The 288,358-nt window shown below is 38.5% G+C and overlaps 1 long non-coding RNA gene and 8 other non-coding genes across 9 annotated transcripts; 3 read left to right on the forward strand and 6 right to left on the reverse strand.

Moving 5' to 3' along the window:
- Positions 1-26,951: 26,951 nt before the first annotated feature.
- LOC148577819 (small nucleolar RNA R71) lies at positions 26,952-27,059 on the reverse strand. Its single transcript, XR_015904507.1, has one exon. It is a non-coding gene; the product is annotated as a small nucleolar RNA R71 (small nucleolar RNA).
- Positions 27,060-57,382: 30,323 nt separating this feature from the next.
- On the forward strand, positions 57,383-57,486 carry LOC148577820 (small nucleolar RNA R71). The gene has a single exon (XR_015903131.1). It is a non-coding gene; the product is annotated as a small nucleolar RNA R71 (small nucleolar RNA).
- A 20,105-nt stretch (positions 57,487-77,591) lies between these two features.
- LOC148577821 (uncharacterized) lies at positions 77,592-212,434 on the reverse strand. The gene is made up of 3 exons (XR_015902751.1): positions 212,150-212,434; positions 211,271-212,025; positions 77,592-79,485 (listed from the first exon to the last, which is right to left on the reverse strand). It is a non-coding gene; the product is annotated as an uncharacterized LOC148577821 (long non-coding RNA).
- LOC148577822 (small nucleolar RNA R71) lies at positions 81,753-81,856 on the reverse strand. Its single transcript, XR_015903922.1, has one exon. It is a non-coding gene; the product is annotated as a small nucleolar RNA R71 (small nucleolar RNA).
- Positions 90,888-90,990, reverse strand: LOC148577823 (small nucleolar RNA R71). Its single transcript, XR_015903548.1, has one exon. It is a non-coding gene; the product is annotated as a small nucleolar RNA R71 (small nucleolar RNA).
- Positions 137,518-137,621, reverse strand: LOC148577824 (small nucleolar RNA R71). The gene has a single exon (XR_015902984.1). It is a non-coding gene; the product is annotated as a small nucleolar RNA R71 (small nucleolar RNA).
- LOC148577825 (small nucleolar RNA R71) lies at positions 201,619-201,722 on the reverse strand. Its single transcript, XR_015904580.1, has one exon. It is a non-coding gene; the product is annotated as a small nucleolar RNA R71 (small nucleolar RNA).
- A 7,373-nt stretch (positions 212,435-219,807) lies between the features above and the next one.
- LOC148577826 (small nucleolar RNA R71) lies at positions 219,808-219,915 on the forward strand. Its single transcript, XR_015903287.1, has one exon. It is a non-coding gene; the product is annotated as a small nucleolar RNA R71 (small nucleolar RNA).
- A 38,973-nt stretch (positions 219,916-258,888) lies between these two features.
- LOC148577827 (small nucleolar RNA R71) lies at positions 258,889-258,996 on the forward strand. Its single transcript, XR_015903716.1, has one exon. It is a non-coding gene; the product is annotated as a small nucleolar RNA R71 (small nucleolar RNA).
- The last annotated feature ends 29,362 nt before the right edge of the window (positions 258,997-288,358 follow it).

Raw genomic sequence — 288,358 nt, forward strand, 5'->3', positions numbered from 1 at the left:
CAAAACACTAGACATGGCCAATGGCCAGCCAAGCTTCAGCAAACATAGATACCTCTCATGTATACAACAGCTGATATTTCATCCAACTTCATATACTTATGAGTGAAAGCCTCAGTCCAAAAGAATTTAGACATGGCTTTACAGCCAGCCAGGCTTCACATGCTTCATGAAACACTAGAATTCATTCTTTAAAAATTTTGAATAAAATTTTTTTTTTTGAAAACAGGTGAGAAAATTTTGAAATATTTTTGAAAAATTTTTGAAAAGAAAACAAAAAGAAAATTACCTAATCTGAGCAACAAGATGAACCGTCAGTTGTCCAAACTCGAACAATCCCCGGCAACGGCGCCAAAAACTTGGTGCGCAGAAATTGTGACTACACTTTGATTATGTAAAATTCATCGCTCTTTCTTTCCCTGGTAATGGCGCCAAAAACATGATGCCAATACCATGGTTCACAACTTCGCACAACTAACCAGCAAGTGCACTGGGTCGTCCAAGTAATACCTTACGTGAGTAAGGGTCGAATCCCACGGAGATTGTTGGTATGAAGCAAGCTATGGTCACCTTGTAAATCTCAGTCAGGCGGATATAAAATAGTAATGGGGTTTTCGAAAACAATTAATAAAACAGGGATAGAAATACTTATGTAAATCACTGGTGAGAATTTCAGATAAGCGAATAGAGATGCTTTCGTTCCTCTGAACCTCTACTTTCCTGTTATCTTCATCCAATCAGTCTTACTCCTTTCCATGGCTGGCTTTATGTGATACATCACCACTGTCAATGGCTACTTTCGGTCTTCTCTCGGGAAAATGATCCAAATGCCCTGTCACGGCACGGCTAATCGTCTGGAGGCATCACCCTTGTCAATGGTTTCATCTTATCCTCTCAGTGAAAATGGTCAACGCACCCTGTCACGGCACGGCTATTCATCTGTCGGTTCTCGATCCTGCTGGAATAGGATTCCTTTTGCGTCTGTCACTACGCTCGGCAATCGCGAGTTTGAAGCTCGTCACAGTCATTCAATCATTGAATCCTACTCGGAATACCACAGACAAGGTTTAGACCTTCCGGATTCTCTCGAATGCCGCCATCATTCTAGCTTACACCACGAAGATTCCGATTAAGAAATCTAAGAGATACTCATTCAATTCTAATGTAGAACGGAAGTGGTTGTTAGGCACGCGTTCATAGGGAATGATGATGATTGTCACGTTCATCACATTTAGGTTGAAGTGCGAATGAATATCTTAGAAGCGAAATAAGATGAATTGAATAGAAAACAGTAGTACTTTGCATTAATCCTTGAGGAACAGCAGAGCTCCACACCTTAATCTATGGAGTGTAGAAACTCTACCTTTGAAAATACATAAGTGATAATGGAGTTCATTGGTCTCGGCCCCAGAGGTGGACCGGAGTAACCAAGACTGTGAATACAATGATATAAAGTTCTATTTATAATAAACTAGTCACTAGGGTTTACATAAGTAAGTAATTGATGCATAAATCCACTTCCGGGGCCCACTTGGTGTGTGCTTGGGCTGAGCTTTAACTTTTCACGTGCAGAGGCCATTTGTGGAGTTGAACACCAGGTTTTGATCCATTTCTGGCGTTCAACTCTGGTTTTTGATCCATTTCTGGCGCTGAACTCCAGAATTAGGCAGAGAGCTGGCGTTGAACGCCAGTTTGCGTCATATAAACTTGGGCAAAGTATGGACTATTATACATTGCTGGAAAGACCTGAATGTCTACTTTCCAACGCAATTAGAAGCGCGCCATTTTGAGTTTTGTAGTTTCAGAAAATCCACTTTGAGTGCAGGGAGGTCAGAATCCAACAGCATCAGCAGTCCTTCTTCAACCTCTGAATCTGATTTTTGCTCAAGTCCCTCAATTTCAGCCAGAAAATACCTGAAATCACAGAAAAACACACAAACTCATAGTAAAGTCCAGAAATGTAAATTTAACATAAAAACTAATGAAAATATCCCTAAAAGTAACTAGATCCTACTAAAAACATACTAAAAACAATGCCAAAAAGCGTATAAATTATCCGCTCATCAGCTTAGTACCGGAAGCCAGATTAACTTCAATCGCACCACAAGCAAAGACATTATTATAATCGGTAGAATTTAGGATTAAGTGGAAGGGAGTACTAGAAGAGGGAATCATCTAACCAACTATTTCTTTGTGGGAAGTGCCGGTTATGCCGGAGAAGAAGGAAGAGAATGGCATGAAGCCTTATGCAGAGAGAGTGTGCTAACGAACCTTCGCGATTCGATCTAATCCTTCTTTTGAAACCTACATTGACATTCTATTCAGAGCTCTTCCTAAATGGCTTGACTACCTTTCTAACTTTACTCCTTGTGCGCATGAATTTTGTTTCTTCCAGGATGAGTCTGAGCTTGTCCTGGTATAAACGCATAATCCTTGAATCTTGTATGCTCTCTATGACTAGATTTGCCCTTATTCACAAACCATATTCTTCAGAATCAGCTGAGACTTATTTGACTCTGTACATTATGCTCTTTCTACCAAAGGTCTTTAATTTGAACTCTTTTCTTGAGATGTACCTAGGTTCCTTTCCTTGTGCATTTCATCATTTCGGTATAATCCTGATTAACCGTGTACAAGATTTTATTTCTGACTTATTATGAACACCTTTTGTATTGCTCATTCATTTTTCGAGTTTAAAGTCCTTTTGAAATCTAACTCGAGCCTATATGAGTATCACGTATAAATCATAGTTGTAACTGTAGAGATCTGATTCCTTAAAAGCAAGACTTTCTTTTGAATTCTCGTGAACACCGTTCGTGTTACTCGTTTGTCCCTTGAACATAGCATTTCTTTGAAAAATCAATTCGTACTGGATTCTGCGTCGCGCATAACTCTTAGATTCAATTATTAGAGTGTCAATCCTTTGAAGATGGACTTTTGAACATGAAAATAAAACCAGCGACATTACCGGGGGACTTAGAGCCTTAATCCTCGCTGATCGTATCGCTCGTGATTGGATAGAGGAGATGAGGTGCACTGTATGGATGAAATACCCAGGATATGACGAAAGCCTTTGAGCCATAGAAAGAAGATTGATTTTTATGCCAATACTTGCATCACTTAAGCCTAATAAACCACTTCAGGAATGACTATGATGTATTATTGGAGGACTTAAGATGTGAGCTGATGCAACACCGTGAGATTGTCATAGACGCCTTAAGCAAGAAGTTTCTAAAGGATTCTTGGATGTTAGTTCCAAATGAGGAAATGTTAGATGAGTTAAAGTTCTGGGTTGGAGAATAAGAGTGTGGAGTGGGAATGCCGAACTAAATCCATTACCAATTTACAACGTGGTATCGATGAGATACGGGACGCATAACAAGACAATAAGAAGCTGCCAAAGATGTCAAAGTCTGATAAACAAAAGGGAATTAAGAAGAGATTTATATGCCCAATGCCAAAATAGAGATCATAGAGTCAAGGACTTAGGAAGTGCAATACTGGTAATAAGAAGCTACTAAGAGTACCGAAGTCGGTTGAATCATGAAGACACCAAGAGAAGGTTGTGTGTCAAAATCGGAAGTTGGAAAGAGAAACTGTTGTCCAAAGCTTACAAGAGAAGATTTTCGAAGTTACCTTGAGATTTCTAAAACGTATCGCGAATCCAAGAAGATAATTTGAGCCTCAAGAAGTGAAGAACAAAATGACAATCTATGTGATTATATGCTCGACGCGTGAGGAAGAAAAGAAAGACCACCAGGAGCCGTGCGAAATGCTACAACTGTCGAAAGTTCTACATTAAAGGTAAAAGAGAATAGCTATCGATTTTGTAATAGGTTGCCGAAGTCTAGGACAAAAGGCGATTCTGTTAGGAAATCGTAGATCAAGTGAGCAAGTCCATTTTGCCTATCGGAGCAAATTACTTATTGGAGATAGTAATAAGACTATACATAAGGGAGAAGGTGAAACTTCACAGTACGCTAAATACCTCTGTATTAATCAGAAACTGGAACATCAAACGTCTTAATTCCTGAATTTGATAGCCAAGACAACGGAGAAAAAGTTACGTAAATTTGATTTAGAATTCTAATGATGTAAGCCGACAAAAGAATTAGGCAGATCTATGAAGAAGACTTCTCAAGTCAGAAGGAAGAGGATACCTATCTCTGAAGATTACTTCAACGAGCTAGAGTCGGATGAGCAATCAAAAACAAGGAAGCTAAAACCCGCTAAGTTAGCCCATTTCAATTTTTGGAAAATATTAATGGTTAGAGTCGTGCCAAATAGTTTTCTGCCATACCCTTCGTAACTTTTGAAACACGCTTCTAAAACAAATTCATGTCTTACAACCTAAGTCAGTCTAAATGAAAGGAGATGGATGTTTCGAGTTACGAGGTCAGCTTCAAGAAACTCTGAATACGCCAAAAGACTACCCACACCTCTTTTCAGATAACTGAATCTGAATTTTGAGGGCAAAATTCCTAATTAGGTGGGTAGGATGTAAACCCCGTAAAAATTAGCAAATAATTAGTCAATAAATTAAATTTTAATAAGGGATGTTAAAAATGTGAATCTAATATTAAAATAAGATAGAGCTCGTTAAAACGAGAATTTTGACACAATTTCGAAGAATTTGGCCCTAGATTGGGCCACACGGGCCGAGCTAGTTAAACCGGGCCCAATTGAGCCCTATTTAAGGAGACAATCAGCATCTCCTTCTTCTCCAAAAGGAGATCCATGCAGCAACATTAAGAGAGGAAAGGGAGAGCTTTCCAAACCCTAGCCACTTTAATCAAACTACCGTAACTTTCAATCCGGAGCTCCGATTGATGAGCTGTTTGCGGCCACGCATTCGTCTCAGAGCCCTCTTAAATTCTATCCAAACAAAAAGGTATGTCTCTCTATAATTCGTGCCCATAATTCTGTTTCCCCTTTATGTGCGAAATTGGCTTGAGCTTTGAGTGATTTTGATGATTTTGGTGGTTTAGGTACAATCTAACATTGGATAATTATTGGATTATACTCCAATCATCAATGGGTAAGGTGAGGAAACCCTAGCTCTATCTAATTTCTGAATTTAAGTAAATGATATTGAGTTGGGTATACATATATGTGTATATTTGTATTAGGTGGTGTGTTTGTAAGTGGAATTTGATGTTGTGGACATTGGAGGCCTTGGATTGGTGTCAAGTCTTGGAGATCTTATGAATTAAGGAGCTGTGAGTATGGCTTAAGGGTTGCTTTGGATAATAAATAAATTGATCGGCCAAGGTATGGTTTAGGTTTCGCACGTTTAACATTTAAGATGTTGTGAAAACTTAGGCTAGAGAACCATAGGTTAAGTTGAAAAGGTTAAATGCGTTAAATGATTAGTTTTGTGATGATATTGGGTAAATTTATGATTAATGTTGATGTTGGTATATGATTTAATAGAATTTGGTTGATATATGTTAATGAGGGGTGATATATGTGTTGAAGGGTTAATATATGTGAAGGGTTGAATAAGTGTGTTTGTAATTATTAATGTTGGGTTGATGATGATGTTGATCTGAGTTAATTGAAATTGGTGGTATGGCTTATTTAATTAGTTGAAGATGGATTATGTTATGGTATTAATGAATGAAGGTAATGGATGAATGAATTTTAATATGAGTTATGGTTGGAATGGGTGAATTCCTGGATAATGCTTGGGTTTTATGAATTGGTATGAATATTAATGTGATAGTGGATAGGATTAATAAAATGGAACTTGATATATGATGAAAGTGCAGATTTTGATGGTAGGAAACATGAATTGGTGAAAATGGGGTATGGGGTATTTTTGGTAAAACGTGAATTTTAACGAACTTCGACAGTCCATATTTTGCTCTACAAATTTTGGATAAAGATGAAGTTTGTATTAAATTAAAGAGGGTTTAACAAGCTTGAGATCGGTATAAAATTTGCGAAAAACCAAATTTTGTAAAGGAAGTTATGGGCGTCGGAAAATTAGTGCGAAAAATTGAATTTTTGTAACTTGCAGCAGAACCATGTTTTCTGATGTGTGCCCATGCACAAAGCCATGTGCACGCACACCTGATATTTTTCACAAAAAGTGTGCACACGCACGCCCTTGTGCGCACGCACACGTCAAGATGGGCTTTCTGTTGGTGGCGCTAGCACAGGTGAGGCGCTTGCACACCAAGTGATGTGTACGCGTGCACGCACTCGTGCGCACGCACACATTCTGCTTTCTTGTTGAGCTGTGTGCACGCACAGGTGTGTGCATACACACACGCCCTGTTTTCCAGCACCTTTGTTTTTCAGTTTTAAACATGATTTTAAACTCTAAAACCCCTATTTTTGCCCTGTTAATTCTAGATCCCACTAGTAAGTTTAGTAGATAGCAGAAGATAGGAGTTTGAGGTAACTTGAGAGCGAAGAAAGAGGTAAATATGATGACAAATGTGAAAGGAAAGTTGTTAATGAAAGGAGTTAATATGCCATGGCTTTGATAAATGATTATATGATGGTTATAAATATGAAATGGCTTATGAATGATGATATCTGAGATACGAGTTTTCCTGGGTAAAAATCGTGGCTTGCCACCACATGTTCCAGGTTGAATCTCGATACTCTGTTGACCCTACATCGTAAGGATGACCGGGCAAGTATAAATTCCCAGGTATGGATTACCCCCATTGAGTGTTTATATGATGAATGAATGTGAACTCTATGCATAGACTATTGGGGATGCGCGACAGGGGACAATCTAAGGTTTTTGGACTTGTCGAGTTGGCTGGATAACCGACAGATGGGCCCCATCAGCCACAGGTCAGGCATGCATCATGTGCATTTGTTTGTTTTGATTGCTATGCATTATCTGAGATTGCCTAATTGAATATACATCCTGCTACCTGTTATTCTTGCTATTTGCACTATCTGCTTCTTACTTGTCAGTGAACTTGTTTGGTTATTTGTCTCTGCATGATTTATGGATGGCGGAGGAACGGAGGAAGGGTGAAAAGGGTTGGTGGTTATGTTAGGTTTGAATTTAGGTAAGTTTAGGAATAGTTCATATTACCTACCCCTAATTATGGCTTTTGCTTAGAAACTAAGTTTTGTAATTGTATGACGAAGTTCTAGGATTGCCTCTGGCATTCCTAGGACCTTATTTATTATACGCGTGGCACATTTACCATGCTGAGAACCTCCGGTTCTCATCCCATACTGTGTTGTTGTTTTCAGATGCAGGTCGAGAGGTTTTTCGCTAGGCGTCTAGATTTCCTTAAGCGGAGTAGTCTGGGATATTTTGGGCTTTATGTTTGTATATATATGACTCATGTACTTAGCTTGCTCTCCAAGAAACTTGTTTATTTTGTTCCTCTTAGAGGTTATAGGAGAGTTAGGATTTTATTTCTGTATTTTTGGGTATTTTGGGATACTTATATATATACATGTAAATATTCTCTGGCCAGCCTTGGCTTCGCAAGCTGAGTCAGGAGCTAGTTCTTTTGTATTATTGGCACTCTAGTGACTCTCTACTCATTCCTATCCTTAAGCTTTTAAGCTCATTAGCATGTAAGTAATTCATTTCCTCGGGTGACGCACTTTTATTTTGCAAAATTTGTTTACCCATTTTTCAAGATTCCTAATATATTTTATCCTTTGTTATATATATTATTATATGTTTTATTTTAGAGGTCGTAGCGCCTTGCCACCTCTGTTTTACATCCTAGGTGTAAGACTCTGTATAGTAGGGTGTTACATATCCTGCTTTGGTTTTAAGTTTTTGGAATACATTTATTGCTAAATCCTTAAAGCATATCATTATTATTTGTTTTACTTTTTCTGAAAATTTCTGAGCAAGAATACTGGCACTTGGCTTATTGTTGACTACACATGAGTAAGTTTTTTAAGTTATTATCATCTTCATATATATGAAAGGAAAATTAAATAAGAAAGAAGTCTCAAATATATGTTTATGATATATTCTGCTTATTAATAATATGTAAGATTCTAGTACCATTGCAATAGAATATAAGGTAAAAAATAGAAGAAGATAGAATAGAACATGAGGGTTGAATGATGTCTTAGAGATATCGTTCTTATTATATAGATATTGTAGATCATGGAATCCATTTTATATAGCTAGCAACAAATAAATTAGCCATAGCAATACAAGACAACAGTAAATCTAAAACAATATCAATTGATATAACATAATAGATACTCATATCATGCAATTCAAAACAACAAAAACAAATGCAGTTAAAAAACTATAGAACAACGAAAATATGGTCATACCATATCTATGTTCCGAACAAGAGTTGATCCATGAGTGCTATTAGAATCAACTAAAGAGTGTTGGGCATCTTGTAACAAAGCTTCGATTTCTTCTGGCCTCATTCCAGGTTCAGATAGCTGAAGTATTAACCTAACCATATTTCACAATCCATGAATTTCTTCCTCTTGGTGCTTCTGTTTGGCCTTCATGTCTCCAAGTTCATCCTTCAAAGATGTCACCTCCTCGATGTGCTGCTTTTTGATTTCAGAAATTTCAGCATGCTTTTTTAAGTTACTTTTTGTAACAGATCTTCCATAGCACCTAACACGGCCTGGTCGTTCTTTCCTAAATTAGGCTTCAAAAGCTTCCTAAATTTGAAATATAATTATTAATGGTTAAATGATAATAAAAGCTTCAAGTATGTGTTATATGCACTTTCGTAAATTAAAAAAAGTGACGTCAATAATAATAAAAGAGTCTTACATTAACGTAGTTCCACGTAAACTTCTTAGCTTTAGGAGTTATAGCATGCCAACTAGTATATAAAAGACTAACAAATATTTTATTTCTACGAATGATGCCTACAAAACTAGTTAAATTAGACACACTTTGGTCGGTGGGTCCTACTGGCTATCCAATATCAAAATTGACCTCTTCCCGCTGTTCCGTAGTTCTTGCATAAATCTCTTTGCAAGTTGTTTTTTCACGGGCTTTCTTCTTCTTTGGCTTTCCTAGTTTCATGCATTAGGGAAAACATTAAGGAGTAATTAGTGATGCTTATTGAAAAAATAAGCATTATAATTTACAAGAGAATATAAAAAAACATGCATCTTACCTTCTTCATCATCAATGTCTTCCATCACATGTTGATAATAATCTTCATTAAGTGCCAAGCTATCTCTCTTATCATCACTTAGTTTAGTGCTTGGTCCTTCAATTTTCACATCTATCCCATTTTCTTTTAAGAATTCATCAATAGCTGTAGACCTTACTCCTGGCTTGCTCTTTCCCTTTATTGATTTTCTTTGCTCCAACATTGCTTTTTCATCTTTTGGGGTAGTTTCAGAACTAGGCAAAGTAGTCTCATCTTTCCCTTTTTGAGTTCCTTCATGTGTGACTTGAATATTCTGCTACTGCCTTGGTTGATTGTTATCTGAGTAGAATGTGCACAACTCTGCTCTTGGCTTATACTTGTTGGCACGCTATTATTCCTTTTATGAAATCGAGCTTCCACTACAAGAAATTAAAACATTTGTAACAAAAAATTTGTTTCAAATTTAAAATTGTTACAAATTATGATTTTTTCATAACAATAATTAGTTATTATTACAAAATAAGAATATTTTGTAACAACAAAAAAATTTGTTACAAAATATTTTAATATTTTGTAACAACGTGATTTTTTTTGTTACAAATTATGTTGACTTTCGTATCGAATTGTTGTTTTGTTACAAAATGTTATAATGTTTGTAACAAAAAATTAATTTGTCACAAAATACAATATTTTGGTAATAAGTTATCTATTTGTCATAAAGTTGAAAGATTTTTTGTAACTAATAAAAAATTTTGTTTCAACATAACAAATTGTACGAGATGTCTCTGGTACGGGTTGAAGGGTGGATCGGGAACCTGCGGATCAAGGCTGAAGTCGGATCGCTTGACTGGAGCAATGGGGGGAGGTACCTGCAAAGACACTCCGATGCTCAAGTCAGAATGGATCTAGGAGGTGTAAGGTGTGTGGAATGGATGAATACCTGGAGGGACTTGGGTCCTCATTTTATAGGTGTTGGTGAGCATCTTATCTTATCTTATCTTATCTGGCTAAGATAAGGGAGATGTTTGAATTCGAAAATCGGTTAGAAGTTCCAGGGGGCCGGTTTTAGGCCTTCCAGGATAGAGAGGCGGGTCGGACCCGAGGTGCCGGGTTCGGGCCCAACCTTGGGTCCAGGATCCATGGGCTGGATCCGTAACAGTTGCCCCCGCAGCGGGAGAGCGAGCAAGGTCGGTCTGGCGCTGGGAGGTGTAGTGTTTGACCGCGGGCTAGGTCTTTTTCCTCGGGCGTTCGTTTGTTTCTTTGGAGGGAGATCGGTGTTTCGGCCTCGGCTTGCTTTTGAAGGGCTCGTCTAACCGTTTTGGTTTTGACGTGACTCTTTCGAGTCCACTGCGTCCGTTGCGTTCTTCGAGGCATGCTTTATTAGCTTCTTTTTTCGAGGGGGGCATTTAATGTGAGGGGGCGTTTTCCTCTTTTTCCCCTACGAGCCTAACCTTGCTTAGGGTTAATTTGTGTCTTTTCGCCCCCCTCCTTTTTGTAACCGTTTTGGCCTTTTACTTGAGTTCCCTTTTTCATTTTATTTTCTTTTTCGTTCTTTCTTCTGAAAAATCTCCTTTCTTCTCTGTGAAATTGTTCTCTTGGTGTTTGCTTGCTGCTCCTGCTTTTGAAGCTTTTTCCCGGATCATCTTCTGCATTACCAGGTTGGCATGCTTTGCTTTTTCTTCTTTTTGTTTTATGGTGTATTTATTTGTTCTGTTTCTGCCATGCATTGCTCTGTCTGTTTCCTTTGTTGCTTTCGTTTTTGGACCGTGTTTTGTGTTTTGAGAAAGTTGTCTCCGAGTCCCGTGACACCGTTGTGGTGTGTTTGGAGGTTGTCGTTGTGGAGCCCGAGTTTGTCGAAGGCTCCTCGGAAGAGGATGTTCGAGTCTTCCCCGGTGTCCACCAGTATCCTTCGTACTAGTCCTGTTCCGATTCTGGCCGAGATGACGAAAGGGGCATCTTCGGCCGAGGTGCCGTGTTGGCAATCCTCTGGTAAGAAGGTTATTGTGTTGTCGGCTGCAGTGGTTGGAGTTTTGTTTCTGACGGCCATTACTTTGAGATCTTTTTTCATTGTTAGCTTTGATTTGCTCGATACGTCCTTGCCTGTGATGACGTTTACTATGATGGTCGGGTCTTCCTCTGGGCTTTCCCTGGGGGGTTGCTTTTGAGTTCTCGGGTTGCGCCCTTCTCTTTCCGTACGTCTTGGTTCTCTGATGATTTTGGCGAATTCTGGGAGTTTGCCGTCTCGTATGGCTTGCTCGAGGGCGTCTTTAAGGTCGAAACAATCTTGTGTTTTGTGACCATATCCTCGGTGGTAGTCGCAATAGAGGGTTTTGCTGCCTCCCATCGTTTCTTTGAGTTGTCGGGCTTTCAGAATGATGCCTCGATCTGCTATTTGGTGGTATATCCCGGTAATTGGTGCTGTTAGGGGCGTGTAATTAGCGAATTTGCCTATTCTTGGTTGTCAGCTTGTATTTGTCAGTCTGGGGTGGTCCTTTTGATTTTCTCTGGGTGGTGGGTTATGGCGAGAAGCCGAGTTGCCGTGTTGGGTGTTGCCATGCTGCCGCTTGTTGGCGGCGACGACCTGGCTAACCTCTTCGTCATTGATGTAATCTTTGGCGACATTCTGGATCTCGTGCATGGTCCATACTGGTTTGGTGGTGAGGTGTTTGCAAAAATCTTTGTTCATGAGTCCGTTCGTTAAGCAAAGGCTTGCGACGGAATTCGTGAGTCCGTCGACCGTTAGGCATTCATCGTTGAAGCGGTCGAGGTATTTCCTTGTGGATTCTTCTTGTTTTTGCGTGACCCTAGCAAGCTGATGGGGTGTTTGGCTTTGGTGATTTTAGTTGTGAACTGGGCTATGAACTTTCGTGTTATGTCGTGGAAATTGGTTATGGATCCGTTTGGGAGGGCGTTGAACCATTTGATTGCTGGCCCTGCAAGGGTTACCGGGAAGGCTCTGCATCGGACCGCGTCGGCCGCTCCTTCTAGGTTCATCCTGGCCTCGAAGGCCGTTAGATGTTCTTGGGGGTCCTTCGTCCCATCGTACTTCATGTCGGTAGGTTTGTCGAAACCTTTGGGGAGCTTCGCTCTTAAGATTCTTTCTGTGAAGGGTGTAGCTCCCATTATTGTATGGTCGTTTCTTGTGCGCTTGGTATTTTGGTACCTCCGATCTTCGTCTGAGTCGTGTTGACGACTTAGATCTCGGGAAGCGCTGCGGTTGTGTTTCTTGTTGTACCGCCATTCCGGCAATTTCTCGTGACAGTGGTCGCGTGAGGCGCTGTGACCGTCTCTCCTATCGGGTTGTCGAGTTGGCGACCTGCCGCGGTGAGACCTTGATCTGGAAGTTGCCTGGCTTCCGTGTTTGTTGTTGTGTTTTTCTCTATTGGTCAGTTTGCCTTCGAGCTCCTGGACCCGGAGGCAGAGGTCCTAGATGATCTGTGCCGCTTTGTCCCTAGCTTTCTCAGGATGTTGTTGGTCCGTAACGACGTGGTCGTTCGTGTGGTGGACAGTACTTGCTATTCTTGCTTGGTTCGTGACCTCCCGGTGTTCTGGGGTTGGATGAAGCGGTCGGGAGTCATCCTGGCTTGAGGGGGTTTCCTCTAGGACGTCCCCCATCTGGCTCGACTGGCGCAGGTCCCCACAGACGGCGCCAATGTACGAGATGTCTCTGGTACGGGTTGAAGGGTGGATCGGGAACCTGCGGATCAAGGCTGAAGCCGGATCGCTTGACTGGAGCAATGGGGGGAGGTACCTGCAAAGACACTCCGACGCTCAAGTCAGAATGGATCTAGGAGGTGTAAGGTGTGTGGAATGGATGAATACCTGAAGGGACTTGGGTCCTCATTTTATAGGTGTTGGTGAGCATCTTATCTTATCTTATCTTATCTGGCTAAGATAAGGGAGATGTTTGAATTCGAAAATCGGTTAGAAGTTCCAGGGGGCCGGTTTTAGGCCTTCCAGGATAGAGAGGCGGGTCGGACCCGAGGTGCCGGGTTCGGGTCCAACCTTGGGTCCGGGATCCATGGGCTGGATCCATAACACAAATGTAAGTCTTCGAATTTTTAAAAATTAACATCATGAGTTATTTATGATTTATTATATCTATTTACGATTTTATATTCAAAAATTTATTTTACTAAAAATATTTAAGTCAAATTAATGATACTTTGTGTTTAAAATTATATTGAAAATTAAATGATAAGTCATTTATGATTTACTATATTTATTCAAAATAAAATTTTAGAGATTTTTATATTAAATGGGATATTTTCTTATTTATAATTTAAAGTTTTAAGAATTGAAAAAATATAAACATTTTATATGATTTGATTTAAATATTTTAAATTTTTATATTTAATACTTTAAGTTTTATGAATAAAAAAAATTAACTTGATTATCTCTAATTTTATATTAGTTAGTGTTTATTTAAAAATAATTTGTAAATTAATAATAAAATAGCATTTTAAAAATAATTAATTTAATTACCTCTAATTTTTAAAATTAGTGTATTTATTTAAAAATAATTTGAGAATTTATAATTAAATAATATCTTTATATAATTAGTGTTAGATTAAAATTAATTTTCAATTACTATACTACCTTTATTTTTATTAAAAATATCTAAATCATCCAAAACCTAACCCCAAATCAACTCACACTCATTACACCCCCTAAACTGAGTAGGCGCCAGTCCTCCCCCTTCCCAAAACACTTACCCAGCGGAAAAGAAAAGAAAGAAAGTATGAGAAAGTGGAAACAGAAATAGGAAAAGAGGAAGAAGAGAAGGAGAAAGGGCAAGGAGGGAAGGACGGTGCCGGCGGGCATCACTGGCGCGACGTCGTTGCGTCACACTGAGAGGAGAGAGGGAGCCGTTGAGCAAGGGCCAAGGAGAAAGAGAGAGCGTTGAGCCTCCCACGAGCCCACTGTCGGAGGAGTCGTCGTCACGCCCAGCCTCCATTGTTGCCGTTCAAGCCGCCGGACTGCCACATGCAACGAGCTTCCTATTTTGCTGCCGTCATGCCGCGCTAGGGGAGAGAGCGCCGTTGAGAAAGGAGACACTGTGATAGAGAAACCGCGGTGCGAAGGATGAGACCGTTGCTGTCGAGGCTCTGCCCAACCGCCGTCTCCGAAGTCGTGACGTCGTCTCTGATAGCTCCTTGGCGTCGCCGTCGCTGATAGCTCCTTGGCAGCACAACCATTTCTCTTTGTCTTCCCTATTTTCTGCACCAGCAGGGGTAACCTTTAAGTGTGTAAACTCTGATAACCCTTTCTCTCCCATTTTAATATCAAGTTTCTCATTATTTTCAATTTTTGGGACGAATTTTTTGTTGTAATTCAAAGACCTAACTTTAATTTCTACTGAATTTTTTTGCTGCAAGCTCTAATTCATGCCATTCTAAAGAATGAGTTTATTACTAATGATGAGTAGTGAACATTATTGAAGATTATTGAACTGTTAATTTTGTGAGTAATGATTTTCTAAGGTTTTACTGTTTTGAGTAATTTAGATTATTTTGTTTTACAGTAATTATGGAACTGTTCTTGTTGTTCAGATGTGGTATTTTTTTATTTAATTATTCAGTGTTGTGTTTATTATTGTTGCTATTTGTTCTTGATGGTACTGATTGCTGATGTTTGTTCACTATTGTTTTTGTTCTTGATTGTTGCAATTTTTTTATAGTGTTGTTTGTTTGCTATGCTGCTATTTTTGCATTGTTATCCTTTGTGCAGCTTAATTTTTTGCATTTTCTGTGTTGTGCTTTGATTATTTAATTAAAGAATTGCTCCTAACAAAGTTAAAAGAGATGTTTGAGAGTAATGAATGAATCACCATTTAGGAGTTTATGATTCAACAAAGTAGTTAAAGGTTCTTGAATACGGCTCTCCTCTTTTGATTTTGGTGATTAATAACAAATTTTAATATTTTCTTTGATATTTGGATATTTGATTTTGTGTTAGAAGTTGTGAAATTTTAACTTTAAACTGGTTGCTGCCTCTATATTGCATTCTGTTTTGTTTGTTAGAGCTATTACTGCTACTGTGAGTGGTGTTGTTGGTGCCGATTGGAGGAGCTACTGCTGGTACCATCTTCCTTGATTAGTTTGTTGTTTGTGACTGTGTTATGATGAATGGTTGAATAAATTGATTTTATTACTTTTGAATTATTAAAGAATAGTAGTTTGATTGTTAATCTGATTTCACATTCCCAAACCAAGCTTATTCAGTTTTTCATATTCCTTGATGTTTTCTTAGACATTTGTTTGCCCTTTTGCAAATCTAGCTTGTGCAGAAACTGCAATGAGTGCCTTGCAAGGTAGCATTTACTGTTTATCAAAGAATAATTATACAAAAGAAAGTTCTCTATTTGTTCATGTAAATCATCTAACTATATCATTTAAGTATGTGATAACTTAGACAAAGATCATCAAATTAAAGGATACATTAACTTAGACGAAGATCGTCAAATTAGGGGATATAATGAACTGAATTTATTTATTGAATTTTTTAGTTGAATTTTGCTTGTGTAAAAGATGTGCTCAAAGAAAAACTTAAAGAGCATGAAAGAAACTAGACAATCCTCCTAAAATTGCTTATAGTTTTAATACATATTCATAGATGATTCATATATTATTAGTATAGTTTAATTGTATATGGATCTATTTATCACATTTTACTTGTGTCATGGTTGATAAATGAAAAATGTCCTATTATTTGGTCTGATAAATTTGGTTATGTATTAGCTGAGAAATAAGTAATGAATTCGTTATTATTGATGGAACCGTAGACAGTGGAAATATCTAAGTTTTAAGGGAGGTTCTGCCAAAATTTTTCTAAAAATTTTGAATAAAAGTTAATGGAAAAAAATTATAATTGGTGTTATATGTTGTTTCTAATTTTTTGTTTCGATTTTTCTCATTTATAGGAGTGCTAAAATGGTGACAACATACTGCCTAAAGGACTCAAGAATATTTTGATTCATAAAGACACTCATCTATGTTAGACTTTTAACTTTTGGTTGAACTCATTATTGTCAAACTCGTGAGTTTACGAGTTTAGGTAGTGGAATCGAGTTAACTCGGACACAAACTCATTTCTGAGTAAAGTCGGGTAGACTCGGGTAGACTCGGGCAGCATTGGTTAAACTCACGAGTTTAAGGGTGAGTCATCGAGTTTGATTTGGGTGCCCATTTTCGCCAAATCGGCGTCGTTTTGGGCCAAAAAATAAAAAAATAAAAAAGAGGAAGGGCGTCGTGCACGTACGAAACCCTAATCCCAAACGGCCAAACAGCGCTAACACAGAAGACAGAACACTCTCTTCTCCAAGCCCTCACTCTCTTCTCCAAGCCCATCGTTCTTCCCCACCATTTTTTGTGCCGCCACGCTGGAGGTTGGACGGATCCCTCACCATCTTCTTCCTCGTGGTACAGCGCCACCACCATCGTTCATGTCCACTCCTCACTTCCTCGGTAAAGCTGAAGGCTGACGCTGAAGATTCCTCGACGCCTCATTCTTCACCACGTCGGAGAACTCGATGATTCACAGCACGCTGTCCTCGCCTTTGGCATGTGACTCTGGGTTCCTCATCTCTGTTCTGCACTTCTGGGGTTCTTTCTTCTGCACGACCGATCTACTTTTGCTTTACCTTGGCAAGGGGTTTTGATCGCCGTTCCGGTAGCCTGAGCTGCCTCTCTTCTTCTATGATTCTGCCTGAGCTTCCTTCTCCAAGGCGTAGTTATCAGAACCGGACTGGACCTGCCGGTTCGATTGGAAAATTGATAAACCGGTGATCTGGCCGGTTCGGTTAGTAAGTTGGACCAGATATACATTCGAACCGGTCAACGGTGCTCAAACCCATTGAAAACGGCCGATTCGCGCTAGACCTGCTACGGGTCCACGGTGCACCCGCGGGCCGCTGATGAGCGGATAATTTATACGCTTTTTGGCATTGTTTTTAGGAAGTTTTTAGTACAATTTAGCTGCTTTTTACTATGTTTTTATTAGTTTTTATGCAAAAATCACATTTTTGGACATTACTATGAGTTTGTGTATTTTTCTGTAATTTTAGGTATTTTCTGGCTGAAATTGAGGGACCTGAGCAAAAATCTGATTCAGAGGCTGAAAAAGGACTGCAGATACTGTTGGATTCTGACCCCCCTGCACTCGAAATGGATTTTCTGGAGCTACAGAAATCCAATTGGTGCGTTCTCAATTGCGTTGGAAAGTAGACATTCGGGGCTTTCCATAAAAATATAATAGTTCATACTTTGCTTGAGTTTTGACAACGCAAACTGGCGTTCAAACGCCAACTTTCTGCCATATTCTGAAGTTAAACGCCAGAAACAGGTTACAAACCAGAGTTAAACGCCACAAACAGGCTGCAACCTGGCGTTTAACTCCAAGAGAAGTCTCTACATGTGTAAAGCTCAATGCTCATCGCAAGCACACAGCAAGTAGGCCTGGAAGTGGATTTCTGCATCATTTACTTATTTTCTGTAACCCTAGCTACTAGTTTAGTATAAAAACTACTTTTAGTGATTTATTTCACATCTTTTGATCATTTTTGAGATTATCTTTGTATCACTTTTGATCTCTTGACCACGTTTAGGGGGCTAGCCATTCGGCCATGCCTGGACCTTCATCACTTATGTATTTTCTAAGGTGGAGTTTCTACACCCCATAGATTAAGGTGTGGAGCTCTGTTGTTCCTCATGAATTAATGCAAAGTACTATTGTTTTTCTATTCAATTCAAGCTTATTCTTATTCTAAGATATTCATTCGCACCTAAGAACATGATGAATGTGATGATTATGTGACACTCATCATCATTCTCATCTATGAACGCGTGCCTGACAACCACTTCCGTTCTACATGAAAAAGAGCTTGAATGCGTATCTCTTAGCCTCCTGGTTCACGATCAGAGTCTTCGTGGTATAGGGTAGAATTATTGGCAGCCATTCCTGAGATCCGGAAAGTCTAAACGTTGTATGTGGTATTCCAAGTAGGATCTGGAAAGGGATGACTGTGACGAGCTTCAAACTCGCGAGTGTTGGGCGTAGTGACAAACGCAAAAGGATCAATGGATCCTATTCCAACATGATCGAGAACCGACAGATGATTAGCCGTGCGGTGACAGCGCACTTGGACCATTTTCACTGAGATGACGGACGGTAGCCATTGACAACGGTGATCCCCTAACATACAGCTTGCCATGGAAAGGAGTATGAATGATTGAATGAAGACAGTAGAAAAACAGAGGCTCAGAAGCAACAAGCATCTCCATACGCTTATCTAAAATCCCACCAATGAATTACATAAGTATCTCTATCTTATTTTATTTATATTTTCATTATCAAAACCTCATAACCATTTGAATCTGCCTGACTGAGATTTACAAGATGACCATAGCTTACTTCAAGCCGACAATCTCTGTGGGATCGACCCTTACTCACTTAAGGTTTATTACTTGGACGACCCAGTGCACTTGCTGGTTAGTTGTGCAGAGTTGTGAAAAGGAGTTGAGATTACAATTGTGTGTACCAAGTTGTTGGCGCCATTGAGATCACAATTTCGTGCACCAAGTTTTTGGCGCCGTTGCCGGGGATTGTTCGAGTTTGGACAACTGACGGTTCATCTTGTTGCTCAGATTAGGTAATTTTATTTTAATTTTAAGCTTTTTGTTTTTATTATTTTTATTTTCGAAAAGTTTTCAAAAAAAAAATTCTTCTTCAGAATTTTTAAGAATGAATTCTAGAGTTTCAGATATGCTTTTATCATCACAGGAGCTAATTGATTCCCATCAATTTGGCTGTTGTATGTAATGTCCTACTGAAGCTTGGCTAGCCATGTCTAATCTTTTTAGACTAAAGCTTTAGACTAACATTGCATGATTTCTGGAATTCGCATTAAAAATTTTGAATTTCTTCTTTTTCTTTTTCCAAATAATTTTCGAAAAATATTAAAAAAAATTTCATAAAATCATAACCAAAAATTTTGTGTTTCTTGTTTGAGTTTAGTGTCAAATTTTGAAGTTTGGTGTCAATTGCATTTTTCTTATTTTCGAAAATTCATGCATGGTGTTCTTCATGATCTTCAAGTTGTTCTTGATGATTTTCCTTATTTGATCTTTGCATTTTCATGTTTTGTGTCTTTTCTTTTTTTTTCATATGCATTTTCAATTTGTTAGTGTCTAAAGTTTGAAAATTTCTAAGTTTGGTGTCTTGCATGTTTTTCTTTTCTTAAAAATTTTCAAAAATAAGTCTTGATATTCATCTTGATCTTCAAAGTGTTCTTGGTGTTCATCTTGACATTCAAAGTGTTCTTGCATGCATTAGTTGTTTTGATTCATAATTTCTATGTTTTATTTCAATTTGGTGTTTTTCTCTCTCTTTACTAAAAATCCAAAAATCAAAAATATATCTTTCCTTGTTTTACTCATAAATTTCAATTTTAAAATTCTATCTTTCAAATCTTTTTCAAAAATCAAATCTTTTTCATTTATTTTTTTTATATATTTTCGAATTTTTTTTAAAAAATTGATTGTCAAAATCTTTTTCTTATTCTTACTTCATATTTTCGAAAATATCACTAATATTTAATGTTTTAATTCTAAAAATTTTCAAGTTGTTACTTGCCTATTAAGAAAGGTTCAATCTTTGAATTTTAAAAGCATATCTTTTAGTTTCTTGTTAGTCAAGTAATCAACTTTAATTTTAAAATCAAATCTTTTTTAAATTTCTTTTTCAAATCTTTTTCAAAATGACTTTCAATCATATATTTTTCAAAATCAATTTCAAAATCCTTTCTAACCTCCTATCTTTTCAAAAATTGATTTTCACATCTTTTTCAATTAACTACTTGACTTTTTGTTTGATTTTAAAAGTTTTCTATTTCAATCATATCTTTTTCAAAACCACCTAACTAATTTTATCTCTCTAATTTTTGAAAACTCCTCCCTACTTTTTCAAAATTCCTTTTTAATTAACTAATTATTTTAAATTTTAATTTTAATTTTATTCCTTTTTATAATTTTCGAATTCTAACTAATAATTAAAATAAAAACAAAAATATTTTTCTTTTCTATTCTAATTTAAAATTCAAATTCTCTCTCTCTCTCTCTCTCTCTCTCTCTCTCTCTTATCTCTTTTTATTTATTTATTTATCTATTAACACTCCTCTTCCACTCAAAATTCGAACCCCCTCTTCTTCTCTGTGTTTGAATTTTTCTCTTCTCCTTCTTCTATTCTTCTCTTCTTCTACTCACATAAAGGAATCTCTATACTGTGACATAGAGGATTCCTCTTATTTTCTGTTCTCTTCTTTTTCATATGAGCAGGAACAGGGATAAAGAAATTCTTATTGAAGCTGATCCTAAACCTAAAAGGACTCTTAAGAGGAAACTAAGAGAAGCTAAAGCACAACCCTCTGGAGAGGACCTGACAGAAATTTTCGAAAAAGAAGGAGACATGGCCGAACCCAATAACAATGGTGGAGATGCAAGGAAGGTGCTTGGTGACTTTATTGCACCCTCTTCTAACTTCTATGGAAGAAGCATCTCAATTCCTGCCATTGGAGCAAACAACTTTGAGCTTAAGCCTCAATTAGTTTCTTTAATGCAACAGAATTGCAAGTTTCATGGACTTCTATTGGAAGATCCTCATCAGTTCTTAGCTAAATTCTTGCAAATCCGTGACACTGTCAAGACCAATGGAGTTGATCCCGAGGTCTATAGGCTTATTCTTTTCCCTTTTGCTGTAAGAGACAGAGCTAGAACATGGTTGGACTCACAACCTAAGGAAAGCATGAACTCTTGGGAAAAGCTAGTCAGTGCTTTCCTGGCCAAATTCTTTCCATTTCAAAAGATGAGAAAGCTTAGAGTAGAAATCCAAACCTTCAGACAGAAGGAAGGCGAGTCCCTTTTATGAAGCTTGGGAAAGATATAAGCAATTGATCAAAAGGTGTACTACTGACATGCTTCCAGAATGGAGCATCATATGTATATTCTATGATGATCTGTCTGAGTTGTCAAAAATGTCATTGGACCATTCTACAGGAGGATATCTTCATCTAAAAACCCCTGCAGAAGCTTAGAAACTCATTGAAATGGTTGCAAATAACTAGTTCATATACACCTCTGAGAGGAATCCTGTGAACAATGGGATGCCTCAGAAGAAGGGAGTTCTTGAAATTGATACTCTGAATACCATATTAGCTCAGAACAAAATATTGACTCAGCAAGTCAATATGATTTCTCAGAGTCTGAATGGATTGCAAGCTACATCCAACAGTACTAAAGAAGCATCTTCTGAAGAAGAAGCTTATGATCCTGAGAACCCTGCAATGGCAGAGGCAAATTACATGGGAGAACCCTATGGAAACACCTATAATTCTTCATGGAGAAATCATCCAAATCTCTCATGAAAGGATCAACAGAAGCCTCAACAAGGCTTCAATAATAATGGTGGAAGAAATAGGTTTAGCAATAGCAAGCCTTTTCCATCACCTTCTCAGCAACAGACAGAGAATTTTAAACAGAGCCATTCTGGCCTGGCAACCATAGTCTCTGATCTATCCAAGAGCACACTAAGTTTCATGAATTAAACAAGGTCCTCCATTAGAAATTTGGAGGCACAGGTGGGTCAGCTGAGTAAGAAGAATACTGAAACTCCTCCCAGTACTCTCCCAAGAAATACAGAAGAAAATCCCAAGAGAGAGTGCAAGGCCATAACCATGACCAACATGGCCGAACCTGGAGAGAGTGAGGAGGACGTGAGTCCTAGTGAGAAAAGCCTCATGGGACGTCCTCTGGACAGAAAGAAGTTTTCCTTTGAGGAACCAAAAGAATCTGAGGCTCATACAGAGACCATAGAGATTCCATTAAACTTCCTTCTGCCATTCATGAGCTCTGATGAATATTCTTCCTCTGAAGAGGATGAAGACATCATTGAAGAGCAAGTTGCTAAATATCTAGGAGCAATCATGAAGCTGAATGCCAAGTTATTTGGTAATGAGACTTGGGAGGATGAACCCCCCTTGTTCACCAATGAACTGAATGCATTAATGAGGTAGACATTACCTCAGAAGAAACCGGATCCCGAAAAATTCTTCATACCTTGTACCATAGGCACCATGACCTTTTGAAAGGCTCTGTGTGACCTGGGGTCAGAGATAAACCTCATGCCACTCTCTGTAATGGAGAAAATGAGAATATTTGAGGTACAAGCTGCAAGAATCTCACTAGAGATGGCAGACAAATCAATAAAACAGGCTTATGGACTAGTAGAGGGCGTGCTAGTGAAGGTTGAAGGCCTCTACATCGCTGCTGATTTTATAATCCTAGACACTGGGAAGGATGGAGATAAATCCATCATCCTTGGCAGACCCTTCCTAGCCACAGCAAAAGCTGTGATTGATGTTGACAGAGGAGAGTTGGTCCTTCAGTTGAATGAGGACTACCTTTTATTCAAGACTCAAGGTTCTCCTTCTGTAACCATGGTGAGGAAGCATGAAAAGCTTCTCTCAATACAGAGTCAAACAAAACCCCCACATTCAAACTCTAAGTTTGGTGTTAAGAGGCCCCAACCTTGCTCTGATCATCTGTGAGGCTCCATGAGAGCTCACTGTCAAGCTATTGACATTAAAGAAGCGTTTATTGGGAGGTAACCCAATATTATTTAATTATATCTATTTATTTTCCATTGTTATTCTATGTTTTCTATTGGTTGATGATCATGTGAAGTCACAAAAAGAACTGAAAAATCAAAAACAGAATGAAAAACAACATTAAAATAGCTCACCCTGGAGGAAGAGCTTACTAGCGTTTAAACGCCAATAAGAAGCATCAGACTGGTGTTTAACGCTAGAAAGAAGCATCAAGCTGGCGTTAAACACCAGAAACAGGCACCAGACTGGCGTTTAACGCTAGAACAGGGCACCAAGTTGGCGTTAAACGCCAAGAAAGGAAGAAAAGCTGGCATTAAACGCCAGAAACAAGCAGCAACCTGGCGTTTAACGCCAGAATTGCACTCTAAGGGCATTTACACGCATAAATGGAGCAGGGATGATAAGTCCTTGACCCCTCAGGATCTGTAGATCCCACAGGATCCCTGATGAGCGGATAATTTATACACTTTTTGGCATTCTTTTTAGTATATTTTTAGTATATTTTAGTTAGTTTTTATTATGTTTTTATTATTTTTTAAATAAAAATCACTCTTCTGGACTTTACTATGAGTTTGTGTGTTTTTCTGTGATTTCAGGTATTTTCTGGCTGAAATTGAGGGACCTGAGCAAAAATCTGATTCAGAGGCTGAAAAAGGACTGCAAATGCTGTTGGATTCTGACCTTCCTGCACTCAAAGTGAATTTTCTGGAGCTACAGAAGCCCAATTGGCGCGCTCTTAATTGTGTTGGAAAGTAGACATCCTGGGCTTTCCAGAAATATATAATAGTTCATACTTTGCTCAAGATTTGACGGCCCAAACAGGCGTTCCAAGTCAGCTCAAGAATTCTGGCGTTTAACTCCAAAACTGGCACAAAAGCTGGGGTTAAACGCCCAAACTGGCACAAAAGCTGGCGTTTAACTCCAGGAAAAATCTCTACACGAAAATGATTCAATGCTCAGCCCAAGCACACACTAAGTGGGCCCGGAAGAAGATTTCTACACTAATTACTGATTTTTGTAAACCCTAGGCTACTAGTTCTCTATAAATAGGACCTTTTGCTATTGTATTTTCATCTTTAAATTATCTTTTGATCATCTTTTGATCTCTTGATCACGTTTTGGGAGGCTGGCCATTCGGACATGCCTGGACCTTTTGTTCTTATGTATTTTCAATGGTGGAGTTTCTACACACCATAGATTAAGGTGTGGAGCTCTGCTGTTCTTCATGAATTAATACAAGTACTATTGTTTTTCTATTCAAATCAAGTCTATTTCTTCTCCAAGATATTCATTCGTTCTTCAACTTGATGAATGTGATGATCTGTGACACTCATCATCATTCTCACCTATGAACATGTGCCTGACAACCACCTCTGTTCTACTAGCAATGGCTTGAATGCGTATCTCTTGGGTTTCTAATCTAAGATTGGAACCTTCGTGGTATAGGCTAGAATTATTGGCGGCCATTCCTGAGATCCGGAAAGTCTAAACCTTGTCTGTGGTATTCTGAGTAGGATCTGGGAAGGGATAACTGTGACGAGCTTCAAACTTGCGATTGTGGGGCGTGTGACAGACGCAAAAGGATCAATGGATCCTATTCCGACATGAACGAGAACCGACAGATGATTAGCCGATGTTGTGACAGAGCATCAGGACCATTTTCACTGAGAGGACGGGATGTAGCCATTGACAACGGTGATGCCCAACATAAAGCTTGCCATGGAAAGGAGTATGAATGATTGGAAGAAGTTAATAGGAAAGCAGAGGTTCAAGGGGAACAAAGCATCTTCATACGCTTATCTGAAATCCACCAATGAATTACATAAGTATCTCTATCTTTATTTTATGTTTATTTTTATCACCTTAAACTCCATAACCATTTGAATCCGCCTGACTGAGATTTACAAGATGACCATAGCTTGCTTCAAGCCGACAATCTCCGTGGGATCGACCCTTACTCACGTAAGGTTTATTACTTGGACGACCCAGTGCACTTGCTGGTTAGTTGTGCAGAATTGTGACAAAGTGTGATTCACGTTTGAGAGCTCCAAGTCTTTGGCGCCATTGTTGATGATCACAATTTCGTGCACCAAGTTTTTGGCGCCGTTACCGGGGATTGTTCGAGTTTGGACAATTGACGGTTCATCTTGTTGATTAGATTAGGTATTTTTCAGAATTTTTAAGAATGAATTCTAGAGTTTCAAGGTGATGTTCTTATCATCACAAAAGCTGATTGATTCTCATCAATTTAGCTATTGAATGTAATGTCCTGCTGAAGCTTGGCCAAACATGTCTAATCTTTTTAGACTGAAGCTTTAGACTAACATTGCATGATTCCTGGAATTCTCATTAAAAGTTTTGATTCTCTTTATTTTCTTTTCTATATAATTTTCAAAAAAAAATACAAAAAAATTTTAAAATCATAAAACCAAAAATATTTTATGTTTCTTGTTTGAGTCTAGTATCAATTTTTAAGTTTGGTGTCAATTGCATTCTTCTTGTATTTTTTGAAAACATGCAATATGTTATTCGTTAATCTTCAAGTTGTTCTTGATGATTTCATTGCTCTGATCTTTAAATTCTCTTGTTTTGGGTGTTTTGTTGTTTCTCATATGCATTTTTACATTGTTATAGTCCTTAGTATACAAACTTTTAAGTTTGGTGTCTTGCATGCATTGTTTATTTGATCTTAGTTGCATTTTTATTATTTCTCATCATCAAAAATTCAAAAATATTTTTCAAAACTATGTCTTTTCAAGTCAATAATACAGAGAATTGAAGTTTCAGAACATTCAGTAGAGGAATCAAACAGAAAAAGCTGGGCATTCAAAACGCCCAGTAAAGAAGGAAAACTGGCGTTTAAACGCCAGCCAGGGTACCTGGCTGGGCGTTTAACACCCAAAAAGGTAGAGATTTGGGTGTTAAACGCCAGAATGGGAACCATTCTGGGCGGTTAACGCCAGGATAACACTAGAGGGAAGATTTTGTTTTTAATTCACATTTTTTTCAAGTTTTCATGTTTTTTTTCAAAATCAAATCTTTTTCAAATCATATCTTTTCAATCATATCTCTTTCAAAATCAATTTCTTTCCATTTTATATTTATTTTTACCATTTTCAAAAATCCTTGCTTCAATTAAAGATTCACTTCAAAATTTTCAAGTTGTTACTTGCCTATTAAGAAATGATCAAACTTCAAATTTTAAAATCATATCTTTTAATTTCTTGATAGTCAAATAATCAACTTTAATTTTAAAAAAAATTTTCTTTTTCTAAATTGATTTTCAATCTTATCTTTTCAAACATATCTTTTCAATCACATCTTTTTCAAAATTAATTTTTTCAATCATATATTTTTCTAATTTCAAAATCTTTTTCAAAAATCACTTTATTTCTTTCTCAATCTTAGTTTTTGAAAATCTCAATCAAATTTTCAAATTTCTTTTTAAAATCTTTTAATTAATTTTCGAAAATTCTTCCCCTCTTCTCACATCCTTCTATTTAAGGGACTAACACTCCTCCTCAAGGTACAATTCGTACTCCCTCCTTCTTTATATGTTCGAATTCTCTTCTATCTACCTCCCTCCTTCTATTCTTCTTTTCCTCTGACACCTCAAGGAATTTCTATACTGTGACATAGAGGATTCCCTACTTTCTTGTTCTCTTCTCTTTTATATGAGCAGGAACAAAGATAAAGGCATACTTGTTCAAGCTGATCCTGAACCTGAAAGGACCTTGAAGAGAAAGCTAAGAGAAGCTAAAGAACAATTCTCTTTAGAGGGCCTAACAGAGCTCTTCAAAGAAGAAGAAACCATGGCAGCCGAAAACAACAATGCCAACAATGCAAGGAAGGTGCTTGGTGACTTTACTGCACCTACTTCTGATTTCTATGGGAGAAGCATCTCTATTCCTGCCATTGGAGCAAACAACTTTGAGCTTAAGCCTAAATTAGTTTCTCTAATGCAACAGAATTGTAAGTTTCATGGACTTCCATTGGAAGATCCTCATCAGTTCTTAGCTGAGTTCTTGCAAAACTGTGACACTGTCAAGACCAATGGGGTTGACCCTGAAGTCTACAGACTTATGCTCTTTTCTTTTGCTGTAAGAGACAGAGCTAGGACATGGTTGGATTCACAACCTAAAGAAAGTCTGAACTCTTGGGAAAAGCTAGTCAATGCCTTCTTGGCAAAGTTCTTTCCACCTCAAAAATTGAGTAAGCTTAGAGTGGAAGTCCAAACCTTTAGACAGAAGGATGGTGAGTCCCTCTATGAAGCTTGGGAGAGATACAAGCAATTGATCAGAAGGTGCCCTTTTGACATGCTTTCAGAATGGAGCATCATAGGAATCTTCTATGATGGTCTGTCTGAACTATCCAAGATGTCATTGGATAGCTCTGCTGGAGGATCTCTTCATCTGAAGAAGACGCCTGCAGAAGCTCAGGAACTCATTGAAATGGTTGCAAATAACCAATTCATCTACACTTCTGAAAGGAATCCTGTGAATAATGGGATAGCTCAGAAGAAAGGAGTTCTTGAGATTGATACTCTGAATGCCATATTGGCTCAGAATAAAATATTAACCCAACAAGTTAATATGATTTCTCAGAGTCTGTCTGGAATGCAAGCAGCAACAGGCAGTACTAAGGAAGCTTCCTCTAAAGAAGAATCTTATGACCCTGAGAACCCAGCAATGGAAGAGGTGAATTACATGAGAGAACCCTATGGAAACACCTATAATCCTTCATGGAGAAATCATCCAAATCTCTCATAGAAGGATCAACAGAGACCTCAACAAGGTTTCAACAACAACAATGGTGGAAGAAACAGGTTTAGCAATAGTAAGCCTTTTCCATCACCTTCTCAGCAACAGACAGAGAATTCTAAGCAGAGCCCCTCTGACTTAACAACCATTGTCTCTGATTTAATCAAAACCACTCAAAGTTTCATGAATGAAACAAGGTCCTCCATTAGAAATTTGGAGGCACAATTGGGTCAGCTGAGTAAGAAAATTACTGAACTCCCTCCTAGCACTCTCCCTAACAATACAGAAGAGAATCCAAAAAGAGAGTGCAAAGCCATAACCACATCTCACATGGCCGAACATAGAGAGGAGGAAGAGGCAGTGATCTCCCCTGAGGAAGACCTCAATGGACGACCACTGACCTCCAAGGAGTTCCCTAATGAGGAACCATGGGAATCTGAGGCTCACACTGAGATCATAGAGATTCCATTGAATCTACTTCTGCCATTCATGAGCTCTGATGAGTATTCTTCCTCTGAAGAGGATGAAGATGTTACTGAAGAGCAAATTGCTAAGTACCTTGGAGCAATCATGAAGCTAAATGCCAGGTTGTTTGGTAATGAGACTTGGGAGGATGAACCTCCATTGCTCATCAAAGAACTGGATGACTTGACTAGGCAGAAATTACCTCTGAAGAGACAAGATCCTGGAAAGTTCTCAATACCTTGTACCATAGGCACCATGACCTTTGATAAAGCTCTGTGTGACCTGGGATCAAATATAAACCTTATGCCTCTCTCTGTAATGGAGAAGCTAAGGATCATTGAGGTACAAGCTGCAAGAATCTCATTAGAGATGGTGATGACAAGTCATCTTAGCCTAGTTTCACTAGTCTTTTTCTTTAGTTTTCAATTGAATTATGCACTTTCTTGAGCTACAAGCAAGCTAATTGGGTAGATTTTCATGTTTCCTTTGATTTAATCAACCATGTATGAATTCATGCTATTTCATGAGGTTTTATACTATAATTGTCACATATTATGAAAGAATGAATATCTCATGATTTTAAGCATAGCTTTGATGTGTTTGGTTGATTAATGATAGGTGAAGAAAGCTTGGAGAAAGGTTGAAGCAAGAAAGAATAGCTAGGAGTAAAGAGAGGACAATGGAATAAGTGAAATTGAACCAGGAAGCAAAAAGCTGGACCTAAAGTTAGCCTCAAACTTTTGCACAAACTTTTGGGTGAAAAGTTAGCCCCAACGTTAGCCCCTAACTTTTGGGCTAACGTTGGAACTTCAAAATCACTCCCTGGGCACCAAAAGTTTGCGCCAACGTTAGCCCCTAACTTGGTGGCTAACGTTGGCATAAGAAAAACCTCCCTGGCCACCAAAAGTTTGCGCCAACGTTAGCCCCTAACTTTTGGGCTAACGTTGGCACATGAAAAATACAAGGGGAGGAGCAAAAGTTTGCGCCAACGTTAGCCTCTAACTTTTGGGCTAACGTTGGCGCCATAAGTACACATTAGGAGGCCAATGTTGGAGCAAAAGTTAGACCCCTAACTTTTGTCCCAACGTGGATAGCAGCAAGTTATGGTGGCTGATATGAAAAGTTGGAGCAAAAGTTAGCCCCTAACTTTTGCTCAAACTTTTACTCCAACTTTTGCAAAACTCCAACCCGGTTCATTTGGTTCACTTTGGTTCTTCTCCAAACTCCAAGAGCAATCAACCAAGGCCTCTTTCAACCCAATTCCACCAAGAGCAAAGGCCCAACTCAAGGCTTGAAGATCATTTGAAGAAAGTGTATAAATAGGATAGAATTCAAGTTCTTCGGGGAGCTTTCCTTTTGAGTTTTCATAATAGTTTTCGAGGAGCTTTCCCTTTGAATTTTCATAATAGTTTTCGGAGAGCTTTGGATATTGAGTAATCTTTAATTTCTTAGTCTTGGGGAAGGAGAATTCACTTCTCTTCCTCTTAGTTTTATTGCTTTCAATTTCAATTACAATTGTCTTGGATCTTGGGTTGGAGAATTGAAGAAATTATGTTTCAATCTCATCCTTGGATCTCTCTGCTTTATTTACTGCTTGATTGAATTTAATTTCTGTTAATTGCTCTTCATCTACTTTCCTTGCAATTTACAATTCCCTTGCAATTGTTCTTGTTGGATCTAGGAAGGCATTGAGATCTAGACTCGGTTTTCTAGTCTCTGGGTCCTGAGATCTGAACTTTCAATTTCTAATTCTCTGTTTACTGTTTTCATGTTCATTTACTTTTCTGCTTCAAGATCCGATTTAACCCAAACCCTCTTCTACTTTTCTGCTTGATGCAAATTTACTTTTCCTTGTTTAATTTCTGCAAATCCAAGTCCCGATCCCCTTTATAATTCAAGTCATTTACATTTCTTGCACTTTAAGATTCCACAATTTACATTTCTTGCATTCTAAGTTTCTGCCATTTAATTTCTTTTTCTTTAAGATTCAGTAATTTATTTCCTGTTCTCTTTAATTCCATGCAATTTAATTTCTGCAAATCACAAAACACTCAACCAAATCTTGATTCGCTTGACTAAATTAATCACCCACTAAAATTGCTCAATCCTTCAATCCCTGTGGGATCGACCTCACTCCCGTGAGTTTTTATTACTTGATGCAACCCGGTACACTTGCCGGTTAGATTTGTGTGTTTTGGGAGAAATTCATTTTTCCACTAAAATACTCATCAAGTTTTTGGCGCCGTTGCCGGGGAATGATTAGATTGACAATGATTAAGTGAGGTGGTGATCTAGATCAAGCATTTTTTCTTAAATTTTCAATTAACTCACTAACTGTTTGAAATTTTGTCTGAGATAACTGAAACTTCGCTCTAGCAACAAAGTGAAGTTTTCCTGGAAATTTCTGGCTCTATGCAATGCTCTTGCTTACACAAGAGAAGCAATTTCTGCCACTAATCTCCCAAGTCCATCAACTGTTTGATACTTTGTTCCAGCTAACCTTCTGAATCATATTCTGAGCTTGAAAATATTCAATCATCACTTGAATTGTTTGTGACTGTGCAGATCATGGAGGGGAACTCAACAAATTCTAGCAATCATGAGAGTAATATCCCCACCTTGGATGATAATGTAACCCATAGTTCAAAGCAACTATCCATAGCCATAAATGATGTTGCCCAATGGTTTGAAACTTTTCCACAAGGAAGCATTATCGGATGGGAAGAACTGATGAATGGACTCCTAGTCAAATTGAACCCATCACAGAGAGTTGTTAAGCCAGAGGCAGAAGTGCATCCATTCACACAAGAGAAAGAAACTGAAGGTGCTCGTGCAGTAATAAGCCAAAACAAGCAGATGCATCAGCAGACTCTACAACAACTAGACATGATGGCTAGAAAAATCACTGAGTTGAGACATGCTGTAGTACATACATACAACCTGACTCAAAGCTCATATGGGTATAATCAAGCTGAACATAGTTTTGGGGCTATTAACCATGAGCAACAAAGTTATGAGCAACTACAATCTCCAAGCAATCACTCTAGCATGCTCCAACACAGGCCTCAGAATGATGTATACAATCCACCTTGGAGAACTCATTCTAATGGGAGGGGGGTTGAGAACCAAAACCAAAGACCAAGGGACTTCAACTGCAACAATCCCAGCTTCAAAAATCAACTTAAAACACACCCCCACAACAACAATCACACACACTTCCAACCCCGTCCTACCTCACCATTCGCTCAAAATGACCTTCATCAACCACCACAAGTGACACAGCCACAACCACTTCCAACCTTTCAAAGAATTTATATTCTAGAAATGCTGATGGAGAGGTCCATAAAAATTCAAGAAATGATGGCAATGGAGCGGGAAGAAATAAAGAAACATCAAGAGATGATAAGCAAGAACCAGGAGGCTTCACTCAGAAGACTTGAAAGGCAGATGGAACAACTGGTTCAAAACCTTGCTGAATTGGGTGAGAAGAAGGGGACTCTGAACCCAAAGAGCCATTAAAAGGATGCTGTGTTGAAAGAGAAGGAAGTCATAGAGGAAAGTAAGAAGGCTATGGAAAGAGAAACAGAGGGAAGGAGGCCCATCGCAAGAGGAGGAAACCTAAGGCAACAGAAGCCTCAACTTCCATGAGCACAGAGCGAAGGATGTCAAGCTAGTGACAATAAAAGAGCGCTTGTTGGGAGGCAACCCAACCTGAGGTAGTTTTCTGTTCATAACTATTTTTAATAAAAAGGTTAATTAGTTCTATCTATAATGCAAGAAGCTAAGTTTGGTGTTGCACACCAAAACAATCTAAAGGAGAATGCAGGATTCTAAGTTTGGTGTTTCACAAAAATCCCATTATAATACACATTCTCATTCTCTGCATAATGCTGGCTTCAAGCATGTTGGATGAACTAGTTAACTATTCTGCTGTTTCCTAGTTTTCAGTTTTATTGCTTTTGAAAAAGAAGAAGAAAAGAAAAAAGTTATTACACATGGTTAATTTGATGCATGAAACCCATTGGCAAGGTACTAAGTTTGGTGTTCTCACACCAAAGTAAGTTCAAAAGCCCATAAATAAATCAGCCAGACTAACCATTGTTTCAAGTGCTTGGGGAACAAGCAACTTTCAATATCATTGCAGAGGTCCATACAAGCTTTTGGAAGGATTAAGCATCATCAACCAAAGAAACAAAAGATGAACCTAAAGGCCAGCAATGATGATGATGAGAAGAAGGAAAGCAAGCGAACTCCAAAAGGTTGTATTGTTAAGTGACTATCTTACATCAAACACTGCTATGATTGAGAGTGGTTTAGTTTCCCTGATTATCTGTCTGCATAGCATAATTTTTCTGTAATTCAATAAGCAAGATGCTTGATTATTCACAACATTTTTCTCTTCAAAACTTGTTTGTACTCAATGATTCAAGAATTGCATCACATGAAAGTTCTTTGAAAAGAAGGATTGAGGAATTAAACAATTTTGAGGCAAGCAAAAGATTAGGAGAAGTGGTGGTTCTAGTTGTATGAATATGTATTGAGGTTGCATGCTTGTGAAAACTTGCATGGGAGCTCATAGGCAGGACATGAAGTTCAAAGAAGTATTATGGAGATTCTCAAAAATCTATTGATCCAAGAAGCAGCAAACAAAACAAAAGAAAATAAAGAAAATACAAAAGCAAAAAAAGAACATGGCCCAAGGCTCTGAGCATCAATTACTAGGCAGAAAAGAAAGAAGAAACAATGACTCAAAGAGTTGTTAGCCTAGTAAATGCTTGTGGTTGAGTTGTGTCAAAGAAAGAGGCTTGAGCAAGTAAATCCTTAGGGGTGCTTTAACACCTAATACCTTAAAACCAACTGGTTTAGGAGTATTGATTGAAAACTTATTTAAAGAGCCGCTTTGAGACATGACACTTAGAGTCAAGGCCAAAGCAAAGAAACTATAAGCTGCTTCAAGGTGACTACATATAAAAGAGATCTCCATGATACCATCTGGATGAAAATCCTAAGACCTAAGACTCCCAATATGTGAGGACTAGTAAGCACTGAAGCCCTTGCATGAGCATATGATTTAGAACTTACCCCACTGTTACTTGATCACTTCACTCACAGGACCTTTCAATTTATTCTTCAATCCGTCTTAAGTGAAAGAACAAATGAGCATAATTCATTTCTTGCTTGGGGACAAGCAAGCTTTAAGTTTGGTGTTGTGATGACAAGTCATCTTAGCCTAGTTTCACTAGTCTTTTTCTTTAGTTTTCAATTGAATTATGCACTTTCTTGAGCTACAAGCAAGCTAATTGGGTAGATTTTCATGTTTCTTTTGATTTAATCAACCATGTATGAATTCATGCTATTTCATGAGGTTTTATACTATAATTGTCACATATTATGAAAGAATGAATATCTCATGATTTTAAGCATAGCTTTGATGTGTTTGGTTGATTAATGATAGGTGAAGAAAGCTTGGAGAAAGGTTGAAGCAAGAAGGAATAGCTAGGAGTAAAGAGAGGACAATGGAATAAGTGAAATTGAACCAGGAAGCAAAAAGCTGGACCTAAAGTTAGCCTCAAACTTTTGCACAAACTTTTGGGTGAAAAGTTAGCCCCAACGTTAGCCCCTAACTTTTGGGCTAACGTTGGAACTTCAAAATCACTCCCTGGGCACCAAAAGTTTGCGCCAACGTTAGCCCCTAACTTTTGGGCTAACGTTGGCACATGAAAAATACAAGGGGAGGAGCAAAAGTTTGCGCCAACGTTAGCCTCTAACTTTTGGGCTAACGTTGGCGCCATAAGTACACATTAGGAGGCCAACGTTGGAGCAAAAGTTAGACCCCTAACTTTTGTCCCAACGTGGATAGCAGCAAGTTATGGTGGCTGATATGAAAAGTTGGAGCAAAAGTTAGCCCCTAACTTTTGCTCAAACTTTTACTCCAACTTTTGCAAAACTCCAACCCGGTTCATTTGGTTCACTTTGGTTCTTCTCCAAACTCCAAGAGCAATCAACCAAGGCCTCTTTCAACCCAATTCCACCAAGAGCAAAGGCCCAACTCAAGGCTTGAAGATCATTTGAAGAAAGTGTATAAATAGGATAGAATTCAAGTTCTTCGGGGAGCTTTCCTTTTGAGTTTTCATAATAGTTTTCGAGGAGCTTTCCCTTTGAATTTTCATAATAGTTTTCGGAGAGCTTTGGATATTGAGTGATCTTTAATTTCTTAGTCTTGGGGAAGGAGAATTCACTTCTCTTCCTCTTAGTTTTATTGCTTTCAATTTCAATTACAATTGTCTTGGATCTTGGGTTGGAGAATTGAAGAAATTCTGTTTCAATCTCATCCTTGGATCTCTCTGCTTTTTTTACTGCTTAATTGAATTTAATTTCTGTTAATTGCTCTTCATCTACTTTCCTTGCAATTTACAATTCCCTTGCAATTGTTCTTGTTGGATCTAGGAAGGCATTGAGATCTAGACTCGGTTTTCTAGTCTCTGGGTCCTGAGATCTGAACTTTCAATTTCTAATTCTCTGTTTACTGTTTTCATGTTCATTTACTTTTCTGCTTCAAGATCCGATTTAACCCAAACCCTCTTCTACTTTTCTGCTTGATGCAAATTTACTTTTCCTTGTTTAATTTCTGCAAATCCAAGTCCCAATCCCCTTTATAATTCAAGTCATTTACATTTCTTGCACTTTAAGATTCCGCAATTTACATTTCTTGCATTCTAAGTTTCTGCCATTTAATTTCTTGTTCTTTAAGATTCAGCAATTTATTTCCTGTTCTCTTTAATTCCATGCAATTTAATTTCTGCAAATCATAAAACACTCAACCAAATCTTGATTCGCTTGACTAAATTAATCACCCACTAAAATTGCTCAATCCTTCAATCCCTGTGGGATCGACCTCACTCCCGTGAGTTTTTATTACTTGATGCGACCCGGTACACTTGCCGGTTAGATTTGTGTGTTTTGGGAGAAATTTATTTTTCCACCAAAATACTCATCAGATGGCAGACAATTCAAAGAAACAGGCTTATGGACTTGTAGAGAATGTCTTGGTAAAGGTTGAAGACCATTACATCCCTGCTGATTTCATAATCCTAGAGACTGGGAAGTGTATGGATGAATCCATCATCCTTGGCAGACCCTTCCTAGCCACAGCAAAAGCTGTGATTGATGTTGACAGAGAAGAATTGATCATTCAAGTGAATGGAGACTCCCTTGTGTTTAAAGCTTAAGGATATCCCTCTGTAACCATGAAGAGGAAGCATGAAGAGCTTCTCTCAATACAGAGTCAAACAGAGCCCCCACAGTCAAACTCTAAGTTTGGTGTTGAACCCTCACATTCAAATTCTAAGTTTGGTGTTGGGAGGTTCCAACAATGCTATGAACATCTGTGAGGCTCCATGAGAGTCCATTGTCAAGCTATTGACGTTAAAGAAGTGCTTGTTGGGAGGCAACCCAATTTTTACTTATTAAATTTCTATTTTCTTTTGTTATTTTATGTTTTCTGTAGGTTGATGATCATGTGAAGTCACAAAAACAATTGAAAAAGCAAAAATAAAGTGATAAACAGAATGAAAAATAGAACACCCTGGATGAGACAGTTACTGGCGTTTAACGCCAAGAATGGGCAAGAAGCTGGCGTTAAACACCATAAATGGATAGCAGCCTGGCGTTTAACGCCAAGATTGGCAGAAAGGGGCGTTTTGCACGCCACTTAGTGCAGGGATGAGATATCCTTGACACCTCAAGATCTGTGGACCCCACAGGATCCCCACCTACCCCACCTCTCTCTCTCTTCTTCACCCATTCACCAATCACCTCAATACCTCTTCCCCAAAAACCCCTCACCTATCAAATCCCACCATTCTCTTCACCACTCACATTCATCCTTCATAAAACCCCACCTACCTCACCATTCAAATTCAAACCACTTTCCCTCCCAAACCTACCCTCTATAGCCGAACGATACACACCCCTCTCACCCCTATATAAACCCATCTTCACTCCTTCATTTTCACACAACCTAAACAACACTTCTCCCCCTTGGCCGAATCACAAAGCCCACTCCATCTCCTCTATTTCTTCTTCTTCTGCTCTCTTCTTTCTTCTTTTTCTCGAGAATGAGCAACCTTCTAAGTTTGGTGTGGTAAAAGCTAAAGCTTTTTGTTTTTCCATAACTATTTATGGCACCAAAGGCCTGAGAAACCTCTAGAAAGAGGAAAGGGAAGGCAAAAGCTTCCACCTCCGAGTCATGGGAGATGGAGAGATTCCTCTCAAGGGTGCATCAAGACCACTTCTATGAAGTTGTGGCCAAGAAGAAGGTGATCCCCGAGGTCCCTTTCAAACTCAAAAAGAATGAGTATCTGGAGATCCGACATGAGATCAAAAGAAGAGGTTGGGAAGTTCTCACCAACCCCATTCAACAAGTCGGAACCTTGATGGTTCAAGAGTTCTATGCCAATGCATGGATCACCGAGAACCATGATCAAAGTGTGAACCCGGACCCCAAGAATTGGCTTACAATGGTCCGAGGGAAATACTTGGATTTTAGTCCGGAAAATGTAAGGTTGGCATTCAACTTGCCCATGATGCAAGGAGATGCACACCCCTACACTAGAAGGGTCAACTTTGATCAAAGGTTGGACCAAGTCCTCATGGACATATGTGAAGAGGGCGCTCAATGGAAGAGAGATTCAAGAGGGAAGCCGGTTCAACTAAGTAGGCATGACCTCAAGCCCGTGGCTAGGGGATGGTTGGAGTTCATCCAACGCTAAATCATTCCCACTAGCAACCGGTCCGAAGCTACTATAGACCGGGCTATCATGGTACATAGCATCATGATTGGAGAGGAAGTGGAAGTTCATGAGGTTATATCCCAAGAACTCTACAAGGTGGCGGACAAGTCCTCTCCTTTGGCAAGGTTAGCCTTTCCTCATCTCATTTGTCACCTTTGCAATTCGGTTGGAATTAACATAGAGGGAGACATTCTCATTGATGAGGACAAACCCATCACTAAGAAAAGGATGGAGAAAACAAGAGAACCTCATCAAGAGCATGAGGAATTTCCTCATCATGAAATCCCTGAGATACCTCAAGGGATGCATCGTCCTCCACACAACTATTGGGAGCAAATCAACACCTCCCTAGGAGAATTGAGTTCCAACATGGGACAACTAAGGGTGGAGCACCAAGAGCATTCCATCCTCCTCCATGAAATTAGAGAAGATCAAAGAACCATGAGAGAGGAGCAACAAAGGCAAGGAAGAGACATTGAGGAGCTCAAGCACTCCATAAGATCTTTAAGAGGAAGAACAAGCCGCCATCACTAAGGTGGACCCGTTGTTTAATTTCCTTGTTCTTTATTTTCTGTTTTTTGAAAATTGTGCTTTATGTTTATTTATGTTTGTGTCTTTATTACATGATCATTAGTGTCTAAGTGTCTATGACTTAAAGCTATGAAAATGAATCCATCACCTTTCTTAAATGAAAAATGTTTTCAATTGAAAAAGAAAAAGAAGTGCATGAATTTTAAATTTTAAAACAGTTTAATTATCTTGATGTGGTGGCAAGACTATTGTTTTTCTGAATGAATGCTTGAACAGTGCATATTTTTGAATTTGATTGTTTATGAATGTTAAAATTGTTGGCTCTTGAAAGAATGAAAGGAAAAGGAGAAATGTTATCTGATGATCTGAAAAATCATAAAATTAATTCTTGAAGCAAGAAAAAGCAGTGAAAAGCTTGCAGAAAAAAAAAAGAGGAAAAGCAAGCAGAAAAAGCCAATACCCCATTAAACCAAATGGAAAGGGTGATAAAAAGGATCCAAGGCTTTGAGCATCAGTGGATAGGAGGGCCCACAGGAATAAAATCCTGGCCTAAGCGGCTAAACCAAGCTGTCCCTAACCATGTGCTTGTGGCGTGAAGGTGTCAAGTGAAAACTTGAGACTGAGCGGTTAAAGTCGAGGTCCAAAGCAAAAAGAAGAGTGTGCTTAAGAACCCTGGACACCTCTAATTGGGGACTCTAGCAAAGCTAAGTCACAATCTGAAAAGGTTCACCCAGTTATGTGACTGTGGCATTTATGTATCCGGTGGTAATACTGGAAAACAAAGTGCTTAGGGCCACGGCCAAGACTCATAAAGTAGCTGTGTTCAAGAATCAACATACTTAACTAGGAGAGTCAGTAACACTATCTGGATTCTGAGTTCCTATAGATGCCAATCATTCTGAACTTCAAAGGATAAAGTGAGATGCCAAAACTGTTCAGAAGCAAAAAGCTAAAAGCCCCACTCATCTAATTAATACTGATCTTCATAGATGTTTTTGGAATTCATTGTATATTCTCTTCTTTTTTATCCTATTTGATTTTCAGTTGCTTGGGGACAAGCAATAATTTAAGTTTGGTGTTGTGATGAGAGGATAATTTATACGCTTTTTGGCATTGTTTTTAGTATGTTTTTAGTATATTTTAGTTAGTTTTTATTATGTTTTTATTAGTTTTTAAATAAAAATCACTCTTCTGGACTTTATTATGAGTTTGTGTGTTTTTCTGTGATTTCGGGTATTTTCTGGCTGAAATTGAGGGATCTGAGCAAAAATCTGATTCAGAGGCTGAAAAAGGACTGTAGATGCTGTTGGATTCTGACCTCCCTGAAAAAGGACTGTGCTTAAGAACCCTGGACACCTCTAATTGGGGACTCTAGCAAAGCTGAGTCACAATCTGAAAAGGTTCACCCAGTTATGTGTCTGTGGCATTTATGTATCCGGTGGTAATACTGGAAAACAAAGTGCTTAGGGCCACGGCCAAGACTCATAAAGTAGCTGTGTTCAAGAATCAACATACTGAACTAGGAGAATCAATAACACTATCTAAATTCTGAGTTCCTATAGATGCCAATCATTCTGAACTTCAAAGGATAAAGTGAGATGCTAAAACTGTTCAGAGGCAAAAAGCTACTAGTCCCGCTCATCTAATTGGAGCTAAGTTTCATTGATATTTTGGAATTATATTCTCTTCTTTTTATCCTATTTGATTTTCAGTTGCTTGGGGACAAGCAACAATTTAAGTTTGGTGTTGTGATGAGCGGATAATTTATACGCTTTTTGGCATTGTTTTTAGGAAGTTTTTAGTACAATTTAGCTGCTTTTTACTATGTTTTTATTAGTTTTTATGCAAAAATAACATTTCTGGACTTTACTATGAGTTTGTGTATTTTTCTGTGATTTCAGGTATTTTCTGGCTGAAATTGAGGGACCTGAGCAAAAATCTGATTCAGAGGCTGAAAAAAGATTGCAGATGCTGTTGGATTCTGACCTCCCTGCACTCGAAATAGATTTTCTGGAGCTACAGAAACCCAATTGGCGTGCTCTCAATTGCGTTGGAAAGTAGACATTCAGAGCTTTCCAGCAATATATAATAGTCCATACTTTGCTTGAGTTTTGATGACGCAAACTGGCGTTCAAATGCCAACTTCCTGCCCTATTCTGAAGTTAAACGCCAGAAACAGGTTATAAACCAGAGTTAAACGCCACAAACAGGCTGTAACCTGGCGTTTAACTCCAAGAGAAGTCTCTACACGTGTAAAGCTCAATGCTCAGCCCAAGCACACACCAAGTGGGCCTGGAAGTGGATTTCTGCATTATTTACTTATTTTCTGTAACCCTAGCTACTAATTTAGTATAAAAACTACTTTTAGTGATTTATTTCACATCTTTTGATCATTTTTGAGACTATCTTTGTATCACTTTTGATCTCTTGATCACGTTTAGGGGGCTGGCCATTCGGCCATGCCTGGACCTTCATCACTTATGTATTTTCTACGGTGGAGTTTCTACACCCCATAGATTAAGGTGTGGAGCTCTGTTGTTCCTCATGAATTAATGCAAAGTACTATTGTTTTTCTATTCAATTTAAGCTTATTCTTATTCTAAGATATTCATTCGCACCCAAGAACATGATGAATGTGATGATTATGTGACACTCATCATCATTCTCACCTATGAACGCGTGCCTGACAACCACTTCCGTTCTACATGAAAAAGAGCTTGAATGCATATCTCTTAGCCTCCTGGTTCACGTTCAGAGTCTTCGTGGTATAGGCTAGAATTATTGAAGGCCATTCTTGAGATCCAGAAAGTCTAAACCTTGTCTGTGGTATTCTGAGTAGGATTTGGGAAGGGATGACTATGACGAGCTTCAAACTCGCGAGTATTGGGCGTAGTGACAGACGCAAAAGGATCAATGGATCCTATTCCAACATGATCGAGAACCGACAGAGAATTAGCCGTGCGGTGACAGCGCACTTGGACCATTTTCACTAAGAGGACGGACGGTAGCCATTGACAACGGTGATCCCCCAACATACAGCTTGCCATGGAAAGGAGTATGAATGATTGAATGAAGATAGTAGGAAAGCAGAGACTCAGAAGCAACAAGCATCTCCATACACTTATCTGAAATCCCACCAATGAATTACATAAGTATCTCTATCTTATTTTATTTATATTTTAATTATCAAAACCTCATAACCATTTGAATCTGCCTGACTGAGATTTACAAGATGACCATAGCTTGCTTCAAGCCGACAATCTCTGTGGGATCGACCCTTACTCACTTAAGGTTTATTACTTGGACGACCCAGTGCACTTGCTGGTTAGTTGTACGGAGTTGTGAAATGGAGTTGAGATTACAATTGTGCGTACCAAGTTGTTGGCGCCATTGAGATCACAATTTCGTGCACCAGCCGCCGAACCATCGGAGGATCTCCCTCCACTAGCCCTAAAAATGTTTAGCGTGGAGTTCAAACACGGGACTGCGTGAGTGCATTTCCTCCCCTTTGCCACTATGCCAAACGTGTTTCTTACTAAGATATATAACAAAATATATATATATATATATATACATATATATATATATATATATATATATCACAAAACCTGAATGATTTTTTATGTTTTTTTATACTTTCAAGTATGGATTCACATGAATACCAAACAAGTAACAACACATAGTATATAAATATAATGATATATTGATATTGATTGTATTATCTTTTTTTTTTGTTCATTTAAATTGAAAAAATATTTTGTATTAGTGACTAATTCATTATGTCTTTTTGCAGTATAAATTATATTTAAGAATTGATATTTAATTATTATTAATATATTTTTAAAAATATGCATTTAACTTTTAATTTTAATTTTATTTTTATTATTTTATATTTTTATTTAATTATGACCAGGTCAATCGGGTAAATCAATGACTTACCGGTTGAACCAGTGACTCAGTGACCTAGTCGTATGACAGGGTCAATTACCGGTTCAGTTCTGATAACTATGCTCTAAGGTAATTTTTTTAAATAAATTTAAATATCAATAATTTTTGTTCTGCCTGAGCTTCCTTCGATTCTGCCATTTTGGTTCTGATATTAACTTTATAAATTTTTAGTTTAAATTTTGGTGTAATGAATGATGAAATATGGATTAAAAAATCATACACAGAATTGGTTATTAACATTTGAAGGAAAAAAAATAAACTAATGCAGTGATGCTTTAATAAGTTAATAAAGTATCAAAAAAACTAAAATGTGTGGTTTAATTATTTTTTCTACACTACTGATAGTGATATCAATAGACAATAGGTTGATTGGTTTTGGACTTGTTAGTTGTTAGACGTTAGTGTTAGATAGTTAGACTGTTAGTTACTTTGTTAGTTGTTTTTTGTTAAAGAATCTGAATATCTGAAATACTGAAACTCTGAAATGTTAGTTGTTTTTAATAGCTGCTTCTTGTAATTTGTAGTTATTACTTGTAAGTGTTGGTTATGAATTTATCAACTTTGATAGTGGTCTAGTGGATAACTTGGCAATTGAAATCTGAAATCTGAATTTATTATTTATCAACATTGATAGCTTTGCAACTGAATCTGAAACTCTGTATTTTAGTGGATAACTCAAATAATTTCGAATTATTATTTAGAGATGGATAAAGATAAGTGGATAACTTCGGTAAATTAATTATTTGGTTTGTTGATTTGTTGATTTAGGAACAAAAATACAAAATGTTTGAGAATGTTGATGATTTTGTTGGCCGCGTGAAACCTGAACCGGATAGAAACAATGTTTCTGATGAAGATGGTGAAGATAACGATGTTGATGCCATGGAAGATGAAGATGGATTTCAGTTTTAGTCTTTTACTTTATTAGAACATTTGATTCTTACTTTGTTATTTTCTTTGTTTTTCGGTTGTGTTATATGAAGCTTTGATTGTGTGATTGTGTGTTTTATGTTGAACTAGATGCATACTTGTGAAGGATTTGAATGTGTGGTCTAGAGTTGTTATAATTGTAGTATTATGTTAATTTATTATGTGTTTTGATGTTAAAATTGTTATGTTTGAATGTCTATATTTGAGTAAATATATATATATATATATATATATATATATATATATATTTTTTTTTTTATAAAAAAATTTATAACAGGTAAACTCGTACGAGTCTACAAGTCGAGTCTAGGTTAGCCCTACGAGTTTACCTAGACTCGTGAGTTTGACAACCTTGGTTGAACTTATGTAAGAAATATAACTTGTATAACTAATCAACGTAGACGTTAATATTAATTTGTTTTAAAACAATTTTAGTTAAATGAAGCATGTTTGAATTATCTATATTTTTACATATTATATAAATATTTACTTGCTTAGTAAAGTAGTTAATATATTAATTAATTAAAAAATAATTTGATAAATTATGTATGTAATTTGTGTTAAAAAAATTGTTACAAAATAAATAGTGCTTTTGTAACTAAAGAAAACAAAATGTTACAAAATCAAGTTATATTTTGTAACAAAATTTTATGATAGGAAAAAATATATTGTCACAAAAAATATTTTGAAGATCAAAATTTGTTATCACTATTGTAACAAATTTTGCCTTTTGTATCAAAAAAATTATTACAAAATATTACTTTGAATTGTAACAGTTTTATTTTTTGTTACAAAAACTTTTTATAACGGGACATACTGCAACAACATTTTTTTGTTTCAAATTCCTTTTGTTTCAAAATTCAAGTTTTTTGTAATAATTTTTTTTGTTACAAATATTATTTTTTCTTGTAGTGTTCCTTGTAAGTTCATCTACATCCATCTTTGTAGGCTTAGAATTATTCAAGCCTTGTGTTGATTTTTTACTTTGCACCTTGCTTCTTTTTTTCAGCCATAGTCATAGTTAATGCATCCTTTCTGTTTTGATTTTCTGGCCATTGCGTAGGAATGCTCGACTATACTTCCAAGGTTGTAGGTATGGAATTTATCCTTTTGCTCATTGCATCGAGTGTGCTTTGTAAATGAGTAAAATCTAACTTCTTTGACATAGATTTCTTCATTCTTTTTTGGTTGCACTCAACTCTTTTTGACTTTCGAGTACATCCAACCTTGGCATAGATTTCTCCTTGTCATTAGGTGCTGCACCTTGCCTTTCACATTGCTTGCATTTATTTACAAGCTTTTGTCTCTTGGCTTCAAATTGTCGAAGTAAATTCTTACTTGATGTTGCTTTAAGATCAATAAGTTCTTTATTCCTACACAAATAAATTAGTTAACTAGAGTCAATATAAGCAATAAAGTGACATATCATATAAGAAAAAATTAAGGGAATGAGAAAATAAAAATAAATAAATATTACTTACAAATAAAAATGTGAAAAAGAAAATTTAGTTATACATATGTACATATTAAGCAATAAATTTCTCATCAAGACTCATTGGAATCAGAATCTTCAATGAAATCTACCTCATTCTTGGGCAGAAGCCATTTGGGAAACCGTTTCAATAACTATTGGTCCAAATCATTCCTCTCGAGAACAAGTTCACCATCATCATCTAGTATGGCAGGGCTCGTTAAATACTTGTGTTGTTCACTATAAAAGGTTTGACAGGCCTAAGACTCAGATTCGTCACTTGTGCTAAACAAGTCTCTTGGCATAGTTTCCATAACATAATGTTTGTTCCGTTCATATGGATCTTACACATAAAAATATTGATGTGCCTAAGATACTAGTATGAAAGGTTCATCTTGATAGCATTTCTTATTGAGGTGAACAAATGTAAGGCCATACTTTTCTCTCCCAACATCATACTACTCACACCTAAATAATACAACCTTAAAACGTCCAAAATAGTCTAACTCTACTATCTCAAATAACCTGTCATAATAAGCTACTATTGCATGACTTGGACTTTTATCTTTAGCACTTGCAAAGCTTGAAGTTAAAGTAGTTATGTGACACCACTATTTTGTGTTTTTCTCCTTGCCTCACGCTCCACAATGTGAAATCTATATCCATTAATTACATATCCAAAAAAATCTTCTTACAACAGAGCTTGGACCTCTAGATACTTCTTTTAGCCAAACAGGCACATCTGCATCCCTTGCACGAGTTTTAAATCGCTGCAAGAAAGTTTTACTGTGTAATTTTCTTTTTCTCCATTTCATTTCCTACTGATTGTTAACCTCATCCTCATGTTCTAGTTAACAATAGTGATGACTTGCATCATCTACCCCTTTTTCTTATCTAAAAAGACCATAAAAAGAGCATAATCTTATTAAATCAATACAATTCATAAACCAAATGATAAATATCATGGTACATTACTTTGAAATGGGTTTGTGTTGAATTTCAGGGAAAAAGAAGCAAAAAAAGCACAAAAGAAGCAAAGAAAGCTGGCGTGCCACTTGGAGCTCTGGGCGTGGCACGCCAGGCCAATGAAACAGAGAAGGTTTGCTTAACACAACACAATGGGCGTGCCACTTGAAGCTCTGGGCGTGGCACGCCATGCTTTTGAACCAACTCTCAATAATGGGGATGCCACTTGGAGCTCTGGGCGTGGGACGCCAGGCCAGCATTCCAGCAAGGGATATTGAAGAGTTCAACATGGGCGTGCCACGCCAAGCTTGAAAGAATGAAGTTCCAACATGGGTGTGCCACTTGGTGCTATGGGCGTGGCACGCCAGCCTTATGTTCCAGAGGAGTAATTTTGAGCCCCACTATGGGTGTGGCACGCCAAGAAGTGGGCGTGGCACGCCGGGGCATATGCCAGCCTGACCTCCTCTCATTCAAATGAAGATATCTTGAGCTACACAACTCCAAATGGGGTGATTCTAGTGCCATTAAAAAGTAGACATCCATGGATTTCCAACCATGTTTAACACTTTATAATGGACACCGGAATTGAGGGAGATATTGACCCCGAAAACACAAGGAGAAAATCACATCACTGCAAAGTTACCAGCCTGACCTCTTCATCTTCAAAGCAACATAACTTCGGTTGTAGAGATCCAAATGATCTGATTCTGGTGGCGTTAGAAGGCTGATATCAACAGCTTTCGAATGATATATAATACTCTAGGGTGGACGTTAAAACTGAAGGTGAAAAAGGCCATTTTTTCAGCATTGCAAAACCTAGGCGTGCCACTTGATATCGAATACGTGGCACGCCAGTTCTAATGGCCAAAGAGCAAGATTTTGTGCATCATTAAAGGCGTGGCACGCCAAAGAGTGGGCATGGCATGCCAGTTTCATAACATATGGGTGTGGCATGCCAAGAAGTGGGCGTGGCATGCCAAGAAGTGGGCATGGCACACCGGGCTACTTGATAGACTGACCTATCCACCTTCAAATGGGCATAACTTGAGCTACAGAAGTCTAAATGAGTTTATTTCAAAAGCGTTGGAAAGCTAACATCCAGGGCTTTCGAACAATATATAAAACTTCATAGTGGACATTCAATTTAAGGCCCAAACAACTCCATCCTTTTAGCGTGTCAAATGGGTCACAATCCAAAGAGCAAAATCAAGTGGGAGTGGCACTTGAAACCTCACGCCAACTTCTCCTTGCAGCCTCTAACCTTCAACCAGGCCCACTCCAACTCCCATTCAAGTCACACTTATCAATCAATCAAGGCCACAAGAAGCATCTAGAATAGTTTATTTTCATTTCATTGTAATTTGTTTTCAATTTCATTTAAGTTTGTAATTTAGGAAGAGCCTATATAAAGGCCTTAGTTTCATAGAAGAAGAGACTCTTGGCTGAACTCCACTGGGAGGGGTCTTCGGACTCCCTCTTCTCACACACACTTCTCTCCTCCATTTTCTTTCTTACTTGTAAATATTTTTTTTGTTATGAATTACTAACTCTTTCCATTGGGAAAGAGAGCTCTATCGCTATTTGATGGATTGATTGTTTTTATTCTTCTTCTTCTATTCATCTCTCTTTGATTTACTAGAAAGAATTTCGTTCTTCATTCTAACATTCAATTATCTTAGAAAAGATATTGAATGTAATTGGGTTTTATGGGAACCTTGGAAGAGGAAACATAAAACCATACTTGAAATTTTTTCTCACAGTTGAAAAGATTTGGATTTTGGTGATTGAATATGGTGACATATAATCCACCCACTATTTAGGTCTAGGAAAGTGTGTGGTATAATCAGGGACCATTCTTCATCTCTTCTCATGAGCAATTAGACTAAGGAATTGGCTATTGATCAAGATTTGAGAGATTGAGTCCCAAGGAATTGGGGCTCAATCAATCATGATTGCCAAGAGGTCAATGAGTTGCATGATTGAAGATGAGATAAAATCAATTAATCTGGAGAATGCAATATCTCTTGATTCCAATGCTTATTTTATCTTTCTTTCTTTTATTTACTTTATGGTTATTTACATTTTCTGCACTTTATATTTCCAGCAATTTACTTTCTTGTACTTTACTTTCCTTGCCATTTACTTTCTTGCACTTTATTGCTTTCCTTTACTTTCATGTCATTTACATTTCCTTGTTGATTATCTCTCCTTAATGTTAGTCTAACTAGGATAATTAATTAACTTTTATTTGCTTTAATCCGTTAATCTCTATGGGATTCGACCCCACTCCTAGTGGGTTATTACTTGACGATATTTGGTGCGCTTGCCAAAGAACGGATTCATTTTATATGGGGAGTGAATTTTGGTCCATCAAGTTTTATGGCGCCGTTGCCGGGGATTAATTGTGATTAACAAACTACCAGTTGGTTGATTACCTAGATTAGACATTTTTTCCTTTATTTTTTATTTTTTTCATTTAATTTCTTTTAATTTTCTCTTGCTAGTAAGGTGTTTCTGTTATTACCTCACTAAGAATCCCTCATCTGTGACAATGGGATTCCAATTTCTTTTGGTGATTATTGTTTGAGACAGAGTATTTTGCAAGTAAGAATGGAGTTTACCTCGCATTTTGATCAATCATGTCATATGGGATATTGTCCACCACCACAAAATAATTCTAGTCATTATCCTAATGGTGGCTGGGAATATCACCAAGGAATGATAGAGTATGAGTAATTAAATAAAATGGAATACCTCCCATAGCCACAAAATAATTCATATTGTTATGACACCTACAGAAATTTTGGCTTTGGAAGGGATTTTAATGCTACAAATCCCATTCTTCAAGGACTATCATCCCGTAATTGTCCAACCTATACACCTCCACAAAATCTTCTAGAATTTGCAATAGAAGAACTCTCTAAGAGATATCTCTTTATTGCCCAACTCAGTGAATTTTTAAGGCAAAATGTAAGAGAGGTGATTGAAGATATGGAAATCTCAAGGAGAAATCAAGAAGAGCAAATGAGACAATTGGCACAATATTTTATTGATGAACCAACCAATGTCTATCCTTGGCCAGGGGAAGAATATCATGCCATCAGTCTAAGGAGTAGAGAAGTGCTTAATGAGGGTGAAAATGAGGAATTGGTAGAGCAAGAAGAAGAGATCTTTGTACCAAGAGAGCCACCATTCCAAGAAGTTCTTGATAAAGAGGATACTCCAACCATCTCACAACACCCAAGTTTTGAAAACAAATAAGTGAAGACAATCAACAAAAGCACCAAAGAGAGGATGATGACCAAGAAAAGAAGGATAATATCCATGAAGAAGAGGTCAACCAAAAGCCATCCCACCCCTACCCCAACAAGTAAGTTCACTCAAGCTAACAACAAAAGAAAGCTTGCTGGGAAGCACTCAAAACAGGGGACATCAACTGGCTCATCTTTCCTCTTGAGGTCATTCCTCTTAACAAACTGGAAGAAGAGGAAGAAAGTTGAGAACAACATGTCAAGCTAATGACATTAAAAGAGCGCTTGTTGGGAGGCAACCCAACCGTATGTAACATTTTCTTTCCTTGCTTAGTTTACTTTCAATAATTTGACATATGATTGCATTCTAAGTTTAGTGTTGCCATGTAACAATTTGAATTTTAATCTTCACTAGGTACTTGAAACATTCTAAAATGAGAGTGTCACACTAAGTTTGGTGTTGCCACTTATTTTTCATGCAAAGCACCATGCACACACCACTTATTGATGCAATCATATTGTCTCTGTTTTACTTCTTGTGCCTTTATTGTATCCTTAATTTGGCTTGCTTAACCACATGCATTACTCACACTCCATTGTTTAAGACATTCATGACTCATCATAGACCCCATCACCACTGTTTTATTTGTTGCTTGAGGACAAGCAATCATTCTAAATTTGGTGTGGGAAGGGAAAGAATAGGAGGGAAGTGACAACAACAATGAAGATGAACTACAAGGTGGTAAAGTTCCTTTTCCTCTTATTTGTTTCCAGTACATTCAAATTTCATGATTGTCTCTTATTTCCTTTGTATGCATGTGTGTTGTGAATAAGCATAGTGATGCGCATAAACTTGTTATGCTACGATTTAGGAAATTGCACGATCGGCAAAATTCCTTCCGGCAAGTGCACCGGTTATCGTCAAGTAAAAACTCACAATAGAGTGAGGTCGAATCCCACAAGGATTGGTTGAGTGAGCAATTCGGATTAGAAGTATGTTCTAGTTGAGCGGAATCAAGATTTAGATGAGAATTGCGGAATGTAAAATTGGCGGGAAACGTAAATGACAAGAAATTGAAATGGCGGAATCTTAAATTGCATGAATTAAAGAGCAGAAGCTAAATTGCTGAAATTAAAAGGGAATGGGGGTGATTGCATGAATTGAGTTGCAGAATGTAAAGAGAAAGTGGAAATCAGAAATGGGGAATTCATTGGGTTATAGGAGATATTGAGATCTCCGAATCAAAACATGTTTATCTCTTCCTCAACCAATGCGTTCATTGAATTTTGCTTGGCAATCTTATGTGATTGGATCCCAATCCCTTGGCTCACCAATTCTCTCTAAAAACAAACAAATTCCCAATCCCTTGGTTTAAATGTTCATAAGAAGAGATGATGCTCGATCACTGATTATACCACACAGTTTCATGAACCACAATTTGGTAGGATTACATGTCACAATATCCATCCAAACCCCAATCCAATTCACTGTGAGAAAGCTTCTCTAGCATGAATCCTCCATTCCTTTCCCAAGGTTCCGAAGGATTCCAATTATGGGTAGTTTCTTTCCCAAGACAACTACCCAATGGAATTAGATCGAGAAGCTTTCTAACAAAATTCAAGAGAAAAGATTGAAGAAGAAGATAAAACTATTATTGATTCATTGAATTACAATAGAGCTCCCTAACCCAATGAAAGGGGTTTAGTGAGTCATAGCTCTGAATTCAATTACAAAGGTATGAAAACTAGCAAAATGAAAAGGTAAAAGTCCTCCCTAACTTAAATTCTATCCTATTTATACACTTTCTATATTGAGCTTCTGTTGTGTTTCTTGGGCTTTGAGGCCTCTCCCTGCTTTCCTTTTGCTTTAGGTTTATGATCCATAATCTTGATGAGGCTGCTGATCCAAATTCTGTAACATTCATTGAGCCAACTTAGTGATAATCAAGTAATGACACATGACTCAACAAATTGAAATTTCAGACTCATCACTCCTTCAGGCCCAATCCCATAAACCATGATATTCAATTGGGTTTCATACCAGAGTAAGTTTAAGTTAATGTTTGTGCTCAAATGCTAACTTAAACTGCAATATTTTTGGCCCAGAAACTTTTTCCAAGAGTGGCGTTTAAGTTGCAGTTTAAGCTTAAACTGCAGCTTAAACGCCAGACACTTCCAGTGATGCCTTTTGTGGAAGCACGTTTAAGCTTCAGTTTAAGGTTAAACTGAAGCTTAAACGTGGAAATGGAAGAAGGCAGCCCTGGAGAGTAACGTAGTCGAACACGTTTAAGCTTCAGTTTAAGGTTAAACTGAAGCTTAAACGTGGAGATAGGAAAGGCAGCCCTGGAGGTCGAACACGTTTAAGCTCCAGTTTAAGGTTAAACTGGAGCTTAAACGTGGAAATAGAGAAAGCCATCCTGGAGGTCGAACACGTTTAAGCTCCAGTTTAAGGTTAAACTGGAGCTTAAACGTGGAAATAGAGAAAGCCATCCTGGAGGTGTCGAACACGTTTAAGCTCCAGTTTAAGGTTAAACTGGAGCTTAAACGTGGAAGGGGAGAAAGGTAGCCCTGGAGGTGTCGAACACGTTTAAGCTCCAGTTTAAGGTTAAACTGGAGCTTAAACGTGGGAATGGAGAAAGCAACCCTGGAGGAGAAAACTTGGTCGAACACGTTTAAGCTCCAGTTTAAGGTTAAACTGGAGCTTAAACGTGGAAATGGCTCCCTGGTGCATTTCCCATTTCTGGCGTTTAACTTCCAGTTTAAGGTTAAACTGGAGGTTAAACGCCACTTTCACCCTTTTCTCAGCTTTCATGATTTTGGCCGTTTAAGTTCCAGTTTAAGCTTAAACTGGAACTTAAACTCCACATGTGATATTCAAGCTTCCTTTATTGATTTTTGTTGCTTCCTTGCCTAGCCTCTTCTTCCCTGAAATCATCCAAACAACTGCATCAAAGTCTTGCAAATTTTCATGAGAATCTTCCATTCATAGCATTCAAGTAATATAACTAAAAACTCATGAAATTTGCATAAAAATCATGCTGTTTGGATGGTTCATTGCTTTGTTATTCATTTAACCATTCTTGGTTACTTTAAGCTCAAGAAAATGCATAAAACAACTAAAACTAACAGAAAAATGCTAGTGAAACTAGCCTAAGATGCCTTGGCATCACAACACCAAACTTAATACTTGCTTGTCCCTAAGCAAGTCCTGAGTTATTTGAGAAGAAAGTATGAAACAGAAAGCAATTACATTGGCTATATTAGCAAGCATTTGAAGTTCATCAGAAGGGTTTTATGCAGAAAGTTGCAGCATCACTTTTTCATTCTTATCAGGTAAGATTATCACTTTTTCATTGCATTCATCAAACACTGCTATGGCCTCTTGTTATTCTTATGTCCTTGGCACTTTTCTCTTCTTTGTTTTTCTTTTCTTTTTCTTTGAGCTCCTTTGCTCCTTGTTTGCTTAGTGTCATGTGTTGCACACGCCTTTGGCATTTTCTTTTTCTTATCAGTGCACTACACATATCCACTGCAGGCATTTTAGTTCACATTTCTTCTTGAGACATTGGTGCCCAGCACCTCTTTGTGTGACTAAATGTTTTGTATTTAGGTTGCTCTTGATAATGGACTTTTGGTTGATAATCCCGGGTTAGTTAACCCAAGTTACCAAGTGTTGAAACACTCCTCAGAACCTATTCATCCAAGCATATCCTTAATACATAAACACCACAGGCATTTGTCTCAGAAGTTCAAACCATTGGTGCCTAGCTTATTTTCTCAATTTTTTTTGCTTTTTGGTTGCCCTTTTTCAGTGGCTTTTTCTTCTTCTTTTTCTTTCTTTTTCATGGCCAAAGACATTTATTCATCAAGATCCATAGACAGTTTTCAATTTCTACACAAAAAATGATAATTCTACACTCTATTTCCAGTGATCTGACTAAACAATCAAGCATGCATACCACCACTTAATTCTACTTGATTTGTCACTAATTGAGCCAAGTTACTTTTGTTCAAACTTTTCTTTTATTTTTGGAAACAGAACAAGCATGGCAAGCATTTGTTTAAGAAGGTGAAGTTATATCCAAACATCTAGGCATTCACTTTATTCAAAGCAATAAACAGACAAACATACTAGTAACTTCACATTCCAGAAAGATTCAACAATTACAGTTTAAACCAGAACAAGCATGCTTTTGTTTGCCCTTTTTAAAGAATTGTCAAGGAACAACACCACCTTGTGAAATTTCTTGTTTTCTCTTTATTGCCAGGAAACAATTTGATTTCTCCTTCTTCTCCTAGTTGTTGCTTCATGTTCTTTCTAAGATCCTTGTTTCCTTTCCTGCAAAGAGTGATGAAGTTGCTTGCTTCTCAAGCACTTGAGTGGTTAGCTCAACTATGTATGGGCAAGTGTCTGAGTCTTAAGTTGGTGTGTGAACACCAAACTTAGTCTCCTACTTACTTCTCTGTTCTTTGAATCCTTGAGTTCTCCTTGGAATGAAGTTGCTGCTAAGGATTTTAAGCATTTCTGCGATTGCTTAGAATGGTTGTTCCTTTCATATAATTCAAAGGTTGTTGTGTTCAGTTGATCTTTATGGTGGAACACCAAACTTAGATTCACACATTCCCCTTTGAATTATTGATCCACGAATTCATTGTTTGGTGTGAAACACCAAACTTAATTCTTTGCAATGCACAGAAACTGCTTCACCCTTTTTATTGAAACAAATAAAAGAAACAGCAAAGGGGTATTACCTCAGGTTGGGTTGCCTCCCAACAAGCGCTTCTTTAACGTCATTAGCTTGACGGTTGTCTTCCTCAGTTGAGGTGATATTTAACCTTGTCCTTCTCCTCCACATCTCCCAAGTAATGTTTGAGTCTTTGACCGTTCACAGTGAAGGTTCGTTGTGACTTTTCTTCCATGATTTCTACTTGTCCATATTGGGAGACCTTGGTGACAAGGAATGGTCTAGACCACCTTGATTTTAGCTTCCTTGGAAATAGCTTCAGCCTAGAATTGTAGAGCAATACTTTTTGTCCTTCTTCAAATTTCCTTGGGGCTATGTTGCTGTCATGCTTCTTCTTTGCTCTTTCTTTGTAAATTTTGGCATTCTCATAAGCTTCAGCTCTGAATTCTTCCAACTCTTGAATTTGCAACATCCTTCTTTCTCCAGCAGCTTTGCTGTCCAAGTTCAAGATTTTCAAGGCCCAGAATGCCTTGTGCTCCAACTCCAGTGGCAAATGGCAAGCTTTTCCATATACTAGTTGGTAAGGGGACATTCCAATTGGTGTTTTGAAAGCTGTCCTATATGCCCAAAGAGCATCATCTAGCTTAATTGACCAGTCCTTCCTTGAAATTCCCACAGTCTTTTCCAGGATTCTTTTGAGTTCTCTATTAGATATTTCGGCTTGCCCACTTGTCTGTGGATGGTATGGTGTGGCTACCTTGTGTTTGACTCCATATTTTAGAAGCAATGCCTCTAATGGTTTGTTGCAGAAGTGGCTTCCTCCATCACTGATGATTGCTCTTGGAACTCCAAAACGGCAAAAAATGTGTTTTCTGAGGAAGTTCATGACTACCTTATTATCATTGGTTGGAGTTGCTATTGCTTCAACCCATTTGGAGACATAGTCTACTGCTACAAGAATGTAATTATTTGAATATGAGGTGGGAAAGGGTCCCATGAAATCTATCCCCCATACATCAAACAATTCAAGTTCCAGAATGAATTGTTGTGGCATTTCATTTCTTCTTGGCAGGTTCCCCGCTTTCTGGCATTCATGGCAGTGCTTCACTAGTTCCTTTGCATCTTTGAAGATAGTGGGCCAATAAAAACCACACTGCAACACCTTAGCTGCTGTTCTTTCTCCTACAAAATGTCCTCCATAAGTGGAGCCATGGCAGTCCCATAAGACTTCCCTTCCTTCTTCTTCTGATATGCATCTTCTGAGTATGCCATCCGAACATTTTTTGAACAAGTATGGTCGTCCCAGATGAAGTATTTGGCATCATTTACCAATTTCTTCCTTTGATGCTTGTTAAATTCCAACGGCAAACTCCCAGTGGCCTTGAAGTTTGCTATGTCTGCAAACCAGGGTGCTTTGTGAATTACCATGAGTTGTTCATCAGGAAAGCACTCATTTATATGTGTGCTTTGTGCGCTTCCTTCTTCACATGGTATCCTTGATAAATGGTCTGCCACCTTGTTCTCTACACCCTTCTTGTCTTTGATTTCAATGTCAAATTCCTGCAACAAAAGAACCCATCTAATAAGTCTTGGTTTGGATTCTTGTTTAGCAAGTAAGTATTTTAAAGCTGAATGATCAGTGAAGACAATGACTTTAGATCCAATGAGATAGGATCTAAATTTGTCAAATGCAAAGACTATTGCCAAGAGTTCTTTTTCAGTGGTTGTGTAATTCCTTTGGTTATCATTCAAGACCTTACTGGCATAATAAATCACATGTACCAAATTGTCTTTCCTTTGTCCTAACACTGCCCCAATAGCAAGGTCTGATGCATCACACATCAGTTCAAAAGGTAAGTTCCAATCAGGTGGGGCAATGATAGGTGCAGAGGAAAGTTTTTGCTTCAAAAGTTCATAGGCTAGCATGCAATTTTTATCAAATACAAAGGGTGTATCAGAGACAAGCAAGTTACTCAAAGGTTTGGCTATTTTAGAAAAGTCTCTAATAAACCTTCTGTAAAAACCAGCGTGTCCCAAAAAACTCCTAACTGCCTTGACATTACTTGGTGGAGGTAATTTTTTGATGAGTTCCACCTTAGCTCTGTCCACCTCAATGCCTCTATTAGAGATTTTGTGGCCAAGGACTATTCCTTCTGTGACCATGAAATGACACTTTTCCCAGTTTAATACTAGGTTGGTCTCTTGGCACCTCTTAAGCACCAAGGTAAGGTGGTGTAGGCAGCTAGGAAAAGAATCTCCAAACACAGAAAAATCATCCATGAAGACCTCAATAAATTTTTCAATCATGTCCGAAAAGATGGACAGCATGCATCTTTGGAAAGTGGCAGGTGCATTGCACAATCCAAAGGGCATGCGTCTATAAGCAAAAACTCCATATGGACAAACAAATGATGTTTTCTCTTGATCTCTAGGATCAACTACTATCTGATTATAGCCTGAGTATCCATCCAGAAAGCAATAGTAAGCATGTCCTGCAAGCCTTTCGAGCATCTGATCCATGAATGGGAGTGGGAAATGATCTTTTCTGGTGGCTTCATTGAGTTTCCTGTAGTCTATGCACATCCTCCACCCAGTGACAGTTCTTGTGGGTATGAGTTCGTTCCTCTCATTTGGCACCACAGTTATGCCACCTTTCTTGGGAACTACATGGATGGGACTAACCCATGGGCTATCAGAAATGGGGTAGATTACCCCTGCCTGCCATAACTTCATGACCTCCTTTTGTACCACTTCTTTCATGACGGGATTCAATCTTCTCTGAGCTTAGATGGAGGGTCTAGCATCCTCTTCTAACAAGATTTTATGCATGCATATGGATGAACTTATCCCCTTCAAATCAGCTAGGGTCCATCCAATGGCATCTTGATGAGTTTGTAGCACCTTGATCAATTCTTCTTCCTGTTCTTGACTCAGGGCAGAGCTAATGATAACAGGATGACTCTCATCACTACCCAAGTATGCATACTTGAGATTAGGGGGCAATGCTTTGAGCTCAGGTTTTGGTGCTTCCTTCTCTTCTTTCACTCTCTCTGGCATGCTTGGCATGGTTGTTTCAGCAGCCTTGATGTCACTAACTTCTATGTCCTTGGTGAACTCCTCCTCTGCCACTTCCTTTGTTGTTTCCTCAAAGGTTTCTTGTACTGCAATGTCCACTACATCCACCCTCATGCATTACCTTAGTGATTCTGATGGATAGCTCATTGCCTTGAATACGTTAAACACCAATTTCTCATCATGTAGTCTAAGAGTGAGTTCACCCTTTTGTACATCTATGATGGCTCCAGCAGTAGCCAGGAAGGGTCTTCCCAGAATTATTGAAGCTTTGGCTTCTTCTTCCATATCTAACACCACAAAATCAGCAGGAAATATAAAATCTCCCACTTTCACCAACAAATCCTCAACTATCCCATGAGGGAATTTAAAAGTTCGATCTGCCAATTGGAGGGCCATTCTTGTTGGTTTGGCTTCCTCAATCTTCATTCTTCTCATCATTGTTAGAGACATCAAATTGATACTGGCCCCTAAGTCACACAAGGCCTTCTCCACCATGACTTCTCCTATGATGCAGGGGATTTGGAAACTGCCTGGATCCTTCAATTTCTGAGGCAATTTGTGCTGAATGATGGCACTGCATTCTTCAGTTAACAACACAGTTTCCTCATTTCTCCAGCTTCTCTTCTTGGTCATTAATTCCTTTAAGAATTTTGCATAGAGTGGCATTTGCTCTATTGCCTCAGCAAACGGAATGTTGATTTGAAGCTTCTTGAAAATCTCCAAGAACCTGGAGAATTGGCCATCCTTTTCACTTTTCATCAAACGTTGAGGATATGGTGCTTTAGGTGTATAAGGCTTCAGGACCTCTTTTTCTTTTTCTTTTTTTGCAGACGGTGTAAAAGATTGTCCTTGTTCCTTGTCCCTCACATTTTCCTTTGCTTCATCCTCTGTGGTTTCCCTTGAGATCTCCTTTAGATTCTTTCCACTTCTGAGGGTTATGGCCTTACATTCTTCCCTTGCAATAGCCTTGGCAGCATGAGAAACGCTTGGCCCAGGGGTTTGCTTAGACAAATACACAATTTGATTTTCTAGCTTCTGGATAGCAGCTCCTTGGTTTTGCAGGTTAGAAGTTACTTCTTCCTTAAAGGCTTTCAATTCGGTTATGTCTTGACTCATGGTTGCAAGCATTCCTTCTATCCTGTTTAATTGATCTTGAAATTGTTGGTTCGGATTAGGTTGGGTAGGTTGATTATTTTGGCCATGATATGATGGTTGGGAGTAAGTGTTTTGTGTGGCTTGGTATGTTCTTTGGTTGGAGTTTTGGTATGTAGAATTGTTATGTTGGTTGTGGTTGTAAGGTTTGTGGTTTTGTGGTTGGGTTTGTTGGTTCCCCCACCCAAAGTTTGGGTGGTTTTTCCATCCTGGATTGTAAGTGTTGGAATGTGGATCATATGATTGCCTTTGTTGGTTTCCCACATAGTTGGCCTCTTCCCAATCACCTTCTTCAGTGCTTACTTCCTCTTGATCTTGTGTGTGTATTGCAGCCACTTGTTTTATTTCTAATTTCCTGGTGAGCTCTGCTAGTTGCTTGGCAAACACCTTGTTTTGGGCTAGAATTGTATCAACATGGTTCAGCTCCATGACTCCCTTAGTGTTGTGTCTCTCTGATGCATAGTAGTACTCATTCTCAGCCACTGTCTCAATCACTTCAATGGCTTCTTCCACAGTCTTTTTCCTGTTCAATGAACCTCCTGATGAATGGTCTACAGCCTTCCTTGATTCATAAGAGAGTCCATCATAGAAAATATGCAATTGCACCCAGTCATGGAACATGTCTGGTGGGCATTTCCTTGTCAAATCCTTGAATCTCTCCCATGCCTCGTAGAGAGTTTCACCATCTTGTTGTCTAAAAGTCTGAACCTCAGATCGAAGCCTATTGACCTTTTGTGGGGGGTAGAAACGTGCCAGAAACTTGCTTTCCACCTCGTCCCATGTTGTTAGGCTCCCCCTTGGGAATGATTCCAGCCACTTAGCTGCCTTGTCCCTAAGTGAAAATGGGAACAAAAGCAGTTTATAGGCATCTTCCTAGACTCCATTGGACTTCACAGTGTCGCAAATTCTTAGGAATTTTGTGAGATGTTGGTTTGGGTCTTCATTAGCACTCCCACCAAATGAACAATGATTCTCCACAAGTGATATTAGCTGTGGTTTGAGCTCAAAATTGTTGGCCTGAATGGGTGGTTTCTGAATGCTGCTACCACAATTCCCAGAGGTTGGGTTTATGTATGAACTAAGAACCCTCCTCTCAGGAATGGCATTGTTTCCATCAGCTCTCTCATGGTTGTGAACTTCTCTATCCATGTTGAGATCTAAAGCTTCCTCAAAATTGTCCTCAGATTCTCCTTCAGATTCTTCTTCTCCCAGTACTCTCTTCCCTCTTGCTTCCCTTCTAAGTCTATGAAGGGTCCTCTCTGGTTCGGTATATGGAGGAGTTGATGTCTCTCCTCTCCTACCTGTCATACAAGAACACAGCACAGGCAACAAACAAGTGAAATACTCTTGGTTAATGGAAGAGTATGGTTAGAGCAGTTGAGGAATTAATTCAAACAGTTAGTGAGTCAGTGAGTTAGTTGCTTGAATTTAAAGGCATAAAGAAAGAAAGCATGTAACAGAGTGCAGAAATTAAAATTCAGCAAGTAACTTGTACTGAATTAATCAAAACAAAAAAAATGCTCAATCTAGTTAACTTCCAATTTGAGAATTGTCAATCGAAAACCAATCCCCAGCAACGGCGCCATAAACTTGATGCGCATAAACTTGTTATGCTACGATTTAGGAAATTACACGATCGGCAAAATTCCTTCCGGCAAGTGCACCGGTTATCGTCAAGTAAAAACTCACAATAGAGTGAGGTCGAATCCCACAAGGATTGGTTGAGTGAGCAATTCGGATTAGAAGTATGTTCTAGTTGAGCGGAATCAAGATTTAGATGAGAATTGCGGAATGTAAAATTGGCGGGAAACGTAAATGACAAGAAATTGAAATGGCAGAATCTTAAATTGCATGAATTAAAGAGCAGAAGCTAAATTGCTGAAATTAAAAGGGAATGGGGGTGATTGCATGAATTGAGTTGCAGAATGTAAAGAGAAAGTGGAAATCAGAAATGGGGAATTCATTGGGTTATAGGAGATATTGAGATCTCCGAATCAAAACATGTTTATCTCTTCCTCAACCAATGCGTTCATTGAATTTTTCTTGGCAATCTTATGTGATTGGATCCCAATCCCTTGGCTCACCAATTCTCTCTAAAAACAAACAAATTCCCAATCCCTTGGTTTAAATGTTCATAAGAAGAGATGATGCTCGATCACTGATTATACCACACAGTTTCATGAACCACAATTTGGTAGGATTACATGTCACAATATCCATCCAAACCCCAATCCAATTCACTGTGAGAAAGCTTCTCTAGCATGAATCCTCCATTCCTTTCCCAAGGTTCCGAAGGATTCCAATTATGGGTAGTTTCTTTCCCAAGACAACTACCCAATGGAATTAGATCGAGAAACTTTCTAACAAAATTCAAGAGAAAAGATTGAAGAAGAAGATAAAACTATTATTGATTCATTGAATTACAATAGAGCTCCCTAACCCAATGAAAGGGGTTTAGTGAGTCATAGCTCTGAATTCAATTACAAAGGTATGAAAACTAGCAAAATGAAAAGGTAAAAGTCCTCCCTAACTTAAATTCTATCCTATTTGTACACTTTCTATATTGAGCTTCTGTTGTGTTTCTTGGGCTTTGAGGCCTCTCCCTGCTTTCCTTTTGCTTTGGGTTTATGATCCATAATCTTGATGAGGCTGCTGATCCAAATTCTGTAACATTCATTGAGCCAACTTAGTGATAATCAAGTAATGACACATGACTCAACAAATTGAAATTTCAGACTCATCACTCCTTCAGGCCCAATCCCATAAACCATGATATTCAATTGGGTTTCATACCAGAGTAAGTTTAAGTTAATGTTTGTGCTCAAATGCTAACTTAAACTGCAATATTTTTGGCCCAGAAACCTTTTCCAAGAGTGGCGTTTAAGTTGCAGTTTAAGCTTAAACTGCAGCTTAAACGCCAGACACTTCCAGTGATGCCTTTTGTGGATGCACGTTTAAGCTTCAGTTTAAGGTTAAACTGAAGCTTAAACGTGGAAATGGAAGAAGGCAGCCCTGGAGAGTAACATAGTCGAACACGTTTAAGCTTCAGTTTAAGGTTAAACTGAAGCTTAAACGTGGAGATAGGAAAGGCAGCCCTGGAGGTCGAACACGTTTAAGCTCCAGTTTAAGGTTAAACTGGAGCTTAAACGTGGAAATAGAGAAAGCCATCCTGGAGGTCGAACACGTTTAAGCTCCAGTTTAAGGTTAAACTGGAGCTTAAACGTGGAAATAGAGAAAGCCATCCTGGAGGTGTCGAACACGTTTAAGCTCCAGTTTAAGGTTAAACTGGAGCTTAAACGTGGAAGGGGAGAAAGGTAGCCCTGGAGGTGTCGAACACGTTTAAGCTCCAGTTTAAGGTTAAACTGGAGCTTAAACGTGGGAATGGAGAAAGCAACCCTGGAGGAGAAAACTTGGTCGAACACGTTTAAGCTCCAGTTTAAGGTTAAACTGGAGCTTAAACGTGGAAATGGCTCCCTGGTGCATTTCCCATTTCTGGCGTTTAACTTCCAGTTTAAGGTTAAACTGGAGGTTAAACGCCACTTTCACCCTTTTCTCAGCTTTCATGATTTTGGCCGTTTAAGTTCCAGTTTAAGCTTAAACTGGAACTTAAACTCCACATGTGATATTCAAGCTTCCTTTATTGATTTTTGTTGCTTCCTTGCCTAGCCTCTTCTTCCCTGAAATCATCCAAACAACTGCATCAAAGTCTTGCAAATTTTCATGAGAATCTTCCATTCATAGCATTCAAGTAATATAACTAAAAACTCATGAAATTTGCATAAAAATCATGCTGTTTGGATGGTTCATTGCTTTGTTATTCATTTAACCATTCTTGGTTACTTTAAGCTCAAGAAAATGCATAAAACAACTAAAACTAACAGAAAAATGCTAGTGAAACTAGCCTAAGATGCCTTGGCATCACATAGCTTGATTGCTGAATCATAACATGTGCTATGATATCATAATTACCATCTTGAATTTTGTGAGTTCAAAGCAATTTAGTTTCATGATCATAAACAAATAAGGTAATTAAAGAAGTTAGCATGAGCTTATAAGTATTGGGAAGCTAGCATGACTATTGTTGCTCAATTGCATTTGAATTTATTTAATTGAAGTTTTCATCTAGGACATTTTATGGAATTTTTGAAGTCATGAAAACCTTGAAGAAGAAATTGCAAATAAGGCAAGAAAAAGAAAAAGGGAAAGAATGAGAAAGCTGAAGGCTCTGAGTACCAATGACAATTCAATTGTTAAGTACTTGTGGTCTTTATCTATCAAGCAAAAAGTTTAAGAATAAAACACTTAGAGTCAAGGCTAGGCTCAACTGCAAAAGCACTCCCTCAAAGTTCAAGGCTCTGAGCATCAATGATTAGAGAGTAAAGAAGAGAAACAAATGAGCTTAAATAGTCCTCTAATTAAATGCTTGTGGTGTTTATGTATCAAGTGGTAATACTTGAAAACAAAGCATTTAGAGTCGTAGCTTTCAACACATGGTGCAAAGCACCTAATAAGCTAAGCTAAGAAAAGAATGAAAACCTTGTTTCAAGGAAGGAACATAAAGAAAAAGATTTCATAAAATGAGCTAGATAGAAGCATCAATCATTTGAATCTCTTTTGTGATTGTGGCATGCATAAGAAACTAGCCAACCATGAACATAGAAATTGCTACTCTTCTCACCTAGGTTTGTCAAACTTTATTGCATGATTTTTTATTTGCTTGAGGACAAGCAAAGCTTAAGTTTGGTGTTGTGATAACTTGCATCATCTACCCATTTTTCTTATCTAAAAGGACCATAAAAAGAGCATAATCTCATTAAATCAATGCAATTCATGAACCAAATGATAAATATTATGGTACATTGCTTTGAAATGGGTTTGTGTTGAATTTCAGGGAAAAAGAAGCAAAAAAAGCACAAAAAAAGCAAAGAAAGCTAGCGTGCCACTTGGAGCTCTGGGCGTGGCACGCCAGGCCAATGAAACAGAGAAGGTTTGCTTAACACAACACAATGGGCGTGTCACTTGAAGCTCTTTTGAACCAAATATCAACAATGGGGGTGCCACTTGGAGCTCTGGGCGTGGCACACCAGGCCAGCATTCCAGCAAGGGAGATTGAAGAGTTCAACATGGGCGTGCCACTTGATGTCGAAGGCGTGGCACACCAACCTCAATTGTGACTTGGGCGTGCCACTTGGGTTCTGGCGTGGCACGCCAAGCTTGAAAGAATTAAGTTCCAACATGGGCGTGCCACTTGGTGTTATGAACATGGCTCGCCAGGCTTAAGTTCCAGAGGAGTAATTTTGAGCCCCACTATGGGCGTGGCATGCCAAGAAGTGGGCATGGCACGCCGGGGCATATGCCAGCCTGACCTCCTCTCATTCAAATGAAGATATCATGAGCTACACAACTCCAAATGGGGTGATTCCAGTGCCATTAGAAAGTAGACATCCAAGGTTTTCCAACCATGGATAACACATTATGATGGACACTGGAATTGAGGGAGATATTGACCCCAAAAACACAAAAAGAAAAACACGTCACTGTAGAGTTACCAGCTGGACCTCTTCATCTTCAAAGTAACATAACTTGAGTTGTAGATGTCCAAATGATCTAATTTTGGTGGCGTTGGAAAGCTGACATCAAGAGCTTTCCAAAAATATTTAACACTCTATGGTGGATGTTATAAATATAGGTGAAAAAGGCCATTATTTCAGCATTGCAAAACCTAGGCGTGCCACTTGATATCGAAGGCGTGGCACGCCAGTTCTAATGGCTAGAGATCAAGATTTTGTGTATCATTGAAGGCGTGACACGCCAAAGAGTGGACGTGGCACGTCAGTTTCAGAACATATGGGCGTGGCACGCCGGGCTACTTGACAAACTGACCTATCCATCTTCAAATGGGCATAACTTGAGCTACAGAGGTCCAAATGAGTTGATTTCAAAAGTGTTAAAAAGCTAACATTCAGGGCTTTCGAACAATATATAATACTTCATAGTGGACATTCAATTTGAGGCTCAAACAACTCCATCTTTTCAGCATGTCAAATGGGTCACAATCCAAAGAGCAAAATCAAGTGGGAGTGGCACATAAAACAACACGCTAACTTCTCCCTACAGCCTCCAACCTTCAACTAGGCCCACTCTAACTCCCATTCAAGCCACGCTTATCAATCAATCAAGGCCACAAGAAGCATCTAGAATAGTTTATTTTCATTTCATTGTAATTTGTTTTTAATTTAATTTAAGTTTGTAATTTAGGAAGAGCCTATATAAAGGCCTTAGTTTCATAGAAGAAGAGACTTTTGGCTGAACTCCACTGGGAGGGTTCTTCGGAATCCCTCTTCTCACACACACTTCTTTCCTCCATTTTCTTTCTTACTTGTAAATATTTTTTTTTGTTATGAATTACTAACTCTTTCCATTGGGAAAGAGACCTCTATCGCTATTTGATGGATTGATTATTTTTATTCTTCTTCTTCTATTCATCTCTCTTTGATTTACTAGAAAGAATTTCATTATTCATTCTAACATTCAATTATCTTGGAAAAGAGATTGAATGTAATTGGGTTTTATGGGAACCCTGGAAGAGGAAACATAAAACCATGCTTGAAATTCTTTCTCACACTTGAATAGATTTGGATTTTAGTGATTGGATATGGTGACATATAATCCACCCACTATTTGGGTCTAGGAAAGTATGTGGTATAATCAGGAACCATTCTTCATCTTTTCTCATGAGCAATTAGCCCAAGGAATTGGCTATTGATCAAGATTTGAGAGATTGAGTCACCAAGGAATTGGGGCTTAATCAATCATGATTGCCATGAGGTCAATGAGTTGCATGATTGAAGATGAGATGAAATCAATTAATCTGGAGAATGCAATATCTCTTGATTCTAATGCTTATTTTATCTTTCTTTCTTTTATTTACTTTATGGTTATTTACATTTTCTGCAGTTTACATTTCCAGCACTTTACTTTCTTGTACTTTACTTGCCTTGCCATTTACTTTCTTGTATTTTATCGCTTTCCTTTACTTTCATGTCATTTACATTTCCTTGTTGATTATCTCTCCTTAATGTTAGTCTAACTAGGATAATCAATTAACTATTGTTTGCTTTAATCCGTTAATCTCTGTGGGATTCGACCCCACTCCTAGTGGGTTATTACTTGACGATATTTGGTGCGTGATGAGCGGATAATTTATACACTTTTTGGCATTGTTTTTAGTATATTTTAGTTACTTTTTATTATGTTTTTATTAGTTTTTAAATAAAAATCACATTTCTGGACTTTGCTATGAGTTTGTGTATTTTTCTGTGATTTCAGGTATTTTCTAGCTGAAATTGTGGGACCTGAGCAAAAATCTGATTCGGAGGCTGAAAAAGGACTGTAGATGCTGTTGGATTCTGACCTTCCTGCACTCGAAGTGGATTTTCTGGAGCTACAAAGCCCAATTGGCGCGCTCTCAATTGCGTTGGAAAGTAGACATCCTGGGCTTTCCAGCAATATATAATAGTCTATACTTTGCCCGAGATTTGATGGCCCAAACAGGCGTTCGAAATCAGCTTAAGAATTCTTGCGTCAAAACGCCAAAACTGGCACAAAAGCTGGAGTTAAACGCCCAAACTGGCACAAAAGCTGGCGTTTAAGTCCAAGAAAAGTCTCTACACATGGAAGCTTCAATGCTCAGCCCAAGCACACACTAAGTGGGCCCAGAAGAAGATTTCTACATTAATTACCTATTTCTGTAACCCTAGGCTACTAGTTTTCTATAAATAGGACCTTTTGCTATTGCATTTTGGGGATCTTGGTTCTTGGGGTTCCCTCTCTGGGGCCGAAGCCAATGACCACCATTATCACTTTTGTATTTTCAACGGTGGAGTTTTTACACACCATAGATTAAGGTGTGGAGCTCTACTGTTCTTCATGAATTAATGCAAAGTACTACTATTTTTCTATTCAATTCACGCCTACTTCTTCTCTAAGATATTTATTCGCACACAAGAACATGATGAATGTGATGATTATATGACACTCATCACCATTCTCACCTATGAATGTGTGCCTGACAACCACTTCCATTCTACATGCAAACAAGCTTGAATGTGTATCTCTTGGGTTTCTAATCTAAGATTAGAACCTTCGTGGTATAGGCTAGAATTATTGGCGGCCATTCCTAAGATCCGGAACGTCTAAACCTTGTCTGTGGTATTCTGAGTAGGATCTGGGAAGGAATGACTGTGACGAGCTTCGAACTCACGAGTGTTGGGCGAGTGATAGACGCAAAAGGATCAATGGATCCTATTCCAACATGATCGAGAACCGACAGATGATTAGTCGTGCGGTGACAGCGTGCGTAGAACATTTTCACTGAGAGGACGGGAAGTAGCCATTGACAACGGTGATGCCCAACATAAAGCTTGCCATGGAAAGGAGTATGAATGATTGGATGAAGGCAATAGGAAAGCAGAAGTTTAGGGGGAACAAAGCATCTTCATACACGTATCTGAAATTCTCACCAATGAATTACATAAGTATCTCTATCTTTATTTTATGTTTTATTCATCTTTTAATTATCAATCCTCCAGGACCATTTGAATCCGCCTGACTGAGATTTACAAGATGACCATAGCTTGCTTCAAGCCGACAGTCTCCGTGGGATCGACCCTTACTCGCGTAAGGTTTATTACTTGGACGACCCAGTGAACTTGCTGGTTAGTTGTGCAGAGTTGTGATAAAGAGTTGAGATTACAATTGTGCGTACCAAGTTGTTGGCACCATTGATGATCACAATTTCGTGCACCAAGTTTTTGGCGCTGTTGCCAGGGATTGTTCGAGTTTGGACAACTGACGGTTCATCTTGTTGCTTAGATTAGGTAATTTTACTTTTCATTTTCGAAATTTTTTTTATACAAAATTTTTTTTTCTATTTTGTTCTTCAGAGTTTTTAAGAATAAATTCTAGAGTTTCATGATGATCTGTTGAAGTCTGGCTGGCTGTGAAGCCATGTCTAATCTTATTGGACCGAGGTTTCAACTTATCATCACAAGAGCTTGTTGATTTCTATCAATTTTGCTGTTGTTAGCAATGATCTGCTAAAGCTTGGCTGGCCATTGGCCATGTCTAGTGTTTTGGACCGGAGCTTTCATTGAAAGCTTGGCTGGCTAGTAAGCCATGTCTAATTCCTGGACCGGAGTCTTAGACTAGCATTGCAATGATTCCTGGAACTCTTATTAAAAATTTTGAACCCCTTTATTTTCTTTTCCACTCAATTTTCGAAAAATCACAAAAAATTTATAAAACCATAAAAATCAAAAATATTTTATGTTTCTTGTTTGAGTCTAATATCAATTTTTAAGTTTGGTGTCAATTGCATGTCTTTATTCTTCTTGCATTTTTTTGAATATATGCATTATGTTCTTCATTGATCTTCAAGTTGTTCTTGATGATTTTAGTGCTCTGATCTTTAATTTCTCTTATTCTGTGTCTTTTGTTGTTTCTTACATGCATTTTCAAATTGTTATAGTCCTTAGTATACAAACTTCTAAGTTTGGTGTCTTGCATGCATTGTTTATTTGATATTAGTTGCATTTCTATTGTTTCTCATCATTAAAAATTCAAAAAAAAAATTTTAAAATTGTGTCTTTTCAAGTCAATAACACAGAAAATTGAAGATTCAGAACATTCAGCAGAGGAATTACACAGAAAAAGCTAGGCATTCAAAACGCCCCGTGAAGAAGGAAAACTGGCGTTTAAACGCCAGCCAGGTACCCTGGCTGGGCGTTTAACGCCCAAAAAGGTAGCATTTTGGGCGTTAAACGCCAGAATGGATGCCATTTTGGGTGTTTAACGCTAGGATGACATAAGAGGGAAGATTTTGTTTTTAATTCAAATTTTTTTCAAGTTTTCATAATTCTTCAAAATCAAATCTTTTTCAAATCATATCTTTTCAATCATATCTTTTCAAAATCAATTTCTTTTCAATTTTTTTATTTATTACTATTTTCGAAAATCCTTGCTACAACTAATAATTTAATTCAAGATTTTCTAGTTGTTACTTGCCTATTAAGAAAGGATCAAAAGTTTTAACTCTAGAATCATATCTTCTAATTTCTTGTTAGTCAAGTAATCAACTTTAATTTTAAAACTTTCTCTTTTTAATTTGATTTTCAATCATATCTTTTCAATCATATCTTTTCAATCACATCTTTTTCAAGATTAAGTTTGAATCATATCTTTTTGATTTCTAATTTCAAAATATTTTTCAAAAATCACTTAATTTCTTTCCCAATCTTAATTTTCGAAAAACCTTTACCAAATTTTCAAAATTTCTTTTAATTATTTCAAAATCTTTTACTTCAATTTCGAAAATTCTTCCCCTCTTCTCACATCCTTCTATTTAAGGACTAACACTCCTCCACTATCAACAATTCGAACTCTATCCCTCTTGATAAGTTCGAATTCTTCTCTTTCTACCTCCTCCTTCTATTTTTCTTTTCCTCTAACACCTCAAGGAATCTCTATACTGTGACATAGAGGATTTCATACTTTCTTCTTCTCTCTTTCATATGAGCAAGAGTAAGGACAAAGACATTCTTGTTGAGGCTGATCCTGAACCTGAAAGGACCTTGAAGAGAAAGCTAAGAGAAGCTAAAGTACAACTCTCTGGAGAGGACCTAACAGAAATTTTCAAACAAGAAGAAGCCATGGCAGCCGAAAATAACAACAATGCCAACAATGCAAGGAAGGTGCTTGGTGACTTTACTGCACCTACTCCGGACTTCTATGGGAGAAGCATCTCTATCCCTGCCATTGGAGCAAACAATTTTGAGCTTAAGCCTCAATTAGTTTCTCTAATGCAATAGAATTGCAAGTTTCATGGACTTCCATTGGAAGATCCTCATCAGTTCTTAGCTGAATTCTTACAAATCTGTGACACTGTCAAGACTAATGGGGTTGATCCCGAGGTCTACAAGCTTATGCTTTTTCCCTTTGCTATAAGAGACAGAGCTAGAACATGGTTGGATTCACAACCTAAAGAAAGCCTGAACTCTTGGGAAAAGCTAGTTAATGCTTTCTTGGCAAAGTTCTTTCCACCTCAAAAATTGAGAAAGCTTAGAGTGGAAGTCCAAACCTTCAGACAGAAGGAAGGTGAATCCCTCTATAAAGCATGGGAAAGATACAAGCAATTGATCCGAAGGTGTCCTTCTGACATGCTTTTAGAATGAAGCATCATAGGTATCTTCTATGATGGTTTGTCTGAATTGTCCAAAATGTCATTGGACAGCTCTGCTGGAGGATCTCTTCATCTGAAGAAGACGCCTGCAAAAGCTCAGGAACTCATTGAAATGGTTGCAAATAACCAATTCATGTACACCTCTGAAAGGAATCCTGTGAATAATGGGACAAATCAGAAGAAAGGAGTTCTTGAGATTGATACTCTGAATGCCATACTGGCTCAGAACAAAATATTGACTCAACAAGTCAATATGATTTCTTAGATTCTGTCTGAAATGCAAGCAGCAACAGGCAGTACCAAAGAAGCTTCATTTAAAGAAGAAGCTTATGATCCTGAGAACCCAACAATGGAAGAGGTGAATTACATGGGAGATTCCTATGGAAACACTTACAATCCTTTATGGAGAAATCATCCAAATCTCTCATGGAAGGACCAACAGAGGCCTCAACAAGGCTCTAATTAACAATAATGGTGGAAGAAATAGGTTTAGCAATAGCAAGCCTTTTCCATCATCTTCTCAGCAACAGACAGAGAATTCTAAGCAGAGCTACTCTGAATTAGCAACTGTAGTCTCTGATCTAATTAAAACCACTCAAAGTTTCATGACTGAAACAATGTCCTCCATTAGAAATTTGGAGGCGCAAGTGGGTCAGCTGAGTAAGAAAATTACTGAACTCCCTCCTAGTACTCTCCCAAGCAATACAGAAGAGAATCCAAAAAGAGAGTGCAAGGCCATAACCACATCTCACATGGCCGAACTTGGAGAGGAGGAAGAGGCAGTGATCTCCACTGAGGAAGACCTCAATGGACGTCCACTGGCCTCCATGGAATTCCCTGATGAGGAACCATGGGAATCTGAGGCTCACACAGAGACCATAGAGATTCCATTGAATTTACTTCTGCCATTCATGAGCTTTGATGAGTATTCTTCCTCTAAAGAGGATGAAGATGTTACTGAAGAGCAAGTTTCTAAGTACCTTGGAGCAATCATGAAACTAAATGCCAAGTTATTTGGTAATGAGACTTGGGAGGATGGACCCCCATTGCTCATCAAAGAACTGGATGACTTGACTAGGCAGAGATTACCTCAAAAGAGACAAGATCCTGGAAAATTCTCAATACCTTGTACCATAGGCACATGACCTTTGAAAAAGCTCTGTGTGACCTAGGATCAAGCATAAACCTCATGCCTCTCTCTGTAATGGAGAAGCTGGGGATCATTGAGGTACAAGCTGCTAGAATCTCACTAGAGATGGCAGACAATTTAAAGAAACAGGCTTATGGACTTGTAGAGGATATCTTGGTAAAGGTTGAAGGCCACTACATCCCTGCGGATTTCATAATCCTAGAGACTGGGAAGTGTATGGATGAATCCATCATCCTTAGCAGACCCTTCCTAGCCACAGCAAAAGCTGTAATTGATGCTGACAGAGGAGAATTGATCATTCAAGTGAATGAAGACTCCCTTGTGTTTAAAGCTCAAGGATATCCCTCTGTAACCATGGAGAGAAAGCATGAAGAGCTTCTCTCAATACAGAGTCAGACAGAGCCCCCACAGTCAAACTCTAAGTTTGGTGTTGGGAGGCCACAACCAAACTTTAAGTTTGGTGTTGAACCCCCACATTCAAACTCTAAGTTTGGTGTTGGGAGGTTCCAACATTGCTCTGAACATCTGTGAGGCTCCATGAGAGCCCACTGTCAAGCTATAAGACATTAAAGAAGTGCTTGTTGGGAGGCAACCCAATCTTTAATTATCTATGTTAAATTTCTATTTTCTTTTGTTATTTTTATTTTCTGTAGGTTGATGATCATGTGAAGTCACAAAAATAATTGAAAAAGCAAAAACAGACTGAAAAACAGAATGAAAAATAGAACACCCTGGAGGAGAAACTTACTGCCGTTTAAACGCCAGTAAGGTAGCAGAATGGGCGTTAAACGCCCAATCTGGCACCATTCTGGGCGTTTAACGCCAGAAATGGGCACCAGACTGGCATTTAATGCCAGGAATGGGCAAGAAGCTAGCGTTAAACGCCAGAAATGGGCAGCAGCCTGGCGTTTAATGCCAGGATTGGCAGCAAGGGCCATTTTTGCACGCCACTTGGTGCAGGGATGAGATATCCTTGACACCTCAGGATCTGTGGACCCCACAGGTTCCCCACCTACCCCACATCTCTCTCTTTTCTTCACCTATTCACCAATAACCTCAATACCTCTTCCCCAAAAAACTTCTCACCATTCAAATTCAAACCACTTTCCCACCCAAACCCACCCATAATGGCCGAACCATACCCCCCTCTCCACTCCTATATAAACCCATCTTCACTCCTTCATTTTTACTCAACATACACACTACTTCTCCCCCTTAGCCGAAACACTAAGCCCCCTCCATCTCCTCTATTTCTTCTTCTTCTACTCTCTTCTTTCTTCTTTTGCTCGAGGATGAGCAAACTGGTGCACGAAATTGTGATCTCAGGCAACGGCGCCAAAAACTTTGTACGCACGTCTTAATAAATCGTTTTTCATTCACAACTTCGATACAACTAACCAGCAAGTGCACTGGGTCGTCCAAGTAATAAAACCTTACGTGAGTAAGGGTCGATCCCACGGAGATTGTTGGTATGAAGCAAGCAATGGTCATCTTGTAAATCTTAGTCAGGCGGATAATAATTAATTATGGAGTTTTTGAAAATTGAACAATAAATAGACAGAAAATAAAGATAGAAATACTTATGTATATCATTAGTGAGAATTTCAGATAAGTGTATGGAGATGCGTTCGTTCCTCTGAATCTCTGCTTTCCTGCTGTCTTCATCTAATCAGTCTTACTCCTTTCCATGGCTGGCTTTATGTAAGGACATCACCATTGTCAATGGCTACTTTTCATCCTCTCTGGAAAATGGTCCGATGCGCTGTCACTGCATGGCTAATCATCTGGAGGCATCATCGTGGTCAATGGCTGCATCCTGTCCTCTTGTGAAAATGGTCCAAATGCTCTGTCACAGCACGGCTAATCATTTGAGATTCTCGATCATACTGGAATAGGATTTCACCCTCCTTTTGCGTCTGTCACTACGCCCAGCACTCGCGAGTTTGAAATTCGTCACAGTCATTCAATCCCAGAGTCCTACTTGGAATACCACAGACAAGGTTTAGACTTTCCGGACTCTCATGAATGCCACCATCAATCTAGCTTATACCACGAAGATTCTGATTAAGAGATCCAAGAGATACTCATTCAATCTAAGGTAGAACGGAAGTGGTTGTCAGGCACGCGTTCATAGGGAATGATGATGATTGTCACGTTCATCACATTCATGTTGAAGTGCGAATGAATATCTTAGAAGCGGAATAAGTTGAATTGAATAGAAAAACAGTAGTACTTTGCATTAATTCTTGAGGAACAACAGAGCTCCACACCTTAATCTATGGAGTGTAGAAACTCTACCATTGAAAATACATAAGTGATGAAGGTTCAGGCATGGCCGAATGGCCAGCCCCCAAAACATGATCACAGGATCAAAATTACAATCCAGGATGTCTAATACAATAGTAAAAAGTTCTATTTATAATAAACTAGCTACTAGGGTTTACAGAAGTAAGTAATTGATGCATAAATCTACTTCCGGGGCCCACTTGGTGTGTGCTTGGGCTGAGCTTGAATGTTACACGTGCAGAGGCTTCTTCTGGAGTTGAACGCCAAGTTGTAACGTGTTTTTGGCATTCAACTCTGGGTTGTGACGTGTTTCTGGCGTTTAACTCCAGACAGCAGCATAGAACTGGCGTTCAATGCCCTTTTGCGTCGTCTAAACTCGGCCAAAGTATAAATTATTATATATTTCTGGAAAGCCCTGGATGTCTACTTTTTAACGCAATTGGAAGCGCGCCATTTTGAGTTCTGTAGCTCCAGAAAATCCACTTTGAGTGCAGGGAGGTCAGAATCCAACAGCATCAGCAGTCCTTCTTCTACCTTTGAATCTGATTTTTGCTCAAGTCCCTCAATTTCTGCCAGAAAATACCTGAAATCATAGAAAAACACACAAACTCATAGTAAAGTCCAGAAATGTGAATTTAACATAAAAACTAATAAAAACATCCCTAAAAGTAACTAGATTCTACTAAAAACATACTAAAAACAATGCAAAAAAGCGTATAAATTATCCGCTCATCACAAACCTTCTAAGTTTGTTGTGGTAAAAGCTAAAGATTTTTGTTTTTCCATAACCATTAATGGCACCAAAGGCTGGAGAAACCTCTAGAAAGAGGAAAGGGAAAGCAAAAGCTTCCACCTCCGAGTCATGGGAGATTGAGAGATTCCTCTCAAGGGTGCATCATATTAAGACCACTTCTATGAAGTTGTGGCCAAGAAGAAGGTGATCCTCGAGGTCCCTTTCAAGCTCAAAAAGAATGAGTATCCGGAGATCTGACATGAGATCCGAAGAAGAGGTTGGGAAGTTCTCATCAACCCTATTCAACAAGTCAGAATCCTAATGGTTCAAGAGTTCTATGCCAATGCATGGATCACCAAGAACCATGATCAAAGTATGAACCCAAACCCTAAGAATTGGCTTACAATGGTCTGAGGGAAATACTTAGATTTCAGTCCGGAAAATGTAAGGTTGGCATTCAACTTGCCCATGATGCAAGGAGATGCACACCCCTACACTAGAAGGGTCAACTTTGGTCAAAGGTTGGACCAAATCCTCATAGACATTTGTGAAGAGGGCGCTCAATGGAAGAGAGATTTAAGAGGAAAGTCGGTTCAACAAAGAAGGCATGACCTCAAGCCCGTGGCTAGGGGATAGTTGGAGTTCATCCAACGCTCAATCATTCCCACTAGCAACCGGTCTGAAGTTACTATAGACCGGGCGATCATGATCCATAGCATCATGATTGGAGAGGAAGTAGAAGTTCATGAGGTTATATCCCAAGAACTCTACAAGGTGGCGGACAAGTCCTCCACTTTGGCAAGGTTAGCCTTCCCTCATCTCATTGGTCACCTTTGCAATTCGGCTGGAATTGACATAGAGGAAGACATCCTCATTGATGAAGACAAGCCCATCACTAAGAAAAGGATAGAGCAAAGAAGAGATCCCACTCATGGACAAGAACATGAGGAAAATCCTCATCATGAAATCCCTGAGATGCCTCAAGGGATGCATTTTCCTCCATAAAACTATTGGGAGCAAATCAACACTTCCCTAGGAGAATTGAGTTCCAATATGGGACAACTAAGGGTGGAGTACCAAGAGCATTCTATCCTCCTCCATGAAATTAGAGAAGACCAAAGAGTTATGAGAGAGGAGCAACAAAGGCAAGGAAGAGACATTAAGGAGCTCAAGCACTCCATAAGATCTTCAAGAGGAAGAACAAGCCGCCATCACTAAGGTGGGCCCGTTCTTTAATTTCCTTGTTCTTTATTTTCTGTTTTTTCGAAAATTATGCCTTATGTCTATTTATGTTTGTGTCTTTATTACATGATCACTAGTGTCTAAGTGTCTATGCCTTAAAGCTATGAAAATGAATCCATCACCTTTCTTAAATAAAGAGTGTTTTAATTGAAAAGGAAAAGAAGTGCATGAATTTCGAATTTTAAAACAGTTTAATTATTTTGATGTGGTGGCAATACTTTGTGTTTTCTGAATGAATGCTTGAACAGTGCATATTTTTGATATTGTTGATTCATGAATGTTAAAATTGTTGGCTCTTGAAAGAATGATGGAAAAGGAGAAATGTTATTTGATAATCTGAAAAATCATAAAATTGATTCTAGAAGCAAGAAAAAGCAGTGAAAAGCTTGCAAAAAAAAAGAGAAAGAAAAAGAAAAAGCAAGCAGAAAAAGCCAATAGCCCTTTAAACCAAAAGGCAAGGGTGAAATAAAAAAGGGGATCCAAGGCTTTGAGTATCAGTGGATAGGAGGGCCCACAGGAATAAAATCCTGGCCTAAGCGGCTAAACCAAGCTGTCCCTAACCATGTGCTTGTGGCGTGAAAGTGTCAAGTAAAAACTTGAGACTGAGCGGTTAAAGTCGTGGTCCAAAAGCAAAAAGAGTGTGCTTAAGAGCTCTGGACACCTCTAACTGGGGACTCTAGCAAAGCTGAGTCACAATCTGAAAAGGTTCACCCAGTTATGTGTCTGTGGCATTTATGTATCCGGTGGTAATACTGAAAAACAAAATGCTTTGGGTCACGGCCAAGACTCATAAAGTAGATGTGTTCAAGAATCAACATACTTAACTAGGAGAATCAATAACACTATCTGAATTCTAGGTTCCTATAGATGCCAATCATTCTGAACATCAAAGGATAAAGTGAGATGCCAAAACTATTCAGAAGCAAAAAGCTAAAAGCCCCGCTCATCTAATTAATACTGATCTTCATAGATGTTTTTGGAATTCATTGTACATTCTATTCTTTTTATCCTATTTGAGTTTTAGTTGCTTGGGGACAAGCAACAATTTAAGTTTGGTGTTGTGATGAGCGGATAATTTATACGCTTTTTGGCATTGTTTTTAGTATATTTTTAGTATATTTTAGTTAGTTTTTATTATGTTTTTATTAGTTTTTAAATAAAAATCATATTTCTGGACTTTACTATGAGTTTGTGTGTTTTTCTGTGATTTCAGGTATTTTCTGGCTGAAATTAAGGGACCTGAGCAAAAATCTGATTCAGAGGCTGAAAAAGGACTGCAGATGCTGTTGGATTCTGACCTCCCTGCCCTCGAAGTAGATTTTCTAGAGCTACAAAAGCCCAATTGGTGCGCTCTCAATTGCGTTAGAAAGTAGACATTCTGGGCTTTCCAGCAATATATAATAGTTCATACTTTGCCTGAGATTTGATGGCTCAAATAGGCGTTCCAATTCAGCTTAAGAATTCTGGCGTCAAAACGCCAGAACTGGCACAAAAGCTGGAGTTAAGCGCCCAAACTGGCACAAAAGCTGGCGTTTAACTCCAAGAAAAGTCTCTACACATGGAAGCTTCAATGCTCAGCCTAGACACACACCAAGTGGGCCCGAAAGAAGATTTCTGCATTAATTACCTATTTCTGTAACCCTAGGCTACTAGTTTTCTATAAATAGGACCTTTTGCTATTGCATTTTGGGGATCTTGGTTCTTGGGGTTCCCTCTCTGGGGCCAAAGCCAATGACCACCATTATCACTTTTGTATTTTCAACACTGGAGTTTCTACACACCATAGATTAAGGTGTGGAGCTCTGCTGTTCTTCATGAATTAATGCAAAGTACTACTGTTTTTCTATTCAATTCACGCCTACTTGTTCTCTAAGATATTCATTCGCACACAAGAACATGATGAATGTGATGATTATGTGAAACTCATCACCATTATCACCTATGAACGTGTGCCTGACAACCACTTCCGTTCTACATGCAAACAAGCTTGAATGTGTATCTCTTGGGTTTCTAATCTAAGATTAGAACCTTCGTGGTATAGGCTAGAATTATTGGCGGCCATTCCTGAGATCTGGAACGTCTAAACCTTGTCTGTGGTATTCTGAGTAGGATCTGGGAAGGGATGACTGTGACGAGCTTTAAACTCGCGAGTGTTGGGCGTGTGACAGACGCAAAAGGATTAATGGATCCTATTCCAACATGATCGAGAACCGACAGATGATTAGCCGTGCGGTGACAGCGTGCGTAGAACATTATCACTGAGAGGACGGGAAGTAGCCATTGACAACGGTGATGCCCAACATAAAGCTTGCCATGGAAAGGAGTATGAATGATTGGATGAAGGCAATAGGAAAGCAGAAGTTTAGGGGGAACAAAGCATCTTCATACGCTTATCTGAAATTCTCACCAATGAATTACATAAGTATCTCTATCTTTATTTTATGTTTTATTCATCTTTTAATTATCAATCCTCCATGACCATTTGAATCCGCCTGACTAAGATTTACAAGATGACCATAGCTTGCTTCAAGCCGACAGTCTCCGTGGGATCGACCCTTACTTGCATAAGGTTTATTACTTGGACGACCCAGTGCACTTGCTGGTTAGTTGTGCGGAGTTGTGATAAAGAGTTGAGATTACAATTGTGCGTACCAAGTTGTTGGCGCCATTGATGATCACAATTTCGTACACCAGTACGCTTGCCAAAGAACGGATTCATTTTATATGGGGAGTGAATTGTAGTCCATCAAATAGTTATGTATTAGAAAAAAATATAACTGCAATTGATTTAGTGAATTAGAAATAACTTGTGTTAAAGTTACCTAACATAATCTGCGACTTCTTCACAATTATGTAATACATACACATGGCTTGGGCACTTGATATGTCATTGATGTTAATTGGTTCTCCATTTCCTACGCCTAATGAACGACCTTTGTTAGAAAAATGTTTTGATGGCACAACTTTGTCTTTGTTAGGATCATCGTCATTCCAAGGTTGCTTATTAAGTCTTGTTCACACACTTCTATGCAAGTATCTTGAGCAAAAATTTAAGCACTCCTCAGCCAGATATGCCTCTGCAATAGAACCTTTGAGGCGAATTTTGTTGCAAACATAGGACCTTAATGTACACATGTATCTTTCTGGAGGATACATCCAACAAAACTGCACCGGACCACCCAATCTCACCTCACTTGTTAAATGAATTGGAAGATGAACCATTACGTCACAAAAACAAGGAGAATATGTCCTCTCAAGGGTGCATAATGTTTTCATAATCTCTAATGCCAGTCAATCTATCTCTTCCAATGTGATGAAATTTTTGCATAAGCGACAAAAAAAACATAGTCTAATCAACGGAATGGCCACATGATCAGGAAGGATGCTTTTAATCGGTATTGGTAGTAAATAGTGTAGCATAAGGTGAGCATCGTAGGTCTTATAACCAGAAACTTTTATTTCTCCTAGATGGACACATCGTGATATATTTGAAGCACTACCATCTGGTAGCTTTGACGTCTTCAAAATACCACAGAAATTTGGCTTCTTTGCCGCAGTCATAAAAAAGCATGCCTTTGCCAACTTTGTTCTCTTGCCATGATTCACCTCCTTTGGTTGAAGATTTTTCCAGATCCCTGAATCTATTAAGTCATATCGAGCATTCAAATGGTCCTTTGTCTTGCCTGTAATATCTAAAAGAGTTCCAATTACATTGTCAATTATGTTCTTCTCTATGTGCATGACACCCAAGTTGTGACGCAATGGGTTCTTATGCCAGTAAGGCAAATAAAAGGAAATTGATCTTTTTTCCAATTCCATGGGAAACCATTTGATGTACTTTGCTTCTTCACAAAAATATTCTCAATATTTTGCAGTATCTCAAAAATTTCCGTTCCTTCTATAACAGGTGGAGGGGGCCTTAATTCCATCTTCCCATTAAAAGACCTTGTATTGGTTCTCTATGGATGATCCATGGGTAAAAAGACACAATGGTCCATATGAACCATCTTACGACTATGTTTTAGTTGTAGAGAAGAGGTATTTTTGTTGCAACAAGGGCAAGCCATTTTTTCTTTTGTACTCCACCCCAACAACATAGCATATGCAGGAAAATTATTGATTGTCCACAAAAGAGCTGCACATATTTGAAAGGTCTCATTCCACAATAACTTCAAGTCTTCTATCAATGGCTGTAGATAGATATAAATATCTTTACCAAGTGATTGTGGGCCAGGAATAAGCAAAGAAAGCATACAATATTCGATTTTCATGCACATCCATGGAGACAAGTTATATGCCATCAACATCACAGGTCACATGCTCCATGAAATGTTCATGCTATGAAATGGGTTGAACCCATCACTTGACATGCCTAGTCTAATATTGCCTAATTTTTTTTTTTTTGAAAAATCTTCATTAATTTCATTAAACTTTTTCTATGCAAGGCCATTAGCAAGATGCTTTAACGTCCCATCCTTAACGCGCTCCTCATCATGCCACCTCAAACTAGCTTCCGTCTTTGAGCACATAAATAATCTCTGAAGTTTTGGAATTATAGAAAAGTATCTCATAGTCTTTGGAAGAATAGGATGACCTTTCTTGGGAGGTTGGATCTCACTATTATCATTAAAGTTTTAGTATATCGAGAAGTTCTGTACACACAACATTGTTTTTCATCCTTTAGTTATTTCTTATACAGGAGGCAATCCTTAGGACAAGCATTGATTTTTTTATATTCGAGACCTAAATCTCTTATCATAGCCTTCATCTTATTGAAGATGAAGGTATGTTAATGTCTGGCATTGCCTCCTTCAATAGCTCAAGAAGGGAAGTGAATGAGGCATTGCTCCACCCGTGCAAACACTTTAACAAGTACAGACGGATGATAAATGATAATGTAAAAAAATTTTTGCAACCAAGATATAACTCTTGACTTGCCCCATCTATTAAATTATAAAAATTTTTAAACACATCTCCAAATGCATCATTAAGCAACCCTTCGATGTCATCATGTGCACCTTCTTCATCATTTATCTCATCATCAACCACCATTGGAATTTTCCATTCACCGTGATTAATCCATGATTTATATCCTTTAACAAATCATCAACTACTAAATGGTCAAAGACAATACCTCTTCTATACCAATTAATGTTGCAACACCTCTTACAAGGACATTGGATTTGTTGTCCTTCTGGTTCTCCCTTAGAGTACGCAAAGTCTAAGAAACGGTTAACACCATTGATATACTCTTTGCTATACCTTGATAGATCTATCCAATCCTTCGGCATATCACAAAACTTAATCGATAATTGTTACATTATTTTAGGAGGACAATCTATTAGCCAAGTGAAAACCATGAGAATAGAGGAGGAAGGGTGTTATGAAATAAAGGGGAATGAGTAATGAAAAGGACTTTCGTAGCCTCATAGTTAGGTTGAGAAATGGAGGAACTCTTAGAAGTAATTCTCTAAACACTTTTTTAGAATCTCATTCAAGTGAAACAAATAAAGAAAAGCAAAGAATTTATAGTACACATATAAAAGGTTAAATTGCAATTTCAAAAATAACAAAACAATCAAGGTAGAGCTACACAAAAATTAATAGCAGAATCATAAAGTGAAAAGAATGAAAAATGTGCATTGTAACTTGCCATGACACGATCAAATTATAGACAAAATTTGAGTTGCTTGGAAGTTTTAACCAAAAAATTGAATCTATTTGTTACTGGGCAAAATTTCAAGAGATCAGACCAAATGCACCAATATTCATATTTTCAAATTTTCAAAGCACAAACAGTTAAAATCAGAAATTTGAAGACATTCATAAACACATTAATAAACACCAAAAAGTATGCGAAAAAAAAATCAGAGAAATGTTGGCAAGTCAAGATCATTGATACAAAAGTCAAAAGATAAATACTAACAAGTTACAAATATACATAAAAAGCAAAGCAAAAAAAGAAAAAAGAAAAAAAAGGAAGTACCCCAAAGTTTTATTAATGTGATTGAGATTTTTTATTTTCTTTACCACCGTACAACTTTTTTTGTTTTATTCGAGGTTTCTAATTATCTATTGATAAACCACTATTTTATGGTTTATCTTGTGTTTAATTGAGTGGTTTCATCAAGTCTTCACCCACTTATTCATATGATTTGCATGGTTTTACATTTCCCTTCCTAGTTCTATTCTATGGTTGAAAACTTGCTTCCAGGAGATCTTTAATTTGTATATTTCAATTCTCCTTTATACCATTCGATGCCGTGATCCGTGTGTTAAGTGTTTCAGGCTTTATAGGACAGGAATGACTTAGAAAATGGAGAGGAAGCTTGCAAAAATGGAAGGAACACAAGAAACTAAGAAGATGACCAGCGAGCATCGACGCGCATGCATGGCTCACGCGTGCGCACGACATGGAGAAAATTGCAGCGATGTGTGCGCGTGCCTGACGCGTACACGTGGATTGGAGTCTGCACAAAAGATGCGCACGCGTGGACGACACGTACGTGTGAAAAAGAAATTTGCCAAATGACGCGTACGCGTGGTTGACGCGTACGCATGACATGCACGATCTGCAGAATTAACAGAAAATGCTGCGGGCGATTTCGGGCCGCGTTTTGACCCAGTTTTTGGCCCAGAAACACAGACTAAAGCTAGGGAACATGCAGAGACTCAACACACATTCACACATTCTCATTAGGATAGTTTTTTAGGTTTTAGATCTGAATCTAGAGAGAAATTACTCTTCCTCTAGGTTTTGTTTACATTCATAGTTTATTAGTTTTATTGCTTTTGCTTTTGGATATTGAAGAGTCATCACCTCTGTTGAAGATACTATTCTAGTTTGTTTCCTTACTTTTTTATTTATTTATTCCATATTCTTAATTCTTATTTAGAGTGGTAATTGGATTATTTTCATGGATTGTTAATGCAAAGGATTACTTTTACTTTTAATTAATTTTGAATCTCAATTTTATTTAAATTATTATGTCTCTTTTCTATTCTAAACTCCCAATAACGAAGATGGTATCCATATCAATAGAGTAGATTCCCTACTTGACATGGGGGTTGATTAAGAGGAGACACTTGAGTTGGAATGCTCAAGTGGTTAGTTAAATTGGAAGTTGTTGGCTAATTCTGTATTTACTAACGCTAGACCTTCCCAAGGGAGAGGACTAGGATTTACGAATACGAGTTAGCTCAATCACTTAACTTTTCTTTATTTAGTAAGGGTTAACTAAGTGAAAATAACAACCTCTTTATACTACACTTGAGAGAATTCCAACAAGGACAGAACTTCTAATTAATCATTCCCCCAGTCAAGGCTTTTTAATTTGAATAATATAAATTCCCTTTTAATTTTCATTGCACTAAATTACAATTGTTTATTTTCTGTTATTCAACTCTCAAAACTATCTGAAAACTCCTGATTAATAACTTAGCACCCTTTCTAGCAACTCGTTGGGAGACGACCTAGGACTCATACTCCCAGTATTTTTATTCTAATTTTTGTGACACCTTTCTAAATTGATGCGGCGAATTTCAGCTGGTTAAGAGCTATACTCGCAACGTTGTTCTTATATTACAATCTCTTAATTGGCCAAATTTCTGCCATGCACCAATTTTTGGCGCCATTGCCGGAGAGTTGTAATTGTGTGCTAAATTATTAATTAGTGTACATATTTTTATTTTTATTTTCATATTTTATTTTATTTTGTTACCATGAGCTATATCTTTCTCTCATTGAATGACGCGTTCATTTCTTGATCCGAGCTTAGTCGCATTTGACCCTAAAATTGAAAGAACTATTTCACGTATTAGGCGAGCTCGACGTCGGTTAGCCTCTGAGGGTGGTGAAGTGATTGTTATCGATTCACCAGTCTCATCTCAGGGTGAATCTGAACCACCATCTAAGAGCGAAACAAGCTCCTTTACTACTGATTCAGTTGATTCACGTGCAGATAGAATGGCAGCACCTAGGAGGATTACTCTCCAGGAAGTTGGAGCTGCAGAACTTTACACTGCAGCCGTATCAAGTGCATCATCCAACTCTGGCTGCAGATTTTAAACTGAAAACTGCACTAATCAACTTGATGTCCAAGTTTCATGGCTTACTTGCTCAGGAGCCTATCAAGTACCTAAGGGATTTTTAGACTGCCTGTTCCACTATTAGGAGTCATGGTGCAAATGAAACTTATATTTTGTTAATCGCCTTCCCGTTTTCTCTTGAGGGAAAGGCGAGGAAGTGGTACTACTCCCAACCTGAAGCAACTGTTACCAACTGGGATACGCTCAGGAGAGAATTTTTGGAAAAATACTTTCCAGCTGAAGTCACATATAGATTGAGGTAAGAGATCTCCTGCATTGTCCAAGGTGAATTAGAAACTCTCTATGAGTACTGGGAGCGCTTTAAGAACCTTCTAGACGCATGCCCTCATCACATGATTGACAGCCTAGTGTTAATCAGTTACTTCACTCAATGGATGAAGCCTAGGGATAAAACTACACTAGATGGTGCTAGTAATGGTTCTCTAAAAAAGTACAAGACCGTAGATGAAGCATGGCAATTGATCAGTGACTTAGCTGAGTCCACTCGAAATCACAAGCACAGGAGCAGCCACTCAAAAGCTGTTGCAGAGGTTTCCTCTAGTACTGAGACTTTTGCTCTTACACAGAGTATATGTGAAATGACCAACCTACTGAAGCAGATGCAGTTGAATCAACAACAAACTCAGCCTTCCCCACCACAACAAAGCCAACAGTTAGTCTCCCAAAGAGTATGCGAAATCTGTGCCGATAATAGTCATTATACTGATGAATGCCCGCAACTCCAACAAGAAAACAATACTGTGGCAGCTACTCATAACTTCTATGACCGCCCGAGTCAAGGATACAATCAACAAGGCGGCAACTACAACCAAGGTGGGAACTATAACCAAGGATGGCAGGACAACTCCAACCAAGGTTGGAGAGATAATTCCAACCATTGCTGGAGGGACAACTACAACAGAGGAGTGATGCCAGGGCATCTTGGCCAGTTTTACTGACCTTTTCTTTATTGTTTTTAGGGTAGTTTCATGCATTTCTTTAGGAAATAAGCTAGTTTTGGGTAGATATTCACCTACACCTTGATTCAAGCATACATTGTGCATTTTACATTATTTCATGAGGATTTTGCATGAATTTATTGACAAATTGTATGCTGCATTACCCATGACTTGGACTAGAACTTTGATGCACTCTGTTGCTTGATTTCAGGAGCAAAGGAAGCAAGGAAAGGGAGGTAACTTGCAAGGTTAAATGAGAAAAGTGATTGCCAATGACACTCTCAAAGCCATCATTGCCCACGTTAAGAGTCACGTTAACTAAGTTAACGTGAACTCTAACGTGGAAAAGGAAAGTTGAGCCAACGTTAGTGACACTTAACATTGTCACTAACGTTGGCAAACACTCATGAGTGGCCACGTTAGAGCCCACGTTAACCTAGTTAACGTAGCCTCTAACGTTAAAGGGGGAAGAGAAGCCAACGTTAGTGACATTCAACATTGTCACAAACGTTGGCCTAAGAATGCAACACACCACGTTAACTCCCACGTTAACTTGGTTAACGTGGGAGCTAACGTAAGAAGTGAGAGTTGTCGACAACGTTAGTGACACTCAACATTGTCACTAACGTTGGAAGCAACCACACAACCCCCCAAGGAGCCACGTTAACTTAGTTAACGTGGAAGCTAACGATGAGGAATGAATGATGAGCCAACGTTAGTGACACTCAACATTGTCACTAACGTTTGGATGGCTAAGAATGGCCACGTTAGAGGCCACGTTAATCTAGTTAACGTGTACTCTAACGTGAGATCTAGGGGCACATTGGAACGTTAGTGACAATGTTGAGTGTCACTAACGTTCTCGAAGGTTGGCAAGGCCACGTTAGAAGCCACGTTAACCTAGTTAACATGGGGTGTAACGTGAGGCAAAGGGGTACAATGGAACGTTAGTGAAAATGTTAAGTGTCACTAACATCCTCGAACTTATACTTTCACTAAATGTTAACACCCCTAACGCCCTGAGCTGAAGTCTCTGCCCACTTAGCACTTTCTCTCTACAAGTAAAGCCAAGCCCAAATGAAGAAAAGAACTGCTTCAAACTCAAGATCCAAAGGCCCAAGACTTGAAGAGCCAACTAGAAGCTGAGAGAAATAGTATATATAGGAGTAGCTTTGAATTGTTAAGGAGCTCTAGAAGCTGGAAAAAGGAGAACTACTCTCTATATTTTATCTTCTCTGCATTTTCTAGTTTTAGGATGTATTCTCCATCTTTGTTTTCATTCTCAAGAGCTATGAACAACTAAACCCATTTCATTGGGTTAGGGAGCTCTGTTGTAATTTGATGGATCAATACTAATTTTCATTATTCTTCTTCTATCTTTTCTCTTGATTTTACTTGAAAGCTTTCGATCTTCATCCAATTGAGTAGTTATCTTGGAAGAGAAGCTATTCAAACTTGGGTCTCTTTTGAACCTTGAAAGAGGAATGAAGAGATCAAGCTAGAAATGCTTTCTCATGCTGGACCAAATTGGGTTTGGATGGGTATGTGACTATAACCCTCTCAATACTTGATTTGGGAAATGCATGTGGTATAATCAGTGACCATACTTCATCTCTTCTCATGAGCAATTGACCAAGAAATTGCTATTGATCAAGATTTGAGAGATTGAATTTCAAGAAATTGTAATTCAATCACTTAAGATTGCCAAGGAGATCAATGAGTGCATTGATTGAGGAAGAGATGAAAATGAACTTGATCCGGAGAATTGCAACATCTCCTAAGCCCAATGAACTCCCCATCTCTGATCTTACCCATTCTCTTTAATTTCTGCCATTTACTTTTATGAGCAAATCCCCCATTCCCATTTACAATTCTGCAATTTATTTTCAGTCATTTACTTCCAATCCTTTAATTCTAGCATTTACTTTTCTGTTATTTACATTCCCACCATTTTATTTTCTGCAATTCTCAACCCAAATTCTGGATTGGCTCAACTAGAACATTCTTCTAATTAAAGTTGCTTGATCAATCAATCCCTGTGGGATTCGACCTCACTCTATTGTGAGTTTTTACTTGACGACAAATTCGGTACACTTGCCGAAGGGAGATTTGTTGTGAGACAAGTTTTCCACGCATCAAGGAGGCAGAGAGAACTAGAGAAACCAGAGGTGGAATAACAATAACAGACATCAGAATCCGAATCAGCCTTACAGAGCACCTCACCTAAGACAGTCACAAGGACCCCAGCATAACCAACAACAAGTCCCTTAGATCACTTATCCTACTTCCTCATCAAATGACGAGATGCTTCGTTCTCTTGCATAAGGACAACAAGACATGCAGACTACACTGAACTCTACTTTAACTGGTCTGAATGCCACTTTACAAGCTTTTGCCGCCCAGATAGATTCATTACCTGCTTCCACCAACTAACCTTCAAGCTCCATTGAAATTCCTTCTCAACCCTTACCAAATCCCAAGGGTGGCATCAATGCCATCACTTTGAGGTCCGGAATTACATTGCAAGAGAGGAACCAAGAGGAGCCAAGCGCACTAGAACACGCCCCAGCTGAGGATATGGTAGAAGTAGAAGATGCTGAAGAGGAAGAAGAAGTACAAGACAAGGTTGAAGAAGAAGTAGCTCAACAAGGGAATGGAGCACCAAAGGATGCAGAAGCTACAAGTGGCGCCATTCCTATCCCATTTCCACACCTTGCAAGGAAATCTAGAAAGCAGATGGAACTTAATCCCAAAATGGTAGAAATTTTCAAAAAGGTTGAGGTAATTGTTTCCCTTTTTGATGTTATTCAGCAAGTACCTAAATATGCAAAGTTTCTGAAGGATTTATGCATACATAAAGACAAAATTAATGAATTAGAAACTATTCCTTTTGGTAGTTCTATATCTGCTTTAATGGAAGGTATACCTAAAAAATGTAGTGACCCAGGTCCATGCATGGTTAACTGTACCATTGGAGGTGTAATATTTTCTGACTGCATGTGTGATTTAGGAGCGTGTGTTAGTATAATGCCATTGTCTATATATGATACCTTGAGGCTCCCTCCCTTAAAAAGGTCGGCAGCTCGTTTTGTGTTAGCAGATAAAAGCATTATTACAGTAGTTGGAATTGCTGAAGATATGTTAGTGAGCATTAAGGGGCTCACATTTCCCATTGACTTCTATATCCTGGAAATGCCCCCTAATAACTCAGGAAGACCATTCCTGAAGACTTCGATGTTCAAGCTAGATGCATTCTCAGGAACTTACTCCTTTGAGATAGATGGCAGAACAGTGAGTTTCAGTTTAAATGAAGCTATGAAGCACCCTCCGGAAGATCATTCTATCTTCCAGTGCGACATCATTGATGAAACTGTAGCTGAAGTTCACCAAGAAGAAGTAGAAGAAAAGCACATGGAGCAAGGTCCAAGTGTGGGGACACCCTCTGAACACAATGAGGACACTTTGCCATTATCACTAGCCCTGGATGATCCAGAGCCTAGCCATGAGCAGAAGTTGGAATTGAAGCCCCTTCCTCTATACCTCAAGTATGATTACCTTGAGGATAATCAGAAGTTCCCAGTTATCATTGCAAGGGAACTCATTTCCCAACAAGAGGAGCAACTACTTAGTGTGCTGAGAAAAACATAAGAAAGCAATTGGGTGGAGCTTGGCGGATATAGTAGGCATCAGCCCTCAAGTTTGTGAGCACAGAATATACTTAGAAGAGGAATCAAAACCCGTCCGTCAATCCCAAAGAAGATTGAATCCCACCATCTTAGAAGTTGTCAAGAAAGAAGTGACCAGGCTACTTGAAGCAGATATCATTTACCCCATCTCAAATAGCGAATGGGTCAGTCCAGTACAAATGGTGCCCAAGAAGTCTGGAGTCACAACAGTGAAGAATGAGCATGGAGAGCTCCTGACAACTAGAGTGCAGAATTCATGGAGTGTTTGCATTGACTATAGGCGTCTCAACTAAGCTACTCGCAAGGATCACTACTCCTTGCCATTTATTGATCAGATGCTTGATTGCCTGTCAGGTAAATCCCATTACTATTTTTTAGATGGTTATACAGGCTATTTTCAAATTCATATAGCTCCTGAAGATCAGGAGAAGACTACTTTTACATGCCCCTTTTGAACGTATGCATACAAAAGAATGCCTTTTGGCTTATGTAATACACCGGCTACTTTCCAAATATGCATGATGAGTATCTTTTCAGATCTTATTGAGAATTGTATGGAAGTATTCATGGATGATTTTAGCGTATATGGTGATTCCTTTAACCTTTGCTTGGATAGTTTAGCTAGAGTATTAGACAGGTGTGTTAGTTCAAACCTTGTATTGAATTTTGAAAAATGTCACTTTATGGTAAAACATGGTATTGTACTAGGACATATTGTGTCTAATACTGGTATTTCTGTAGATCTAGCAAAGGTAGATGTCATTTCTAGTTTACCTTACCCCTCCTCCGTGAGGGAAGTCCGTTCGTTCCTAGGCCATGCAAGTTTTTACAAGAGATTCATTAAGGACTTCAGTAAGGTAGCATTACCTTTATCCAGACTGCTGCAGAAAGATATTGAGTTCGAGTTTAGTGAGGATTGCATGCAAGCATTTGATAAGCTGAAGATCGCCCTGACTCAAGCTCTAATTGTGAGAGGACCAGACTGGTGCCAGCCATTTAAAATTATGTATGATGCCTCCAACCATGCAGTGGGAGCGGTGCTGGCTCAGTGCAAAGGTAAGGATCTTTTCGTAATTGCTTATGCATCTAAAACCTTAGATGCTGCTCAATCTAATTACACTACTACTGAAAAAGAGCTTCTTGCTATTGTTTTTGTTCTGTATAAATTCCGAGCCTATTTACTTGGAACTAAGGTAGTAGTGTACTCGGACCATGCAGCTCTAAAATATTTATTAGCTAAAAAAGAGTCCAAACCAAGGTTGATACGTTGGATACTGCTGCTGCAAAAATTTGACTTAGAAATTAAGGATAGGAGTGGTAACCAGAATTTAGTGGCAGACCACTTGAGTCGCTATGAGCACATTAAGGATGACTCCACTCCTATCAATGATACTTTCCCATTTGATAGTTTGCAAGCAGTATCTGAAGTAGTTCCTTGGTATGCACCTGTAGCTAATTATCTAGTTAGCCATACTTTCCTTCCCAATTTTACTAAGCATCAAATGGACAAGCTGAAAAGCGAGTCTAAATATTATATATGGGATGACCCATACTTATGAAGGTGTGGTGCTGACCAGGTAATTAGAAGGTGTGTGCCCCAATCAGAATTTCAGTCCATTTTAGAGGCCTGCCACTCTTCTGAGAGTGGAGGACATTTTGGCCCTCAAAGAACAGCTAGAAAAATTTTAGAGTGTGGATTCTGGTGGCCTACTCTTTTTAAAGATGCTGCTGCTTTTTGTAAATCTTGTTCCCCATGCCAAAGGTTTAGTAATATATCCAAGAAGGATGAGATGCCTCAACAGATTATGCTTTTCTGTGAAATTTTTGATGTTTAGGGCATTGGCTTCATGGGTCCATTTTCAAACTCTAATGGCTACCTTTATATACTGTTAGCTGTAGATTATGTTTCTAAATGGGTGGAAGAAATTTCTACCTATACTGATGATGCTAACACTGTTGTTTCCTTTATTAGAAACCATATTATTTGTCGCTTTGGATCACCACGAACAATCGTGAGTGATCAAGGCACTCACTTTTGTAACAGGAGACTAACAGGATTACTGAGGAAGCATGGGATAGTTCACAAAGTAGCAACAGCTTATCATCCCTAGACTAATGGACAAGCAGAAGTGTCTAACAGAGAGATTAAGCATATTCTGGAGAAGATAGTAAAGCCTCATAGGATAATTCACAAAGTAGCAACAGCTTATCATCCCCAGGCTACAAGATGCACTCTGGGCATATAGAACAACATACAGGACACCCATTTGGATAAGCCCCTTCCGCTTAGTATACGGAAAGGCTTGCCACCTTCCAGTAGAGGTAGAACACAAGGTTTTCTGGGCTGTGAGGGAGTGCAACATGAATTTTGAAGAAGCTGGTGCTGAAAGGAAGCTGCAACTAGCAGAATTGGAGAACCTTCACCTAGAAGCATATGACAACTCCAGGCGATACAAAGAGAAGATGAAGGTTGTCCATGACAAGCACATAAAAAGGAGAGAATTCAAACTAGGGGAGTTAGTTCTTCTTTATAACTCCAGACTGAGGCTCTGATAAACCACTATTTTATGGTTTATCTTGTGTTTAATTGAGTGGTTTCATCAAGTCATCACCCACTTATTCATACCAATTACATAATTTTATAATTCCTTCCTAGTTTTGTTCTTTGGTTGAAAACTTGCTTCCTATAGATCTTTAATTTGTGTATTTTAATTCTCCTTTATACCATTCGATGTCGTGATCCATATGTTAAGTGTTTCAGGCTTTATAGGGCAGGGATGGCTTAGAAAATGGAGAGTAAGCTTGCAAAAATGGAAGGAACACAAGAAACTAAGGAGATTACCAGCGAGCAATGACGCGCATGCATGGATCACGCGTGTGCGCAACATGGAGAAAATTGCAGCGACGCGTGCGCGTGCCTGACGCGTACGCGCGGATTGGAGTCTGCACGAATGACGTGCACGCGTGACAAGGAAAATTGCTGAATGACGCGAACGAGTGGACGACGCGTACGCGTGACCTGCGTGATCTGCAGAAATAACAGAAAATGTTGGGGGTGATTTTGGGCCGCATTTTGACCCAGTTTTTGGCCCAGAAACACAGAATAAAGCCAGGGAACATGGAGAGACTCAAGACATTCATTCACACATTGACACATTCTCATTAGGATAGTTTTTAGGTTTTCTTTACATTCATAGTTCATTAGTTTTATTGCTTTTGCTTTTGGATATTGAAGAGTCATTACCTCCGTTGAAGATACTATTTTACTTTGTTTCCTTACTTGCTCTTTTATTTATTCCATATTCTTAATTCTTGTTTAGAGTGGTAATTAGATTATTTTCATGGATTGTTAATGCAAAGGATTACTTTTACTTTTAATTAATTTAATTTAATTTATCATGTCTTCTTCTTATATTTTTATGAGCGTTATATATTTATGTCAATGGAGTAGATTCCCTACTTGACATGGGGGTTGATTAAAAGGAGATACTTGAGTTGGAAGGCTTAAGTGCTGATTAAACTGGAAGTTGTTGGCTAGTTCTGTATTTACTAATGCTAGACCTTCCCAAGGGAGAGGACTAGGATTTGCGAATAAGAGTTATCTCAATCACTTGACTTTCCTTTATTTAGTAAGGGTTAACTAAGTGAAAACAACAATCTTTTTGATAATACACTTAAGAGACCCCAACAAGGATAGAACTTCCAATTAATCATTCCCCCAGTCAAGGCTTTTTATCTAGAATATTAATAATCATTCTTAGTTTTTATTGCTTTAATTTACAATTATTTAATTGCTTATCACCCAAACTCAAACTCTCTTGGAAACTCCTAATTAATAAATTAGCATCCTTTCTTGCAACTTGTTGGGAGATGACCTGGGACTCATACTCCCAGTATTTTTATTCTAATTTTTGTGACACCTTTCTAAATTGGTGAGGTGGATTTTAGCTGGCTAAGAGCTATACTCGCAACGCTGTTCTTACATTACAATCTTTTAATTGGCCTAACTTCTGCCGCGCACCAGTTTTTGGTGCCCTTGCCGGGGAGTTGCAATTATGTGTTAAATTATTAATTAGTGTATATATTTTTATTTTTATTTGCATATTTTATTTTTATTTTATTACCATGACCTATATGTTTCTCTCGTTGAATGACGCGTTCACTGCCTGATCCGAGTTTAGCCGCATTTGATCCTGAAATTTAAAGAACTACTTCACGTATTAGGCGAGCTCGACGTCGGTTAGCCTCTGAGGGTGGTGAAGTGATTGTTATCGATTCACCAGTCTCATCTGAGGGCGAATCTGAACAGCCATCTAAGAGCGAGACAAGCTCCTTTACTACTGATTCAGTTGATTCACGTGCAGATAGAATGGCAGCACCTAGAAGGATTACTCTCCAAAAAGTTGGAGCCCCAGATTTTACAATGCAGCCGTATCAAGTGCATCATCCAACTCTGGTTGCAGATTTTGAACTGAAGACTGCACTAATCAACTTGATGCCCAAGTTTCATGGCTTACCTGCTCAGGAGCCCATCAAGCACCTCAGGGATTTTCAGACAGCCTGTTTTACTGTTAGGCGTCAGGGTGCAAATAAAACTTCTATTCTGTTAACTGCCTTACCATTTTCTCTTGAGGAAAAGGCGAGGGAGTGGTACTACTCCCAACATGAAGCAACTGTTACTAACTGGGATACGCTCATTAGAGAATTTTTGGAAAAATACTTTCCAGCTGAGGTTACAGATAGATTGAGAAAAGAGATCTCATGCATTGTTCAAGGTGAATCAGAAACTCCTATAAGTATTGGGAGCATTTTAAGAACCTTCTGGACGCATGCCCCCATCACATGATTGACAGGCTAGTGTTGATCAGCTATTTTACTCAAGGCATGAAGCCTCAGGATAAGACTACACCAGATGGTGCTAGTAATGGTTCTCTGAAAAAGTACAAGACCACAGATGAAGCATGGCAACTGATCAGCGACTTAGCTGAGTCCACCAGGAATCACAGGCATAGAAGCAACCACTCAAAAGCTGTTACGGAAATTTCCTCTAGCACTGAGACTTCTACTCTTACACAGAGCATATGTGAAATGACCAACATACTGAAACAGTTACAGTTGAATCAACAACAACAAACCTAGCCGTCCCCACCACAACAAAGCCAACAGTTAGTACCCAAAAGAGTATGCAGAATATGTGCTGATTATAGTCATTATACTGATGAATGCCTACAGCTCCAACAAGAAGACAATACTGTGGCAGCTACTCATAACTTCTATGACCGCCCGAATCAAGGATACAATCAACAAGGCGGTAACTACAACCAAGGTGGGAAGTATAACCAAGGATGGCAGGACAACTCCAACGAAGGTTGGAGAGATAATTCCAACCATGGTTGGAGGGACAACTATAACAGAGGAGGCAGAGACAACAATGGAAACCAGAGGTGGAATAACAACAACAGACAGCAAAATCAGAACCAACCTTACAGAACTCCTCACCTAAGGCAATCACAAGGACCCCAACACAACCAGCAACAAGTCCCTCAGATCACTTATCCCACTTCCTCTTAAAATGACGAGATGCTTCGTTCTCTTGCACAAGGAAAACAAGACATGCAGACTATACTGAACTCTACTTTAAATGGTCTGAATGCCACTTTACAAGCTCTCGCCGCCCGGATAGATTCACTACCCACTTCCACTAACCAACCTTTAAACTCCAGTGAAATTCCTTCTCAACCCTTACCTAACACCAAGGGTGGCATCAATGCCATTACTTTGAGGTCTGGAACCACACTGCAAGAGAGGAATGAAGAGGAGCCAAGCCGACAAGTACATGCCTCATCTGAGGATGTGATAGAAGTGGAAGATGCTGAAGAAGAAGAGGAAGTACAAGACAAGGTTGAGGAAGAAGTAGCTCAGCAAAGGAATGAAGCACCAAAAGATGCAGAAGCTGCAAGTGGCGCCATTCCTATCTCATTTCCACATCTAGCAAGGAAGTCCAGAAAGCAGATGGAACTTGATCCCAAAATGGTAGAAATTTTCAAAAAGGTTAAGGTAACTGTTCTCCTTTTTGATGTTATTCAGCAAGTACCTAAATATGCCAAATTTCTGAAAGATTTATGCATACATAAAGATAAAATTAATGAATTAGAAATTATTCCTTTAGGTAGTTCTATATCTGCCTTAATAGGAGGTATACCTGAAAACTGTAGTGATCCAAGTCCATGCATGGTTAACTGTACCATTGGAGGTGTAATATTTTCTGATTGCATGTGTGACTTAGGAGCATGTGTTAGTATAATACCATTGTCTATATATGATACTTTAAGGCTCCCTCCCTTAAAAAGGTTGGCAGCTTGTTTTGTGTTAGCAGATAAGAGCATTATTACAGTAGTTGGAATTGCTGAAGATGTATTAGTGAGCATTAAGGGGCTCACATTTCCCATTGACTTCTATATCCTGGAAATGCCCCCTAATAACTCAGGGAGAGCATCATCAATCCTGCTTGGAAGACCATTCCTAAAGACTTCGAAGTTCAAGCTGGATGCATTCTCAGGAACTTACTCCTTTGAGATAGATGGCAGAACAGTGAGTTTCAGTTTAAATGAAGCTATGAAGCACCCCCCGGAAGATCATTCTATCTTCCAGCGCGACATCATTGATGAAACTATAGCTGAAGTTCACCAAGAAAAAATAGAAGAGAAGCACATGGAGCAAGGTCCAAGTGTGGGGACACCCTCTGAACATAATGAAGACACCTTACCATTATCACTAACCCGGATGATCCAGAGCCTAGCCATGAGCAGAAATTGGAATTGAAGCCCCTTCCTCCAAACCTCAAGTATGCTTACCTTGAGGACAATCAGAAATTCCCAGTTATCATTGCAAGGGAACTCACTTCCCAACAGGAAGAGCAACTGCTCAATGTGCTGAGAAAGCACAAGAAAGCAATTGGGTGGAGCTTGGCGGGATGTAGTAGGCATCAGCCCTCAAGTATGTGAGCACAGAATATATTTAGAAGAGGACTCAAAGCCTGTCCGTCAACCCCAAAGAAGACTAAATCCTACCATCTTAGAAGTTGTCAAGAAAGAAGTGACCAGGCTACTTGAAGCGGATATCATTTACCCCATCTTAGATAATGAATGGGTCAGTCCAGTACAAGCGGTGCCCAAGAAGTCTGGAGTCACAACAATAAAGAATGAGCATGGAGAGCTCCTAACAACTAGAGTGAAGAATTCATGGAGGATTTGCATTGACTATAGGCGTCTCAACCAAGCTACTCGCAAGGATCACTACCCCCTTGCCATTTATTGACCAGATGCTCGATCGCCTGTCAGGTAAATCCCATTATTGCTTTTTAGATGGTTATACAGGCTACTTTCAAATTCATCTAGCTCCTGAAGATCAGGAAAAGACCACTTTTACATGTCCCTTTGGAACGTATGCATATAAACGGATGCCTTTTGGCTTATGTAATGCACCAGCTACTTTCTAAAGATGCATGATGAGTATCTTTTCAGATCTTATTGAGAACTGTATGGAAGGATTTATGGATGATTTTAGCGTATATGGTGATTCATTTGTCCTCTGCTTGGATAGTTTAGCTAGAGTATTAGACATGTATGTTAGTTCAAACCTTGTATTCAATTTTGAAAAGTGTCATTTTATGGTAAAACAAGGGATTGTTCTAGGGCATGTTGTCTCTAAAATTGGTATTTCAGTAGATCCAGCAAAGGTAGATGTCATTTCTAGTTTACCTTGCCCCTCTTCCGTGAGGGAAGTCCGTTCGTTCTTAGGCCATGCAGGTTTTTACAGGAGTTCATTAAGGACTTCAGTAAGGTAGCATTACCTTTATCTAGACTGCTACAGAAAGATATTGAGTTCGAGTTCAGTGAGGACTGCATGAAAGCGTTTGATAAATTGAAGATCGCCCTAACTCAAGCTCCGATTGTGAGAGAACCAGACTGGAGCCAGCAATTTGACATTATGTGTGATGCCTCCAACCATGCAGTAGGAGCGGCGCTGGTCCAGCACGAAGGTAAGGATCCCTTCGTAATTGCTTATGCGTCTAAGACCTTAGACGCTGCTCAGTCTAATTACACTACTATTAAAAAAGAGCTTCTTGCTATTGTTTTTGCTCTGGATAAATTCCAAGCCTATTTATTTGGTACTAAGGTAGTAATATACTCAGACCATGTAGCTCTAAAATATTTATTAGACAAAAAATAGTCCAAACCAAGGTTGATATGTTGGATACTGCTACTGCAAGAATTTGATTTAGAAATTAAGGATAGAAGTGGTAACAAGAATTTAGTGGCAGACCACTTGAGTCGCCTTGAGCACATTAAGGATGACTCCACTCCTATAAATGATGTTTTTCTATTTGATAGCTTGCATGCAGTATCAGAAGTAGTTCCTTGGTATGCACCTGTAGCTAATTATCTAGTTAGCCATACTTTCCCTCCCAATTTTACTAAACATCAAAAGGACAAGCTGAAAAGCGAATCTAAATATTATATATGGGATGACCCATATCTATAGAGGTGTGGTGCTGACCAGGTAATTAGGAGGTGTGTGCCTCAAATAGAATTCCGGTCCATTTTAGAGGCCTGCCACTCTTCTGAGAGTGGAGGACATTTTGGCCCTCAAAGAACAGCTAGAAAAATCTTAGACTGTGGATTCTGGTGGCCTACTCTTTTTAAAGATGCTACTGAATTTTGTAAATCTTGTTCCCCATGCCAAAGGTTTGGTAATATATCCAAGAGGGATGAGATGCCTCAACAGATTATGCTTTTCTTTGAAATTTTTGATGTTTGGACATTGACTTCATGGGTCCATTTCCAAACTCTAATGGTTACCTTTATATACTGTTAGCTGTAGATTATGTTTCTAAATGGGTGGAAGCAATTCCTACCCGCACTGATGATGCTAACACTGTTGTTTCCTTTGTTAGAAACCATATTATCTGTTGTTTTGGATCACCACAAGCAATCGTGAGCGATCAAGGCACTCACTTTTGTAACAGGAGACTAACAGGATTATTGAAGAAGCATGGGATAGTCCACAAAGTAGCAACCACTTATCGTCCCCAGACCAATGGACAAGCAGAAGTGTCTAACAGAGAGATTAAGCATATTCTGGAGAAGATTGTAAAGCCTCATAGGAAGGACTGGAGTGCCAGACTACAAGATGCACTCTGGGCATATAGAACAGCGTACAAGACACCCATTGGGATGAGCCCCTTCCGCTTAGTGTACAAAAAAGCTTGCCACCTTCCAGTAGAGGTGGAACACAAGGCTTTTTGGGCTGTAAGGGAATGCAATATGAATTTTGAAGAATCTGGTGCTGAAAGAAAACTGCAACTAGCAGAATTGGAGAATCTTCGCCTAGAAGCATATGACAACTCCAGGTGATACAAAGAGAAGATGAAGGTTGTCCATGACAAGCACATAAAAAGGAGAGAGTTCAGACCACGGGAGTTAGTTCTTCTTTATAACTCCAGACTGAGACTTATGCCAGGTAAATTGAGATCAAGATGGAAAGGTCCCTATAGAGTAGGGAGGGCGGATCCATACGGAGTTTTCACCTACGTCATCCCTCTAGCTCCAAATTTATTAAGGTCAATGGACATCGTCTAAAGCTTTATCATGGAGAAAAGATGAAGGATCACAAAGAACTAGAGATTTTCCTCTTGGAAGACCCACCAACAGAAGCAGAATGAGCCTGAAGACCGTCCAACTTAAGGACGTAAAAGCAAATTGCTAGGTGGGAGACAACCCACCATAGTATGATCGTTCCGTTTTCAGTCTTAGTTTTATTTTACTTTTTTTTTTATTTTGTTTTTGTTAATGAATCTTCTCATAATCTCTGCTTATAGCCTGCATTTGCATTTGCATACTACATACAAAAAAAAGGGGCACGCGATGCGCAAGCGTCGCTGACGCGTCCACGTCATAGGTGATTCCGAAACAAGAAGAAAAGAAGCAGAGAGTTACGCGGGACCGTGGCTGAAGGCATGCCTAAGGCACAAAACACGGACGCGTCCGCGTCAAATTGCAAAATAGCCTTCCACGCGAGCGCGTCACCTACACGCACGCGTGACCCTACGAACTCGACGTAAATGGGTATATGGCAGAGAGTTATGATGGAGTGGGGGCTGGAATGGTGCTGGAAGCACAAGCCCTACCACGCAAATGTGTGCCCCACGCGGCCGCGTCGTTTTTCAAAATATGGCCATTCACGCGTGTGCGTCACCCACGCGCATGCGTCACCCTAAAATTTGGCAATGAGCGTATAAAACAGAGAGTTGTTCGTACGCGAGGCTGCACTCGCGCCAATAGCACAAATCAGGTCACGCGTACGCGTGTACCACGCGTCCGCGTCACATACGATGCACAGCTTATCCAAATCAGCACCAGATATCTTATCTTTTCTTCCCCAAATCCTAATCTTTTCTTTTCCCTTCTTATTTCTTTCTTTTCCCTTCTTCTTTCTTTATTCGTTCTCACTTTTTACTTTCTCCTCCCTTATTTTTTTTTACATCCATTATCAAGGTTCTTTTCTTTCTTTCTTCCCTTTTTACTTTTCCGTTATTATTTTTATTAATGTTTTTGTTTGCTTTTTCTTTTTACTTTCATTATATATGTTTTTTTTCTTTTCCTTCTTATTCTTTTAATTGGTGTTAGAAATTTAACTGGGTGATTATTTTCTTTTACATTTTGCTTGTGGATTATTGTAGAATTGTTTGACAATTAATATTACTTCTTAAAGGGTTGCTTGCATGTTCAATTTAATACTTTCAATAACATATTTACCATGCATGCTATGTGTTTGTGAAAAAGCCCGTATGGCATTCCACATTACTTTAAATTATTCTATTCTACTACTCTAATGCCTGTTTTTCACAAACCCCCTCTTATATTTTATTGATTAAATATAATTGTCAATACAAATAGATTGTTAGTTTGAAAGAGTTGATAATCAAACTTGGACATTTAATGCTTGATCTATGCTACTCAAGCCTTTGCCGGCATGCCAATAAACATCTTGCATTTAATTGCCATCACATGCACTTGCTATATTTCCATTGATGAACTTTTCACATGTAGTCATGACCATGTGTTAACGACATCCTTCTTTACCATGCATTGATTATCACTCGTACTATCTTCTCCCTTGCTCGAACCCTTAGCTTTACATGTTACTTTCTTTTTCCTTTTTAGGATGGCCACCAAGAAGGAAAAAGAGAAAGCTACTCCAAAACCACCGGCAAGGAAAGGAACAAAAAGAGCACTAGTGGCAGAGCTATCTTCAACAGCAGTAAAGCCCTCAACAAAGCGAATCAAGAGGATCATCAAGGTCGATGAAAAAGAGAAAACTTTTCCAGCAAAGGACACTGCGCGGTTCACTAACTGCTACTATGAGCAGATGTTCCCCATCCTGGCTTAGAGAAACTATAGCAATGTGTACCTTCTCATTCTTCCGACCCACATGATTGAATTTGTTGAGCCCCGCATTGAGCGAAGACAATGGGGATTCCTACGTAGACAGCCACGACAGGTTAACCTTTCATGGGTAGTTGAATTCTACTCCAATTTTTACATACCAACCATGCAGTCTGTCTATGTCCGTCAGAACCAAGTTCCCATAACAGAAGAGGTCATTCAGCAAGCTTTAGATCCTCCCCCTACACCAGAAGGATTGGACGCATTCCAAAAAGCCTCATTCAAGCGCCAGACATATCAATTTGACTGGGATGCCATTCTCAGAGTTATAGCACAACTTGGTAGCAGATGGATCTACGGATACCATCGATCTCGACCTAAGAGCATATTGGCTTCAGCACTCACCTTGGAGGCTTGAGTATGGGCACAGATTATGTCCCATTATATCTTTCCGAGCACTCACGAGTCCTGCTTCACCGCAGACATGGCTGTTCTACTCTGGTGTATCCTTACAGACCAGCACCTCAATTTACCAAGACACATTCGACATGCTATGAGACACGTACAGATTGCAGGCAACCTACCTTTTCCCGCCTTGGTTTCAGATCTAGTCTCAGTAGCCGGAGTCTCCTACAGAGCTGGGGACACCAAGGCCATGATTCCACGGGATGATCAGTATGTCCCTAACGGGAAATATATCAGACCTCCAGCAGGCCCTACTAGCCGGCCTGCAGAACCGGCCGAAGATACTCCTTCTCCTTCCACATCAAAAGCACCTTTAACAAACCAACTGCTCCATCAGATACTTGAGAAACTAGACCAGCTTGACCGGAAAGGAAAACAAAGGGAGCACCGTAACAAGCGCCGATTTACATACCTCAAGGAGCTACTTGTTGGTAACCACCCACCTGAAGAAAAACTAGACACCCCGGACTCCACTTCATTTACAAGCACAAGGAGCCATGACGGTCCCGATTGTGGAAATGCTGCTACCAGCCCCCCTTTGTTCCTAACTGATGGCATCGAGGACAGTGCCAAGCTTTAAATGTGGGGAGGTCGGTCAGTACCTGACTTTCGGAGGTAATTTCTCTTTCTTAGCACCAATAGAATAGGATATTTATTTAATTTTTCTTTTGTTTAGGATAGGATAAATTGTATAGTAATAGGTTATTTGCATGCATGTTCTAATTGGTTGAAAATCAATAAGTTTCTTTTTAAGATCCTATTTTTGAATAATTTCACTGATTTAAATCAAAACTTTTGTGTTAAACCTGTTTGGAAGTTGTATTTGGAACATAGTTAAAAGCTAGAACACACAACCTGTGAGATTTGAGCTTAATTACATGGTTACATTATTTAACCATAAAATTTTATTCTTGTGTGTTTGCTTCTCTATGATTGTAATCTATATTTTTTTCCATCCTATATGTCCGATATTTAATGTGTTATATGCACGCATATGATTGAGGCCATTATTCTATTAACTCACTTATCCCAAATAGCCTACCCTTTCAATCACCCTTGTTAGCCAATTTGAGCCTCTTAATCCTATTTGTTCTATATTTTACCACATCACTAGCCTTAAGCGGAAAAACAAGTAATACCCCAAATTGAATCTTTGGTTAGCTTAAGATAGAATTGTGTGTCAATAAAATGTGGGAAAATTGTGGGAACATGGGTTAATAAGGGAATGTGTTATATTTTTAATTTGATAAAATAATGGAAATTTGGGTACCTACTCATGTGAAACTAGAAAAATTATAAATCCATGAGCATTGATAAGCTATGTTTATTTTTCTTTTTATAAAAAAAAATAAAAAATATTCAAATAATTAAGTAATTAAATAAATGAATAAGGGGACAAAATTACCCCAATGCTAAGTTAAGTTCGATAAAAATCAATGCATATGTGATACAAGTTAAGAGAAAAGTTGATGCATGAGTATGTAATACAAAAGTGGAAAAATTTTGGGTAGCTAGGCATGATTTAAGAAGAATACAGAGTATGTATAGGTAAGAGCTTAGCTTAATCAAGGATTCAATTTATAGCTCACTTAGCCATATATATATCCTCACCTTTACCTTGGCCCCATTACAACCTTGAAAAGACCTCATGATGTTTGCATTGGTGCATTAAATACTTGTTGATTGGTTAGGTGAAGAACAAGGTTTAAAAAGCATGATTAGAGAGGAGTAGAGTGATTACCCTATACACTAGAGTGACTAGAGTGCATATACACCATCAGTAAGGGTTTAATGCTTAATTCTATGTTCCCTACTTTCATGAGCTATCTTCCTACAAGTTTACTTGTTTTTACTGTATAATTTGAATTAGTGAAATATGATTTATTTTTGTCTTGAAGAACTTATTTATTTTTAACTAAGTAGGAAAAATCATTTTATCATATAGTTGCATTCATATGCATAAGTTGCATTGTATTGCATGAGTCTTACTTTTTCCTACTCATTTATTTTATCTCCTTAAGCTAAGCATGAGGACATGTTAATGTTTAAGTGTGGGGAGGTTGATAAACCACTATTTTATGGTTTATCTTGTGTTTAATTGAGTGGTTTCATCAAGTCTTCACCCACTTATTCATACTAATTGTATGATTTTATAATTCCTTCCTTGTTTTGTTCTATGGTTGAAAACTTACTTCCTAGAGATCTTTAATTTGTGTATTTTAATTCTCCTTTATACCATTCGATGCCGTGATCCGTTTTTTAAGTGTTTCAGGCTTTATAGGGCAGGGATGGCTTAGAAAATGGAGAGGAAGCTTGCAAAAATGGAAGGAATACAAGAAACTAAGGAGATGATCAGCGAGCAATGACGCGCACGCATGGCTCACGCGTGCGCGCGACATGGAGAAAATTGCAGCGACGCGTGCGCATGCCTGACGCATACGCGCGGATTAGAGTCTGCACGAATGATGCGCACGCATGGACGACGCATACGCGTGACAAAAAAAATCACTGAATGACACGAACGCATGGATGACGCGTACACGTGACCTGCGCGATCTGCAGAAATAACAGAAAATGCTGGAGGCTATTTCAGGCCGCGTTTTGACCCAGTTTTCAGCCCAGAAACACAGAATAAAGCCAGGGAACACGTAGAGACTCAAGACATTCATTCACACATTGACACATTCTCATTAGGATAGTTTTTAGGTTTGCTTTACATTCATAGTTCATTAGTTTTATTGCTTTTGCTTTTGGATATTGAAGAGTCATTACCTCCGTTGAAGATACTATTCTAGTTTGTTTCCTTACTTGCTCTTTTATTTATTCCATATTCTTAATTCTTGTTTAGATTGGTAATTGGATTATTTTCATGGATTGTTAATGCAAAGGATTGCTTTTACTTTCAATTAATTTAATTTAATTTATCATGTCTTCTTCTTATATTTTTATGAGCGTTATATTTATATCGATAGAGTAGATTTCCTACTTGACATGGGGGTTGATTAAAAGGAGACACTTGAGTTGGAAGGCTTAAGTGCTGATTAAACTGGAAGTTGTTGGCTAGTTCTGTATTTACTAACGCTAGACCTTCCCAAGGGAGAGGACTAGGATTTGCGAATAAGAGTTATCTCAATCACTTGACTTTCCTTTATTTAGTAAGGGTTAACTAAGTGAAAACAACAACCTTTTTGATACTACACTTAAGAGACCCCAACAAGGATAGAACTTCCAATTAATCATTCCCCCAGTCAAGGATTTTTATCTAGAATATTAATAATCATTCTTAGTTTTTATTGATTTAATTTACAATTATTTAATTGCTTATCACCCAAACTCAAACTCTCTTGGAAACTCCTAATTAATAAATTAGCATCCTTTCTTGCAACTCATTGGGAGACGACCTGAGACTCATACTCCCAGTATTTTTATTCTATTTTTTGTGACACTTTTCTAAATTGGTGAGGCAGATTTTAGCAGGCTAAGAGCTATACTCACAATGCTGTTCTTACATTACAATATTTTAATTGGCCTAACTTCTGCCGCGCACCAGGCTCATGCCAGGTAAACTGAGATCAAGATAGGAAGGTCCCTACAGAGTTGAGAAGGCAGAGCCATACAAAGTTATTCACCTGCGTCATCCTTCTAGCTCCAAATTCATAAAGATCAACGGACATCGCCTAAAGCTTTATCATGGAGAAATGATAAAGGATCACAAAGAGCTAGAGGTTTTCCTCTTGAAAGACCCACTAATAAAAGCAGAATAAGCTTGAAGACCGTCCAACTTAAGGACGCAAAAGCAAAGTGCTAGGTGGGATAGAACCCACCATGGTATGATCGTTCCGTTTCAGTCTTAGTTTTGTTTTATTTTATTTTACTTTATTTTCTTAAGTGACTCTTCTCATAATCTCTGCATATAGTCTGCATTTGCATTTGCATTCTACATATAAAAAAATGCACGCGACGCGCAAGCGTCGCTAACTCGTCCGCGTCATATGTGCATTCGACACAAAGAAGAAAAGAAGCAGAGAGTCACGCGGGAGCGTGGCTAGAGGCGTGCCTTAGGCACAAACGTGCCCACGCGAACGCGTCCCTGACGCGTCCGCGTCATTTGAAAAATTAACCTCCCACGCATACGCGTCACCCACGCGCACCCGTCACCCTACAAAATCGACGTAAAGCGGTGTATGGCATAGAGTTATGATGGAGTGGGGCTGGAATGATGCTAGAAGCACAAACCCCATCACGCGTACGTGTCACCCACGCTTACGCGTCATTTTTTGACGTTAGACCATTCACGCGTATGTGTCCCCCACGCGCACGCGTCACCCAAAATTTTGGCAATGTGCGTAAATACAGAGAGTTGTGCGTACGCGAGGCTGCACTCGCTCCAATAGCATAAATCAGGTCACGCATGCGCGTCACCCACGCGTACGCGTCACCTGAAATTATCACAAATCACGCGAAGGCGTGCTCCACGCGTCCGCGTCACATGCGACGTGCAGTTTTACTAGGTCAGTGCCAGATATCTTATCTTTTCTTCCCAATCCTAATTTTTTCCTCTCCCTTCTTATTTCTTTCTTCTTCCTTCTTTCTTCTTTATTCCTTCTTACTTCTTACTTTCTCCCTCCTTCTTCTTTCACTCTTAATCTTCATCATCAAGGTTCTTTTCATTTATCTTCCCTTTTTTACTTTTCCATTATTATTTTTATTTATGTTTTCTTCTTCTTTTTCTTTTTCTTTTTACTTTTATTATCTATGTTTTCTTTCTCTTTCTTTTTCTTTTTCTTTTTACATTCTTTTGATTGATGTTAGAAATTTAATTGGGTGATTATTTTCTTCTATAATTGCTTGTGGATTATTTAGAAGTTGTTTGACAATTAATATTACTTCTTAAAGGGTTGCTTACATGTACAATTTAATACTTTCAATAACATATTTACCATGCATGCTAAGTGTTTGTGAAAAAGTCCGTATGGCATTACGCATTTTTAAATTATTCTATTCTTCTACTCTAATGCCTGCTTTTCACAAAACCCCTTTTATATATAATTCATTAAATATAATTGTCAACACAAATAGGTTGTTAGTTTGAAAGAGTTGATATTCAAATTGGGCAATTAATGCTTGATCTATGCTACTCATGCCTTTGCCGGCATGCCAATAAAAATCTCGCATCTTGCCTGAATATGCCCTTGCTATATTTCCATTGATGAACTGATCACATAGAGTCGCGACCATGTGATAAGAGTCATCCTTCTTTACCTTGGCATTGATTATCACTTGTGCTATTCTCTTCCTTGCTATAACCCTTAGCTTTACATATTACTTTCTTCTTCCCTTTTCAGGATGGCCACCAAGAAGGGTAAACAGAAAGCTACTCCCAAACCACCAGCAAGGAAAGGAACAAAAAGAGCACTAGCTGCAGAGCCATCTTCAACAGCAATAAAGCCCTCAACAAAGCGAGTCAAGAGGATCATCAAGGTTGATGAAAAAGAAACAGCCTTTCCAGTAAAGGACAATGCGCGGTTCACTAACCGCTACTGTGAGCAGATGTTCCCCATCTTGGCTGAGCAAAACTATAACAATGAGTACCTTCTCATCCTCCCAACCCACATTATTGAATTTGTTGAGCCCCGTATTGAGCAAAGACAATGAGGATTCCTACGGAGATAGCCACGGCAGGTTAACCTTTCATGGGTAGTTGAATTTTACTCCAATTTTCACATGCCAACCATGTAGTCTGTCTATGTCCGTCAGAAGCAAGTCCCCATAACTGAAAAGGCCATTCAACGAGCTTTAGATCTTCCCCCTGCTCCAGAAGGATTGGACGCATTCCAAGAAGCGTCATTTCAAACGCCAGACATACCAATTTGACTGGGATGCCATTCTCAGAGTTATAGCACAACCTGGCAGCAGATGGATCAATGGATACCATCGATCTCGACCTAAGAGCATATTGGCTTCAGCACTCACCTTGGAGGCTCGATTATGGGCACAGATTATGTTCCATTATGTCTTTCCAAGCATTCACGAGTCCTCCTTCACTGCAGACATGGCTGTTCTACTTTGGTGTATCCTTACAGACCAGCACCTCAATTTACCAAGACACATTCGGCATGCTATGGGACACGTACAGATTGCGGGCAACCTACCTTTTCCCGCCTTGGTTTCAGATCTAGTCTCAGCAGCCGGAGTCTCCTACAGAGCTGGGGACACCAAGACTATGATCCCACAGGATGATCAGATCATCCCTAACGGGAAGTATATCAGACCTCCAGTAGCCACTACTAGCCGGACTGCAGATTCAGCCGAAGATATTCCATCTCCTTCTATAGCACAAGCACCTTCAACAAACCAACTGCTCCATCAGATACTTGAGAGGTTGGACCGGCTTGACAGGCAACGAAAGCGAAGAGAGCACTGTAAGAAGCGCCGATTTACATACCTCAAGGAGCTGCTTGTTCGTAACCACCCACCTGAAGAAAACCCAGACACCTTGGACCCCACTTTATTGACCAACACAGGGAGCCATGACGGTCCCGATTGTGGAGATGCTGCTACCAGCCCCCCTTTGTTCCTGACTGATGGCACCGAGGACGTGCCAAGCTTTAAGTATGGGGAGGTCGGTCAGTACCTGACTTCCGGAGGTAATTTCTCTTTCTTAGCACCAATAAATTAGTTATTTTTCTTTTTTTTTAGGATAGGATAAATTGCATAGTAATAGGTATTTGCATGCATGTTCTATTTGATTGAAAAACAATATGTTTCTTTTTAAGACCCTAATTTTGAAAAATTTCACTAATTTAAAGAAAAATTTTTGTGTTAAACTTGTTTGAAGATTGTAATTTGGAACATAGTTTAAAGCTAAGAACACACAACCCAGTGAGAATTGAGCTTAATTACATGGTTACACTATTTAACCATAAAAATTTTATTCTTGTGTGTTTGCTTCTCTATGATTGTGATCTATATTTTGTTCCATCCTATATGTGCAATGTTTAATGTGTTATATGCATGCATATGATTGAGGCCATTATTTGATTATTAACTCACTTATCCCAAATAGCCTACCCTTCCCATTCACCTTTGTTAGCCACTTTGAGCCTTTTAAATCCCATTTGTTCTATATTTTACCACATCACTAGCCTTAAGCAGAAAAACAAGTAATACCCCAAATTGAATCTTTGGTTAGCTTAAGATAGAGATTGTGTATCAATTAAGTATGGGAAAACTGTGGGAACATGGGTTAACAAGGGAATGTATTATGTTTTTACAGTGATGAAATATTGAGAATTTGGTTCCCCACTCATGTGAAACTAGAAAAATTATAAATCCATGTGCATTGATAAAAGTTATGTTTACTTTTACTTTCAAAAAATCCAAAAATATTCAAGTAATTAAGTAATTAAATAAATGAATAAGGGGACAAAATTACCCCAATGTTGAATTTAATGAAAAATCAATGCATATGTGATACAAGTTAAGAGAAAAGTTGATGCATGAGTATGTAAAATATGTAAAAGTGAAAATTTTGGGTAGCTAGGCATGAATTTAAAAAGAATATAGAGTGTATGTATAGGTAAGAGCTTAGGTTAGTCAAGGATTCAATTTATAGCTCACTTAGCCATATATATACCCTCACCTTTACCTTGGCCCCATTACAACCTTGAAAAGACCTCATGATGTTTGCATTGGGATATTAAATACTTGTGGGTTGGTTAGGTGAAGAACAAAGTTTAGAAAGCATGATTAGAGAAGAGTAGAGTGATTACCCTATACACTTGAGTGATTAGAGTGCACATATACTATCAGTCAGGGTTCAGTGCTTGATTCTATGATTCTCTGCTTTCATGAGCTGTCTTCTTACAAGTTTACTTGTTTTTACTGTATAATTTGAATTAGTGGAATTTGAGTTATTTTTGTCTTGAAGAACTTATTTATTTTAACCAAGTAGACAAAATCATTTTAGCATATAGTTGCATTCATAAATAGGTTGCATTGCATAAGTCTTACTGTTCCCTACTCATTTATTTTATCTCCTTGAGCTAAAGCATGAGAACATGCTAATATTTAAATGCGGGGAGGTTGATAAACCACTATTTTATGGTTTATCTTGTATTTAATTGAGTGGTTTCATCAAGTCTTCACCCACTTATTCATATGATTTGCATGGTTTTACATTTTTCTTCCTAGTTTTATTCTATGGTTGAAAACTTGCTTCCTAGAGATCTTTAATTTGTATATTTTAATTCTCCTTTATACCATTCGATGCCGTGATCTGTGTGTTAAGTGTTGCAGGCTTTATAGGGCAGGAATGGCTTAGAAAATGGAGAGGAAGCTTGCAAAAATGGAAGGAACACAAGAAACTAATGAGATGACCAGCGAGCATCGACGCGCACGCATGGCTCACGCGTGCGCGTGCCTGATGCGTACGCGTGGATTCGAGTTTGCACAAAAGACGCGCACGCGTGGACGACGCGTACGCGTGACAAGGAAATTCACCAAATGACGCACATGCGTGGATGACGCGTACGCGTGACATGCGCGATCTGCAGAATTAACAGAAAATGCTAGGAGCGATTTTGGGCCGCGTTTTGACCTAGTTTTTGGCCCAGAAACACAGACTAAAGCTAGGGAACATGCAGAGACTCAACACACATTCACACATTCTCATTAGGATAGTTTTTTAGGTTTTAGATCTAAATCTAGAGAGAAATTACTCTTCCTCTAGGTTTTGTTTACATTCATAGTTTATTAGTTTTATTGCTTTTGCTTTTGGATATTGAAGAGTCATCACCTCCGTTGAAGATACTATTCTAGTTTGTTTCCTTACTCTTTTATTTATTTATTCCATATTCTTAATTCTTGTTTAGAGTGGTAATTGGATTATTTTCATGGATTGTTAATGCAAAGGATTACTTTTACTTTTAATTAATTTTGAATCTCTATTTTATTTAAATTATTATGTCTCTTTTCTATTCCAAACTCCTAATAACGAAGATGGTATCCATGTCAATAGAGTAGATTCCCTACCTGACATGGGGGTTGATTAAGAGGAGACACTTGAGTTGGAATGCTCAAGTGGTTAGTTAAATTGGAAGTTGTTGGCTAATTCTGTATTTACTAACGCTAGATCTTCCCAAGAGAGAGGACTAGGATTTGCGAATAAGAGTTAGCTCAATCACTTGACTTTCCTTTATTTAGTAAGGGTTAACTAAATGAAAATAACAACCTCTTTATACTACACTTGAGAGAATTCCAACAAGGACAGAACTTCCAATTAATCATTCCCCCAGTCAAGGCTTTTTAATTTGAATCATATAAATTCCTTTTTAATTTTCATTGCACTAGATTACAATTGTTTATTTTCTGTTATTCATCTCTCAAAACTCTCGGAAAACTCCTGATTAATAACTTAGCACCTTTTCTAGCAACTCGTTGGGAAACGATCTGAGACTCATACTCCCAGTATTTTTATTCTAATTTTTGTGACACCTTTCTAAATTGATGCGGCGGATTTCAGCTGGTTAAGAGCTATACTCGCAACGCTGTTCTTATATTACAATCTCTTAATTGGCCTAATTTCTGCCACGCACAAATTTTTGGCGCCGTTGCCGGGGAGTTACAATTGTGTGCTAAATTATTAATTAGTGTACATATTTTTATTTTTATTTGCATATTTTATTTTATTTTCTTACCATGAGCTATATGTTTCTCTCATTGAATGATGCGTTCATTGCCTGATCCGAGCTTAGCCACATTTGACCCTGAAATTGAAAGAACTATTTCACGTATTAGGCGAGCTCGATGTCGGTTAGCCTCTGAGGGTGGTGAAGTGATTGTTATCGATTCACCAGTCTCATCTGAGGGCGAATCTGAACCGCCATCTGAGAGCGAAACAAGCTCCTTTACTACTGCTTCAGTTGATTCACGTGCAGATAGAATGGCAGCACCTAGGAGGATTACTCTCTAGGAAGCTGGAGCTCCAGACTTTACACTGCAGCCGTATCAAGTGCATCATCCAACTCTGGCTGCAGATTTTGAACTAAAGACTGCACTAATCAACTTGATGCCCAAGTTTCATGGCTTACTGATGAGCGGATAATTTATACGCTTTTTGGCATTGTTTTTACATAGTTTTCAGTATAATTTAGTTAGTTTTTAGTATATTTTTACTAGTTTTTAAATAAAAATCACATTTTTGGACTTTACTATGAGTTTGTGTGTTTTTCTGTGATTTCAGGTAATTTCTGGCTGAAATTGAGGGACTTGAGCAAAAATCAGATTCAGAGGTTGAAGAAGGACTGCAGATGCTGTTGGATTTTGACCTCCCTGCACTCAAAGAGGATTTTATGGAGCTACAGAACTCCAAATGGCGCGCTCTTAATTGCGTTGAAAAGTAGACATCCAGGGCTTTCCAGCAATATATAATCGTTCATACCTTGCCCAAGTTTAAACAACGCAAACTGGCGTTCAACGCCAATTCCATGCTGCATTCTGGAGTTAAACACCAGAAACAGGTTGCAAAGTGGAGTTAAATGCCAGAAACAGGTTACAAACTGGCGTTCAACTCCAAGAGAAGCCTCTACACGTGTAAAGCTCAATGCTCAGCCCAAGCACACACCAAGTGGGCCCCAGAAGTGGATTTCTACATCATTTACTCATTTTTGTAAACCCTAGTAACTAGTTCAGCATAAATAGGACTTTTTACTATTGTATTTACATCTTTTTTATTATCTTTTGATCTTTATATCACGTTTGGGGGCTGGCCATTCGGCCATGCCTGAACCTTCATCACTTATGTATTTTCAACGGTAGATTTTCTACACACCATAGATTAAGGTGTGGAGCTCTGCTGTTCCTCATGAATTAATTCAGAGTACTATCGTTTTTCTATTCAATTCAAGCTTATTCTGATTCTAAGATATTCATTCGCACCTCAATATGAATGTGATGATCGTGACAGTCATCATCATTCCCAACCTATGAACGCGTGCCTGACAACCACTTCCGTTCTACCTTAGATTGAATGAGTATCTCTGGGATTCCTTAATCAGAATCCTCGTGGTATAAGTTAGAATCCATGGACGGCCATTCTTGAGATCCAGAAAGTCTAAACCTTGTCTATGGTATTCCGAGTAGGATCTGGGAAGGGATGGCTGTGACGAGCTTCAAACTCGCGAGTGCTGGGCGTACTGACAGACGCAAAAGGATCAATGGATCCTATTCCAGTATGATCGAGAACCGACAGATGATTAGCCATGCAGTGACAACGCATTGGACCATTTTCACTGAGAGGACAGGATGCAGCCATTGACAACGGTGATGCCTAACATACAACTTGCCATAGAAAGGAGTATGAATGATTGGATGAAGACAATAGGAAAGCAGAGATTCAGGAGGAATGAACGCATCTCTATACGCTTATCTGAAATTCTCACCAATGAATTACATAAGTATCTCTATCTTTAATTTATGTTTTATTTATATTTTAATTATCAATTCAGTATAACCATTTGAATCCGCCTGACTGAGACTTACAAGGTGACCATAGCTTGCTTCAAGCCGACAATCTCCGTGGGATTGACCCTTACTCACGTAAGGTTTATTACTTGGATGACCCAGTGCACTTGCTGGTTAGTTGTGCGAAGTTGTGACAAAGAACTAAGATTATGAACATGCGTATTGAGTTTTTTTAGCGCCATTACCAAGGAATGGAACCGTCACGATTTCCGCGCACCAAGTTTTTGGCGCCGTTGCCGGGGATTGTTCGAGTTTGGACAATTGAAGGTTCATCTTGTTGCTCAGATTAGGTAACTTTATTTTAATTTTAACCTTTTTGTTTTTATTATTCTTTTGATCGAAAATTTCAAAAAAAAATTTAAAATAAATATTTTCGAAAAAAAATTTAAATCATGTTCTTCAGAATTTTTAAGAATGAATTCTAGAGCTTCAAGAGATATGTTGAATCCTGGCTGGCTGTAAGCCATGTCTAATCTTTTGGACCGATGTTTCACTTATCCTCAAGAGAAGAGCTTCTTTGTCTTTCTTAGCAAATTAGCTATTGAATGTAATGTTCTGCTGAAGCTTGGCTAGCCATTGGCCATGTCTAGTGTTTTGGACCGGAGCCTTCACTGAAAGCTTGGCTGGCTAGTAAGCCATGTCTAATTCCTGGACTGGAGCTTTAGACTAAACATTGTAAGAAATCCTTATTTTTCCTTTTCCAATTAATTTTCAAAAATCCAAAAAAATTATAAAATCATAAAATCAAAAATATTTTTGTGTTGCTTGTTTGAGTCTTGAGTCAATTTTTAAGTTTGGTGTCAATTGCATGTTTAAAAATTTGTGCATTTTTCGAAAACTCATGCATGTGTTCTTCATGATCTTCAAGTTGTTCTTGACAAGTCTTCTTGCTTGATCTTCATATTTTCTTGTTTTGTGTCTTTTCTTGTTTTTCATATGCATTCTTGAATTATTAGTGTCTAGAGAATAAAAATTTCTAAGTTCGGTGTCTTGCATGTTTTTCTTTTCTTAAAAATTTTCAAAAATAAGTTCTTGGTGTTCATCTTGACATTCAAAGTGTTCTTGGTGTTCATCTTGACATTCATAGTGTTCTTGCATGCATTACGTGTTTTGATCCAAAATTTTCATGCATTGAGTCTTTTTGATGTTTTTCTCTCTCATCATTAAAATTCAAAAATAAAAAAAATATCTTTCCCTTATTTCACTCATAATTTTCGAAGATTTGATTTGATTTAGTCAAAAATTTTTAAAATTTAGTTATTTCTTATGAGTCAAATCAAATTTTCAATTTAAAAATCTTATCTTTTTCAAATCTTTTTCAAAAATCAAATCTTTTTCATTTTTCTTTCATAATTTTCGAAAGTTTCAAATTGATTTTCAAAAATCTTTTTCTCATTTTGTTTCATAATTTCAAATATTTACTAACAATTAATGTGATTGATTCAAAAATTTTAAGTTTGTTACTTGACTAGTAAGAAAGGTTTAATCTTTAAACTCTAGAATCACATCTTTTTAGTTTCTTGTTAGTCAAGTAATCAACTCTTTTTCAAATCTTTTTCAAATTAAGTTTCAATCATATCTTTTTCAAAATTAATTTCAAAATCTTTTCTAACTTCTTATCTTTTCAAAATTAATTTTCAAATCCTTTTTTAGTAATCCTATCTTTTTGTTTCATTCATATCTTTTTCAAAACTACCTAACTAATTCTCTTTCTCTAATTTTCAAAAATCACCTTTCTCTTTTTCAAAATTCCTTTTTAATTAATTAATTGTTTTAAATTTAATTTAATTTCATTTTTCTTTTTCATTTTCGAATTTTAATTTTAATTTTAAATTAAAAACAAAAATATTTTTCTTTTCTTCTCAATTATTTTCGAAAATTATTCTCTCCCCCTCATCTCTTTCTAATTATTTTATTTATCTACTAACACTCCTCTTCATCCAAGAATTCGAACCTATTCCTCACCCTTGTGTTTGGATTCTCCTTCTTCTATTCATATCTTCTTCTACTCACATAAAGGAATCTCTATACTGTGACATAGAGGATTCCATATTTTCTGTTCTCTTCTTTTTCATATGAGCAGGAACAAGGACAAAAACATTCTTGTTGAAGCTGATCCTGAACCTGAAAGAACTCTAAAGAGGAAGCTAAGGGAAGCTAAAGCACAACTCTCTAGAGAAAATCTGACAGAAATTTTCGAAAAAGAAGGAGACATGGCCGAAAATAACAACAATGCAAGGAAGATGCTTGGTGACTTTACTGCACCTAATTCCAATTTACATGGAAGAAGCATCTCAATCCCTGCCATTGGAGCAAACAATTTTGAGCTTAAACCTCAATTAGTTTCTCTGATGCAACAGAACTGCAAGTTTCATGGACTTCCATCAGAAGATCCCTTTCAGTTCTTAACTGAATTCTTGCAGATCTGTGATACTGTTAAGACTAATGGGGTTGATCCTGAGGTCTACAGGCTTTTGCTTTTCCCGTTTCCTGTAAGAGACAGAGCTAGAATATGGTTGGACTCTCAACCTAAAGATAGCCTGAACTCTTTGGATAAGCTGGTCACGGCTTTCTTAGCCAAGTTCTTTCCTCCTCAAAAGCTTAGTAAGCTTAGAGCGGATGTTCAAACCTTCAAACAAAAACAGTGTGAATCCCTCTATGAAGCTTGGGAGAGATACAAGGAACTGACCAAAAAGTGTCCTTCTGACATACTTTCAGAATGGACCATCCTGGATATATTCTATGATGGTCTGTCTGAATTATCTAAAATGTCATTGGACCATTCTGCAGGTGGATCCATTCACCTAAAGAAAACACTTGCAGAAGCTCAGGAACTCATTGACATGGTTGCAAATAACCAGTTCATGTATACTTCTGAAAGGAATCCTGTGAATAACGGGACGCCTCAAAAGAAGGGAGTTCTTGAAATTGATACTCTGAATGCCATATTGGCTGAGAACAAAATATTGACTCAGCAAGTCAATATAATTTCTCAGAGTCTGAATGGATTGAAGGAATCATCCAACAGTACTAAAGAGGCATCTTTTGAAGAAGAAGCTTATGATCCTGAGAACCCTGCAATAGCAGAGGTGAATTACATGGGTGAATCCTATGGAAACACCTATAATCCCTCATGGAGAAATCATCCAAATTTCTCATGGAAAGATCAACAAAAGCCTCAACAAGGCATTAATAATGGTGGAAGAAACAGGTTTAGCAATAGCAAGCCTTTTCCATCATCCACTCAGCAACAGACAGAGAATTCTGAGCAGAATCCATCTAGCTTAGAAAACATAGTCTCTGATCTATCTAAAGCCACTGTAAGTTTCATGAATGAAATAAGGTCCTCCATTAGGAATTTAGAGGCACAAGTGGGCCAACTGAGTAAAAGAGTCACTGAAACTCCTCCTAGTACTCTCCCAAGCAATACAGAAGAAAATCCAAAGAGAGAGTGCAAGGCCATTGATTTAACCATCATGGCCGAACCTACAAGGGAGGGGGAGGACGTGAATCCTAGTGAGGAAGACCTCCTGGGATGTCCAGTGACCAATAAGGAGTTTTCCTTTTAGGAACCAAAGGAATTTGAGGCTCAATTAGAGACCATAGAGATTCCATTGAACCTCCTTCTGCCCTTCATGAGCTCTGACGAGTATTCTTCCTCTGAAGAGGATGAAGAAATTACTGAAGAGCAAGTTGCTAAGTACTTTGGTGCAATCATGAAGCTGAATGCCAAATTATTTGGTAATGAGACTTGGGAAGATGACCCTCCCTTGCTCACCAATGAACTAAATGCATTGGATAGGCAGAAATTACCTCAAAAGAAACAGGATCCTGGCAAATTCTTAATACCCTGTACCATAGGCACCATGACCTTTGAGAAGGCTCTGTGTGACCTGGGGTCAGGAATAAACTTAATTCCACTCTCTGTAATGGAGAAACTTGGGATCTTTGAGGTGCAAGCTGCCAGAATCTCATTAGAGATGGTAGATAACTCAAGAAAATAGGCTTATGGACAAGTAGAGGACGTGTTAGTAAAGGTTGAAGGCCTTTACATCCCTGCTGATTTCATAATCCTAGACACTAGGAAGGAAGAGGATGAATCCATCATCCTTGGAAGACCCTTCCTAGCCACAGCAAGAGCTGTGATTGATGTGGACAGAAGAGAGTTGGTCCTTCAACTGAATGAGGACAACCTTGTGTTTAAGACTCAAGGATCTCCTTCTGTAACTATGGAGAGGAAGCATGAAAAGCTTCTCTCACTGCAGAGTCAACTAAAGCCCCTACAGTCAAACTCTAAGTTTGGTGTTGGGAGGCCACAACCAAACTCTAAGTTTGGTGTTGAACCCCCACATTCAAACTCTAAGTTTGGTGTTGGGAGGTTCCAACCTTGCTCTGATTATCTGTGAGGCTCCATGAGAGCTCACTGTCAAGCTATTGACATTAAAGAAGTGCTTGTTGGGAGGCAACCCAATGTTATTTAATCATATCTATTTTATTTTTTTTGTTATTCCGTGTTTTATTAGGTTGATGATCATGTGAAGTCACAAAAACTACTGCAAAATCAAAAACAGAATGAAAAACAGCATTGAAAATAGCACACCTTGGAGGAGAGCAGTCTGGCGTTTAAACGCCAGAAACAAGCATCTGTCTGGCGTTTAACGCCAAAAAAAGGCACCAAGCTGGCGTTTAACGCCAGAAACAAGCATCTGCCTGGCGTTAAACGCCAGAAACAAGCTACATTTGGGCGTTTAACGCCAGAAACAGGCTGCAGTCTGGCATTAAACGCCAGGATTGCACAGCAAGGGCGTTTTACACACCTAATTGGAGCAGGGATGTTAAGTCCTTGACCCCACAGGATCCCCATATCTTTTTCTCTCCTCTTCACACCTTTTCATAACTCTCTTCCACAAATATCCTTTACCAATCACCTCCATTACTCCTCCAAAACCATCATACAACCCACCTACACCCACCCACTCAAATTCAAACCATTCACACACCTACATCTTCTCCATCTCTTCTTCTTCTCATCCTTTCTTTCTTTTTTTGCTCGAGGACGAACAAACATTTTAAGTTTGGTGTGGAAAAAGCATTGCTTTTTTTGTTTTTCCATAACCACTAATGCCCCAAGGGATGCACTTTCCTCCACAAAACTATTGGGAGCAAATCAACACTTCCCTAGGAGAATTAAGTTCCAATATGGGACAACTAAGGATAGAGCACCAAGAGCATTCCATCATCCTCCATGAAATTAGAGAAGATCAAAGAGCTATGAGGGAGGAGCAACAAAGGCAAGGAAGAGACATAAAGGAGCTTAAAAGCACCATTGGTTCTTCAAGAAGAGGAAGACGCCACCCTCACTAAGGTGGACTCATTCCTTAATCTCCTTGTCTATTTATTTTACTGTTTTTCGATTTTGAGCTTTATGTTTTATTTATGTTTGTGTCTTTACTATATGATTGATGAGCGGATAATTTATACACTTTTTGGCATTGTTTTTAGTATGTTTTTAGTAGAATCTAGTTACTTTTAGGGATGTTTTCATTAGTTTTTATGTTAAATTCACATTTCTGGACTTTACTATGAGTTTGTGTGTTTTTCTATGATTTCAGGTATTTTCTGGCTGAAATTGAGGGACTTGAGCAAAAATCAGATTCAGAGGTTGAAGAAGGACTGTTGATGCTGTTGGATTCTGACCTCCCTGCACTCAAAGAAGATTTTCTGGAGCTACAAAACTCAAAATGGCGCGCTTCCAAATGCGTTGGAAAGTAGACATCCAGGGCTTTCCAGCAATATATAATAGTCTATACTTTGACCGGGTTTAGACGTCGTAAAAGGGCGTTGAACGCCAGTTCTACGCTGCTGTCAGGAGTTAAACGCCAGAAACACGTCACAAGCCAGAGTTGAACGCCAGAAATACGTTACAAACTGGCGTTCAACTCCAAGATTGACCTCTACACGTGTAACATTCAAGCTCAGCCCAAGCACAAACCAAGTGGGCCCCGGAAGTGGATTTATGCATCAATTACTTACTTCTGTAAACCCTAGTAACTAGTTTAGTATAAATAGGACTTTTTACTATTGTATTAGACATCTTTTGATCATTTTTAGATCTCTAGACCTCCATGGGAGGCTGGCCACTCGGCCATGCTTACCCTATGTTCACTTATGTATTTTTCAACGGTAGAGTTTCTACACTCCATAGATTAAGGTGTGAAGCTCTGCTGTTCCTCATGAATTAATGCAAAGTACTACTGTTTTTCTATTCAATTCAACTTATTCCGCTTCTAAGATATTCATTCGCACTTCAACATGAATGTGATGAACGTGACAATCATTATCATTCCCTATGAACGCGTGCCTGACAACCACTTCCGTTCTACCTTCGATTGAATGATTATCTCTTGGATCTCTTAATCAGAATCTTCGTGGTATAAGCTAGATTGATGGCGGCATTCATGAGAATCCGGAAAGTCTAAACCTTGTCTGTTGTATTCCGAGTAGGATTCTGGGATTGAATGACTTTGACGAACTTCAAACTCGTGAGTGCTGGGCGTAGTGACAGACGCAAAAGGAGGGTGAATCCTATTCCAGTATGATCGAGAACCTCAGATGATTAGCGGTGCTGTGACAGAGCATTTGGACCATTTTCACAAGAGGATAGGATGCAGCCATTAACCACGGTGATGCCTCTAGACGATTAGCCATGCAGTGACAGCGCATCGGACCATTTTCCAGAGAGGATGAAAAGTAGCCATTGACAATGGTGATGTCCTTACATAAAGCCAGCCATGGAAAGGAGTAGGATTGATTGGATGAAGATAGCAGGAAAGCAGAAGTTCAGAGGGACGAAAGCATCTCTATACCTTTATCTGAAATTCTCACCAATGATATACATAAGTATTTCTATCTTTATTCTCTGTTTATTTATTTATTTTCGAAAACTCCATAACTATTTGATATCCGCCTGACTGAGATTTACAAGGTGACCATAGCTTGCTTCAAGCCGACAATCTCCGTGGGATCGACCCTTACTCACGTAAGGTTTATTACTTGGACGACCCAGTGCACTGATAAACCCATATTTCATGAGTTCTTTTGTGCTTAATTAGAGTGATTTATTCAACTCTTCACCTACTTATTCACATTAATTGCATGGTTTTACTTTCCCTTCCTAATTATGTCATGTTGTGAAAAACATGTTTCCTAAGCTTTAAAAATTAATTATTTTAATTACCTTTATTTCCATTCGATGCCGTGATTAGTGTGTTGAGTAGTTTAAGATTTTCTAAGGCAGAATGACTTAAAGGATGAAAAAGGGAACATACTAAAATGGAAGGAGAAAGCAAAACGGAGCTTTAAAGAAACTGGTATCCACACGATCGCATGGATGACGCGATCGCGTGCCAAGCACGAATCAGCAGCCACACGGCTGCATGACTGACGCGACCGTGCGCCTTAAGCAGAACGCATATGACGCGGTCGCATGACTGACGCGACCGCGTGGCAAGGAAAAGCTCCGAAGGACGCGACCTCGTGACCCACGCGGACGCATGACAGAGGCCACGCACTAGAAATTACAGAATACGCCCCCAACGAGTTCTGAGGCCCTTTTTGGCCCAAATCCAAGTCCAGACATCATAGACCAGAGGTTATAAAGTGTGGGAATGCTTCCATTCAAAGAGAGCTCGCATTTTTTTACCTTTCAATGATTTAGATTTAGTTGAGAGGGAGATCTCCTCTCTCTCTTTTAGGATTTAGGATTTCTTCTTGTTTTAAGAGTAACTCTGGATCCCAGGTTTAATGTTCTTTTATTTTAGTTTTACTTTTTTTTATTTATTCCAACATTTGAATTGATTATTATAATTTATGAATTATTCCATGTTACATATTTCTATTTGAATTAATGATAATTTGAGGTATTTTCAGTTTATGATTGTTTTCTTTGATTTAAGTGAACATTGCTTCTCATCTAAGGACCTTGTTATCATTCCAGCAATTTTACTTTTCCCCTTTTGGTTCTGGTTAAGAATTTAGTAACTCAACAGTTATTAAACTCAACATAATTGATAATCGTTATCTTGCTAATTGAGCTGAACTTAAATAATCCCAACCTTTTCTGAGGAAATAATTAGGATTCGAAAGTCAATTTAATTAGTCCCTTGACTTTCCTTTGCCCTGGTGAAGGTTGACCAAGTGGAGTTTAGATTCAACTTTCATTATTGTTGAGAGAGATAACTAAGTTGGACCTCTAATTTCCCTACCTTGCTAAAAGTTGCTTTACAGTCATTATTTATTCTTAATTGCCATTTAATTCACTCGTCATTTAAATTACTTGCTTCTCACCTTCTAAACCCCGATTACAACCTTTATAGCCAATAATAAGAACATACTTCCTCGCAGTTCCTTGAGAAGACGACCCGAGGTTTGAATACTCGGTTAACAATTTTTAAAGGGGTTTGTTACTTGTGACACCCAACACGTTTGTATGAAAGGACTTTTGAAGGTTTAGAAACTATACTTGCAACGAGGATTTATCCGCAATTTTCTAGACCACGCAAAAGTTCTCTCATCAAAATGGCGCCGTTGCCGGGGAACTGCTAATGTGTGCCTTATTATTGGTTACTGTAAATATTTTTCTTTTGCTTGTTTATTTATTTTTGTTTTCCCTTTTTATCCTTATTTGCTACTATGAACTCTCACCCTTCTCGCTTTGAGTTTGGTTCTAATATTGTTAAAGGAAATAGACGTTACAGCAGGAATGTGCATCAAGGTCAGACCAATCAAGGATGGATGGAACCAAGAGGATCTAATCAACCCTTTTGGCAACAACACCCTCCGAGATATCCTGGACAAAGACCATTCTACCGTGCATACCCAGCTGAAAGACATGGTGGACAACCTTGTAACTACCAACAAGCCCCACCCCGTGCATATGAACCATCCTTTCAACATAACCTGGAACCACCACACTCACAAGCTTCTTTTCACCATTCGCCATCATATGATCCTCCCTTACCCCAATACCAATCCAATCGTTCCCAATCATCACCACTTTCCTTTGTATCATGTCCAAGTCTGGCAAACCGCAAAGCAAAGGATCGCCTAAAAGAAATAGTAATTAAATTTCAAACAACCATTCAACAACTGGAGCAAGCACTAATTCAATGGGCCACTAGGCGCTCAAATATACAAGGATCAACCACAGCTCCATGTGGACAGCCCGATGAAGAGCGTAGCATGAAAGAAATACTAGAGACTCCAGTGAACAAGACAGAGAATGAATTCGTACTAGAACAAGTGGAAGAAGCTGTCATTGTTCAAAAAGAAGAGTTGGTTGAAGATCTAGGAGATGCTGAACTTCCTTGGGAATCCAGAATTGAGGAAAACTCCGTCCAAGATGCCACAGTTGATGCTAAGGAGGATACCGTACAATCTCCAAGGAAAATCGTTTACGAAGAATCAGACGGAATAATCCAAGAAGCAAATTTCCTTGATGATGATAGTCACAAGTCTAGTTCTCCTAGTGATGAACTTGCGTCCGCAAGTGAATTCTCTGAGATCGAAGAATCTTCCCCAAGTGAATATGAAGATGATGCGGAGGTAGATTTCTCTCAACCTCCAATCTATGACTCGAGTGATGAGGAAGACATAGAAGACTTTGACCAGGATACAGATACAATTGAAGATCTTTGCAAGGAAGTGGAAGAATTCACAGAAGAGCACGAGGAAACGGAACTTGCAGAACCACCAAAAACACCTACCCCAAGGCCATTACCACCTAATACAAGCTTCAAGTGGGTACAATCCTTAACTTATAATTTTACTTATTCACTTGAATATGGTTTGCTTGAAACAGATGGCCAACTTAGAGCTCTCTGCGGCTTTAAGAGTAAGAGGGAATTGGCTCGTACTCAGAACTGGTACACCAGGTTCAATAAGATTCCATGCTTCACCTCGAAGTACACGGATTGGTATCATGCTCAATTGCATGGATCACGGAGAACGTTTGGTCGCCACGGTGAGATTCTACTTTTTAACCCGCCCGAATGGAAACTTACAAATCAAAACGGAGGCGGATCTAAAAATACAGCTTGGGATCATGGATTATATTCTGACATTCGTCATCCCGGGAGGCTGAATATCTGTTTGAAGCTGCTCAGAAGCTTTACATGCCTAGTTTGGGACCCCGGAGGCTATTGGCATTCCAAGCACTGGCGGAAATTTTTGGACGAATTTAAACACAAGCCACCATAACAGGATACTCTTCCAATGTCCAACTTAAGGACTTTAACTAAAAGTGCTAGGTGGGAGACAACCCACCATGGTATGGTCGCCTCTTTTTCAACTTATTTCCTGTTAATTGCTTTCATTTTTCCTTTTTCATTTTAATTTATTAAACCTGGAATCATGTATAGCATTCATGTCCATCACTGCATCTTGCATTTTTCAGTTTAAAAAAAAAGGGTTACACGACACGACCGCATGCCCCATGCGATCGCGTCATATCGCGAAAAACACCACCCATGCAACCGCGTTACCCACGCGGCCGCGTGATATATATATATATCGGCGTAAGGATCCAACGAACAGAAAGTTGGGCTGGAATCGTACGGCCCTTGTGCGTTTCGCACAAATTAGCCCACGTGATCGCATGCCCCATGCGATCGCGTCACTTACCCAATACCAATCCCACGCGACCGCGTGAGCGACGCGATCGCGTCGCATGGATTGCACATCACCCCAAAAGGAGACAGAGAGTTGTGCTAAAACGGCGCTGGAGTCGTGCGTTTAGCACAGCTTCCAGCGACGCGATCGCGCAACCCATGCGATCGCGTCACCCTTCTTTCCCCCCTCTCATGCGATCGCGCACCCCACGCGATCGCGTCACTCCCATTCTCGTCCCAACCACGCAACCGCGTGCCCCACGCGGCCGCGTGGATTCGAAAATATAACCCCCCCAGCCCGCGAACCCTATCAGTCGCGAGCCCCCTCCCACCCCCAACCCTCTACTCCCTCTCTGCTCCCTCTCCCTCCAACCACCACCCAGCACCACCCAGCCGCCACCGCCGGCCACCCAGACGCCGCCGCCACCCCGTACGCCGCCGCCTCAACCCCCTCCCCTCCCTTCTTCTCCCTTCCTCCTCTCCCCTCTCCGCCACTGCCTCCGCGACCACCGCCCCCCTCCACCACCGCCACCCAGCCGCGCCCCCTCCCTCTCTGCCACCCAACCACACCCCCCTTCTTCTATCGCCAACCCAAAACCCTCGCTGCCACTGCCCCCCTCAGCCGCCACCGCTACGCCGTGCACCACCACCGCACCGGACGCCGCCGCAGCCACCTTCTTCCCTGTTCCACCCCTTCCGCTTACCAGGTTCCGCAACATGCAACCCTTTTTATCCGTTCGTCACTTTTCTATTTTTATTCCGTTTATGTTCATGATTAGGATAGCTAGACTTGCATGTTGTAGTGGATTTTTAGGTTGTTAGGTAGCTTAGGCTGTGGTTAGTGGATCTAGGCCTGTTTACTTGCACTGTTCTTACTTCTGTTTTATCCTATGTGCAAATCTGTTGCTGCTATATTCATGATTCATATGCTGCTTTCTTGTATGTTGCTGCTGTTTACATTGAGTTTTTATGTTTATTTTATATCTATGTACATGCAGCTTGATTTTTTTTAATTCATATGAACTGATATGATTGCTGTTTATTTTCCGGGATAATCCAATTTTAGCCGGAATGCTGCCCAAATTTTTTTTAAATTGTTTTCATTCATGTTTTGGTTTGGCATTTCTGAAATCTGTTTTTCTCTGCTTTACCCAAACCATTACATGAATGCTATGGCAGACTTTCTTATCCTTTTTGATTTCCTGGTTCATAAACTGCTTGTTCAATTATGAGTACTTCTATTCTTACCTGTGAATCCTTGTTATATGGTTTTTTCTCTATGCCACTTACTTTAACCCGCACTTTACTAACTCACTGATTTTAATTTACTAATTTCTTTTTCAAATCCTAACCATACTAACCCTTTTGATCTCTTTTCTAATTATTTTCACTTTCCTCTAACTTTCTAACCATGGCATATTGCTTATTTTCTTTCCATTTAACATTAATTCAATCACATTTCAATTACTCATTTTTCTTATTCTATTTCTCCCTTAGCGCTTTGAGTTTCCTTTGTTTAAATTGCCTATTTGCTTTCCTATTTTATCCATTTCCTGGTTTTCTATTTTTCAGGATGTCTGCCTCACAAAGGAAAAGCAAAGGCAAGGCTACTGGCAAGCGCAAGAGAGGAGATTCCTCCTAGTCCATCATTGCTCTAATGCACGATTCATCATGGCGGGAGAAGAACTTCACACAGCAGGAGAAAGCTAACCAGCTGCTTCCTGCAGATGATCCTATAAAATTTGCAAACCGGTACTGTGAACTGAAGTACCCGACTTTTGCAAACTCCAGAAATCTATACCTGGAACGTACCTTGAAGATTCCAGAAGCCCTCCAGCAGTACACTACTGATGGAATATTTTTGTGGAAAAACGAATTTCTCCAAAATACCCAAAACTAACCGGCAAGTGCACCGGGTCGCATCAAGTAATAACTCACGGGAGTGAGGTCGATCCCACAGGGATTGAAGGATTGAGCAATTTTAGTTTAGTAGTTGATTTAGTCAAGCGAATCAAGATTTGGTTGAGTGATTTGTGATTTGTAGAATTTAAATTGCATAGAAAGTAAAGGGAATGGGTAAATTGCATGAAATTAAAGAGAACTGAAATTTAAAGTGCTGAATATTAAAGAACAAGAAATTAAATGGCAGAAACTTAGAACGCAAGAAATGTAAATTGCAGAATCTTAAAGTGCAAGAAATGTAAATGGCTTGAATTGTAAAGGGAATTGGGAATTGGAATTGCAGAAATTAAACAAGGGAAAGTAAAATTCAACAAGCAGAGGAATAGAAGATAACTTGGATTGAACCGGATCTAAAAACAGAATTGTAAATGAGCATGAAAAGCGTTAAACAGAGAAAGTAAAATGAGAATTCAGATCTCAGGACTCAAGAGACTAGATAACCAAGTCTAGATCTCAATGCCTTCCTTGATCCAACAAGAACAATTGCAAAGGAAATGTAAATTGCAAAGAAAGTAGATGAAGAAGCAATTAACCGAAACTGAAATTCAATTAAGTAGAGAATTAAACAAGATCCCAAGGTGAGATTGAAACAGATTTCCTTCAATTCTCCAACCAAGATCCGAAGCAAGAAAATTAAAGAGTGCTGGGCAAGAACAAGGAAGAAGAGAGATCAATTCTCCTCCCCAATTCTCTTGAATTAAAATAACAACGCTAGAATGTAAAAGTGAGCTCCCAATCAAACCAGAAAAGAAAGCTCTCTGAAAACTAAAAAGGGAAGCTCTCTGAAAAACTTAAATCCTATGCTATTTATACACTTTCTTCAAATGGTCTTCAAGCCTTCAATTAGGCCTTTGCTCTTGATGGAATTGGGTTGATAGAGGCCTTGGTTGATTGCTCTTGGAGTTTGGAGAAGAACCGAATTGAACCGGGTTTAGAATCATGAAAGCTTGAGTAAAAGTTTGAGTAAAAGTTTGAGGCAAACTTTTACTCAAACTTTTCACATCAGCCACCCTCTTTTGCTGATACCAACGTTGGGGCAAAAGTTAGGGGTCAAACTTTTGCTCCAACGTTGGCCTCCCCTTGCACACTCATGGCGCCAACGTTTGCCAAAAAGTTAGAGGCAAATGTTGGCGCAAACTTTTGCTCTCCAGGGTGTGTTGTTCATGTGCCAACGTTTGCCAAAAAGTTTGAGGCTAACGTTGGCGCAAACTTTTGCTCTCCAGGGTGTTGATTTGTGATGCCAAAAGTTTGCCAAAAAGTTTGAGGCAAACTTTTGCTCCAGCTTTTTGCCCAAAAGTTTGCACAAAAGTTTGAGGCAAACTTTTGGTCCAGCTTTTTGCTCCCTGGTTCATTTTCACTTATTCCAAAAGTTTGAGCTAAAGTTTGAGGCAAACTTTTGCTCAAACTTTTTGTCCTCTCTTCCTCCTAGCCATTCCTCCTTGCTTCAACCTTTCTCCAAGCTTTCTTCACCTATCATTAATCAACCAAACACATCAAAGCTATGCTCAAAATCATGAGATATTCATTCTTTCATAATATGTGACAATTATAGCATAAAACCTCATGAAATTGCATTAATTCATCTATGGTTGATTAAATCAAAGGAAGCATGAAAATCTACCCAATTGGCTTGCTTATGGCTCAAGAAAGTGCATAATTCAATTGAAAACAAAAGAAAAAGGCTAGTGAAACTAGGCTAAGATGACTTGTCATCACAACACCAAACTTAAAGCTTGCTTGTCCCCAAGCAAGAAATGATTTATTGAGAAGAAAGAATGAAATGGAAGAGGATGTTCATGCTAGTAGAGTGTTATTGGTGGTTCATGGGGTTTTATGTGGATATGTAAACACTCACCTCTTATTGACTCTTAAGCCTAGAAAGTCTCCTTCAAGCTTCAAGTAACATATTGCTATGACCTCTCATTATTTCTTTATCCTTGGCTATTATTTTGTTCATAAGCTTTATTTGAGTGTCATGTGTAGCAAGTTCATTTCCTTTTCTTTATACTTGACACATTATTCACTATAGACACTTGGCTCACATTCCTTCTTAGAACATTGATGCCCAGCACCTCTTTGGGCTACTAAATGCCTTGTAGTTAGGTTGCTCTTGATAGTGGACTTTCAGCTGATGATCCCGGGTTAGTTAACCCAAGTCATCAAGTGTTGATGCACTCCAAAGAGCTTAATAATCCAAGCAGATGCTAATACAAAGACACCACAGGCATATATTCTAAGGTTCAAGCTATTGGTGTCCAGCTTTGTTTCTTTTTGTTTTTCTTTTGTTCTGCCACTCTTTGGCTATTTCTTTTTCTCCCTTTTTTTCTGTCTTTTTGTTTTTCTTTCTAACCAAGGATTTTTATTTGATTGAGATTCATAGACAGTAGGCCACTTTCTACTTAAGAGGAGACATCCTAGTTCTCTTATTCATTAAAAGTGAGCTATTATACAATCACACACACATACCACCACTTACTTTTATTATACTTCTATCTAATAGATAACTATCTCACTTCACATTCAAATATTTCTTTTATTGAATTAAAGATGCAGGGGACAAAGCATGCAGTTAGTTAAGTGAAAGTAAACATACAAGCACACACTTGGACTAGCTTACTTATTGCAAAAGAAAATTGAATCTACTTGAACTAGATGAACACTTTAGCAAGACATAAATCAAAGCATTTCTCAACAGCAAAAGTTAAGTATAAATACAACCTATTGGTTTGCAGTTCTTTTGTTCTTCCTTCTGTTGTGCCCCTTTTGAGTCATGATGCATAATGTCTTCAAATGGTGGTTCGTTCCCTGCACAATTCTCAAAAGTTGCTTGCTTCTCAAGCCCTTAGGTGACTAGTCAGTATGCATGAATTGAGTGTGGCCTTTTGGATTCAATTTGGTGTGGGAACACCAAACTTAATTCCTTGCTACTATCTCTAATGCAATAGGTTGTACATTTATAAATTCTTTTAGCCTTGCTAAAGGTTATGGAACCAAACTAAGAAGCAATTAACTGGTTGAATAATTTGTCTGATTGCTTGGAGCTATCATTATGCAAGAGGTGAGAGTATGCTTTTAAATGAGATTTTGGTGGAACACCAAACTTAGAATCCTTTATTCTCCCTTAAATTGTTTTGGTGTGCAACACCAAACTTAGATCCTTGCAATACAGACAAAACTACTCAACCTTTTTATTGAAACAGCTATGAAAAGAAAACTACCTCAAGTTGGGTTGCCTCCCAACAAGCGCTTCTTTATTGTCACTAGCTTAACATCTCGTTCTTTGATCATGGAGGCTGAAAAGCATAGTGCCTCAGCTTTTCTCCTCTTACTGTGAACTTCCTTCCGATCTCCTTTTTGATGATCTCTAGGTGTTCAAGTGAAAGGACCCGGTTCACAGTGTAGTATTCAGATGATTGTGGGGACACCTTCATTGGTTGGGTGTTTAACACTACTTTATCCCCTGGTGAAAAGCCTTCAGTAGGGATCTTCTTGTTTCTCCACCCTCTTGGCCTCTTCTTCTTTTCTTTCTCAAAAGATACTCCCTGCCTTGGTGGTTCCTTATCTGAGATGTTGAATTTCTCATCTGGAGGTTTTGGATCTAGTTCCTCCTTGATTTCTTTGGTTTGTTGCACCATCTCTACTTCTTTCAAGCATGGATTTGGAAGTCTTGGAGCTAACTCATTGACTACCTCCTTCAAACTTTGATCTCTGGCCTTATCTTCCGTACACTCTTCTTCTTGAGTGGGCTCATGTGGGGTTTTAAAAACATGGAATGCTAGGTGCTCATCATGCACTCTCAGCAACAATTTCCCTTTTTCAACATCTATCAGTGCTCTGCCCGTAGCAAGAAAAGGCCTCCCTAAGATGATGAGGGTGTTAGGGTCCTCCTCCATATCCAGAATGACAAAATCAGCTGGGAGAAGGAATTTTCCCACTTTTTACCAGTACATTCTCTACAACTCCAACTGCTTGCTGGATGGATTTGTCAGCCATTTGAAGGAGTATTCGTGTGGATTTCAGCTCACAAATTCGAAGCTTCCTCATTAGAGACAAAGGCATCAAGTTTATGCTTGCACCAAGGTCACAGAATGACTTTTCAATTGTTATGTCTCCTATGGTGCAAGGTATATAAAAACTCCCAGGATCATCTTTCTTCTCTGGTAACTCTCTTTGGAGAATAGCACTACATTCCATTGTCATCTCAACAATTTGTCCTTCTTTTAGGGACTTTTTCTTTATCAGCACTTCCTTCATAAATTTGGCATACACTGGCATCTGTTCAAGTGCTTCTAAGAAAGGAATATTGATGCTGAGGGTCTTGAATATGTCCAGGAACTTTGAGTATTGCTTATCCTCATTCTCTTTTTTGAACCTTTGAGGGTATGGAAGTTTGGAGATATGTGGCTTCACCATTTCCTTCTTCTCTTGTAGTTGTGTTTCAAGGATGTCCTTATCTCTCTTTAAGCTTTTTGCATTCTTGATTTTCTGATCCTCTTCACTTCTCTCTTCTGTCTCTTCTTGTGGAACTTCTCTGTTGTGTTCTTCCTGATTGATGGCTTTTTTCTCACTTTCCACTATGATTGCTTTGCACTCCTCCCACTTTGTAGCTTTTCCTTTGTCCTTTGGATTGGAGATTGTATCACTTGGGAGAACATTGGTTGGCTGTTAAGCTTGTTTGGCCAATTGTCCCACTTGTCGTTCAAGGCTCTTCATGGTAGCTTCATTTCTCTCTTGCACTTTGACCAAGCTTTGAGTGGATTGAGCAATTGCTTGTATGGCTGCCTCAAGACTTGAAATTCTACTTTCATGATGGTCTATTGGTGGTATGATGGGGGTGGAATGTGGTTGCTGGAAGTTATTTGTAGGGGTAGTGTGGTAGTTTTGGGGGTTAGATGTTGGTGCGGAAATGCTATTTTGATGAGTTTGTGGATTGTGGTGGGATGGTTGATATGTATTTTGTGGTTTCTTGTATTGATTATTATTAGTGTTTTGCTGGTCGTGGTTTGAGTAAGTTGTGTTTCTTGAGTTGTTTTGGTTTGAGTTTTTCTGCCACGGTTGCTGGCTGTGGGTATGGTTATCTCCCCATCTGAGATTTAGATGGTTCTTCTAGGATGGATTGTAGGTGTCACCATAAACCTCATTTTGGCCTGAGCCTTGGTTGTGCACATATTGAGGTTGTTCCTGCTGCTGATTTTCTTGGTTTTCTTCATTTTGTCCCCATATGGTTGATGGTTGGCTTGTATTCACTGCTGCAACTTGTAAACTATCAATCTTTTTAGCCATCTGCTCAAACTGTTCTTGAATCTGCTGCTGCATTATCTTGTTTTGAGCTAGGATGGTGTCCACCCCTTCCATTTCTAACACTCCTTTCCTTAGTGATGGTTGGCGTTGTCTCTGATGGCCAAAGAAATATTGGTTGTTAGCCACCATGTCAATGAGGTTCTGAGCTTCTTCAGCTGTCTTCATGAGTTGCATTGAGCCTCCTGCTGAATAGTCAAGTGCCTCTTGAGCTTTCATTGTCAGTCCTTCATAGAAATTTTGGAGTTTATCCCATTCATTAAACATCTCTGGTGGACACTTCCTGAGTAAAGCTTTGTATCTCTCCCATGCTTCATACAATGACTCTCCATCCATCTGAGTAAATGTTTGAACCTCTGTTTTGAGCCTGATGATCCTTTGAGGAGGATAAAACTTTGCTAAGAACTTGCTCACTAGATCCTCCCAATTGTTGATGCTTTCTCTTGGAAATGACTCCAACCATTGAGAAGCTTTGTCCCTCAAGGAAAATGGAAACAACAACAATTTGTAACTGTCAGGATGTACACCATTGGTCTTCACTGTGTTACATATCCTCAGGAAGGTGGATAGGTGCTGGTTTGGATCTTCCAAGGGGCCTCCTCCATAAGAACAGTTGTTCTGCACCAAGGTGATGAGTTGGGGCTTCAATTCAAAGTTATTTGCATCGACATTTGGGGTGAGGATGCTACTCCAACAATGCCTTGGATTAGCAAATGTATATGAAGCCAAGACTCTCCTCTGGGGTTGACCATTGTTGTTGGCCATTCCCACTGGTGGATTTGTTGGATTTGTTGAGTGTTCCTCCAAGTCATGATATTCTTCATCTGATTCTTCCTCTCCAGTAACATTTTTTTCTCTTGCTTCTCTTCTTAGCCTTCGGCGGATTCTTTCGTCAGTTTCATGAAAGGTAGGGATCTCTCTTCTTGTATCTGACATGCAAGCAAAACACAAGAATCACATAATACCAGAAAAGCAATAACACTTCAATCCATGGCTGAAGTGAAATATTAGTTAGCTTAGGCAAAAATTCAAACAGTTAGTGGGTTAATCAAAAATTAAAGGACAGAAAATAAAAAATGCTAGATCTAGATCACCACCTCACTTAATCATTGTCAATCTAATCAATCCCCGGCAACGGCGCCAAAAACTTGATGGGATATTTTTGTGGAAAAACGAATTTCTACAAAACACCCAAAACTAACCGGCAAGTGCACCGGGTCGCATCAAGTAATAATAACTCACGGGAGTGAGGTCGATCCCACAGGGATTGAAGGATTGAGCAATTTTAGTTTAGTAGTTGATTTAGTCAAGCGAATCAAGATTTGGTTGAGTGATTTGTGATTTGCAGAATTTAAATTGCATAGAAAGTAAAGGGAATTGGTAAATTGCATGAAATTAAAGAGAACTGAAATTTAAAGTGCTGAATCTTAAAGAACAAGAAATTAAATGGCAGAAACTTAGAACGCAAGAAATGTAAATTGCAAAATCTTAAAGTGCAAGAAATGTAAATGGCTTGAATTGTAAAGGGAATTGGGAATTGGAATTGCAGAAATTAAACAAGGGAAAGTAAAATTCAACAGGCAGAGGAATAGAAGATAACTTGGATTGAACCGGATCTAAAAACAGAATTGTAAATGAGCATGAAAAGCGTTAAACAGAGAAAGTAAAATGAGAATTCAGATCTCAGGACTCAAGAGACTAGATAACCAAGTCTAGATCTCAATGCCTTCCTAGATCCAACAAGAACAATTGCAAAGGAAATGTAAATTGCAAAGAAAGTAGATGAAGAAGCAATTAACCGAAACTGAAATTCAATTAAGCAGAGAATTAAACAAGATCCCAAGGTGAGATTGAAACAGATTTCCTTCAATTCTCCAACCAAGATCCGAAGCAAGAAAATTAAAGAGTGCTGGGCAAGAACAAGGAAGAAGAGAGATCAATTCTCCTCCCCAATTCTCTTGAATTAAAATAACAACGCTAGAATGTAAAAGTGAGCTCCCAATCAAACCAGAAAAGAAAGCTCTCTGAAAACTAAAAAGGGAAGCTCTCTGAAAAACTTAAATCCTATGCTATTTATACACTTTCTTCAAATGGTCTTCAAGCCTTCAATTGGGCCTTTGCTCTTGATGGAATTGGGTTGATAGAGGCCTTGGTTGATTGCTCTTAGAGTTTGGAGAAGAACCGAATTGAACCGGGTTTAGAATCATGAAAGCTTGAGTAAAAGTTTGAGTAAAAGTTTGAGGCAAACTTTTACTCAAACTTTTCACATCAGCCACCCTCTTTTGCTGATACCAACGTTGGGGCAAAAGTTAGGGGTCAAACTTTTGCTCCAACATTGGCCTCCCCTTGCACACTCATGGCGCCAACGTTTGCCAAAAAGTTAGAGGCAAACATTGGCGCAAACTTTTGCTCTCCAGTGTATGTTGTTCATGCGCCAACGTTTGCCAAAAAGTTTGAGGCTAATGTTGGCGCAAACTTTTGCTCTCCAGGGTGTTGATTTGTGATGCCAAAAGTTTGCCAAAAAGTTTGAGGCAAACTTTTGCTCCAGCTTTTTGCCCAAAAGTTTGCACAAAAGTTTGAGGCAAACTTTTGGTCCAGCTTTTTGCCCAAAAGTTTGCACAAAAGTTTGAGGCAAACTTTTGGTCCAGCTTTTTGCCCAAAAGTTTGCACAAAAGTTTAAGGCAAACTTTTGGTCCAGCTTTTTGCTCCCTGGTTCATTTTCACTTATTCTAAAAGTTTGAGCTAAAGTTTGAGGCAAACTTTTGCTCAAACTTTTTGTCCTCTCTTCCTCCTAGCCATTCCTCCTTGCTTCAACCTTTCTCCAAGCTTTCTTCACCTATCATTAATCAACCAAACACATCAAAGCTATGCTCAAAATCATGAGATATTCATTCTTTCATAATATGTGACAATTATAGCATAAAACCTCATGAAATTGCATGAATTCATAAATGGTTGATTAAATCGAAGGAAGCATGAAAATCTACCCAATTGGCTTGCTTATGGCTCAAGAAAGTGCATAATTCAATTAAAAACAAAAGAAAAAGGCTAGTGAAACTAGGCTAAGATGACTTGTCATCAACTACTGAGCAAATCAAGCAACGGGGCTGGTTCTTTCTGGAGAGACAACTGACAGAGGTGAATGCATCTTGGGTACGGGAATTCTATTGCAACTACTACCTTACTACCCTAGATGCAGTGAACCTGAGGGGAAAGCAAATTCTGGTCACTGAGGAGGCCATAGAGACCATTCTCCAGCTCCCAGCCAAGTCCGATCAGCCAGATGGTTTTGCACAGGCTGAGGAGGACATGGGCCAGATGCAGTTTGACTGGGATGCTGTGAAGGCACGGATAGCTCTCGACCCTGCTGTTCCTTGGGAGATGGGTCAGAACACCACTATGCCTAGAGGGATCAAGAGAGTGTACTTAAATGATGAGGCTCGGCTATGGCATCAGATCTTGAGTAATTTTGTGATGCCAAGTACTCACGAGACGGAGATCCCGGCTACCATGATCACCCTCCTTTGGTGTGTGCTGGAGGGTAAAGACCTTTATCTACCCCGTTTTATCCAGCATTATATGGCCAGGGCCCACGTCCGAGGCACCCTCCCCTTTCCTTACCTGGTTACACGGCTAGGCTGTCAGGCTGTTGTTCCTTGGGAGGATGCCGATGAGCGACCACCAGCAGCGGACTGCAGGAAGATCATCCCGCACAGCAGGAACTTCCTTGCTTTGGGCTACAGACCACCACCTGTCACTGCTACTAATGAGACATCCCCTCCGTCTGCTGGACCCTCTTCATCCACAGCTGCCCCAGCTGCCCCTGCTGCTACCACTGCACCTCCACCCGCCTCTGAGCCAGTTTATCGCCTCGTGCACCATCTATTCCGCCAGCTTGATCAGATGGAGCGCCGTAACAGGCGCCGGTGTGAGAGATTGGAGCGCCGCAGCAGGCGACGCTATTCCCATCTGAAGCTGATGATCAGACAGGGCGCCGACATCCCCTCCGAGCCCGACACTCTATCAGAGCCATCAGAGGAGGAGGAGGATGAGCACGAAGAGGAGACTCATTCCCAGGCGGAGACTCATTAGCAGGCAGCCACTGAGCAGGCTGCCCCGCATCAGAAGGTTATGCCCCAGATTGAGGCTGCAGATCCGGAGATCCCGATCCAGTCAGTCCCCCCTCTACAGCAGCCAGACTCTCAGCCCACCACCGCCACAGAGACCCCAGCTACCATCCCTATCAGTGACGATACTCCTTCACACCCGGCTTGATTGAGCATCGAGGACGATGCTTCATTTTAAGTGTGGGGAGGTCGCCATCTCTGGCGTTTATTTTGGTGAACTACTACATACTTTTTCTTTTATTTTGGATATTTTTCTGTATTTTTCTCTTTTTCTTTTATTGTTATTTTCTGAGTACTTATACATGGCTACTTTTGTATTTTACTCTATTTTCTGCATTTTGCATTTTTTTTGTTCATATTTTAGTTATTTAGCTCATTTTAGTCATTTAGTTTAGTTTGCAATTCTGATTTATTAGTGGATTAATTAGTATAGTTTACCCTTTTTTTAGCATAAAGATAGTATAGTTTAAATAGAAAAATATAAAAAGGAAGTAAACTAGAAACTTTAACAGAATCAAAATAACCCACACCTTGTATATATAGCATTACATGTTAGTTGACAACATTTCATCAAGGAGGAACATTAAAACTTTAAAAGCTACCCTAAATAATTTTTTTCAAGAGAATAATGGGAATTTTTAACTAAACCTGCATACAATATATGAATGATATATGATGCTTGAGTTAGAGAACACACAGCCTGTGAGTCTTGAGCTTAAATTGTATGGTTGCATTCAAACCATAATTTCATTTCTGTGTGTTACATTTCTTTTTATTCTGATGTTCTTTCCTTTGCTTTAATCTATATGTCCAGTTATAGAATATAGAATAGATACATACCAAGAGAATGATTGAGGCCATCATTTGGTTTTAGCTCACTCACCCCAAATCAGCCTACCTTTTACATCACCCTTGTTAACCCCCTTGAGCCTTTTAAAACCCCTTTATTCTATTTAGCCAAATTACTAGCCTTGAGCAGAAAAACAAAGGAAAATCCCAAGTAAATCCTTAGTTAGCTTAAGATAGAAAATTATGAATAGAGTTAAATATGGGAAACCTTTTGGGAACATGGATAATAGAAACAAAAGGGTAGAGAAGTAAAAGGGAATAAAATAAAATTTGGGAAGCATGCTCATGAGAAAATCTAAGTGATTCAATTACCATGTGCATTAAAAAAAAGTTATTTTTTTTTCAGCATTTAAATAAAAGGGGATACAAAAGAAATTCCCCAATGCAAAATAAAAACAATGCACATGGGATAAAAATAAAAAGTGAAATATGAGCATGTAACAATAAGTGGGAAATTATGGGAAATTAGGTAAAGAAATTTTATTTTACTAGATATGTATGTTAGGTGAGATCTTAGTCTAATTAGGGATTCGCTTATTAGCTCACTTAAACCTATACATAAATCCTTACCTTTACCTTGGCCCATTACAACCTTAATTAAGACCTCATGACTTTTTGGTATAACTATATTCTATAATTGTTGATTGGTTAGATGAAAAATAAAGTTGTAGAAATTAAGAATAAAAAGAAAAATAGAGTGAATAAACCCAATCAACACTGAGTGACTAGAGAGTAAACACAAAATCCAGTGAGGGTTCAATAACTCATCAACATATATCTGTGCTCAAAATTTACTAATTGTTTTGCAAGTTTGTACAATGTTTTCTTTCCCATCTCATTTGCTAAAATGCTTTATTATTTAAGAGTTGGCTATATATATATACATAACTCCTTGAGAATGTGAATCAACTTAGCTACATGTAAGCTTTATATATGAGTGGATGAATTAGAATTGCATGACTCATTAGGTAGATGCATTTAGCATAGGTTGCATTTCATAACATTCCATCACTTTAACCTTAATTATTTACCTTGGATTTAGCATGAGGACATGCTAGTGTTTAAGTGTGGGGAGGTTGATAAACCCATATTTCATGAGTTCTTTTGTGCTTAATTAGAGTGATTTATTCAACTCTTCACCTACTTATTCACATTAATTGCATGGTTTTACTTTCCCTTCCTTATTATGTCATGTTGTGAAAAACATGTTTCCTAAGCTTTAAAAATTAATTATTTTAATTACCTTTATTTCCATTCGATGCCGTGATTAGTGTGTTGAGTAGTTTCAGATTTTCTAATGCAGAATGACTTAAAGGATGAAAAAGGGAACATAATAAAATGGAAGGAGAAAGCAAAACGGAGCTTTAAAGAAACTGGTATCCACGCGATCGCATGGATGACGCGATCGCGTGCCAAGCATGAATCAGCAGCGACGCGGCCGCATGATTGACGCGGTCGCATGACTGACGCGACCGCGTGGCAAGGAAAAGCTCCGAAGGACGCGACCTCGTGACCCACGCGGACGCGTGACAGAGGCCACGCACCAGAAATTACAGAATACGCCCCCAACGAGTTCTGAGGCGCTTTTTGGCCCAAATCCAAGTCCAGACATCATAGACCAGAGGTTATAAAGTGTGGGAATGCTTCCATTCAAAGAGAGCTCGCATTTTTTTACCTTTCAATGATTTAGATTTAGTTGAGAGGGAGATATCCTCTCTCTCTTTTAGGATTTAGGATTTCTTCTTGTTTTAAGAGTAATTCTGGATCCCAGGTTTAATGTTCTTTTATTTTAGTTTTACTTTTATTTATTTATTCCAACATTTGAATTGATTATTATAATTTATGAATTATTCCATGTTACAGATTTCTATTTGAATTAATGATAATTTGAGGTATTTTCAGTTTATGATTGTTTTCTTTGATTTAAGTGAACATTGCTTCTCATCTAAGGACCTTGTTATCATTCCAGCAATTTTACTTTTCCCCTTTTGGTTCTGGTTAAGAATTTAGTAACTCAACAGTTATTAAACTCAACATAATTGATAATCGTTATCTTGCTAATTGAGCTGAACTTAAATAATCCCAACCTTTTCTGAGGAAATAATTAGGATTCGAAAGTCAATTTAATTAGTCTCTTGACTTTCCTTTGCCCTGGTGAAGGTTGACCAAGTGGAGTTTAGATTCAACTTTCATTATTGTTGAGAGAGATAACTAAGTTGGACCTCTAATTTCCCTACCTTGCTAAAAGTTGCTTTACAGTTATTATTTATTCTTAATTGCCATTTAATTCACTCGTCATTTAAATTACTTGCTTCTCACCTTCTAAACCCCGATTACAACCTTTATAGCCAATAATAAGAACATACTTCCTCGCAGTTCCTTGAGAAGACGACCCGAGGTTTGAATACTCGGTTAACAATTTTTAAAGGGGTTTGTTACTTGTGACACCCAACACGTTTGTATGAAAGGACTTTTGAAGGTTTAGAAACTATACTTGCAACGAGGATTTATCCGCAATTTTCTAGACCACGCAAAAGTTCTCTCATCATGCACTTGCTGGTTAGTTGTATCGAAGTTGTGAATGAAAAACAATTTATTAAGACGTGTGTACAGAGTTTTTTGACGCCGTTGCCTGAGATCACAATTTCGTGCACCAAGTTTTTGGCACCGTTGCCGGGGATTGTTCGAGTTTGAACAACTGACGGTTCATCTTGTTGCTCAGATTAGGTAATTTTCTTTTTGTTTTATTTTCAAAAATTTTTCAAAAACCTTTCAAAAATTTCTCATCTGTTTTCGAAAAAAAAATGTTTTCAAAAAAATATATTTTTCTTCAGAATTTTTAAGAATGAATTCTAGTATTTCATGATGATTTGTTGAATCCTGGCTGGCTGTGAAGCCATGTCCAAATTCCTTTGGACTGAGGATTCAACTAATCACTTCAATGCATGTAATAGCATACTAAAGCTTGGCTGGCTATTAAGCCATGCCTAACCCTCAGATTGGAGCTTTAGACTAAGAATACAAGATTCCTGGAATTCATATTAAAAATTTTGAAATCCTTATTTTCTTTTTCCTATATATTTTTTCGAAAATAATATACAAAAATCCAAAAAAATCATAAAATCATAAAAATAAAAAATATTTTGCGTTTCTTGTTTGAGTCTTGAGTCAGATTTTAAGTTTGGTGTCAATTGCATATTCATCTTGCATTTTTTGAAAAATTCATGCATTCATAGTGTTCTTCATGATCTTCAAGTTGTTCTTGGTAAGTCTTCTTGTTTGATCTTGATGTTTTCATGTTGTGTCTTTTCTTATTTTTCATATGCATTCTTGCATCCATAGAGTCTAAACATGAAAGATTTTTAAGTTTGGTGTCTTGCATGTTTTCTTTGCATTAAAAATTTTTCAAAAATAAGTTCTTGATGTTCATCATGATCTTCAAAGTGTTCTTGGTGTTCATCTTGACATTCATAGCATTCTTGCATGCATTCATTGTTTTGATCTAAAAATTTTCATGCATTGCATCATTTTCATGTTTTTCTCTCTCATCATAAAAATTCAAAAAAATAAAAAAATATCTTTCCCTTTTTCCTCTCATAAAATTCGAAAATTTGAGTTGACTTTTTCAAAAATTTTTAAAATCTAGTTGTTTTTTATGAGTCAAATCAAATTTTCAATTTAAAAATCTTATCTTTTTCAAAATCTTTTTTCAAAATTCAAATCTTTTTCATTTTTCTTAGTTATTTTCGAAAATTTTAAAAATATTTTTCAAAAATCTTTTTCTTATCTTTATCACATAATTTTCGAAAATAACATCATCAATTAATGTTTTGATTCAAAAATTTCAAGTTTGTTACTTGCTTGTTAAGAAAGATTCAAACTTTGAGTTCTAGAATCATATCTTGTGATTTCTTGTGAATCAAGTCATTAATTGTGATTTTAAAAATCAAATCTTTTTCAAAACTAATTTCAATCATATCTTTTCAAAAATATCTCTTTATCTTATCTTTTTCAAAATTTGATTTTAAAATATCTTTTCTAACTTCTTATCTTCTTATCTTTTCAAAATTGATTTTCAAATTTGTTTCAACTAACTAACTAACTTTTTGTTTGTTTCTTATCTTTTTCAAAACTATCTAACTAACTCCCCCTCTCTCTAATTTTCAAAAATATCTTCCCTCTTTTTTAAAATTTCTTTTTAATTAACTAATTATTTTAATTTTTTTTAATTTTCGAAAATTACTAACCTTTTTCAAAAACAATTTTCGAAAATCACTAACTCTTTTTCAAAAATTATTTTCAAAAATTCTCCTTCTCTCTCATTTCCTTCTATTTTATTTATTCATCTACTAACATCTCTCCCTCACTCCCCAAAAATCCGAACCTTCTCTCTCTGAGTTCAGATTTTTTCTTCTTCTTTTCTTCTACTCATACAGGGACCTCTATACTGTGGTAAAAAGGACCCCTATTATTATTATTTTTCTGTCCCTCTTTTTCATATGAGCAGGAGCAAGGACAAGAACATTCTTGTTGAAGCAGATCCAGAACTTGAAAGGACTCTGAAGAGGAAACTAAGAGAAGCTAAATTACAACAATCCAGCAAGCACCTTTCAGAAATTTTCGAACAGGAAGAGGAGATGGCAGCCGAAAATAATAATAATGCAAGGAGGATGCTTGGTGACTTTACTGCACCTAATTCCAATTTACATGGAAGAAGCATCTCCATTCCTGCCATTGGAGCAAACAATTTTGAGCTTAAACCTCAATTAGTTTCTCTGATGCAGCAGAACTGCAAGTTTCATGGACTTTCATCTGAAGATCCTTTTCAGTTCTTAACTGAATTTTTGCAGATCTGTGATACTGTTAAGACTAATGGAGTAGATCCTGAAGTCTACAGGCTCATGCTTTTCCCTTTTGCTGTAAGAGACAGAGCTAGAGTGTGGTTGGATTCTCAACACAAAGATAGCTTGAACTCCTGGGATAAGCTGGTCACGACTTTCTTAGCCAAGTTCTTTCCTCTTCAAAAGCTGAGTAAGCTTAGAGTGGATGTTCAGACCTTTAGACAGAAAGAAGGTGAATCCCTCTATGAAGCTTGGGAGAGATACAAAGAACTGACCAAAAAGTATCCTTCTAACATTCTTTCAGAATGGACCATCCTGGACATATTCTATGATGGTCTGTCTGAATTAGCTAAAATGTCATTGGATACCTCTGCAGGTGGATCCATTCACTTAAAGAAAACGCCTGCAGAAGCTCAAGAACTCATTGACATGGTTGCTAATAACCAGTTCATGTACACTTCTGAGAGGAATCCTGTGAGTAATGGGACGCCTCAGAAGAAGGGAGTTCTTGAAATTGATACTCTGAATGCCATATTGGCTCAGAATAAAATATTGACTCAGCAAGTCAATATGATTTCTCAGAGTCTGAATGGAATGCAAGCTTCATCCAACAGTACTCAAGAGGCATCTTCTGAAAAAGAAGCTTATGATCCTGAGAACCCTGCAATAGCAGAGGTAAATTACATGGGTGAACCTTATGGAAACACCTATAACCCCTCATGGAGAAATCACCCAAATCTCTCATGGAAGGATCAACAAAAGCCTCAACAAGGCTTTAATAATGGTGGAAGAAATAGGTTTAACAATAGTAAACCTTTTCCATCATCCACTCAGCAACAGACAGAGAACTCTAAACAAAATACCTCTAATTTAGCAAACTTAGTCTCTGATCTATCTAAGGCCAATGTAAGTTTCATGAATGAAACAAGGTCCTCCATTAGAAATTTGGAGGCACAAGTGGGCCAGCTGAGTAAAAGAATCACTGAAATCCCTCCTAGTACTCTCCCAAGCAATACAGAAGAAAATCCAAAAGGAGAGTGCAAGGCCATTGACATAGTCAACACGGCCGAACCTGGAGAGGAAGGGGAGGACGTAAATCCTAGTGAGGAAGACCTCCTGGGACGTCCAGTGATCAATAAGGAGTTTCCCTTTGAGGAACCAAAGGAATCTGAGACTCATCTAGAGACCATAGAGATTCCATTGAACCTCCTTATGCCCTTCATGAGCTCTGACGAGTATTCATCTTCTGAAGAGAATGAGGATGTTACTGAAGAGCAAGTTACCAAGTACCTTGGTGCAATCATGAAGCTGAATGCCAAATTATTTGGTATTGAGACTTGGGAAGATGAACCTCCCTTGTTCACCAATGAACTAAGTGATCTGGATCAACTGACATTGCCTCAGAAGAAACAGGATCCTGGAAAGTTCGTAATACCTTGTACCATAGGCACCATGATCTTTGAAAAGGCTCTATATGACCTTGGTTCAGGGATAAACCTCATGCCCCTCTCTATAATAGAGAAACTGGAAATCTTTGGGGTGCAAGCTACTTAAATCTCATTAGAGATGGCAGACAATTCAAGAAAACAGGCTTATGGACAAGTAGAGGACGTGTTAGTAAAGGTTGAAGGCCTTTACATCCCTGCTGATTTCATAATCCTTGATACTGGGAAGGATGAGGATGAATCCATCATCCTTGGAAGACCTTTCCTAGCCACAGCAAGAGCTGTGATTGATGTTGATAGAGGTGAATTAGTCCTTCAATTGAATGAGGACTCCCTTGTGTTTACAACTCAAGGTTACCCTTCTGTAAACATGGAAAAGAGGCACAGTAAGCTTCTCTCAAAACAGAGTCAACCAGAGCCCCCACAGTCAAACTCTAAGTTTGGTGTTGGGAGGCCACAACCAAACTCTAAGTTTGGTGTTGGGAAGTCTCAACAAAGCTCTGAACATCTGTGAGGTTCCATGAGAGCCCACTGTCAAGCTATTGACATTAAAGAAGCGTTTGTTGGGAGGCAACCCAATTTTTATTTATCTAATTTTATTTTTCTTGTTCTTTCATGTTTTATTAGGTTCATGATCATGTGGAGTCACAAAATAAATATAAAAATTGAAAACGGAATCAAAAACAGCAGAAGAAAAATCACACCCTAGAGGAGGATCTCACTGGCGTTTAAACGCCAGTAAGAAGCATCTGGCTGGCGTTCAACGCCAGAACAGAGCATGGTTCTAGCGCTGAACGCCCAAAATGGGCAGCATCTGGGCGTTTGAACGCCAGAATTGCACCCTGGAGAAGAGCTGGCGCTGAACGCCCAGAACAAGCATGGTTCTGGCGTTCAACGCTAGAAATGGGCAACAAATGGGCGTTCAACGCCCAGAACAAGCACCAATCTGGCGCTGAACGCCCAGAGTTGTGTGCAAGGGCATTTTGCATGCCCAATATGGTGCAGGGATGTAAATCCTTGACACCTCAGGATCTGTGGACCTCACAGGATCCCCACCTACCTCACCCTCTCTCTCTCCATTCATGGTCATCCCTTCTGTTTTCCATTTACCACTCACATCCATACACCCACCTACCTTCAAAATTCAACATCTCTTTCCCACCCAATCCCACCCATATGGCCAAATACACACATCCCTCCATCTCCTCCATATCTTCTTCTTCTTCTTCTATTCTTTCTTTTTTTGCTCGAGAGCAAGCAACATTCTAAGTTTGGTGTGGTAAAAGCATAGTTTTTTTTTGTTTTTCCATAACCATTAATGGCACCTAAGGCCAGAGAAACCTCAAGAAAGAGGAAAGGGAAGACAATTGCTTCCACCTCTGAGCCATGAGAGATGGAAAGATTCATCTCACAAGCCTATCACTAAGAAAAGGATGGAGCAAACAAGAGAGCACATTCATGGATCTCAACAGGCACATGAAGAAGCTCATCATCAAGAAACCCCTGAGATACCTCAAGGGATGCACTTTCCTCCACAGAATTTTTGGGAGCAAATCAACACCTCCCTAGGAGAATTAAGTTCCAACATGGGACAATTAAGGGTGGAACATGAAGTGCACTCCATCATCCTTCATGAAATAAGAGAAGATCAAAAAGCAATGAGGGAGGAGCAACAAAGACAAGGAAGAGACATAGAAGAGCTCAAGGACATCATTGGTTCCTCAAGAAGGAAACGCCACCATCACTAAGGTGGACTCATTCCTTGTTCTTACATTCTCTGTTTTTCGTTTTCTCTATGTTAAGTGCTTATCCATGTTTGTGTCTTGATTACATGATCATTAGTATTTAGTAACTTTGTCTTAAAGTTATGAATGTCCTATGAATCCATCACCTCTCTTAAATAAAAACTGCTTTAATTCAAAAAAACAAGAAGTACATGAGTTTCGAATTTATCCTTGAACTTAGTTTAATTATTTTGATGTGGAGACAATACTTTTTGTTTTCTGAATGTATGCTTGAACAGTGCATATGTCTTTTGAAGTTGGTGTTTTAGAATATTAAATATGTTGGCTCTTGAAATAATGATGATAAGGAGACATGTTATTTGATTCTTGAAGCAAGAAAAAGCAGCAAAGAACAAAGCTTGCAGAAAAAAAAAAGAAAAAAAATATAGGCGAAAAAAAATAAAAAGAAAAAGCAAGCAGAAAAAGCCAAAAGCTCTTAAAACCAAGAGGCAAGAGCAAAAAGCTAATAACCCTTAAAACCAAAAGGCAAGGGTAAATAAAAAGGATCCCAAGGCTTTGAGCATCAGTGGATAGGAGGGCCTAAAGGAATAAAATCCTGGCCTAAGCGGCTAAACCAAGCTTTCCCTAACCATGTGCTTGTGGCGTGAAGGTGTCAAGTGAAAACTTGAGACTGAGCGGTTAAAGTCAAGGTCCAAAGCAAAAGAAGAGTGTGCTTAAGAACCCTGGACACCTCTAATTGGGGACTTTAGCAAAGCTGAGTCACAATCTGAAAAGGTTCACCCAATTATGTGTCTGTGGCATTTATGTATCCGGTGGTAATACTGGAAAACAAAGTGCTTAGGGCCACGGCCAAGACTCATAAAATAGCTGTGTTCAAGAATCATCATACTGAACTAGGAGAATCAATAACACTATCTGAACTCTGAGTTCCTATAGATGCCAATCATTCTGAACTTCAATGGATAAAGTGAGATGCCAAAACTATTCAAGAGGCAAAAAGCTACAAGTCCCGCTCATTTAATTGGAGCTATGTTTCATTGATAGTTTGGAATTTATAGTATATTCTCTTCTTTTTATCCTATTTGATTTTTGGTTGCTTGGGGACAAGCAACAATTTAAGTTTGGTGTTGTGATGAGCGGATAATTTATACGCTTTTTGGCATTGTTTTTAGTATGTTTTTAGTATAATTTAGTTACTTTTAGGGATATTTTCATTAGTTTTTATGTTAAATTCACATTTCTGGACTTTACTATGAGTTTGTGTGTTTTTCTGTGATTTCAGGTATTTTCTGGCTGAAATTGAGGGACTTGAGCAAAAATCAGATTCAGAGGTTGAAGAAGGATTACTGATGCTGTTGGATTCTGACCTCCCTGCACTCAAAGTGGATTTTCTGGAGCTAGAGAACTCAAAATGGCGCGCTTCTAATTGCTTTGGAAAGTAGATATCCAGGGCTTTCCAGAAATATATAATAGTCCATACTTTGGCCGAGTTTAGACATCGTAAAAGGGCGTTGAACGCCAGTTCTACGCTGCTGTCTGGAGTTAAACGCCAGAAACACGTCACAAGCCAGAGTTGAACGCCAGAAAAACATTACAAACTAGCGTTCAACTCCAAGATTGACCTCTACACGTGTAACATTCAAGCTCAGCCCAAGCACACACCAAGTGGGCCCCGGAAGTGGATTTATGCATCAATTACTTACTTCTGTAAACCCTAGTAACTAGTTTAGTATAAATAGGACTTTTTACTATTGTATTAGACATCTTTTGATCATTTTTAGATCTCTAGACCTCCATGGGAGGCTGGCCACTCGGCCATGCTTACCCTATGTTCACTTATGTATTTTTCAACGATAGAGTTTCTACACTCCATAGATTAAGGTGTGAAGCTCTGTTGTTCCTCATGAATTAATGCAAAGTACTACTGTTTTTCTATTCAATTCAACTTATTCTGCTTCTAAGATATTCATTCGAACTTCAACATGAATGTGATGAACGTGACAATCATCATCATTCCCTATGAATGCGTGCCTGACAACCACTTCCGTTCTACGTTCGATTGAATGATTATCTCTTGGATCTCTTAATCAGAATCTTCGTGGTATAAGCTAGATTGATGGCGGCATTCATGAGAATCCGGAAAGTCTAAACCTTGTCTGTGGTATTCCGAGTAGGATTCTAGGATCGAATGACTGTGACGAACTTCAAACTCGCGAGTGCTGGGCGTAGTGGCAGACGCAAAAGGAGGGTGAATCCTATTCCAGTATGATCGAGAACCTCAGATGATTAGCGGTGCTGTGACAGAGCATTTGGACCATTTTCACAAGAGGATAGGATGCAGCCATTGACCACGGTGATGCCTCCAGACGATTAGCCATGTAGTGACAGCGCATCGGACCATTTTCCAGAGAGGATGAAAAGTAGCCATTGACAATGGTGATGTCCTTACATAAAGCCAGCCATGGAAAGGAGTAGGATTGATTGGATGAGGACAGCAGGAAAGCAGAAGTTCAGAGGGACGAAAGCATCTCTATACCTTTATCTGAAATTCTCACCAATGATATACATAAGTATTTCTATCTTTATTCTCTATTTATTTATTTATTTTCTTAAACTCCATAACTATTTGATATCCGCCTGACTGAGATTTACAAGGTGACCATAGCTTGCTTCAAGCCGACAATCTCCGTGGGATCGACCCTTACTCACGTAAGGTTTATTACTTGGACGACCCAGTGCACTTGCTGGTTAGTTGTATCGAAGTTGTGAATGAAAAACAATTTATTAAGACGTGCGTACAGAGTTTTTTGACGCCGTTGCCTGAGATCACAATTTCGTGCACCTATGATCACTAGTGTTTAAGTGTCTATGTCTTAAAGCTATGAATGTCCTATGAATCCATCACCTCTCTTGAATGAACAATGTTTTAATTACAAAAGAACAAGAAGTACATGGTTTCAAATTAATCCTTGAAACTAGTTTAATTATTTTGATGTGGTGACAATACTTTTTGTTTTCTGAATGAATGCTTGAACAGTGCATATGTCTTTTGAAGTTGTTGATTATGAATGTTAAATATGTTGGCTCTTGAAAGAATGATGACAAGGAGAATTATTATTTGATAATCTAAAAAATCATAAAAATGATTCTTGAAGCAAGAAAAAGCAGTGAATACAAAAGCTTGCAGAAAAAAAAAGAAAAAAAATAGCGAAAAAAAAGAAAGAAAAAAAAAGCAAGCAGAAAAAGCCAAAAGCTCTTTAAATCAAAAGGCAAGAGCAAAAAGCCAATACCCCTTAAAACCAAAAGGAAAGGGTAAATAAAAAGGATCCAAGGCTTTGAGCATCAGTGGATAGGAGGGCCTAAAGGAATAAAATCCTGGCCTAAGCGGCTAAACCAAGCTGTCCCTAACCATGTGCTTGTGGCGTGAAGGTGTCAAGTGAAAACTTGAGACTGAGCGGTTAAAGTCGGGGTCCAAAGAAAAAAAAAAGAGTGTGCTTAAGAACCCTGGACTCCTCTAATTGGGGACTCTAGCAAAGCTGAGTCACAATCTGAAAAGATTCACCCAGTTATGTGTCTGTGGAATTTATGTATCCGGTGGTAATATTGGAAAACAAAGTGCTTAGGGCCACGAACAAGACTCATAAAGTAGATGTGTTCAAGAATCAACATACTGAACTAGGAGAATCAATAACACTATCTGAACTCTGAGTTCCTATAGATGCCAATCATTCTGAACTTCAATGGATAAAGTGAGATGCCAAAACTATTCAAGAGGCAAAAAGCTACAAGTCCCGCTCATCTGATTGGAGCTAAGTTTCATTGATATTTTGGAATTTATAGTATATTCTCTTCTTTTTATCCTATTTGATTTTCAGTTGCTTGAGGACAAGCAACAATTTAAGTTTGGTGTTGTGATGAGCGGATAATTTATACGCTTTTTGGCATTGTTTTTACATAGTTTTCAGTATAATTTAGTTAATTTTTAGTATATTTTTATTAGTTTTTAAATAAAAATCACATTTCTGGACTTTACTATGAGTTTGTGTGTTTTTCTATGATTTCAGGTAATTTCTGGCTGAAATTGAGGGACTTGAGCAAAAATCAAATTCAGAGGTTGAAGAAGGACTGCAGATGCTGTTGGATTCTGACCTCCCTGCACTCAAAGAGGATTTTCTGGAGCTACAGAACTCCAAATGGCACGCTCTCAATTGCGTTGAAAAGTAGACATCCAGGGCTTTCCAGAAATATATAATAGTTTATACCTTGCCCAAGTTTAGATGACGCAAACTGGCATTCAACGCTAGTTCCATGCTACATTCTGGAGTTAAACGCCAGAAACAGGTTGCAAAGTGGAGTTAAACGCTAGAAACAGGTTACAAACTGGTGTTCAACTCCAAGAGAAGCCTGTAAAGCTCAATGCTCAGCCCAAGTAGCCCCAGAAGTGGATTTCTGCATCATTTACTCATTTCTGTAAACCCTAGTAACTAGTTTAGCATAAATAGGACTTTTTACTATTGTATTTACATCTTTTTGATTATCTTTTGATCTTTAGATCACGTTTGGGGGCTGGCCATTCGGCCATGCCTGAACCTTCATCACTTATGTATTTTCAACGGTAGAGTTTCTACATACCATAGATTAAGATGTGGAGCTCTGCTGTTCCTCATGAATTAATACAAAGTACTATCATCTTTCTATTCAATTCAAGCTTATTCTGATTCTAAGATATTCATTAGCACCTCAATATGAATGTGATGATCATGACAGTCATCATCATTCCCAACCTATGAACGCGTGCCTAACAACCACTTTCGTTCTACCTTAGATTGAATGAGTATCTCTGGGATTCCTTAATCAGAATCTTCGTGGTATAAGTTAGAATCCATGGACGGCCATTCTTGAGATCCGGAATGTCTAAACCTTGTCTGTAGTATTCCGAGCAGGATCTGGGAAGGGATGGCTGCGACGAGCTTCAAACTCGCGAGTGCTAGGCGTAGTGACAGACGCAAAAGGATCAATGGATCCTATTCCAGTATGATCGAGAACCGACAGATGATTAGCCATGCAGTGACAGCGCATTGGACCATTTTCACTGAGAGGACAGGATGTAGCCATTGACAACGGTGATGCCTAATATACAGCTTGCCATAGAAAGGAGTATGAATGATTGGATGAAGACAATAGGAAAGCAGAGATTCAGGAGGAACGAACGCATCTCTATACGCTTTTCTGAAATTCTCACCAATGAATTACATAAGTATCTCTATCTTTAATTTACATTTTATTTATATTTTAATTATCAATTCACTATAACCATTTGAATCCGCCTGACTGAGACTTACAAGGTGACCATAGCTTGCTTCAAGCCGACAATCTCCGTGGGATCGACCCTTACTCACGTAAGGTTTATTACTTGGACGACCCAGTGCACTTGTTGGTGAGTTGTGCGAAGTTGTGACAAAGAACTAAGATTATGAACGTGCGTATTGAGTTTTTTTAGCGCCGTTACCAAGGAATGGAACCGTCACAATTTCCGCGCACCACTTACCTGCTCAGTAGCCTATCAAGCACCTAAGGGATTTTCAGACTGCCTGTTCCACTGTTAGGCATCATGGTGCAAATAAAACTTCTATTCTGTTAACCGCCTTCCCGTTTTCTCTTGAGGGAAAGGTGAGGGAGTGGTACTACTCCTAACCTGAAGCAACTGTTACCAACTGGGATATGCTCAGGAGAGAATTTTTGGAAAAATACTTTCCAGCTGAAGTCACAGATAGATTGAGGAAAGAGATCTCCTGCATTGTCCAAGCTGAATCAAAAACTCTCTATGAGTACTGGGAGCGCTTTAAGAACCTTCTAGACACATGTCCCCATCACATGATTGACAGGCTAGTGTTAATCAGTTACTTCACTCAAGGCATGAAGCCTAGGGATAAAACTACATTAGATGGTGCTAGTAATGGTTCTTTGAAAAAGTACAAGATCGCAGATGAAGCATGGCAACTGATCAGCAACTTAGCTGAGTCCACTCAAAATCACAGGCACAGGAGCAGCCACTCAAAAGCTGTTGCAGAAGTTTCCTCTAGCACTGAGACTTCTGCTCTTACACAAAGTATATGTGAAATGACCAACCTACTGAAGCAGATACAGTTGAATCAACAATAAACTCAACCTTCCCCACCACAACAAAGCCAATAGTTAGTCCCCCAAAGAGTATGCGGAAATCTGTGATGATAATAGTCATTATACTGATGAATGCCCGCAGCTCCAACAAGAAGACAATACTGTGGCAGCTACTCATAACTTCTATGACCGCCCGAGTCAAGGATACAATCAACAAGGCGGCAACTACAACCAAGGTGGGAATTATAACCAAGGATGGCAGGACAACTCCAACCTAGGTTGGAGAGATAATTCCAACCATGGCTGGAGGGACAACTACAACAGAGGAGGCAGAGAGAACCAGGGAAACCAGAGGTGGAATAACAACAACAGACAGTAGAATCAGAACCAGCCTTACAGAGCACCTCACCTGAGACAGTCACAAGGACCCCAGCATAACCAACAACAAGTCCCTCAGATCACTTATCCTACTTCCTCATCAAATGACGAGATGCTTCGTTCTCTTGCACAAGGACAACAAGACATACAAACTACACTGAACGCTACTCTAAATGGTCTGAATGCCACTTTACAAGCTCTCGCCGCCCAGATAGATTCATTACCTGCTTCCACTAACCAACCTTCAAGCTCCATTGGAATTCCTTCTCAACCCTTACCTAATCCCAAGGGCGGCATCAATGGCATCACTTTGAGGTCCGGAACCACATTGCAAGAGAGGAACCAAGAGGAGCCAAGCGCACTAGAACACGCCCCAACTGAGGATATGGTAGAAGTAGAAGATGCTGAAGAGGAAGAAGAAGTACAAGACAAGGTTGAAGAAGAAATAGCTCAACAAGGGAATGGAGCACCAAAGGATGCAGAAGTTGCAAGTGGCGCCATTCCTATCCCATTTCCACACCTTGCAAGAAAATCCAGAAAGTAGATAGAACTTGATTCCAAAATGGTAGAAATTTTCAAAAATGTTGAGGTAACTGTTCCCCTTTTTGATGTTATTCAGGAAGTACCTAAATATGCAAAGTTTCTGAAGGATTTATGCATACATAAAGACAAAATTAATGAATTAGAAACTATTCCTTTAGGTAGTTCTATATCTGCTTTAATGGGAGGTATACCTGAAAAATGTAGCGACCCAGGACCATGCATGGTTAACTGTACCATTGGAGGTGTAATATTTTCTGATTGCATGTGTGATTTAGGAGCATGTGTTAGTATAATGCCATTGTTTATATATGATACCTTGAGGCTCCTGATGAGCAGATAATTTATACGCTTTTTGACATTGTTTAGTATGTTTTTAGTAGGATCTAGTTACTTTTAGGGATGTTTTCATTAGTTTTTATGTTAAATTCACATTTCTGGACTTTACTATGAGTTTGTGTGTTTTTCTATGATTTCAGGTATTTTCTGACTGAAATTGAGGGACTTGAGCAGAAATCAGATTCAGAGGTTGAAAAAGGACTGCTGATGTTGTTGGATTCTGACCTCTTTGCACTCAAAGTGGATTTTCTGGAGCTACAGAACTCGAAATGGCGCGCTTCCAATTGCGTTGGAAAGTAGACATCCAGGGCTTTCCAGCAATATATAATAGTCCATACTTTGGCCAAGAATAGATGACGTAAACTGGCGTTCAACGCCAGCTTTCTACCCAAATCTGGCGTCCAGCGCCAGAAAAGGAGCCAAAACCAGAGTTGAACGCCCAAACTGGCACTAAAGCTGGTGTTCAACTCCAAGGAGGACCTCTACACGTGTAACACTCAAAGCCCAGCCCAAGCACACACCAAGTGGGCCCCGGAAGTGGATTTATGCATCAATTACTTACTCATGTAAACCATAGTAGCTAGTTTATTATAAATAGGACCTTTTACTATTGTATTGACCATTTTTGGATTACCTTATGATCCTTTGATCACCTTTTAGGGGGCTGGCCATCTCGGCCATGCCTCGACCTTCACTTATGTATTTTTTAACGGTAGAGTTTCTACACTCCATAGATTAAGGTGTGGAGCTCTGCTGTTCCTCAAAGATTAATGCAAAGTACTACTGTTTTCTATTCAAATCATCTTATTTCGCTTCTAAGATATCCATTCGCACCCAAGAACGTGATGAAGGTGATGATTATGTGTGACGCTCATCACCATTCTCCCCTATGAACGCGTGCCTGACAAACACTTCTGTTCTACATGAAATAAGCTAGAATGAATATCTCTTAGATCTCCTAACCAGAATCTCTTAGAATGATGGCGGCATTCAAGAGAATCCGGAAAGTCTAAACCTTGTTTGTGGTATTCCGAGTAGGATTCAATGAATGAATGACTGTGACGAACTCCAAACTCGCGATTGCAGGGCGTTAGTGACAGACGCAAAAGGATAGTAAATCCTATTCCAGCATGATCGAGAACCGACAGATGAATAGTCGTGCCGTGACAGGGTGCGTGAGCATATTATTCACTGAGAGGATAAGATGAAGCCATTGACAAGGGTGATGCCTCCAGACGATTAGCCGTGCCGTGACAGGGCATTGGATCATTTTCCCGAGAGATGACCGAAAGTAGCCATTGACAGTGGTGATGTATCACATAAAGCCAGCCATGGAAAGGAGTAAGACTGATTGGATAAAGATAGCAGGAAAGCAGAGGTTCAGAGGAACGAAAAGCATCTCCATTCGCTTATCTGAAATTCCTACCAATGAATTACATAAGTATCTCTATCCCTATTTTATTATATAATATTCGAAAACACCATTATCACTTTATATCTGCCTGACTAAGATTTACAAGGTGACCATAGCTTGCTTCATACCAACAATCTCCGTGGGATTCGACCCTTACTCACGTAAGGTATTACTTGGACGACCCAGTGCACTTGCTGGTTAGTTGTATCGAAGTTGTGAACCATGGTATTGGCACCATGTTCTTGGCGCCATTGCCAGGGAAAGAAAGAGCCATGAATTTTACATCATTAAAGTGTAATCACGATTACGCGTACCAAGTTGCTCACGTTGCCAGGGATTGTTCGAGCCTGGACATCACAATTTCGTGCACCAGCTCCCTCCCTTAAAAAGGTCGGCAGCTCGTTTTCTGTTAGCAGATAAAAGCATTATTACAGTAGTTGGAATTACTGAAGATGTGTTAGTGAGCATTAAGGGGCTCACAAGGATCACTACCCCTTGCCATTTATTGATCAGATGCTTGATCGCCTGTCAGATAAATCCCATTAATATTTTCTAGATGGTTATACAGGCTATTTTTAAATTCATATAGCTCCTGAAGATTAGGAGAAGACTACTTTTACATGCCCCTTTGGAACGTATTCATACAAAAGAATGCCTTTTGGCTTATGTAATGCACCGGCTACTTTCTAAAGATGCATAATGAGTATCTTTTCAGATCTTATTGAGAACTGTATGGAAGTATTCATGGATGATTTTAGCGTATATGGTGATTCCTTTAACCTTTGCTTGGATAGTTTAGCTAGAGTATTAGACAGGTGTGTTAGTTCAAACCTTGTATTGAATTTTGAAAAAGGTCACTTTATGGTAAAACAATGTATTGTACTAGGACATGTTGTGTATAATACTGGTATTTTTGTAGATCCAGCAAAGGTAGATGTCTTTTCTAGTTTACCTTACCCCTCCTCCGTGAGGGAAGTCTGTTCGTTCCTAGGCCATGCAGGTTTTTACAGGAGATTCATTAAGGACTTCAGTAAGTTAGCATTACCTTTATCCAGACTGCTACAGAAAGATATTGAGTTCGAGTTCAGTGAGGATTGCATGCAAGCATTTGATAAGCTGAAGATCGCCCTGACTCAAGCTCCAATTGTGAGAGAACCAGACTGGAGCCAGCCATTTGAAATTATGTATGATGCCTCCAACCATGCAGTGGGAGTGGCGCTGGCTCAGCGCGAAGGTAAGGATCCTTTCGTAATTGCTTATGCATCTAAAACCTTAGATGCTACTCAATCTAATTACACTACTACTGAAAAAGAGCTTCTTGCGATTGTTTTTTCTCTGGATAAATTCTGAGCCTATTTACTTGGTACTAAGGTAGTAGTGTACTCGGACCATGCAGCTCTAAACTATTTATTAGCTAAAAAAGAGTCCAAACTAAGGTTGATACGTTGGATACTGCTGCTGCAAGAATTTGACTTAGAGATTAAGGATAGGAGTGGTAACTAGAATTTAGTGGCAAACCACTTGAGTCGCCTTGAGCACATTAAGGATGACTCCACTCCTATCAATGATATTTTCCCATTTGATAGTTTGCAAGCAGTATCTGAAGTAGTTCCTTGGTATGCACCTGTAGCTAATTATCTAGTTAGCCATATTTTTCCTCCCAATTTTACGAAGCATCAAAGGGACAAGCTGAAAAGCGAGTCTAAATATTATATATGGGATGACCCATACTTATGGAGGTGTGGTGCTGACCAGGTAATTAGAAGGTGTGTGCCCCAATCAGAATTCCAGTCCATTTTAGAGGCCTGCCACTCTTCTGAGAGTGGAGGACATTTTGGCCCTCAAAGAACAGCTTGAAAAATTTTAGACTGTGGATTTTGGTGGCCTACTCTTTTTAAAGATGCTGCTGCTTTCTGTAAATTTTGTTCCCATGCCAAAGGTTTGGTAATATATCTAAGAAGGATGAGATGCCTCAACAGATTATGCTTTTCTGTGAAATTTTTTATGTTTGGGGCATTGACTTTATGGGTCTATTTCCAAACTCTAATGGCAACCTTTATATACTGTTAGCTATAGATTATGTTTCTAAATGGGTGGAAGCAATTCCTACCCGTACTGATGATGCTAACACTGTTGTTTCCTTTGTTAGAAATCATATTATTTCTTGCTTTGGATCACCACAAGCAATCGTGAGTGATCAAGGCACTCACTTTTGTAATAGGAGACTAACATGATTACTGAAGAAGCTTGAGATAGTTCACAAAGTAGCAACAGCTTATCATCCCCAGACCAATGGACAAGCAGAAGTGTCTAACAGAGAGATGAAGCGTATTCTGGAGAAGATAGTAAAGCCTCATAGGAAAGACTGGAGTGCCAGGCTACAAGATGCACTCTGGGCATATAGAACAGCATACAAGACAACCATTGGGATGAGCCCCTTCCGCTTAGTGTACGGAAAGGCTTGCCACCTTCCAGTAGAGGTAGAACACAAGGCTTTTTGGGCTGTGAGGGAGTGCAACATTAATTTTGAAGAAGCTAGTGCTGAAAGGAAGCTGCAACTAGCAGAATTGGAGAACCTTCGCCTAGAAGCATATGACAACTCCAGGCGATACAAAGAGAAGATGAAGGCTGTCCATGACAAGCACATAAAAAGGAGAGAATTCATACCAGGGGAGTTAGTTCTTCTTTATAACTCCAGACTGAGGCTCATGCCAGGTAAACTGAGATCAAGATGGGAAGGTCCCCACAGAGTCGAGAAGGCAGAGCCATACGGAATTTTTCACCTGCGTCATCCTTCTAGCTCCAAATTCATAAAGATCAACGGACATCACCTAAAGCTTTATCATGGAGAAAAGATGAAGGATCACAAAGAGCTAGAGGTTTTCCTCTTGGAAGACCCACCAACAGAAGCAGAATAAGCTTGAGGACCGTCCAACTTAAGGACGCAAAAGCAAAGTGCTAGGTGGGAGACAACCTACCATGGTATGATCGTTCCGTTTCAGTCTTAGTTTTGTTTTATTTTATTTTACTTTATTTTTTAAGTGACTCTTCTTATAATCTCTGCATATAGTCTGCATTTGCATTTGCATTCTGCATATAAAAAAAATGCACGCGACGCGCAAGCGTCGCTGACGTATCCGCGTCATATGTGCATTCGACACAAAGAAGAAAAGAAGCAGAGAGTCACGCAGGAGCGTGGCTGGAGGCGTGCCTTAGGCACAAACATGCCCACGCGAACGCGTCCCTGACGCGTCCGCGTCATTTGAAAAATTAACCTCCCACGCGTACGCGTCACCCACGCGCACGCGTGACCCTACAAAATCGACGTAAAGCGATGTATGGCAGAGAGTTATGATGGAGTGGGGCTGGAATGATACTGGAAGCACAAACCCCATCACGCGTACACATCACCCACGTGTATGCGTCATTTTTCGAAATTAGGCCATTCACGCGTACGCGTCTCCCACGCGCACGCGTCACCCAAAATTTTGGCAATGTGCGTATAATACAGAGAGTTGTGCGTACGCGAGGCTACACTCGCGCCAATAGCACAAATCAGGTCACGCGTGCGCATCACCCACGTGTACGCGTCACCTGAAATTATCACAAACCACGTGAACGCTTGCTCCACGCGTCCGCGTCACATGCGACGCACAGTTTTACTAGGTCAGCGCTAGATATCTTATCTTTTCTTCCCCAATCCTAATTTTTTCCTCTCGCTTCTTATTTCTTTCTTCTTCCTTTTTTCTTCTTTATTCCTTCTTACTTCTTACTTTCTCCCTCCTTCTTCTTTCACTCTTAATCTTCATCATCAAGGTTCTTTTCATTTATCTCCCCTTTTTTACTTTTCCATTATTATTTTTATTTATGTTTTCTTCTTCTTTTTCTTTTTCTTTTTACTTTCATTATCTATGTTTTCTTTCTCTTTCTTTTTCTTTTTCTTTTTACATTCTTTTGATTGATGTTAGAAATTTAATTAGGTGATTAATTTCTTCTATAATTGCTTGTGGATTATTTAGAAGTTGTTTGACAATTAATATTACTTCTTAAAGGGTTGCTTACATGTACAATTTAATACTTTCAATAACATATTTACCATGCATGCTAAGTGTTTGTCAAAAATCCCGTATGGCATTACGCATTTTTAAATTATTCTATTCTTCTACTCTAATGCCTGCTTTTCACAAAACCCCTTTTTATATATAATTCATTAAATATAATTGTCAATACAAACAGGTTGTTAGTTTGAAAGAGTTGATATTCAAACTGGGCAATTAATGCTTGATCTATGCTACTCATGCCTTTGCCGGCATGCCAATAAACATCTCGCATCTTGCCTGAATATGCCCTTGCTATATTTCCATTGATGAACTGATCACATAGAGTCGCGACCATGTGATAAGAGTCATCCTTCTTTACCTTGGCATTAATTATCACTTGTGCTATTCTCTTCCTTGCTATAACTCTTAGCTTTACATATTACTTTCTTCTTCCCTTTTCAGGATGGCCACCAAGAAGGGTAAACAGAAAGCTACTCCCAAACCACCAGCAAGGAAAGGAACAAAAAGAGCACTAGCTGCAGAGCCATCTTCAACAGCAGTAAAGCCTTCAACAAAGCGAGTCAAGAGGATCATCAAGGTCGATGAAAAAGAAAAAGCCTTTCCAGCAAAGGACACTGCGCGGTTCACTAACCGCTACTGTGAGCAGATATTCCCCATCCTGGCTGAGCGAAACTATAACAATGAGTACCTTCTCATCCTCCCAACCCACATTATTGAATTTGTTGAGCCCCGCTTTAAGCGAAGACAATGGGGAATCCTACGGAGATAGCGACGGCAGGTTAACCTTTCATGGGTAGTTGAATTCTACTCCAATTTTCACATGCCAACCATGCAGTCTGTCTATGTTCGTCAGAAGCAAGTCCCTATAACTGAAGAGGCCATTCAACGAGCTTTAGATCTTCCCCCTGCTCCAGAAGGATTGGACACATTCTAAGAAGCCTCATTCAAACTCCAGACATACCAATTTGACTGAGACGCCGTTCTCAGAGTTATAGCAGAACCTGGCAGCTGATGGATCTATGGATACCATCGATCTCAACCTAAGAGCATATTGGCTTCAGCACTCACCTTGGAGGCTCGAGTATGGGCACAGATTATGTCCCATTGATGGGTTTTTGAAAAACGAATTCCAACACCTAAAACTCACCGGCAAGAGTACCGGGTCACATCAAGTAGTAATAACTTACAAGAGTGAGGTCGATCCCACAGGGTTTGATGGATCAAGAAACTTTAGTGGGTGATTAGTTTAGTCAAGCTAACATTAAAGTAAATTGAGTGAAATTGAAGCAACAGAATGTAAATGACGAGGAATTTAAATTTGTAGGAAGTAAATTGGCAGAAGCTTAAAGAGCAAAAAAAGTAAATTGCATCAAATGTAAAGGGGGTTGGGTGCTGGAAATTAAAGAAAGCAATAGATCAAAGCTTAGAACTCTTGCAGAAAGCTTAAATTGCTGGAAAGTAAATTGAGAGCAATGTAAACAGAGAAGCAAAATTGCTGTGAATCAGAATTTAGAGCAATTGCAGAGGAATTTAAAATTGTGCAGGAAATGTAAATGAGATTTGGAGCAAGCATCAAATGTAAAGTGCAGAGGAACAAGGAGATTTAAATTGCATGAAAGTAAATTGAAAGTAATGAGAACAGAGAGCAATGGGAACCAAAGGTCAAAAGCAAACTCAATGTAAATTGAATTTTAACTTGCAGCAAGAGGAAATTGTAGCAAATCTCAAACAGAAAAGTAAAATTACTTAAAGAAGCAAAACAGAAATGAAAATCAGCTTAATTGTAAACTGAAGTTGAAGATCTCAGGGGATCAAAGAGACTAGAAAACAAGTCTAGATCTCAATTCCTTCCTTGATCCAACCAAGAACAATTGCAAAAGAAGTAGAAGAGTAAATTGTAGAAGAAGTAGAAGATGACAGTAAACAGAATTTGGATTCAAGTATCTCAGTTTCTAGAATTATGCAGAAAAATAAACAAAGAGATCTCAAGGTGAGATTGAAACAGAATTTCTTCAATTCTCCATCCAAGATCCAAGAAAAGAAGTTAAGAGTGCAGAAGTAAGAACAAGGAAGAAGAGAGATCACTTCTCCTTCCCAATTCCCCAATCCCAATTTCAAAGAAGAAAATTAAAAGAAAGCTCCTACTACCACTGCTCTCTAGTAGAGCTAGCCTCCTTTACAAAGATGAAAATGATGCCTTATATAGGCTTTACAAAGTGAAAATCAAAATGAAATTGAAATTAAAAACAAATTACAATTTAAATAAAATTCCTATTCTAACTTGTTCTTGTGCCTTTGGGTGATGATGTGGGCTTTGCTTGCTTTGGATTTCAAGATAGATGGGTCTAGTTGGCCTTGGTTCAATTGGTGAAGAATTGAATCCAATTTGATTTTTAATTGAATTTTGGACCATGGGTGGTACTCCCAGGGAACGGCTCAGTTGTGAAATTTAACTGAGCGCCCAAACTTGTCTTTGGCCCTTCCTTGCGTGCATAGAAGGGTCCTCTCTTCGATCCTTGGTGGGAGAAATTCAGCTCCAATTTTCCTTGTGAAGAAAACAAAGGTAGAGCTCAGTTGGAAAAGTGATGAGCGAATATTTTATACGCTTTTTGGGGATAATTTCATATAGTTTTGAGTATGTTTTAGTTAGTTTTTAGTCTATTTCTAGTAGTTTTTAGGAAAAATTCATATTTCTGGACTTTACTATGAGTTGTGTGTTTTTCTGTAATTTCAGGTATTTTTCTGGCTGAAATTGAAGGAGCTGAGCAAAAATCTGATTCAGGCTGAAAAAGGACTGCTGATGCTGTTGGATTCTGACCTCCCTGCACTCAAAGTGGATTTTCTGGAGCTACAGAACTCGAAATGGCGTGCTTCCAATTGCGTTGGAAAGTAGACATCCAGGGCTTTCCAGCAATAAATAATAGTCCATACTTTGCACAAGAATAGACGACGTAAACTGGCGTTCAACGCCAGTCCTCTGCCTAATTCTGGCGTCCAGCGCCAGAAAAGGATCAAAAACTGGAGTTGAACGCCCAAACTGGCACAAAAACTGGCGTTCAACTCCACAAATGGCCTCTGCACGTGGATTGCTCAAAGTCTCAGCCCCAGCACACACCAAGTGGGCCCCAGCACACCATGTGGGCCCCAGAAGTAGATCTCTGCATCATCCATCATAGTCCACTCATATTTTGTAACCCTAGGCTACTAGTTTAGTATTTAAACAACTTTTAGAGACCTATTTTGTATCTCATGACATTTCAGATCTAAACTTTGTATTCTCTGACGGCATGAGTCTCTAAACCCCATTGTTGGGGATGAGGAGCTCTGCTGTGTCTCAATGAATTAATGCAAGTATTTCTGTTTCCCATTCAAACACGCTTGTTCCTATCTAAGATGTTCATTCGCGCTTAACTGTGATGAAGGTGATGACCCGTGACATTCATCACCTTCCTCAAACCATGAACGTGTGCCTGACAACCACCTCCGTTCTACATCCGACTGAATGAGTATCTCTTAGATTCCTTAATCAGAATCTCCGTGGTATAAGCTAGAACTGCTGGCGGCATTCATGAGAATCCGGAAAGTCTAAACCTTGTCTGTGGTATTCCGAGTAGGATTCAATGATTGAATGACTGTGACGAGCTTCAAACTCCTGAAGGCTGGGCGTTAGTGACAGACGCAAAAGGATAGTAAATCCTATTCCAACCGGATCGAGAACCAACCGGTGATTAGCCTTGCTGTGACAGAGCGCGTGAGCGTAGTTTTCACTGGAAGGATGGAAGGTAGCCATTGACAACGGTGATCCACCAACACACAGCTTGCCATAGGAGGACGTGCGTGCGTGAATCAGAAGACAGAGGAAAGCAGAGATTCAGAGGACAAAGCATCTCCAAAACTCCAACATATTCTCCATTACTACACAACAAGTAACTTTTAATTTATGCTCTACTGGTTATTCACTATTCAACTGATAAACATAATTGACTTCCTGACTAAGATTTACAAGATAACCATAGATTGCTTCAAACCAACAATCTCCGTGCGATTCGACCCTTACTCACGTAAGGTATTACTTGGACGACCCAGTGCACTTGCTGGTTAGTTGTGCGAAGTTGTAAGAGATTAATGTGAACATTAACATTACAATTTCATGCACCAAAAAGTTAACTGAGCTCCCTTTATATTCCTTGTGTAGCGCTCCACCTTTGAGTGTGAGGTCTTGAGTTCGAACCTTGGTGGAAGCACTTTTGTGAGCCTTTTCCTTCTATTTTCTTGAGTGGGAGCCTGATAAAGCTCAGTTGGGAAAGTGAACTGATCTTTCATGGGCCTTGGCCTTCCAATTTTTTCTTTCCTTATGTCTCCCCCTTCGAGCCTTGGTGAAGCCACTTTGGTTTATTTTTTCTTGTTTTTGGTCCTTAAAGATGCCTTTCACTTGTGCCTCAATTTCATGCCAAATATGGACTATTATATATCGTTGGAAAGCTCTGAATGGCATCTTTCCAACGCAACTGAAAGCACATCAATTGAACGTATGTAGCTCAAGTTATGGTCCTTTGAAGGAGGCATGGTCATGCTGCGAGCGCCCAAGTTTAACTTAGCAAAAATTCTTGCTTCCAAGCCAAATTTTTTTTTTCATGATAAAGCTAGGTTCACTTAGTTAACCAAGCTTTGAGTGCTGATTGTCAAGCTTCCTTGATTTGGTCATGGGCCACACTTTTAAAAGCGTGGCCTAAGGCTGCAAAGTGTGCTCAAACTTCAAAGTGTGCCCCAAAACTCTTTTTTTCTCCTTTTTAGCTTATTTTGTGCTTCTTTGCTTCTTTTTCTTCTTATTTCCTACAAAGTTTATCAAATCAAAAGATCAAAAAAATATACCATTTTGAGCACCAAAGAATGCAATATTTAAGCACTAATCATCAATTTCTTGTATGAAAAAGCATAGAAAAAATGACATGATGACATGTCATCACAACACCAAACTTGAACCTTGCTTGTCCCCAAGCAAGAAAAGAATCATGCAATTAAGATCGACAACCCAAGGTAAGAAGAATAGCAACTCAATGTTCATGGTTAGCTAGTTTTCTATGCATGTCACAATCACAAAAGAAATGTAAATGATTGATGCTTCTATCTAGCTCAATTTATGAAATCTTTTTCTTATATTTCTTCCTTAAAGAAAGCTTTTGATTTTTTTTTATTAACTTCTCCTTTTGGGTGATTTGCCCCATGAGTTGATAACAAAACTACGACTCTAAATGCTTTGTCTTCAAGTATTACCACTTGATACATAAGCACCACAAGCATTTAATTAGAGGACTTCATTAAGCTCATTTTTTTCTTTCCTTGACTCTCTAATCATTGATGCTCAGAGCCTTGAGCTTTAAGGGAGTGCATTTGCACTTTGAGCCTAACCTTGACTCTAAGTGTTTTGTTTTCAAGCTTTTTGCTTGATACATAAATACCACAAGTACTTAACAAATTAATTGTCATTGGTACTCAGAGCCTTCAGCTTTCTCATTCTTTCCCTTTTGCTTTTCTTGCCTTAATTGTATTTGCTTCTTCAAGGTTTTTATGATTTTCAAAAGATTTCACAAAATGTCCTAGATGAAAACTTCAATTAAATAAAATCCAATGCAATTGAGCAACAATTAACCATACTAGCCTTCTAATACTTGTATGGACATGCTAAACTCTTCTTTAATTCCTTGTTTGTTTATGATCATGATGTTTTATTGCTTTTGAACTCACAAAACTCAAGTTGGTAGTCATAATGCCACATCAAGATGTTACAAATCAAAATTCAGGCTATGCTTATTCATACACACATGTAAACAGAGAAGATAAAGACAATCATGCAATTTAAAGTGCTGGAAACAAAGGAGAGGAAAAAGAACTTTACAACCTTGTAATTCATCTTCTCTACTGTTGTCCTTTTCCTTCTATTCTTCTCCTTCCCATACCAAACTCAGAATGCTTGCTCATCCTCAAGCAACTATTAGAACCATGGCTATGGGGCTAAGATAGATCATGAGTGTCTTACACAATGAAGTGTTAGTGATACATGTGCTCTAAGCAAGCAAAATTAAAGATATGAAGGCACAGAGAAACAGAGACATTATGGTTGCAAAAATAAGAGGGTGTGCATGATACATTGCTTTAAGTTTGGTGTTTTCAAAAATAATCTTTCTTAAAATAAGGTCCCATAACTCATTTGGCTAGAGCATTAATCTGTGTTCTTGGTAATTGGGTTAGAATCTTTTATACTCTTTTCAAAACCTTCTTTTTCAAAAATATTTTTTTTCTATTAAATCTTGTGCCAAACTTTAAGTTTGGTGTTTTCTTGTTGATTTCCCTTGGATTTTCGAAAATTTTGGTTTGGTTTTCAAAAAATTTTAAGTTTGGTGTTCTTCCTTCATGTTCTTGTGTTCTTGTGAGTCTTCAAAGTGTTCTTGAGTTTCCTTGTGTCTTGATCTTAAAATTTTTAAGTTTGGTGTTCCTTGGTGTTTTCCCTCCAAATTTTTCGAAAACAAGGAGCATTAGATCTAAAAATTTTTAAATCTTGTACTATCTTATTGTTTTTCTCTCTCCTCACAAAATTCAAAAATATCTTTTCAAAATATCTCTTCTAACTTCCTAACTTCTTATCTTTTCAAAATTTGTTTCAACTAACTAACTAACTTTTTGTTTGTTTCTTAACTTTTTCAAAACTACCTAACTAACTCTCTCTCTCCCTAATTTTCGAAAATATCTTCCCTCTTTTTCCAAAATTTCGTTTTTATTTAACTAATTATTTGTATTTTTTACGAAAAAAAAAAAACTTAATTTCAAAATTCAAATTCTTTTTTTTAGCTATTTTATTTTATTTAAGTATTTACTTCTTATAAAATAAAATAAATAAAAAGATAAATCAGTCCAAGTTATATCCATAGATCTATCATGGACATAAGTGGAAATGAACAGTCCAGGAGGACTCTGGGGTCATATTCTAACCCCTCTACTGCTTCATATGGGAGTAGCATATGCATACCCTCCATTGGAGTTAGTAGCTTTGAGTTGAATCCTCAGCTTATTATCATGGTGCAGCAAAGTTGCCAGTATTCCGGTCTTCCACAGGAAGAACCTACAGAGTTTCTGGCACAATTTTTACAAATTGCTAACACAGTACATGATAAGGAAATAGATCAGGATGTCTACAGACTATTACTGTTTCCATTTGCTGTAAAAGATCAAGCTAAGAGGTGGTTGAATAACCAACCTAAGGCCAGCATAAGAACATGGAAACAGCTGACAGAAAAATTCTTGAATCAATATTTCCCTCCAAAAAGGATGACACAGCTAAGGCTGGACATCCAAGGCTTTAAACAAGGAGATAATGAATCTCTTTATGATGCCTGGGAGAGATACAGAGAGATGCTACGAAAATGCCCCTCTGAAATGTTTTCAGAGTGGGTCCAGTTAGACATCTTCTACTATGGGCTTGCAGAAGGAGCTCAGATGTCTTTAGATTACTCAGCTGGTGGATCTATCCATATGAGAAAGACAATTGAAGAAGCTCAAGAGCTCATTGATACAGTTGCCAGGAATCAGCATCTGTATCTAAGCAGCAACCCTTCCATGAATGAAGAGGTTAAAACAGTAACTGCTGAATTCAGTACTGTAAAACAAGCTGCTGAATTCAATCAGCAATTAGATTTTCTAACAAAGCAGCTAGCTGAATTCAAAGACAGGTTACAGGAGACAAGGATATCTAATATACATATGGAAGAACAGTTTAAGCAAACAAAGCAGCAGCTATCAAAGCAAATAGCAGAAGAATGCCAAGCAGTTCAATTAAGAAGTGGGAAAACATTAAATACCCCACCTCAAGGCATCAAAAATTTAAGAAATGAGCAACCCACCAAAGATTCCCCTGAGGACAGTAAGAGCCCAGGGAAAAATAATTCTGGCACTAAAATGCCAGAAAATGGGTGGAAGGCTGGCGCTGAACGCCCAGACCATGCCCAAAACTGGCGTTCAGCGCCAGAAACAAGGCAGGATTGGCGTTCAACGCCAGAAATGGGCAAGAATCTGGCGTTGAACGCCCAAATGGGGCAGAATCCAGCGTTGAATGCCCAACAGGGGCACATTTCTGGCGTTCAGGCGCCAGGAACAGACAGTGAGCTGGCGTCTAACGTCACTCCAGCTTCTGACTCTGGCATTCAATTGCCAGTGAGGGATCAGACACACACAAGTGCTGACAACAACCCCTCTAAAAAGGCTTCTTTAACCACTAAGGTTGAGGAATATAAAGCCAAGATACCTTATCCTCAAAAACTCCGGAAAGAGGAGCAGGATAAGCAATTTGCTCGCTTTGCAGATTATCTAAGGACTCTTGAAATAAAGATTCCATTTGCAGAGGCACTTGAGCAAATACCTTCTTATGCCAAGTTCATGAAAGAGATCTTGAGTCATAAAAAGGAGTGGAGAGAAACAGAAAGAGTTCTCCTCACTGAAGAATGCAGTGCAGTCATTCTGAAAAGCTTTCCTGAAAAGCTTAAAGACCCTGGGAGTTTTCTGATACCATGCATATTAGAAGGTGATTGCACCAAGACAGCTTTATGCGATCTTGGGGCAAGCATCAACCTAATACCTGCATCCACCATCAGGAAGCTTGGCTTAACTGAAGAAGTTAAACCAACCCGGATATGTCTCCAACTTGCTGATGGTTCCACTAAATACCCATCAGGCGTGATTGAGGACATGATTGTCAGAGTTGGGCCATTCGCCTTTCCCACTGACTTTGTTGTGCTGGAAATGGAGGAGCACAAGAGTGCCACTCTCATTCTAGGAAGACCCTTCCTAGCAACTGGACGATCCCTCATTGACGTCCAACAGGGGGAAATAACCCTGAGAGTCAACAATGACGAGTTCAAGTTGAACGCTGTCAAAGCCATGCAGCATCCAGACACATCAACAGACTGCATGAAAGTTGACCTTATTGACTCTTTGGTAGAAGAGATCAACATGGCTGAGAGTCTCGAATCAGAGTTGGAAGACATCTTTAAAGATGTTCAGCCTGATTTGGAGGATTCAGGGGACATGAAAGAGCCTCTGAACTTTCTTCTGGAAGAGGAAAAACCTCCTAAACCAGAGCTCAAGCCACTGCCACCATCCTTGAAATATGCATTTCTAGGAGAAGGTGACACCTTTCCAGTGATCATAAGCTCTGCTTTAAATTCACAGGAAGAGGAAGCACTTATTCAAGTGCTAAGGACACACAAGACAGCTCTTGGGTGGTCCATAGGTGACCTTAAGGGCATAAGCCCAGCTAGATGCATGCACAAAATTCTACTGGAGGATAATGCCAAACCAGTGGTTCAACCACAGAGGCGGCTAAATCCAGCCATGAAGGAAGTGGTGCAGAAAGAGGTCACCAAATTACTAGAGGCTGGGATTATTTATCCCATTTCTGATAGCCCCTGGGTGAGCCCTGTTCAAGTCGTCCCAAAAAAGGGAGGCATGACAGTGATTCATAATGAAAAAAATGAACTGGTTCCTACAAGAACAGTTACAGGGTGGCGCATGTGTATTGACTACAGAAGGCTCAATACAGCCACCAGAAAAGATCATTTTCCTTTACCATTCATAGACCAGATGCTAGAGAGACTAGCAGGTCATGATTATTATTGCTTTTTGGATGGCTATTCAGGCTATAACCAGATTGCAGTAGATCCCCAGGATCAAGAGAAAACAGCATTCACATGTCCATCCGGAGTGTTTGCTTATAGAAGGATGCCCTTTGGGCTATGCAATGCACCTGCAACCTTCCAGAGATGCATGCTCTCTATTTTCTCTGATATGGTGGAAAAATTTCTGGAAGTCTTCATTGATGACTTCTCAGTATATGGAGACTCATTCAGCTCCTACCTTGATCACCTGAAACTTGTTCTGAAAAGATGCCAAGAAACCAACCTAGTTTTAAACTGGGAAAAGTGTCACTTCATGGTGACTGAAGGAATTGTTCTTGGGCATAAAATCTCAAACAAGGGAATAGAGGTAGATCAAGCAAAAATAGAGGTAATTGAAAAATTACCACCACCTGCCAATGTTAAGGCAATCAGAAGCTTTCTGGGGCATGCAGGATTCTATAGGAGGTTTATAAAGGATTTTTCAAAAATCGCAAAACCTCTAAGCAATCTGCTAGCTGCTGACACGCCATTTGTGTTTGACACAGCATGCCTGCAGGCGTTTGAAACGCTGAAAGCTAAGCTGGTCACAGCACCAGTCATTTCTGCACCAGACTGGACATTGCCATTTGAGTTAATGTGTGATGCCAGTGATCATGCCATTGGTGCAGTATTGGGACAGAGGCATGACAAGCTTCTGCATGTCATTTATTATGCCAATCGTGTTTTAAATGATGCCCAGAAAAATTACACAACCACAGAAAAGGAATTACTTGCAGTGGTTTACGCCATTGACAAGTTCAGATCCTACTTAGTAGGATCAAAGGTGACTGTGTACACTGACCATGCTGCTCTTAAGTATCTACTCACAAAGCAGGATTCAAAACCCAGGCTCATCAGATGGGTATTACTTCTGCAAGAGTTTGATATAGAAATAAGAGACAGAAAAAGGACAGAGAACCAAGTAGCTGATCATCTGTCCCAGATAGAGCCAGTGGAAGGGACGTCCCTCCCCTTCCTTGAGATCTCTGAGACATTCCCTGATGAGCATCTATTTGCCATTCAGGAAGCACCATGGTTTGCCGATATTGCAAACTATAAAGCTGCAAGGTTCATACCCAAGGAGTACAATAGAATACAAAAAAAGAAACTAATTACTGATGCAAAGTACTACTTGTGGGATGAGCCCTATCTCTTTAAGAGATGTGCAGACGAAATTATCCGTAGGTGTGTCCCCAGAGAGGAAGCACAGAGAATCTTATGGCATTGTCATGGATCTCAATATGGAGGCCATTTCGGAGGTGAGCGAACAGCCACCAAGGTCCTCCAATGTGGCTTCTATTGGCCTACACTCTATAAAGATTCCCGAGAGTTTGTACGTAATTGTGACAGTTGCCAAAGAGCTGGTAATCTGCCTCATGGTTACGCCATGCCTCAACAAGGAATCTTGGAAATAGAGTTGTTTGATGTATGGGGAATTGACTTCATGGGACCTTTCCCACCATCATACTCAAACACTTATATTCTGGTGGCAGTTGACTATGTATCAAAATGGGTTGAGGCTATTGCCACACCCACCAATGATACTAAAACAGTGCTGAAGTTCCTCCAGAAACATATCTTTAGCAGGTTTGGTGTCCCTAGAGTGTTAATCAGTGATGGGGGCACTCACTTCTGCAACAAACAGCTTTACTCTGCCATGGTTCGGTATGGAATTCACCACAAAGTGGCCACTCCATATCACCCACAAACCAATGGGCAAGCTGAAGTCTCTAATAGAGAATTAAAGAGAATCCTAGAACGGACAGTAAATACCCGTAGAAAGGATTGGGCACGGAGCTTGGATGATGCTCTGTGGGCTTACAGAACAGCATTCAAGACCCCTATAGGGACCTCTCCATACCAACTCGTGTATGGTAAGGCATGCCACTTGCCCGTGGAACTGGAACATAAGGCCTACTGGGCAACCAGATTCCTAAACTTTGATGCCAAATTAGCAGGAGAAAAACGATTGCTCCAACTAAATGAGCTAGAGGAATTCAGATTCACAGCTTTCGAAAATGCCAAGCTTTATAAAGAAAAATAAAAAAAATGGCATGACAAAAAGCTGTCATCTAGAATCTTTGAACCAGGACAGAAGGTCCTGTTGTTTAACTCTAGACTCAGGCTATTCCCCGGGAAACTGAAATCCCGGTGGAGGGGACCATACGTGATTACAAGTGTGTCACCATATGGTTATGTGGAGCTTCAAGATATTGATTCTGATAAGAAGTTCATTGTCAATGGACAGAGAATCAAGCATTATCTTGAAGGCAACATTGAGCAAGAATGCTCAAGGCTGAAGCTGGATTAAAAGCTCAGCAAGGTCCAGCTAAAGACAATAAAGAAGCGCTTGCTGGGAGGCAACCCAGCCATGGGGCAACAATCCTCTAAGCATTTTGCCCTATTTTTATTTTTATTTGTTTATATAAAGTTCACTGACACTAAGGTAAAGAATCATTTGCATAAGTTTACAGAGTTACAGAAGGAATCTACACACAAAATAGAGATAGGGAGCTTACTGGCAAGAAAACGCCAGTGAAGGCCATTTTGGGCGTTCAGCGCCCAAAATGGGCATCCAGTGGGCGCTGAACGCCAGTAAGGATAGCTATCTGGCGTTCAACACCAGAAAAGGGCAACAACTGGGCGTTGAACGCCCAGGAGAGAAGCATTTGGGCGTTGAACGCCCAAAACAGGCAGTGTTTGGGCGTTCAAACGCCAGGATGGTGGGGAGAAGCTCTCCTGCTACCCATCTCCTTCTTTTTCTTTTGCTTGAGGACAAGCAAAGCTCTAAGTTTGGTGTGCTTATCCGTGATCACTAAGATCATGGCCCCTAAAGGAAAACAACCCACTCCAAGAGGAGCAAGGGCATGATTTAAAGGAACTGAAGCGCCAGAAATTCTCTCTTGAAGGACCAAGCACCTCACAGACTAGAGGAACATCCACTTCCCAAACCTCAAGGTTGTTGAGTTCTAATCTTAGCCTTAACTCTGTGATAACTGTTCTTATTTTAATTTTACCTTAGGAGTCATATAGTAGTAATTAGTATCTATTTTGATTTTATCTCCAATTAAGCTATAGTTTATTTTTCTCATCATCATTAAACATGAATAAAGTAGTAGATCTTTTGAATAAGAAGCAATAAAATTTCGAGTTTAATAAAAGAAATTCTAATTGGTTAAATGTGGTGACAATGCTTTCTGTCTTCTGAATGAATGCTTGAACAGTGCATATGTCTTTTGAATTTGTTGTTTAAGACTGTTAAATATGTTGGCTCTTGAAAGAATGATGAACATGAGACATGTTATTGATAATCTGAAAATCATAAAAATGATTCTTGAAGCAAGAAAAAGCAGCAAAGAACAAAGCTTGCAGAAAAAAAAAAAAAAAGAGAGAGAGAAGCAAGCAGAAAAAGCCAAAAGCTCTTAAAACCAAAAGGCAAGGGCAAATAAAAAGGATCCCAAGGCTTTGAGCATCAGTGGATAGGAGGGCCTAAAGGAATAAAATCCTGGTCTAAGCGGCTAAACCAAGCTGTCCCTAACCATGTGCTTGTGGCGTGGAGGTGTCAAGTGAAAACTTGAGACTGAGCGGTTAAAGTCAAGGTCCAAGCGAAAAAAAAAAAAAGAGTGTGCTTAAGAACTCTGGACACCTCTAATTGGGGACTTTAGCAAAGCTGAGTCACAATCTGAAAAGGTTCACCCAGTTATGTGTCTGTGGCATTTATGTATCCGGTGGTAATACTGGAAAACAAAGTGCTTAGGGCCACGGCCAAGACTCATAAAGAAGCTGTGTTCAAGAATCATCACACTGAACTAAGAGAATCAATAACACTATCTGAATTCTGAGTTCCTATAGATGCCAATCACTCTGAGCTTCAATGGATAAAGTGAGATGCCAAAACTGTTCAGAAGCAAAAAGCTACTAGTCCCGCTCATCTAATTAGAATTTGAGCTTCATTCAAAAACTCTGAGATATTATTGCTTCTCAACCTATTAGTCTTCTATTTTATTTGTCTAGTTGCTTGAGGACAAGCAACAGTTTAAGTTTGGTGTTGTGATGAGCGGATATTTTATACGCTTTTTGGGGATAATTTCATATAGTTTTGAGTATGTTTTAGTTAGTTTTTAGTCTATTTCTAGTAGTTTTTAGGAAAAATTCATATTTCTGGACTTTACTATGAGTTGTGTGTTTTTCTGTAATTTCAGGTATTTTTCTGGCTGAAATTGAAGGAGCTGAGCAAAAATCTGATTCAGGCTGAAAAAGGACTGCTGATGCTGTTGGATTCTGACCTCCCTGCACTCAAAGTGGATTTTCTGGAGCTACAGAACTCGAAATGGTGTGCTTCCAATTGCGTTGGAAAGTAGACATCCAGGACTTTCCAGCAATATATAATAGTCTATACTTTGCACAAGAATAGATGACGTAAACCAGCGTTCAACGCCAGTCCTCTGCCCAATTCTGGCGTCCAGCGCCAAAAAAGGATCAAAAACTGGAGTTGAACGCCCAAACTGGCACAAAAACTAGCGTTCAACTCCACAAATGGCCTCTGCACGTGGATTGCTCAAAGTCTCAGCCCCAGCACACACCAAGTGGGCCCCAGCACACCAAGTGGGCCCCAGAAGTAGATCTCTGCATCATCCATCATAGTCCACTCATATTTTGTAACCCTAGGCTACTAGTTTAGTATTTAAACAACTTTTAGAGACCTATTTTGTATCTCATGACATTTCAGATCTAAACTTTGTATTCTCTGACGGCATGAGTCTCTAAACCCCATTGTTGGGGGTGAGGAGCTCTGCTGTGTCTCAATGAATTTATGCAAGTATTTCTGTTTCCCATTCAAACACGCTTGTTCCTATCTAAGATGTTCATTCGCGCTTAACTGTGATGAAGGTGATGACCCGTGACATTCATCACCTTCTTCAAACCATGAACGTGTGCCTGACAACCACCTCCGTTCTACATCCGACTGAATGAGTATCTCTTAGATTCCTTAATCAGAATCACCGTGGTATAAGCTAGAACTGCTGGCGGCATTCATGAGAATCCGGAAAGTCTAAACCTTGTCTGTGGTATTCCGAGTAGGATTCAATGATTGAATGACTGTGACGAGCTTCAAACTTCTGAAGGCTGGGCGTTAGTGACAGACGCAAAAGGATAGTAAATCCTATTCCAACCGGATCGAGAACCAACCGGTGATTAGCCGTGCTGTGACAGAGCGCGTGAGCGTAGTTTTCACTGGAAGGATGGAAGGTAGCCATTGACAACGGTGATCCACCAACACACAGCTTGCCATAGGAGGACGTGTGTGCGTGAATCAGAAGACAGAGGAAAGTAGAGATTCAGAGGACAAAGCATCTCCAAAACTCCAACATATTCTCCATTACTACACAACAAGTAACTTTTAATTTATGCTCTACTGGTTATTCACTATTCAACTGATAAACATAATTGACTTCCTGACTAAGATTTACAAGATAACCATAGATTGCTTTAAACCAACAATCTCCGTGGGATTCGACCCTTACTCACGTAAGGTATTACTTGGACGACCCAGTGCACTTGCTGGTTAGTTGTGCGAAGTTGTAAGAGAGTAATGTGAACATTAACATTACAATTTCGTGCACCAAAAAGTTAACTGAGCTCCCTTTATATTCCTTGTGTAGCGCTCCACCTTTGAGTGTGAGGTCTTGAGTTCGAACCTTCGTGGAAGCACTTTTGTGAGCCTTTTCCTTCTATTTTCTTGAGTGGGAGCCTGATAAAGCTCAGTTGGGAAAGTGAACTGATCTTTCATGGGCCTTGGCCTTCCAATTTTTTCTTTCCTTATGTCTCCCCCTTCGAGCCTTGTTGAAGCCACTTTGGTTTATTTTTTCTTGTTTTTGGTCCTTAAAGATGCCTTTCACTTGTGCCTCAATTTCATGCCAAATATGGACTATTATATATCGTTGGAAAGCTCTGAATGGCATCTTTCCAACGCAACTAAAAGCACATCAATTGAACGTATGTAGCTCAAGTTATGGTCCTTTGAAGGAGGCATGGTCATGCTGCGAGCGCCCAAGTTTAACTTAGCAAAAATTCTTGCTTCCAAGCCAAATTTTTTTTTTCATGATAAAGCTAGGTTCACTTAGTTAACCAAGCTTTGAGTGCTGATTGTCAAGCTTCCTTGATTTGGTCATGGGCCACACTTTTAAAAGCGTGGCCTAAGGCTGCAAAGTGTGCTCAAACTTCAAAGTGTGCCCCAAAACTCTTTTTTTCTCCTTTTTAGCTTATTTTGTGTTTCTTTGCTTCTTTTTCTTCTTATTTCCTACAAAGTTTATCAAATCAAAAGATCAAAAAAATATACCATTTTGAGCACCAAAGAATGCAATATTTAAGCACTAATCATCAATTTCTTGTATGAAAAAGCATAGAAAAAATGACATTGTGACATGTCATCACAACACCAAACTTGAACCTTGCTTGTCCCCAAGCAAGAAAAGAATCATGCAATTAAGATCGACAACCCAAGGTAAGAAGAATAGCAACTCAATGTTTATGGTTAGCTAGTTTTCTATGCATGTCACAATCACAAAAGAAATGTAAATGAGTGATGCTTCTATCTAGCTCAATTTATGAAATCTTTTTCTTATATTTCTTCCTTAAAGAAAGCTTTTGATTTTTTTTTTATTAACTTCTCCTTTTGGGTGATTTGCCCCATGAGTTGATAACAAAACTACGACTCTAAATGCTTTGTCTTCAAGTATTACCACTTGATACATAAGCACCACAAGCATTTAATTAGAGGACTTCATTAAGCTCATTTTTTTCTTTCCTTGACTCTCTAATCATTGATGCTCAGAGCCTTGAGCTTTAAGGGAGTGCATTTGCACTTTGAGCCTAACCTTGACTCTAAGTGTTTTGTTTTCAAGCTTTTTGCTTGATACATAAATACCACAAGTACTTAACAAATTAATTGTCATTGGTACTCAGAGCCTTCAGCTTTCTCATTCTTTCCCTTTTGCTTTTCTTGCCTTAATTGTATTTGCTTCTTCAAGGTTTTTATGATTTTCAAAAGATTTCACAAAATGTCCTAGATGAAAACTTCAATTAAATAAAATCCAATGCAATTGAGCAACAATTAACCATACTAGCCTTCTAATACTTGTATGGACATGCTAAACTCTTCTTTAATTCCTTGTTTGTTTATGATCATGATGTTTTATTGCTTTTGAACTCACAAAACTCAAGTTGGTAGTCATAATGCCACATCAAGATGTTACAAATCAAAATTTAGGCTATGCTTATTCATACACACATGTAAACAGAGAAGATAAAGACAATCATGCAATTTAAAGTGCTGGAAACAAAGGAGAGGAAAAAGAACTTTACAACCTTGTAATTCATCTTCTCTACTGTTGTCCTTTTCCTTCTATTCTTCTCCTTCCCATACCAAACTCAGAATGCTTGCTCATCCTCAAGCAACTATTAGAACCATGGCTATGGGGCTGATGAGCGGATAATTTATACGCTTTTTGACATTGTTTTTAGTATGTTTTTAGTAGGATCTAGTTACTTTTAGGGATGTTTTTAATAGATTTTGTGTTAAATTCACATTTCTGGACTTTACTATAAGTTTGTGTGTTTTTCTGTGATTTTAGGTATTTTCTGGCTGAAATTGAGGGACTTGAGCAGAAATCAGATTCAGAGGTTGAAAAAGGACTGCTGATGCTGTTGGATTCTGACCTCCCTGCACTCAAAGTGGATTTGCTGGAGCTACAGAACTCGAAATGGCGCGCTTCCAATTGCGTTGGAAAGTAGACATCCAGGGCTTTCCATCAATGTATAATAGTCCATACTTTGGCAAAGAATTGATGACGTAAATTGGCGTTTAACTCCAGCTTTCTACCCAAATCTGGCGTCCAGCGCCAGAAAAGGATCCAAAACCAGAGTTGAACGCCCAAACTGGCACAAAAACTGGCGTTCAACTCCACAAATGGCCTCTGCACGTGCCACACTTAAGCTCAGCCCAAACACACACCAAGTGGGCCCCGGAAGTGGATTTATGCATCAATTACTTACTCATGTAAACCCTAGTGACTAGTTTATTATAAATAGGACCTTTTACTATTGTATTAGGCATCTTTTGATCAGCTTAGGATCTTAGGATCATCTTTGGACGTCTGGTTCTTAGATCAGAGAGGCTGGCCATCTCGGCCATGCCTGGACCTTCACTTATGTATTTTCATACGGTAGAGTTTCTACACTCCATAGATTAAGGTGTGGAGCTCTGCTGTTCCTCAAAGATTAATGCAAAGTACTACTGTTTTCTATTCAATTCTTCTTATTTCTCTTCTAAGATATCCATTCGCACCCAAGAACGTGATGAAGGTGATGATTATGTGTGACGCTCATCATCCTTCTCCCTTATGAACGCGTGCCTGACAAACACTTCTGTTCTACATGAATTAAGCTAGAATGAGTATCTCTTAGATCTCCTAACCAGAATCTTCGTGGCGTAAGCTAGAATGATGGCGGCATTCAAGAGAATCCGGAAGGTCTAAACCTTGTCTGTGGTATTCTGAGTAGGATTCAATGATTGAATGACTGTGACGAGCTTCAAACTCGCGAGTGTTGGGCGTTAGTGACAGACGCAAAAGGAGGGTGAATCCTATTCCAGCATGATCGAGAACCGACAGATGAATAGCCGTGCCGTGACAGGGTGCGTGAGCATATGATTCACTGAGAGGAGGGGATGTAGCCACTGACAACGGTGATGCCCTTGCATACAGCCAGCCATGGAAAGGAGTAAGACTGATTGGATGAAGATAGCAGGAAAGCAGAGGTTCAGAGGAACGAAAAGCATCTCCATTCGCTTATCTGAAATCCCTACCAATGAATCTACATAAGTATCTCTATCCCTTTTATTGTTTATTTTAATCTAATAAAGTATCATGTTTAAATCCGCCTGACTGAGATTTACAAGGTGACCATAGCTTGCTTCAAGCCAACAATCTCTGTGGGATCGACCCTTACTCGCGTAAGGTTTATTACTTGGACGACCCAGTACACTTGCTGGTTAGTTGAACGGAGTTGTGTCCACACATAGTAAAGAGCCATAATAATGATTCCATACAATAACAAAGAGTACTATATTAATGTGATCACAATTTCGTGCACCAAGTTTTTGGCGCCGTTGCCGGGGATTGTTCGAGTTTTCGGCAAGCTTTTGGTCCGGTAACATCAGTGCCAAATTCTCTTTTGGTCCAGCAACAACAGTGCCCAGTTCCAAGTTTTGATCCGGCAACAACACCAAGTTTTTGGCGCCGTTGCCGGGGATTGTTCGAGTTTGGACAACTGACGGTTCATCTTGTTGCTCAGATTGGGTAACTTTCTTTTCGTTTTCTTTTCAAAAATTTTTCAAAAATCTTTCAAAAATTTTTCTTTTGTTTTCGAAAAAAAAAAAATTTTGTTTTCAAAAATAAATTATTCTATGGCTTCAGAATTTTTAAGAATGAATTCTAGTGTTTCATGAAGCATGATTGAAGCCTGGCTGGCTGTAAAGCCATGTCTCAATCCTTATACCCAAGAGAAGAGCTTCTTTATCTTTCTTAGCCAATTGGCTGTTGAATGTAAGGAATGTCAGGCGTGTCATGTCTGAGTTACATACTAAAGCTTGGCTGGCTATTAAGCCATGCCTGACCCTTTGATTGGAGCTTTAGAGCATAAGATTCCTGGAATTCACATTAAAAATTTTGAATCCTTATTTTTCTTTTTTTTTTAAATAATTTTCGAAAAATATAAGTTAAAAATCCAAAAAAATCATAAAATCATAAAAATAAAAAATATTTCATGTTTCTTGTTTGAGTCTTCAGTCATATCATAAGTTTGGTGTCACTTGCATATGCATCTTGCATTTTTTCGAAAATATCATGCATTCATAGTATTCTTCATGATCTTCAAGTTGTTCTTGGTAAGTCTTCTTGTTTGATCTTGATGATTTTTTGTTTTGTTTCTTTTCATGTTTATCATATGCATTCTTGAATTCTTAGTGCGTAAGCATTAAAGAATTCTAAGTTTGGTGTCTTGCATGTCTTCTTTGCATTAAAAATTTTTCAAAATTGTGTCTATGATGTTCATCTTGGCATTCAAAGTGTTCTTGGTGTTCATCTTGACATTCATAGCATTCTTACATGCATCACATGTTTTGATCTAAAAATTTCATGCATTGCATATTTTTCATGTTTTTCATAAAAATTTCAAAAATCAAAATATATATATATATATATATATATATATATATATATATATATATATATATATATATCTTTCCCTTTTTCTCTCATCAAATTCGAAAATTTGAGTTGACTTTTTCAAAAATTTTTAAAAATTAAGTTGTTGCCAATGAGGCAAATCAAATTTTCAATTTGAAAATCTTATCTTTTTCAAAATCTTTTTCAAAAATCAAATCTTTTTCAAAATCCTTAGTTATTTTCGAAAATTCTAAAAATATTTTTCAAAAATCTTTTTCTTATTTTTATATAAAATTTTCGAAAATAACTAATCAATTAATGTTTTGATTCAAAAATTTGAAGTTTGTTACTTGCTTGTTAAGAAAGATTCAAACTTTAAGTCCTAGAATCATATCTTGTGATTTCTTATGAATCAAGTCATTAATTGTGATTTTAAAAATCAAATCTTTTTCAAAAACTAATTTCTATCATATCTTTTTAAAAATATCTTCTTATCTTATCTTTTTCAAAAATATCTTTTCAAAATATCTTTTCTAACCTCCTAACTTCTTATCTTTTCAAAATTTGTTTCAACTAACTAACTAACTTTTTGTTTGTTTCTTAACTTTTTCAAAACTACCTAACTAACTCTCTCTCTCTAATTTTCAAAAATATCTCCCCTTTTTCAAAAATTTCTTTTTTATTAACTAATTATTTTTATTTTTTATTTTTATTTCAAAAATATTCGAAAAATACTAACAAATTTTCAAAAACCAATTTTCAAAAATCACTAACTCCTTTTCAAAATAATTTTCGAAAATTATACCTCCCACATCCTATTCTATTTATTCATTCATATCCTAACATCGCATCTCACATCTCTTCCATTCTCACAGTTGTGTTTCTTCCTTTACATCACATTCTTTATCTCCCCCTCTTCTTCCACTCACAAAGGGATCCCTATACTGTGGTATAAAGGATCCCTATCATTATTATCATTTTTCTGTCCATTCTTCCTTGTATTATGAGCAGGAGCAAGGATAAGAACATTCTTGTGGAAGCAGATCCAGAACCTGAAAGGACTCTAAAGAGAAAATTAAGAGAAGCTAAAATACAACAATCCAGAGATAATCTTTCAGAAATTTTCGAACAGGCAGAGGAGATGGCAGCCGAAAATAATAATAATGTAAGGAAGATGCTTGGTGACTTTACTGCACCTAATTCCAATTTACATGGAAGAAGCATCTCCATTCCTGCCATTGGAGCAAACAACTTTGAGCTGAAACCTCAATTAGTTTCTCTGATGCAGCAGAACTGCAAGTTTCATGGACTTCCATCTGAAGATCCTTTTCAGTTCTTAACTGAATTCTTGCAGATATGTGATACTGTTAAGACTAATGGAATAGATCCTGAAGTCTACAGGCTCATGCTTTTCCCTTTTGCTGTAAGAGACAGAGCTAGATTATGGTTGGATTCTCAACCTAAAGACAGCCTGAACTCTTGGGATAAGCTGGTCACGGCTTTCTTAGCCAAGTACTTTCCTCCTCAAAAGCTGAGCAAGCTTAGAGCTGATGTTCAAACCTTCAGACAGAAAGAAGGTGAATCACTCTATGAAGCTTGGGAAAGATACAAACAGTTGACCAAAAAGTGTCCTTCTGACATGCTTTCAGAATGGACCATCCTGGATATATTCTATGATGGTCTGTCTGAGTTATCTAAGATGTCATTGGACACTTCTGCAGGTGGATCCATTCACCTAAAGAAAACGCCTGCAGAAGCTCAAGAACTCATTGACATGGTTGCTAATAACCAGTTCATGTACACTTCTGAAAGGAATCCTGTGAATAATAGGACGCCTATGAAGAAGGGAGTTCTTGAAGTTGATACTCTGAATGCCATATTGGCTCAGAATAAAATATTGACTCAGCAAGTCAATATGATTTCTCAAAGTCTGCATGGAATGCAAGCTGCATCCAACAGTACTCAAGAGGCATCTTCTGAAGAAGAAGCTTATGATCCTGAGAACCCTGCAATAGCAGAGGTAAATTACTTAGGTGAACCTTATGGAAACACCTATAACTCAACATGGAGAAATCATCCAAATTTCTCATGGAAGGATCAGAAGCCCCAACAAGGCTTTAATAATGGTGGAAGAAACAGGTTTAGCAATAGCAAGCCTTTTCCATCATCAACTCAGCAACAGACAGAGAACTCTGAACAAAATGCTTCTAATTTAGCAAATCTAGTCTCTGATCTATCTAAAGCCACTGTAAGTTTCATGAATGAAACAAGATCTTCCATTAGAAATCTGGAAGCACAAGTGGGCCAGCTGAGTAAAAGGATCACTGAAATCCCTCCTAGTACTCTCCCAAGCAATACAGAAGAGAATCCAAAAGGAGAGTGCAAGGCCATTGACATAAGCGCCATGGCCGAACCTGAGAGGAGAGGAGAGGACGTGAATCCCAAGGAGGAAGACCTCCAGGGACGTCCAGTGATCAATAAGGAGCTTCCCTCTAGGGAACCAAAGGACTCTGAGGCTCATCTAGAGACCATGGAGATCCCATTGAACCTCCTTATGCCCTTCATGAGCTCTGATGAGTATTCCTCTTCTGAAGAGAATGAGGATGTTACTGAAGAGCAAACTGCCAAGTTTCTTGGTGCAATCATGAAGCTGAATGCCAAACTATTTGGCATTGATACTTGGGAAGCTGAGCCTCCCTTGTTCATCAATGAACTAAGTGATCTGGATCAACTGACATTGCCTCAGAAGAGACAGGATCCTGGAAAGTTCATAATACCCTGTACCATAGGTACCATGATCTTTAAGGCTCTATGTGACCTTGGTTCAGGAATAAACCTCATGCCCCTCTCTGTAATAGAGAAACTGGGAATCTATGGGGTGCAAGCTGCTAAAATCTCATTAGAGATGGCAGACAGCTCAAGAAGACAGGCTCATGGACAAGTAGAAGATGTATTAGTAAAGGTTGAGGGCCTTTACATACCTACTAATTTCATAGTCCTGGATACTGGAAAGGAAAAGGATGAATCCATCATCCTAGGAAGACCTTTCCTGGCCACAGCAAGAGCTGTGATTGATGTTGACAGAGGTGAAATAGTCCTTCAATGGAATGAGAACTCCCTTGTATTCAAAACTCAAGGATCTCCCTCTGCAACCATGGAGAGGAAGCTTGAAAAGCTTCTCTCAAAGCAGAGTCAACCAGAGCCCCCACAGTCAAACTCTAAGTTTGGTGTTGGGAGGCCACAACCAAACTCTAAGTTTGGTGTTGAACTCCCATTTCCAAACTCTAAGTTTGGTGTTGGAGAGTCTCAACAAAGCTCTGCACATCTGTGAGGCTCCATGAGAGCCCACTGTCAAGCTATTGACATTAAAGAAGCGCTTGTTGGGAGGCAACCCAATGTTTATCTAATTCTTATTTTTATTGTTTTTCATGTTTTCTTAGGTTCATGATCATGTGGAGTCACAAAATAAACAAAAAAATTCAAAAACGGAATCAAAAATAGCAGAAGAAAAATCACACCCTGGAGGAGCATCTGTCTGGCGCTGAACGCCCAGAATGGGAGCATCCTGGCGCTGAACGCCCAGAACAAGCATGGTTCTGGCGTTCAACGCCAGAAATGGCAGCAAAGGGGCGTTGAACGCCCAAAATGGGCACCAACCTGGCGCTGAACGCCCAGAGTTGTGTGCAAGGGCATTTTGCATGCCTAAATTGGTGCAGGGATGTAAATGCCTTGACACCTCAAGATCTGTGGACCTCACAGGATCACCCCAAGATCTGTGGACCCCACAGGATCCCCACCTACCTTCACTCACTCTCTTCTCTCTTCTCAATCATCCTCTATTCCCAATAAACACTCATCCCTTCTGTCTTCCATTTACCACTCACACCCATACACCCACTTACCTTCAAAAATTCAACATCTCTTCCCCACCCAATCCCACCCATATGGCCAAATACACACAGCCATCCATCTCCTCCATATCCTCTTCTTCTTCTATTCTTTCTTCTTTTGCTCGAGGGCGAGCAACATTCTAAGTTTGGTGTGGTAAAAAGCATAGCTTTTTGTTTTTTCCATAACCATTGATGGCACCTAAGGCCAGAGAAGCCTCTAGAAAGAGGAAAGGGAAGACAAAAGCTTCCATCAAGGGTCTATAGCTCAGTGGTAGAACATTTGACTGCAAATCAAGAGATCCCTGAGATACCTCAGGAGATACATTTGCTTCCACACAATTATTGGAAGCAACTAAAGGGTGGAACATCAAGAGCACTCCTTCATCCTTCATGAAATCAAAGCAATGAAGGAGGAGCAGCAAAGACAAGGAAGAAACATAGAAGAGCTCAAGGACATCACTAAGGTGGACTCATTCCTTGTTCTTACCTTTTCTGTTTTTTTTCGTTTTATATGTTATATGCTTATCCATGTTTGTGTCTTCATTACATGATCATTAGTAGTTAGTAACTGTGTCTTAAAGTTATGAATGTTCTATGAATCCATCACCTCTCTTAAATAAAAACTGTTTTAATTCAAAAAGAACAAGAAGTACATGAGTTTCGAATTTATCCTTGAACTTAGCTTAATTATATTGATGTGGTGACAATGCTTCTTGTTTTCTGAATGTATGCTTGAACAGTGCATATGTCTTTTGAAGTCGTTGTTTAAGAATGTTAAATATGTTGGCTCTTGAAAGAATGATGACTAGGAGACATGTTATTTGATAATCTGAAAAATCATAAAAATGATTCTTGAAGCAAGAAAAAGCAGCAAAGAACAAAGCTTGCAGAAAAAAAAAATAGAAAAAAAATAGGCGAAAAAAAAATAAAGAAAAAGAAAAAGCAAGCAGAAAAAGCCAAAAGCTCTTAAAACCAAGAGGCAAGAGCAAAAAGCCAATAAAAAGGATCCCAAGGCTTTGAGCATCAGTGGTTAGGAGGGCCTAAAAGGAATAAAATCCTGGTCTAAGCGGCTAAACCAAGTTGTCCCTAACCATGTGCTTGTGGTGTGTAGGTGTCAAGTGAAAACTTGAGACTGAGCGGTTAAAGTCAAGGTCCAAAACAAAAAAAGAGTGTGCTTAAGAACCCTGGACACCTCTAATTGGGGACTTTAGCAAAGCTGAGTCACAATCTGAAAAGGTTCACCCAATTATGTGTCTGTGGCATTTATGTATCCGGTGGTAATACTGGAAAACAAAGTGCTTAGGGCCACGGCCAAGACTCATAAAGAAGCTGTGTTCAAGAATCATCATACTGAACTAAGAGAGTCAATAACACTATTCGAAATCTGAAGTTCCTATAGATGCCAATCATTCTGAACCTCAATGGATAAAGTGAGATGCCAAAACTATTCAAGAGGCAAAAAGCTATAAGTCCCGCTCATATGATTGAAGCTCTGTTTCATTGATAGTTTGGAATTTATAGTATATTCTATTCTTTTTATCCTATTTTGATTTTTAGTTGCTTGGGGACAAGCAACAATTTAAGTTTGGTGTTGTGATGAGCGGATAATTTATACGCTTTTTGACATTGTTTTTAGTATGTTTTTAGTAGGATCTAGTTACTTTTAGGGATGTTTTTAATAGATTTTGTGTTAAATTCACATTTCTGGACTTTACTATGAGTTTGTGTGTTTTTCTGTGATTTCAGGTATTTTCTGGCTGAAATTGAGGGACTTGAGCAGAAATCAGATTCAGAGGTTGAAAAAGGACTGCTGATGCTGTTGGATTCTGACCTCCCTGCACTCAAAGTGGATTTTCTGGAGCTACAGAACTCGAAATGGCGCGCTTCCAATTGCGTTGGAAAGTAGACATCCAGGGCTTTCCATCAATGTATAATAGTCCATATTTTGGCAAAGAATTGACGACGTAAACTGGCGTTCAACGCCAGCTTTCTACCCAAATCTGGCGTCCAGCGCCAGAAAAGGATCCAAAACCAGAGTTGAACGCCCAAACTGGCACAAAAACTGGCGTTCAACTCCACAAATGGCCTCTGCACGTGCCACACTTAAGCTCAGCCCAAACACACACCAAGTGGGCCCCGGAAGTGGATTTATGCATCAATTACTTACTCATGTAAACCCTAGTGACTAGTTTATTATAAATAGGACCTTTTACTATTGTATTAGGCATCTTTTGATCAGCTTAGGATCTTAGGATCATCTTTGGACGTCTGGTTCTTAGATCAGAGGGGCTGGCCATCTCGGCCATGCCTGGACCTTCACTTATGTATTTTCATACGGTAGAGTTTCTACACTCCATAGATTAAGGTGTGGAGCTCTGCTGTTCCTCAAAGATTAATGCAAAGTACTACTGTTTTCTATTCAATTCTTCTTATTTCTCTTCTAAGATATCCATTCGCACCCAAGAACGTGATGAAGGTGATGATTATGTGTGACGCTCATCATCCTTCTCCCTTATGAACGCGTGCCTGACAAACACTTCTGTTCTACATGAATTAAGCTAGAATGAGTATCTCTTAGATCTCCTAACCAGAATCTTCGTGGCGTAAGCTAGAATGATGGCGGCATTCAAGAGAATCCGGAAGTTCTAAACCTTGTCTGTGGTATTCTGAGTAGGATTCAATAATTGAATGACTGTGACGAGCTTCAAACTCGCGAGTGTTGGGCGTTAGTGACAGACGCAAAAGGAGGGTGAATCCTATTCCAGCATGATCGAGAACCGACAGATGAATAGCCGTGCCGTGACAGGGTGCGTGAGCATATGATTCACTGAGAGGAGGGGATGTAGCCACTGACAACGGTGATGCCCTTGCATACAGCCAGCCATGGAAAGGAGTAAGACTGATTGGATGAAGATAGCAGGAAAGCAGAGGTTCAGAGGAACGAAAAGCATCTCCATTCGCTTATCTGAAATCCCTACCAATGAATCTACATAAGTATCTCTATCCCTTTTATTGTTTATTTTAATCTAATAAAGTATCATGTTTAAATCCGCCTGACTGAGATTTACAAGGTGACCATAGCTTGCTTCAAGCCAACAATCTCTGTGGGATCGACCCTTACTCGCGTAAGGTTTATTACTTGGACGACCCAGTACACTTGCTGGTTAGTTGAACGGAGTTGTGTCCACACATAGTAAAGAGCCATAATAATGATTCCATACAATAACAAAGAGTACTACATTAATGTGATCACAATTTCGTGCACCAGGGGCTAAGATAGATCATGAGTGTCTTACACAATGAAGTGTTAGTGATACATGTGCTCTAAGCAAGCAAAATTAAAGATATGAAGGCACAGAGAAACAGAGACATTATGGTTGCAAAAATAAGAGGGTGTGCATGATACATTGCATAAAAGATAAGTGGCACACCAAACTTAGTGTGACACTTTTACTTGGAATTAATGCAAGTATCCAGTAAAGATTGGAAGAAAATTTTGTTGCATAGTAACACCAAACTTAGAATGCAATCATATGTCAATTTATTTAAATTAAAACTAAGCAAATAAAACTGTCATTTGTTAACTACAATCACCAAGTGAAGCATCTGTCATGAATAAGGATGTCTTGGTGATGTACTAACAAAAATAGTTAATGAAAGAAAGCATTAAAAACAAGTGAATTAAACAAAGAGAAAACTAAAATTATCCAACTAAGAAGAAAACTAACACTGCAAAGGGCGTTATGATTATGGAGACAAGTGGTGTTGCTGAATAAATTACATAGAAGATTAAGTGGCACACCAAACTTAGAATCTTAGTGTGACACTTTAAAATTGATGCAATCATCCAGAAGAATTGAAAACAAAGTGTTGCATGGCAACACCAAACTTAGAATGTAATCATATACCAATTTATTGAAATTTAAACAAAGCAAGGAGAAGAAATGTACCTACGGTCTACCTGTTCTTCACTTTCTTCCTCTTCTTCCAATTTGTTAAGAGGAATGACCTCAAGGGAGAAGAGGTTTTAGCTATTGTCCCCTTTCTTGGTTTCCTCTCAGCAAGCTTTCTTTTGTACATGGCTTGATTGAGCTTGCTTGCTAGTGGTCTAGGGGTTGGATTGCTTGTGGTTGACCCTCTATTCTTCATGAATATTGTCCTTGGTAGCTTGGTCACAATCCTCTTCTTGGTGCTTTTGTTAATTACCTTCACTTCCTTGAATCCAAGTCTTGGTGGTTGTGTGATTGTTGGAGTCTTCTCTTCATCAAGAGCCTCTTGTATTGGTGGTTCCCTGAGCCTTTCCTCTTTCTTCTTTGCACTCAACAACTGAGCTAACCTGACTTCCATGTTTTTGAGGGACTTTTCTTGTTCTTCCCAGTACTTCTTTGTCTCCTCCGCAAATCTTTTGAGCATGGACTCAAGTTTTGAGAGTCTTTGGCTATTGGAAGTTTGTTTTGGTTGTGAGTCTTTGGCTATTGGACAATCTCTCACGTGACTTGACTGCTCAGAATTTGTAGTTTCTTGGTAATACTCCCAGCCACCATTAGAATAATAACTTGAATCATTTTGTGATGGTGAGAAATATCCCATATGATTCTCCTGCTCATCTTGTGGTTCTGAAGCATATCTCTATAGATTTGAGTGCTCAGAATCTGTGATTTCTTGGTGATATTCCCAACCACCATTAGAGGTTTGTGATGGTGGGTAATATCCCATAAAATTTTGTTTGACCATAAGATGAGTTGAACTCCATTTGTATTTTGTAAAACCCAACATCAATGAAAATTTAAATTCATATATCAGAAAAGAATTTCTTAGTGAGGCAAAAACTCAAACACTTGGTTTCAATCTAAAACAGAAAACAAAAATAAAGAAAATGCTTGATCTAGACTTCTCACCCACTTAATCATTGTTGATCTAAATCAATCCCCAGCAACGGCGCCAAAAACTTGATGAGTTTTTGGAAAATGAATTCCAACACCTAAAACTCACCGGCAAGTGTACTGGGTCGCATCAAGTAGTAATAACTCACAAGAGTGAGGTCGATCTCACAGGGATTGATGGATCAAGCAACTTTAGTTGGTGATTAGTTTAGTCAAGCTAACATTGAAGTAAATTGAGTGAAATTGAAGCAACAGAATGTAAATGACGAGGAATTTAAATTTGCAGGAAGTAAATTGGCAGAAGCTTAAAGAGCAAGAAAAGTAAATTGCATCAAATGTAAAGGGGGTTGGGTGCTGGAAATTAAAGAAAGCAATAGATCAAAGCTTAGAACTCTTGCAGAAAGCTTAAATTGCTAGAAAGTAAATTGAGAGCAATGTAAATAGAGAAGCAAAATTGCAGTGAATCAGAATTTAGAGCAATTACAGAGGAATTTAAAATTGTGCAGGAAATGTAAATGAGAGTTGCAGCAAGCATCAAATGTAAAGTGTAGAGGAACAAGGAGATTTAAATTGCATGAAAGTAAATTGAAAGCAATGAGAACAGAAAGCAATGGGAACCAAAGGTCAAAAGCAAACTCAATGTAAATTGAATTTTAACTTACAGCAAGAGGAAATTGTAGCAAATCCCAAACAGAAAAGTAAAATTACTTGAAGAAGCAAAAAAAAATGAAACTCAGCTTTATTGCAAACTGAAGTTGAAGATCTCAGGGGATCAAAGAGACTAGAAAACAAGTCTAGATCTCAATTCCTTCCTTGATCTAACCAAGAACAATTGCAAAAGAAGTAGAAGAGTAAATTGTAGAAGAAGTAAAAGATGACAGTAAACAGAATTTGGATTCAAGTATCTCAGTTTCTAGAATTATGTAGAAAAATAAATAGAGAGATCTCAAGGTGAGATTGAAACAGAATTTCTTCAATTCTCCATCCAAGATCCAAGAAAAGAAGTTAAGAGTGCAGAAGTAAGAACAAGGAAGAAGAGAGATCACTTCTCCTTCCCAATTCCCCAATCCCAATTTCAAAGAAGAAAATTAAAAGAAAGCTCCTACTACCACTGCTCTCTAGTAGAGCTAGCCTCCTTTACAAAGATGAAAATGATGCCTTATATAGGCTTTACAAAGTGAAAATCAAAATGAAATTGAAATTAAAAACAAATTACAATTTAAAAAAATTCCTATTCTAACTTGTTCTTGTGCCTTTGAGTGATGATGTGGGCTTTGCTTGCTTTGGATTTGAAGAGTGATGGGTCCAGTTGGCCTTGGTTCACTTGGTGAAGAATTGAATCCAATTTGATTTTTAATTGAATTTTGGACCATGGGTGCTACTCCCAAGGAACGGCTCAGTTGTGAAATTTAACTGAACGCCTAAACTTGTCTTTGGCCCTTCCTTGCGCGCATAGAAGGGACCTTTCTTCGATCCTTGGTGGGAGCAATTCAGCTCCAATTTTCCTTTGAAGAAAACAAAGGTAGAGCTCAGTTGGAAAAGTTAACTGAGCTCCCTTTATATTCCTTGTGTAGCGCTCCACCTTTGAGTATGAGGTCTTGAGTTTGAACCTTGGTGGAAGCACTTTTGTGAGCCTTTTCCTTGCATTTTCTTGAGTGGGAGCCCGATAAAGCTCAGTTCGGAAAGTGAACTGAGCTTTCATGGGCCTTGGCCTTCCAATTTTTTGCTCTTCTTATGTCTCCCCCTTCGAGCCTTGGTGAAGCCATTTTGGTTTATTTTTGCTTGTTTTTAGTTCTTAAATATGCCTTTCACTTGTGCCTCAATTTCATGCCAAATATAGATTATTATATATTTTTGGAAAGCTCTGAATGTCAGCTTTCCAACGCAACTGGAAGCACATCAATTGAACATCTGTAGCTCAAGTTATGGTCCTTTAAAGGAGGCATGGTCATGCTGTTAGCGCCCAAGTCCAACACAACTGGAAGCACATCAATTCTTGCTTCCAAGCCAAATTTTTTTTCACGATAAAGCTAGGTTCACTTAGTTAACCGTGCTTTGTGTGCTGATTGTCAAGCTTCCTTGATTTGGTCATGGGCCACGCTTTTAAAAGCATGGCCTAAGGCTGCAAAGTGTGCTCCAACTTCAAAGTGTGCCCCAAAACTCTTTTTTTCTCCTTTTTAGCTTATTTTGTGCTTCTTTGCTTCTTTTTCTTCTTATTTCCTACAACGTTTATCAAATCAAAAGATCAAAGAAATATGTCATTTAAGCACCAAAGAATGCAATATTTAAGCACTAATCATCAATTTCTTGTATGAAAAAACATAGAAAAACATGACATGATGACATGTCATCACCCATTACGTCTTTCCAAGCAATCATGAGTCCTCCTTCACTATAGACATGGCTGTTCTACTCTGGTGTATCCTTACAGACCAACACCTCAATTTATCAAGACACATTCGGCATGCTATGGGACACGTACAGATTGCGGGCAACCTACCTTTTCCCGCCTTGGTTTCAGATCTAGTCTCAGCAGCCGGAGTCTCCTACAGAGCTGGGGACACCAAGACTATGATCCCACAGGATGATCAGATCATCCCTAACAGGAAGTATATCAGACCTCCAGCAGCTACTACTAGTCGGACTGCAGATTCGGCCGAAGATATTCCTTCTCCTTCCACAGCACAAGCAACTTTAACAAACCAACTGCTCCATCAGATACTTGAGAGGTTGGACCGGCTTGACCGGCAAGGAAAGCGAAGAGAGCACCGTAACAAACACCGATTTACATACCTCAAGGAGCTGAAAAAAACCCAGACACCCTGGACTCCACTTTATTTACCAGCACAGTGAGCGATGACGGTCCCGATTGTGGAGATGCTGCTACCAGCTCCCCTTTGTTCCTGACTGATGGCACCGAGGACGGTCCCAAGCTTTAAGTGTGGGGAGGTCGGTCAGTACCTGACTTTCGGAGGTAATTTCTCTTTCTTAGCACCAATAAATTCATTATTTTCTTTTGTTTAGGATAGGATAAATTTCATAGTAATAGGTATTTGCATGCAAGTTCTATTTGGTTGAAAAACAATAAGTTTCGTTTTAAGACCCTATTTTTGAAAAATTTCACTAATTTAAATCAAAATTTTTGTGTTAAACTTGTTTGAAGATTGTAATTTGGAACATAGTTTAAAGCTAAGAACACACAACCCAGTGAGAATTGAGCTTAATTACATGGTTACACTATTTAACCATAAAAATTTTATTCTTGTGTGTTTGCTTCTCTATGATTGTGATCTATATTTTGTTCCATCCTATATGTCTGGTGCACGAAATTGTAAATCAAACTTTTCACAACTCGTACCACTAACCAGCAAGTGCACTGGGTCGTCCAAGTAATACCTTACGTGAGTAAGGGTCGATCCCACGGAGATTGTTGGCTTGAAGCAAGCTATGGTTATTTTGTAACTCTTAGTCAGGAAATTAGTAATAAAAAAAATGATTGGGTTTATGAAAAGTAAATAACATAAAATAAATAATACTTGTTATGCAGTAATGGAGAACATGTTGAGGTTTTGGAGATGCTCTGTCTTCTGAATCTCTGCTTTCCTACTGTGTTCTTCTTCACGCACGTGAGGTTCCTTCCATGGCAAGCTATATGTTGGTGGATCACCGTTGTCAATGGCTACCATCCGTCCTCTCAGTGAAAATGGTCCAAATGCGCTGTCACAACAGAGCTCCTCACCCCCAACCATGGGGTTTAGAGACTCATGCCGTAGAAAATACAACTTCTGATGTAAAATGTTATGAGGTACAAAATGAATCTCTAAAAGTGGTTTTTATAATGAACCAGTGACCTAGGTTTACAGAAAATGAGTAAACTAAGATAGATAGTGCAGAAATCCACTTCCGGGGCCCACTTGGTGTGTGTTTGGACTGAGCACTGAAGCTTCCACGTGCATAGGCTATTCCTGGCATTGAACTCCAGCTTTTGTGCCAGTTTGGGCTTTTAACTCCAACTTTTTTGCCAATTCTGGCGTTTAACGTCAGAAAAGGGTAAGGAGCTGGTGTTTAAATGCCAGTTTGCGCTACCAAATCTCGGGCAAAGTATGGACTATTATATATTGCTGGAAAGCTCAGAATGTCTACTTTCCAACGCAGTTGAGAGCGCGCCAATTGGGCTTCTGTAGCTCCAGAAAATCCATTTCGAGTGCTGGGAGGTCAGAATCCAACAGCATCTGCAGTCCTTTTTCAGCCTCTGAATCAGATTTTTGCTCAGGTCCCTCAATTTCAGCCAGAAAATACCTAAAATCACAGAAAAACACACAAACTCGTAGTAAATTCCAGAAATGTGAATTTTGCTTAAAAACTAATAAAAATATACTAAAAAGTAGCTAGATCCTACTAAAAACTACCTAAAAATAATGCCAAAAAGCGTATAAATTATCCGCTCATCACAACACCAAACTTAAATTGTTGCTTGTCCCCAAGCAACTGAAAATCAAATAGGATAAAAAGAAGAGAATATACTATAAATTCCAAAATATCAATCAAACTTAGTTCTAATTAGATGAGCGGGACTAGTAGCTTTTTGCTTCTGAATAGTTTTGGCATCTCACTTTATCCTTTGAAGCTCAGAATGATTGGCATCTATAGGAACTCAGAATTTAGATAGTGTTATTGATTATCTTAGTTCAGTATGTTGATTCTTGAACATAGTTACTTCATGAGTCTTGGCCGTGACCCTAAGCACTTTGTTTTCCAGTATTACCACCGGATACATAAATGCCACAGACACATAATTTGGTGAACCTTTTCAGATTGTGACTCAGCTTTGCTAGAGTCCCCAGTTAGAGGTGTCCAGAGCTCTTAAGCACACCCTTTTTGCTTTGGACCACGACTTTAACCGCTCAGTCTCAAGTTTTTCACCTGACACCTTCACGCCACAAGCACATGGTTAGGGACAGCTTGGTTTAGCCGCTTAGGCCAGGATTTTATTCCTGTAGGCCCTCCAATCCGTTAATGCTCAAAGCCTTGGATCCTTTTTACCCTTGCCTTTTAGTTTAAAGGGCTATTGGCTTTTTCTGCTTGCTTTTTCTTTTTCTTTCTTTTATTTTTCGCTTTTTTTTTTTTGCTTTTTCTTGCTTCAAGAATCAATTTTATGATTTTTCAGATTATCAATAACATTTCTTCTTTTTCATTATTCTTTCAAGAGCCAATAATTTTTAACATTCATAAACAAAAAATTCAAAAATATGCACTGTTCAAGCATTCATTCAGAAAACAAAAGGTATTGTCACCACATCAACATAAATAAACTAATTTCAAGATATAATTCGAAATCATGTACTTCTTGTTCTTTTGTAATTAAAACATTTTTTATTTAAGAAAGGAGAAGGATTCATAGGACATTCGTAGCTTTAAGGCATATATTCTAAATTTTATTAATCATGAAATAAAAATAAGACTTAAAATAAACATAAGAATAGACCAATAATAATAGAAGACAGAAAATTAAAAACATAAAAATAAATGACTCTTAAAATAGATTTCTAATAATAAAAGTTATCACAGAGTTAGGACTCAACAACATGTATTGGGGGGTGCAAGTATCTCTTCAAGTTGTGGGACGCCTGGCTCTTCAAGGGAGAGTTTCTGGCGCTTCAGCTCCTGTAGCTCACGCCCTTGCTTTTCCTGTTCCTTAAGCAGCTTGCAGAGCATGCTATTTTGGTTCTGCTGTTCTTCCTTAATTTGATCCATAGCCTCTTGCAGCTTGGTGACAAATGCTTCTAGGTGGGTCCAGTAGTCAATTTGAGGGATTTCTGGGAGGAACTCTTGCGCCCTCCTTTTGATGGAGTTATCTTGCACTTGTTGTCCTTCCATTGACTTCTTGGTGATTGGGTGCTCGACTGGGATGAACTCATCTACTCCCATCTTTACCCCAGCATCTTTATATAGCAGAGAGATTAAGCTTGGGTAAGCCAGTTTGGCTTCAGTGGAGTTCTTATTTGCAATTGTGTAGATCTCACAAGAAATCAGATGATGAATCTCCACTTCGTTTCCCAGCATAATTCAATGAATCATCATTGCTCTTTTGATAGTGACCTCAGAGCGGTTACTAGTGGGCAGTATAGAACGCCCAATGAAGTCCAACCAGCCCCTAGCGAATGGTTTGAGATCTCCTCTCTTGAGTTGGTTTGGGACACCTTTTGTGTTGGTTATCCATTTAGTTCCAGGGAGGCATATGTCCTCTAGAACTTGGTCTAACCCCTTATCTACTCTCACCATTCTCCTATTAAAGGATTCTGGATCATCTTATAGTTGAGGTAGTTTGAAGACCTCTCTTATTTTGTCCAGGTGGAAGTAAATAATCCTTCCCCTGACCATACTTCGAAAGGTATGGAAGGCAGTTCCAGTCATTCTCTGCTTATCTGTCAGCCACAGATTTGAATAGAATTCCTGAACCATGTTTCTTCCAACCTTTGTCTCAGGATTGGCTAGGATTTTCCATCCTCTGTTTTAAATCTATTCTTGGATCTCCGGATATTCGTCTTCTTTCAGATCGAACTTAACTTCCGGGATCACTGACCTCAAACCCATTATTTTGTGATAATGGTCTGCATGTTCTTTGGTTAAGAACCTCTCTTGATTCCAAAGTGGTTTTAGATTGTTCTCTTTCTTGCCTCTTGGAGTGGTTTATTTTCCTTTAGGGGCCATGATCTTGGTGAAGCTTCGCTCAGTGATCACGAAAAACACAACAAACTTAGAGGTTTGCTTGTCCTCAAGCAAAAGAAAGGAAGGGAGAAGAATAGAGGCGAGACAGATTCAAATGGTGGAGGTATGGGGATGGCCGAACGTGTTTTTAAAAGGTATTGGGTGGGGTTTCGAAAATTTTGAAAAAGATATGATAGAAAGATATGATTGGAAAAAAAAATATAAATCATTATATGAAAAAGATGAAATTTTAAAATTCAAAAGATATGAAAAAGATATAAAGAGGTGAAATCTTAAAAATTGTTGATGCATCTAAGAATTAAAAGAAAATATTATGAGTTGGAAAAGATTTGGAAAGGAATTGAAAAGATAAATGAGTTTTTGAAAAAGATTTGGAGAGGATTTGAAAGAGAATTGAATAGGGATTTAGAATATTATTAAATTTTTTAAAATTGAGTGTGATTGATGAAGATTTGTAACATGTTTATGCAGAAAATTATGAATTAAAACATGAAAGTTTAAAAAAATTTGAAGTGGAAACAAAATCTCCTCCCCCTGCCCTTTCTGGCGTTAAACGCCCAGAATGGACACCATTCTGGCGTTTAACGCCCATATGTTGGCCATTGTGGGCATTTAACGCCCAGCCATGTACCCTGGCTGGTGTTAAATGCCAGAAATCTTTTATCACTGGGTGTTTTTCTAAACGCCCAGGATGCTGCAACTCTGGCGTTAAACGCCCAGAATGGTACCCATTCTAGCGTTTAACGCCCAAAATACCCCTTACTGGCGTTTTCGTGCCAGTGAACTCCTTTTCTCTGCTTTATGCTTTGAATTCTTCTGTAACTCTGTAAACTCCTGCAATTGATAATTAACCTTGAAGATAGTCTGTATCAAACTCATATAATTATTATTTAAATAACAAATAAACTTTGCTAATGGTTGGGTTGCCTCCCAGCAAGCGCTTCTTTATTGTCTTTAGCTGGACTTTACTGAGCTTTAATCTAGTCTTAGTTCTGAGCATCCTTGCTCAACATTGCTTTCAAGATAATGCTTGATTCTCTGTCCATTAATAATGAACTTTTTATCAGAGTCAATATCCTGAAGCTCTACATATCCATATGGTGACACACTTGTAATCACATATGGTCCCCTCCACTGGGATTTTAATTTCCCAGGGAATAATCTGAGCCTAGAGTTAAACAGCAGAACCTTCTATCCTGGTTCAAAGACTCTAGATGACAGTTTCTTATCATGCCACCTTTTTGCTTTCTTCTTGTAAATTTTTGCATTTTTGAAAGCATTGAGTCTGAATTTCTCTAGCTCATTTAACTGGAGTAATATCTTCTCTCCAGCTAACTTAGCATCTAGGTTTAGGAACCTGGTTGCCCAGTAGGCCTTATGCTCCAGTTCCACGGGTAGATGACAGGCCTTGCCATACACATGCTGGTATGGAGAGGTTCCTATAGGAGTCTTGAACGCTATTCTGTATGCCCACAGAGCATCGTCCAAGCTTTTTGCCCAATCCCTTCTACGGGCAATTACAGTCCGTTCCAGGATTCTTTTTAGTTCTCTATTAGAGACTTCAGCCTACCCATTTGTCTGTGGATGATATGGAGTTGCTACCTTGTTGCTAATTCCATTTCGGACCATAGCAGAGTAAAGCTGTTTATTGCAGAAATGAGTGCCCCCATCACTGATTAGTACTCTAGGGACACCAAACCTGCTGAAGATATGTTTCTGGAGGAACTTCAGCACGGTCTTAGTATCATTAATGGGTGTTGCAATTGCCTCTACCCATTTAGATACATAGTCTACTGCCACCAGAATATACGTGTTTGAGTATGATGGTGGGAAAGGCCCCATAAAGTCAATACCCCATACATCAAATAACTCAATCTCCAAGATCCCTTGTTGAGGCATGGCGTAACCATGAGGTAGATTACCAGCTCTCTGGCAACTGTCACAGTTACGCACAAACTCTCGGGAATCTCTATAGAGAGTAGGCCAGTAGAAGCCACATTGGAGGACCTTAGTAGCTGTTCGCTCACCTCCGAAATGTCCTCCATATTGTGATCCATGGCATTGCCATAGGATCTTCTGCGCCTCTTCTCTAGGTACACATCTACGGATCATTCCGTCTGCACATCTCTTAAATAGATATGGCTCATCCCACAAGTAGTACTTGGCATCAGAAATTAATTTTTTTGTTTGCTGTCTACTGTACTCTTTGGGTATGAATCTCACAGCCTTATAGTTTGCAATGTCTGCAAACCATGGTACTTCCTGAATGGCAAAGAGTTGCTCATCCGGAAAGGTCTCAGAGATCTCAGTAGGAGGGAGGGATGCCCCTGCTACTGATTCTATCCAGGACAGGTGATCAGCTACCTGGTTCTCTGTCCCTTTTCTGTCTCTTATTTCTATATCAAACTCTTGCAGAAGCAACACTCATCTTATGAGCCTGGGTTTTGAATCATGCTTCGTGAGTAGATATTTAAGAACAGCATGGTTAGTGTACACAATCACTTTTGATCCTACTAAATAGGATCTAAACTTGTCAATGGCATAAGTCACTGCAAGCAGCTCCTTTTCTGTGGTTGTGTAATTCTTCTCTGTATCATTTAAAACAAGGCTGGCATAGTAAATGATGTGCAGAAGCTTGTTATGCCTATATCCCAATACTGCACCAATGGCATGGTCACTGGTATCACACATTAGTTCAAATGGTAACGTCTAGTCTGGTGCAGAGATGACTGGTGCTGTGACCAGCTTAGCTTTCAGAGTTTCAAATGCCTGCAGACACTCTGTGTCAAAGACAAATGGTGTATCAGCAGCTAGCAGATTACTCAGAGGTTTTGCGATTTTTGAAAAATCCTTTATAAACCTCCTGTAGAATCCTGCATGTCCCAGAAAGCTTCTAATTGCCTTTACATTGGCAGGTGGTGGTAATTTTTCAATTACCTCTACCTTAGCTTGATCCACCTCTATTCCTTTGTTCAAAATTTTATGCCCAATGACAATTCCTTTAGTCACCATAAAGTGACATTTTTCCCAGTTTAAAACCAGGTTAGTCTCTTAGTACCTTTTCAGAACAAGCGCTAGATGATCAAGACAGGAGTTGAATGAGTCTCCAAATACTGAGAAGTCATCCATGAAGACTTCCAGAAATTTTTCCACCATATCAGAGAAAATGGAGAGCATGCATCTCTGAAAGGTTGCAGGTGCATTGCACAGACCAAAAGGCATCCTTCTGTATGCGAATACTCCAGATGGACATGTGAACGTTGTTTTCTCTTGATCTTGAGGATCTACTGCAATTTGGTTATAACCTGAATAGCCATCCAAAAAGCAGTAATAGTCATGACCTGCTAGTCTCTCTAGCATCTGGTCTATGAATGGTAAAGGAAAATGATCCTTTCTGGTGGCTGTATTGAGCCTTCTGTAGTCAATACACAGACGCCATCCTATAACTGTTCCTGTAGGAACCAGTTCATTTTTTTCATTATGAACCACTGTCATACCTCTCTTATTTGGGACGACTTGGACAGGACTCATCCAGGGGCTATCAGAAATAGGATAAATAATCCCAGCCTCTAGTAATTTAGTAACCTCTTTCTACACCACTTCTTTCATGGCCAAATTTAACCACCTCTGTGGTTGAACCACTGGCTTAGCATCATCCTCCAATAGGATCTTGTGCATGCATCTGGCGGGGCTAATGCCCTTAAGGTCACTTATGGACCACCCAAGAGCTGTCTTGTGTGTCCTTAACACTTGAAGTAGTGCTTTCTCTTCCTGTGGCTCTAAGGCAGAGCTTATGATCACAGGAAAAGTGTCATCCTCTCCCAGAAATGCATATTTCAGGGATGGTGGTAGTAGTTTGAGCTCGGGTTTAGGAGGCTTATCCTCTTCTTGAAGAGTTTTCAGAGGCTTTTCTATTTCCTCTGGTTCCACCAGATCAGGCTGAACATCTTTAAAGATGTCCTCTAGCTCTGATTCGAGACTCTCAGTCATATTGATCTCTTCCACCAAGGAGTCAATAATATCAACGCTCATGCATTCATTTGATATGTCTGGATGCTGCATAGCTTTGACAGCATTTAACTTGAACTCATCTTCATTGACTCTCAGGGTCACTTCCCCTTTTTGTACATCAATGAGATTTCATCCAGTTGCTAGGAAGGGTCTTCCTAGAATGAGAGTTGCACTCTTGTGCTCCTCCATTTCCAGCACTACAAAGTTAGTGGGAAAGGAAAATGGCCTAACCTTGACAATCATGTCCTCAATTATGCCTGATGGATATTTAATGGAGCCATCAGCAAGTTGGAGGCATATTTGAGTTGGTTTGACTTCTTCAGTCAAGCCAAGCTTTCTGATAGTGGATGCAGGTATTAGGTTGATACTTGCTCCAAGATCACATAGAGCTATCTTGGTACAAGCACCCTCTAATGTGCATGGTATCATAAAGCTTCCAAGATCTTTAAGCTTCTCTGGTAAGCTTTTCAGAATGACTGCACTACATTCTTCGGTGAAAAAAACTTTTTCAGTTTCTCTCCAATCTTTCTTATGACTTAAGATCTCTTTTATGAACTTAGCATAAGAGGGTATTTGCTCAAGTGCCTCTGCAAACGAGATCTTTATTTCAAGAGTCCTGAGATAGTCTGCAAAGCGGGCAAATTGTTTATCCTGTTCCGCTTGGCGGAGTTTCTGAGGATAAGGCATCTTGGCTTTGTATTCCTCAACCTTAGTTGCTGCAGGTTTATTTCCTACAGAGGTGATTAGAGAAGCCTTCTTATGAGGGCTACAATCAGCACTTGCAGGTGTCTGATCCTTCATTGGCGTCTGAACGCCAGGATTAGGGGTTGGATGAGCATTTAACGCCAATTTTCCACCCTTTTCTGGCGTTTGAACGCCAGAACTGGGCATGGAATGGGCGTTTAACACCAGTTTTTACCTCTTTCTGGCGTTTGAACGCCAGTAGTGGGCATCCACTGGGTGTTTGACGCTAGTTTTTTACCCTTTTCTGGCGTTTGAACGCCAGAAGTATTCCTCTCTGGGCTCTTAATGTCCTCAGAGGGATTTTGAGCAGTGGTTTGGTCATCCTCTGTCAGTTGTTCCTTTCTTAGCTTTCTGCTACCTTGAGCTGAATTATTCAATGTCTTCCCACTCCTTAATTGAACAGCTTGGCATTCTTCTGTTATCTGTTTAGATAGCTGCTGTCTTGCCTGATCCAATTGTGCTTCCATACTCTAGTTAGCATTTTTAGTGTCTTGGAGCATCTCCTTGAATTCTGCGAACTGGTTTGTTATAATAAGCAATTGCTGGTTGAGTTCAGCAACTTGTTCTTGGGACTAAGTTCAGTGGATACTGCTTTAGCCTCTTCTTTTGGGGAGGACTCACTACTTAAGTACAGATGTTGATTTCTAGCAACTGTATCAATGAGCTCTTGAGCTTCTTCAATTGTCTTTCTCATGTGTATAGATCCACCAGCTGAGTGATCTAGAGATATTTGAGCTTTTTCTGTAAGCCCGTAGTAGAAGATGTCTAACTGCACCCACTCTGAAAATATTTCAGAGGGGCATTTCCTTAGCATCCCTTTGTACCTCTCCCAGGCATTATAAAGGGATTCATCATCCTCTTGTTTAAAGCCTTGGATGTCCAGCCTTAGCTGTGTCATCCTTTTTGGAGGGAAATATTGATTTAGTAATTTGTCTGATAATTGTTTCCAAGTTCTTATGATTGCTATGTGTTGATTATTTAACCACCTCTTAGCTTGATCTTTTACAGCAAATGGAAATAGTAATAATCTGTAGACGTCCTGGTCTACTTCCTTGTCACGTACTGTGTCAGCAATTTGCAAGAACTGTGCCAGAAACTCAGTAGGTTCTTCCTGTAGAAGATCAGAATACTAGCAATTTTGCTGCACCATGATAATGAGCTAAGGATTTAGCTCAAAACTGCTTGCTCTGATGGGAGGTATACAGATGCTATTCCCATATGCATCAGTAATGGGGTTAGCATATGACCCCAGAGTCCTTTTGGACTATTCATTTCCACTTTGGTCCATCATGAAAAAAAGGGAATTGATGTGAATTGCAAAAAAATATATATTTTTATTTTTTATTTTATTTAATTAAAAGCAACCGAATAAAATAAAATAAAATAAATAGAAAAAAAATAAAAGTTTCGAAAACTAAAATAATTGATTAATTAAGAAAATTTGAAAAACCTTGGATATGATTTTTGAAAAAGATTTGAATTTTAAAATTCCAAAACTAAGATACGATAAAATAAGAAGTTTTAAAATAAAAATCTGAATTTCTAAAGGAAGAATTCGAAAATCAATTAAATTAAAGAGAAAAGATACTATTGAATTTAATGAAGAAGGAAAAAAAATAGTAAAAACGACACCAAACTTAAAATTTTTAGATCAAAACAAGGAAAACAAACAAGGAAGCTTTGAATATCAAAATGAATACTAAGAGCAACTTTTGAAAAATTTTTAAGAAAACAGAAACACAAAGGACACCAAACTTAAAAAATTTTTATATTCTGAGCACTGATAATTCGAAAAAAATGAAAGAAAAATAAAATTATGTAATTGACACCAAACTTAAAATATGAAACTAGACTCAAACAGAAGACTAAATTATGAAGTTATTGGTTTTGAAAATTTTTGAAAATAATTAAGAAAAATAAAATAAGGATTTTAAAAAAAATTTAACCAAAAACAATAATAGGAGACTCTAAACCAAAAAGAAAAAAAATTTTCGTAATCTAAGCAACAAAATAAACCGTTAGTTGTCCAAACTCGAACAATCCCCAACAACGGCGCTAAAAACATGGTGCACAAAATTGTAAATCACACTTTTCACAACTCGTACCACTAACCAGCAAGTGCACTGGGTCGTCCAAGTAATACCTTACGTGAGTAAGGGTCGATCCCACAGAGATTGTCGGCTTGAAACAAGCTATGGTTATTTTGTAACTCTTAGTCAGGAAATTAGTAATAAAAAAATGATTGGGTTTATGAAAAGTAAATAACATAAAATAAATAATACTTGTTATGCAGTAATGGAGAATAGGTTGAGGTTTTGGAGATGCTCTGTCTTCTGAATCTCTACTTTCCTACTATCTTCTTCTTCACGCACGCAAGGTTCCTTCCATGCCAAGCTATATGTTGGTGGATCACCGTTGTCAATGGCTACCATCCGTCCTCTCAATAAAAAATGGTCCAAATGCGATGTCACCACACGGCTAATCATCTGTCGGTTCTCACTCATGTTAGAATAGGAATCATTGATCCTTTTTGCATCTGTCACTACGCCCAACACTCGCGAGTTTGAAGCTCGTCACAGTCATCCCATCCCAGATCCTACTCGGAATACCACAAACAATGTTTAGACTTTCCAGATCTCAAGAATGCTACCAATTGATACTAGCTTATACCATGAAGACTCTGATCTCACAGATTTGAATGCTCTGTTGTCAGGAGAGGCAATCAAACTCGTGAACTAGGAGCCAAAGAGATACACACTCAATCTAAGGTAGAACGGAAGTGGTTGTCAGGCACGCGTTCATAGGTTGAGAATGGTGATGAGTGTCACGGATCATCACATTCATCATGTTGAAGTGCGAGTGAATATCTTAGAATAGAAACAAGCATGATTGAATGGAAAACTGTAGTAATTGCATTAATCCATCGAGACACAACAGAGCTCCTCACCCCCAACCATGGGGTTTAGAGACTCATGCCATAGAAAATACAAGTTCTGATGTAAAATGTTATAAGGTACAAAATGAATCTCTAAAAGTGGTTTTTATAATGAACTAGTGACCTAAGTTTACAGAAAATGAGTAAACTAAGATAGATAGTGCAGAAATCCACTTCCGGGGCCCACTTGGTGTGTGTTTGGGCTGAGCACTGAAGCTTCCACGTGCATAGGCTATTCCTGGCGTTGAACTCCAGCTTTTGTGCCAGTTTGGGTGTTTAACTCCAACTTTTATGCCAGTTCTGGCGTTTAACGCCAGAAAAGGGTAAGGAGCTGGCATTTAAACGCCAATTTGCGCTACCAAATCTCGGGCAAAGCATGAACTATTATATATTGCTGGAAAGCCCAGGATATCTACTTTCCAACGCAATTGAGAGCACGCCAATTAGGCTTCTGTATCTCTAGAAAATCTATTTCGAGTGCAGGGAGGTCAGAATCCAACAGCATCTGCAGTCCTTTATCAGCCTCTGAATCAGATTTTTGCTCAGGTCCCTCAATTTCAGCCAGAAAATACCTAAAATCACAGAAAAACACACAAACTCATAGTAAAGTCCAGAAATGTGAATTTTGTTTAAAAACTAATAAAAATATACCAAAAAGTAGCTAGATCCTACTAAAAACTACCTAAAAATAATGCCAAAAAGTGTATAAATTATCCGCTCATCAATGTCCAATGTTTAATGTGTTATATGCATGCATATGATTGAGGCCATTATTTGATTATTAACTCACTTATCCCAAATAGCCTACCCTTCCATTCACCTTTGTTAGCCACTTTGAGCCTTTTAAATCCCATTTGTTCTATATTATACCACATCACTAGCCTTAAGCAGAAAAACAAGTAATACCCCGAATTGAATCTTTGGTTAGCTTAAGATAGAGATTGTGTATCAATTAAGTATGGGAAAACTGTGGGAATATGGGTTAACAAGGGAATGTATTATGTTTTTACCGTGATGAAATATTGAGAATTTGGGTACCTACTCATGTGAAACTAGAAAAATTATAAATCCATGTGCATTGATAAAAGTTATGTTTACTTTTACTTTAAAAAAAATCCAAAAATATTCAAGTAATTAAGTAATTAAATAAATGAATAAAGGGACAAAATTACCGCGATGTTGAATTTAATGAAAAATCAATGCATATGTGATACAAGTTAAGAGAAAAGTTGATGCATGAGTATGTAAAATATGTAAAAGTGAAAATTTTGGGTAGCTAGGCATGAATTTAAAAAGAATATAGAGTGTATGTATAGGTAAGATCTTAGGTTAGTCAAGGATTCAATTTATAGCTCACTTAGCCATATATATACCCTCACCTTTACCTTGGCCCCATTACAACCTTGAAAAGACCTCATGATGTTTGCATTGGGACATTAAATACTTGTTGATTGGTTAGGTGAAGAACAAAGTTTAGAAAGCATGATTAAAGAAGAGTAGAGTGATTACCCTATACATTTGAGTGATTAGAGTGCACATATACTATCACTGAGGGTTCAGTGCTTGATTCTATGATTCCCTGCTTTCATGAGTTGTCTTCTTACAAGTTTACTTATTTTTACTGTATAATTTGAATTAGTGGAATTTGAGTTATTTTTGTCTTGAAGAACTTATTTTTGTCTATGATTCCCTGCTTTCATGAGGACATGCTAATGTTTAAGTGTGGGGAGGTTGATAAACCACTATTTTATGGTTTATCTTGTGTTTAATTGAGTGGTTTCATAAAGTCTTCACCCACTTATTCATATGATTTGCATGGTATTACATTTCCCTTCCTAGTTTTATTCTATGGTTGAAAACTTGCTTCCTAGAGATCTTGAATTTGTATATTTTAATTCTCCTTTATACCATTCGATGCTGTGATCCGTGTGTTAAGTGTTGCAGGCTTTATAGGGCAGGAATGGCTTAGAAAATGGAGAGGAAGCTTGCAAAAATGGAAGGAACACAAGAAACTAAGGAGATGACCAGCGAGCATCGACGCGCACGCATGGCTTACGCGTGCGTGCGACATGGAGAAAATTACAGCGACGCGTGCGCATGCCTGACGCGTACGCATTGATTGGAGTCTGCACAAAAGACGCGCATGCGTGGACAACGCGTACGCATGACAAGGAAATTCACCAAATGACGCGCACGCGTGGATGACGCGTACGCGTGACATGCGGGATCTGCAGAATTAACAGAAAATGCTAGGGGCGATTTCGGGCCGCGTTTTGACCAAGTTTTTGGCCCAGAAACATAGACTAAAGCCAGGGAACATGCAGAGACTCAACACACATTCACACATTCTCATTAGGATAGTTTTTTAGGTTTTAGATCTGAATCTAGAGAGAAATTACTCTTCCTCTTGATGCCAGGACATCTTGGCCAGTTTCACTGACCTTTTCTTTACTGATTTTAGGTTAGTCTCATGCATTTCTTTAGGAAATAAGCTAGTTTTGGGTAGATATTCACCTATGCCTTGATTCAAGCATACATTGTGCATTTTACATAATTTCATGAGGATTTTGCATAAGTTTAGTGACAAATATTGTGTTGCATTATTCATGACTTGGACTAGAGCTTTGATACACTTTATTGCTTGATTTCAGGACCAAAAGGAAGCAAGAAAAGAGGAGGTAACTTGCAAGGTTAATGAGAAAAGTGATTGCCAATAACACTCTCAAAAAGCCATCAATGCCCACGTTAGAGAGTCACGTTAACTAAGTTAACGTGAACTCTAACATGGAGAACAAAAGTTGAGCCAACGTTAGTGACACTTAACATTGTCACTAACGTTGGCAATTACTCATAAGTGGCCACGTTAGAAGCCACATTAACCTAGTTAACGTGGGCTTTAACGTGAAGCAAGAAGGGGCACACTGGAACGTTAGTGACAATGTTGAGTATCACTAACGTTCTCGAAGGTTAACAAGGCAACGTTAAAAGCCATGTTAACCTAGTTAACGTGGGTTTTAATTTGAGGCAAAGGGGTGCATTGGAACGTTAGTGACAATGTTAAGTGTCACTAACGTTCTCGAACTTATATTCTCACTAAATATTAACACCCCTAACGTCCTGAACTAAAGTCTCTGCCCACTTCGCACTTTCTCTCTGCAAGTAAAGCCAAGCCCAAATAAAGAAAGGAAGTGCTTCAAACTCAAGATCCAAAGGCCCAAGACTTGAAGAATCACACTAGAAGCTGAGAAGAGTAGTATATATAGGAGTAGCTTTGAATTGAGAAGAAGTTCTGGAGGCTGGAAAAAGAGAACTACTCTCTGTATTTTACTTTCTTTGCAAATTCTAGTATTATGATGTATTCTCCATCTTTATTTTCATTTTCAAGAGCTATGAACAACTAAACCCCTTTCATTGGGTTAGGGAGCTCTGTTGTAATTTGATGGATCAATACTAATTTTCATTATTCTTTTTCTATCTTCCCTCTTGATTTTACTTGAAAGCTTTCGATCTTCATCCAATTGAGTAGTTATCTTGGAAGAGAAGCTATTCAAACTTGGATCTCTTTTGAACCTTGAAAGAGGAATGAGGAGATCAAGCTAGAAATGCTTTCTCATGCTGGACCAAATTGGGTTTGGATGGGTATGTGACTATAACCCTCTCAATACTTGATTTGGGAAATGCATGTGGTATAATCAGTGACCATACTTCATCTCTTCTCATGAGCAATTGACCTAGGAATTGGCTATTGATCAAGATTTGAGAGATTGAATTGCAAGAAATTGTAATTCAATCACTTAAGATTGCCAAGGAGATCAATGAGTGCATTGATTGAGGAAGAGATGAAAATGAACTTGATTCGGAGAATTGCAACATCTCCTAAGCTTAATGAACTCCCCATCTCTGATCTTACCTATTCTCTTTAATTTCTGCCATTTAATTTTATGAGCAAATCCCCCATTCCCATTTACAATTCTGCATTTTATTTTCAGTCATTTACTTCCAGTCCTTTAATTCTAGCATTTACTTTTCTGTTATTTACATTCCCACTTTTTTATTTTCTGCAATTCTCAACCCAAATTCTGGATTCGCTCAACTAGAACATTCTTCTAATTAAAGTTGCTTGATCAATCAATCCCTGTGGGATTCGACCTCACTCTATTGTGAGTTTTTACTTGACGACAAATTCGGTACACTTGCCGAAGGGAGATTTGTTGAGAGACAAGTTTTCCGTGCATCAAGTTTATGGCGCCGTTGCCGGGGATTGATTGTGCATCAACAATGATTAAATTGGAAGATCACTAGATTGAGCATTTTTATTTTGTGAATTTCATTTTTCTGTTTGAGTAATTTACTTTTTGTTTTAGTTAAACTTCTTCCCTTCCCCCTCTACTCTTTTGTTTTTCTTTGTTATTTTTAATTCTGTTTGCTAACCCACTAACTGTTTGATATATTGCATCACCCACAACTAACAGTAATTCTGACACAAATACTATCTTCATCTATTTTCTTTGCTTGTACTTGTTGGTTGTATGACAGGGAGAAGAAGCGGGGCTTCAACTTCCTTTGATTCTGAACCTGAGAGAACCTTCCTTAGACTAAGGAGGGAGGCAAAAGAAAAACGTGTAGTTGGTGCTGAAGAAGAGGAGGAACACTTTCAGGAATACTTTAAACCAAACATGGAAGAAAACATGGAAAATCATCATGAAGAAGAGACTCACAACCATGGCAGAGGAGGTGGAGCAAATCATGCTGGGGAGGATAGAAGAGGTTTGGGCTCTTACATCAATCCAAACCCAGGCAATTGTGGAAGTAGCATCCAAAAGCTAACAATCCATGCCAACAACTTTGAACTTAAACCACAGCTCATCACCCTTGTTCAGAACAACTGTTCGTTTGGAGGAGGTGTTCAAGAAGACCCTAATCAACATTTGACCACCTTCCTGAGAATATGTGACACAGTGAAATCTAATGGTGTTCATCCTGACGCCTATAGACTGCTCTTATTTCCTTTCTCACTCAGGGACAAGGCAGCCAAGTGGCTGGAATCTTTCCCAAGGGAGAGCTTGACAACTTGGGAGGATGTGGTGAACAAATTCTTAGCAAGATTTTACCCTCCTCAACGAATCAATAGGCTGAGAGCTGAGGTTCAAACTTTCAAGCAACAAGATGGTGAGACTCTGTATGAAGCATGGGAGAGGTTCAAGGACTTAACAAGGAGGTGTCCACCTGACATGTTCAACGAATGGGTCCAGCTGCACATTTTCTATGAAGGGCTCTCTTATGAGTCAAAGAAGGCCGTGGACCATTCATCTGGAGGATCCTTGAACAAAAAGAAGACCATTGAGGAAGCCATAGATGTTATTGAAACAGTAGCAGAAAATGACTACTTCTATGCTTCCGAAAGAGGGAACATAAGAGGAGTGATGGAGCTAAACAATGTAGATGCTCTGTTGGCCCAAAACAAGCTTATTACCCAGCAGCTGGCTGACCTCACCAAGAAGATGGAGAGGAACCAAGTAGCAGCAATTTCATCTTCATCAACAATCCAAGAAGGAGTGAATGAAGAAGCAGAGGGGAGTCAGGAGCAAGCCAACTACATCGGGAATTCACCAAGGAAAAACTATGATCCATACTCCAAGACTTACAACCCTGGATGGAGAAACCACCCAAACTTTGGGTGGGAAAGTGAGCAAGATCAAAACCAAGACCAGAGACGTTACAACTCCAACAACAATGCAGCTCATCAGTAAGTCACACAGAGGACGTCTCAACACCCCCACAACAACACTTCTCCACACACTTATCAAAACCAAAACAGCACATCTGCTCCGAATCACTCATCAATTGATGACAAGCTCTCTAAGATCGAAAGCTTCATTGAAGGAATATGCAGAGACATTCAAGACAGTAAAGCATTCAGAGAGGAAGTGCAGTCAAACATGCAGAATCAAAATGCTGCCATCACAAAACTGGAAACACAAATCAGCTATCTGTTTAAGCAGCTTCCTAACCACAATTTTTGCTATGATGCCCATTCAAGCAAAAGGGAGGAGTGTCAAGCTATCACACTTAGGAGTGGGAAGAAACTGAAGGAACATCCCCAAAAGCCACAAGAAGAAGGCTCAAATGAAAAGGGAGAAGAGCAAGATGGAGTGCAAACCCCCACGCCAAGTCTGCAGAAAGAAAAAAAGATACCCCAACTGAACATCTCAAGAGCTCTATACCCCCAGCTATTGAAGAAAAAGGAAGATGACAACCAGTTCTTGAGGTTTTTGGAAATCTTCAAGAAGCTACAAATCAACATACCATTTGCTGAAGCCATAGAACAAATGCCACTTTATGCCAAGTTTTTGAAGGAGCTAATGACTAAGAAGAGAAGCTGGAAGAACAATGAGACTGTGATACTAACTGAAGAGTGCAGTGCTATCATTCAGCATAAACTACCTCAGAAACTGAAGGATCCTGGGAGTTTTCAGATCCCTTGCATTATAGGAGAAATCACAGTAGAAAAGGGTCTTTGTGACTTAGGGGCCAGCATCAATTTGATGTCAGTGGCTATGATGAGAAAGATGAAAATTGAGGAGGCTAAACCAACAAAAATGGCTCTACAACTGGCAGACCGGTCGTTCAAATTCCTTCACGAGATAGTAGAGAATTTGCTAGTAAAAGTAGGAGATTTCATATTTCCAGCAGATTTTGTGGTGCTGGACATGCAGGAAGACGCCAAGACCTCCGTCATCTTGGGAAGGCCATTCTTGGCCACTGCTGGAGCTGTCATTAATGTTCAGAAGGGTGACCTCACCCTGAGATTACACAATGAAAAAATGACATTCAATGTGTTCAAGGCCATGAGTTATCCACCGGAACAATTGGGGGAATGCATGAGGTTAGATGCACTTGAGGATGAAGTGCAGGAGAATTTTGAAGAAGATGAACCTGAAGAGAACGAGAGATTGGTGGAGGAAGAATCTGAATCAAGTGAAGAGGTAGCTACAGCAGAAATACATATACCAGATGCACCAAAGGAAGGGAACGAAAAATCAGAAGCACCCAAACCTGAACTCAAAGCATTGCCACCCACTCTCAAATATGCATATCTAGGAGAAAATGAAAACTACCCAGTGATCATAAATTCATCCCTCAGTCAAGATCAAGAGGACGAGCTACTCAAGGTGCTGCGGGAGCATAAGGATGCCATTGGATGGACCCTTGCTGACTTGAAGGGAATCAGTTCAGCCATATGTATGCATAAAATACTGTTGGAAGATAACGCCAAGCCATCCATTCAATCCCAAAGAAGGCTGAACCCAATCATGAAGGAAGTGGTACAGAAAGAGGTTATGAAGCTTTGGCAAGGAGGGGTCATATACCCAATTTTGGATAGCCCTTGGGTTAGCCCCATACATGTTGTACCAAAGAAGGGAGGGATCACTGTGGTTACCAATGAGAAGAACGAGCTCATACTTACAAGGACCGTCACAGGATGGCGGATGTGCATAGACTACAGGAAACTCAATGAGGCTACACGAAAGGACCATTTTCCCCTTCCATTCATGGATCAGATGTTGGAAAGACTTGCAGGGCACGCATATTATTGTTTTCTCGACGGTTATTCAGGATATAACCAAATAGTGGTTGATCCAAGAGACCAAGAGAAAACCTCATTTACCTGTCCTTATGGAGTGTTTGCCTATAGGCGCATGCCATTTGGGTTATGTAACGCCCCTGCAACTTTCCAACGCTGCATGCTTTCTATCTTTTCAGATATGATAGAAAAATTCATTGAAGTTTTTATGGATAATTTCTCAGTATTCGGAGATTCTTTTCCTAGTTGCCTACATCACCTCGCCTTGGTATTGAAAAGGTGCCAAGAGACCAATTTGGTCTTGAATTGGGAAAAATGCCACTTCATGGTGACAGGAGGAATAGTCCTTGGTCATAAGGTCTCTCACCAAGGCATTGAGGTTGATAGAGCTAAAGTAGAACTTATTGAAAAACTACCCCCACTCAGTGATGTCAAGGCAATTAGAAGTTTTTTAGGGCATGCTGGTTTTTACAGAAGGTTCATTAAAGATTTTTCAAAGATAGCTAAGCCCTTAAGCAATCTCCTTGTATCTGATACACCATTCATCTTTGATGAAACATGCATGCTAGCATTTGCACATTTGAAAATGAGGTTATCCTCTGCTCCTATCATTTCCCCACCTGATTGGAACCTACCATTTGAATTGATGTGCGATGCATCTGATTTTGCAGTTAGGGCAGTGTTAGGACAAAGGAAAGATAACCTAGTTCATGTGATATACTATGCTAGCAAAGTCCTTAATGAAACTCAAAGAAATTATACCACTACTGAAAAGGAGTTGCTAGCAATAGTTTTTGCATTTGACAAATTTAGATCATACCTCATTGGTGCTAAAGTGATTGTTTTTACAGATCACACAGCACTTAAATATTTGTTTGCCAAGCAAGAATCAAAGCCAAGACTAATAAGGTGGATCTTACTATTGCAAGAATTCGATATTGAAATCAGAGACAAGAAAAGAGTGGAGAACAAGGTGGCAGATCACCTATCCAGAATCCCTCATGATCAAGGTGGAGAAAATGATACAAATGTGAACGAGCTCTTCCCTGATGAGCAGTTGATGACAGTTCACAAAGCACCATGGTTCGCAGATATTGCAAATTTCAAGGCAACTGGGGCATTACCCCCAGGGATCAATAAACATCAAAAGAGGAAGCTCATGAATGATGCAAAATACTTTGTCTAGGACGAGACATATATCTCTTCAAGAAATGTTCAGAGGAAATTCTTAGAAGATGTGTTTCGGAAGAAGAAGGGAGAGAAGTCCTGTGGAACTGCCACGGTTCATGCTATGGCAGGCACTTTGGAGGGGACAGAACTGCAGCAAAGGTGTTACAAAGCAGATTCTTTTGGCCCACCCTCTTCAAGGATGCCAAGGAACTAGTAAAAAGTTGCAATGAATGCCAAAGATCTGGAAACCTGTCCAAAAGAAACGCCATGCCACAAAATTTCATCTTGGAACTGGAACTGTTTGATGTGTGGGAAATTGATTTCATGGGACCATTCCCAACCTCATATGCAAACAAGTACATCCTGGTAGCAGTGGATTATGTTTCCAAGTGGGTAGAGGCTATTACAACCCTAACTAATGATAACAAGGTAGTCATGAACTTCCTCAGGAAGAATATCTTTAGCCGGTTTGGAGTCCCAAGAGCCCTCATCAGTGATGGAGGGAGCCACTTTTGTAAGAAACTACTAGAAACTCTCCTCTTACGATATGGGGTAAAACACAAAGTAGCCACACCTTACCATCTTTAAATAAGTGGGAAACTGAGATATCCAACAGAGAGCTGAAGAGGATCCTGGAAAAGACTGTGGGCGCATCTAGAAAGGATTGGTCGAAGAAGTTGGATGATGCTCTGTGGGCATACAGAACAGCATTCAAAACTCCACTTGGAATGTCTCCATATCAACTAGTCTATGGGAAGGCTTGTCATTTACCACTGGAGCTGGAACACAAAGCTCTTTGGGCTATCAAGATACTAAATTTTGACAGCATTGCTGCTGGTGCAAAAAGGATCTTGCAGCTGCAAGAGATGGAGGAATTCAGGTCACAAGCCTATGAAAACACTAAGATGTATAAAGAGAAGGCAAAGAGAAAACATGACATACATCTGGCACCCAGGAGTTTCGAAAAAGGGCAGCAAGTACTCCTTTACAATTCTAAATTAAGGCTGTTCCCAGGAAAACTCAAGTCAAGGTGGTCCGGACCTTTCTTGGTTACAAAAGTATCACCATATGGCCACATCGAAATCACGGATGAAGGTTCAGAGAGGACTTTTACAGTGAATGGACAAAGACTCAAGCATTATCTGGGCAACATGGGGGAAAACCCCAGAGTAAAGTACCATCTCATGTAATTAAGGACTCGTCGAACTAGCGACGATAAAAGAGCGCTCTGTTGGGAGGCAACCCAACCTCAGGTAGTTTCACTTTCATCTTTATTTCAATAAAAATCACAAGTTGTTTCCCCTGTATTGTAAGGAGCTAAGTTTGGTGTTCCACACCAGAACAATCCAAGAGTGATAGTGTAGTTCTAAGTTTGGTGTTCCACTAAAGGACATTGGTTAGAATTACACTCCACTCCAAAAGAACATTGCTAGCTCCATCCAATCAAGAGAAACCACTTAGATGTAGTTAGACTATAGGTGATCATTGCTTTGTTGATAACAAGATATGAGGGTCTCTGCATATATGCAATGTTTTGTACTGGGCAAAGAACTAAGTTTGGTGTTCACACACCAAATTGAGTTCAAGAGGCACAAGCATACATGTAAGCTAACTATATCTCAAGTGCTTTGGGAACAAGCAACTTCCAGTAACCTTGCAGGAATCTTATAAGGAAATGGTGCACCTTCACCCAAAGAAGCGAGGCAACAAAAAACTAGGGTGATGACAAAGAGAGAGGGGGACCAGAGATCATCACCCGAAGGTTGTATTGTTACCTAATTCCATTGTACTCAGAATTGTTGAAAGTTGGAAGTCCGAATGCACTTTTGAATTGTAGTTACTCGTAGTTGAACCCTTTTTAAATTCTGTCTTTTTTCTGAATAGGTCCATGATTTTTGGTTTAAATGTCACTGCATCCTTACTTAACTTACTTGTATGCTTGTTCCTTTTGAATCAAATGAAGAAGAGAAGGTTTATGTTTTTAAAAGACCAGAGTGGAGTTCATATTGTGGAAGTGCATTCATGAATCTTTGGGGTAGTCATAAGTTAGCTAAGTTGGTTCAACCACAAGGCTGGGATGACAATTATATGGCCTGAATACTTTGCTTTGGATACACTCATGAGACTAAGTTAATAACAAGATCCTAAGAAGAGAAAAGGGAAAGAACAATGGAAGTGAAAAACAAAAGAAAAAGAGTAAGCAATAAGGCTAGGCATCAATGGTTTTAATCTTGAGGCAAGTGTCTGTGGTGCTCCTGTGTGAGGGATCTACTTGGATGAATAAGCTCTTAGGGGTGCCTTATCACCTGGTAACTTGGGTTAACTAACTCGGGATTATTAGCTGAAAGTCCACTATCAAGAGTAACCTTCACTACAGAGCATTTAGTAACCCAAAGAGGTGCTGGACACCAAGGTCTCAAGAAAAGAAAATAAACAAACTATATGCATGTGGTGTGTATGTATGGGGGATAGGCTTGAGGGAGTAAGTCCTTAGGGGTGTCTCAACACCTAGCACCTTGAACCAACTGGTTCGGGAGTGTTGGCTGAAAGCTTATCTTAAAGAGTTGCCCCTTTACAGAGCACTTAGCCTAAATAACACAAACAACCCTTGAAATAACAATAAAAGGATCAATGAATAAAAGTCTCATGGGATATAAACAAAGTGGGTGTTTTAGGACATGATAAAGGTCTGAAAGCCAGTAATGCAATGAACCTAAGTTGCTATGCATGAAACCACCATAAAATCAGTAACATAACTTCCACAAGAATGACTCATTCCTCTGGACATTCCATTCATCATTCTCTTGTTCCAGTACTTGCTTAGGGACAAGCAAGTTTTAAGTTTGGTGTTGTGATGCCAGGGCATCTTGGCCAGTTTCACTGACCTTTTCTTTACTGTTTTTAGGTTAGTTTCATGCATTTCTTTAGGAAATAAGCTAGTTTTGGGTAGATATTCACCTATGCCTTGATTCAAGCATACATTGTGCATTTTACATAATTTCATGAGGATTTTGCATAAGTTTAGTGACAAATATTACGTTGCATTACTCATGACTTGGACTAGAGCTTTGATGCACTTTATTGCTTGATTTCAGGACCAAAAGGAAGCAAGAAAAGGGGAGGTAACTTGCAAGGTTAATGAGAAAAGTGATTGCCAATAACACTCTCAAAAAGCCATCAATGCCCACGTTAGAGAGTCACGTTAACTAAGTTAACGTGAACTCTAACGTGGAGAAGAGAAGTTGAGCCAACGCTAGTGACACTTAACATTGTCACTAACGTTGGCAATTACTCATAAGTGGCCACGTTAGAAGCCACGTTAACCTAGTTAACGTGGCCTCTAACGTTAAGGGGGGAAGAGAAGCCAACATTAGTGACACTCAATATTGTCACTAACGTTGGCCTATGATGCAAAGTACCACATTAACTCCCACATTAACTTGGTTAACGTGGGAACTAACGTAAGGGATGAAGAGTTGTCGACAACGTTAGTGACACTCAACATTGTCAATAATGTTGAAGCAACCACACAACCCCCAAGAGTCACGTTAACTTCCACGTTAACTTGGTTAACGTGGAAGCTAACGATGAGGAATGAAGGATGAGCCAACGTTAGTGACACTCAACATTGTCACTAACGTTGGGATGGCTAAGGATGGCCACGTTAGAAGCCACATTAACCTAGTTAACGTGGACTCTAACGTGAGACCTAGGGGAACATTGGAACGTTAGTGACAATGTTGAATGTCATTAACGTTCTCAAAGGATGGCAAAGGCCACGTTAGAAGCCACATTAACCTAGTTAACGTGGGCTTTAACGTGAAGCAAGAAGGGGCACACTGGAACGTTAGTGACAATGTTGAGTGTCACTAACGTTCTCGAAGGTTAACAAGGCAACGTTAAAAGCCATGTTAACCTAGTTAACGTGGGTTTTAATTTGAGGCAAAGGGGTGCATTGGAACGTTAGTGACAATGTTAAGTGTCACTAACGTTCTCGAACTTATATTCTCACTAAATATTAACACCCCTAACGTCCTGAACTAAAGTCTCCGCCCACTTCGCACTTTCTCTCTGCAAGTAAAGCCAAGCCCAAATAAAGAAAGGAACTGCTTCAAACTCAAGATCCAAAGGCCCAAGACTTGAAGAATCACACTAGAAGCTGAGAAGAGTAGTATATATAGGAGTAGCTTTGAATTGAGAAGAAGTTCTGGAGGCTGGAAAAAGAGAACTACTCTCTGTATTTTACTTTCTTTGCAAATTCTAGTATTATGATGTATTCTCCATCTTTATTTTCATTTTCAAGAGCTATGAACAACTAAACCCCTTTCATTGGGTTAGGGAGCTCTGTTGTAATTTGATGGATCAATACTAATTTTCATTATTCTTCTTCTATCTTCCCTCTTGATTTTACTTGAAAGCTTTCGATCTTCATCCAATTGAGTAGTTATCTTGGAAGAGAAGCTATTCAAACTTGGATCTCTTTTGAACCTTGAAAGAGGAATGAAGAGATCAAGCTAGAAATGCTTTCTCATGCTGGACCAAATTGGGTTTGGATGGGTATGTGACTATAACCCTCTCAATACTTGATTTGGGAAATGCATGTGGTATAATCAGTGACCATACTTCATCTCTTCTCATGAGCAATTGACCAAGGAATTAGCTATTGATCAAGATTTGAGAGATTGAATTGCAAGAAATTGTAATTCAATCACTTAAGATTGCCAAGGAGATCAATGAGTGCATTGATTGAGGAAGAGATGAAAATGAACTTGATCCGGAGAATTGCAACATCTCCTAAGCCCAATGAACTCCCCATCTCTGATCTTATCCATTCTCTTTAATTTCTGCCATTTACTTTTATGAGCAAATTCCCCATTCCCATTTACAATTCTGCATTTTATTTTCAGTCATTTACTTCCAGTCCTTTAATTCTAGCATTTACTTTTCTGTTATTTACATTCCCGCCATTTTATTTTCTGCAACTCTCAACCCAAATTCTGGATTCGCTCAACTAGAACATTCTTCTAATTAAAGTTGCTTGATCAATCAATCCCTGTGGGATTCGACCTCACTCTATTGTGAGTTTTTACTTGACAACAAATTCGGTACACTTGCCGAAGGGAGATTTGTTGAGAGACAAGTTTTCTGTGCATCACCTCTAGGTTTTGTTTACATCATAGTTTATTAGTTTTATTGCTTTTGCTTTTGGATATTGAAGAGTCATCACCTCCGTTGAAGATACTATTCTAGTTTGTTTCCTTACTCTTTTATTTATTTATTCCATATTCTTAATTCTTGTTTAGAGTGGTAATTAGATTATTTTCATGGATTGTTAATGCAAAGGATTACTTTTACTTTTAATTAATTTTGAATCTCTATTTTATTTAAATTATTATGTTACTTTTCTATTCCAAACTCCCAATAACGAAGATGGTATCCATGTCAATAGAAAAGATTCCCTACTTGACATGGGGGTTGATTAAGAGGAGACACTTGAGTTAGAATGCTCAAGTGGTTAGTTAAATTGGAAGTTGTTGGCTAATTCTATATTTACTAATGCTAGACCTTCCCAAGGGAGAGGACTAGGATTTGCGAATAAGAGTTAGTTCAATCACTTGACTTTCCTTTATTTAGTAAGGGTTAACTAAGTGAAAATAACAACCTCTTTATACTACACTTGAGAGAATTCCAACAAGGACAGAACTTCCAATTAATCATTCCCCTAGTCAAGGCTTTTTAATTTGAATAATATAAATTCCTTTTTAATTTTCATTGCACAAAATTACAATTGTTTATTTTCTGTTATTCAACTCTCAAAACTCTCGAAAAACTCCTGATTAATAACTTAGCACCCTTTCTAGCAACTCGTTGAGAGACGACCTGGGACTCATACTCTCAGTATTTTTATTCTAATTTTTGTGACACCTTTCTAAATTGATGCGACGGATTTCATCTTGTTAAGAGCTATACTTGCAACGCTGTTCTTATATTACAATCTCTTAATTGGCCTAATTTCTGCCACGCACCATCTATTTCTGCAATTTCGTAGTAATTTGTCCTCTTATCATAACTGCACGTTTCCTCCAATTATTTGTTCCCCTGAAAATATATAAAAACTGCATATGGATATACATAAGAGAGGACAATAATAATCCATGAACTCAACCTTGATTTTTCCATAATTGGCTATCCACTTGAATTGAAATGATACTACAAATCTATCTCTACAATTTCTAATGTTACAGTTGCTATATAATATGTTAATTATTATTTTGATAAGTATGTTAATCAACCAACTTAACATAAAGACAGAAGCACCTTAAGAATAGGGATTATTGCACATCATAAACTTCTAGAGAGAACGTGCTTGAGCACATGCCTTTAGAATTAAAATAAGTAGATCCTGTTAATAATACTTTCTTTTGAAAAGAGAGATGTCTGCCTTGAAAATAAGAAGGAAAGAGAGATGCCTTTAGCCCTTTATATATAGTGTATGCTTTCCTAATTGTCTTATCACAATTCACCACAGGGATCAAATAAACAATGGAATTCAAAGCTTATTCCACAAGCTGAAAACACCAATTGATGATTTCATTTTCAGAATAGAACGAAGATTTTCAAGCAACTGAACACACACACGCACACACTGCTTAAAACAGAAAATCATAAGAACTAAAATTGAAGGTATTCACATACCAGAGTACGCAAAATGCAAGCTGAAGCAAATTTGCAGAGTAAGCACACACATGCCATTATAATAGCCATGTTCTTGAGAACACCCCTATCAAATCAAACAATGTAAGCTGATAAGAAAAAGGTGAATACATACCTTCTCAAATCAAAACTCTAAAATTGGAACCCCTGGCCCTCTTAAACTTTAGAACCAAATGAAGGTGAATACATACCTTCTCGATGACGGTGAGCGAAGAAAGGACGATGCTGAGCGCAGAGTCTTCCCGATGGTGAGCTCGCAGCGACGGTCAGAGAGCAGAAGGACGAAGAGTTGCGACGGTTCTCTAGTGGCAAAGTGGCGAGTCGTGAGTGGTGTGTAGTTAGTGGTGAGTGGGGAAGAGGAGCGACGATGAGTGGCCAAGGTGATGAGTGATGGCATGAGGAAGAGTAGCTTTCTCTAATTTGGTGAAACTCAATGACGCGAAAGAGAAAAAGGGAAAAGAGGAAAAGGCCAGGTCACGTTACTAATTAACTATATTTGGTGAAAAGGGAAAAATTTTCACTAAGTGTTGGTGCATATTTGGCCCTAGATACATAAGGCAGTATTTTTAAAGTGTACCTAAAATATAATAAATAAGTTACTCTTTAAAAGTGTTTTCTTTGGTGAAAAAAGTGTACCCATAGATATTAAAAAAAGGCTATGCTTTATAAGTGATATTTATAATATCTAAGGAGACACTTTTCAAGTGTTGCCACAACTGTGTTTTCTATTTTCCTATAAATTGGTAACAAAGAGAAAAGTGTAGCCTATTTTATAATGTAGCTTAAAAAAGTGTGGCTGAATGGGTGTTTTTCTTGTAGTGTTTACCAAACCCCAAAATCCCCTTTACCCAAATAACAAACCTTAATTTCTACTTACACCACTCTAACCTTAACACAACACAACACACACTCACCCTCACCAAATCCTAGCCCTAAGTCCCCCCCCCCCAACGCCAGAAAAGAAAAGAAAAGAGAAAAGGGAAAGAGAGAAGAGGGGTGACCGAGGAAGATGAAGAAGGAAAGAGGGAGGCTAGGAGAAAGACGACGCTGGCGGGGCTAGGAGTCGTCGTTGTCACGTAAGAGGAAGAGATAGATGAACACGAGGAGAGAGAGTGGGAGCTCAGTGCTGCCGTCAAAGGTTCGTTGTCCGTGAAGCCAACCACGTTGTCGTCAACATCGCAGGCTGCCATTGCATGCACCATCGCTGCCGCCATTGGGTCTGTCACTGATAGAGAGGATTTATGCCAATTCGGAATTCACAAAATAACTTCCGTTGCAAGTATAGTCCAAACCAGCAATGGATCCTCTCAATCAAAGTTTAAAATAAGGAATTATCACAATTCAAATAAAATAATTGGGAGTTTTAAGTCCCAGATCGTTCTTCCTAAGAATTGTAATAGAGTACTCAATTGTTGACTATAAGGGAATGGGGGTTGATGGCAAGAGGTAAGAAATGTAATTGACAAGAAATTAAATAAGCAAACAGTAACTAAATATCAAAAGCAACTAAACTCAAGCAATTAATCAAAAGGAATGGAAATTCAAATGCTAAGGAACCTCTTGGCAAGGAGTGAGAGTTAAAGTTGCCTATCCTAGCCATTGACCACAAACATATGATGATTATGAAGAGTTAATCCTACTTAGTCAACCCTAACATCGAGGATAAGTCAAATAGGCATAATTAATCTCAATCCACAAGTCCTAGTCTACTCCCTAATTAGCTTAGTGAAAGACTAGAGTTAGTGGAAACCAAATTAATTAACTACCCTAATATATCAATCAGAAATGGACATCAATGACTCAAGGTCACCAAAGTTCTCAATTCCAAGCCAAGAGTGAGGAAAAACTAAGCAAAAACTAAGCCAAGCATTTTATCAAACACTTGGTGTGCATGAAAATAAAAGCATATTAAATTACAATAATAATAATGTCTAAAGCTACCAAATGCAAGAAAATAATAGTAACAACTCAATTAAATAACAATAAACAAAAAAACATTAAATTGCATTAATAGAAATTCAAATTAACAAGAGTTCATCAATAATAAAATAACTAAATAAAAGAAAATAACAAATGAAACTAAAAGAAGCAGAAGAAAGAACGCACAGTGGTGCACGAAATCGTGATCGTTCATTCCTTGGTAACGGCGCTAAAAACTTAATACGCACGTTCTTAATCTTAGTTCTTCTTCACAATCTCGCACAACTAACCAGCAAGTGAATTGGGTTGTCCAAGTAATAAACCTGGTGCACGAAATTGTGATCTCCAGGCTCGAACAAATCCTGGTAATGGCTCCAGAGCTTGGTGCTCTGATCTTAATTCATAATTGTCACAACTTCGATACAACTAACCAGCAAGTGCACTGGGTCGTCCAAGTAATACCTTACGTGAGTAAGGGTCGAATCCCACGGAGATTGTTGGTATGAAGCAAGCTATGGTCACCTTGTAAATCTCAGTCAGGCAGATATAAAGCGATAATGGAGTTTTCGAATATTATATAATAAAATAGGGATAGAGATACTTATGTAATTCATTGGTGAGAATTTCAGATAAGGGAATGGAGATGCTTTTCGTTCCTCTGAACCTCTGATTTCCTGCTATCTTCATCCAATCAGTCTTACTCCTTTCCATGGCTGGCTGTATGTGATACATCACCACTGTCAATGGCTACTTTCGGTCATCTCTCGGGAAAATGATCCAATGCCCTGTCACGGCACGGCTAATCGTCTGGAGGCATCACCCTTGTCAATGGCTTCATCTTATCCTCTCAGTGAATAATATGCTCACGCACCCTGTCACGGCACGGCTATTCATCTGTCGGTTCTCGATCATGCTGGAATAGGATTTACTATCCTTTTGTGTCTGTCACTAACGCCCTGCAATCGCGAGTTAGGAGCTCGTCACAGTCATTCAATCATTGAATCCTACTCGGAATACCACAGACAAGGTTTAGACTTTCCGGATTCTCTTGAATGCCGCCATCATTCTAGCTTACGCCACGAAGATTCTGGTTAGGAGATCTAAGAGATATTCATTCTAGCTTAATTCATGTAGAACAGAAGTGTTTGTCAGGCACGCGTTCATAAGGGAGAAGGATGATGAGCGTCACACATAATCATCACCTTCATCATGTTCTTGGGTGCAAATGGACATCTTAGAAGTGAAATAAGATGAATTGAATAGAAAACAGTAGTACTTTGCATTAATCTTTGAGGAACAGCAGAGCTCCACACCTTAATCTATGGAGTGTAGAAACTCTACCGTTAAAAATACATAAGTAAAGGTCCAGGCATGGCCGAGATGGCCAGCCCCTCTGATCTAAGAACCAGACGTCCAAAGATGTCAAATACAATAGTAAGAGGTCCTATTTATAATAAACTAGTCACTAGGGTTTACAGAAGTAAGTAATTGATGCATAAATCCACTTCCGGGGCCCACTTGGTGTGTGCTTGGGCTGGGCTTTAAGTGTTGCACGTGCAGAGGTCCTCCTTGGAGTTGAACGCCAGCTTTTGTGCCAGTTTGGGCGTTCAACTCTGGTTTTGGCTCCTTTTCTGGCGCTGGACGCCAGATTTGGGTAGAAAGCTGGCGTTGAACGCCAGTTTACGTCGTCTATTCTTGGCCAAAGTATAGACTATTATATATTTCTGGAAAGCCCTAGATGTCTAATTTCCAACGCAATTGAAAGTGCGCCATTTCGAGTTCTGTAGCTCCAGAAAATCCACTTTGAGTGCAGGGAGGTCAGAATCCAACAGCATCAGCAGTCCTTTTTCAACCTCTGAATCTGATTTCTGCTCAAGTTCCTCAATTTCAGCCAGAAAATACCTGAAATCACAGAAAAACACACAAACTCATAGTAAAGTCCAGAAATGTGAATTTAACATAAAATCTATTAAAAACATCCCTAAAAGTAACTAGATTCTACTAAAAACATACTAAAAACAATGCCAAAAAGCGTATAAATTATCCGCTCATCACAACACCAAACTTAAATTGTTGCTTGTCCCCAAGCAACTGAAAATCAAAATAGGATAAAAAGAATAGAACATACTATAAATTCCAAACTATCAATGAAACATAGCTCCAATCAAATGAGCGGGACTTATAGCTTTTTGCCTCTTGAATAGTTTTGGCATCTCACTTTATCCATTCAGGTTCAGAATGATTGGCATCTATAGGAACTCAGAGTTCAGATAGTGTTATTGATTCTCCTAGTTCAGTATGATGATTCTTGAACACAGCTATTTTATGAGTCTTGGCCGTGGCCCTAAGCACTTTGTTTTCCAGTATTACCACCGGATACATAAATGCCACAGACACATAATTGGGTGAACCTTTTCAGATTGTGACTCAGCTTTGCTAAAGTCCCCAATTAGAGGTGTCCAGGGTTCTTAAGCACACTCTTTTTTTGCTTTGGACCTTGACTTTAACCGCTCAGTGTCAAGTTTTCACTTGACACCTACACGCCACAAGCACATGGTTAGGGACAGCTTGGTTTAGCCGCTTAGACCAGGATTTTATTCCTTTAGACCCTCCTATCCACTGATGCTCAAAGCCTTGGGATCCTTTTTATTGCCCTCGCCTTTTGGTTTTAAGGGTTATTGGCTTTTTGCTCTTGCCTCTTGGTTTTAAGAGCTTTTGGCTTTTTCTGCTTGCTTTTTCTTTCTATATTTTTTTTTTCGCCTATTTTTTCTTTTTTTTTTTTTCTGCAAGCTTTGTTCTTTGCTGCTTTTTCTTGCTTCAAGAATCATTTTTATGATTTTTCAGATTATCAAATAACATGTCTCCTAGTCATCATTCTTTCAAGAGCCAACATATTTAACATTCTTAAACAACAACTTCAAAAGACATATGCACTGTTCAAGCATACATTCAGAAAACAAGAAGCATTGTCACCACATCAATATAATTAAACTAAGTTCAAGGATAAATTCGAAACTTATGTACTTCTTGTTTTTTTAAATTAAAACAATTTTTATTTAAGAGAGGCGATGGATTCATAGGACATTCATAACTTTAAGACAAAGTTACTACTACTAATGATCATGTAATGAAGACACAAACATAGATAAGCACATAACATAGAAAACGAAAAACAGAGAAAGTAAGAACAAGGAATGAGTCCACCTTAGTGATGTCCTTGAGCTCTTCTATGTCTCTTCCTTGTCTTTGCTGCTCCTCCTTCATTGCTTTTAGATCTTCTCTGATTTCATGAAGGATGATGGAGTGCTCTTGATGTTCCACCCTTAGTTGCTTCCAATAATTGTGTGGAAGAAAATGTATCCCCTGAGGTATCTCAGGGATCTCTTGATTTGCAGTCAAATGTTCTACCACTGAGCTATAGACCCTTGATGGAAGCTTTTGTCTTCCCTTTCCTCTTTCTAGAGGCTTCTCTGGCCTTAGGTGCCATCAATGGTTATGGAAAAAACAAAAAAGCTATGCTTTTTACCACACCAAACTTAGAATGTTGCTCGCCCTCGAGCAAAAGAAGAAGGAATAGAAGAAGAAAAAGAAGATATGGGGGAGATGGAGGGAGGTGTGTATTCGGCCATATGGGTGGGATTGGGTGGGGAAGAGATGTTGAATTTTGAAGGTAAGTAGGTGTATGGATGTGAGTGGTAAAGGGTTAATAGGGAAGAGTGTTTATTGGGAGTAGAGGATGATTGAGAAGAGAGAAGAGAGTGAGTGGAGGTATGTGGGGATCCTGTGGGGTCCACAGATCCTGAGGTGTCAAGGCATTTACATCCCTGCACCAAATTAGGCATGTAAAATGCCTTTGCACACAACTCTGGGCGTTCAGCGCCAGGTTGGTGCCTATTTTGGGCGTTCAACGCCCATTTGCTGCCATTTCTGGCGTTGAACGCCAGAACCATGCTTGTTCTGGGCGTTCAGCGCCAGGATGTTGCCCATTTTGGGCGTTCAGCGCCAGAACCATGCTCTGTTCTGGCGTTTGAACGCCAGGCAGATGCTCCTCCAGGGTGTGATTTTTCTTCTGCTGTTTTTGATTCCGTTTTCAATTTTTATATTTATTTTGTGACTCCACATGATCATGAACCTACAAAGACATATAATTAAGAAAAATATAGTTAGATAAATAAAAATTGGGTTGCCTCCCAACAAGCGCTTCTTTAATGTCAATAGCTTGACAGTGGACTCTCATGGAGCCTCACAGATGTGCAGAGCTTTGTTGAGACTCTCCAACACCAAACTTAGAGTTTGGATATGGGAGTTCAACACCAAACTTAGAGTTTGGTTGTGGCCTCCCAACACCAAACTTAGAGTTTGACTGTGGGGGCTTGGGTTGACTCTGCTTTGAGAGAGGCTTTTTCTGCTTCCTCTCCATGGTTGCAGAGGGAGATCCTTGAGTTTTGAACACAAGGGAGTTCTCATTCCATTGAAGGACTATTTCACCTCTGTCAACATCAATCACAGCTCTTGCTGTGGCCAGGAAAGGTCTTCCTAGGATGATGGATTCATCCTCTTCCTTTCCAGTATCCAGGACTATGAAATTAGCAGGGATGTAAAGGCCTTCAACCTTTACTAATACGTCCTCTACTTGTCCATAAGCCTGTTTTCTTGAACTGTCAGCCATCTCTAATGAGATTTTGGCAGCTTGCACCCCATAGATTCCCAGTTTCTCTATTACAGAGAGGGGCATGAGGTTTATTCCTGAACCAAGGTCACATAGAGCCTTAAAGATCATGGTGCCTATGGTACAGGGTATTATGAACTTTCCAGGATCCTGTTTCTTCTGAGGCAATGTCAGTTGATCTAGATCACTTAGTTCATTGATGAACAAGGGAGGTTCAACTTCCCAAGCATCAATGCCAAATAATTTGGCATTCAGCTTCATGATTGCACCAAGAAACTTGGCAGTTTGCTCTTCAGTAACATCATCATTCTCTTCAGAAGAGGAATACTCATCAGAGCTCATGAAGGGCATAAGGAGGTTCAATGGGATCTCTATGGTCTCTAGATGAGCCTCAGAGTCCTTTGGTTCCTCAGAGGGAAGCTCCTTATTGACCACTGGACGTCCCAGGATGTCTTCCTCCTTGGGATTCACGTCCTCTCCTCTCCTCTCAGGTTCGGCCATGGCGCTTATGTCAATGGCCTTGCACTCTCCTTTTGGGTTCTCTTCTGTATTGCTTGGGAGAGTACTAGGAGGGATTTCAGTGATCCTTTTACTCAGCTGGCCCACTTGTGCTTCCAGATTTCTAATGGAAGATCTTGTTTCATTCATGAAGCTCACAGTGGCCTTGGATAGATCAGAGACTAGATTTGCTAAATTAGAAGCATTTTGTTCAGAGTTCTCTGTCTGTTGCTGAGTGGATGATGGGAAAGGCTTGCTATTGCTAAACCTGTTTCTTCCACCATTGTTAAAGCCTTGTTGGGGCTTTTGATCCTTCCATGAGAAATTTGGATGATTTCTCCATGTTGAGTTATAGGTGTTTCCATAAGGTTCACCTAAATAATTTACCTCTGCTATTGCAGGGTTCTCAGGATCATAAGCTTCTTCTTCATGAGAAGCCTCTTGAGTACTGTTGGATGCAGCTTGCATTCCATGCAGACTCTGAGAAATCATATTAACTTGCTGAGTCAATATTTTATTCTGAGCCCATATGGCATTCAGAGTATCAACTTCAAGAACTCCCTTCTTCATAGGCGTCCCATTACTCACAGGATTCCTTTCAGAAGTGTACATGAACTGGTTATTAGCAACCATGTCAATGAGTTCTTGAGCTTCTGCAGGCGTTTTCTTTAGGTGAATGGATCCACCTGCAGAAGTGTCCAGTGACATTTTTGATAGCTCAGATAAACCATCATAGAATATATCCAGGATGGTCCATTCTGAAAGCATGTCAGAAGGACACTTTTTGGTCAACTGTTTGTATCTTTCCCAAGCTTCATAGAGGGATTCACCTTCTTTCTGTCTGAAGGTTTGAACATCAGCTCTAAGCTTGCTCAGCTTTTGAGGAGGAAAGTACTTGGCTAAGAAAGCCGTGACTAGCTTATCCCAAGAGTTCAGGCTATCTTTAGGTTGAGAGTCCAACCATATTCTAGCTCTGTCTCTTACAGCAAAAGGGAAAAGCATGAGCCTGTAGACTTCAGGATCTACTCCATTAGTCTTAACAGTATCACATATCTGCAAGAATTCAGTTAAGAACTGAAAAGGATCTTCAGATGGAAGTCCATAAAACTTGCAGTTCTGCTGCATCAGAGAAACTAATTGAGGTTTCAGCTCAAAGTTGTTTGCTCCAATGGCAGGAATGGAGATGCTTCTTCTGTGTAAATTGGAATTAGGTGCAGTAAAGTCACCAAGCATCTTCCTTACATTATTATTATTTTCGGCTGCCATCTCCTCTGTCTGTTCGAAAATTTCTGAAAGGTTATCTCTGGATTGTTGTATTTTAGCTTTTCTTAATTTTCTCTTTAGAGTCCTTTCAGGTTCTGGATCTGCTTCCACAAGAATGTTCTTATCCTTGCTCCTGCTCATATGACAAAGAAGAGGGCACAGAAAAATAATAATAATAATAGAGATTCTCTTGACCACAGTATAGAGGTTCCCTTATGTGAGTAGAAGAAAAGAAGAAGAAATTCGAACACAGATAGAAGAGGGGGTTCGAATTTGGTGATGATGTGAGGGAGAGATGTTAGTAGATGAATAAATAAATAGAATAAGATGAGAGAGAAGGAGGGAATTTTCGAAAATTATTTTTGAAAAGGAGTTAGTGATTTTTGAAAATGGTTTTTGAAAAATGTTAGTATTTTTTTTTTCGAAAATTAAGATTTAAAAATTAAAAATTAAAATAATTAATAAATTAAAAAGAATTTTTGAAAAATGGGGAAGATATTTTCGAAAAATGAGAGTGAGAGAGTTAGTTAGGTAGTTTTGAAAAAGTTAAGAAACAAACAAAAAGTTAGTTAGTTAGTTGAAACAAATTTTGAAAAGATAAGAAGTTAGGAAGTTAGAAAAGATATTTGAAATAAAATTTTTGAAAAAGATAAGATGAGAAGATATTTTTGAAAAGATATGATAGAAATTAGTTTTTGAAAAAGATTTGATTTTTAAAATCACAATTAATGACTTGATTCACAAGAAATCACAAGATATGATTCTAGAACTTAAAGTTTGAATCTTTCTTAACAAGTAAGTAACAAACTTGAAATTTTTGAATCAAAACATTAATTGATTAGTTATTTTCGAAAATTTTATATAAAAATAAGAAAAAGATTTTTGAAAAATATTTTTGGAATTTTCGAAAATAACTAAGAATTTTGAAAAAGATTTGATTTTTGAAAAAAAAATTTTGAAAATAGATTTTCAAATTGAAAATTTGATTTGACTCATAAGAAACAACTTGATTTTAAAAATTTTTGAAAAAGTCAATCCAAATTTTCGAATTTGATGAGAGAAAAAGGGAAAGATATTTTTTTTTTTTGATTTTTGAATTTTTATGATGAGAGAGAAAAACAAGAAAAATGATGCAATGCATGGCAATTTTAGATCAAAACTATGAATGTGTGCAAGAATGCTATGAATGTCAAGATGAACACCAAGAACACCGTGAATATCATGATGAACATCAAGAACATATTTTTGAAAAAATTTTTAATGCAAAGAAAACATGCAAGACACCAAACTTAGAAATCTTTCATGTTTAGACTCTAATAAATAAAAAATGTACATGTAAAACAAGAAAAGACACAAAACAAGGAAAACATCAAGATCAAACAAGAAGACTGATAAAGAACAACTTGAAGATCATGAAGAACACTATGAATGCATGAAATTTTCGAAAAATGCAAGATGCACATGCAATTGACACCAAACTTATGATATGACTCAAGACTCAAACAAGAAACATGAAATATTTTTTATTTTTGTGATTTTCTAAATTTTTTTGGATTTTTATTTTATATTTTTTGAAAAATTATTTTGAAAAAGAAAAATAAGGATTCCAAAATTTTTAATATGAATTCCAGGAATCTTATGCTCTAAAGCTCCAATCAAAGGGTCAGGCATGGCTTAATAGCCAGCCAAGCTTTAGCATATAATTACATGGACTGGAGTGATTAGTTGAATACCAATCCCAAAGCAGTTTGGGTATGGCTTTACAGCCAGATAGGATTCAACATGTTTCATGAAACACTAGAATTCATTCTTAAAAATCTTGAAGCCATAGAATAATTTATTTTTGAAAACATTATTTTTATTATTTTATTTTATTTTATTTTTTTTTTTGAAAACAAAAGAAAAATTTTTGAAAGATTTTTGAAAAATTTTTGAAAACAAAACAAAAAGAAAATTACCTAATCTGATCAACAAGATGAACCGTCAGTTGTCCAAACTCGAACAATCCCCGGCAACGGCGCCAAAAACTTGGTGCACGAAATTGTGATCTCCAGGCTCGAACAAATCCTGGTAATGGCTCCAGAGCTTGGTGCTCTGATCTTAATTCATAATTGTCACAACTTCGATACAACTAACCAGCAAGTGCACTGGGTCGTCCAAGTAATACCTTACGTGAGTAAGGGTCGAATCCCACGGAGATTGTTGGTATGAAGCAAGCTATGGTCACCTTGTAAATCTCAGTCAGGCAGATATAAAGCGATAATGGAGTTTTCGAATATTATATAATAAAATAGGGATAGAGATACTTATGTAATTCATTGGTGAGAATTTCAGATAAGGGAATGGAGATGCTTTTCGTTCCTCTGAACCTCTGCTTTCCTGCTATCTTCATCCAATTAGTCTTACTCCTTTCCATGGCTGGCTGTATGTGATACATCACCACTGTCAATGGCTACTTTCGGTCATCTCTCGGGAAAATGATCCAATGCCCTGTCACGGCACGGCTAATCGTCTGGAGGCATCACCCTTGTCAATGGCTTCATCTTCTCCTCTCAGTGAATAATATGCTCACGCACCCTGTCACGGCACGGCTATTCATCTGTCGGTTCTCGATCATGCTGGAATAGGATTTACTATCCTTTTGCGTCTGTCACTAACGCCCTGCAATCGCGAGTTAGGAGCTCAACACAGTCATTCAATCATTGAATCCTACTCGGAATACCACAGACAAGGTTTAGACTTTCCGGATTCTCTTGAATGCCGCCATCATTCTAGCTTACGCCACGAAGATTCTGGTTAGGAGATCTAAGAGATATTCATTCTAGCTTAATTCATGTAGAACAGAAGTGTTTGTCAGGCACGCGTTCATAAGGGAGAAGGATGATGAGCGTCACACATAATCATCACCTTCATCATGTTCTTGGGTGCGAATGGACATCTTAGAAGTGAAATAAGATGAATTGAATAGAAAACAGTAGTACTTTGCATTAATCTTTGAGGAACAGCAGAGCTCCACACCTTAATCTATGGAGTGTAGAAACTCTACCGTTAAAAATACATAAGTAAAGGTCCAGGCATGGCCGAGATGGCCAGCCACTCTGATCTAAGAACCAGACATCCAAAGATGTCAAATACAATAGTAAGAGGTCCTATTTATAATAAACTAGTCACTAGGGTTTACAGAAGTAAGTAATTGATGCATAAATCCACTTCCGGGGCCCACTTGGTGTGTGCTTGGGCTGGGCTTTAAGTGTTGCACGTGCAGAGGTCCTCCTTGGAGTTGAACGCCAGCTTTTGTGCCAGTTTGGGCGTTCAACTCTGGTTTTGGCTCCTTTTCTGGCGCTGGACGCCAGATTTGGGTAGAAAGCTGGCGTTGAACGCCAGTTTACGTCATCTATTCTTGGCCAAAGTATGGACTATTATATATTGCTGGAAAGCCCTGGATGTCTACTTTATAACGCAATTGGAAGTGCGCCATTTTGAGTTCTGTAGCTCCAGAAAATCCACTTTGAGTGCAGGGAGGTCAGAATCCAACAACATCAGCAGTCCTTTTTCAACCTCTGAATCTGATTTCTGCTCAAGTTCCTCAATTTCAGCCAGAAAATACCTGAAATCACAGAAAAACACACAAACTCATAGTAAAGTCCAGAAATGTGAATTTAACATAAAATCTATTAAAAACATCCCAAAAAGTAACTAGATTCTACTAAAAACATACTAAAAACAATGCCAAAAAGCGTATAAATTATCCGCTCATCAAAACCTTACGTGAGTAAGGGTCGATCCCACGGAGATTGTCGGCTTGAAGCAAGCTATGGTCATTGAAGTGTATTTTCGGAAAACGAAAAACGAATTCCAAACACACAAAACTCACCGGCAAGTGCACCGGGTCGCATCAAGTAATAAAACTCACGGGAGTGAGGTCGATCCCACAGGGATTGAAGGATTAAGCAATTTTAGTTTAGTGGTTGATTTAGTCAAGCAAATCAAGATTTGATTTGAGTGGTTTGTATTCGACAGAAGCTAAATTGCATGAAATTAAAAGGGAGAAGGACAATTGCAGAAAATTAAAGAGCAAAGAAAGTAAATAAGCTGAATCTTAAAGAACAAGTAATGTAAATTGCAAAAACTTAGAACGCAAGAAATGTAAATTGCAGAATCTTAAAGTGCAAGAAATGTAAATGGCTTGAATTGTAAAGGGAATTGGGAAGTGGATTTGCAGAATTTAAACAAGGAAAAGTAAAATTGCAACAAGCAGGGAAGTAAAAGATGGATTTAATTGCAGTAGATCTCAACCAGAAAATGTAAATCACTTGAAGAAGCGTTCAACAGAGAAATAAAAAGGGAATTTCAGATCTCAGGGCCCAAGAGACTAGATAACCAAGTCTAGATCTCAATGCCTTCCTAGATCCAATCCAGAAATCAATTGCAAGAGAATTTAATGATCAAGCAGTAAAAGAAGCAAAACCAAATTCAATTTCCAAAAGTTGCAGTAAAGTGAGACAGAGAGATCTCAAGGTGAGATTGAGACAGAATTTCCTCAATTCTTCAACCCAAGATCCAAGACAAATGTAATTGAAATTGAAAACAAGAAAACTAAGAGGAAGAGAATTCAATTCTCCTCTCCGAAACTCAAAAGCTCAAAACAATTCAAAACCAAAAGCTCTCCAAAACTACTCAGCAAAACTAAAACGGAAAGCTCTAAAAGGAAAAAACTCCCCGAAAACTTAAATCCTAAGCTATTTATACACTTTCTTCAAATGGTCTTCAAGCCTTGAATTGGGCCTTTGTTCTTGATGGAATTGGGTTGATAAAGGCCTTGGTTGATTGCTCTTGGAGTTGGAGAAAGATCCATTGTGAACCGGGTTGAAATCATAAAAGTTTGAGTAAAAGTTTGAGTAAAAGTTTGAGGCAAACTTTTACTCAAACTTTTTATACCAGATGGCTTAAGCTTGCTGCTACCAACGTTTGAGCCAAAGTTTGAGGTCAAACTTTTGCTCAAACGTTGGCCCCCTTGTAAATGTGTGTGGCGCCAACGTTTGCCAAAAAGCTTGAGGCAAACGTTGGCGCAAACTTTTCTCCTCCAGGGTGTGCAAGTGTGGCGCCAACGTTTGCCAAAAAGTTTGAGGCAAACGTTGAACCAAGCTTTTCTCCTCCAGGGTGTTGGTTTTGTGATGCCAACGTTTGCCAAAAAGTTTGAGGCAAACGTTGGCTCAAGCTTTTCTCCCAAAAGTTTGAGCTAAAGTTTGAGGCAAACTTTGGCTCAAGCTTTTTTCCTCTGGTATGTTTTCAACTCTTTTAAAAGTTTGAGCTAAAGTTTGAGGCAAACTTTGGCTCAAACTTTTTGTTCTCTCCTGCTCCTAGCCATTCCTTCTTTCTTCAACCTTCTTCAAAACTCTTTTCACTTATCATCAATCAACCAAACACATCAAAGCTTTGCTTAAAATCATGAGTTTGTTATTCTTTCATAATATATGACAATTATAGCATAAAATCTCATGAAATTGTATTAATTCATCCATAGTTGATTAAATCAAAGGAAACATGGAAATCTACCCAATTGGCTTGCTTATGGCTTAAGAAAGTGCATAAAATCAATTGAAAACAAAAGAAAAAGGCTAGTGAAACTAGGCTAAGATGACTTGTCATCACAACACCAAACTTAAAGCTTGCTTGTCCCCAAGCAAGAAGAGAATTATTGAGAAGAAAGAATGAAATGGAAGAGGATGTTCATGCTAGCAGAGTATTATTGGTAGTTCATGGGGTTTTATGTGGATATGTAAACACTCACTTCTTATTGACTTTTAGGCCTAGAGAGTCTCCTTTAAGCATCAAGCAACACACTGCTATGACCTCTCATTATTCCTTTGTCCTTGACTATTGTTTTTCTCTATAAGCTTTAGTTCAGTGTCATGTGTAACAAGTTCTTTTCTTTCTTTATACTTGACACATTATTCACTATAGACACTTGGCTCACATTCCTTCTTAAAACATTGATGCCCAGCACCTCTTTGGGTTACTAAATGCCTTGTAGTTAGGTTGCTCTTGATAGTGGACTTTCAGCTGATGATCCTGGGTTAGTTAACCCAAGTCACCGAGTGTTGATGCACTCCAAAGAACTTAATAATCCAAGCAGATCCTAGTACAAAGACACCACAGGCATATATTCTAAGGTTCAAGCTATTGGTGTCTAGCTTTGTTTATTTTTATTTTCTTTTGTTCTGTTGCCACTTTTTGGCTTTTTCTTTTCTCTTTTTGTTTTTCTTTTTAACCAAGGACTTTTATTTGATTGAGATTTATAGACAGTAGGCCACTTTCTACTTAGAAGGAGACATCCTAGTTCTCTTATTCACTAAAAGTGAGCTATCATACAATCACACATACATACCACCACTTACTTTTATTGTACTTCTATCTAACAGAGAACTATCTCACTTCACATTCAAACATTTCTTTTATTGAATTAAAGATGCAGGGGATAAAGCATGCTTTTTGTTAAGTGAAAGTAAACACACAAGCACACACTTAGGCTAGCTTACTTATTTTAAGGGAAACAAACATAATGCAAAGACTATTTTAAACAAATAAGATGCATGCTTTTTTCTTTGTAGTGATGAACAAGGAGCAAGTCCACCTTTCATTTGTCGTGCTTTTTCTTTCTTCTTTCATACACTTGGTTGCTGGTGTTCCCTGTGTCCATGTCTGTTGTCTGTTGATCCTGCCAGAACCCAGCTCTATTCATCGCCTCCTCTACTCTATCTTCAAGCTTCATAGCATTGCTTACTTCTATCTCACTTCTCCCTTTGAAGAATTCATCGAAAGTTGGAAATGCTGGATCCATGTTGTGCAGATGCTCTCCAATATAGTTCAGTTTGATTTGACTATTTATGTTGTAGTCGGCTTGGACTTCATATCTTACATCTTGGAGGGTTGTGAACTCTTTGAGAGCCCTCAAATTTTCAGCTTGCATTTGTGCCAACTTTCCAAATGATTCGTGAGATTGAAAGGCATGCTCCTCTTGCATCACGAAGAATTTTGACTCAAACTCACTTTGTTTGTTCATCATTCTTAGCTCCCGTTCTTCTTGCTCTTGTTGGTTTTTCATGTATAGTGAATGGTATTCCTCTTGCCTTTCTTGAATTCTCATGTACTGTTGTGATAATCTTCCGATTGCTTCCTGCATCTGAGTCATGTCCAGAGTGTTGTGTGATGGACTGTGTTGCTGTTCCTCTTCCTCTTGTGGCTCTTCTTCCTCTTGTAACTCTTCTTCCTCCATTGGTTCTTCTCTTTGCCTTCTTCCATGAGGTCTTCAGCCTTGATGCGCTTCAGTAACCATCATCATTCTTTCAATGGTTATAGGCATACCCGGGTTCAACCATGTTGGGTTGTCTTCCTCCATTGGCACTTTAGCTTTTGCGCACAACCTCAAAATGGTGCTTGGGTAGTATAATGACGATTGGATTTTTGACGGTTTAGAACTTCACAAATGAAATCTCGTTGCAAGTATAGTTTCTAAACCAATCACTAATCCTTTCATGCAAAAAGTTGTTTGTCACTAGTACAAACCCCTAAAATTTATAAACCGAAGTATTCAAACCTCGGGTCGTTCTCCCTAGGAATTACAATAAAGTGTCTTGTTATTGGTTGTGAGTTATTTTGGGGTTTTGGATGAGAAGCATGAAAGATAAATGGCAAGAAAGTAAACTAATGGCCAAAAGAGCTCTTGGCAAGATATGAGAACTAGAAGTCCCATCCTAGTTATCCTTCTCAATTGTGATGAGAATTGTTCATTGCTACCACTTAGTTAACCCTTACTAATTAAAGGAAAGTCAAGTGGATGAATCAATTTGATTTCTCAAGTCCTAATCAACTCCTAAAGGAATGACTAGCTTTAGAGGCTTTCAAATCAATTAGCAATCTTTCCAATTATCAATCAACAAAGGAATTAGATAACTCAAGTGTCACTAATTACTCTACCTAGACCAAGAGGATCAAAATCTACACTAAAATCCAACCAAGCATTTCATCAAACACTTGGAAGGCACAAAAGAAAAGTATAGTCAATCACAACAAGAATGAATTCTAACTACAATTGAATGTAAAGAATTAACAACAACAATCAAGGAAATCACAATTATCATGAATTACCTCAAATTGCATTATTGAAAGAGAACAAAGGAACAACAATATATCCAAAACAAAATGAAGAATTACAATTATTAAAGCACACAACTAGAAAGAGGAAGAGGAGAAGATTAAGAATTGGTAAATGAAAAGTGAATCAAAGCATGAGTTAAACCTAGATCTAAGAAGAGAGATTAACCTAATCCTAATCCTAATCCTAGAGAGAAGAGAGAGCTTCTCTCTCTAGAAACTAACTACAAGGCTAAACTAATTGGTAACTAACTTCTAAGTATGAAAAGTCCTAAGTGATAATGATGAATGATGCCTTCTCCTTAATCCTTCATCCTTTTATTCCTTTCCCTTAGCAATTTGGCGCCAAAAATGGGTTCAGAAACCCTCTCAAATCGCCAGGCATGTGTTGCATTAATGAGGTCATGTGCCAGCATCGGCGCGTGCGCGTCCCTGGTCGATTCTGCTATGTGCGCGCGAGCGCCTTGTGCGCGTGCGCGTGCATGGCTGACTTTGCTTCTTTGACTTTTTATGCTTCTCTCCACTTGTATGCTTCCTTCTTTGCTTCCTTTGATCCATGCCTAGCCTATTTCAACCTGAGGTTACTAGCAAACACGTCAAGGCATCTTATGGAATCAAACAGAAACTAGAATTCACCAAAATAAGGCTTAAAAAGCATGTTTTTACACTTAAGCACAATTATGGAAGAGATAACAAAACCATGCTAATTCTTAGGCTAAATGTGACAAGAGGTTATCAAAATGTTCTAAATTCAATGCAAAACAAACCGTCAAATTGGGGTTTGTCAACCTCCCCACACTTAAGCCTTAGCATGTCCTCATGCTAAAATAAGAAGGAACTAAGGGGTATGGCATTTATTGAATGCAATTAAACTATATGAGTCCTATCTAAATGCAATTATCTAAAGCAATTGGAAATACTTAGTTCAAACAAATCAATTCCCAAGAGAGCATGTGTAAGTACAAGAGCTAAGTAATAAGGACCAAGTCCAAACCACAATTGTATTGAATTGTTAAAAAGAGTTCAAACTTGCAAGAATATAGGTAATATAGGTGAATACATGTGATTGAACTTTTGAACCCTCACCGGATGTGTATCCGCTCTATTCACTCAAGTGTTTAAGGGTTAATTCACTCAATTCTCTTCTAATCATGTTTTCCAAAATTTGATTTTCTTCTAACAATCAATACTTATTCAATGCGTGCATACATTCATCATGAGGTCTTTCATTTAGGTTGTAACGGGGTTAGGGTCAAGGTAGGATCATTTATGGTCAAGTGGACTAGGATTTGAGTCTTTGATTAGCATAGACTTTCCCACCTAACCTATTCAATGACCTATACAAATGCGAGCTATTCCAACTACCCATTCTTCACTTTTTCTTACATACTCATGCATTTTTTTCTTTTATTTGATTCACAACACCTATGCATTGATTCCTTTTTATTGACTTCACCTTGGGGAATTTTGTCCCCTTTTATTTTATTTTTTTTTTCTTTTTCTTTTATATATATATATATTTTTTTTTCTCTTTTTTTTTTCTTTCAAACTGAATACAAGAACATCAATGCATAAGGTCTCTACATTTGATTAATACATGAATATGTGCCCAATTCCTAAATACAAAAGTGTATTGCCCCTTTTTATCCCATCCAATGTTCCCATGCCTCACCAACTTGAATAATACACACTCTCACTAGCCTAGGCTAATCAAAGATCCAAACAAGGACCTTTCATTGGTTTTCCGCCTTGGGCTTGTAATGAGCTAAAATAAGAATGAGTTGGTTAAGCATAGGCTTAAAATTGGCTAACAATGGAGAGTAAAAGGTTGGCTATTTGGGTAAGTGGCAAATGAAATAATGGCCTCAATCATATAAATGCATCAACACAAGAAATAAACGGATATATAGAATCAAGCAAATTAAGGATCACAATCATGGAAAGAGAACAATTTCACACAAGAATGGAAAATAAGTGGTTATAAAATGTAACCACATCAATAGGCTCAAGTCTCACAAGCTTGTGTTCTCAATTCAATACATGCTTCACAAGGTATGAAATTCAAGCAAGTTTCAAAAATTTTCTTTCAATCAATTGGGTTAATGCCCTATATTTAAACTTCTTGAAAAACCTCAATGTTTGACTAAGCATTGTTGTGATTGAAAAATTCAAAAATTTTCTTAGTTCACCCTTTTCTTTTTCACCCAAAACCAATTTCTTATGCAAAAAGGGTGACTAAGTTTCACTTAAAACATGATTTCTACTCACAACCACAAACTAAAAGGAGAATATACAAAAGGAGATATGCAAAAGTGCAAAAATGTATAAAGAAAAATCAAACTAAAATATGGAATCTATCATCCAAAATATCTAAAAACATCCAAAAGCATCAAAATATCAAAAATCCAAAATAAGCAATAAAAGTATCCAAAGCAAACTAGAAATGCATCAAAATATATACAAAAATGTGCAAAATGAGATAACTAGGCCGAAAAAGTTCACCGGTTCCCAAATAATGCTACCGGTGCCCTCCCCACACTTAAAATGAAGCATCGTCCTCGATGCTAAACCGGAGGATCAGTGGGAGGTACAACGATAGGCTCTGGCTCTGTCTGTGGCTGTGGGACTGGCTGAGTCTCCTGTGTCTGAGGTGGTGCCTCCATGTGTGCTGGCTCTGTAGTGTCAGGGGCATCCTGCTGAGCTGGTGCCTCCGCGTCCTCCTCCTGATGATCCTGCTCATCGGAGGCCGGAGAATCGGGAAGCGGAGGTAGCTCGGCGCCCAGAGAGATAAGGGCCTGGTCCATCCGATCCAAACGGCGTCTGACATGGTGTCGCTCTCGCTCCAAGAACCGGAAGAGACGCTGGACCAGGAGATAGGTAGGCTCAGGTGCTGCTGGAGGGTCAGTAGATGGTGGAGGAGCTGCGGCTGTAGAAGAGGATGGGCCAGCTGCAGGGGCTGGTGGTGAAGGTGTCCCGATGACAGCCCTAGCCCGAGAGCGGCGGCTAGCAGGTGGCCTCTCGTGCACCCAGACACCCCAGGGGATAGTAATCTCCCTGTCATCTGCATCAGCTGGTGGTGGTCGCACATCATCATCTGACCACGGGACATCAGCCAGGGCTGCCATACTGGTGACCAGGGTAGGAAACGGAAGTAGGCCACGAATATGCGCCCGCCACATGCACTGTTGGATAAGTCTAGGGAAGGAGACATCCTTCCCTTCCATAACACACCCGATCAGCAGAAGCATCTCCATGGGGACCTCAGAAAAGTGGGTGGTAGGCAGGACGTAGTGGGCGAAGATCATCTGCCAGGTCTTGGCCTCCCTAGTCAAATGAGTGAACAACATCCCCTTGGGCTTGGTGTTGCCCGCATCCATAACCCATGAAGCCTCGAGTATCCCAATCACGCGCCGAAGCGCCTCATAATCAAAAGTCATGGTATGGATGGCTATCTCAGCCTGATGATGGGCACACTGGTCAAGTGGAATGTGTCGGCAATGTAGGGCCTCCCCAATGGCGGTCTCGGTGAGCAGAATCTCTCTACCCCTCACCTGAACTGAATCCAAGGTCGGGCAGAAAAAATTGCAGTAGAATTCCTTCACCCAAGATATATTGATGTCACCCAAATCCCGGTCAACAAAATCAATACCTAACTCAAGGATCCGACCATTAATGCGCCGTCTCACATCATTAGGTAGGAGCAATTTCTTCTCAATATTCAGCTTCGTGGTTCGATACCGAGAGAACCGAAGCTCACAGTAGAGATTGGGGAATTTGCCCGGATTGGTAGAAGGCAACTGCTGATTCTCTTTATCCTCGTCCTGCAATGGATTCCTAGCATAGTTCTTGTAGATGGAAGGAATGGAGGGGGTAGAGTGTTTTCTCTTTTTAGAGGTGGTGGCTATGGCTTTGCCTTTATCCGACATCCTGAAAAGAATTGTGATAGAATATATAAAACATTTAGCATGTAACAAAGAAGACATTTTCAGGATACCATTATCAAAGAGCAATCATGATGTTGCATTGAATATGTAAAAGTGAGCAAGTAAGCATAAGAAAATGAACCAAAACCGTAATCCTCATTAAAGGTAACACCTCATATGCAAAGGGCACTAATATCATCATATTCATGAAAGAATTGTTAAAGAGGGTTAAAAGTGAGTGTAACTAAAATGGTGAAAGAAATTAGTGAGTTAGAAAAGGGGGTTAGTGATATGATGATATAGAGGCTCAATTGAACGAGAAATTGCGGTTCATGTTCACGATGATTGTGCAAATCCGGGAAGTCAAAAAGGAAACGGAAATTTTCCCAAAACTGAAAGAAAGGTCAAAAAGGAAACTAATTTCCTTGAAAATCGGGCAGCATTTCGGCTTAAAATTGGACGTTCCCGGATAGCAGAGTGGCACAAACAGTAAGAAAGCAGCATCAATTAAGCACAGCAGCAGTGGTATAGCATGCAGGCAACAGGAAGTGCAGAAAAAGCAGTCCAAAAGCAGCATACAACAGTCAAACAGACAAACAGCAAGTAAGCACATACGGAGCACTTATCAGGCCTAGAATCCTCTATCCAGTCCTAGCTACCTAACCGCAAGTATTTCTAACTAATCCTAACATACAACATTTGAATGTAGCTAACTAACATGCAAATCTAGGAACGAATATGAATGAACAAATAAAAAGGAAAAAATTGAAAAGAATTAACAGAAATGGAGCAGGAACCTGGGAGCCGGGAAAAACTGAAAATGGACAGTGGGGACTACGATAGGGCAGGGGCAGCGGAGACAGAGCGGCACCGCCGTGAACGGTGGCGCGGTGGTTCGACCGAAGGGAGGAGAGACTGAGTGGAGGGGGAAGGGTGATGGTGAGAGGGGAGAAGAAGACGATGAGGTTGGGGGTTGGGGTGCGCGACTGCGCAGTGCTTCGCGAGCTAGGGTTATCCCAATTTTTGAATTGGCGCGCGCGCGCACCTTGCGCGTCCGCGCCCATTGAGAGAATGTGGACACTGCGCGTGCGCGTACAATGCGCTTAAGCGGGGATGAGCAGAAAGAGGAAGGGACGCGTGCGCGTACCGTGCGCGCACGCGTGCATGGAGTTGGGCCAGGGGCTTAGAGTTGGCCCAGATCAGGCCTAACTCTCTGGAAAATGGCCTGAAGGTTGCGCTACTAGAACTGCGCGCACGCGGCATGTGCGCATCCGCGTGTATTGACAGTTTATCGTAGGGCGCGCAAGCGCGATGCGTGCGCTCGCGTGTTTTCCTGCTTTTTGGCATATATGCACGCACGCGGCCTGTGCGCGTCCGCGCGAGGTGAGTTGAGCTGGGGGCTTAAAGTTGGCCCAGATTTAGCGCAACTCTCTGGATATTGACCCAGAAGTTGCACCAGCGAATCGACGCGGACGCGGCAAGTGCGCGTACGCGTGTAGTTCCCCATAGCTGTATGTGCGCGTACGCATGTAGCGCGCGTCAGCGTGGAATGAGTTGGGCTGGAGGCATAACGCTGGCCCAGGAGAGGCCCAACTCTCTGGAATGTGGCTTGTGGTTCATGCGCGTCAGGACGCGTACGCGCACGTTGCGCGCGCGCGTCCATGCCCTTTTCTTCATCTCTTTTTTTTTGGAAGAAAAACTTGCTGGGCGCTTCCCTTAGTGTTCACAACTCTTATTCACTCAACCATCATACAATTCACAAAAATGCAATTTTTGATATTATTCATCTACTACTAAACATAACATGCATGTGACTAAGCTAACAATTAAATTGTACAAACAAATTATGTGAAACATCTACCTACAATGGTAACTCAAATCACTTATTAGGCAAATTTAAAAGGGAATGGAAAGAGTTTACCATGATGGGGTGTCTCCCACCTAGCACTTTTAGTTTAAGTCCTTAAGTTGGACATTTTAGATGCTTATTGTCATGGTGGCTTATGTTTGTACTCATCCTTGAATCTCCAAGGATCTTTGCTCCTCAATTGATTGACAGAATTTCCAACCATATTCATCAAGCTTGGGCAAAGTTCAACCCAAGATATGAGTCTCCATAGTTGGTCTTCATATAGCGAACCGGGATCCCATATCTTATCTTCACACCCATCTTCGATTTGATCTTCATACTTTTTCTTTCCGGGTGGTTGACATATAGAATTCTCTTTAACATACCAAACTTTCTGTTGAGACCCATGCAATGTGATATTCTTCCAATCATCGTTCCTATGCCTTGAAATTTTGACCTTAATGAGCCTAATTCCTAACTTGCAACCACTACACAATTCTCTTTTTCCTTTAAGTCCACAAAGAGCTCTAAGTTGTCCATTATTTTCAATCAAACCATATTCAAGTGGGAAATTAAAGCTTAGAGATAGAGATTTTACCCACTTAAATGTTGTATTGGATGGTAACTTGGGAAGGGAGACCTCCCTACACTTAGACAATGCAAGGTCTACTTCCTTGTGCTCTTCTTTGTTTATTTCCACCTCTTTGCGAGTTTCCTTGATTTCAACCTTTCCCTTTTTATCACATAGCTTGGTGTTGTCTTCAAGAACTTTGATTTCTTGCCTAATGGGAGGTGGTTCAATTTTGGATAGGAATTCATTGATGAATAAATCCATTTCTTGGTCAACCTCTTCATATTCTTCAATTTCGATATACACCATGCCCTTCTCATCTTCCTTGGGAGGTTGTGCACACTCTTCTATAATTTCAACTCCATGTCCAACGGGTGAGGATTCCATTGTAGAGAGCAATTCATCTATGATTGAATCCATTTCTTGATAAGCCTCTTCCAAGTCTCCAACGATGATATGCCTTGGAGGTTGCGCACCTTCTTCAACTTCTATATCAAGCTCCTTGGAAGAGTGCTCCATAAGGCTACATTCCCTTGGACTCTCAACATCTCCTAAATCTTCAACCACTTCTTCCATTTCTTCAATGATTATAGGTTCCTCTAGTTGCTCCAATACGAAATTTGACTCCTCCTTCTCCACCGAATTTTCCAATGTCTCCTTCATGCTTTGCTCTTCTTTTGACTTTTCACATGTGGTCACGGAAGTACCTTGAGTATTCAAGCATTGGTGGGCTAAAGTGTGCACCACCTTGGTCAAATTGGTCACAAACTCAAGTGTATCCCGCTTCATGGCTTCTTGTCCATGGAGTAACAAAGTGAGAGAATCGTCTATTGAGGCTTGTGGTGAGTAGGAAGGTTCATTATTTTGGAGAGAGGGTTCATAGTAGGAAGGTGGTTCTTCTTGGTAAGGGTATGGAGATGGTGGGTATTGAGGTGGTTTTTGGGAGTAATCTTGATATGGTTGTGGTGATTCTAGAGGTTCTTGCTCATTATGGCCATAAAAATATGGTATGGATGATTGGTTATATGATGGATATGGATCATAGGGTGCTGCTTGGTGATGAAAGGCTTGTGAGAATGGTTGAGGTTCATGTTGAGGATAAGAATCATAAGCATATGGTGGTGGTGCTTGATCATCACAAAAGGAGTCACCATAGCCATTGAATTGACATGTATTAGGATGGTAATTATACCTATAAGTATCCGGGGGTTGTTGCCAATAGGAGTGATCAATTCCTTGAGGCTCCTCCCATCTTTGTTGGTTCCATCCATAATGAGTGTCATCATTGAAGTTCATATTTCCTACAACACAATTAGAACCAAACTCATAGCCAAAGTGAGAATTCATTATGGAAAAACAAAATAAAACTAACAAAATCTAGTAAACAAGCAAATGACAAACTATTTACACTATTTACATATGTACAATAACCAATAACATAACACCATTGCTCATCCCCGGCAACGGCGCCATTTTGACGATTGGATTTTTGACGGTTTAGAATTTCACAAATGAAATCTCGTTGCAAGTATAGTTTCTAAACCAATCACTAATCCTTTCATGCAAAAAGTTGTTTGTCACTAGTACAAACCCCTAAAATTTATAAACCGAAGTATTCAAACCTCGGGTCGTTCTCCCTAGGAATTACAATAAAGTGTCTTGTTATTGGTTGTGAGTTATTTTGGGGTTTTGGATGAGAGGCATGAAAGATAAATGGCAAGAAAGTAAACTAATGGCCAAAAGAGCTCTTGGCAAGATATGAGAACTAGAAGTCTCATCCTAGTTATCCTTCTCAATTGTGATGAGAATTGTTCATGGCTACCACTTAGTTAACCCTTACTAATTAAAGGAAAGTCAAGTGGATGAATCAATTTGATTTCTCAAGTCCTAATCAACTCCTAAAGGAATGACTAGCTTTAGAGGCTTTCAAATCAATTAGCAATCTTTCCAATTATCAATCAACAAAGGAATTAGATAACTCAAGTGTCACTAATTACTCTACCTAGACCAAGAGGATCAAAATCTACACTAAAATCCAACCAAGCATTTCATCAAACACTTGGAAGGCACAAAAGAAAAGTATAGTCAATCACAACAAGAATGAATTCTAACTACAATTGAATGTAAAGAATTAACAACAACAATCAAGGAAATCACAATTATCATGAATTACCTCAAATTGCATTATTGAAAGAGAACAAAGGAACAACAATATATCCAAAACAAAATGAAGAATTACAATTATTAAAGCACACAACTAGAAAGAGGAAGAGGAGAAGATTAAGAATTGGTAAATGAAAAGTGAATCAAAGCATGAGTTAAACCTAGATCTAAGAAGAGAGATTAACCTAATCCTAATCCTAATCCTAGAGAGAAGAGAGAGCTTCTCTCTCTAGAAACTAACTACAAGGCTAAACTAATTGGTAACTAACTTCTAAGTATGAAAAGTCCTAAGTGATAATGATGAATGATGCCTTCTCCTTAATCCTTCATCCTTTTATTCCTTTCCCTTAGCAATTTGGCACCAAAAATGGGTTCAGAAACCCTCTCAAATCGCCAGGCACGTGTTGCATTAATGAGGTCATGTGCCAGCATCGGCGCGTGCGCACATGGTACGCGTGCGTGTCCCTGGTCGATTCTGCTATGTGCGCGCGAGCGCCTTGTGCGCGTGCGCGTGCATGGCTGACTTTGCTTCTTTGACTTTTTATGCTTCTCTCCACTTGTATGCTTCCTTCTTTGCTTCCTTTGATCCATGCCTAGCCTATTTCAACCTGAGGTTACTAGCAAACACGTCAAGGCATCTTATGGAATCAAACAGAAACTAGAATTCACCAAAATAAGGCTTAAAAAGCATGTTTTTACACTTAAGCACAATTATGGAAGAGATAACAAAACCATGCTAATTCTTAGGCTAAATGTGACAAGAGGTTATCAAAATGTTCTAAATTCAATGCAAAACAAACCGTCAAATTGGGGTTTGTCATATAACCAAGACCCGGCCGAGTTTTTCTCTGCAAGTTTTTGAATGTCTTTTGCAAGGATTTCATGAACCTTCACCTCTCCTCCCACAATAATGCAATGCAACATAACAGCTCTCTTCCTGTTGACTTCTGAGGTGTTTACTGTGCCCAGAATTGATCTTTTCAATAGCTCATACCATCCCTTTGCTTCCGGGGTAAGGTTTCCTCTCCTCAGATACTTGTATTTGTTCTTGGCATCTCCTTCCCACTCTGAGTTCTCCATACAAATATCTCTAGAAATTCTATCATAATCCGGATCTCCATTTACCCTTTGGTGATATCCAGGTTCACTAAAGCGGACTGATTTTAGTCCCAAGACTTTCTTGATGGCGTCTGAGCTAAAGTCTACTTCCATCCCCCGTACATAACTCTTGTACATTGGGGCTTCACCCGTGTTAAGTCTTGGTATATTGGCATAGAACTCTCTTATGATATTTGCATTGACTCGAGTGATAGGTGAGACGAGTTCTTCCCATTTCCTCTTTCTAATCTTGTCCTTCATTTCTTGGCACCCTTCATCTGGTAGTAAGAAAGGAACCTCTGGATATATCTTCTTCTCATTCATCCATTGAAGTTGTAATTGATGGAACCAAGATCTAAATCTCCATCGGTCATATTCAGGTGTACTCTCCTCCATCATGGGATCTTTCCCTTTTCTTCGTTTGGTTCTTGAGGTAGAGGCCATGATCACTTGGTTGGTTGATCTCTTTGGGATTAAAGGGAGTGTGAAGAAAGTTGGAGATTTTGACAAGAAAAGTGATTGAGGCTGAGCTTATATGATGAAGAGTGATGATGGGAATGGAGTTTGAATGGTTGGAGTGTAGAGGTGTGCAACTATTCGGTTATGTGCATGGCTTGAAGGTGGTGTGTTACTTAAATGAACAATGGAAGGCTGGGATGCAAGTGGATACTATGTGAATCAAAGGTGTGCATGTGAGAGTGAATGAAAACAAAACTTGCTTCTTCAATTGTCTCTACCGTGATCATTCCAAGGAGTGGCAGATTCACTTTTTGAGACATGTGATGATGGGATTTTGTCCTCATGCTATGCTCTCCCTTTGTCTTGTCTCTTTCATTGAGTGTTCTTTGACCACCTAGTCATCACAACAAGACATCAAGGATCAACATTATCAACCCGTGGCAAGAGTGCTTCCTTTATTCACAACTATATGAACTCTCATTCCTTCTATCCATTGTAACCGTGACTTTTCTTGGAGGACACCAAACTTAATGTTTGGTTATATAGTTTAAAAATGTTTCTTCCTCCAACTAGTGTTCTTGAAATCCCAATGTCACTCTTGGTTAAATGTTTATAAGAAATGTTTTTATCATAATTTTTTCTTTTTCTCTCTTTTTTTTTTCATGAAGGATCAATTGTGCCCCTTAATCAGTGCATCACGGTTTGATGAATACCAAACTTGTCTCTTATTAAGGGGTAAATGTGAGATGCTAGTAGTTAATCACAATTGATGCCTTCATCACAGAATATGATTTCTTTTCAATTGTGAAATCTCAGAAAGTGACAACGTATGATCATTGGTGCATGATTTTTAATTTTCATGAAAAGAAGAACACTAAACTTAATGTTTGGTCATATGCTTCATCAGGATAACTAAGCATATAGTATGAAAATGTTTGTAACACTGGTTTGGTGTGCTTGAAGGCACACCAAACTTTAGAAGTCTTAGCATATGTTTCAAAAAAAAATAAATGCATGCATTCATTAAGTACGTTCATGAAAAGAAAAAAAATTCATGCTCAGGTGATCATAGCTTATTGAATTTAAAATGACATAAATCTTAAATCATGGGTTGCCTCCCATGGAGCGCTCTTTTATTGTCACTAGCTTGACATTGGGGCTTTCTTTTATGGTGGTTGATGATTGTAGTGCCTCAACTTGTCTCCCCTGACTGTAATCCTCCTCTTTGTTCTCTGGTGTTCAATTTCAGCATGCTCCAATGAGAGTATATTGTTGACAGTGTAATAGTCATCAGTTTGTTGGCTTGCTCCCAGTTGTTGATATATCAATTGCACTTTGTCACCTTTGGAAAGCCCTTCTGTTGGAATCTTCCTGTTCTTCCAACCCCTTTTTGTTTTGTTTCTGTGTTTCTTGCTTCCTTTTGTTAACCTTTCCTTTTTGGCCGTAGGCTCACTTTGGAGATCTCTCTTCTCAGTGGCTAATACTCTAATATCCTCTTGAACTTCTTCATCATTCTGCACAATCTTTTGCCTTGGGATGTTGCTGTGAATCACCTTGTTGCTTTCTTTCTTTAACTGTGATTCTTCCTTGTCGAGTTCCATATAGTCTTTCTTTTCATCACTGAACTGCGCTTCTGGTACTACTTTCAGAGTGACACTCTTATCATGCATTCTGAGAGTTAATTCTCCTTGCTCTACGTCTATGATAGCTTTAGCAGTGGCTAAGAACGGTCTCCCAAGTATGATGGAGTCACTTTCATCTTCATCTGAATCTAGAACCACAAAGTCTGCAGGGTATATGAATTTGTCCACCTTGACTAGAAGGTTTTCAATTACACCCCTGGGGTATACCATTGACTTATCTACCAGCTCTAAGGACATATGGACCGGTTTAACTTCCTCTATATGCAGCTTTTTCACCAAAGAGGAGGGAATTAAGTTAATACTTGCTCCTAGATCGCACATTGCCTTAGTGAAGGTTAATTTCCCAACAGTGCAAGGCAGCAAGAAGCTCCCTGGGTCTTCAAGCTTAGGAGGAAGCCCTTTTTGAATCAAAGCCCTGCATTCCTCAATAAGCAGTATGGTTTCTTTCTCATTCCAACTTCTTTTCTTGTTGATAAGCTCCTTCAAAAACTTGGCATACAGAGGCATTTGCTCAAGTGCTTCAGCAAAGGGAATATTGATTTCCAGCTTTTTGAAAGTCTCAAGGAACTTATGAAAATGTTGGTCCTTAGTCTCTTTGCTGAATCTCTGGGGATATGGCAGTGGAGGTGTGATGCTTTTTCCTACTTGCTGCTGTCCCTGAATCACTTCTTTTGAATTGTGTGGCTGGTTGTTCTTTTCTTTGAGTTTCTCAGTGCTCTTGTTTGGCATCACAACTTGATCCTTGGCTTCATCTGCCTTTGTTTGTTTTTCATCTTCTATTGGTCTTTTGCTGCTTTCTGCTTGCTTCTTTGTAGTGTCATTGTTGCTCATCAATGTTCTCCCACTCCTTAATTGTATCGCCTTGCATTCTTCCTTAGGATTTGGGATTGTGTCACTCGGCAGTGAGCTTGAAGGTCTCTCAACAGAAATTTGCTTGGAGATTTGCCCAATTTGCCTCTCTAGGCTCTTCATGGAGGCTTCATGGTTCTTGGTTGTCATTTCCTGGTGTTTCCACATTTTGTCTATCAAGGTTTCCAAGTTGGTGAGTCTTTGAGATTCAGGTGATACTTGTGGTGGGTTGTGAGATGTGGATGGTGGATGGTAGGCATTTTGGTTAGTGGGTTGGTTATTAGATTGGTAATGGTTGAGGTTGGGGTAGTTGTTTTGAGGTTTTCTGTAGGGGTTTTGGTTAGTTTGCTGCTGGTTGTGGTTTTGGTTGTTTCTTGAAGTGTTTTGGTTTGAGTTCCTCTGCCATGGTTGTTGGTTCTGGTTGTGATTATCTCCCCATCTGAGGTTTGGGTGGTTCTTCCAGGATGGATTGTATGTATCACCATACACTTCATTTGGTCCTTGGTTGTGCATATACTGCACTTGCTCTTGTTGTTGTTCTTCTTGGTTCTCCTCATTCTGCCCCATGTGGATGATGGTTGGCTTGTGTTAACTGCTGCAACTTGGAGACTATCAATCCTCTTGGCCATCTGCTCAAATTGTTGTTGAATTTGCTGCTGCATCATTTTGTTCTGAGCTAGAATTGAGTCCACTCCTTCCAACTCCATCACTCCCTTCCTCTGTGACGGTTGGCGTTGCCTTGGGTGAGCAAAGAAATATTGGTTGTTGGCCACCATATCAATGAGATTTTGGGCTTCCTCTGCTGTTTTCATCAATTGTAAAGAACCTCCTGCTGAATAATCCAAAGCCTCTTGAGATTTTAGTGTCAAGCCCTCATAGAAGTTCTGTAATCTGTCCCACTCACTGAACATTCCAGGTGGACACTTCCTGATTAGCGCTTTGTATCGTTCCCATGCCTCATACAAGGGTTCAGCATCCATTTGTGTGAATGTTTGCACTTCACTCTTCAATCTAATAACCCTTTGAGGTGGGTAAAACTTGGCAAGGAACTTGGTTACTAGATCATTCCAATTGTTGATGCTGTCTCTTGGGAAGGATTCCAACCATTGAGTGGCCTTGTCTCTGAGAGAAATGGAAATAACAGTAGCTTGTAACTGTCAGGGTGCACACCATTGGTTTTGACAGTGTAACAAATCCTCAAGAAGGTGGATAAGTGTTGGTTAGGGTCTTCAAGTGATCCTCCTCCATAGGAACAATTGTTTTGAACCAAGGTGATGAGTTGTGGCTTTAGTTCAAAGTTATTTGCATTAACATTTGGGGTAAGAATGCTACTCCCACAATGTTTAGGATCTGCACTTGTGTAGGAAGCCAAAACTCTTCTCTGTGGTGGATTATTGTTGTTATTGGCTACTCCTTCAGGATTAGATGGATCTCCTTCCATCTCGTGATATTCTTCCTCAGATTCTTCCTCTCCAACAATATTTTTCCCTCTTTCAGCTCTTCTTAGCCTTCTAAGAGTTCTCTGGTCAGTTTCAGATAAAACAGAAGTGGTTCTCCCTGTACCTGACATACAAACAAAACAAAAGAAACACCACCAGTAACACTTCGATCTGTTGCCAGAATGAAGTTTAGTTAGCTTAAGAAAAAATTCAAACAGTTAGTGTGTTAGTCAAAAATTTGAGAAACAGAAAATAAAAATGCTAGATCTAGATCTCCACTTCACTTAATCATTGTCAATCTATTTCAATCCCCGGCAACGGTGCCAAAAACTTGATGTGTATTTTCGGAAAACTAAAAACGAATTCCAAACACACAAAACTCACCGGCAAGTGCACCGGGTCGCATCAAGTAATAAAACTCACGGGAGTGAGGTCGATCCCACAGGGATTGAAGGATTGAGCAATTTTAGTTTAGTGGTTGATTTAGTCAAGCGAATCAAGATTTGATTTGAGTGGTTTGTATTCGACAGAAGCTAAATTGCATGAAATTAAAAGGGAGAAGGACAATTGCAGAAAATTAAAGAGCAAAGAAAGTAAATAAGCTGAATCTTAAAGAACAAGTAATGTAAATTGCAGAAAATTAGAACGCAAGAAATGTAAATTGCAGAATCTTAAAGTGCAAGAAATGTAAATGGCTTGAATTGTAAAGGGAATTGGGAAGTGGATTTGCAGAATTTAAACAAGGAAAAGTAAAATTGCAACAAGCAGGGAAGTAAAAGATGGATTTAATTGCAGTAGATCTCAAACAGAAAACGTAAATCGCTTGAAGAAGCGTTCAACAGAGAATTAAAAAGGGAATTTCAGATCTCAGGGCCCAAGAGACTAGATAACCAAGTCTAGATCTCAATGCCTTCCTAGATCCAATCCAGAAATCAATTGCAAGAGAATTTAATGATCAAGCAGTAAAAGAAGCAAAACCAAATTCAATTTCCAAAAGTTGCAGTAAAGTGAGACAGAGAGATCTCAAGGTGAGATTGAGACAGAATTTCCTTAATTCTTCAACCCAAGATCCAAGACAAATGTAATTGAAATTGAAAACAAGAAAACTAAGAGGAAGAGAATTCAATTCTCCTCTCCGAAACTCAAAACCAAAAGCTCTCCAAAACTACTCAACAAAACTAAAACAGAAAGCTCTAAAAGGAAAAAACTCCCCGAAAACTTAAATCCTAAGCTATTTATACACTTTCTTCAAATGGTCTTCAAGCCTTGAATTGGGCCTTTGTTCTTGATGGAATTGGGTTGATAAAGGCCTTGGTTGATTGCTCTTGGAGTTGGAGAAAGATCCATTGTGAACCGGGTTGAAATCATAAAAGTTTGAGTAAAAGTTTGAGTAAAAGTTTGAGGCAAACTTTTACTCAAACTTTTTATACCAGATGGCTTAAGCTTGCTGCTACCAACGTTTGAGCCAAAGTTTGAGGTCAAACTTTTGCTCAAACGTTGGCCCCCTTGTAAATGTGTGTGGCGCCAACGTTTGCCAAAAAGCTTGAGGCAAACGTTGGCGCAAACTTTTCTCCTCCAGGGTGTGCAAGTGTGGCGCCAACGTTTGCCAAAAAGTTTGAGGCAAACGTTGGCGCAAGCTTTTCTCCTCCAGAGTGTTGGTTTTGTGATGCCAACGTTTGCCAAAAAGTTTGAGGCAAACGTTGGCTCAAGCTTTTCTCCCAAAAGTTTGAGCTAAAGTTTGAGGCAAACTTTGGCTCAAGCTTTTTTCCTCTAGTATGTTTTCAACTCTTTTAAAAGTTTGAGCTAAAGTTTGAGGCAAACTTTGGCTCAAACTTTTTGTTCTCTCTTGCTCCTAGCCATTCCTTCTTTCTTCAACCTTCTTCAAAACTCTTTTCACCTATCATTAATCAACCAAACACATCAAAGCTTTGCTTAAAATCATGAGTTTGATATTCTTTCATAATATATGACAATTATAGCATAAAATCTCATGAAATTGCATTAATTCATCCATGGTTGATTAAATCAAAGGAAACATGGAAATCTACCCAATTGGCTTGCTTATGGCTTAAGAAAGTGCATAAAATCAATTGAAAACAAAAGAAAAAGGCTAGTGAAACTAGGCTAAGATGACTTGTCATCAGTCATCTTGTAAATCTCAGTCAGGCGGATTCAAATGGTTATAGAGTTTTAATAATTAAAAGATAAATAAAACGTAAAATAGGATAGAGATACTTATGTAATTCATTGGTGAGAATTTCAGATAAGCGAATGGAGATGCGTTGTTCCTTCTGAATCTCTGCTTTCCTACTGCTTTCATCCAATCCTTCATACTCCTTTCTATGGCAAGCTGTATGTTGGGCATCATGACGATTGGATTTTTGACGGTTTAGAAATTCACAAATGAATTCTCGTTGTAAAGTATAGTTCCTAAACCAAACAATAATCCTTTCATACAAAAAGTTGTTTGTCACTAGTACAAACCCCTAAAATTTATAAACCGAAGTATTGGACCTCGGGTCGTTCTCCCTAGGAATTATAATAAAGTGTCTTGTTATTGGTTATGAGTTATTTTGGGGTTTTGGATAAGAAGCATGAAAAGTAAATGGCAATGAAAATAAACTAACAACTATAAAAGGCTCTTGGCAAAGTGTGAGAACTAGAAGTCCTATCCTAGTTATCCTTCTCAATTGTGATGAGAATTGTTCATTGCTACCACTTAGTTAACCCTTACTAAATAAAGGAAAGTCAAGTGGATGAATTGACTTGAGCCACAAGTCCTAGCCAACTCCCAAGGAAAGACTAGCTTTAGTGCACTCCAAACCAATTAGCAATCTCTCCAATTATCAATCAACAAAGGAATTAGATAACTCAAGTGTTACTAATTACTCTACCTAGGCCAAGAGGAACAAAATCTACACTAAAACTAAAAGAGACATTTCAACAAACACATAAAGTGCAATAGAAGTAAACATTATTAATTGCAAGAATTAAAGGAATCTACAACTACAAAGGCAAGAGATCAACAATAGAAAAGCAAAGAAGAACAATTATTATGAATTACCTCTTAGTGAATTGGAACAAAGTAGAAGGAACAATACTAGATCTACAACAAAATATAAGAACAACACAAAGGAAATTACAATAAAAGAATAGAAGAAGATGAATGTAGCAACAAAGAATTGAGAGATAGAAGGAGATGAAAGCATGAATTAAAATCTAGATCTAAGATTATTGAACTAAACCTAATCCTAATTCTAGAGAGAAGTGAGAGCTTCTCTCTCTAGAAACTAATTACAAAGCTAAACTCAACTAATTGGTAACTAACATCTAAGTATGAAAAGTATGTAAAAGTATGTTGATTCCCCTTCAATCCTTGGCTTAAATAGCATCAGAAATGAGTTGGATTGGGCCCACAAGGCTTTAGAATTCGTTGGCCACGTTTTGCTTTAAGTGAACTAGGTGGCAGCAACGGCGCGTGCGCGTACTTTGCGCGTGCGCGCCACCATACGTGTAGCAACTATGGCAAATCTTATATCGTTTCGAAGCCCCGGATGTTAGCTTTCCAACCCAACTAGAACCGCATCATTTGGACCTCTGTAGCTCAAGTTATGGCCGATTAAGTGCGAAGAGGTCGGCTTGACAGCTTTCCGGTTCTTTCATTTCTTCATGAGTTCTCCAATTTTTCATGCTTTCTTTCTTCATTCCCTTGATCCAATCTTTGCCTCCTAAACCTTAAATCACTTAACAAACATATCAAGGCATCTAATAGAATCAAGGTGAATTAAATTTAGCTATTTTGAGTCCTAAAAAGCATGTTTTCACATTCAAGCACAATTAAAGGAGAATATACAAAACCATGCTATTTCTTGAATAAATATGGGTAAAAGGTGATAAAATCCCCAAAAATCAATACAAGATAAATCCTACAAATGGGGTTTGTCAACCTCCCCACACTTAAACCAAGCATGTCCTCATGCTTAAACCAAGAATGAAGTAAGGGTATGGCATTTATTCAATGGAAACTAACTAAATGCAATCTACCTATATGCAACTATCTAAATGAATGCAAGTTCTTGGTCAAAATAAATCAATTCCCAAGAAACATATATGCACAAGGGCTAAGGACTAGCAAGTCCAATCCACAATTGAATTGAGTTATTAAATATTTTTACAAACTTGCATGAAGAATGATGATCATAGGTGAAAACATGTAATCGAGCATCAAACCCTCACCGGATGTGTTTGCACTCTATTCGCTCAAGTGTTTAGGGTTGATTCACTCAATTCTCCTCTATTTCATGCTTTCCAAGATTTGTTTTTCTTCTAACAATCAACATTTATTTCATGCATGCATACAAGTATCATGAGGTCTTTTCATTGGTTGTAATGGGGCTAGGGTCAAGGTAGGATGCATATTTGGTCAAGTGAGCTTGAAATTTGAATCTTTGATAAGCTTAAACTTCCCACCTAACCTATGACATCCTATACAATTAAGTTCTAATCTAGCTACCCATTCTTCACTTTTTCACATACTCATGCATTTTCTTTTTCATTTCACAACACTTATGCATTGATTTTATTGGACCTTGCCTTGGGGCATTTTGTCCCCTTTTTATTATTTTTTTCTTCTTTTTTTTTTCTATTTTTTTCTTTTCCATATTATTTTTCTTTTCTTTTTCATTTTTTTTCTCATTTTTTTTCTTTCTATATACAAGAGCATCAATGCATAAGGTTTTACATTTGATCAATACATGAGTATATACCCAATTCCCAATATTTTCAATAACAATACAAAATACCCTTTTATTCACCCAATGTCCCAAGGTTCCCACACTTGAATGATACTCACACACACTAGCCTAAGCTAATCAAAGATCCAAATTAAGGGACAATTATTGTTTTTCGCTTTAAGGCTTGTAATGTGCTAAAATAAGAATAAGTGGGTTAAGCGTAGGCTCAAATTTGGTTAACAAAGGAAGATAAAAGGTACGGCTATTTGGGTAAGTGAGCTAATAAAATGATGGCCTCAATCATATAAATGCATGAATACACAAAATAATGGACATAAAGAATCAAACAAATCAAAGATTACAATCATAGAAAGAGAATAATGCACACAAGAAGGAAAAATAAGTGGTTATAAGATGTAACCACACCCACCGTTAGGCTCAAATCTCACTTGCTTATGTTCTTAGCTCAAAAACATGATCCACAATATATATAATTCAAGCAAGTTCTATGAAAAGTTTTCACTCAAATCAATTGAGATGCCCTATAGATAGAAATCTTGAAAATTTTCATTATTTTGACTAAGCTTATTGTGTATACATATGCAAAAATAAGAAAATGAAAGTAAAAATCCTAAAATCCTAAAATGAAATGCAAAAGTGTTGGGATTAGAAATTTGTCACCCAAAATCGCCGACCGATCGGACGACCTCCCCACACTTAAAAGTTTGCACCGTCCTCGATGCACTCAAAGATGAGCAAGGGGGTACGGCGACTCTCCGGATTGCTATGTGTTCCTTCTTCCGCTTCCATGGTTGCTTGTGGTGCATTCATTATGAAAAACAAAAATATAACACCATAAGATGAGAAGATATAAGAGCAAGGAAGCATACATTGTTGGAATGAGGTAAATCACTAGAATGAGGTGAGTGAATTAGTGTGACATTAAGAAATATTAAGTGTGTGAATTCTAAATTGCGCGGTTTAGAATACACATTAGCATAAAAGCTATGTCACAAAAGAAGCATGCACTTCACTTATCCTAGTGTGCTTGAGATGCTTTAAGTAAGCTTGTAAGGTAAGACAAGCATTAGAGAAGCATGAAAGCATTCAAGTCAAACATATGGATGGATATAATCATGAAATACAATGCATTAAGGTAAATGCTCAACATTATCCATCAAGAGATTGCCTAATCAAAGAATACGGTTCAAATCACATGGTGGCTAGCTACACCATGCAATTCAAAAGAGTTATAAGCTCGAAGACAATTCTCATCACTTGGTATTTTTTCAAAAGGTAAGCATGAAGAACTCAAAACCAAGTAACAAAATATAACCTCAATCATAGAATCCAACAAAGATTATCTAAAAACATTCATGCTAAAATAGCATTTAGGCAATAAGGGGTATAGCAATGTATAGTAAACAAAGTCAATACTCCAACACTTATGATGAAAAGAGAGAAAATAAAATGAAAACTAAACTAAAACTGACTAATCAACTAACCAACTAACTAATTTGTTAACTAAAATAAATGGTTGTCAATGGTGTTTGGAAGTGTTGGATGAGGGGTAGGAGAAAGGAGAAGGAAAGAAATAGAAAGCGGAGAAGAAAAGAAATGTGGTGAAGGAAGGAAATCTGCGCGTACGCGCGCATGGCGCGCGCGCGTCGTTGGCTTATTTCGAGAGTGGCGCGTACGCGTCATGTGCGCGAGCGCGCAAATAGGTTTGTGCCAAAGGCACAGTGCTAGCGCAGCTGAGGCACAACTCTCGGGTCAATGTATGGAGGAATGAAATTTTGCAATCCACGCGTACGCGTACATGGCGCACGCGCGTGGATGGTCGAAAACACTTGATACATGCGTACGCGCACGGTGCGCATACGCGTGGATGGTGCTCTGTTTTTCAACAATTTTTTTTTTCTATGTTTTTGCACCAATCCAAGCATTCTAAACCTCCAAACAGCTACCAAAATACCATAAAACCTTATTTAACCTACTAGACTACCAAATATACTCAACAAAATCAATCAAAACATGAATTTAAACTAATTTTACCAATATATACAAAAGAGAAAAAGGAAAGATATTACCATGGTGGGGTGTCTCCCACCTAGCACTTTTGTTTATTGTCCTCAAGTTGGACTTATGGGGAGCTCCTCTCAAGGTGGCTTGTGCTTGAAGCTATCCTTGAACATCCACCAATGCTTGAATCTCCAATAAGCTCAATTCGTCAATTTTAATATCTTCAAGCCTTGATGGAGTTCTTCACAAACCATGGGCTCCCAAAATTGATCCTCATGTATTCCCGGATCCCATATCTTATTTCCACACCCATCTTCAAGTTGATTATCATTATTCCATTTGGGTGGCATGACCTTAGGATTCTCAATAAAGTGACCAAACATTCTCCTAGACCCAAACAATCTAGCTCTACACCAAACCTTGCAATTAAGCTTTGAACATGCAACCATAATGAGCCTAGAATAATGTTTCCAACCACTAGCCATTTCCTTTTTGCTTTTAAAGCCACAAATATGTCTAAGTTGACCATCCGTCTCAAGAAAACCATATTCAAGGGGAATAATAAAGCTTGAGTATAAGGAATTTACCCACTTGAATGAAAGAATGGATGGTGGTGGCTTGGGGAGAGGTATCTCCAATGTGCTTGCAAGCTTTACTCCCTTGTGTTCTTCCTTATTAATCTCCACCTCTTCATAAGCTTCTTCACTTCCAATCCTTTGTTCATCAATTTCATCTAACTCTTCCTCATCACTCAAATCATAAATGGGAGGTTGAGAGAAATCTACCTCCACATTGCTTTCTATCTCATTGGGAGAAGGTTCTTCAAATTCAAAGGATTCACCACCAAGATGGTTGGATGCATGATCTTCATCACCAAGGGAACTCAATTCTTGCTTCATTCTCTCCAAGTCTTCATATAGAATATGCCTTGGAGGTTGTGCACATTCTTCCTCAACATCAAATTTACTCTTCTTGGAGGGATTTTCTTTGATTTTAGCTTCCCATGGAAGTTCCGCATCTCCTAAGTCTTCAACCACTTCTTCCTCTTCTTCAATGGTCATAGGTTCCTCCAATTGTTCTAACACAAAGTAGCATTCCTCCTTTTCCACCGGAGTTTCCAATCTTTCCTTCATGCTATGCTCTTTAATTGGTTCTCCACATGTGATCATGGGAGTGCTTTGAGTGCTCAAGCATTGGGAGGCTAAAATGCTTACTACCTTGGTCAAGGTAGCCATAAATTCTAGTGTCTCCCTTTGCATTTCTCCTTGCCCTTGAAGTATAAGGGTAAGGGTTTCATCCATTGAGAATTAGGGTGGATAAGAGGGTTCATTGTCTTGGAGAAAGAGTTCATTATAGGAAGGTGGTTCTTCTTGGTAAGGTGGTGGTGTGTATTGAGGTGGTTCTTGGGAGTAGTAATCTTGGAATTGTGGTTCCATGTATGGCTCATATGGTTCAAAAGGAGGTTGGTATGGTAGGTAAGGATCATGGTCATATGGAGGTGTTTGTTGAAAATAGGCTTGTGAGTGTGGTTGAGGTTCATGTTGAGGATATGACTCATAGGCATATGGTGGTGGTTCTTGAAAGTCACAAGGAGATTCACCATAGCCATTTGATTGATATGCATCAAAGAATGGCTCTTCCTCATAGTGCATTGGTGGGGGTTGTTGCCATGATGATTGATCATAAGCATATGGCTCTTCCCACCTTTGATTGTCCCATCCTTGATACACATCTCCATTATAGTCCTCATCACCTACAACATAGTTGTAATCACACTCATAGCCAAAATGAGAATTCATAATGGAAAGAGAAAACAAAAATCAAAAGATAATGGAAAATAAGAGAAATAAAATTCTACAACTAGCAAATAAAGCAAAAAGCAAGATATTCACACTATTCACATATGTACAATAACCAATAACATAACACCATTGCAATTCCCCGGCAACGGCACCATTTTGACGATTGGATTTTTGACGGTTTAGAAATTCACAAATGAATTCTCGTTGTAAAGTATAGTTCCTAAACCAAACAATAATCCTTTCATACAAAAAGTTGTTTGTCACTAGTACAAACCCCTAAAATTTATAAACCGAAGTATTGGACCTCGGGTCGTTCTCCCTAGGAATTACAATAAAGTGTCTTGTTATTGGTTATGAGTTATTTTGGGGTTTTGGATAAGAAGCATGAAAAGTAAATGGCAATGAAAATAAACTAACAACTATAAAAGGCTCTTGGCAAAGTGTGAGAACTAGAAGTCCTATCCTAGTTATCCTTCTCAATTGTGATGAGAATTGTTCATTGCTACCACTTAGTTAACCCTTACTAAATAAAGGAAAGTCAAGTGGATGAATTGACTTGAGCCACAAGTCCTAGCCAACTCCCAAGGAAAGACTAGCTTTAGTGCACTCCAAACCAATTAGCAATCTCTCCAATTATCAATCAACAAAGGAATTAGATAACTCAAGTGTTACTAATTACTCTACCTAGGCCAAGAGGAACAAAATCTACACTAAAACTAAAAGAGACATTTCAACAAACACATAAAGTGCAATAGAAGTAAACATTATTAATTGCAAGAATTAAAGGAATCTACAACTACAAAGGCAAGAGATCAACAATAGAAAAGCAAAGAAGAACAATTATTATGAATTACCTCTTAGTGAATTGGAACAAAGTAGAAGGAACAATACTAGATCTACAACAAAATATAAGAACAACACAAAGGAAATTACAATAAAAGAATAGAAGAAGATGAATGTAGCAACAAAGAATTGAGAGATAGAAGGAGATGAAAGCATGAATTAAAATCTAGATCTAAGATTATTGAACTAAACCTAATCCTAATTCTAGAGAGAAGTGAGAGCTTCTCTCTCTAGAAACTAATTACAAAGCTAAACTCAACTAATTGGTAACTAACATATAAGTATGAAAAGTATGTAAAAGTATGTTGATTCCCCTTCAATCCTTGGCTTAAATAGCATCAGAAATGAGTTGGATTGGGCCCACAAGGCTTTAGAATTCGTTGGCCACGTTTTGCTTTAAGTGAACTAGGTGGTAGCAACGGCGCGTGCGCGTACTTTGCGCGTGCGCGCCACCATACGTGTAGCAACTATGGCAAATCTTATATCGTTTCGAAGCCCCGGATGTTAGCTTTCCAACCTAACTAGAACCGCATCATTTGGACCGCTGTAGCTCAAGTTATGGCCGATTAAGTGCGAAGAGGTCGGCTTGACAGCTTTCCGGTTCTTTCATTTCTTCATGAGTTCTCCAATTTTTCATGCTTTCTTTCTTCATTCCCTTGATCCAATCTTTGCCTCCTAAACCTTAAATCACTTAACAAACATATCAAGGCATCTAATAGAATCAAGGTGAATTAAATTTAGCTATTTTGAGTCCTAAAAAGCATGTTTTCACATTCAAGCACAATTAAAGGAGAATATACAAAACCATGCTATTTCTTGAATAAATATGGGTAAAAGGTGATAAAATCCCCAAAAATCAATACAAGATAAATCCTACAAATGGGGTTTGTCACATCACTGTTGTCAATGGCTACATTCCGTCCTCTCAGTGAAAATGGTCCAAATGCGCTGTCACCGAATGGCTAATCATCTGTCGGTTCTCGATCATGTTGGAATAGGATTCAGTAATCCTTTTGCGTCTGTCACTACGCACAGCACTCGCGAGTTTGAAGCTCGTCACAGCCATCCCTTCCCAGATCCTACTCGGAATACCACAGACAAGGTTTAGACTTTTCGGATCTCAAGAATGTCTGCCAATAATTCTAGCCTACACCACGAAGACTCTGATCGTAGATCAGGAGGCTAAGAGATATGCATTCAAACTTGTTTGCATGTAGAACGGAAGTGTTTGTCAGGCACGCGTTCATAAGTGAGAATGATGATGAGCGTCACATAATCATCACATTCATCATGTTCTTGTGTTCGAATGAATATCTTAGAGAAGAAATAGGCTTGAATTGAATAGAAAAACAATAGTACTTTGCATTAATTCATGAGGAACAGCAGAGCTCCACACCTTAATCTATGGTGTGTAGAAACTCCACCGTTGAAAATACATAAGTGATAATAGTGTTCATTGGCTTCGGCCCCAGAGGGAAAACCAGAATAACCAAGACCATAAAGGTGGTCAGAAGGACTCCAAAGGTGGTCCAAAGACTCTGAATACAATAGTAAAAAGTCCTATTTTTACTAAACTAGTTACTAGGGTTTACAGAAATGAGTAAATGATGCAGAAGTCCACTTCCGGACCCACTTGGTGTATGCTTGGGCTGAGCATTGAAGCTTTCATGTGTAGAGGTCTTCCTTGGAGTTGAACGCCAGTTTGTAACTTGTTTCTGGCATTTAACTCTGCTTTGCAACCTGTTTCTGGCGTTTAACGCCAGAATAGGGCAGAAAGATGGAGTTGAACACCATTTTGCGTCATTTAAACTCGAAAAAAGTATGGACTATTATATATTTATGGAAAGCCTTGGATGTCTACTTTCCAACGCAATTGAGAGGGCACCATTTGGACTCCTGTAGCTCCAGAAAATCCACTTTGAGTGCAGGGAGGTCAGAATCCAACAGCATCTGCAGTCCTTCTTCGGCCTCTGAATCTGATTTTTGCTCAAGTCCCTCAATTTCAGCCAGAAATTACCTGAAATCACAGAAAAACACACAAACTCATAGTAAAGTCTAGAAATGTGATTTTTATTTAAAAACTAATAAAAATATACTAAAAACTAACTAAATCATACTAAAAACTATGTAAAAATAATGCCAAAAAGCGTATAAATTATCCGCTCATCACAACACCAAACTTAAATTGTTGCTTGTCCCCAAGCAACTGAAAATCAAATAGGATAAAAAGAAGAGAATATACTATAAACTCCAAAATATCAATGAAACTTAGCTCCAATTAAATGAGCGGGACTAGTAGCTTTTTGCCTCTGAACTGTTTTGACATCTCACTTTATCCCTTGAAGTTCAGAATGATTGGCATCTATAGGAACTCAGAATTCAGATAGTCTTATTGATTCTCCTAGTTCTGTATGTTGATTCTTGAACACAGCTACTTTATGAGTCTTGGCCGTAGCCCTAAGCACTTTGTTTTCCAGTATTACCACCGGATACATAAATGCCACAGACACATAATTGGGTGAACCTTTTCAGATTGTGACTCAGCTTTGCTAGAGTCCCCAATTAGAGGTGTCCAAGGTTCTTAAGCACACTCTATTTTTGCTTTGGACCTTGACTTTAACCGCTCAGTCTTAAGTTTTCGCTTGACACCTTCATGCCACAAGCACATGGTTAGGGACAGCTTGGTTTAGCCGCTTAGGCCAGGATTTTATTCCTTTAGGCCCTCCTATCCATTAATGCTCAAAGCCTTGGATCCTTTTTACCCTTGTCTTTTGGTTTTAAGGTCTATTGGCTTTTTGCTCTTGCCTTTTGGTTTAAAGAGTTTTTGGCTTTTTTTGCTTGCTTTTTCTTTTTCTTTCTCTTTTTTTTTGCAAGCTTTTGTATTCACTGCTTTTTCTTGCTTCAAGAATCAATTTTATGATTTTTTTAGATTATCAATAACATTTCTCCTTTTCATCATTCTTTCAAGAGCCAACATATTTAACATTCATAAACAACAAATTCAAAAGACATATGCACTGTTCAAGCATTCATTCAGAAAACAAAAAGTATTGTCACCATATCAAAATAATTAAACTAATTCAAGGGTGATTTCGAAATTCATGTACTTCTTGTTCTTTTGTAATTAAAACATTTTTCATTTAAGAAAGGGGATGAATTCATAGGACATTCATAGCTTTAAGACATAGACACTTAAATACTAATAATCATGTAATAAAACACAAACATAAACATAAAGCATAGTAAACGAAAAACAGGAAAATAAGAACAAGGAGATTAAGGAACGGGTCCACCTTAGTGAGGGTGGCGTCTTCCTCTTCTTGAAGAACCAATGGTTCTCTTGATCTCCTCTATGTCTCTTCCTTGTCTTTGTTGCTCCTCCCTCATAGCTCTTTGATCTTCTCTAATCTCATGGAGAATGATGGAGTGCTCTTGGTGTTCCATCCTTAGTTGTCCCATGTTGGAACTTAATTCTCCTAGGGAGGTGTTGATTTGCTCCCAATAGTTCTGTGGAGGGAAGTGCATCCCTTGATGCATCTCAGGGATTTTATGGTGAGGAATTTCCTCATGCTCTTGTTGAGGTCCATGATCTCTTGTTTGCTCCATCCTTTTCTTAGTGATGGGCTTGTCCTCTTCAATGAGGATGTCTCCCTCTATGTCAATTCCAGCTGAATTGCAGAGGTGACAAATGAGGTGAGGAAAGGCTAACCTTGTCAAAGTGGAGGACTTGTCAGCCACCTTGTAGAGTTCTTAAGGTATAATCTCATGAACTTCCACTTCCTCCCCAATCATGATACTATGGATCATGATGGCCTGATCTACAGTAACTTCAGACCGGTTGCTAGTAGGAATAATTGAGCATTGGATGAATTCCAACCATCCTCTAGCTACAGGCTTAAGGTATGGTCTTCTCAATTGAACCGGTTTACCTCTTGAGTCAACTTTCCATTGAGCTCCTTCCACACATATGTCCATGAGGACTTGGTCCAACCTTTCATCAAAGTTGACCCTTCTAGTGTAGGGGCGTGCGTTTTCTTGCATCATTGGCAAGTTGAACGCCAACCTTACATTTTCCGGACTGAAATCTAAGTATTTCTCCCGAACCATGGTAAGCCAATTCTTTGGATTCGGGTTCATACTTTGATCATGGTTCCTAGTGATCCATGCATTTGCATAGAACTCTTTAACCATTAAGATCCCGACTTGTTGAATAGGATTAGAGAGAACTTCCCATCCTCTTCTTCTAATCTCTTGTCGGATCTCCGGATATTCGCTCTTTTTGAGCTTAAAAGGGACCTCAGGAATTACCTTTTTCTTGGCCACAACTTCATAGAAGTGGTCTTGATGGACCTTTGAGATGAATCTCTCCATCTCCCATTACTCAGAGGTGGAAGCAATTGCCTTCCCTTTCCTCTTTTTTGAGGTTTCTATGGCCTTAGGTGCCATTAATGGTTATGGAAAAACAAAAAGCAATGCTTTTACCACACCAAACTTAAAAGGTTTGCTCGTCCCTGAGCAAAAGAAGAAAGGAAGTAGTAGAAGAAGAAGAAAAAGAAGGAGATGGAGGGAGAAGGTGTATTCGGCCAAGGGGGAGTAATAATGGTTGTAATGTGTAAAAATGGAGTAGTGTTGAGGGGTTTATATAGGGGTGGGGGGAAGGGTAGGTTTCGGCCATTAGGGTTGGATTTGGGAGGGAAAAGAATTTGAATTTTGGAGGTAGGTGGGGTTTATGGGGAAGAGTGGATGGATGTGAGTGGTTAAGGGTATTTTTGGGGAAGAGGGATGGAGGTGATTGGTGAAGGGTATTTAGGGAAGAGAGTTATGAAAAAGGTGTGAAGAGGAGAGAAAAAGAGGTGGGCTAGGTGGGGATCCTGTGGGGTCCACAGATCCAGTGAGGTCAAGGACTTAGCATCCCTGCTCCAATTAGGCGTGCAAAATGCCCTTAGAATGCATGTCTGGTGTTAAATGCCAGCTTGCTGCTTGTTTCTGTCGTTTAACGCCAATTCCATGCTCTGTTCTGGCGTTAAACGCCAGTCTGGTGCTTGTTTCTGGCGTTTAACACCAGCTTGATGCTTCTTTCTGGCGTTAAACGCCAGTTTGATGCTTCTTATTGGCATTTAAACGCCAGTAAGCTCTTCCTCCAGGGTGAGCTATTTTTAATGCTGTTTTTCATTCTGTTTTTGATTTTTCAGTTGTTTTTATGACTTCACATGATCATCAACCTAAGGAAAACATAAAATAGCAATGGAAAATAAATAGATATAGTTAAATAACATTGGGTTGTCTCCCAACAAGCGCTTCTTTAAAGTCAATAGCTTGACAGTGAGCTCTCATGGAGCCTCACAAATGATCAGAGTATTGTTGGGACCTCTCAACACCAAACTTAGAGTTTGAATATGGGGGTTCAACACCAAACTTAGAGTTTGGTTGTGGCCTCCCAACACCAAACTTAGAGTTTGACTGTGGGGGCTTTGGTTGACTCTACAGTGAGAGTAGCTTTTCATGCTTCCTCTCCATGGTTACAGAAGGAGATCCTTGAGTATTAAACACAAGGTTGTCCTCATTCAGTTGAAGGACTAATTCTCCTCTGTCCACATCAATCATAGCTTTTGTTGTGGCTAGGAAGGGTCTTCCAAGGATGATGGATTCATCCTCATCCTTCCTAGTGTCTAGGATTATGAAATCAGCAGGGATGTAAAGGCCTTCAACCTTTACTAACAAGTCCTCTACTAATCCATAAGCCTGTTTCATTGATTTGTCTGCCATCTCTAGTGAGATTCTTGCAGCTTGTACCTCAAAGATTTCCAGTTTCTCCATTACAGAGTGTGGCATGAGGTTTATCCCTGACCCAAGGTCACACAGAGCCTTCTCAAAGGTCATGGTGCCTATGGTACAAGGTATAAAGAACTTTCTGGGATCCGGTTTCTTCTGAGGCAATGTCTGCCTTGTCAATGCACTTAGTTCATTGGTGAACAAGGGGGTTCATCCTCCCAAGTATCATTACCAAATAAACTGGAATTCAACTTCATGATGGCTCCTAGATATTTAGCAACCTGCTCTTCAATGATGTCATCATCCTCTTCAGAGAAAGAATAGTCATCAGAGCTCATAAATGGTAAAAGGAGGTTCAATGGAATCTCTATTGTCTCTAGATAAGCCTCAGATTCCTTTGGTTCCTCAAAAGGAAACTCCTTATTAGTCAGTGAACGTCCCAGGAGGTCTTCCTCACTAGGATTCACGTCCTCCTCCTCCTCTCTAGGTTCGGCCACACCAAGTAAGGTTATGGCCTTGCACTCTCTTTTTGGATTCTCTTCTGTATTGCTTGGGAGAGTACTAGGAGGAGTTTCAGTGACTTTTTTACTCAGCTGGCCCACTTGTGCCTCCAAATTTCTAATGGAGGACCTTGTTTCATTCATGAAACTTAGAGTGGCCTTAGATAGATCAGAGACTATATTTGCTAAGCTAGATGGATTCTGCTCAGAATTCTCTGTCTGTTGCTGAGTGGATGATGGAAAAGGCTTGCTATTGCTAAACCTGTTTCTTATACCATTATTAAAGCCTTGTTGTGAGGCTTTTGTTGATCCTTCCATGAGAAATTTGGATGATTTCTCCATGAGGGATTATAGGTGTTTCCATAGGGTTCACCCATGTAATTCACCTCTTCTATTTCAGGGTTCTCAGGATCATAAGCTTCTTCTACTGAAGATGCTTCTTTAGTACTGTTGGATGCGGTTTGCAATCCATTCAGACTCTGAGAAATCATATTGACTTGCTGAGTCAATATTTTATTCTGAGCCAATATGGCATTCAGAGTATCAATTTCAAGAACTCTCTTCCTCTAAGGCGTCCATTACTCACAGGATTCCTTTCAGAAGTGTACATGAACTGGTTATTTGCAACCATGTCAATGAGTTCCTGAGCTTCTGCAGGCGTTTTCTTTAGGTGAATGGATCCACCTGCAGAATGGTCCAATGACATCTTAGATAATTCAGACAGACCATCATAGAATATATACAGGATGGTCCATTCTGAAAGCATGTCAGAAGGATACTTTTTGGTCAGTTGCTTGTATCTCTCCCAAGCTTCATAGAGGGATTCACCTTCTTTCTGTTTGAAGGTTTGAACATCCACTCTAAGCTTGCTAAGCTTTTGAGGAGGAAAAAACTTGGCTAAAAAAGCCGTGACCAGCTTATCCCAAGAGTTCAGGCTATCTTTTGGTTGAGAGTCCAACCATATTCTAGCTCTGTCTCTTACAGCAAATGGGAAAAGTATAATCCTGTATACCTCGGGATCAACCCCATTGGTCTTAACAGTATCACAGATCTGCAAGAATTCAGTTAAGAACAGAAAAGAATCTTTTGATGGAAGTCCATGAAACTTGCAATTCTATTGCATCAGAGAAACTAATTGAGGCTTTAGCTCAAAATTGTTTGCTCCAATGGCAGGGATTGAGATGCTTCTTCCATGCAAGTTGGAATTTGGTGCAGTAAAGTCACCAAGCATCTTCCTTGCATCTCCACCATTGTTATTATTTTTGGCCATGTCTCCTTCTTTTTCGAAAATTTCTGTCAGATTTTCTCCAGAGAGTTGTGCTTTAGCTTCCCTTAGCTTCCTTTTCAGATTCCTTTCAGGTTCAGGATCAGCTTCAACAAGAATGTTCTTATCCTTGTTCCTGCTCATATGAAAAAGAAGAGAATAGAAAAGAAAATATGGAATCCTCTATGTCACAGTATAGATATTCCTTATGTGAGTATAAGAAGAGAGGAATAGAAGAAGGAAAAGATAAAAATTTGAACACAGAAGAGAAGAGTGGGTTCGAATTTTTGAGTAGAAGAGAAGTGTTAGTAGATAAATAAATAATTAGAAAGAGATGAGAGATGGAAGAATTCGAAAATAAAATAAAATAAAAATATTTTTGTTTTTAATTTAAAATTAAAGTTAAAATTCGAAATTTAAGAAGAGAAATAAAATTAAATTAAAATTTAAATCAAATAGTTAATTAAAAAGGAATTTTGGAAAAGAAGTTAGTGATTTTCGAAAATTAGAGAGAGAGAGAATTAGTTAGGTAGTTTTGAAAAAGATAAGAATCAAACAAGATAAGATTAATTGAAAAAAAAGATTTGAAAATCAATTTTGAAAAGATAAGAAGTTAGAAAAGATTTTGAAATTGATTTTGAAGAAGATGTGATTGAAATTTATTTTGAAAAAGATTTGAAAAAGAAATTTAAAAAGATTTGATTTTGAAAATTAAAGTTGATTACTTGACTAACAAGAAACAAAAAGATATGATTTTAAAATTTAAAGATTGAACCTTTCTTACTAGGCAAGTAACAAACTTAAAATTTTTGAATCAATCACATTAATTGTTAGCATTAATTTTGAAAATATGAAATAGAAATAAGAAAAAGATTTTGAAATTAAATTTTGAAAATTTCGAAATTATGAAAGAAAAAATGAAAAAGATTTGATTTTTGAAAAAGATTTGAAAAAGATAGAATTTTTAAATTGAAAATTTGATTTGACTCATAAGAAACAACTAAATTTTAAAAAGTTTTGAAAAAGTCAACTCAAATTTTTGAAAATTTATGAGTGAATAAGGAAAAGATATTTTTTTTATTTTTAAATTTTTAATGAAGAAAGAGAAAAACAATAAAAAGACTCAAAACAAGAAAATTATGAATCAAAACACATGATGCATGCAAGAACACCTTGAATGTCAAGATGAACACCAAGAACACTTTGAATGTCAAGATGAACACCAAGAACTTATTTTTGAAAATTTTTAAGAAAAGAAAAACACGCAAAACACCAAACATAGAAATTTTCAAACTTTAGACACTAACAAATTGAAAATGCATATGAAAAATAAGAAAAGACACCAAACAAGAAAAAATTAAAGATCAAACAAAGAAATTCATCAAGAACAACTTGAAGATCATGAAGAACATCATGCATGAGTTTTCGAAAATTTTAATGAAATTAAAAAGATGCAATTGACACAAGACTCAAACAAGAAACATCAAAATTTTTTGGTTTTTATTATTTTATTAAAATTTTTTGAAATTTTTCGAAAATTAATTGGAAAAAGGAAAGTAAGGATTTCAAAATTTCTAATGAGAATTCCAAGAGTCATGCAATGTTAGTCTAAGGCTCCAGTCCAGGAATTAGACATGGCTTACTAGCCAGCCAAGCTTTCAGTGAAAGCTCCGGTCCAAAACACTAGACATGGCCAATGGCCAGCCAAGCTACAGCATACATAGTTCAAGCATGTGAAGAGGAAGCCTCAGTCCAAAAGAATTTAGATATGGCTTTACAGCCAGCCAGGCTTCAACATGTTATCTTGAAACTCTAGAATTCATTCTTAAAAATTCTGAAGCCATAGAATAATTTATTTTATATTTTTTTTTGAAAATTTTTTCAAAAAAAAAGAGTAAAAACGAAAACTTAAAATTAAAATAAAATTACCTAATCTGAGCAACAAGATGAACCGTCAGTTGTCCAAACTCAAACAATCCCCGGCAATGGCGCCAAAAACTTGGTGCACGAAATCGTGATCGTTCATTTCTTGGCAACGGCGCTAAAAACTTAATAAGCACGTTCTTAATCTTAGTTCTTCTTCACAATCTCGCACAACTAACCAGCAAGTGCACTGGGTCGTCCAAGTAATAAACCTTACGTGAGTAAGGGTCGATCCCATGGAGATTGTCGGCTTGAAGCAAGCTATGGTCACCTTGTAAATCTCAGTCAGGCGGATTCAAATGGTTATAGAGTTTTAATAATTAAAATATAAATAAAATGTAAAATAGGATAGAGATACTTATGTAATTCATTGGTGAGAATTTCAGATAAGCGTATGGAGATGCGTTGTTCCTTCTGAATCTCTGCTTTCCTACTGCCTTCATCCAATCCTTCATACTCCTTTCTATGGCAAGCTATAGGTTGGGAATCACCATTGTCAATGACTACATCCCGTCCTCTCAGTGAAAATGGTCCAAATGCGCTGTCACCGCACGGCTAATCATCTGTTGGTTCTCGATCATGCTGGAATAGGATTCAGTAATCCTTTTGCGTCTGTCACTACGCCCAGCACTCGCGAGTTTGAAGCTCGTCACATCCATCACTTCCCAGATCCTACTCGGAATACCACAGACAAGGTTTAGACTTTTCGGATCTCAAGAATGGCCGCCAATAATTCTAGCCTATACCACGAAGACTCTGATTGTAGATTAGAAGGCTAAGAGATATGAATTCAAGCTTGTTTGCATGTAGAACGGAAGAGTTTGTCAGGCACGCATTCGTAAGTGAGAATGATGATGAACGTCACATAATCATCACATTCATCATGTTCTTGTGTGCGAATGAATATCTTAGAGAAGAAATAGGCTCGAATTGAATAGAAAAACAATAGTACTTTGCATTAATTCATGAGGAACAGCAGAGCTCCACACCTTAATCTATGGTGTGTAGAAACTCCACCGTTGAAAATACATAAGTGATAATAGTATTCATTGGCTTCGGCCCCAGAGGGGGAACCAGAATAACCAAGACCCTAAAAGTGGTCAGAAGAACTCCAAAGGTGGTACAAAGACTCTGAATACAATAGTAAAAAGTCCTATTTATACTAAACTAGTTACTAGGGTTTACAGAAATGAGTAAATGATGCAGAAATCCACTTACGAGCCCACTTGGTGTGTGCTTGGGCTGAGCATTGAAGCTTTCACGTGTAGAGGTCTTCCTTGGAGTTGAACGCCAGTTTGTAACTTGTTTCTGGCGTTTAACTCTGCATTGCAACCTATTTTTGGCGTTTAACGCCAGAATAGGGCAGAAAGCTGGCGTTGAACACCAGTTTGTGTCATCTAAACTCGGGCAAAGTATGAACTATTATATATTTCTGGAAAGCCCTGGATGTCTACTTTCCAACACAATTGACATCGCACCATTTGGACTCCTGTAGCTTCAAAAAATCCACTTTGAGTGCAGAGAGGTCAGAATCCAACCGCATCTGCAGTCCTTCTTCGGCCTCTGAATCTGATTTTTGCTCAAGTCCCTCAATTTCAGCCAGAAATTACCTGAAATCATAGAAAAACACACAAACTCATAGTAAAGTCCAGAAATGTGATTTTTATTTAAAAACTAATAAAAATATACTAAAAACTAACTAAATCATACTAAAAACTATGTAAAAATAATGCCAAAAAGCGTATAAATTATCCGCTCATCACACAGCAACCGGTTGGTCTACCAGCTGAAGGTAGCAATCCGGAAAGTCGCCATACCCCCTTGCTCATCTTTGCATGCACCGAGGACAGTGCAAACTTTTAAGTGTGGGGAGGTCGTTCGACCGATCGGCGATTTTGGGTGACAAATTTCTAATTCCAACACTTTTGCATTTCATTTTAGGTTTTTAGGATTTTTGTGGAGTTTTCTTAATTTTCGCATATATATACACAATAAGCTTAGTCAAAGTAATGAGATTTTTCAAGATTTCTATCTATAGTGCACCAATTGATTTGAGTGAAAACTTTTCATTAAACTTGCTTGAATTATATATATTGTGGATCATGTTTTGAGCGAAGAACACAAGCAAGTGAGATTTGAGCCTAATGGTGTGGTTACATCTTATAACCACTTATCGTCCTTCTTGTGTGCATTATTCTCTTTCTATGATTGTAATCTTTAATTTGTTTGATTCTTTATGTCCATTATTTTGTGTAGACATGCATTTATATGATTGAGGCCATCATTTCATTTAGCTCACTTACCCAAAAAGCCTTACCTTTTATCTTCCTTTGTTAGCCAAAATTGAGCCTACAATTAACCCACTTTGTTATTAATTTAGCACATTACAAGCCTTAAAGCGAAAAAAATAAAAGTCCTTATTTGGATCTTTGATTAGCTTAGGCTAGTGTGTGTGTAACATTCAAGTGTGGGAAAACTTGGGACATTGGGGGAATAAAAAGGTAGTTTTGTAATTTTTGTTGTAAATATTAGGAATTGGGTACATGCTCATGTATTGATTAAATGTATAGACCTTATGCATTGATGTTCTTGTATATAGTTTGAAAGAAAGAAAAAAATGAGAAAGATAAAAGAAAAAGAAAAAAAATATGGAATAGAAAAAGAAAGAAAAAAGAAAAATAAAAGAAACAAAAAGGAGACAAAATGCCCCAAAGCAAGTAAAGCTCAATAAAATCAATGCATATGTGTTGTGAAATGAAAAGAAAATGCATGAGTATGTTAAAAAAGTGAAGAATGGGTAGTTAGGTTAGCTTTTGAATTGTATAGGATGTCATAGGCTAGGTGGGAAGTCTAAGCTTATCAAAGATTCAAATTTCAAGCTCACTTAACCATATATGCATCCTACCTTAACCCTAACCCCATTACAACCAATGAAAAGACCTCATGATACTTGTATGCATGCATAAAATATATGTTGATTGTTAGAAGAAAAACAAATCTTGGAAAGCATGATTAGGGGAGAATTGAGTGAATCAACCCTAAACACTTGAGCGGATAGAGTGCAAACACATCCGGTGAGGATTTGATGCTCAATTACATGATTTCCACCTATGATCATCACTTTTCATGCAAGTTTGTAAAAATATTTAATAACTCAATTTAATTGTGGATTAGACTTGCTAGTCCTTAGCCCTTGTGCATATATGCTTCTTGGGAATTGATTTATTTTGACAAAGCAATTGCATTCATGTAGATAGTTGCATATAGGTAGATTGCATTTAGTTAGATTTCATTGAATAAATGTTGATACCCCTTGTTTCTCTCTTGGTTTAAGCATGAGAACATGCTTGGTTTAAGTGTGGGGAGGTTGATAAACCCCATTTGTAGGGTTTATCTTGTGTTGAATTTAGAGGGTCTTATAATCTTTTCCCACATTTATTCAATGAAATAGCATGGTTTTGTGAATTCTCCTTTAATTGTGCTTAAGAGTGAAAACATACTTTTTAGGCCCTTAATTGTTTAATCTTAATTCACCTTGATTCCATTAGATGCCTTGATATGTTTGTTAAGTGATTTCAGGTTTAGGAGACAAAGATTGGATCAAGGGAATGAAGGAAAAGCATGTAAAAATGGAGAACTCATGAAGAAATGAAGGGATCGCAAAAGCTGTCAAGCCGACCCCTTCGCACTTAATCGACCATAACTTGAGCTACAGAGATCCAAATGATGCAGTTCGAGTTGCGTTGGAAAGCTAACATCCGGGGCTTCGAAATGATATAATATTTGCTATAGTTACATCACGTTTAGGGGGCGCGCACGCACCGATTTTCACGTGATTCATTAAAAGCAAATTAGTGGCCAGCGAATTCTAAAGCCTTGTGGGCCCAATCCAACTCATTTCTGATGCTATTTAACCCAAGAATTGAAGAGGGATGACACACCTAGTCATTAGTTTAGTTTTATTTTAGTTTTCACATGTTTTTAGTTAGTTTCTAGAGAGAGAAGCTCTCTCTTCTCTCTAGAATTAGGAGTAGGTTAGATCTAGATTAGGAATTCTTAGATCTAGGTTAATTTCATGCTTTGATTTACTTTTCCTTTGCAATTTCTTCTTCTTCTACCTTTTCTCTCTCTAGTTTAGCATTTAATTCATGTAATTCTCTACTTTTATGTTGATGCACTTTTGTTATTCTATCTCTCTTTCAATGCAATTTATTATTCATGTTCCTTTATTGTTGATTTGATTTGTTGTTATTTAATTCCTTGCAATTGAGTAGTGTAGATTTACTTTCCTTGCTATTTTACTATGTTTTCCTTTTACGCCTTCCAAGTGTTTGATGAAATGCTTTGTTGGATTTTAGTGTAGATTTACATTCCTTGCAATTTTACTATGCTTTCCTTTTATGCCTTCTAAGTGTTTGATAAAATGCTTAGTTGAATTTTACAGTAGAATTTTATGCTCTTAGCTTGGGAAGGTAACTTAGGAACTCTTGAGTTACTAATGTCCAAGTGATTGACGATTGGGAGCCATTAACGCTAGATCTCACTAATTGATTTGGTGTAGAACTAGGACTTATGAACTTGGATTGACATAGCTCATTTGACTTTCCTTTATTAGCACTACAAGAAAAAGCAATATTTGTAAAAAAAAATTGTTACAGAAAATCAAAATTTTGTAACAAAAAAAGGGGTCGTTGCAGTATGTCCCGTTACAAAAAGTTTTTGTAACAAAAAACGGAACTGTTACAATTCAAAGTGATATCTTGTAACAAATTTTTCTGATACAAAAAACCAAAAGCCGTTACAAACGTGGTAACAAATTTTGATCTTCAAGGTATTTTTGGTGACAATCTATTTTTTCCTATTATAAAATTTTGTTACAAAATGTAACTTGATTTTGTAACTTTTTTTTCTTTAGTTACAAAAACAAAATAATTATTTTGTAATATTTTTTTTAATACAAATTACATGCATAATTTACTAAATTATTTTTAAATTAACTAATATATTAACTATGTTAATAAACAAGTCTACATTCATATAATATGTAAAAACATACATAATTCAAACATGCCTCATTTAGCTAAAATTGTTTTAAAACAAAATAACATTAGTGAGTACATTGATTAGTTCTACAAGTTATATGTCTTACACAAGTTCAACCAAAAGTTAAAAGTTCTAACATAGATTAGTGTCTCTATGAATCAAAATATTCTTGAGCTCTCAATGTAGCATGTGGTCACCATTTCAGCACTCCTGTAAATAAGAAAAACCGAAACAAAAAATTAGAAACAAGATATAACACTAATTATAATTTTTTACATTAAGTTTTATCCAAAATGTTTAGAAAAATTTAGGAAGAACCTCCCCTAAAACTTGGATATTTCCACCGTCTATGGTTCCAACAAAAACAACCAATTCACAACTTATTTCTCAGCCAATGCACAACCAAATTTATCAAACCAAATAATAGGACATTTGTCATTTGTCAACCATGCCACAAGTAAAATGTGATAAATAGATCCATATACAAATTAAATTATGCTAATAATATAGGAATCATCTAGGAATATGTATTAAAACCATAAGCAATTTTAGGAGTACCTTTAGTTATCTAGTTTCTTTCATTGTCAAAGCGCGCTATAAAAGAGTTCACTAGTACCTGGATATAGACATGAACAAACAAGTAACCATAAAGATTTTAACTGATCTTATTTTGGATATAAAGGCTAATCCAACAAGCTAATCCAACAATTTTGAAACACCCCTTAATGCTTTCTATTTTTTTATAAGGTATAAAAGATATAAAAGAAAAGTAATACATAAGGTGAAATAATTCATAAGTTGCAACAGGGTGCTGACAAAGTTAGAAATTCTTTTTCTTTCCAAGCTCAACAACAGAATAATAAGAAGAATTCAACTCAGGAGAATAAACAAAAAAGAGTGACGAACAGCCAAACTTGGAAGAGATTTCGAAGTACGGAGGTCAAGCTCAACAAAATTCAATGCATGATGTTAATTAGACAACATATAATGGGAAACATAAAAAAATGAATAACAATAACAAAATCATATCTAAAGAAAATCAACACAGTTTCTCATCAAAACAACAATTCCATCATAGACAGCAAATTAGCTCCAAACACTTTCAGCAATAATCAAAACTAAAGAAAATCATCCTAACTTAACCACCTATAATCAACTAATAGCAACTAATCTAACTAAGATAATTAACCAAAATTAATCAAACTTAATAAAAATAAAAAAGAAAATGGACAAAAACCTAAAAGCAGAGAACTAGAACAAGGCAAAAAGGGGACAAGGGGTGTTGCAGCTGCGGTGGATGGAGAATGATGCTACAGGCGGCGCTGGCATACTGAAAGAATACTAGCTGAAAATTCATGGTTACCACAAGTTTTACTTAGATAAATAGATTGGGTATTAATATTGCAATTCACATCAAAAGCAGATTTAGTGTCAATATTCTAACTCGCAACTAACTTCATTATATTATAATTTGCAAATACTAGCTCACTTTCTCATGACATTATCTTGAATAAATTTAAAATAAATTCGCCCAACAACATATTTAATTATTTAGAACCAAAATTAGCCTGATGAATGAATAGGAACAAAATTTAAAGCTAACTAAAGAATTTAAACACGCAGAATTGATACAAGGGGGATCAAGTTACAAAAAACGTTGTCAAATCAAATCCAAAATAAGCACAAGGCAAGGCAAATACCTGGTGCTCGGTGAGCCTTTTGTGAATGGCTCTGGTCTTCTTACTTCTTAGGGTGGAGATCATTAGCTTGACTTTTCATTTGCATCCAAAGGCGGTGGAAGCAGCCGAGGCGACGACAATGCGGGCTCACTTGTTGGCGAGTTCGCAGCAGCTCCCTCTAGCTCTCTCTCTCTCTCTCTCTCTCTCTCTCTCTCTCTCTCTCTCTCTCTCTCTCTCTCTCTCTCTCTCTCTCTCTCCTGCGATGGCTTGGCGGTGACGCGACGGCGGTAGCGAGGCTGTTGGACAATGGCTGCAGCGTGGCTCTTCCTCTCTTTTGATCGCAGCTCTCCTTCTCTTCTCTAATTTCACGTTTTGTGTGTGTGTGTGTTTGTGTTGAAGTTGGGGTTTGGGAAGAAAAGAGATGGTGGCTGCTGTTAGTTAGTGTTAGTGACTTAAAGGGAAGTTAGGGTTAGATAATTATGTAAAAATATTATTTAATTATAAATTTTAAAATTATTTTTAAATAAATATTCTAATTCTAAAAATTAGAACTAATTAAATTAATTATTTTTAAAATATTATTTTATTATTAATTTATAAATTATTTTTAAATAAATATTAATTAAGATAAAATTTAAAATAATTAAATTAATTTTTTTATTTATAAAAATTAAAGTATTGATTTTGAAAATTTTAAATATTTAAATCAAATCATATAAAAAAATTTTATATTTTTTTAAATTACTAAAATTTTAAATAAAAAAATATCTCGTTTAATATAAAATTTTCTAAAAATTGATATTGAATAAATATAATAAATTATAAATGATTTATTATTTAATTTTTAAAATAATTTTAAATTCAAAGTAATATTAATTTGACTTAAATATTTTTAGTAAAATAAATTTTTGAATATAAAATATTAAATAAATATAATAAATAATAAATAATTCATTATGTGAATTTTCAAAAATTCAAAGTCTTACATTTAATATGTTGAAATAAAATTTTTTATTAGTTAAAAAATCTTAAATTTTGTGACAAATAAATAACTTGTTACATAAAATATTGTATTTCGTGACAAATTAATTTTTTGTTACAAAATATTGTAATATTTTGCAACAAAGCAGCAATTCGATACGAAAACCAGCATAATTTGTAACAAAAGAAATCACGTTGTTACAAAATATTGAAATATTTTGTAACAAATTTTTTTATTGTTACGAAAAAAGTATAATTTGTAACAATTTTAAATTTGATACAAATTTTTTGTTACAAATGCTCCATTTTCTTGTAGTGTAGTTAGAGGATGACTTAATGGGGTTGATCCTTGCCAATTCTCATGTTGTGGTTAGTGATAAGAATAGAGATCCTTTACCACCAACCTTTGCCATGACCTTTTTAGTTGTTAGTTTATTTTCATTGCCATTTACATTTCATGTCTCTTATCCCAAAAACCCCAAAACATACCTCATAACTAATAACAAGACATTTTATTGCAATTCCTAGGGAGAACGACCCGAGGTTTAAATACTTCGGTTTATAGATTTTAGGGGTTTGTACTTGTGACAAACAAATTTTTGTATGAAAGGATTATTGTTGGTTTAGAAACTATACTTTACAACGAGACTCTGTTAGTGAATTCTAAACCGTCAAAAGTCTAATCATCAGACGCGCGACACGGCCCACGCGCACGCGTGGCTCTAATTCGATGTCTGTGCGTACGCACGCATATCTTTGCGCACGCACACTAGGCTGAGCTCTTCTCCTTTGTTTTCTTCATGTTTTCTCCCTTTTTACATGCTTTCTTCCACTTCTACCAACCCATTCTTCCCTCTAGGACCTGAAATCACTCAACAAACATATCACGGCATCGAATGAAATAAAAGTGGGATTAAAATCACTAATTTAAGCTTAAAAATGCTTGTTTTCACATTTTGGCACAATCTAGAGAGAGAACACAAAAGTATGCTATATAGGTGAATAAATGTGGGTTTATATGATGAAATCCATCCAATTCAATCCGAAAGTTGTCATCAAATATGGATTCATCAATTCCCCCACACTTAAACAATTGCATGTCCTCATGCTAAACCAAACAAGGAGAATGATCAAAGGAAAACAACTTATTGAATGCAACTATCTATATGCATGAAATTATGTATATACTATACATACCTATATATACTATAGTATCCTATTGAATTGGTAAAAACAAACAATTAAATTCCCAAGCAAGTATATAGACATATAGGGCTAAGTAAAGAAGTAGCTCAATGCAATCAAAATCTAAAGAATTGATTCGACTCATAAAAAAGAAGCAACTTGCAAGAATGCATGACAAGAAGGTATGGAATCATAGAATTGAGTGATCGAACCCTCCCTAGGTGTGTATGCACTCAAATCACTCGGTGTTTAGGGTTTAATCACTCAAGTCTCCTCTAATCATGCTTTCAAGGATTTGCTTTTCATCTAACAATCAACAAGTATTTGATGCATGAGTGCAAGTATCATAAGGTCTTTAGAAGGTTGTAATGGGGTTGGGGTAAGGGTAAGATGAATATATGGCTAAGTGGACTAAAAGATTGAATCTTTGACTAGCTTAAGTATCCAACTCAACCTATATCAATCAAATCACAACAATGCATCCTTGTCACCCATTACTTCTTTTCATACACACATCATGCCGTAGTTCTATTCAAAACACATATGCATTTCTTATTCTTTTTTTTTCTTTGGGATAACTTTTGTCCCTTCTTATTACTATATTTTTCTTTCATTTCTTTTCTTTTTTTCTTTTTTTCTATTTCTTTTTTTTCTTTTTCTATGACAAATGCATATGGTTAAAGCAAATTGATAAAAGAATGTGAACCCATTTTCCAAATTTTTCAATAATTACCCAAAACAAAATTTTTCTCTACCAATGCTTCCCAAAATTTTCCCCACACTTAAATGACACACACATCTCAACCTAAGCTAATCAAAGATGCAATTCAAAGTAATTCATGGTTTTTCGCTTAGGGTTGTGATGTGCAAATAATTAGAACCAAGGGGATTAAAAAGCTCAAAAGGGGTTAACAAGGGTAGATGCAAGGGTAAGGCTATATGGGTGAGTAAGCTTAATTCAAAGATGGCCTCAATCATGCTAAATGCATTCAAGACATCAAACATCGGAAATAAAGAATCAAGCAAAACCAAGATCACAATCATAGAAGGAGAAAAATCACATTGTGAACAAAATTAGTGGTTAGAATGTGTAACCACTCATTAAAGCTCAAAAACTCACAAGGTATTTGTTCTTTCCTCTTCTATGTTTCACAAAAATTCATTCATCCAAGTTTAAAAACAATTTTCCAAATCAATTCAATAGAATGCCCTAAATACAAAATTCTTGGAAAATCCTTGTTGTTTTTCACCAAAATTATTTCCTACATGTATGTATGATGTGATGGATGCAATTTCAAAAACTTCCCTAGTTTTATTCCTAATTTTCATCATTGCAAAAATTAACATGATCAATTAGGATCAAAATTGAACTAGGTGCTATACTATTCACATCATCCAATCACGACTTCTATCTATAAAATATATACTAAGTGAAATATGCAAAAATGTAACATATTTAAAATATATACCAACTAAAAATGTAAAATGCAATAGTATAAGCTAATATATATATACTAGAAGAGAATGCAATGCAACAGTTAAAAACACTCCAAATATATACAAGAAACCTAATAAAAAGAAACAAAAATAAGGTGCAAAGTGTTCAGAAAAGAAAGTTTACGCCCAAAAATGACGAATCCTCCCCCACACTTAAGCGTTGCACGGTCCTCCGTGCACAAACACGATCCGGGAGGGATGTCTTTCAAGAGCTCCACCTTCGGTTGGTGGATGCAGAGGCTTGGGTTATGTGGAAATTGCTAAGTCCAATGTATGCTCGGCATCTCCATCCTCGGTCTTCTCCTCCTCTCCCGGCTCCTTGCCTTCATATCTCATCCTCGAAAAGAATGAATAAAGTATAATTAGAACTTATAGGGCAAGTAGCACAAAAAGGTAAAGGAGTAAGCAAATAAGCATCTAATTGAGGAAGTTTGCATAGTGGTGTGGGATGATAAAAATGATGAGCCATGTGTGTATTCCAATTATGCGCGTGGTTAGAATACACACAACGGCTGGTTAAAATGGCATCCACACAATCAAAAAGTAAGAATAAGTTCCTCAATTAAATGTCCTAAGATGCAAGTAATGGATGAGCATTATTTAAGCACATGCAAACTTAGGCAAACAACAAGAGTGAATTGAATGTAGGATATATTGGTTATTGAAATTGTACGAGTGAAAGCTCAAGATTGATATAAAATAGCACAATAAACAACAACCAATCAATTAATGAAAAGAAACTACTTATTCACTTAATCCAATGCACTTATATAATTTGCCTTAGTGGTACAATCAAAACATGAGTATTCAAATCCACTAGGTACTTGCATATTAAAGCAAAGTATAAGTGCATTGTATCAAGAGGCAACCCTATCGCTAATAAACAAACACTTGCAACTTATTTAATTAACAAACAACTAAATGAAACTAATATAATTACTAGAATAAAAAGGAAATGCAAAGAAAACGAAGTTAAACAAGTAGAAAGGAGTGCAAAAGAAAGAAAAGGGAGCAATGGGAGGGGTGGGAGTGCTTTAGGGCTTAATTGGAAGAGAAATAAAAGTTTTGCCCAAAATAGCACTTGTGCGTATGCACAGATACGTGTGTGTACGCACACTTGGTGAAATGGGGAGGGGTGCGTCCGCACAAGTCGTGCGAACGCTCTGGACAGAAGGGGGTGTAAGAAGTGTGCGCACGCATAAGCCTATGCGCAAGATTTTCTTTTTTGCATGGATCATGTGTGCGTGCGCACACAGGTCCGTACGCACGCACAGAGCAAAAAAGGTGGGGTGCAGGCGCACAAGCTGTGCTAACGCTCCCACCAGAGGAGCTGCAAGCTCGCTTGCGGACGCACACGTCTGTGCAGCCACATAGAAAGCACAAAAGGGACAGGGCGTGTGTACGCACAAGCAGGTGCACATGCACAAGTCATAGAAAACAGGGCAGCGCGCACGCACAGAGTGTGCTGGCACTGCGACCAGAGGGCATGTTAAGGTGCGTGTGGACGCACAGGCTGGTGCATCCGCACAGGTGGCGAATAACACAGTTTTGTGCGCACGCATAGCTTGGTGCGTACGCACAGATGCCTTGTTTCAAAAAAATTTTTTTTTTTTCAAAACAAAGGTTCCAACCCTTAGTGCATCAACATACCAACCCAAAAACATTTAAAACATCACAAAAGCATGATTCATATGCAATTCAACCTATCTAAACTCAAATTTAAACTAATCATAAGCTAACTAAGGCAAGCAAATATGCAATAAACTAAGACTATAAACAAAGAAAAAGGGTAAGAAAGATGTTACCATGGTGGGGTGTCTCCCACCTAGCACTTTAGTTTATAGTCCTTAAGTTGGACTTATTGAGGAGACTCTAGCTAGGGTGGCTTGTGTTTCCGCTCCTCCTTGAATCTCCATCCAAACTTGCACTTCATAGGTCCTCCGGGATCCCATATTCTAGGCATCCGGTCACCTTCTTGTTGATCTTTATGCTTCAAGCCGGATGGATAAGCTCCAAATTGACCCTTGTAGTAATCCAACACCCTCCAAAAATCATCCAATTGTGCTCTACACCATGCTTGAATCCCAAAGCTTGAATTGGTTTTCTTGAAGAACCTTGGACTCCTTTTGCAACCAATACTCCTTCCTCCACCTTGTACCAACCCAAGAAGGACCTTGAGTTGGTAGTCCATCTCCAAGATAACATATTGATGGGGCCAATGAAGTTCATGATGACAAGTCATCTTAGCCTAGTTTTACTAGTCTTTTTCTTTGTTTTTATTAGGTTTTATGCACTTTCTTGCATTACAAGTAAGTAATTTGGAATGGAATTGTATAGTTTCTTTGAATCAAACAACCACCAGTGAATTAATACTAAATCATGAGGTTTAAGCTAAATTTAATTGATTTATAAATCTTGTGAATTTGGTGATACTTTGATTGGTTGTTTTGATTACTTGTAGGTGAAGAAAAGAAGAAAACAGGAAAGCGTGGCCTAAGAAGCGTGGCCCAAGGAAAAGAGGCGTGGCACAATGAAAGAAGCAAGCCACAACACTTCAATGAGGGCACAACAGAGAACCAAGAAAGCAAGGCTTAATGCTCTGCTCCCCTTGAGAGCGGAGCACAATTTGGAACCAAGAAACAAGGAAGGGAAGAATGAAGCTCCGCTCCCCTCAAGAGCATTATCGGGCTCCAATCACAAATAATTCCAAGGAAATATTTTGCCAGTGCATGCTCCAAGGTTCAAACTCATGAGCAAAGGGGAGTGGGGGAGCGCTACTCACAAGGAAAATAAGCCAAAAATTGGCCAAAAGCATCCCCCAAGTTTCGAACCCAAGGCACTCCCACTCAAGGCATATTTCCTTCACAAAGAGAAAAAGCCAACGCATGCCTTCCCAAGGTCTCAAACTTTGGACCTCATCAAGGAACAACGGGAGCTACGCTCCCAAGGAGAGCAGAGCGCTACTACTTGGTGCACACTTGTGAGCTTGACACGGCCAGGAGCATGAGGCGCGCAGCATGACACGGGCAGGGAGGCAAGGCACAAGACCCCCACAACAACACAAGCCAATGCTCCGCTCCCCACAAGAGCGGAGCGCTATCCTGATTCCCTCAAAGCCTTGGCACGCAACAAGGAGCTCCAAGACAAGCTTCAATGCTCTGCTCCCTACAAGAGCAGAGCATTCCACTGGGAGCAACACTTGGGCTGGAAATTTAATTAAAAATCCAATTAAATCCAATTCTTCACCAAATTAAAAAGGCCATCCGAATTCTAAAATCCAAGAATAGAAAGTGTATAAATAGAAGCTAGTTTGATTTAGGAGAGGACCTTTTTTACTTACTTTTGAATTTTTACTTTTTTGCTTCTTAGAAATTTTCATTTTGTAATTTGGAGAGTTTTTTTTTACTTTGAATTTGGATTTCTAAGAATTGGGAAGGAGAATTGATCTCTCTTCTTCCTTGTTCTTGCTTTGCACTCTTTACTTCTCATCTTGGATCTTGGGTGGAGAATTGAAGAAATTCTGTTTTAATCTCACCTTGAGATCTCTTGTTTACTTTCTGCATAATTCTAGAAATTGTGCTTTCAATTCAATTATGTTTACTGATTTCATTCTTCTACTCCTTCTGCAATTTACTTTTCTATTTTCATTCAGCAATTGTTCTTGTTGGATCAAGGAAGGATTTGAGATCTAGACTTGTTTTCTAGTCTCTTCCACTCCTGAGATCTTCAACATTCTTTTAATTGCTGCAATTAAGCATCAGTCACTTTCTGTTTTACTTCTCAAAGCATTTTACTCTTCTGTTTGAGATCTACTTCAATTCAATTCATCTTTTGCTCGTCTGTTTGTTTCAATTTACTTCTTCTTATTTAAATTCTGCAATCCTAGTTCCCAATTCCCTTTACAATTCAAGCAATTTACATTTCTTGCACTTTAAGATTCAGTCATTTACATTTCTTGCACTTTAAGATCCAGTCATTTACATTTCTTGCAGTTTAAGTTTCTGCAATTTATATTTCTTGCACTTTAAGATTTAGCCTCTTTAATTTCTCTGCACTTTAATTTTCAGTCAATTACCTCTTTCCTTTTACATTTCAAGCAATTTAGTTTCTGTCCATTACAAACCTCTCAAACCAATACTTGATTCGCTTGACTAAATCAACCACTAAACTAAAATTGCTCAATCCTTCAATCCCTATGGGATGGACCTCACTCATGTGAGTTATTATTACTTGATACGACCCGGTACACTTGCCGGTTAGTTTTAGGTGTTTGGAAATCCGTTTCATTTTCCAAAATACACCATCAGTTCATATGTGAAATTGCCACCCACTCAATATATTCTTGGAACGGAATTGCTTCCCCACCAACTTCTTCTTCCTCCTCTTCCCCATCACTCACATCATAACAAGGAGGTTGTGAGAAGTCCACCTCCATGTCCCTCTCAAACTCAATGGGTAGAGGCTCATTAGGATCATTAAGGGGATTGATCAAGGAGGACAAAAAATCATCAATGATGGAATCCTCATCTTGATCAATCTCCCTCATATCTCTCTTTCTCTCCTCCAATTCACATACTTCCCTTTCCTCCTCTTGTTGCACTTCACGCTCTAACCCTTCTTCTTTCCCTTGTGGCTCCATGCTCTCCTCTTTTCCACGTCCTTCAATTGTTCCCTCACATCCTCCAAGAGGAATGCCTTGATCGTATGAGCGTAGGAGGATTAAGCGGTTTACCGTTTCACCTATGGTAGCCATGAAGTGCCCTTGAGTCTTCCGAAATCCTTCTTGCTCTTGGAGAAAGGCTTGAAGGTCTTGATGGTTTTGGGTCAAGGGTGGGAAAGCTTCACATGGGTGTGAAAGTTGAGGATCATAATTTGGGAGAAAGGTTGTATGTGTGGGAGGTAACTCATGTTGGTAAGTGTTTAGAGGTGGTATGTACGGATGTGGTTGTTGGTATTGGTGTGGTGTTTGAAAATATGTTGATTGAGGGTTATGTTGAGGGTATGGGCTATAGGCATATGGTGGTGGAAGTGTATAGTCATAGTGGAATCCACCATATCCTTGGGTTGGGTATGTGCATTGGGAAGGGTATGGCTCATTGTAATGTAGAGGAGGTTGCTCCTTACAAAATTGATGCTCTAATCCCATGATGCAATCCAAAATTGAAGTTATCGAACCCTACAAAATGATCACAACAAAACTCCAAATCAAAAGGGTGATAACTCATAGAGAAAATAGAAAATAAAAACTAAAGACATTAAGTAACAAAAGAAACAAAATCCTAATTAATAGCAAAAACAAGCAAACAATCCAAAAAGTATCTATTCACACTATTCACATATTTACAACAACCAAAATATAGCATTCATGATGCTAGCTCCCCGGCAATGGCGCCAATTTGATAGAAGAGGATTTATGCCAATTCAGAAAACTAGATAAAGTAATTCCGTTGTGAGTATAGTCCAAACCAGCAATGGATCCTCTCAATCAAAATTCAATCCAAGATATTGTCACAATTCAAATCAATTTAACCGAGAGTATTTAGACTCCCAGGTCGTCTTCCCTAGGAACTAATGCCAATGAGTGTATACAATTTTGGTTGTGGGAAACAAGGGGTGTTTTCAATAATAAGGAAGCAAACAAATAAAGAGATAAAAGAACAAGACAAAATTGCAATTAACAAAGCAATAAAGGAATGAAAGAACTATGTATGTAATATAAACAAGTAATGTTATAAAGTAATGGGAAAGTGGTTCAAAACATAAAAGAAACCTTGACTTGGGATGAGTTATGGAATCCCTTCCTTGCCATAACCACAACTATGATAATTATCATGAGTTAATCTCGTCTAGTTAACCCCAACCATCGAGGAGTAACTCAAGCAAGCATAATTTACCTTAATCCATAAGTCCTAACCAACTTACCAAACTAGTTGATAAAAGGCTAGCTTTAATGGAAACAAGAATCAATTAACTTCCCAAGAATTACCACTAAATGTTGGACATTATGGCTCTAGTAATCCATAAACTCATTTTCCCCAAGCCAAGGGGTGGAAATCTACCCCATAACTAAACTTGGCATTTCATCAAACACATAGAGGGCATAAACATAAAACATGGCAAAATTGGAAAAATGGTAAAAGCTATGAACCATAAATGATCAAAATCAATTAAAGCAACTCAAACAAACATATAACAGCCATCAAACATCAAATTAAACAACTAGAAATCCAAAATTGCAAGACCATGTAAATTGGCAAGAGAAATGAAAATATGAGAAAGTGTAGAACAAGTAATGTCATAAAAGAGAGAATTAAAGAAATACTTACAATAAAATTGCTATAATTCAAATCCAAACTTGAAGTATAAAATGCTATAAACCCTAATTAAACATAAGAGAGAATTTCCTAATCTACACTACTCCTACTCCTACTATGTGTTTTTTCTATTCTAAGATGGCTTCTTTGTTATGTGTTGCATTCCCCTTCATATAGCCCCTCAAACCAGCATCCAAGCCTTCAGAAATGGGCCTAGAGACCCCCAAAACCGCGCAGCATATGACTTTTTAAAGGAGGCATGCGCTGGGACCTGTGCGAACGCACAGACGTGTGCGTCTGCACACTCTGCGGAAAATCTCGACCTGTGCGTATGCACAGGAGGTTGTGCACACGCACACCAAGCGATGCTTGATTGGACGCGCGATGCGGCCCACACGCACGCGTGGCTCTAATTCGATGTCTGTGCGTACGCACGCATGTCTGTGCGCACGCACACTAGGCTGAGCTCTTCTCTTTGTTTTCTTCATGTTTTCTCCCTTTTTGCATGCTTTCTTCTACTTCTACCAACCAATTCTTGCCTCTAGGACCTAAAATCACTCAACAAACATATCACAGCATCGAATGGAATAAAAGTGGGATTAAAATCACTAATTTTAGCTCAAAAATGCATGTTTTCACATTTTGGCACAATCTAGAGAGAGAACACAAAAGTATGCTATATAGGTGAATAAATGTGGGTTTATATGATGAAATCCATCCAAATCAATCCAAAATTTATCATCAAATAAGGATTCATCAATGCAACCATCAGAGCCACCATCCCGCTACTGCTGCCTTGATAAACCACAATTTTATGGTTTATTTTGTATTGAATTTAGTGGATTTTGTCAAATTTTCTCCTATTTATTCACTAAAATAGCATCGTTTTATGAATTTCTCCTAATTGTGCTTAATGGTTAAAAACATGCTTTTTAGGCCTTTAAATTTCTAATTTTAATTCACTTTAATTTCATTCGATGCCTTGATATGTTTGTTATGTGGTTTCAGGATCATAAAAGCAAGGATTAGATGGAAGAAGTGAAAAGAAAAGCATGCAAAGTAGAGGATTCATGAAGAAATGAGGATTTGATAGATTCAAGGCCACGCGCACGTGTCATCCATGCGTACGCATGATAGAGAATTTTGCTAAGCGACGTGCACATGTCACCCACGCGTACGCGTGACACTGGTCACATGACCTCATTAAAGGAACACACTGGGGGCGATTTCTGAGCTCAAGGAGGCCCAAATCCAACTCATTTCTGATGCTTTTAAACCCAAGAATTGGAAGGGAAAGAATGAAGTAGTCATAGTTTAGTTTTTACCATGTTTTAGAATAGATTTCTAGAGAGAGAAGCTCTCTCTTCTCTCTAGAATTAGGTTAGATTTAGGTTAATCTCTCTTAGTTTTAGGTTTTATTTCTTGTCTTGATTTGGTTTTCATTGCTTTTCCTTGTTCTTACATCTTTGCTCTCTTAGTTTTATTTTTTATTTTCTTTAGTTTGTTATTTTCACATTTATGAACTCTTGTTACTTTTCTATTAATTCAATTTATGTTTTCTATGTTTATTGTTGCTTTCTTTAATTGTTAGTTATTGTTTTCTTGCCATTGGTAGTTGTTAGATTTTACATTTCCTGTCATTTTACCATGCTTTCCTTTTATGCCTTCCAAGTGTTTGATAAAATGCTTGGTTGGATTTTAGAGTAGATTTTGGTACTTTTGGCTTGTGATTGAGGACTTAGGTCCCTTGAGATTATTGACGTCCAGTTCCATTGGTGATTTAGGATTGTTAATTGGTTCTAGGACCAATTATGTCCACTTGACTTTCCTTCAATTGTTAGAGGATAACTAAGTAGAATTAATCCTTTGTAATCACCATGTTGTGGTCAATGGTACAAGATAGGAAACCTTGACTCTTGATCCTTGCCAAGACCCATTTTAGTTGTTAGTTTTAATTTCTTGCAATTTATATTTTCTTGTTATCAAACCCAAAACCCCAAAAATATTTTCTCATAACCAATAATATGCATACTTCCCTGCAATTCTTTTGAGAGCCAACCCAAGGTTTAAATACTTCGGTTATTTTTATTGGGTTTGTACTTGTGACAAACAAATTAAACTTTGATTGAGGATCGTTTGTTGGTTTGGAACTATACTTGCAATGTGATTATTTAGTGAAAATTCCTAACTGACAATAATCCTCCGTCAAGTTTTTGGTGCCGTTTCCAGGGAATTGCAAATGTGTGCCTTGTTATTGGTTATTGTATATATGTTAATATTGTGAATATCTTGATTTTTGGTTTGTTTGCTAGTTTTTACTAGTTGTAGGAGTTTGTTTTCCTTGTTTCTTGCTAGCTTTTATTTTTATTTGCTTTTGCTATTATGAATTCTCATCCTTTTGGCTATGAGTGTGGTTACAACTATATTATAGGAAATAAGAACTACAATGAAGGATTGCAACAAGGTTGGGACAATCAAAGGTGGGAGGAGCCATATTCTCATGATCAACTATCTTGGCAACAACCTCCTCCAACATACTATGACCAGGAACCATACCTTGATGCATAACCATCTAATGGCTATGGGGACCTCTTTGTGATTATCAACCACAACCACTATATGCCAATGATCCCTATCCTCAACACAGTTTTCAACCTACCTCACAAGCCACATTTTACCAAATACCATCCTATGATCCATATCCCTCATACAACCAATCACCTTTACCTCATCCTTGTGATCACTATGCAAGAAAACCCTTAGAGCCACCACAATTTCAACACAATCACTCCCAAGAACCACCATTCTCACACATACCACTTCAATACTCCCACCAAAATGAACCATCTTCCTATTGTGAATCTTTTCTCCCATATGATGAACCCTCCTATCCACCCTAATTCTCAATGAATGACATTCTCATTTCATGTCTCCAAGAGCAAAAGAAACTACATACCATCCTTCAAGAGCGATATAAAGCTCAAAGGAGGCAACTAGATTTCATGGCTACCTTAACCGAGGTAGTAAGTAGATTAGCTTTCCAATATTTGGACACTCAGAGAACTCCCATGACCTCATGTGGAGAATTTAATGAAGATCAGAGCATGAAAGAGCGATTAGAAAGTCTGGTGGAGAACAAGGAGTGAGAATTTGTACTAGAGCAAGTGGAGAAAGCTATAATTATTGAAGAAGAAGAAGTGGTTGAATATTTAGGAGATGCTGAACCTCCATGGGAATCTAGAGTTATGGAAAATTCCTCCAAGAAGATGATGTTGAGGAGGAGAATGCACAACCTCCAAGACAAGTTGTGAATGAAGAATTGGAAGGAATGGAGCAAGAATTGAGTTCCCTTGGTGATGGAAATCATGCATCAAGTCCTATTAGTGAAGAATTCACTTCCGCGAACGAATCCTTTGAATTTGAAGAACCTTCTCCAGATGAATTTGAAAGTGATATGGAGGTAGACTTCTCTAAACCTCCTATTTATGATTTTAGTGATGGAGAATAGTTGGATGAATTTGGTGAGAAAAAGCTTGAAGATGGAGAATCCCATCAAAAGGTGGAAGTCCTTCTGAAAGGATGGATGGGAGTTGAATATGCTTTGTCAAGATCATTGGAGACTTTTCTATCTAAGTTGCCATCTAATCCTTCATTTGAGTGGGTAAAACTTGTTTCTCTTATCTTTATTGTCCCACTTGAGTATGGTGTGCTTGAAATAGATGATCAACTTAGGAGGCTTTGTGGAATGAAGTGTAAGAGAAGGATGTTTAGTGGTTGGCGTTGCAAAGCAAGACTCATCAAGGTTGAGATTTCAAGAGTTAGATGCAAGGATTGGTTTAGTGCTTATTTGAATAGGTCTAGAAGAAGAGTTTGGTACCTCATTGAGAGTTCATCTTACTTGCCACCTGAGTGGAATTACAAAGATCAATTTGAAGACGGGTATGAAAATAAGATATAGGATCCCGGATCACAACATGAATGCCTATTTTGGGAGCTCATATCTTGGGAAGAACTTCACCCAAGCTTGGTGAAGTCGGTTGGAAATTCTGACAACCGTTTGAGGAGCAAGCATCCTTGGAAGTTCAAGGATGAATACAAGCGCAAGCCGCCATGACAAGGAGCTCACCAAAATGTCCAACTTAAGGACAATAAATAAAAGTGCTAGGTGGGAGACACCCCACCATTGTAAAATATTTTCATTTTCTCTTTTGTAAAATTTGGTCAATAAGTTTAATTTCATGTTTAGTTTGGTTTGTTGTGTTTATTTGGTAGTCTAGGGTATTAAATAAGGTTTGGTGGTGTTTAGATGGCTATTTAGATGATTGGAATGGTTGGTTTGGTGCTAGAAGTTGAAAATTTTTGAAAAACAGAGCACCCAGCCATGCGTACGCGTCACCCCAAGATTCCAGTCCCCCATACGTACGCATCACCTACACGTACGTGTGACCCAAAGATTTTCAATGTGCTAGAATCGTGCGAGCACTGTGCCGCTGTATGCAGGGAAAATAGAGAGATGTGCACATACGGTGCAAGAATTGTGTGTCTAGCACAAATTCCTCCCACGCGTACGCATCATTCTCTATTTTTTGTATTCCACGCCTACGCGTCCCTGACGCGTACGCGTGGACACCTTTGTCTCATACGCTCCATTTCTTCTCTTCTCTCCATTTCTTTTCTTCCTCTCTCTTCTCTTCTCCGCTTTTCTCCTCTCCAACCATCATCTACCACCACCATTTTTTAGTTAGTTAGTTAGTTAGTTAGTTTAATTTTTTATTTTGGTGTTAAGTGTTGTATTCTTGATTTAATTTGCTATTTGTTGCTGCTGATTACTGATAGGATGCTATTTTGGCATCATTATTATTAATATTCATTGTTGGATTCTTTGTTGAGGTTGTATTTTGTTGCTTGGTATTATATTGTTCATGCTTAATTTGGTGCATACCAAGTACTTGTACATTGCATTTAAAGCACTTTAAATCTTTTGAATTGCATGTTTGGCCATCATGTGATTTGAATTTTTTACTTTGACTAGGCAATTTTTTATGTTGGATATTGTGCATTTATTTTAATGCATTGTGTTACTTGATCATATGCATCCTTAGTGTAAAATTCGATTAATTAATGGCTAATTAACTCTAAATTAAAATATATTCTAGAAAATAAGAAATAAGGTTTTTATGGTTTAATGTGATAGAGAAAATTAAAACGAGAATTTTGACACCAATTTTAAAGAAATCGGCCCAAAATTGAGCCGAACAGGCCAAACCAGGCCAACCGGACCCATATTGGGCCCAAGGGCCCAGCCAAGCCCTCGTTCATTAAAGAAACTCAGCACACTCTCTCCCCTCTCAACACACACACGCTGAAACAAAGAAAGGGAAAGGGGGAAGATTGAAACCCTTTTTCCAATTTCACTTCCAAACTTCCATTGATCATAACTTTTGATCCGGAGCTCCGATTGACGCGCCATTTGCGGCCACGCGACCGCGACGTCGAGTTCTAAAAAATCCACACAATTATTCTTGAGGTAAGCCACAGTTTCTTCTTCGAATCCCAGCTCTTAGTTTCGAAAGTTTTGGGCAAAAATGTTGAAATTTTGAGCTCTTTTGTGTTATAGGATCAAATTAACTTGAGGGGAAGGCTTAGTCTTGCCTCCTTGATCCTTGGGCCTGGTAAGTATCTCAACCCTAAGCTAAACCCTTGGAATTTTGTGATTTAGTGATTAAGTTATTGTGTTGGGTGTGATATTGTGGCTTAGGCATTGTATATATGTGTATTCGAGCTTGATTGGTGGTTTTGGAAAGCTTTGGAGTGGAGTACCGAGCTTGGAAATCTATTGGTGAATTTTTGGAGACCTTGGATGTTGAACTTGAGAGTGTTCTGGGTTAGACGGGAATCGGCCAAGGTATGGTTTCGGTTTCCTGTATCTAAAATGTAATGTGGTGTGAAAACTTAGGCTAGAGATCCTAAGATAGAAGTTGAACTATTGATGTTGTTGATTGGTTGAGATAAATTGTGTTGTAGTGTATGTGATTAGTGGATTGTAAAATGTTGATATGGTTGTTGGATGATTTGGATTGAGTTGAATATATGAATAATGGTTGAATGTTTGTGAATGGTGATAATTATTGGTAAATGATAAACCCCATTTTTAGGATTTATCTTGTGTTGAATTTAGAGCATTTTATCAACCTTTTCTCACATTTAATCAATGGAATAGCATGGTTTTTGTGATTCTCACTTGGTTAGTACCTAAGTGTGAAAATATGCTTTTTAGACTTTAAATTAGCTAATTTTGATTCACCTTTGATTCCACTAGACGCCTTGACTTGTTTGTTAAGTGATTTCAGGTTGAAAAGGCTAGGAATGGATCGAAGGAGTGAAGAGGACAGCATGTAAAGTGGAGGACACATGGAAAAAGCCAAAGATTTAGATGCAACCATCCACGCACACGCACACTGCACGCGCACGCGTGGATCGCGAAAACTTCAGGGATGCGCACACATGCTGTACGCGTATGCGTCGGTGCCGGCATGTGATTTTAAAGTAAAAATGTACCCAGTGAATTCTGAGAAGCTGTGGGGCCCAATCTAAAGCAACTTTTGCACCAAAACACTTAAAAAGTCCAAGGATTGAAGGGGAGAGGATCTTTGTCTCATTCATTCATTCACATTAGGAATCATTAGGATTAATTTAGTTAGTTTTAGAAAGAGAAGCTCTCACTTCTCTCTAGAATTAGGATTAGGTTTAGGACAATAATCTTATATCTAGGTTTTGATTCATGCATTCATCTTCTTCTACCTTTTAATTCTTTGTTGTTACATCTTGTTCTTCTATTCCTTTGTGGTAATTTCCTCTATGTAGTTTCCATACTTTGTTGTAGATCTACTCTTGTTCCTTTTACTTTTTTCCAATTCAATTTGAGGTAATTCATGTCAATAATGCTCTTTTTGATTGTTGTTGATAATTTCTTGCAATAATTGTTGTTAGATTTCATTCTAGTTGTCAATTTACTATGTTTCCTTTTATACCTTCCAAGTGTTCGTTAAAATGCTTGAGAAGATGTTAGAGTAGAATTTTATGTTCTTGGCTTGGAAAGGTAACTTAGGAACTCTTGAGTTGCTAATGTCCAATTCATTGATAGTTGGTAGCCATTGACTCTAGCTCTTATCAATTCAATTAGTGAATAGCTATGACTTATGGACTTGGATTGATATAGCTCATTTGACTTTCCTTTACTTGTTAGAGGATGACTTAGTGGGATCGATCCTTGCAATTATCATATTGTGGTTAGTGATAAGGACGGAGATCCTTGATCACCAACCCATGCCAACACCTTTGTGTCATTTGATTTCCTTTGTCATTTACTTTCCTTGTTTCCTATCGAAAACCCCAAAATATACATGTCCATAGCCAATAACAAGAACACTACCCTGCAATTTCTTTGAGAGACGACCCAAGGTTTAAACACTTCGGTTTATAATTTTAGGGGTTTGTACTTGTGACAAACAATCTTTTGCATGAAAGGATTATTTGTTGGTTTAGAAACTATACTTGCAACGAGAATTCATTTGTGAATTCTAAACCGTCAAAAATCCATTCATCAGTAAAGCATGTGAAGTTGTATGTGATATGGATTGATATGTTTAATTGATGATAAGGTTGAAGCTCTTGTTGATGAGCATGATTTGGAGTGTGATATTGATATGTGTATATATATGGTGATTGATGAAATTGAATGTGTGTTTGGAAATTGAGATAGGGAATGATGATTATGAATTGAATTATTGAATTGAGATTGGTTAAATATGGAAGAATTGGTGGGTTGATGATGAAATGAGCGTTTGGAAATGATTGATGTTGGAAGGGTGAGTTTTGGCTGGTTTTAAATGAGAATTGGAAGTGTATGTTTTAGAAATTGGGAGTTTGTGAGTTTTGGTAAAAATGGAATTTCGATGAACTTCAACGGATCATATCTTGAGCTATTTTTTTTTGGAATTTGATGCTTTTTATATCAAAAGAAAGATAATTTCATAAGCTTTAAAATGGTTTAAATTTGGTGGAAATCGAAATTTTGTAAAAAGAGATATGATCATTGGAAGTTTGGACTAAAAATCTGAATTCTGCAGATTTTGCAGAATTTGTGATTTCTGGTTTGTGTGCGCACGCACAGGCCTGTGCGCATGCACACCCCGTGGATTTTTGGACTTGTGCGCACGCACATCCTTGTGCGTACACACACACAAGGAAAGGGCTACTGATAGGAGCGCTAGCACGCCCTGTGCGCGCACACAATCATTAAGGTTTTGTGAGCTGTGCGTACGCACAGCCTTGTGCGTACGCACACGTTGGGAATGACATGCTGTTGGTGGCGCTAGCACACCTTGTGTGCGCACTCAACAATGGAGATTTTACTTTCTATGCGTACGCACAGCCATGTTCGTACGCAAACTTTTAAAAATACTTATGGGCATGCGCACGCACACCCCTGTGCGTACGCACGCGACCCTGTTCTTTTCTAAAGCTTTTTTTTTCAAGTCTTTCACATTCCCAACAAGCTTGCGACGTTCTGAGATGCTGTTTCAGGCTTATAAACCCCCATTTTCATCTTTTAAATTTGAAATAAATATAAAATACATAGTGATTGAGAGAAAGCTAGGGAAGGGATTAACTTGTGGTGAAGAAAGGGGATATTATGATGAGTTATGATTAATGATGAGGATATGAGTTATTGACGAGGATGGTGGGATGCTGTATATGATATGAGCCGAATGGCTGAGTATGAAATGAGCTGAATGGCTATGTGTGATGATGGTTCTGGCTGGTTATGAATTATGACTTATAAGCCGGATGGCTGAGATGAATGTTAATGTATGGCTGTGATTGAATGCATATATGCTGAATTATTGATTATTGTGATTATTGCACTCCACCTATCTGAGATACGAGTTTCCCTGGGTAAAAGCAGGGGCTAGCCACCACGTGCTCCAGGTGGAGACTCGATACTCTGCTGACTCTATGTCGTAAGTATGGCCGGACACTGTGAAAGTTCCGGATGAGCTCGCCCCCGTGAATATACACTATTGAGGGTGTTGGATATGGATTATGATTTATGTTGAGAATAACTCGAGTTGGGGATGCACGACAGAGGGACAGTCTAATGGTTAGCTACCAGGACTTGTCGGGTTAGCTTTATAACCGACAAATGAGACTCATCAGCCACTAGGACAGGCATGCATCATATGCATTATATGTGATTTGTGTGATATACTTGTGTTTGCATACCTTTACTGTTTGCGGTTGGGAAGTTCGAAGGACTTGGAAAGGGGACATTTAGTTAGATTGAAGATCCTTAAGTTAGTTGCCTACTTTCACTTTCTTATGGTTTAGTTATATTTATACGCTTTGATTATATCTGGAAGTTCTAGGATTGCCTTTAGCTTTTCCAGGATATTACATGTTAGATATTTGGGCACTGTTACCATGCTGAGAACCTCTGGTTTTCACCCATGTGGATTTTGTGGTTTTCAGATGCAGGACGTGAGGCTCCTCGCTAAGGCATGCTGGAGACTTCTATTTTGGCGAAGATCCTTAGCTCTCGGGATTTTATTTTGGTCTTATATACTTGCTTAGATGCTTATATTCTCCACTATATATACATATTTTGTATTAACTCCTCTTAGAGGTTATTTTGGAGAAACAGGTTCTGTATATTGTCTTTTGGGTTGTTTTTGGGTAGTTCCTTTATATATGTATGCATACTTATATGCTCGGACCGGTTATCTTCGCAAACCGAGTCCTGAATCTTGATATCTGTATTTTGGCACTCACTGGTATATCTTTTTGCATTAGCTACTCTTTTTATGTTCGTCTACGTTATCGATCGGAGTGTTGCACTTTTTGACTTAACGATTTTGATTTGCCTTTTTTTTTTCTTTAAAGGCTCCTAGTTATAAATCATTTTTACACTACTATACGTACTAAACTTTATTTTTAGAGGTCGTAATACCTCGCCACCTCTGTTTTATGACTTAAGCATAAGACTCTATTTGGTAGGGTGTTACATTATGGTATCAGAGCAGTTCGTTCCTGTAGAGCCTGAGGGACAGACTGACTATGCTTCTGTGCATTCTCTTTGTCTGTGTTTATGTGCTATTAGGATATCTAACTGATATAACTGGTATAAATGTTCATGAGCATGCATTTGGGACTTTGAGCACTAGACTTCCGATATTGAGACTGATCAACTTGATATCGATTGTTTGTTGTGTATAGGAACCAGATGGTGCCTCATGGACGTGGTCGAGGCCGTGGGAGAGGATGTACCGGTACTCAAGGGCTGGA

Source organism: Arachis ipaensis, chromosome B1 (assembly GCF_059453495.1).
Source record: "Arachis ipaensis isolate K30076 ecotype BB chromosome B1, ASM5945349v1, whole genome shotgun sequence".
Taxonomy (NCBI): domain Eukaryota; kingdom Viridiplantae; phylum Streptophyta; class Magnoliopsida; order Fabales; family Fabaceae; genus Arachis; species Arachis ipaensis.